At 40.9% G+C, this 280,698-nt stretch overlaps 18 protein-coding genes, 1 long non-coding RNA gene and 10 other non-coding genes across 63 annotated transcripts in view; 9 read left to right on the top strand and 20 right to left on the bottom strand.

Moving 5' to 3' along the window:
- opn4xa (opsin 4xa) overlaps positions 1-11,913 on the bottom strand; it is a 45,378-nt gene extending 33,465 nt beyond the window's left edge. The window contains exons 1-3 of one of the 2 annotated variants that reach the window (XM_077542309.1): positions 11,745-11,913; positions 4,610-4,719; positions 2,140-2,305 (exon numbers count right to left, since the gene is read on the bottom strand). The gene's annotated coding sequence lies outside the window, so the exon portion shown is untranslated. The remainder of the gene's footprint in view (positions 1-2,139; positions 2,306-4,609; positions 4,720-11,744) is intronic. The other variant, XM_077542310.1, reaches the window with a different exon arrangement.
- gdnfa (glial cell derived neurotrophic factor a) lies at positions 2,162-12,956 on the top strand. The gene is made up of 3 exons (XM_077542314.1): positions 2,162-2,665; positions 3,932-4,174; positions 8,838-12,956. The coding sequence occupies exons 1-3, from the start codon at positions 2,590-2,592 to the stop codon at positions 9,392-9,394; spliced, it is 876 nt and encodes a 291-aa protein (XP_077398440.1). The 5' UTR covers positions 2,162-2,589; the 3' UTR covers positions 9,395-12,956.
- Positions 12,957-15,510: 2,554 nt separating this feature from the next.
- Positions 15,511-58,749, bottom strand: wdr70 (WD repeat domain 70). Of its 2 annotated transcripts, none has more exons than XM_077543064.1 (18): positions 58,665-58,749; positions 57,969-58,022; positions 57,804-57,887; positions 57,641-57,731; positions 57,173-57,368; positions 56,168-56,227; positions 55,968-56,101; positions 53,315-53,468; positions 49,127-49,203; positions 40,669-40,843; positions 30,293-30,392; positions 30,099-30,183; positions 29,883-30,021; positions 20,995-21,095; positions 20,824-20,903; positions 17,767-17,883; positions 17,050-17,212; positions 15,511-15,832 (listed from the first exon to the last, which is right to left on the bottom strand). In XM_077543064.1, exons 1-18 carry the CDS (start codon positions 58,684-58,686, stop codon positions 15,745-15,747), a joined length of 1,920 nt encoding a protein of 639 aa, XP_077399190.1. In that variant the 5' UTR covers positions 58,687-58,749; the 3' UTR covers positions 15,511-15,744. The 2 variants fall into 2 exon arrangements, with proteins under 2 accessions (XP_077399190.1, XP_077399191.1); XM_077543065.1 differs by lacking the exon at positions 58,665-58,749 and adding an exon at positions 58,583-58,654.
- Positions 58,750-59,377: 628 nt separating this feature from the next.
- Positions 59,378-90,560, bottom strand: cplane1 (ciliogenesis and planar polarity effector 1). 4 transcript variants are annotated; one of them, XM_077542445.1, is made up of 46 exons: positions 90,167-90,560; positions 89,804-89,972; positions 89,397-89,532; positions 89,199-89,318; positions 88,220-88,443; positions 88,033-88,136; positions 87,803-87,959; positions 87,631-87,734; positions 87,383-87,565; positions 85,889-86,132; positions 85,350-85,529; positions 84,165-84,904; positions 83,086-83,279; positions 81,546-81,626; positions 81,316-81,477; positions 81,093-81,248; positions 80,064-80,295; positions 79,849-79,976; positions 78,774-78,991; positions 78,457-78,621; positions 78,223-78,364; positions 77,050-77,147; positions 76,819-76,968; positions 76,647-76,752; positions 76,279-76,555; positions 74,172-75,092; positions 73,142-73,442; positions 73,019-73,065; positions 71,593-71,851; positions 71,206-71,514; positions 68,736-69,212; positions 67,521-67,696; positions 67,388-67,451; positions 66,915-66,969; positions 66,686-66,841; positions 65,793-65,944; positions 65,427-65,643; positions 64,626-65,062; positions 64,391-64,550; positions 63,297-63,443; positions 63,118-63,154; positions 61,804-62,107; positions 61,673-61,722; positions 61,456-61,611; positions 60,215-60,318; positions 59,378-60,109 (listed from the first exon to the last, which is right to left on the bottom strand). In XM_077542445.1, exons 2-46 carry the CDS (start codon positions 89,882-89,884, stop codon positions 59,892-59,894), a joined length of 9,129 nt encoding a protein of 3,042 aa, XP_077398571.1. In that variant the 5' UTR covers positions 89,885-89,972; positions 90,167-90,560; the 3' UTR covers positions 59,378-59,891. The 4 variants fall into 4 exon arrangements, with proteins under 4 accessions (XP_077398571.1, XP_077398572.1, XP_077398573.1 ...); XM_077542446.1 differs by having other exon boundaries at positions 65,433-65,643; XM_077542447.1 differs by having other exon boundaries at positions 87,803-87,944.
- Positions 90,561-94,105: 3,545 nt separating this feature from the next.
- LOC144064056 (protein FAM222A-like) lies at positions 94,106-124,198 on the top strand. 3 transcript variants are annotated; one of them, XM_077586239.1, is made up of 4 exons: positions 94,106-94,371; positions 107,006-107,174; positions 120,077-121,080; positions 121,761-124,198. In XM_077586239.1, exons 2-4 carry the CDS (start codon positions 107,042-107,044, stop codon positions 121,995-121,997), a joined length of 1,374 nt encoding a protein of 457 aa, XP_077442365.1. In that variant the 5' UTR covers positions 94,106-94,371; positions 107,006-107,041; the 3' UTR covers positions 121,998-124,198. The 3 variants fall into 3 exon arrangements, with proteins under 3 accessions (XP_077442365.1, XP_077442364.1, XP_077442366.1); XM_077586238.1 differs by having other exon boundaries at positions 107,003-107,174; XM_077586240.1 differs by lacking the exons at positions 94,106-94,371; positions 107,006-107,174 and adding an exon at positions 117,894-118,081.
- Positions 124,199-124,399: 201 nt separating this feature from the next.
- LOC144064063 (uncharacterized) lies at positions 124,400-126,005 on the bottom strand. 2 transcript variants are annotated; one of them, XR_013296700.1, is made up of 3 exons: positions 125,932-126,005; positions 125,667-125,775; positions 124,400-125,108 (listed from the first exon to the last, which is right to left on the bottom strand). It is a non-coding gene; the product is annotated as an uncharacterized LOC144064063 (long non-coding RNA). The 2 variants fall into 2 exon arrangements; XR_013296699.1 differs by having other exon boundaries at positions 125,861-125,998.
- Positions 126,006-126,731: 726 nt separating this feature from the next.
- On the bottom strand, positions 126,732-129,148 carry LOC144064062 (glycolipid transfer protein-like). Its single transcript, XM_077586248.1, has 5 exons — positions 128,999-129,148; positions 128,519-128,577; positions 128,307-128,440; positions 128,059-128,209; positions 126,732-127,418 (listed from the first exon to the last, which is right to left on the bottom strand). The coding sequence occupies exons 1-5, from the start codon at positions 129,099-129,101 to the stop codon at positions 127,236-127,238; spliced, it is 630 nt and encodes a 209-aa protein (XP_077442374.1). The 5' UTR covers positions 129,102-129,148; the 3' UTR covers positions 126,732-127,235.
- On the top strand, positions 129,064-162,946 carry sgsm1b (small G protein signaling modulator 1b). 4 transcript variants are annotated; one of them, XM_077586217.1, is made up of 28 exons: positions 129,064-129,202; positions 132,424-132,641; positions 133,029-133,102; positions 135,091-135,238; positions 142,298-143,226; positions 149,531-149,606; positions 150,690-150,852; positions 151,008-151,160; positions 151,249-151,316; positions 152,410-152,552; positions 152,614-152,745; positions 152,821-152,945; positions 153,036-153,103; positions 153,253-153,416; positions 153,498-153,627; positions 154,331-154,457; positions 154,524-154,588; positions 154,662-154,807; positions 154,904-155,032; positions 155,109-155,279; positions 155,379-155,447; positions 155,513-156,619; positions 157,810-157,934; positions 158,012-158,094; positions 158,192-158,301; positions 160,259-160,355; positions 160,431-160,598; positions 161,633-162,946. In XM_077586217.1, exons 5-28 carry the CDS (start codon positions 143,200-143,202, stop codon positions 161,719-161,721), a joined length of 3,735 nt encoding a protein of 1,244 aa, XP_077442343.1. In that variant the 5' UTR covers positions 129,064-129,202; positions 132,424-132,641; positions 133,029-133,102; positions 135,091-135,238; positions 142,298-143,199; the 3' UTR covers positions 161,722-162,946. The 4 variants fall into 4 exon arrangements, with proteins under 4 accessions (XP_077442343.1, XP_077442342.1, XP_077442339.1 ...); XM_077586213.1 differs by lacking the exons at positions 129,064-129,202; positions 132,424-132,641; positions 133,029-133,102; positions 135,091-135,238; positions 142,298-143,226 and adding exons at positions 146,552-147,277; positions 147,394-147,437; XM_077586216.1 differs by lacking the exons at positions 129,064-129,202; positions 132,424-132,641; positions 133,029-133,102; positions 135,091-135,238 and having other exon boundaries at positions 142,171-143,226.
- On the bottom strand, positions 129,841-146,507 carry LOC144064053 (ARF GTPase-activating protein GIT2-like). Of its 8 annotated transcripts, none has more exons than XM_077586225.1 (20): positions 146,308-146,507; positions 145,217-145,350; positions 145,007-145,131; positions 144,776-144,881; positions 143,122-143,208; positions 142,891-143,021; positions 142,444-142,538; positions 142,331-142,376; positions 142,001-142,052; positions 141,851-141,923; positions 139,667-139,764; positions 139,465-139,576; positions 139,121-139,272; positions 138,333-138,485; positions 137,927-138,136; positions 137,689-137,778; positions 136,920-136,996; positions 135,019-135,225; positions 133,047-133,110; positions 129,841-132,563 (listed from the first exon to the last, which is right to left on the bottom strand). In XM_077586225.1, exons 1-20 carry the CDS (start codon positions 146,357-146,359, stop codon positions 132,360-132,362), a joined length of 2,268 nt encoding a protein of 755 aa, XP_077442351.1. In that variant the 5' UTR covers positions 146,360-146,507; the 3' UTR covers positions 129,841-132,359. The 8 variants fall into 8 exon arrangements, 7 of the variants coding, with proteins under 7 accessions (XP_077442351.1, XP_077442354.1, XP_077442352.1 ...); XM_077586228.1 differs by having other exon boundaries at positions 135,019-135,174; XM_077586226.1 differs by having other exon boundaries at positions 142,001-142,049.
- A 514-nt stretch (positions 162,947-163,460) lies between the features above and the next one.
- Positions 163,461-168,857, bottom strand: srsf9 (serine and arginine rich splicing factor 9). 2 transcript variants are annotated; one of them, XM_077586246.1, is made up of 5 exons: positions 168,692-168,857; positions 166,504-166,683; positions 166,114-166,343; positions 164,202-164,374; positions 163,461-164,103 (listed from the first exon to the last, which is right to left on the bottom strand). In XM_077586246.1, the coding sequence occupies exons 2-5, from the start codon at positions 166,659-166,661 to the stop codon at positions 163,891-163,893; spliced, it is 774 nt and encodes a 257-aa protein (XP_077442372.1). In that variant the 5' UTR covers positions 166,662-166,683; positions 168,692-168,857; the 3' UTR covers positions 163,461-163,890. The 2 variants fall into 2 exon arrangements, with proteins under 2 accessions (XP_077442372.1, XP_077442373.1); XM_077586247.1 differs by having other exon boundaries at positions 166,504-166,881; positions 168,692-168,854.
- On the top strand, positions 168,830-182,371 carry prodha (proline dehydrogenase (oxidase) 1a). Its single transcript, XM_077586237.1, has 14 exons — positions 168,830-170,229; positions 170,865-171,073; positions 172,558-172,592; positions 174,030-174,179; positions 174,252-174,316; positions 175,437-175,553; positions 175,642-175,721; positions 175,798-175,879; positions 175,979-176,071; positions 176,157-176,303; positions 178,646-178,821; positions 178,890-178,988; positions 179,055-179,143; positions 180,589-182,371. The coding sequence occupies exons 1-14, from the start codon at positions 169,879-169,881 to the stop codon at positions 180,777-180,779; spliced, it is 1,884 nt and encodes a 627-aa protein (XP_077442363.1). The 5' UTR covers positions 168,830-169,878; the 3' UTR covers positions 180,780-182,371.
- A 683-nt stretch (positions 182,372-183,054) lies between these two features.
- On the top strand, positions 183,055-186,704 carry gal3st1b (galactose-3-O-sulfotransferase 1b). The gene is made up of 3 exons (XM_077586243.1): positions 183,055-183,302; positions 184,166-185,322; positions 186,560-186,704. Exons 1-3 carry the CDS (start codon positions 183,190-183,192, stop codon positions 186,595-186,597), a joined length of 1,308 nt encoding a protein of 435 aa, XP_077442369.1. The 5' UTR covers positions 183,055-183,189; the 3' UTR covers positions 186,598-186,704.
- On the bottom strand, positions 186,289-186,359 carry trnag-gcc (transfer RNA glycine (anticodon GCC)). Its single transcript has one exon. It is a non-coding gene; the product is annotated as a tRNA-Gly (tRNA).
- Positions 186,596-200,024, top strand: LOC144064054 (interleukin-31 receptor subunit alpha). Of its 5 annotated transcripts, none has more exons than XM_077586236.1 (16): positions 186,596-186,735; positions 190,382-190,443; positions 190,547-190,597; positions 190,686-190,748; positions 190,822-190,937; positions 191,898-192,042; positions 192,131-192,297; positions 192,432-192,564; positions 192,650-192,738; positions 192,942-193,134; positions 193,215-193,415; positions 193,485-193,616; positions 193,702-193,851; positions 194,332-194,557; positions 194,625-194,706; positions 195,532-196,155. In XM_077586236.1, exons 3-16 carry the CDS (start codon positions 190,588-190,590, stop codon positions 195,793-195,795), a joined length of 1,971 nt encoding a protein of 656 aa, XP_077442362.1. In that variant the 5' UTR covers positions 186,596-186,735; positions 190,382-190,443; positions 190,547-190,587; the 3' UTR covers positions 195,796-196,155. The 5 variants fall into 5 exon arrangements, 4 of the variants coding, with proteins under 4 accessions (XP_077442362.1, XP_077442360.1, XP_077442361.1 ...); XR_013296697.1 differs by lacking the exons at positions 186,596-186,735; positions 195,532-196,155 and adding exons at positions 199,327-199,431; positions 199,537-200,024 and having other exon boundaries at positions 190,048-190,443; XM_077586234.1 differs by lacking the exon at positions 186,596-186,735 and having other exon boundaries at positions 190,048-190,443; positions 190,822-190,933; positions 191,894-192,042.
- On the top strand, positions 186,719-186,790 carry trnad-guc (transfer RNA aspartic acid (anticodon GUC)). Its single transcript has one exon. It is a non-coding gene; the product is annotated as a tRNA-Asp (tRNA).
- Positions 187,114-187,184, bottom strand: trnag-gcc (transfer RNA glycine (anticodon GCC)). Its single transcript has one exon. It is a non-coding gene; the product is annotated as a tRNA-Gly (tRNA).
- trnad-guc (transfer RNA aspartic acid (anticodon GUC)) lies at positions 187,286-187,357 on the top strand. The gene has a single exon. It is a non-coding gene; the product is annotated as a tRNA-Asp (tRNA).
- trnag-gcc (transfer RNA glycine (anticodon GCC)) lies at positions 187,788-187,858 on the bottom strand. Its single transcript has one exon. It is a non-coding gene; the product is annotated as a tRNA-Gly (tRNA).
- On the top strand, positions 188,083-188,154 carry trnad-guc (transfer RNA aspartic acid (anticodon GUC)). Its single transcript has one exon. It is a non-coding gene; the product is annotated as a tRNA-Asp (tRNA).
- On the bottom strand, positions 188,541-188,611 carry trnag-gcc (transfer RNA glycine (anticodon GCC)). The gene has a single exon. It is a non-coding gene; the product is annotated as a tRNA-Gly (tRNA).
- Positions 188,690-188,761, bottom strand: trnae-cuc (transfer RNA glutamic acid (anticodon CUC)). Its single transcript has one exon. It is a non-coding gene; the product is annotated as a tRNA-Glu (tRNA).
- On the bottom strand, positions 188,982-189,053 carry trnae-cuc (transfer RNA glutamic acid (anticodon CUC)). Its single transcript has one exon. It is a non-coding gene; the product is annotated as a tRNA-Glu (tRNA).
- trnae-cuc (transfer RNA glutamic acid (anticodon CUC)) lies at positions 189,625-189,696 on the bottom strand. The gene has a single exon. It is a non-coding gene; the product is annotated as a tRNA-Glu (tRNA).
- srek1 (splicing regulatory glutamine/lysine-rich protein 1) lies at positions 195,736-203,790 on the bottom strand. Of its 2 annotated transcripts, XR_013296698.1 has the most exons (12): positions 203,521-203,790; positions 203,235-203,368; positions 199,596-199,711; positions 198,804-198,950; positions 198,512-198,690; positions 198,176-198,306; positions 198,006-198,099; positions 197,471-197,572; positions 197,329-197,397; positions 197,155-197,260; positions 196,761-196,988; positions 195,736-195,883 (listed from the first exon to the last, which is right to left on the bottom strand). XR_013296698.1 is itself a non-coding variant. In XM_077586241.1 (11 exons), exons 1-11 carry the CDS (start codon positions 203,646-203,648, stop codon positions 196,878-196,880), a joined length of 1,317 nt encoding a protein of 438 aa, XP_077442367.1. In that variant the 5' UTR covers positions 203,649-203,790; the 3' UTR covers positions 196,287-196,877. The 2 variants fall into 2 exon arrangements, 1 of the variants encoding a protein (XP_077442367.1); XM_077586241.1 differs by lacking the exon at positions 195,736-195,883 and having other exon boundaries at positions 196,287-196,988.
- A 284-nt stretch (positions 203,791-204,074) lies between these two features.
- erbin (erbb2 interacting protein) lies at positions 204,075-231,864 on the bottom strand. 4 transcript variants are annotated; one of them, XM_077586210.1, is made up of 27 exons: positions 231,299-231,864; positions 228,030-228,095; positions 221,424-221,618; positions 221,232-221,349; positions 220,729-220,807; positions 220,547-220,636; positions 220,168-220,224; positions 218,063-218,126; positions 217,890-217,964; positions 217,065-217,209; positions 216,601-216,673; positions 215,552-215,681; positions 215,354-215,469; positions 214,677-214,746; positions 214,479-214,578; positions 213,541-213,662; positions 213,283-213,459; positions 212,734-212,922; positions 212,440-212,554; positions 211,987-212,170; positions 210,535-211,909; positions 208,970-209,086; positions 207,044-207,100; positions 206,421-206,576; positions 206,249-206,341; positions 206,095-206,169; positions 204,075-205,437 (listed from the first exon to the last, which is right to left on the bottom strand). In XM_077586210.1, the coding sequence occupies exons 3-27, from the start codon at positions 221,607-221,609 to the stop codon at positions 205,330-205,332; spliced, it is 4,071 nt and encodes a 1,356-aa protein (XP_077442336.1). In that variant the 5' UTR covers positions 221,610-221,618; positions 228,030-228,095; positions 231,299-231,864; the 3' UTR covers positions 204,075-205,329. The 4 variants fall into 4 exon arrangements, with proteins under 4 accessions (XP_077442336.1, XP_077442335.1, XP_077442337.1 ...); XM_077586209.1 differs by lacking the exon at positions 231,299-231,864 and adding an exon at positions 231,123-231,140; XM_077586211.1 differs by lacking the exon at positions 228,030-228,095.
- Positions 231,865-232,537: 673 nt separating this feature from the next.
- Positions 232,538-245,024, bottom strand: nln (neurolysin (metallopeptidase M3 family)). 7 transcript variants are annotated; one of them, XM_077586221.1, is made up of 15 exons: positions 243,427-245,024; positions 243,298-243,349; positions 242,667-242,789; positions 239,083-239,318; positions 238,802-238,950; positions 238,625-238,729; positions 237,695-237,797; positions 237,453-237,616; positions 237,231-237,366; positions 235,878-236,244; positions 234,871-235,072; positions 233,370-233,556; positions 233,165-233,293; positions 232,954-233,090; positions 232,538-232,881 (listed from the first exon to the last, which is right to left on the bottom strand). In XM_077586221.1, exons 1-15 carry the CDS (start codon positions 243,515-243,517, stop codon positions 232,732-232,734), a joined length of 2,331 nt encoding a protein of 776 aa, XP_077442347.1. In that variant the 5' UTR covers positions 243,518-245,024; the 3' UTR covers positions 232,538-232,731. The 7 variants fall into 7 exon arrangements, 6 of the variants coding, with proteins under 6 accessions (XP_077442347.1, XP_077442348.1, XP_077442345.1 ...); XM_077586222.1 differs by having other exon boundaries at positions 237,453-237,797; positions 243,427-243,468; positions 243,626-245,024; XM_077586219.1 differs by having other exon boundaries at positions 237,453-237,797.
- A 156-nt stretch (positions 245,025-245,180) lies between these two features.
- trappc13 (trafficking protein particle complex subunit 13) lies at positions 245,181-251,465 on the bottom strand. Of its 2 annotated transcripts, XM_077586244.1 has the most exons (13): positions 251,317-251,465; positions 250,777-250,845; positions 250,525-250,624; positions 249,948-250,032; positions 249,742-249,869; positions 249,088-249,160; positions 248,891-248,935; positions 248,778-248,795; positions 247,642-247,775; positions 247,001-247,199; positions 245,887-245,987; positions 245,657-245,804; positions 245,181-245,451 (listed from the first exon to the last, which is right to left on the bottom strand). In XM_077586244.1, exons 1-13 carry the CDS (start codon positions 251,360-251,362, stop codon positions 245,359-245,361), a joined length of 1,239 nt encoding a protein of 412 aa, XP_077442370.1. In that variant the 5' UTR covers positions 251,363-251,465; the 3' UTR covers positions 245,181-245,358. The 2 variants fall into 2 exon arrangements, with proteins under 2 accessions (XP_077442370.1, XP_077442371.1); XM_077586245.1 differs by lacking the exon at positions 248,778-248,795.
- A 552-nt stretch (positions 251,466-252,017) lies between these two features.
- LOC144034079 (lysosomal membrane ascorbate-dependent ferrireductase CYB561A3-like) lies at positions 252,018-254,230 on the bottom strand. The gene is made up of 5 exons (XM_077542616.1): positions 253,871-254,230; positions 253,013-253,221; positions 252,493-252,647; positions 252,181-252,343; positions 252,018-252,100 (listed from the first exon to the last, which is right to left on the bottom strand). Exons 1-5 carry the CDS (start codon positions 254,133-254,135, stop codon positions 252,074-252,076), a joined length of 819 nt encoding a protein of 272 aa, XP_077398742.1. The 5' UTR covers positions 254,136-254,230; the 3' UTR covers positions 252,018-252,073.
- A 1,624-nt stretch (positions 254,231-255,854) lies between these two features.
- Positions 255,855-278,599, bottom strand: tnfrsfa (tumor necrosis factor receptor superfamily, member a). Its single transcript, XM_077542643.1, has 10 exons — positions 278,385-278,599; positions 264,740-264,935; positions 263,755-263,886; positions 261,833-261,944; positions 261,589-261,722; positions 261,408-261,503; positions 261,282-261,328; positions 260,012-260,302; positions 259,892-259,928; positions 255,855-258,620 (listed from the first exon to the last, which is right to left on the bottom strand). Exons 1-10 carry the CDS (start codon positions 278,415-278,417, stop codon positions 258,319-258,321), a joined length of 1,380 nt encoding a protein of 459 aa, XP_077398769.1. The 5' UTR covers positions 278,418-278,599; the 3' UTR covers positions 255,855-258,318.
- Positions 278,600-280,698: the final 2,099 nt, after the last annotated feature.

The following is a 280,698-nucleotide window of genomic DNA, read 5'->3' as shown; positions in this document are numbered from 1 at the left end:
ATAGAAAATTATGTGTTTGGACTATGGAAACACACATACTACCAAAAAAAGATTGGACTCTCATCTTTCATCAGAAAAAAAAAAGTTTGTTTCTACCTTATTCCGTTTTTCAGTAATCAACAATAAAAAATGGTTAGTTTCACCTCTGTTTTGAAACAAACGTCTTTTAACGTCTTTGGCACTCCTCCATAGGATTTTACTAAACGTTATTTAACGTTTTTGGCAGTCATATATCAAATGATCACAGAAACGGGGGGGGGGGGAGATAATTAGCACAGGTTAAAAAAAAAAATTTTTTTTTTGAAGTGCTGCAAGGTAAATTACAAGCGCACAATACGAAGAAAACGAGCGCCGTCATCCGGTTGAATGCGACCGTGTGAGAACTTGACAGCCAGGAATTCATACAATGAACATTTGGCTCAGCACCCCGCAGATCTTTATGAAGAGGGCACGGCACGCCGGGATCCCGTAAGGAAAAACATGCCTGGACAGGAAGGCTCAACCCGACGGCGACGGTGTGTGGGAATTGCGGCGTCGACGTCGTCGCATTCGCACGAGTCGGCCGACAAGACGTCTTTGGTCAAATTCGATGGAAGTCGGAAGACTCCCGGGAAAGGTACTGACTTTGGGACACCCGGGTCAAAGTGCTCCTGAGTAACAAAACCGGTTAAAGATGGCGCTTTTTCTCAAATTCTGTAATTTGAGTGGTTATTTCCTAAAAAAGAAAAAAAAAAAGGAAAAAAGAATACATTGTACTTTAGACCCCCAAGCTAAGAACCACTCCCCAAAACTGTTGGTGCCCGACCAATATTTTTTAAACTTTAAAAGCAGCCCAGTTGGCAAGCACGCAGCTTTAGAAAGCTGCATATTGACATAACCTCAAACGTTACATTTAGCCAACAGCAAGAAGCCGAGAAGAACGGCAACTTGACGCCAGCGACGAGGTTCCAATCATGCCCAGATCGCATTCCGCATGCTGACATCCAAATCCAAGGACACGGGGATGTGTGACATAATCCCACAGATATCTGAAAACTCCAAACAGGGGGCTCCTGTGGGGGTGAGCGGCCAGGGGCATAGCCATCATTTCACAAGAGTGGGAAAGGGGGGGGGGGGGGGTGAAATTGTCTTCATGCATTTGTTGACGCCAAAGAACTAAATAACCAAACTAGATGAGTTGTATAGTCGGAATTCCCAATGGTGATGCTGAACATAAAAATTCAGCCTAAAAGTTCTTATTGTCGATTAGCTAGCGAGCTAGCTAGAGCAGTTTCGAGTAACATTTGAAAAAAAAAAAAAATCTAATTCTATTTTATTTTCATTTGCGCTTCTCAAATGCAAACAAAAACTAAAAAGAATGATTACGTTTGTCTCAAGTCTGCTAACTTAATGCTAAGACGTAATGTGGAGCGCCCCGCAGATGCGCTAATATAACTAGCATCACTTTCGTGGTCGCTGCAAGCCTTTAAACAACTGTTTAACGACACTTTTTTGTTCTGAGAAAAACTTATTACTGCAGCTTAGTTGCGACAATCTCCGCGTTTCATCATCAAATCCGTGTACCGCAAGTAGTTGCGCCAACACCGCACCAGCAATGATGCTACTCGTTAGCCCGTCAAGGGTGTTTTACATTGTTAGCTAAACAGACTCGTTAGCTGAAGCTACTTTAACCCCGAGGCGTTATTGTGACAATTTTTTGGCTTTTTGTTGGTCCTGACCAAGCCATTTCAAAATAAAATACTGCCCACGGGTTAAATTATGTTTGTCTTGGTTTTGTTTCTTAGTTTGGCAGTAAACTTTTAACTGTTGCCAATAAACAGCTTGAAGTATCATTACTCAAGTTCACAGCCACTATGAAGCCCTTTTATGTCAAATCAAATCAAATATTTATATTTTTACTGTATTTTTTTTTTTTTTTTAAATTTAAACACAAGGCAGATTGTCATTTGTCTCTTCAAAAAAAAAAAACCTTACTTTTTTTTTTTTTTTTTTTTAATGTGTTGTTTAGGGGGTTGGAACGGATTAACACCATTTCCACTCATATCAATGGGGCAAGTGGATTCGCGTTAACTACGCCCAGAGTGGGTGTGTGCGTGTGTGTGTGTGTGTGTGGCGCGCGTACTTGCGCTCCTTACTCACCACTCGTCGTCTGAGAGGGGCGGACACCGAGCTCGCGTCCGCACTATAAATCCCTCCGGAGTGCCCGCGGAGCGCGGCTCGGCTCGGCGCTGCTCGGCTGCGCGACGAGGACGAGAGGACCCCCTCGCGTGGACATGGACACCGCTCGAACCCGGCCGCTCTTCTGCTGCGAACGCGGGATGTGACGGCGCGTCCAGGCGGGATCGGGGAGAGGAAGAAGAAAGAAAGAAAGAAAGAAAGAAAGAAAAAATAAGGAATTTGTGCGTGTTTTTCATCCGCGGAGTGGGAGATTGCGTCTTTTGGATTCCCAGCGTGGAGCAGCTGGAGGTCCAAAGTGCGCACACGTTGTGGATCTGGGTGACATTTGGGTTGTTTTGCTTTCCAGCAGTGGACATAAACTGTCGCGCAAACAAGTGGGGACTTTTTTTTTTGTTGTGTGTGTGTGTGTGGATGCACTTAAGGACAACACATGACGTTTGGATTTTAACCGCAGCGAGGTGCAGGTCTGCATGGGCCATCTTTAAAGGTGAGAGGGTCCAACTCAGCCTCATTTGATGTTGAGGGAGGCATTTCAATCCCAACGCAAATTAAATAGATAATAAGTTTCCTTGTTTGTTTTGATGCAAAACGATAGACGCGCGTGCACGTGTATTTATTTTCTAACTGACCACGGCGATTGTATAAAAAAAAAAAGGTACAAAACTTGAAATCACATTCGGAAGGTGATTCTCAAAATTCTTCTCACCCCACAACAGCACAACGTCTTTGTGTATTTTTTTTCTTTTCACTTTCAAATTCATCCTGTAGCATCACAAGGGGGCTCGGGATCAAACAAAAATATCACAAAAAAATACAGAGATACCGGAATAAATATGATCTGGTCAAATTTGACGGTGTGCAATTTGTATGAATGGCAACAGGTGGACACGCAGGATTATTGTTATGTTGAACATGCTGTGGGGCTGTCACTAGATGTTGCTCGCAGGCATACAGACATGGACAATGTGTAACTAATAACTATTTTGGGGCAAATTAAATGAAATGGTGATTGCTATGGGGCCCAGTATGTTTGCAAGCGGTTGTTGTGGAGTCCCGGACGTGACATACGGGAGAAAAAATAAGGTTCAATTGTGGTTAAATTTCACATGAAATGCAATCATGTGGAAAGTCTAATATATGTACAAAATACAAATTATGTTACTAATATAATTTCTGTGCAGTTGTGTTTGCTTACTTCAATAAAATAATATTAAACCCACCCCCCCAAAAAATTTTTTGCACACATTTGACCTTTTTCATTTGCACGTTATACCTACAGTATTTTGTGGCTACAAATTAGTATCGCATGTGCACGTTTGACATACTTTGTGGCCCAAAATTCTTGTTTTGTAATCTTATAAAAACCTTTTAATGACCAAAAGTGAGTTTTAGCGCCACAAAAAAGAAAAAAGTATTTTGTGCGCACGTAATTTCCATTTCGTGCCCTTCAAATTTGAGTTTTGTGCTCACGAGCTAATATTTCATTCACAGTATTTTGTGGCAACCAATTAGCATTTCATGCACACCTTTTTTTCGTATTTCGGGCCCACAAATTTGTATTTTGTGTGCTTGATATTTTGTGCCCACAAATTTGTATTTTGTGCGCACAAAAACGTTAAGTATTCTTTCTACGTTATATTCTACGTGTACGTTAAACCTATTTCGTATTAGCGGGTAACATGCTAGGTGGGTTGTTGACGTTTTTTTAAAAAAAAAAATATTTATTTATTTTAATCTCTCTCCTCTATTCCAGCTCTTCTCATAGGAACTGAGTCTAAAATGAATTTATGGGATGTGGCGGCCATGTGTTTGTTGCTCCTGAGCTCCGTCGCTAGCCGGCCTCTCTACCAAAGCACCCAGCCAGCCAAGAGGACCCCGTTGTTCCCCGCCAGCTACTCTGATTCTGCACGCCAGCCCGCGGAGGAGGACCAGGGGGCCGATTTGTTGACGCGCAGTACCGAGAGCAACCAGCAGGAGATCTCCATGGAGGATCAATGTAAGTGTTCCCGCTAACGTCTGCGCTACCCGCGTGCGTTTTATGTCATCCTACGTGCGCCACAAAGCAACGTTAGTGAACTGCAGGAAAGAAAAAAAGAAGAAGAAAAAAAACTAGATGCTCCTCAGCTTCAATTTTTGCTGTACTTGAGCTTCTCTTTCTTCTCTTGACATGCTGCAGGGTGCGTTCGCTTCTTATTGTTTGCCCGACTACTAGTTGAGAAAGTGCTCGGATTAGATCCGCCGCAGAGCCTGCATTTGAAAAATAAATATCGCAGAACCAAACCATATGATTTCGTGTCAGTTAGCTTAATGCTAACTAATGATACAAAACGCCATAGAAAGGCTAAAGGAAATTAGCATAGATGCTGCTGTCATTTCTAAACCTTTTAACAACTACTACTTTAACACACAAGGTTCTTAAAACGATACTCACAGGCATAAATTCTCTTTTTAGTGAACACTTTCTCTTACAGGACCTTCTCTGCCTCTTCTTCTTAAAATACGTTCAGTGCCAGACATTTTCACTCTCCTTTACCGTACCACCTGAAAACATTAACATATTTATAAATATGTACCTGGGATTGAAAGTCTGGATTCTTAAGACATAAAATTGAAAGCATTAGGCAAAGTAGACAACATGTACAAGTTAGTTCTTAGGGCAGAGGTGGCAAATCCAGGTACAGAAAGTAAACAGTTTGGCTTTAGCCCCAGGTGCTAGCTAACGAGCTCCCTAGCTAGCGAGCCGGGTGCTTGGTGACCTGCTAGGGAGCTAGCTAGCTAGCTAGCACAAGCGGCTAAAGGCAAACGGTGGCAGGGTTTTTACTTTCTGGACCTGAATTTCCCAGCCTGGTTTCCCACCATTATCATTCCGATGGAGGGTGACCCGCGGATAAGGCCGCCGTCAGACGGAAAGCTTATCGGCCGGCAGGTATGTCATTTGTGTTTTATGACGCGTTACATCACCCTCGTGTCAAAACAGGCGCGTCTCATGAACCAAACCATGAGCGTGGAGGAGGCTTGCCAAACACTTTGGCCTCTCTTCCGCTGTTTACATTCGCCGCCGCCTCCGCGACCCAAAGTCAGAAATCAGCGGCGAGCTTTTCGCCACTTCAACCGCGCGTCAACCGGGAGTGGAAAGTTTGAAAGGTTTTGTTTATGTGTGCGTTTAACAGCCACGCTGGGCAGGAATTTTTGGTTGTTTGGAGTTGCGTGACACTGGATCATCTTCACCCGGGAGGCGGGGTGGGGGCCAAGAAGTGGATAGGGAACGGAACATTTGGAGACACCTCGTCTTCTTTTTGCATAGAGCTGACATCATCGCGGAAGTCCAATATTTTATCGCTGCTTTTGTCTTGTAAACCGGAATTTTTTGTCAGAAAAACCTGACAGAACATCAAACGTTGAATAATGTACAGTCACTTATTATTTTTTAAGGCTGATCAATTTAATCGGCGGATATTAGCTCTTTTAAAATTGCCCCGACCCTCGCCTAAAAATGATCTAATTTTGCCGAAATTTTATTTATTTATTTTCTGTGTTTAAAAAAAAAAAACAATCTCTTTTTATGGGGGTTATTTTAAGTTTTTTTGTTGGCATTAATATCTAGATTCTAAAAAGATTCATTATTTGTTGTAAACCATTTTTGGACTAATGAAGTGAAATTGGGAATCGCTGGTATAAACCAGCACTGGAGGGAAGCAGCCGTGCGGACGAAAAAAAAAAAAAAACAATGTCGAAATGTAAGCGTTGTGGCTCTGATAGCGTTTGTGTGCTGCTGATTAGTTGCGGCACAACTTGCGCAAGCAGTTTGTGCCGCGCTGGCTGGCGGCAGGTGCTCGTTGCCTGTCAGTCTTAAGGCTGCATTTACACCACAAGTGACCCACTTCAGTTTTCACTCCCGTGGGGCCAACTTCAGACGTGCGTTAGGGCAGTTGGAGCATAAAAAACAGATTCCCATCACATGTCCAAAATATGTGCAGAAATAAGGTTTTGAAGTGCAGTAATAACTAATAAATACATAGAGAAATACTCTATTTAAATATTTCCTAGGCATATTTTTTTAATGGTCTTTCAACACACTTTTAAAATAACACAAACATATTTAAAACAATATATTGAGAGAAAGCAAAAGGTAGTGTAGCGATCCCTCGCTGCGTTTACAGTAAACAAATACTATTCTTTCCAAACTGACAAACTTTTCATCCCACAAAATACACCAATAATCATTCCCAAAGATGTACATTCATAAAATGAACTTACAGCCATCACTTTATGTAGGCATAAAAAGCAGGATTAGAAGATTTCACATTCAATAATATTCAGCAAAAAATAGGCTAAGCTCGAAATACTTCCTGTTTTCATTCCACTTCTTTCAAACTTACACGGCGCAAACATAGTGCGCTCCCGTTTAGTGGTTGACAGCAGAATTACACCCCAAATAAATAGAAGGGAGAACAAAATAGTTATATTTGCAGGCATAAAAAGCAGGATTACAAGATTTCACATTCAATAATATTCAGCAAAAAATGATTGTCTCCTTGAAATAGGAAAAGATGGCGGCCAACATTTACCCGGTCCTCCGTTTTCGACTGGTTACGTTTGAGACGAAACAATATCAATGCATTAGAGAAGTTATAAGTACAATGATAAAAATATGAAAATCACAATGGCAAAAAATATAGAGGGTTACGGAAACAGCTAGACCCCGCCTCCTCTCCACTTGGACCCAATCAGCTGTAGAGCGCAGTGAGGTCAGGTGGCGTCGAGCAAACCACAACGCCACATGCCAGACCTCAAAGCCCGACACGGCCGCCCGTCATCGCGGGATTACCGCCGCCGTCGATACGGCTGTTGTTGTGCCCATTGTTCTCTCGTCCTTTCCCTCGATGACTCCGACGTCCTATCGTGTGTTTTCTTTCGACTCTACTGGCTTTCTTGAATGCTTCTTAACCCGCTCAGTGTGTTCAAGTGCCTTCTGTTGCAAATTGGCGCTACATAAATAAAACGGACTTGCCTTGACATGGCAGGAATGCAACAAGAGTTGGACTAATTGTTTCATTCGAGAACAACAATGCCTCCATAGACTATCGAGCGGGAGGTGCGGATGCTCATGTTATTGGCGTGTAATGGAAGCAACGTGTGGTTCCAAAAAAAAAAAAAAAAGCCTTTTGGACCTGCTCCCCATCAGCAGATGTTTGCGGAGCATGAATGGCTTCTTGCCTCTAAATAATTCACATAAAAGGCACATCGGTTCCTGGTGTCGGGACCTTTGAAGAGGGCACCAAACAAAACGGCAGCAGCTGCCCCTCGGCGGTGCTACGGCGCAAGCTAATATGCTAGCTCGGTTTCACGTGTTGTTGTTAGGAGATGGGAAGCAGCTGGAGGAGGACGAGGGAACAAATAGTCCCCTTCACAACATGAAAACAGCTTTGGGCCGGTTCTCAAACCTTTTGGGTCCGCGGATCACAAAAGCTTTCCAAGAATTTCCACATAATCCTAATGAAATGCCAGGGCAATTCTTGAGCGTATTATTACGCGTTGTTACTGGCAGAGCAGAGTTTGACGACCGCCGCTTTAGACGTTCCCTCATCCCGTCTCATCATGAGTCGGGCTAACAAACTTCTTTGGCTTGTTCTGTTTCTGATCGACACGCTCGGAGCGTCCTAGCACATTTTTGGACGCAAGCCGGCTGAGTGTGAACATTTTCAGTCAACACGTTTTGCGTATCGGATTCCTTGCGCATGCCGTTTGGCATTTCTCAGGTGGATTTGGAATACGTGTTGGGCGTAAACTGGCAAGAAAATGTTGTTGCGTGTGAGAAGGCGCAAAACGAAAAAAGCAGCCCCTAAAAGTGAGCCATTTACATGCGAGTCCTCAGTTTAGAACAAAGGATTTGGCAATTTATTATTATATTATATTATTAGTATGGGATTTTTTTTTAATGGGCTTTAGGTGAACTGATGAATACACACACGCTCGCACGCACGCACACACACACACACGCACATACACATACAAAATATATATATATATATATATATATATATATATGTGTGTATATGTATATATATATGTATATATATTTAAAAAAAAAAAATTAATTTTTTTTAATTTATTCGTTTAAAAAAAAAAAGAAAAAAAAAAGGAGAGCAATGATGATGTCAAATCGAATGAACAATACTGAGCTCTCCTGAAAAAAAAAAGAACAAAGGATTCGTGTACATATTTGGACTAATCACAGTCAATATTGACATAAAAAAAACATGTCGCTTACGTGGGCTCCCTCTTGTGGTAACATTTATATTTAATCCAAGCAATTTTAGGCGTCAAAAATAAAGAAATTGAGAACCAGTGATCTAAGCCACTGGTGCTCAACCCCGGTCCTCGGGTACCCCTATCCAGCCTGTTTTCTAGGTCTCCCTCGGCCAACACAGCTGAGGATCGTTATCAGGCTTCACGCAGAGTTTTCTGATTAGCTGATCGTTTGAAATACCTGTGTTGTTTCTCCAGGAGAAAAAAAAATAAATAAAAAATGAAACACCTGTGTTGGCTGTGGGAGGCACGGAAAACCGGCTGGATAGGGGGTAATTGAAGACCGCGTTTGAGAAGCACTAATCGAAGATGTTGGAAGTCAGCAGCCCCGTGTTCTTTGTTTCTCGCAGATGACATGACGAGTCCTTATTCGGAGCGGTTTGACGACGTCATGGACTTCATCGAGGCGACCATCGGCAGATTGCGCCGATCCTCGGAGTCCCGGGGCCGGAGGGAGCGGGAGCAGAGGCAAAAGGGAGCGGCAAACACACAAGGCGAGGGGAGGGCGCAGCACGGCGGCGACAGGAAGCGAGGCCGGAGCAGAGGCGGCGGCGGGACCCGAGGCAAAGCGGGACGGGGCGAACGGGGTCGCGGGAGGACGTCGGGCCGTCCCGGCCGAGGCTGCCTGCTCAAGGAGGTCCACCTCAACGTGACGGACTTGGGTCTGGGCTACCAGACCAAAGAGGAGCTGATCTTCCGCTACTGCAGCGGGCCGTGCTCGGAGGCGGAGACCAACTACGACAAGATCCTCAGCAACCTCAGCCAAGGCAACAAGCTGGACAGGGACGCGCCCTCTCGCACCTGTTGCCGACCGGTCGCCTTTGATGACGACCTGTCCTTTTTGGACGATAACGTGGTCTACCACACGCTCAAGAAACACTCGGCCAAGAAGTGCGCTTGTGTGTGAGACGCGTTCAAGAACCTCCAAAAACGATGGGAGCTGACAAAGAATATACTGTTACATTTCCTCATTTTTCTAACGGCGTTTTCTAAAAAACAAAACAAAAGAACCAAAAAAGTTTCTTCTGGAAAGCCTCTCGGGAATATCCTTTTCTTTCTTTATTTGGTGAGGACTCTTCGACACAACGGGATTCAGCAGTTGACACCCCATCATATGAATATATAGACTGTATATAAATATCTCTCTATATATACAGTATATATATATGTATGTATGTACGTATACGCTTGTGTGTAAAAAAGTATATTTATTAAGATGGAATTAACTTATTGTTATTTATTTCACTTTACGACACAAGTTGTTGTCTTTATTTATTGAGACGTTTTGTCTATTCTGGAAGCTTTCTCCATTCAAACTCCTCCAAATGAAAACAAGTTACATGTGGACGAGTGCGGCCCCTTTCACAAAGTCAACACGTTGTCACCTTTTGACCTCCCCCCGTCACTGTTTTCCGTCAAAATCAACCCGCGCGAATTTGCCGTCCTCGGAGGGTAGTATCAGAAATGTAGATGAGGCGGGACAGAGGGCGGATTGAAAGGAAATTTGCGAAAAACCGGTACACGGGTGCGAAGTTTGACACCCGAATGTCCTGCTTCTTCGCTGGGTGGGTCACGCAGCAGATGCACACATTTTGCTAAAAGACTCGGGACCAAAAGGCAAGGTTGTTTTTTTTTTTTGGGTTGCTTTACACGAGACTGACAGTGTCGTCAAAGGTTTTACATTCGGAATAAAAAGCCCCTTTCACACTGTCTGCCTGTTCCCCGCAGTACAGGATCGAGTAGCAGATTCGTGACAAGTTTGGGACAACGGCTAAGTTAACCCCCCCCCACGTATTTTCAGGACATCAGTTTCAGACACAGCCTCTATAGGTGGAAATCTGTGATCCAGAGATCGTATAGAAGACCTTCTAGAATCGAGAGTGTTCCGGAGTCAAAAGCCCCTTTGCACACATCATATCCGGTCTTATTCCCCCCGTCTCTGTTCTGCGCGAAAGGTACTTTTTTTTTCTTTTTCTGGAGAGCTCAGTATTGTTCATTCGGTAATTTTATCGATTTGACATGCGTGAAAGGTTCTTGACGGTGGGTCCAACTAAGGTGACCGTCCCATCTTCTTCTAAATCTCTAATATGCCCATTTTGCGGAAATCCTGTGTGAAAGGGGTTAAAGACTCAGGAAACTGTCTTTTTTTTTTTTTTTTTTGTTCTTTACTTTCAATGTCACATGGCCAGGCGAGAACGTCGGGAACTGACGCGGCTCTGGAGTTAAAAGTCACTTTCACGCATCAAATGGGCTCTTTGCTCGTGTCTGTTTTGTGCAAAAGGTAGTTAATTGACGGTGGGTCAAAGTTGAACACTAATTTGCTAGCTTATCTGGCATTGTCCCGTCTCCTATTAGCAAATTTTAAACCCCGCCCCCATACTCTTATTGGGCTTTTGGTTTGTCAGCCTGATAGTTTGGAAACATCTCTAAATCCCCTTTCACACAACAAATTTTTTTTTTCCCCATGTCCCTTCTTTCAACGTCTCTGATGCACCAATTTTGCAGAAATTGAAACAGGATAAAGACTCAGGACCAAAAGAAGCCAATGGTCAGAAGCCGTCGTTTTGTATTTTTTTTTTTTCGCTTGCTGATTTGTCTACCGGTTGTAAAAGGAGGCGTAAAAATAAAAACATCGCGGTGGTCTCGAAGGACTTTGGAGTCAAAGGAACCGCCTGCCAATCAGTGATCCCAATCCTAGGCTTCTTCTTGTCCCTTAAGGCGGGGGGTGGAGAGTTCTTACCCCAGCCCCAACTCATCCACTCGAAAAGAGGATTTGAAAGTGAACCCCCCCCCCCCCCATTTTAACACGAGTCTTAAGCAAACATCCCCCGCCGGCTAAGGCAGTTTGAAGGGAGACGCTCGCTACTGTACGGCTGTCGGCGTCAAAGTGACGTTCGAACAAAAGCCAAAACCTTTCAATCAGACAAAACGGTGTGGGGGGGGGGGGGTGTCCCTGCGTGTTTTCTACACGCGATAACATGTTCAATTGAGGGAATATCAACATCCTGGATCAGGACAGAGCAGAGAGGCGAGCGCCTCAAGTGGAACAAAGAGTCCTCGGGGAGGGTCTTGACGTTTCCACGGATTAGGGACCAAGGTATCTGTGCCCACCCGGCAACAAGCAAGGCAGCTTTACAGAGTGTAATCCACCCCCCCCCCCCTCCCCATCAACACACACACACACAAATCCACAACATGGAGATGAATTTAGGCCAAACGCAAGGAGAGGGAAAAAGCTTGCTTTTATCGCAGCATACCTCATCAATTGGATCATCTTCACTGTTTGGTCTGCAAGTTTTTTCCAGATGACAACTTTGGAGACTTCCCAGAAGCCCCCTTGTATGCGTCCCGCTTCTTCAGGGCAGGGGTTCTCAAACTTTTGGGGTTCAAAGGGAGACATTTGTATTAATAGCCACCTCATACTCCTAACACTAATTAAACATAAATATCATGTGTACCCCTAAATTTTGTAAGAATTGGGGGAAAAAATACATTAAAGGAATTTAGGTTTTAAAAATTTAAATTGTTTCAAGTGTCCCAAAGACGTATATATATGTTTTTTTATGCTAGAGCATACAGAAGGCTTTGATGCAACCTCTCAACTGCAGATAACGGTTGAAGAAATGGTAGTTATTACAAAAACGGCCAGCAGAGCAAAAGAGATCAACCAGGGCCATTAAAAAAAAAAAAAAAGCTTATTTACCCAGAGTTCTAAACAGATTTGTGAATAATGATGTAACTTAGCTATATTCTAATGCGAATTGCTGCAAAACGGAAACAGATAGAAAAAAAAATTCTGATGAAAGAAGAGACTCTAAATCTTTCTTTTGGTAGGTTCCATGTTTTTATAGCAATAGAACACAATATTCTTTTGGCCTTGCAAAAAATCTGTCAAAATCCAGTAAAACAGCCGGGAGTGAAGGGGGTTGCTTCAGTGAAAACAATCACCACCGGTATAAATTGGCCCAAAGCTAAGACAGGGAGGGGTAATTGTTTGTTTATGTGTAGGAGTGTTGTTAAAATAAAAAAAATTAGACGACAATTTATTGCAAATTATTTTGCGGACCTCCACCTCAGGGTTTGAGAACCTCTGCTTTAGACAGCACAAGCTCAAGTGTAACCTGTTTTTCTTTGTTCATTAGTCATCTAGTGAAGAGCTTGTCACGCTTATGGTCGGGTCGCCACTTGTCAGGCGTTGTACAATATTGCATCTTATGACAAAACATGATACATTTTGTATGTAGTTTGGGTCCCCCGAGGAGGAACTACAATTGCCAATCGGATGCTAAACGGGGAGCTAATGAGCAGAAAAGAGGCCTGCAAAGGGAAAGTAAACACGTGAAGGAGTCCTCAGTGTTAAGGACTCGCTTTCTGTCGTCTCATGTTCCAGAACCAAAGCTGTCTGCAAACTTTATTTTTGTACACTATTCATTTTATAAAACTTTTTACGGAATAAAAATGTGCTTCTACGCACGTCTCTGCCTTTTAGTCGTGACGTAAGTGACACATGGTGCTAATTTGCTTCGCCGTGTGTTTATAGCAGTTCAATGTAAAATTGAGGATGGGAGAGCAGACCTAGCACCCCCCCCCCCCACCCCTTTTTCCTGCGCCGCATTCTTGAACGGCAGCCCAGCCGCCAGGTTCGTACAGTAAACACAAACGTGAGTCAGGGGGCTCAAAACATTTGTTTCTATGGAGTAAAAACTATCATGTACAAAATATACTGATGGCAAGATAAGGCAGATTCAGTTGAAACTCAAAAGTAACATTTAGCGTGACAGTAGTCAACAAACGGACGGTGGTCATCAATTATCTCAATTTGGCTGTTACAGATACTCATAGACAGTATTAAAAAAAACATATCACTGAATAAATCGTTTCCAATTAAAGTAAAATAGTATTTAACAGACTTAATTTTAGTATCACTCTATTTAAAAGGACAGGGTTGCAAACCAATGCTCAAGAATCCATGCTAACTGCTCAAGGGCAAACTTAGCTATTGAATGAAAAAAAAAACATTGATATCAAAAGGTCTGATAACATGATTAACAGGGGGCTAGCTCTGTTAGCTGCTATGCTAACTGGTCAAGAGCAACCTTAGCTATTGACCGGGAAAACAAAAACATTGATATGCAAAAGTATTTTTCTGATAACATGATTAACAGGGTGGCTAGCTGTGTTAGCTGCTATGCTAACTGGTCAAGAGCAACCTTAGCTATTGACCGGGAAAACAAAAACATTGATATGAAAAAGTATTTTACTGATAACATGATTAACAGGGTGGCTAGCTGTGTTAGCTGCTATGCTAACTGGTCAAGAGCAACCTTAGCTATTGACCGGGAAAACAAAAACATCGATATGAAAAAGTATTTTTCTGATAACTTGATTAACAGGGGGGCTAGCTGTGTTAGCTGTTATGCTAACTGGTCAAGTGCAACCTTAGCTATTGACCGGGAAAACAAAAACATTGATATGAAAAAGTATTTTACTGATAACATGATTAACAGGGTGGCGAACTGTGTTAGCTGCTATGCTAACTGGTCAAGAGCAACCTTAGCTATTGACCGGGAAAACAAAAACATTGATATGCAAAAGTATTTTTCTGATAACATGATTAACAGGGTGGCTAGCTGTGTTAGCTGCTATGCTAACTGGTCAAGAGCAACCTTAGCTATTGACCGGGAAAACAAAAACATTGATATGAAAAAGTATTTTACTGATAACATGATTAACAGGGTGGCTAGCTGTGTTAGCTGCTATGCTAACTGGTCAAGAGCAACCTTAGCTATTGACCGGGAAAACAAAAACATTGATATGAAAAAGTATTTTTCTGATAACTTGATTAACAGGGGGGCTAGCTGTGTTAGCTGTTATGCTAACTGGTCAAGTGCAACCTTAGCTATTGACCATCGAAATGAAAAAGTATTTTTCTGATAACATGATTAACAGGGGGGCTAGCTGTGTTAGCTGCTATGCTAACTGGTCAAGGGCAACTTCAGCAGTTGAACGGAAAAACAAAAACATTGATTTCAAAAGGTATTTTTCTGACAATATGAGTAAAGGTATTGCGTTAGATTAAGTGACACACTCCAATGTGACTGAAAACGCATGTGACATCAAAATATGAAAAACAGAGGAAAGGACTTACCTTATGTCTACCCACCTGATGATGCCATTTTTGCTCAACTGTTTTCTCTTCCTCTAGATGGCTAAAATGGTTTTAGTAATAACTAGTGAGAGTTAAGCATGCATTTAAAAAACTATTTTGAAGCACAATAACATATTTAAATATGTCAGTTCTAAAATATATTTTAACACAATAACACAAGGAAGGCATAAAAAACGTATTTATAAAAAAAAAAAAAAGAATACAATTTTACATTTTAATGGGGTGCTCAAGTATTTAAAACTATTTAGAAATCACTTTTACTAACACTAGTTACATTTTGTATGTCACTGTATTTTCCTGCATGGATTGTTTGAGATTCCATGGAGACGATCAATTCTGTAATGAGCCATTCATTTAAAAAAAAAAAAAGAAGCCTTACCTCTCCAATAGGTGCTTGGTCTTCTCAAGTTAAAAAAAAAATTAATGTAGCTAGACTTAAAATAAGGAAATGAAGAATTTTCGGTCCATCGCGAAAGACTAGCATACTTACTGATGCATTTCTGATGATAGATGAATTGACTTCACCCTCAGCGAGAGAAACCTACGTGAGTGAAACAATTCAGAAAGTAGTACTTACCTATTTACTACATTACAAGGTTGGACTGTTCTCAAAGTTGCAGTAAAACCACCAAATAAAAAGTGACCAATCATACTTGACGTTGCTGGTGAATACACTGCATGACGTATGCGAATTTGCGGTACACATTTTAATAGGCGAGAAAAAATTAGCTTGTAAATGATTTACTGACGCCAGCTTTAACTAAAAGTACATGTGGTGGAATCACAAGACTCCACTAGAAGTCTGCATTGATTTATGTCGTTCAGTCAAATGAGTTCATATATTATTTGACACGTCTGTCTCATCTGTTTATTAAAAATCCAAAAGGAAGAAGCACGAAATGGTGACTGGTGGCTGTTTGGTTTTAGGAACCAGAAACGTGCATTTTATTTACACCAAGATCACGATTGCACAAGCAAGGACAAATGCAAGTGCACCGCGGACAGTACCTCCGTTCTGGGCCAAAGCAGGTGTTGTAAGCAAGCAACCTCGAGTCGGCTTAATGTAAGAAGTTCTGATATCTCAGGCTTCAGATTTTACGCTTCTTCCATTCCGGTTCCTTGTCGGCCTCCTCGTCCTCCTCGGAGTCCTCTGCAAACACGGGATTGGGCTGCGTCCTACAGGACAAACCCAAGACAAGACAAGCGATCACATTGAAGGATGATGATGGAAAACTTGAGGCTCAGAGCTAAACTTCTTCACCTTCAAATATAGAAAATAACATAACTTCAGCCTAATACTCCTTGACGAGAAATACCAACACAAAATTGCAGATGTATTGCTGCGCTAACTTTTCCAGGCCGGGGAACCTCACTCCATCCACTTCTTGGCCTCTTTTGGCGGACCATACAAAATATAAGTATGTTGAAGAATGAGTTACATCCAAACTATGTACTTAAAATGTAAAAGAAAATGGAAATAGGCAGGAAAAAAGGAAGACAACCTGAAGCTCAAAGCTAAACTTCTTCACATTCAAACATGCCAGCCAACTTATTGATTCTTCATGAAAAATTCCAACGTGAAGACAGAAAAGTTGCAGACATACTGTTCTAACTTTTCTAGTAAGGAACGTCACTCCATCTCGCATAACTTTTGATGACAGAAAACATTCAAATAAGCATGAATAATTTACGTTCAATTTGCTAAACAAGTAAAAGTAGAAAAGGCAGGACTTCCTGCAGCTCAGAGCTAAACCTCATCAAATTTAATTACACAAAATAAAAGTAACTCCAGCCTAACAATTATTGATTAAACACCAACATGAAGGTAGTAAAGAGAGATGTAATAATGTGCTATTTTTTCCAGGTTAGGGAACCTCACTCCATTTACTCTCCACCTGTCCACAATATTTATAACAATTTTAAACATTGCTACAAAAATACATATTAAACACTAAAGAAAAGCAGCAGATGTGTCCGTGGTAGTGATGACGACGACATATCGAAGCGCTAACTTTGACCGGATGGGGAACCTCACTCCATTCTACTTCTACAAATTGTTTTTAAAAATGTTCTCTGAATGACTTTGATTTCATATTAGCTCGAACCAAGTGCCCACATGTTTTGATACAACTTGGAACGTTTCTACTTGTGAACTCCAAGCTCACCTGCTCCTGCACGGGAGCGCAAACATGAGGACGTGCAACCTGCCAGCTTTTGTTCCACCCCGCCTCCTGATAGCCATCGAACGGCGTCGTTTCTGTTCCAACCATCCAAAGCTGTCCATCACGTTTGAATGCGGGCCTGCACGACTCGAGCGGCTCTTTAAACATTTACACGTCACGCCGTTGCCGAGGGAACCCGAGTCCTCACGTCGCCCGTTTGGAGGGTCTTACTTCTTGTAGGCCGGGGCCACCCAGTACGGGTTCTCCGAGGCTTCCTTGGCGTGACGCAAGATGGCCTCCCGGGCGTTGCTGTCGTCCGTCTTATCCAAGGCGATGTTCTTCACGATGAACGACGACAGGGTGCCGCCGTGAGCCGCCACTCTGCCGCCTCGGCCTGGAAACAAAGACATGTGGGAAGGTCACCCAATCAGCACAGGTGGGGGACCCCGAGTCATGTGACCAAAAAATGAGAAGACAAAGAAGTCATAGACAATATAGAAGCTAGTATTCCTTGATGACGTGTTGACATTATGGGCATGCGTATTGCGCAACACTTCTGAACACAGCTGTTTAAAACAATGGGACGATATTTTGTTGAAGCTTCGCCATAGTTACGAGCATTTGGATAGCATGTGTTGGTGGAGCGTGCTTGAAATATCTCTTTGCAACGCTGCACTTCGCCGTGGAAACATCAGGAGACGGGTGCGAGTGTGAAACAAAACACTGCGCTTGACGAGCCAGCTGGAAGCGGACAAAGTTGGCGCTGGCGGGGCCGGTTGGACGACTGTAGCGCATGCACATGCTCATCCACAACTAGTGATTTTTTAAAAAGAAAAACATAGAAAGGTGTATTTTTCTATTTATTAGCATTAGCTAATTATTTTGTTAGCTGGTTTAGCAAAGTCTTTGACATAACCACCAAGTATTTTTGTCACAAAGTGGCCTCACCTGGTCCGGATACGGGAGGCTCGGGTTTGTGGGACTTCTTGGGGTCCAGTCGGTCCTTCTCCAGCTGCTTGCGAGTGCTCCTCTGCCGCGCTTCTCTGAACATGGGCAAGGCGTGCGCTGCCGGCGACAACAAAGGGGATCATTCACAATGTTACACTTTGTCTGCGTGTGAGCGTTTGGATGCGAGTTGTAGCAAATCAAAGTTTCCGACGCTGTGGAAGTACCCTGAAGGCACCATTTTGCTTGCGTAGCATTAGCAACTAGCAAGTGTGTAGCGTGTGTTATTCTGGTCATTCTGTTGTCCCGAAGTGTCCTTTAAGCTGTTTGATGACACCCCAGTTGGAGTCAACTGTAAAACTAAACACACGACGATAAGAATGACATCCACTGAATATTCAAATACAAAACATGCTTCGTTTTTAAAACATTGCTAGCCTAGCGCTAATGCTAAAAGCAAAGGGAGTGTTTTTCCTTCAAATAACGAATATTCACACCCAAATGCTGTGGGAACAGATACCCACAGGTACGATAACATTACGCAAAGGCACAAATTCTTCCTAAAGTGTGAAAAATGAGTTATTTTAATAGAATTTAATCGCATTTTTTTTTCTGTACTCACTTTTAGCGTTACAGCATGGATGCACGGCACCACATTGCCCCCAAGAGGCCAAAACAAACAGTCAGTATTTGTTCTTACGTTTTTTTTCAGTTGCTATTATTTTAGTTTATTCTATTCTTATTGCTTTGTTTTGTTATTGTCCTTAATTTTGTTATATTTAAATAAGAATTTTATTAATTAAATATATACATTAAAAAAGTATAAAAGCTCAATTACTGGATAAATATAGCACAAGGCAATGCTGTTGAATCATTTTGTTTGTTACCATAATAGCATATTGACTGTTTAATGTTATTTATTTTGTGTTGATTATTATTATTACTATTATTGTTATTTTATTTTATTCTTTTTTGATCCGCAGATACCACAAGTTTCACTTCTTTCTATCCCCTTTCATTTCTTTTTTAAAGAATGAAATGAAATTTTTGAATTGAATTTAATTTTTAAATAATCGGCAGATTAATCGGACAAAAATCAGTATCGGTATTGGCCTAAAAAATTGCATATCGGTCGGGCCGTATTCATAATCTCCGAAATTCTTCTTCATTTCAATGTTGGGGTTGTGAGGGGTAACGCAGCGCCATGTTTAGGTTCGCACCTACAATAAAAGCCTCTCTAGCACTCACCGCCACGAGTGTGAGCCTGCGCGATCGCCGTGTGTGTGTGTTTGCAGGTTCAGATGAAGTGATTTTCCATCGCCGTTAATTCTTCGCCACGCCACATTAAGCAAAAAGGTTAGCGTTAACAGATTCCCCCGCTTCTCCCCTCAATGAGCCCCTCTAATTTTCCAGCGGCGGCGCAGCGAGTGCGTCACTCGGAGCTCCACTCCACTTCACGCCGCGGTCACGCCACCCAAACGAAAAGAGATACTTCTGTCCCGACAGCCTGGTGTGAGGGCGGCACGGCAGGTAGGGGGAGGCGGCGGCGGCGTGTGGGGGACGAGTAGCCACAGGCGGCAAGACAGGCGTCTGTCCTTGGCGTGATCGAGTGTTAAGGGGACACGTGGCGGGAGCGTGGCCAGCTACTCATGCGCGACTGGACGCTCCATCAGCTAATGGGATGCCGTGGATGCCGCGTGGTTTAGTCCTGGTCGCCAGCTCAGTCTTTTAAGGACAACTTTGTTGGTAGTATCGAAGTAAGAAAAGGGTAGTATGCAATGTCGGGGCTTGGTTTGTGAAATTTAGCAGCAGACTTCTCATATGCTGTTGGAAGTAAGTGCAAGAACAACACTGCTCATCACCAAACGATTAAATTAATTTATTAATTTGGAAACAGGGTTTTAATAGTTTTGGATTTTCATTACAGTATAGTTAGTTTATATTTAGTTTTGAATGTTTTTTTTTAATTTAAATAAAGTTTGTTTTTTGATTCAAAAAATATATTTCTTTCTTAAAAGTTTTTTTTTTTTATAGTTTTAGTATTAGTTTTTCTGTTTTTTTGTTTTTTTAATACAGCGCTCCTTTGTTTTCCACTGGGGGTAAAATCTGCGAAGTAGTTAACTTTATGTTTGACATTTATTAAAAATGTTTTAAGGTTCTAAAACCCTTCACTACATGAAATGCGTTATAGCGAAGGAACACTTATTAGTTGAATGCCAAGTTTAAAAAAATATATATATATACTGTATATACTGTATATATATATATATATATATATATATATATATATATATATATTGCATTGCGTAATTAAGTAAACTACAATTCTCAAACAACTGATCTTGCTTCCGTAGCTACGGATGTAAAGCAAAACTGAAATAAATACGTTTAAAATGAATCCTGAAAGCGCATGTAGGATATTGACAGAGAAAAACGTAGAACAATTTTTGCTTTAATTACAGTTTTAGTTCGTATTAAAAATATAAGATGTTTTTTTTCAGTTGGTTTGTATTTTTTCAAAAGCATTTCTTTTTTAATTGTAGTTACTTCGCTAGTTTTTCATAACTATAACTGACCGGAACTGGGCCTGAGGCAAGGTGGGTGGAATTAAGAGCATTTCCAAATAGCAGGTCAGTGAGAACACAAAAACTTTAGGCTCATGCTAGAAAGCACCAAAAAAAAAAAAAAGCCTACTAGAACAGCACTCACTGTCATTGACAGCTAAAGACGTCAATTTTTTCAAGTCCGCTGTGGCTCAGTGGGCAGTGCTACGGAGACGTCAATTTTTATTGGATTGGCGGTAAATGAGTTAACTTTATTTGGTTATGTGGGTGTTAAACAGACACACTTTCAAATGATGACAGGTAAGTACAAATTGATTGTTAAATTTAAAAAATAATAATAATTTCGAGTTTTAGAGGTAGACGGTCACAGTAATGGAGAACATTCTTGAAATGATTTCTTGGTCTCACAAAAACCTGGCATTTCAAGAGGGGTGTGTAGACTTTTCATAGCCACTATCTTCGATCTCATTGCAAAAGAGACTTTGTTCGAACTTACGTGTGATAACGTACTCCTGGGCTAAGGCCTCGGCATGCTTCACTTTGGTCTTGCTCTTCACCACGCACAGCTTCGCCCCCCTGGATGGACCACACGTCAATCACACGATACATAAAGGAAACGTATGGACCGCTTGGAAATGCTCATGTGTGTGTTTTGTGTGTTAAATACCTATGGCTCTTAACGGGGTCATAGTACACCTTGGCCAGCCCGTTTCCGGTTCCCACCATGATCTGGTTGAGCTTGGGGTGCCACAGGCAGCGCACCACACTCTGTTGTGACAAAGCACGCACACGCAGAAAGAATGAGCGCCTTATTGTTGTCGTCGTGAGAGCAGGTTGGTGTTGGTACGAGACGAGCCCAGGAGTGCTGCGCTGCGCTACTTGACTATATTTGGTGGTTGGGGATGAGGGGGCGGGATCCCTCAGGACGTGTCTGTGTGTGACAGATGGCCCGGTGCCAATCGGCAAATGTGACCACATTTATCCACGGAGTGTGCGAGGCTACACGAACAAAACAGTGAATATTCATTCTCAGACTGTTCTGTAAATATTTATTCATACACAAACATTTTCTGGGTTTATTAAAACTTTTGGGGAAAATAGTTCAACTTTTGATTTGAACCTTTATTACACTGTTTAGTCAATAATTTTCAAATAAACAAAAATATATAGAAACTTTTGATGAATCCATATCAGTTTTAAACAGATTATTTTTTTCAATGAAAAAAAATAAAATAAAATACTGTAATGTATTGATGTAAGCCCCACCTACCTTCGGTTAAACCACGCCTATTTCTGATTTATGCCACGCCCACTCCGAATACAGATAATTGAGATGGTCGAACACGCTCATCCCTATAAAAGATCATGTAAGGTGAATTCAGAGATTTGTTTCTAAATAAAAGTTGGATAATTGCTGCAGCCCATTTTTTTGGGCTGCGTGTGTTCAACTGTGCCAAATGACGCACTTGAAATTTTTTAAAGAAAATTTTGTTAAAATGCGCAAAACCAACATGCGGGCGGCTTCACCCCGTTTCCATTAGCTATTGCGCTCAGCTGACTGTCAGCGTGATTAATTCGGTTTTTTTTTTACGCGTCCCTAATGATCAATAGAGATTCGGAAGTCATGTGATTATTTCTCTGAACACCCCCCCCCCCCCCCCTAAGTTTATCATCTGCCGCCATTTTTTTGTGACTACAATGTGTAAGCTGTATACGGAGGTGGATGACGCTGCAGATGAGTGACGCCTGTTAGCGTGTAAGCTAGCAGGTGACTAGCAGTGGGAAAGTAAAAAAAAAAAAAAAAAAAGGGGGGGGGGGGTATAGGCATTAATGGGAATGTCCTGAACTTTCCTTTCTGTGCGGCCCATCAACATCTGTGACGACCCACTGAGATTTGTAGGTGCGCAGGGGCAGAGTGCTTTAGACGTACAAACACAAGTGGGGGGTGGGTCGGTGGCCTAGGACGGACGGAACGGTCGTGTGCGGGATGGGGGGTGGGTAGTCCAGATTCGGTGAGGGTGGAAAGCTGCTTAGCGTCCAGCTGTTCAGCTTCCCACCAGGACACCAGCGGAAGGAGTGTCAATCTTACACGCACACTCATTCGCGTTAACTCATACAACGTTCTGAAAAAGCTCCATATTAAATTTTAACATATATAGAACTATAAGAACTATAAGCAGATGTCTTGGCGCTACGGAAAACAGATCGGAAATTTGAATTTGAATGCCTTACCCCCAAATAAACACCTGTTACTCTTAACACCTCCTGCCATTTTGTGCCTAATTCTGCCCTAAAACAAAAAAAGCACTCTTCGATGTAATTATGAATAATGGAAATTATTTCAAAGCTCTTATTGTTTACTCTGAAGCGGTCACAAAAATCCCAAGTACATTTCCTGGCATTTTTTTTTCTTCTTCCATTCGTTGGTGGATGAGTGCAGCTCAAACCGAGAGATGAGGGGTTAATCTGGTCAACGCGTGCGCTCTTTAACTGGCAGGATGTGACACAACATGATGGAAATGACATTTTCTCAATAAAGAATTGAAAAATGACAAACCACTGTCATTAGACAGAAACATCAAAGGTCTTCAATGGACTTTTGGTGAGAGAAGTGATACGCTTTTCCTTTTTTTTTTTTTTTTTTTTGCGACTGAATGCAAATTTATCCTAAAATTGGATTTTAGAGGACTGGATTATGAGGACAATTTGTTTACACATCCACCTGACATGGACGATTGGTCCCGAATCAAAAATGTAATCCCAAAAGTCAATCTGAGGTGAGCATTGTGTTACATCGGTAACAACCAAATCTCAGGTCATGTGTTGTCGACGCTAATGACCGGGGCTAATCAATCGGTTCAATTCAAATCCTAACTAACTATAATAACTGATAAAAGCAAAACATTTTTTTTTTAATTTATGGGCACAGGAAGACAACCTACCCAAAAAAATGCGTATTAAATCACAATATTAATGATAATATATATATATATATATATATATATAATATTTTTCAAAATTCATCCCTGCAGAACATACAAGTAAAAACACAAGTGCATGAAAAGGGGTTGGGTTAAAAGCCTCACCCGCTGCGGAGTGATGGTATTTCCAGCCAGACCCCCCCCCCAAAAAAAAGAATCTTCTCGCTCGGTTTGCTCGCCGCTGGGACAGCCAGGTTACGTTTGCGCAACTGGGCCACGCGGGGAAACCTGTCCTCGGTCTGGGCCCACCGCAGTTTCGGGTTATGCGTGGTGGGAATTTGCAATGTTTGCAAATAATCACGGGCCTCTTCGTGTGCGGTGGAGTCGTTCCTCATTTGCTTCTACTTTAGGTCAAAAAGTGTTTCACAATCATTTTTTTTTACCCTACATCTCCCTCAAGATTATTGACTAGTCAGTAAAATGCTTAATTTACAATAAATAATAATAAATATTAAAATATGGTACGTTACATTGAATTCTTTTTTTTTCTAAATGTTTCTAATTAGGGGTGTCAGGCGATTAAAATTTTAATCGCAAATTTTATATCTGTTCTGAATGTACAATAAAATATTGTTCTCCAAGTTTTCATACTCTTAACATAAAAGTGGAAAAAAATTATAATAGAAATGCGGCTGCATATTTTAGTCATTGATACAGTAATTTCATAATAATTCATAAAATTGAGTTAAAATTAAAAATATGACCTGTTGTGTAAAAGTGTGATATTGATTTGTGTTGCTCATTTTTCTGCCACTAGATGGCATAATTGCATTTGTAAGACATTGGCACATTTTTAAAATGGCAAAATCAATCTTGTCCCCAAGTTTCCACAAATATATGCATTATTGTGAAATTTGTTGCTGCTAAATTTTGACATGGACGTGTCTGCTGCGTTGCGACTGGAATTCCCCCAGTACAGTAATCGCGCGTCAAATTTTTTTTTGTGGCATTAAAGCAACTTTAAATGAACTCAAAATTAATGCACTTTTTGACACCCCTATTTTTTAATCTTGATCTGTATCTCTCTTTTCTTTTTTTAAATATCTCAAAAAAAAAGAAGCTGGCATTGGTACAGGGGTGTGTAGACTTTTTCTATCCACCGAAGAGTCGACACAATGGCAAAAAAAACACAGTGCGGCCTGCAGGTAGGTTGCAGCTTGCTTATTTAAGAGTGTGCTGGCAGAGCGGCTCGTTCCTTTTGTGTGCAGTAGAAAGGGTGAAGCGCTTGTTTATAAAACGGGCCCATTACTGTAATCTCACTTGAGTGCATTTACCGTCTCACTTTTTTGTTTCTGGCATGTCGAATTGACTTTTTTTTTTAGAACTTGCGTTAAACGCATTTTGTGATTTCCTTCCAACTCACCGCTCGTCACTTTACCAATAAACCAAATATTATTAGTAGCTCTGCTGGGTTTTGTCAAACCATTGTGAGGTTTTGTTTTGTTTTGTTTTCCCACAGTAGGAGTACACTTGGTGGAGCTGATGAATGAACTATTTACTATGTTTACAGCAGACAGCGCGGCCTAAGAATTTAAGTGCAATGCGGTCCAGGCGGGCGGGCAGAGGAAGCGAAACGCAAAAGGGCCACCAATCACTTGTAACTCAGCCACAGTCCACGCAAGATCAGAGCTCGGACCCGGGATCCTCCTGAGGACGGGAGCTTACAGAGATACATATATCACGCCTCTTGACTCAGATTATTTTAACAGAAGCGGCAGGCATCTACAAATGAGTCTTGGGCCACACTTAAAAAAAAAAAAAAAAAAAAAAAAAAAAAAAGGAGGGGTGGGGGGGTTGTACTATGACAAGAAAAGACGTTATAGCTCGGGAATATTTTTAACAAGTGGATGTCAACATTTCCACATAAGCGTTAACTCTGGCTTATACTAAAGTGCTACTTGACAACAACATTTCTCGGAAAATTGTGACTTTTTCCTAAAAATATTACGGCTGCATTCCAGATATTAAACACATTAATTCATTTCATTTTATTCATTTATATAAGACAAAAAATATTCCCCCAATGTAGAAAGAAGACAAGTCTTATTTTATCTGCCTCGTTTTCCACCCAGAATTCAGTTACTAAAGAATGTAATTTAAAAGCAACAACATAAACAAAAATATATATAAGAGCTGGTCACTTATTCACATAACTTTTGAGTTTCTCAAATAATAATTATAATACAAATGCAATATTAATGCTCATACAAAATTCTTACTACTTTATTCTCTTAAAATTTATTTTCTTTTTCTTCTGACATCATGACTTAATTCTTGTAAAATCGACATTTTTTGGGCAATATTATGACTTCATTTTGTAACAGTGTGACTTTATTCTTAAGCAAGGACTTCATTCCCATAATGTTAGAGCTTCTTCCACATGAAATGTTCCAGCTTTATTCTCATAATATTATAAATTCATTTTCATAAAATGCATTTTCTCTTTTCTTTTAATATTCTAAATGTAGTCGCATAAAATGTAAGACTTTTTTTTTCTTGTAATAGGGCAATTTATTTTCTAGAATGGGCAACTTTTTTGTTTTAGCTTAAACTTTTCTTGTAATAATTTGACTTTATTTACGTAAAACTGTATTTTTTGTGAGGTAGGACCGCTCAATCCTAACAATACGGCTACATTCTTGTTAAATTTGAGTTTTAGACTTTTCTTTTTGCATTTATCTCTCTTGCTTTTAAGGCGCTAGACACGGCTAAGTCTTTAAACAGTAACTTTGTGCTCGTATGTTTTGAGCCGCTCCGTATCATATCGTGGCCTAAGCTAACACTCAAACCTGGCATGGTCCGACTTGTTGTTGGAAAAGCAATTTCGCGTTCCCGCGTGGCTGCTTCCCACCACAAAAAGATGCTTTGATATGAACGTCTGCCTTTCGTCCTCACGATGAACACTGAAAGCAGCTTGAAATATATATATTTTTTATTCCCACTACCGCTACAGTGTTCTTACGATTGTCAGCCTCATCATTTTCCCAGCACATCTTAGAGGAAGAAGGAGGAAAAATAAAATAAAAAATCACACTCCAAATCACAGGATAATCACCAGAGATAATCTTTGATCGACTTTAGACAGGCGGGCCTTTGCTTACTTTCATTGGAAAAGAAGAAAAATTCAAAATCTCAGGCTGGTTATCGATACGGGTGTACCTCGATTCACATTTACGATTGTTAGCCATTTTCTGAGCAGATCGGAGAGAAGAAATCACGGTTCTCGTCCCACACACTGCAAGATAATCGCTTTGGATAATCTTTAGAGACATCCAATAATCAGGTCTTTGCTGACTTTGAAATTAAGCCCAATTATTGGTACGGGCAACTCTCAAATATTGGATTTTTACGTTCAATGGCAGTTCTGGCAAAGATGTCTTCTTAAAGGATCATTGTGCAGTTTGTCACTTTTTTTTTTTTACTCATGACTGCCACCTCTGGCCGAAAGCGTCACTGCAGCATCTGTGTCAGGCTCATTCAATGGTGCGCGTGCGAGTACGTGCACGATATTAAAGCGACAGCCACAGTTCACAAACGGAGACATGACTTTGCACACTCTACTATAAAAGGGAAGATAAAAGCTGATAGGTGCAGTCAGAGTAAAACAGTCAGGGCTCTTTGCACTCATCTGGGCATTGGTGGAGCATGCAAGATGGAGAAAAAGTTGAAACATGACCTTTTTAAAATGGCACCTTTAGAATACCTCAGACACAGTTTTCTAGTGCTCGGCCGATTTCTTCGTTTGGTTTCCTTCTGGGATTTCGGGATTCGCACTTTCTCCTTCATTCATGCAATCGTGTAATCTCACATGACGCCGAGTCAGACACAAGCGCCGCTCCCCTCGAGGCTGCCGAGTTTTTGGCTTGTAAGACATCCAAACTGTCAGAAGCACATTTGGATCCACTCAGCGACCACTAAACAAGAAACACAGCTGCGGCTTTTCCAGTCCCGTTCGTGTTCGCAAGACTTTTTTTTTTTTTTTTAAATCCAGCGTTTGGCGCCAGCAAGCAAAAGACTATCGTGGCATTTATTTATTTCATCGCTATTTTAATGAGATGAGACTAAAAGGTTGCTACTGAAGATGCTTCCTTCTTCCTGACGCGAGGCCACTTTCAGGCGCAGGTGTGACGTAAACACGACTTTCTGGATATCTGGACGAGTTTCCTGATGTTGGACTGTCTGCGTTCTTGGGTGGACTGAAGTGTGAACTCTTTTTATTGAAGCGCTTGTGTTCTTTTTGTGTTTGACTTGTTCCACTGTTGTGACTCATTTGGAGGGAGGAGGCACTTCAGAACCGCAGCTCAGCGCCATCCGAGCCTTTATTGGTCGCCGTCAGTCAAACGGCACGTAATGAACGACGTGTACTTTTTACCCAAACGGCCACAAGATTCGCAACACCTGCGTAATCCAAAGAGATCCTAAACAAGGCCTCACTTTCTGGCTTAGAAAAAGCGCTTTGTTTTGTCGTAATTGTCTGGTTTGTTTTCCGTCCTTCATCCAGCAAGACGCATTCCAAAAAATCCTGCGGTATGCCAACAAGCAGAAATGTCACAAACAATGGATCCGCAAATTCTTTATCTTCTGCCACCGAAAATGTCCTTTTCGATCTCGTACCCGCAAGTTCACCCAATGGTCGATGTCAATACGCCAAAGTGCTTATGACTTGGTATTTTGTAATACGTCCATGTTTTGACTACGGTTACCAGCTACGATCGACCACAAAAGAGGAGGGGGGGGGTAGGCTAGAACATGCTGATGTTGTCCTAAGATAATGAAATTTTAACATCCAAAGTCATAACCCGAATAAAAAAAAAGTGTCAATGAGGCCGTCTTGCCAGGGCTTTGTGGTAACGGCGTGCGTCAAGCCGGATCCGATCCAAGACGATCCGATTACTTTGACGAGCTCGGCGCTTTAAAAACTTTCCCCCCGCGCCGCGTCGAGCGTCCATGTGTGAATAACATTACATGCTGCCGTCAATCTTTCATCTCAGACAGAGAGATGAAATACTCATTCCGCGCGGTAAATCATTAGAGTGGCCGCCGGTCAACTGTTTTGAATTACAGCGACTCGCCGTCCATAATAACGTGAGATAGAGGCTGCTGCGATGCAAGATGACTTTTAGGAGATGCATGATGGGGATGTCGTAGTAGAAATATTTTGTTTAGTACCATACTATATGGCAAGTTTGATTAAAAAAGAAATATTTTATTATTATTATTATAATATTATAAATACGGAGCATGAGAGAATTTTTTTGGAAAAATATGTTTCTCATTAGAACGAGAAACTTTCTAGTTCTAACGAGAAAATTTCTTATTGAACTTTCTCATTTTTGTTGAGAAAGTTTATCGGTTAGGATGGGAAAGTAGTACATTGCTTGCTAGCATGGGAGACCCTAGCGAGAAAGTTTTTCGTTTCTCATTAATGACAAACACATTTATTTTTCTTGTCCCTCATGTCACAGTTATACAAAATTGTAATCATATTTTTAATCAGATCTATTTCAATTTAAACCAGATTTTTTTTTTTAAACTTTAGCTCAAATTGAACGTCAAAGTCGCCTTTTTACAAGGTGTTCATCATCATTCACACCACGAAACATATCATCTTCGCGACACATTCTCTACCTAATTGGGAGTTTTAAAGTACAGTGGTACCTTGGCTCACAAACTTCATTGGTAGTATGTGAGCCGAAAAGTTCGTCTTCCAAACAAGTATTTCCCATAGGAAACCATTGAAATGAGAATAATCCGTTCCCAGGTCCCCATAAAACACAATTTTCTACTAAAAAAAGCCTTAAAACTATACAAAATATACCTTATTTTATGTATAATAAATGTGCTATTGTATTGTAATTAAAGAAATACACTGTACTGTAAAATAAAGTGTTTTTATTTGCAAAACTTGCAACTTGCCTTTGTGATGGTACAGTAGTTGAAGGCTTGATGGAATGGAGTGGGAGGAGGAGGGAGGGAGGGAGTTACTGTTTGGAAGGAGAGTCCTCCGGTGTGGCTTCTCTTCTTTGCTTCTCAGGAGACTCTTTATCCTTGTTGCTGACTAAAAACCTCTTAATTGACACCTGTTGGTAGACTTAGCGTACTGGTACTGGGACGCTAAGTCACACAAACGCGCACCTCGTTCGTGTTTGTCGATGATCTCCTCCTTCTGCTCGACCGCAATTTTCTTCAATGTCTTCTTAGGCTTAACACTAGCCTTTTGTGGGGTCTTTTTCGGTCCCATGGTAGCAAAAGTACACTCCAAAAGTACTCCAAAATGATCCAAAATGTCTACCGAACACAAACCACGTCCGCACTCAAACAAAGGGGGGCGACGAACTGGGACGCCGTGAGCGTGCGTCAGCGTCTCGTGATTTCTCGTGTCGCGAGATTTGGTTCGTCCGCCGAAAACTAGTTCGTCAGCCGAGACAAAATGCTCGCGAATTTAATGTTTGTGAGGCGAAAAGTTCGTGAGCTGAAGCGTTCGTGAGCCGAGGTACCACTGTACTGTAAATTGAATTATTTTTGTATTCCGACATACATTTCGATTCAGTTCAAAAGCAAAACAATCTCTTACCGCATTAGTGACTTCTATCTCGTAGACTCGCTGAAAGGTGGCTCGGTCAAAGAAGGCCAGCTTCCCGTTGCCCTGGTCTTTCTTCACCGAGGTCCCCGTTACGATCAGCTGGTCGTCGGGGCTAAAACAGCAGTCGGTCCTGCTCGGGGTGGAATTAAACACATGAAATTGTCGTGATGTAACACCATTAAAGTCTACTTTGGAAGTGTGACTCACATCGCAAAGTAGTTAGTCAGTCCGTTGGCCGTGTTTAATGGCTTCTTGAAGTTGCGTATGTCCCAAATCTTCAGTGTGTCATCGCCTAGCAGACAAAACAAAGGGGTAATATGAAGTGACATTTCAGGGAAAGTCAATGCGTCGGTTTAATCTCAGGAAGAGGGATCCAAACTTTTAACTTCTCAACTTCTCACCTCCACGTGACGCAAGAATGGTGCCGTCGTAGGAAAAGCAAATACGGGAGATGTCGGACCCTGGCGTGTGGGCTTGCCGACAGTGGAACTTGGTGTGCACCTACGATAATAAGAAAAATCCTTAGAATTAACACATGCAGCAAAATAGAAACATTTGCCTGGTGTTGATCACCAAACAGCTTTCAACTACAACATGTGAACTTTGTGCTTATAGAAGTCCACTACGAACTCCACTACGGCACATCCATCCTTGCCTGTCACTGCGCTTCCTTCATATCTCGGAATAAATGTTCGCCAAAGCCGCAAAATTTGCTTCTGCTTACAAATCCCCGAGGTCAGGACAGAACGTGGGAAAAAAAACGCTTTCAAATTTGGCCTGTCTACAGTACCTGAAATGATTTTTGCAAAGACTTGAAAATAGCTGAACGGATCAATTTACTCAACTGAAGATGTTTTTAAAGGACAGAGGGGGGGGGACGACGACGACGACTCTCCTGATAAATATAACGGCTCAAGTTGCAATGTCTGCCGTATAACTTAGCTGTGAAACGCTGCCCTCTTGGCCAGGTCTCGTCTGAAAAAGTCATTTTTCCCAATTTTCATCCTAGAGAAAGGAAGAATGAAAATAGAACGAATGGTTGCCCTCCAGGCTTTAAAAGAAACTTCTTCAACCAGAATTGAAAAATAATCCGGTAGGATGGTGGGCAAGACATGGAATTTAAAGCCAAGGGACCGCCACTCGGTGCAAACATTGCTCAAGGGGACCGTGCTCGCAACTACCATCACGAAAGCAGCAAAAGCTAGGATGTCCTGTTGACTCTTTGACTGCCAGACGTTTTCAGAAAAGGGATGCCGTGGGTGCCAGCCGATTTAAGCATTTTTGACTGATCTTTCAAGGTCCACAGAAAATTATGTGTTTGGACTATGGAAACACACATACTACCAAATGAAAGATTGGACTCTCATTTTTCATCAGAAAAAAAGAGTTTGTTTCTACCTTATTCCGTTTTTCAGTAATCAACAATAGAAAATGGTTAGTTTCACCTCTGTTTTGAAAAAAACGTCTTTTAACGTCTTTGGCACTCCTCCATAGGATTTTACTAAACGTTATTTAACGTTTTTGGCAGTCAAAGAGTTGAAATGCTGACCTGTAAAACTGTGGATTCAAGCGCTATAAAAGCAACTCATTTGAATCGGAGCCATTTTCTGGGAAGACCTCTTAAGCCATCGCGCCAGTTCGATACTTCCAGTGTCTGACTGGTATACTGTACTTCTTGTTAATTGTTATTGGAAACGCAAGTTTTTTTTTTTTTAGAAAAAACAAATAAATAAATAAAATAAAAGAGCAATGATGATGACATGTCAAATCGGTAAAATTACCGAATGAACAATACTGAGCTCTCCAGAAAAGGAAAAAAAAAAAAGGGGGGGGGGGGGGAACGCAAGTTAACATGTAATTGACACTCGATGGATGCAATACTTTGGATGGATTAAAAGTCATCTTTGGGAAACACAATTTGATGAGTCCTACTACATCAACCCTGTCATGCACCCTCTCCTACTTCGTGCCAAGGTCTGCAGCTCCAGACTTGGAAGTTAACCCAAAACAAACAATTTGGCCCTCTTTAACACACAGACCCAACGTTCGAATAAAAATAACTGGAATAATTTGGCCGTGCCTCCTCTCAGCCCTCGAGAGGATGCTGCATGTGACTTGACTTGTACCCGAGGCAGATAACAGCGATCGATCATTAAAAGACACCCGTGAAGCAACAGCCTGAGGAAGTGGAGCTTGCTAACACCCAAACAAACATAACCTCGGTTTATACTCCTACAATTTCATTAATTCTAAACGAAATGCAAATAAGCGAGTGAAAAGAGAATGGGGCAATACTGGCCTTTTTTTGTCTCGGAAATGCGGATAAGGAATTTTAAGTGCGGCGAGCGCCCGTGACAGATAAGATAGAGGAACGCTAGTGTGGAGAGTGTGAGGTGAAAGAGTGATGTGCCCTCGCGATACCGGAGGGAATTGAGGTCATATCAGACTTGCAAAGTCAATGGAGTGAAGTTATTAACGGAGACAAATTAGATAACCGCGTCACCTTGAACTGTAGATAACCACAATTCCACTTTTTTAGAGGCTTGGCCTTGGACACTTTTGTCTTGTCTCTGCAGGGATGATCATTTTTTACTTGCATTTACCACAGACTCATTTGACTTCCATTTTTATCGCTCATTATCTACTGCCTCTTTTGCATAGCCCAGAATAAAAGCCAAGGGGTCAGTTTTACATAATGAAATGGGGGGCCTTGTCGGGTTCAAGGCTGCAAATGTAAACTCAGCTTCATTTGACTTCATTTTAGCGCTGACTCTTAACGTTTCATCCACTCTCTCTCTCCTCAGGGATGCATTCCTTGCTGGATGGAACTCGGCTGGCTCCGTGTTTGAGCGAAGCGGCTCTCGGTTGAAGAATTGTAGACGAGCGGCGAAAGTCCAATCGCGCCGATATTCCCCGCTCAATAATATTGTTCATTTTCGGTTTCATCTGCTCTTAACTTCCCTTATGATCTTCGTCACTCCGCGAGGCAAGTTCTCGCATTTGAGTTCCAAACGGAGATAAATTGATGGTCGTTTGGCGCTTTCCACTTTGGAATATTGACAGTAATCGTTGACAACTTCTCACTTTTGCTGAGGGTTTTGTAACATCAAATTCTTATACAGGTCTAAAATCCTGGCCCCGCAACATCTTTTGACAGATCTTTAGTCTTCTCTGTGGTGGTTTAGAGCTTTAAGTGTAAGAAATTGATTCCTAGAAGAAGTTTGCCTTCTGAGCAGTTAGATCATGAGCGTTGGTAACTTTGTGACTTTGTAGGCAATCCAATACATGAGCTAACTTTTATATCGTGAGCTTTTACAAAGTGTTTAAGGAATTGAAGACCGCTCATTTCGATCAAATTCAGACATTCCAATATGATTTTTTTTTCAAAAAGTTATCTCCTAGTAGACCTTTTGGGCTGCTGCGTGGGTACATGAAGCACATGGACATGTTTCACCATAGACACACTGCCAAGTGGTAATATTTCACATAACTGTCCAAATGTTTTATTATTTATATATATAAAATGAAAAAAGAAAAAAAAACTCATGTTCTCCACAGGCACGTTTTTTTTCCATGTTTAACCAGTAAGTTATGAGAACCTGTTTGACCCATCCTTCATCATGATCTTTTTTTTTTATTTGATGGCTTCTTTCTTGCTAAAATGAATAACATCTGTGGTTAGTACCCGCTGCATTTATGCCTCCTTTTATGTGGTCGTCTCCTGCAAGGTTGCACTAACTTCAGTGTGCATTTTGCGCCTGTCCAACAGCGTTTCCTCGACATCTGTTCAAATGTTTGCGATGTGCACTCGCGTGGCAGATAAATGCAAAACCTTGTTCGTAAATTGTACGAATCGGAACGGACAAGAATGACAGGAGTGGCACTCGATGGAGACATTTCTCAGGCCGACTCGTCTGACAGTCCCACCCCAGTCCTCTGGGTGGCGGTAGAGGCTGATTAAAATAAGGTTAAGTATGTGTAAAGCAAGTTCATTCGGTCAACATATGATACGTGATGACTCTAAATTCCTTATCAGTGTAAATCAACAATCAATTCTTCATAATCTGCTATGATTGATAATTATGCCTTAAAAATCCCATTAAGATCTTTGACTGCCAGACGTTTTCAGAAAAGGGATGCCGTGGGTGCCAGCCGATTTAAGTATTTTGACTGATCTTTCAAGGTCCACAGAAAATGATGTGTTTGGACTATGGAAACACACATACTACTAAATGAAAGATTGGACTCTCATCTTTCATCAGAAAAAAAAAGTTTGTTTCTACCTTATTCCGTTTTTCAGTAATCAACAATAGAAAATGGTTAGTTTCACTTCTGTTTTGAAACAAACGTCTTTTAACGTCTTTGGCACTCCTCCATAGGATTTTACTAAACGTTATTTAACGTTTTTGGCAGTCAAAGAGTTAAAAGGAGTGTAATAGGCGTTCAAGTAAAGCAGCGTAATAATAGCTGTTAATCAGAGTATTTGCCGGTAATGGTCAGTTACATACACCCGTTCTATTTCTAGCCCATAGACTGTTGTTGTGAAAAGGCCGAGCGTTTATTTACTATCCCGATGTTGGCCGGTGTCACTGGATGCCAGGGCGTTTGCTTCCTGTGATAAGCTACATAGAATGAAACCGGACCCCCCGGTGTACGCCGTTCGGCACCCTGTGACAACCTCTGCGAACCATGCCCTTCTTTCTCGAGGCCGTCGTAGTCTCGAACGAACCAGTGTGTCATTGGCATGCTGTATATAGGAACGCGTGCATGGCCAGTGGTGGGAAGCAACAAAGTAGAAATAGATTTTCATGAGGATAATAATCTCAAGATGGTAGCAGAAATTTGCCGAATTAAGCTTGTCTGTCAAGTGCCAGTAGACCGCGAAGAAAAACAATAAATTATTTTTATCTCATCTTTTTCGTGTCTGCACATTAGGTGGAGAGCTAATTTTCTTACAGTGTTTGTTTCGAGGTATGATAGCGAATTGATTACCAAATTAACCGCTAATTATCTTAATTAGCCATTAATCTCTTTTAGACATAGTTTGATTTAAAATTGCACAAATCCTCGGAATTTCAGCCTGTCAACACTAAATATCAGATTTCAACATCTGTTTACACTTTGGAAAACGATGATCAACAATTTTCTGGCATGTTATGGAACAAACCAGTAATTGAATCATTAACTTATGTTGAATTGTGTACTGTCAATTTTAAATGTTTTTGGAAAAAAGGGAAAGAAATTTTTTTTTTGTGTTTTAAATCAGACTAATCGATTAATTAACAAAATAACTGGCAGATTAATCGATTAATAAAATAATTTTCCTTTTATACAAGACAATTTGGGGTGTTTTAGTAAAGACCGGAACACATTAATTGCATTTCCATTCTTTTCATTGGGGAAAGATGATTTGAAATGTTTTTAAGCACCCAAGCAGCAGCTCATAACTCTAAAAGTAAAAAGTAGAAGACGAAGCGTGTGAGTACTTCTGTCCGCGGCCAACATCCGTGGTGCTTCCAGTCGCCATCTAAACACGTTGGACGGTGAGAGTTGATAAATCGCAGAGGGAACAGTGCGTCGGGTTTCACCAGTGATACCGGCCGACCGCATGGGGCCAACTGTTCTCGCCAAGTTATCCGAGTATCATTATACGAATACCCTCCCTCCACCGCCGCCGCCGCCACCACATCAAAACCTTTACAAGCGCACACCTAAGAAGCATTCGACGACGGCCACTGTGCAGCCAGTAATGACATCGCGCGCTGACCTTTGTTACTTTGTGGGGATCAAGTGGCCAAACCGCAGCCCGGGCGGGACAGCTGCTCGGATCTTTCATGCAAGTCAACAAGTGGCGATAGTGAGGCAGCGTAGATGCATTAGTATCACACTGCCCACGTAATCTGACAGTGTGTTCGCTTTAAGTTACTGCATCGCCGACAAGCCCAGCAATGAAGAATTCCTTACAAATCTTCTTTTGTGGGGTAAAACCTAGGGTGCCTTCCAAAGAGAACAATCTTAGTTCTTTCCAGGGGTAGGGTACTTTCCAAGAGTAAACGCTCATTGGCAGAAGACCGGCGTTAATACAACGGCAACAAACCCGACTACTGTTTTATCTTCCCCAAAAATGGAAGACGATCCAACCATTTTCGAAGCTCACAACACAGATGTTTATCATCAAGCGGTCTTTTAGTTTGTCATCGGTTTCTAAACATTTTCGTTGGACTTCAGAAGAACGCCGAAGCTTCGTCTTTAATGGACCGCTGCGCATACAAAATTCTCGTGGGGAGCGTCGTCTTTTTTTACCAGTCAAAGGCCAAAAAAGGAAAACGTTTCAAAACAATCCCAGGTGTCTAGTGACGTCTTCCTAAAAAACAAAACAATTGTTTTGAGGGCTTGGTCCTTCACGACTCATCGCGCCTCTACAACAGATTAAGTAAGACTTTCAATACCCTGACAATCAGGAGCAAAGAAACGTTGTGACTTGTTAAGCGGCAAGTCAAAAAACAAACTTTGGCGCGCACAAAAGCCCAGACAAAGGCAATTAAAAAGTCAATTTCCCTGTAGAAACAATAGATTTCACCTTTGCGTCATACAAACCAGCTCTTTGGGGGTCTTTCCTTTGTAACGTGGAAATATCTAGACCGTCAATGACCTCATAACATTCCACCCATCTCTGGGGTAATGTTTTGGAACCAAGGCCCGCACCCTCCATGCGCCCGTGTATCAAGAGGCCCGTTTCTTCTGAATCAGGCCGACCCGATCGAGGGCGAGCAATTACTCGCCGCGGGAGTTCACCGGGAGGACCGACTCGACCGGCCATCGTAGGATTAATCAAGCACCACGTCACCCCCAATAGCGCAGCTCCAGATCAAGGTGGTGCACATGATTGATCGTGATTGATCTGCCCCGCATACTCTGGCCATGAGTAATACGGGAGACAGGCAGACAAGGGGGAGGGCAGCGGCAATAAAAGAACAAGGTCGACTCCTTTTTAGGCTCGTGGCTGAATTCAAGTTAGGTTCCTGATTAGGGCAGAGGGCATCGGTGAAAATTCTTGAGCCATTCAGACAGGGGGCAGGCTCCAGTGGTCAGGGAACAGACATGACTATTGTGAGCTGCTATGGGACGCGCGGTAAATATTTAGCTTGGACAAGGGGCGGTCGTAAATTTCCAGAGCTTTAATCCAATCTCCCAGGAGTGCGCTGCTAAGAGTGCAATGAAGAGCGAAATCTTCAACAATTGTGACTAATGAAAGCGCAGCCACTTGCGGCTCAAACTACTGCACATTGTTAGTGTTGTTATCTGATTACAAAGTTGACTGCCGAATGAGTAATTACGGTGTAGCCTACTTCCCATTCAACTAATCTGGATTAGCCACTCGCTTTAATCAAACCGTTCCGACTCGCTAGCTACAGCTTAACCGTCACCGTTCTTGAATGAAATAACAGAAGCGGCCGACCTTATCCCGCACGAGGACCTGTAAATGTAAAGGCGGAAGAGAAGGCAAAAGGAGGGCATGGGAAATGTTCTAATAATTGCAAGGAATGCCGTGCAAAACCATGCAGTTCATAATATGCTGTGTGTTTGGACAAGGGGATGCACCGATACCATTCCATTGTATTTTATTCTTTGGGTGAAAAATGACTTTTTGTGGTAAGTACTGAACATTTTGAGTTGCACTCAAAAATGATAGCTGCGCATCCCTAGTTTTATTTGTATTTATTTCATGTGGATCTGCAACCAGCGCTCTTCTTGCTCACATGCGAGGGCATTCTAGTACCTTAAATGTGATATTTTCTTTTCATGTTACACAAGTAGCTGCATATCTGAAGGGCACTTCAATTTTGGCAGGTAAAAACAAAAGGAAAAAAAAAAGACCAAGCTAAGACTCGTTACTCAAAAAACTCAAGTCCAGCTACTATCATGCAGTCAAGTTTACTGCAAATAAGTAACGTTAAAAGGTGAAATATTTTAATAGTTGTAAAAAATAAAAATAAAATCATATGTAAAAAAAGGGGAAAAAAATGACCAAGCTGAGACTCGTTACTCAAAAAACTCAAGTCCAGCTACTATCATGTAGTCAAGTTTACTGCAAATAAGTAATGTTAAAAGGTGAAATATTTTAATAGTTGTAAAAAATAAAAATAAAATCATATGTAAAAAAAAAGGGAAAAAAATGACCAAGCTAAGACTCGTTACTCAAAAAACTCAAGTCCAGCTACTATCATGCAGTCAAGTTTACTGCAAATAAGTAACGTTAAAAGGTGAAATATTTTAATAGTTGTAAAAAATAAAAATAAAATCATATGTAAAAAAAGGGGAAAAAAATGACCAAGCTGAGACTCGTTACTCAAAAAACTCAAGTCCAGCTACTATCATGTAGTCAAGTTTACTGCAAATAAGTAATGTTAAAAGGTGAAATATTTTAATAGTTGTAAAAAATAAAAATAAAATCATATGTAAAAAAAAGGGAAAAAAATGACCAAGCTAAGACTCGTTACTCAAAAAACTCAAGTCCAGCTGCTATCATGCAGTCAAGTTTACTGCAAATAAGCAACATTAAAAGGTGAAATATTTTAATAGTTGTAAAAAATAAAAATAAAATCATATGTAAAAAAAAAGGGGAAAAAATTACCAAGCTGAGACTCGTTACTCAAAAAACTCAAGTCCAGCTACTATCATGCAGTCAGGTTTACTGCAAATAAGTAACGTTAAAAGGTGAAATATTTTAATAGTTGTAAAAAATAAAAATAAAATCATATGTAAAAAAAGGGGAAAAAAATGACCAAGCTGAGACTCGTTACTCAAAAAACTCAAGTCCAGCTACTATCATGTAGTCAAGTTTACTGCAAATAAGTAATGTTAAAAGGTGAAATATTTTAATAGTTGTAAAAAATAAAAATAAAATCATATGTAAAAAAAAAAGGGAAAAAAATGACCAAGCTAAGACTCGTTACTCAAAAAACTCAAGTCCAGCTACTATCATGCAGTCAAGTTTACTGCAAATAAGTAACGTTAAAAGGTGAAATATTTTAATAGTTGTAAAAAATAAAAATAAAATCATATGTAAAAAAAAGGGGAAAAAATGACCAAGCTGAGACTCGTTACTCAAAAAACTCAAGTCCAGCTACTATCATGCAGTCAGGTTTACTGCAAATAAGTAACGTTAAAAGGTGAAATATTTTAATAGTTGTAAAAAATAAAAATAAAATCATATGTAAAAAAAAAAAAGGGGAAAAAATGACCAAGCTAAGATTCGTTACTCAAAAAACTCAAGTCCAGCTACTATCATGCATTCAAGTTTACTGCAAATAAGTAACGTTAAAAGGTGAAATATTTTAATAGTTGTAAAAAATAATAATAATCATATGTCAAAAAAGGAGGAAAAAAATGGGGCTTGATTGCTGATAAATACTGGATGAGGTGCATCCGCGAAGGTTTTGGCTGCAGTGAGGATGTGATCTAATCCAAGGTCCGACAATGCCAAAATCAACCAGTGACTTCAGCATTCTTAAGCAATGGAATGTGACTGTTAATTGTGCTCTGATAGTGGAAAATGTAAAGAGGGAAACATTGATTGGGCCTTTCATCAACTTCCATGAATATCAACTGAAAAAGCATGTCAGGTAATCCACTTACATAACTGCTTTTATTTATTTAAAAGCTTTATCTTTTTATAGCAGAAAGCGCAGCGAGTCAGTGCGTGAAGCCCATGTGATGCGCCGTCCGGCACCAGACATGAAATATCTAAGCAACTGTAGGAGGGAGCGTCATGAAATTTGGTACGGACATCCACGGTGCCCCAGTGATTAATCCTAATGACTCCAGGCTTGACCTTTGACGTTGCCTCTCGGAGCGCCAGCAGGTGACATACCCTGACAATGAACATCTGCTTGGATGGACTGGCCGGCATCTTTTCTATGAATCCCAGATGATGTTTGAGAAGAGCTCAAATATTCCTTCTTTGCGATCATTTTCATCTCATTAAATTTGGATGGGAAATCTTGAATATTTGTTGAAAAATTATCATATATTTGGTAGTGATGAGAATCACAAATGTTACACTTGCCAATCTTGACATGATAGTGATGTCATTGTTGGCATTTTATCCAAAGCACTGCAGTGCTTATGTGCAGCTGCACAGTGGAGGGAATTAAAAACAAACTCTGGTCCAAGCCTGGTCGCGGTCCATTCAATAAATTCTCATCTTCAGTTTTGGGCCAACGCGTTTTAAAACAGCTTGTTGAACCCTGACCCCTCTGACTGTATGACCTCTGTAAGAAAACAAACTTTGTGCAGGGGTCCCTGGTTAACGACGTTTTGAGGGTCCCCCTGTATCTGCTCAAGAGAAAACTCAACGGAGTAACCCTCAAAAACAAACAAATAACTGAAAGAGGCTGTGGTAAATGTTTGGGCCAAGTCCACCTCCAGACTTAAACCCTACAGTGGATGTATTTTTTATTTTACCTGCTAAAGAGGAAACTCAAGAGAGAAAATAGATCAACAACAAAGCGGCTGCAGTGGCCAAGTCCATCCCCAGAATTAAACCCTATAGAGAACTGCTAGATAAGACAAAAGCGTAGAGCAAAATCCCTCCAAAAAAAAGCAAACGACTCAAAAATACTGCAGTGACATTTTCGAATATTCTTAGTCATGTCCGTATTTACCATTTTGTATTTAATTGTTTTCAATGTATGGCTTCTAAGTGTTTTTCATACAAACAGTTATGGTAATTATGACTTAACTACTGTGTTAGCAGAACTGTAAGAAGACTTACACTGAGGTTTCTGTCCCAGATCTGGATGGTTCCGTCCTGGCAGCCGGCCGCTATAAGCTTCCCGTCGCGGCTGTACGCGCAGCACGTGGGGGTGACCTTCTTCCCTTGGACCGAGCGAGGTTTGAACACAGACTTGTGCTTCTTTTCCGACGTCACGTCCCACGTTCGCACCGTTCTGCGGAAAAAGAAGCGGGGATGTCATTGATCTTCAACCGAGCGGCATGAATCAAGTCGTAAAGAAGATGGCCGTCCAAACATATTGGGTCATTAGAGACGTCCCTACGGTGATAAATCAGTCTTGAAGAGATACAGTGAGCATGAACATGTGGTTAAGCGGCTACATTTCACAGGTTGTAGGGGAGCAAACGGTAGATCAGGTTGATGGGCTTGAAGCCGCCATGAAACTCAAGTCTCGCCTACATCTGCTGAGCACACGCGAGACTCATTGGATTCTAGTGGCAGGACGTTTTGGGATGGTCATCACAAGTGAATAGTATGAAAAAAAAAAAAATTATTTAACCATTATTTAACCAAGAAAATCCCATTAAATGAGTTGATTAACTCTTTGACTGCCAAAAACGTTAAATAGCGTTTAGTAAAATCCTATGGAGGAGTGCCAAAGACGTTAAAAGACGTTTGTTTCAAAACAGAGGTGAAACTAACCATTTTCTACTGTTGATTACTGAAGAACGGAATAAGGTAGAAACAAACTTTTTTTTCCTGATGAAAGATGAGAGTCCAATCTTTCATTTGGTAGTATGTGTGTTTCCATAGTCCAAACACATAATTTTCTATGGACCTTGAAAGATCAGTCAAAATGCTTAAATCGGCTGGCACCCACGGCATCCCTTTTCTGAAAACGTCTGGCAGTCAAAGAGTTAAGTAAGAATTGTAGAATTCTTGATGATTGTGAAGACTATGAATTCAAATGTGTCCTGGAAGTAATTGAGTTTGGAACATTCAGAGTATTAAGGGTTGGGGTTAAAGATAAGGGTTTCAGGTTTAGAGACAAGGGATTAGGGGGCGGTTGTTCGGAAGCAGGAAGAGCATTTCCACATACCTTGAATGTTTTTAGCTGGCAGCTAACTGCGGTTAAGTTTTCAGTGGACGGACAAAGGTGATGTCATAAATTGTACAAGTCTCTATTTGGACTATTCAAAGACTGAGCACAGAACAAGACTCCAAATGTTTCTGCAACCCACTGTGTGCTGTAGCGAACACCGAGACCTTTCGGGTCATGAGGTCGGGCCGAGGTGCGTAAACACACAGTCAGGGGCTGCTACTACTAACAGAATTCCTCCTCCGCTGCCGCCTAGAACGTTACAGACGTGCACTCTCAAAGCCGTGTTTGGACAACGGCTAACAATGTGACACAAATGCCAGCTCAAGACTTACGGCTTGAGTAAGAGCTGGCAAGGGTCAAAGAAAACTCTGTTTGATCCGTCGTCGTGTTTGAATCAACACAAACCAAAAAGGAGTTAACGAGGCAAACGAGAGCAGCACTCAGGCCTCCACCAAGGCGGAACAATCCTAAACATGTCCGTCTGATTCATTGAAAAAAACAAACAAAAAAAAAACGTCGGACAAGTTCCACTCCAGTCCTGTAGGTGGCAGTGAACACACAAAGCGCATATGTGAGAGACTTGTCCAATTGCTGCCTCGAACTAACATCTCGGTTATGATTACGGACCCGGTGCGACTGTCAAGACAATAAAGACATTCCAAAGAGGAAATATTTACATCTTTAAGACTTTTTTTTTCTCCAAAGTATGCTTGCTTTCAAGTGGGGGAAAACGAGGACATCTTGGAGGCCACAAGTATCGTCGTTAAGTCCATATCTTCATTACAAGTCGGCAAGTTTGCATAACAAGAACCTGACCAGCAAAATTCGCAACAGGTAAGATAAGATAAGATCCACTGATTGTCACACCCACCTAAGTGGGGCGAAATTCGTTCTCCGCATTTGACCCATCCCCTGAGGGAGCGGTGAGCAGCAGCAGCAGCAGCAGCCGCGCTCGGGAATCATATGGTAATCTAACCTCCCAATTCCAACCCTTATTGCTGAGTGTCAAGCAGAACGGCAATGGGTCCCATTTTTATAGTCTTTGGTACGACCCGGCCGGGAATTGAACCCACGACCTCCCAGTCTCAGGGCGGACACTGTACCACTAGGCCACTGAGCTGGTAAGGTGTTGGATGGATGGAAATTCCAAAGGACGTCTACTTCTCAGCCTTCCCGGGACTCTTCCAATCTCTCGGTACCTCCGTGGCGATCTTCTTGATCGGCCGCTTCCCTCTAAGAGTATTTCCAAAGGACGGCATCTTTTTGAGTCACTCCGAAGAATGTGGCTTGTTATGGAAAAGTAACACCGACTCATGTGTAGTATGTAGAAGCCAGCAAAAACATTTTGGTGCCGTTCCTTATCCCTGCGTCCTTGTTTTCCGTTCAGTCAGCAGTCCCCCCTTTTCGCCCCCCCCCTCCGTTCCCCTTAACACAAAGACTTTCAGTGAATGTCATAAAATGAGGACCATACATCTCCAGTCATGCGTGGGCACTTTATGAGGTAGCCCAGCGGTTCACACATCAACTGCGGAGAGACAATCCCCCCCCCCACTGGCCTCCCAGATTTTATCCGTCCATCAGGTTACAGGTCTAGCTGGGGGTGATGGTGATCATTTTTGCCCGATGTAGAGATAAGGGCGAGATGTTGTAGGTCTGCGCAGCTTGCGCAGAGTTATTTATTGGGTCAGGTTCTGGTGACTGAATTTGCTGCATGATGGCAGGCTGACTGACTGGGGGCTGTGTTTTGGGAAAGGGGGATTAGGAGGGATATTTGCGGATGCTCCGTCCTCCATCATAGCTGAGCAGAATAAAGTGTGTGTGTGTGTGTGTGGGGGGGGTTTAGGAGTTGGCGTAATGGCGCCCAAGCAAGAAAGAGAGAGAGAGAGAAACTACCTTGGTCCAAGCAATGTGAGAGGAGCCGCTGATTTGAACTGGGCAAAAATACTAAAACAATGTTAAGGTCAGAGGTCGGGAATTCGGGTTGGCTTGGAGTTAGGCGGCTAAGGGTAGAAGAGTTTAGGGAGGTTAACTTTAAGGAGGATGAGGTTTTGATTAGGATTATTAAAAATGAGGGTTGGTTAGGGGTTAGCGTTGGTTGAGGTTGGGGGGGGCGGTTTAGGGGTTAGAGTTGGGTAGGTTTGATTGGGGTTCAGGTTAAAGTTGCCGTTAAATCACCAATGGCTTGAACTGGACCATACAACTAAAACAAAGTTATGGTTCAGGTAAGGGTTTTGGGGTAAAATAAATAAATAAAAACCAAGTCAGCCAGACAGAATCCACTGTGGCCCAAGCACAATAATACAAATTCCAGAAGATTCCCCAGTCCCGTTGGCTAGCATTAGACTATACAACCCCAAAAAAGACAGTAAAAAAAAATTCAGCCGTGACTTCGACTGAACAAGGACAAATTCCCGCCTTGACGGTGTGGCATGCGCGTGTTTTCAGGATGGACACGGAAGACTGGCAGTGTATGGCGGGCCATCGACTGAGACGCTACTGGACTGTAGACGAACCCGACGTTCAGACAGAAATCCCCGCAATGGATTTCTTTTGCTGTTGATCATCAAATTTTCAACCTGTGATTACACGAAATAACTAAAAAAAAAAAAAAAAACGGGTTTATGGACATTGGCCAGATATGTTACAAATGATCAGTTCCGATGAGGGTAATTTATTTACACTACTACAGATTAATTCATGTCGGGTGATTACTGTATCCAGATCCAGACTGTCATGGCATTCAACTTACAACAGCACATTTCGTGCAAGAAGCTCGATCCCAAGACCCAAAACACAAAACCTAAAAACCATCCCAAAAAGAGTAAAAACAAAATGTCAGACTATTCAAAAGAGCGCTTATCTAAACCCCAGTTTCAAGTTTCCACCGGCCACAGCGTGTTTTTATTTGAAGAAATATGTCATTATTAAAGATCTCACATAAAAGGAGGAAGATTCACAATTCATTCCCAAACTGTTTTCCCTTCGAAAGGAGAAAGTCATCCCGGTGAATCCCGGGGCCGCGTCTTCAAATCCAGCTGCGGCCTTGTAAGCGAGCCAGAATGACGGGAATCCCAGGAAACAATCCTCAAATTGTGTGTGTGTGTGTTTGTGGGTGTGAAATGTGTGTGCGTGACATGTGGGTTGTATTAGCCGGTGGCCGTTCGTCCCATCTTCACTCGACTTCCTATAGGTCGCGTTCCTATGTTCACCTGCGGCCACCAGGAAATAACAGACGAGGAATACACGTCTATCCTGTTACCGATGATTCTATAAACTACATCGAGTTTGTGAGCATTCAAAGACATAACAGCCCCGATTCAAGGTCTGTTAAACCACCTGACAAGATCCAGAAATGCTTTTGGAAGTCGGTTTAGCATTTGGTAAAACCTCATCCTTGTTTTTGATGAGCATCAAGGCTTACTAAGGCACTACATTTCCATGCTAGTCATTATGGTGGTAACTTGGGGAGCAAAGTAATTTTTTTTAAGCGCTATTTCTTTATTGAAACAAGAATTGCAGGACAATCGCCACCACCCGCTGTCACTACTTCCCTTCCAGAGGAAAATGCTCCGCTGCGCTAGTGAACATTTCCGAGAAGCCGGGTCGGGTCGCAGCTGCCGTGAATGAAATTCGGAGCAACTGGAGCTTTAATTAAAAGGATTTGGGCGGTCCAGTGATCATGCTTAATAAGCTATTCACATAAACAACAAAAGAGGATCAGACAGAATGGTGTCAGAATGAATGTTTAAAGCGTATTGAAGGTAGCTGCAAACACCCGCCGGTACAGTTGGCCCACTGGGGTGCATTGAAGAGAGAAAAAAAAAAAAAAGGGCCTATGGATGATGAGCATTGACAATATCAACATGTGTTCTATAGCCATTTTGTTTCTTTGTCAGTATAGGATTCATTTATAATAGTGCAGTTTTGCAGGTGCGATTCAGGTCCACACAACAGCAGCTTCATTTTTACTTGGGCATTTTTTGTTTTCATCAAAATATCCAACATACCCAAAAAAATACAGAAACCTTCTCACCCTTTTTTTTTTTTTTTTTAGCCTTCTAGCTGACTGAGGCCGCAGCTGAGATTAGGCACACACACAAAAAAAAAGCTTCCATATAAAATGTAAAAACATGTATTTTCACTCATGGAGGTAGCCCTTCATTTTAAGAGCTAATGTTATTAGCCACCAGAATTTAAGATCAGCCCATTCCTACGCCCTTTTTCATGGCGAAAGTCTCCTTGAAATGATTATTATTATTCCTGCTCCGCCCATATTCAATGCCGTAGAAAAAAAGGTGTCTTAATTTACCGTCGGCCACCTGTCTAGGATGATACTTGCTTCCGATCGGTGACCATTTGCGTAAAATCCCTTGTAGAAGTTGGTCAATGTACAAGGTTTGGAATTTGAACAAAATGGCTGCCGCACAACAGAATGGCTGACTTCCTGTTCACTTTCTGACATGGGTCTTTGAGATTATTCCATGTGTCCAACCAAAACTGGTGTCGGTGCTAATTTTGTTTTCAATTTTCATTAGATGTCACCAAGCTTAGTCTTAGTCAATGTACAAAGAATGTAATTTGTACAAAATGGCTGCTTCAAAACAAAATGGCTGACTTCCTGTACGATTTCTGGCATGGATCTTTGTGACTTTTCCATGTGTCCATAATTTTGTTTTCAACTTTCGTTAGACGTCACTATGTGAGTCTTGGTCAACATACAAAGGAATGGAATTTGCACAAAATGGCTGCTTCGAAACAAAATGGCTGACTTTCTGTTCACTTTCTGGCATGGGTCTTTGTGATTATTCCATGTGTCAAACCAAAACTGGTTTTGGTTGTATTTTTGTTTTCAACTTTTTTTAGATGTTACTATGTGAGTCTTGGTCAACGTACAAGGAATGAAATTTGCACAAAATGGCTGCTTCAAAACAAAATGGCTGACTTCCTGTTTAATTTCTGGCATGGGTCTTTTCCACGTGTCCAACCAAAACTAGTGTCGGTGGTTAAGATTTTTGTTTTCAATTTTCAATGGATGTCACCAAGCTAGTCTTGGTCAATGTATGAAGAATGGAATTTGTACAAAATGGCTGCTTCAAAACAAAATGGCTGACTTCCTGTTCAATTTCTGCTATGAGTTTTTTGAGACTTTTCCATGTGTCCAACCAAAACTAGTGTCGGTGGTCAATATATATATTTTTTTACTTCCATTGGCTGTCACTTTGTGAGTTTTGGTGCTGAGGACACACAAAACAGTCTTGCAAAATAGTTTTGGGGAATATTCAAGATAACCGGAGCGCAATTAATTAATCAGAAGAACAACAAACAATTCCATGAGGGCCAACACACCATATATAGAAAAACATTTTGAAGAAATGTGATATGCTTGCCACCTGTTAACATAGTGGGAATGGAAGATGTGCCAAGTGGTGAGGCAGGTGATGAGACGCTAACACTCGTTCCATCACCGAGACTCCAATCGACCAGGCTGCACCTGCAGCTGCCCCCCCCCCCCCTCTCCACCCCCCACCCCCGCATGCAACACCTTTTACGCTCGACCGGCGCTAACGTGCCAGGGGAGGATTTCCAGAGCCTCGACGAGAGCTAAATAAACACATCTGGGAGGCTTGCCGTGCCTGTAAACAGCGGGCAGAGGCCTTTCCTGTTTCTAATTAATAACCACCGCCGCGGGTTTCTAACACTGCTGCTTGTCACACTCAATCAGAATCAATGCTGTGCCCCAACTCACATTTTTTTTAAAAGGAGACATCGTCGGCATACATTTGTATATGGGCGTTTTTTTTCCCATGCATCTGGAAGCACATTTTAGTAGAGAGAAAAAAAAATGGTCCTATTATGGAACCTTGGGGGACTCCTGAGCACGACACACAGTACTCTATTGAGATATGATTTGCACATCGAAAAAGTGTGGAGAATAAAATATGCCTGAAATAACAATAAAGAATCCGAATAAAAGTTATTGCCTTTCAGCATTCCAACAATAATAATAATAATAATAATAATTTTAAAAAATATATATATTTTTTTAAATCAAGTAAACCTTTCGTGACCTGCCTTGTGAGATTGTGACATAACAGTTGGGCTAATTTACATAATACCCCCCCTCCAGCCCCCCGTAAGCTTTCTCCGCCCATGACATGATCAGCTCGGCTGGGGGAAGATCCAGAGTCACTTTTACGTCAGACTACACTGTTATGACGTAAGGCTGGGTTTAAAAAAATATATATAAAATCGAATATTTGATATCGAATCGATTTTCCTTTTCGAGCCCAATATCGATTCATAAAACCTTGAATCGGTAATTTAAATATCTAATTGTTTCCCATAAATTCTCAAGAAAATACAACTTTCTTACATTTATGAAAGGCCTGACTTTGCACTTCAGAATATTTTTTATTTGTGGGAATGCTGAAGTTGTTTAGCTAGCTAGCACCTTTAACTCTTTGACTGCCAGACGTTTTCAGAAAAGGGATGCCGTGGGTGCCAGCCGATTTAAGCATTTTTGACTGATCTTTCAAGGTCCACAGAAAATTATGTGTTTGGACTATGGAAACACACATACTACCAAATGAAAGATTGGACTCTCATCTTTCATCAGAAAAAAAAGTTTGTATCTACCTTATTCAGTTTTTCAGTAATCAACAATAGAAAATGGTTAGTTTCACCTCTGTTTTGAAAAAAAAAAAACGTCTTTTAACGTCTTTGGCACTCCTCCATAGGATTTTACTAAGCGTTATTTAACGTTTTTGGCAGTCAAAGAGTTAAACTAAGAGTGTCATCTAGAAAAAATAATAAAAATATCAAGTGCTTCATGAAGCTTCATTTGTCTGTCTGTATAGTTAGCTGTTTAGCTAGCTAGCATCTTTAAGCCAAGAGTGCCATCTAGAAAAAATAAAAAAATATCTCAAGTGCTTCATGAAGCTTTGTTTGTCTGTCTGTCTGATTAGTTGTTTAGCTATTTAGCTAGCACCTTTAAACCAAGAGTGCCATCTAGAGGAGTCAAAAAATATCACAGGAGCTTCATAAATCTTCATTTGTCCGTCTGTCTGGTTAGTTGTTTAGCTAGCTAGCATCTTTAAACCAAGAGTGCCAACTAGAGGAGTAAAAAAAACATCACAGGTGCTACATAAATCTTAATTTGTCTGTCTGTCTGTGTAGTTAGCTGTTTAGCTAGCTAGCATCTTTATACCAAGAGTGCCATCTAGAGGAGTCAAAAAATAAGAGGCATCAGGACTAGAGGACTCCCTGCTGGTGGCAAATGAAAGCTTTCCTCTTGCATGCACTGTGTAGATGCCAGGTAAGCAGGCATGGAATAATCTTGGGGATCAAAGCATCCCTTAAAGAGGCACAAAAAAAAAAAAAAACAGTGAGACCTACCCGTCATTGGAGCATGTCATGAACTCCTCTTTTATTTTGGGATGCCAGCTGCCGTCGTTGAGCATCGCCGTGTGGCCCTAAAGAGAGCAGGCAGTTAAAAAAAAAAACATTTAAAGACAAAACAAAAACAGAAGGAAAAAAACGAGCTCAAGTCTTGAATCTTGGATTATTTTAGCTTCTCTGCCAAGTGAAATGAGCTTATTTGCTTTTCGCTTATAAAAAGATAGTTGCACGCTTCACTGCATTTGTCCTTAGTTTTCATGATTATTTACCAAGTGATAAATCCAGTGAGCTGAGATGAGGGATAGATAGCGCACAGGGTGTGTAAGTGTACAAGTTGGTTGCGTCTCGTCCCCAGCAATGTTTACGCCAAGTTTAATGTACCTGCAGGCTATTTAAAACACACGTCCGGTAGGAATTCTGCAAGATTAACGACCAAATTGGCCGTAAGAAAGAACAAAAAAAAAAAGTGTAAGTAAAGTGTGGCGTGACCTCTTGTCGCTGTTTCCTCTGCGGGAATTCCTCATAACAAATGACTCAAAGTGGAATAACAGAAGGGTAGCCCCTTTGCCCCCGAACCCACCCACCGACAGCGAGAAGCTTTTCAGTGTGTGAGGAAGACACATGTGATGTTTTTTGGGGCTTTTTTTTTTTTTTTTTTTTTTTTTTTACTGTGGTGAGGCGCGGCTGATGGCTTGGGATGCTGTCAGTGAATTAGAGTGGCTCCATAATAAATCAAAGGGATTTCACTCTACACAGCAGTAGGGCCTGGCCGATTAATCATTGAATAATAGAAAATATTTTAAATTTTTTTTTTTTAAATCAACAAAAATCGGCCGATTATTTTTCTGCCAAATTTAGCTGAAGGAAGGCCTGACGATTAATCGGACAATGTAAGCGCTTCAAAATCAGCAAAAATCAGCCGATTATTTTTCTGCCAAATTTAGCTGAAGGAAGGCCTGACGATTAATCGGACAATGTAAGCGCTTCAAAATCAACAAAAATCAGCCGATTATTTTTCTGCCAAATTTAGCTGAAGGAAGGCCTGCCGATTAATCGGACAATGTAAGCGCTTCAAAATCAGCAAAAATCAGCCGATTATTTTTCTGCCAAATTTAGCTGAAGGAAGGCCTGACGATTAATCGGACAAATATAAGCTCTTCAAAATCAGCAAAAATCCGCCGATTATTTTGCTGCCAAATTTAGCTGAAGGAAGGCCTGACGATTAATCGGACAATGTAAGCGCTTCAAAATCAGCAAAAATCAGCCGATTCTTTTTCTGCCAAATTTAGCTGAAGGAAGGCCTGACAATTAATCGGACAATGTAAGCTCTTCAAAATCAGCAAAAATCAGCTGATTATTTTCCTGCCAAATTTAGCTGAAGGAAGGCCTGACGATTAATCGGACAATGTAAGCTCTTCAAAATCAGCAAAAATCAGCCGATTATTTTTCTGCCAAATTTAGCTGAAGGAAGGCCTGACGATTGATCGGACAATGTAAGCTCTTCAAAATCAGCAAAAATCAGCCGATTATTTTTCTGCCAAATTTAGCTGAAGGAAGGCCTGACGATTAATCGGACAATGTAAGCGCTTCAAAATCAGCAAAAATCAGCCGATTATTTTCCTGCCAAATTTAGCTGAAGGAAGGCCTGATGATTAATCGGACAATGTAAGCTCTTCAAAATCAGCAAAAATCAGCCGATTATTTTTCTGCCAAATTTAGCTGAAGGAAGGCCTGACGATTAATCGGACAATGTAAGCTCTTCAAAATCAGCAAAAATCAGCCGATTATTTTTCTGCCAAATTTAGCTGAAGGAAGGCCTGCCGATTAATCGGACAATGTAAGCGCTTCAAAATCAGCAAAAATCAGCCGATTATTTTGCTGCCAAATTTAGCTGAAGGAAGGCCTGACGATTAATCGGACAAATATAAGCTCTTCAAAATCAGCAAAAATCCGCCGATTATTTTGCTGCCAAATTTAGCTGAAGGAAGGCCTGACGATTAATCGGACAATGTAAGCTCTTCAAAATCAGCAAAAATCAGCCGATTATTTTTCTGCCAAATTTAGCTGAAGGAAGGCCTGACGATTAATCGGACAATGTAAGCTCTTCAAAATCAGCAAAAATCAGCCGATTATTTTTCTGGCAAATTTAGCTGAAGGAAGGCCTGACGATTAATCGGACAATGTAAGCGCTTCAAAATCAGCAAAAATCTGCATTTTTTCTGTCAATTTTAGCCAAAGCAAGGCTTGACGGATTAATCGGACAATATAAGCTCTTAAAATCAGTGGATTCTTTTTCTGACAATTTTAGCTCAAGCAAGGCTGACCGATTAATCGGTCAATATAAGCTCTTTTAAAAATCAGCAAAGATCAGCCGTTTTTTTTTGCTGTCAATTTTAGCCAAAGCAAGGCCTTAAGGTTAACACATTAGAACATAAGTCAAAGATAATGACATTCAAAAAGCACCCCCCCCCCGCAAAAAAACTACTTTTATTGGAATAACTTGATTGTGACTTTTTTCCTTCTACCCTCTAATTTGGCTACAACTCCACAGTGTATCAGACCGCGTGGACTGCCCCTAAGTGGCCAAATCGAGTACAACATGAACAGCGCTCCTAATAAAGGCACACACAAACAAAGTAATAAAATAATTTAAATAAATTCGATATTAGGACATTTAAAATCTATATAATATAATAATAATAATAATACATAAATAAATAAATAAATAAATAAAAACACTTACTTCCAGTACTCAAAAGATATTTAATATCAGAAAATGACTTTAGATACTAAAATACATTAAATATCCGATATTAGAAGATTTTTTACTCAAGTAATACCTACAAGGTAACTTACTTTGACAAATTATTTTCTGACCACCCTTACATAAGAATTCTACACGGGAGGTACCAAGCGTGTGTGAAAAAAAACATTTGCCTGGTAACCAACAATGCACTCACTTAAACACAGCAAAACATGAGCAGGTCATTAGCGTGCCCGTCTTTGTAAACGCAGGTGCAACAAATCCACCGTTGACTCCTTATGGCAAGGGCAAAGCATTATGCTTTGCACACAACAACAAAGTGTTCGCTCCTGGGTCCACCTTGCTACTATTATGCATTGGCAGGCTAACCCTAAAACAGCAAAAACATACCCAGTTTGTTCTGACTAGCATTAGCAATATGCACATCAATTGACGGACGCTGGTGAAAAAGCTGAAAAAATAAAATACCCAACCATTTACCCATTTCACATGATTTTTTTTTAAACCAATGCCGGTGATATTGGCAGAATAAATTTGGCATTTAAAAAAAATTGGGGTGGGGGTGGGGGGGGGGCGTTGAATGTGAATTTTAATTCTGAATGGAGTCTTTGCTTATGTCAGGGGGGTCCAATTTGGGCCGGTGAGGACACACAACACAAACAGCAGCTTTTCACAAAAATCAACCATTGTTGTTAATGTTGTCCACTGGAGGGCGCACTGACATCCACTTAAATGACATTGTGAAATTTGGCAGGGTTTTATGCAGTTTTATCTTATGGGATCGAGCCAATCACAATTCGCTTAAAAATCAGTCAATCGGCGACGATCCCCGATCTGGGCTGATCGATCAGTGCACCACTCGTTCAAACTACAGCCCAGGGGACATTTACGATGTACGGGAAAAAAATTGTTTTTGGCATGGCAGGCACAGAATCCCTTAACTCATTCAATGCCATTGACGGCTATAGACGTCAAAAATTCATTTGAACTATTTCTATTAGTTTAACTTTTTCTTTTTCACTTTTGTTAACAAGAGTATGAAAACCTAGGGAAAAAATATAGTACATTTAGAACAGATATAAAATTTGTGATTATTCGTGAGTTAACTCGTGAAGTCATGCAATTAATTACAATTAAAAAAAATTAATCGCCTGATGCCCCTAATTTTTGATAATATTTTCTTTTTATCGCGTCAGGTGATTAAAATTTTTTAATCATGACTTAACTATTGAAGTCATGCGATTAATTACAAATTTTATATCTATTCAAAATGTACAATATATATTTTTTTATATTCTTGTTAACAAAAGTGGGAAACATTTTAAACTAATAGAAACAGTTCAAATGAATTTTTGACGTCTATAGCCGTCAATGGCAGTGAATGAGTTCATTTGTGTTTTTAAAGTTCAATCAAGTGGCACCTTGGTGTTGACCATGTCGACGATGTACTGGTCCCCCTTGATGCACTCCATCACATTGAAGCCGTCGCGGTCCAAGACTTTGGCCTGCGCGTTTCCCGACACCACCAGGATGCGGTCCCCGGTGATGCTGTACTGCAACGCTCGGATCTGGTGGCTTCAAGGGACAAGAGGAATTCATCAGCGCGACATTTTATCTGTTGAGTGACAAGTATTTGACCTTTATACTAGACGAAGTGCAATTTCTGTAGAAATGGTGTGGGAATGCTTAAATCGAATGCTAATATCGAATGCTAATAGCTGTGAATTGAAAGATACATGAAGAAAAAGAACACTTGAACCCGGGAGGCATGAATTTTTGAAGGCAATTGAAATTTTATATGAAAAAGTGTTATCTGAAAGTACCCTGCATTCATTTAACTCATTCACTGCCATTGACGGCTATAGACGTCAAAAATTCATTTGAACTATTTCTATTCATTTTTTTTTTCCCCACTTTTGGTAACATGAGTATGAAAGCCTAGAAAAAAAAAATTGTAAATTTAGAACAGATATAAAATTTGTGATTAATCGTTAGTTAACAAGTGAAGTCATGTGATTAATTACAATTAAAAAATGTAATCACCTGACGGGCCTAATTTAAAAAAAACTTTTTTTTTAAAGGGGCGTTTAATTGTAATTAATTGCATGATAATTTTATATCTGTTATAAATGTACAATAAAAAAATCTAGGTTTTCCTAAAACAATTTAAAAAATTTTTTTTTAAACTAATAGAACTAGTTCACATGAATTTTTGACGTCTATAGTCGTCAATGGCAGTGAATGAGTAGAACTAGATATCAAAATGGAAAAATGCACTTTTTTAACTCAATAGCGCCATCTAGGCATGCAGTACCCTCCATTCATTTAGACAGAAAAGTGTAATGAATGATATCCAATGGAAAAATGCTAAATTTTGCATAATCGCCATGGATATATATTTGCAATGTACAGTCGGAGGTGGGATTCGAACCCGCGACCTCCTGGTTACTGGACAATGCGATTTACCAACTGCGCCCCTGAGCAGTACTGGTAATGATGATGTTGGGTATTATGAAAGTGGGACTTAAAAAAAAAAAAAAAAAAGTTCAATGTCAGTCCTATTGACTTTGAATGGGAAAAAGTTGATATTTAATGTTAAATACTGTAAGTAATGTGGAATCAGCCGATAAGTACCCGTGAATTTTTGAAGCAAGTTGAAATGTGAAGGGTTTTAAATCGGAAGTATTATGTGGGAGTTATTACACGGCAAAAAAGACTACTAATGTCATTGGCATTTACTTTTTCTATACGCTAAGGAGGGTGAGGAATACCAATTACAATGGGATTTTTGTGGGGGGAAAAAAAATGATTTGATTTCAATGCCTCTAAATTGCACGCACGAGCGCGGCACTGCATGCGAGCCAAGTGCGCACCACTTAACCCGGCTGAGATTAGCAATTTAGGTCACTATCAAATAGCATTAACACAGCAGGACGTGGACGGAGCATCAACATAGCGGCTGCACTGCGTCCCAAAAAAAAAAGTTCAAAGCAAAAATGAAAGTGAGGCTCAAAAACGCTAAACATCTGTGGAGTCGCAAGCACGGAAGCTCCCGGAGAGAGATGTAATCAACTTAAATGTCCGGCTACAAAATGGAGAGGTCTGGGAAACAACAAATACCATTTGGACTTTTTTTTTTTTTTTTTTTTTTTTGCGCCGGTGAATCACGGCGTTAACACGCAAACAAGCAGTCGTTACCATCTGCTTGGAGGATAAACAAATGTGTGTGCGTGGACGTTGGGGATGTGGCACGGCACGCACATGTGTCAGGGATGCTCGGCAGCGGTGGGAAGTCACCGAGTACAAGTCAAGTGGTACTAGGGGCCGACCGATTAATCGGATGATTATTGCCCTTCAAACATCGGCCAAAACAAAATCGGCCAACTGGACCAAATGGATGATTATTTTCCCCTTAAAACGCTATCGGAAAGAGAAAAAAAAAAAAGTTTCCGACGCTGTGAAAGTACCCTGAATGCACCACTTTGCTCGCGTAGCATTAGCAACTAGCAAGTGTGTAGCGTATGTTATTCTGGTTATTCTGTTGTCCCTTTAAGCGTCCTTTAAGCTGTTTCATGACACGGCAGTTGGAGTTAACTTTAAAACTAAACACACGACGATGGGAATTACATCCACCGTCTATTTAAACGCAAAAAATACTTTGTTTTTAAAACATCGCTAGCCTGGCGCTAATGCTAAAAGCGAAGGGATGAGCCCATTCAAATGCTAACAGGAAGTTAGCATCGACTTCGGGAGTGTTTTTACTTCAAATGTGCTGATAAGGTCATACTATGAACTTGTCATTCAAAGCTGAGAATATTAAGAGTGAAAGTTTGTGCGTAATTGACACTCATTGAAAAGGAATTGGGGAGGGGGGTAATTTTATACATTATATATATTTTTAAATAATTGGCAGATTAATCGGTAATCTTTTTTTTCCTGCCAAAAATCTGTATCGGCATTGGCCTAAAAAAAAATGCACATAGTGGTACCTTGACATACAAGTTTTAATTTGGATTTTTGACGTCTATAGTCGTCAATGGCACTGAATGAGTTCACTCGGGAAAGTGGACTCACCAATCGCACGGTTGCAGGGAGCGGAAGGCCTGGAGAGCTCGGTCCATGCCGGCAAAATCCCAGAAGCGCACGTCGAAGTCGTAGCCGCCCGTCACCAGGCGGGCGCCTGACGGGTCCAAGGCCATAGCGGACACCTGAGAAAAGGGACGGAGGGTTAACTATGGTTTATGAAAGGAGACGACGTGTAGACGGACGAGTACCGTCTTGGTGCCGTGCAGCAGGGTGATCTCGTGGGTGTCCGGAATCTTCTTGACGGGATTCTGTGGCGGGAAAGAGGAAGACCAAGTAGTGAATTAGTTGAGTGGTTAAACGTTGTGTTTCAATGCTGGTTTTTGGATTTGTTCGGCTGTGGTGGCGCACTTGATTTTATTATGGTTTACATTTGAAATACATGAAAAAATAAGAGTGCATATTTTTTCCCCACTTTAGTCATTTTCTTTGATTTAAAGTTTTTACAATTACCATATTTAATGTCATTTTGCTTTTTTTGAAAATATTTTTCACATTTTTTACTTTTACATTTTTTTCATCATTCTGTCTCTGGTTTAACTTTTTTTTTTTTTACTATTATTCAAAATGCCATTATTGATTTATTTTATTTTTTTACATTCAATTTACATCACTTTTAAAAATAGTTTAAATAAATCAATAATGGCCTGCATTTATTTTATAGATAAAAACAATTATTTAAGATATATAAGGAAATATTTTTTTCAGAATCATTGGAAATATTTAAAATAAATGAAAAAATAAGACTGTGTGATAGTTTCCTTTTTCATCACTTTCTTTTTTTTTTAATTATTATTTTACATTTATCTTTTACGGTTGATCAAATCACTTTGTTTTAAGTATTCTTACATAAATGACAAGCCATTTGAAAATGTGTTAAAATCAACATGCACACCTAGAATTACTTTTTAAAACTTTGAATAAACTTTAATAGCCTGACACACATAATTAGCTTTTTGTTCATATGGTATTTTTAATATTTAAAATAACAATCAGCCTGACTTTTTTTTTTTTTTTTTAAACAATTTTACTACAATCTTTACTCAAATACAATATAGTGTGTCTGTTGATCACCAACCCCCCCCCTCATCTCTAATTATTCTGTTAAATTTACCACTACAGAATGGTGTTGTTTTCTGGTGCTGCCATCTAGTGGAGGCGCCCTAAAACAACAATCTGGAGGTATCGTCACATACGTCATCTTCGTCGTCCTCGTCACTTTGCCCATCCTCATCTTCGTCGTCGCTGTCACTTTGAGGGGCACCGTCTTTGTAACCAGGAGGAAGAGGGGGTCCCACCAGATCATCATCATCCTCCTCCTCCTCCTCCTCCCCGTGTGGTGGAGGGTCAACAGGTTCAGAATCTGAACCGCTACTGTCCGTGTCCTTTTTTCTGAAAACATTTAACAAAACGGCCAGGATTGAAGACCTACTTTTAAGCCTTAATTTTGTCTTGAATCCCTAAATTGACATTTGAAGCGTATGGGAAAACTCTTACTTTCAAACTGTAAAGTCTTAAAAACATTTTCAAGCCCTAATCCTGTGTTGAAATCTTTACTTTAAACCCCAAACCCTGTCTTGAAAAGCTAAATGTGAATTGAAAGCCTAACTCTATCTTGCAACTCTGAGTTATATGTAAAATGGGAGACAAAATAAAGCAATTACTTGGAGGCAGCTGCGGCCTTCTCTGCGTCTTTCTGCGTGACAACCAATGATGAGCTTTCCCCTTGCACCTCTATTTCTTTCTCCCGGTCATCTGAACAAAACAACGTTTTAATAAACAAAGTTGGGCTGTAACAAGACAAGCGTGCAGGTTTATGAAAGTCACCTAACACTTGTCGACTCCTCTCGATGGCCGTTCGCCGGGTCTGTTCAAAAATGGCTTCCAGGTCAAACGTGCGAGCCTTCTTTCCTGGTGGTGATGAATTTTACAACTTTTATCGTAAGTGCACTATAAAAATCGTGAGTACTTTTTTTTCACCGTCATACATACCAAAGCCAGAGAATCCCATAACTGAAGTGATGTCGCCATCGTTAGTCATCTCGTCTGGAAAAGTAGGATTTTAATAAAAGAGATTTTTAAAAGAAAGCTCACGACCACTGCCATATACTTCTCATTTTCTGTTATAAAAACAAACATTTCACCATTCTCTAGTCATTTATATACTCTCCACTGTGGGTGAAAAAGCCTACAATAAATTCTTGTTTGCTGTGCAGTGTGCACTAAAACATGCACAATCAATGTTGGGCATTTTAACATATTAGGAACTATATTCTGTTACGTTATTATCTAAATTGAACCTTCTCGATTTACAGGCAAAATGTTATTAGCACATTTACATTATTTTGTTTCCCTCCTCAATGCTGCTCTTGGTTTTTGTTCCCGACTGTACCATAAAACTTACGCGTCACTATCTAACCATGATTTTAACTGCTAAAGAAGAGGTTATATGACCGGTTTACACATTAAAGTGGAAGAAAAGTACTAGTTTGCGAGGGGAAAACAGCGGCTAAGCTAACACAACATGGGCTAAAATCTAGCAAAAGCGCCATTGACTTCGTATGCAAAAACTTATACAAAGGCGGAAGAAAAGGGTCCGCAAATACCGTCAATGGGGAGTGCTATACAGCTCTCAATTGCAAATTAGACGGAAGTAAATACTAAATAAATAAGAGCACGAGTGAGTACCTTCGGTGTTGTTAGAATCCATGTTTGAAATGAGGATTCTTCTTCTGCTCTTCTTCTTGTGAGTCTTGTCGATAGTGCCCTCTCGTGTTTCATAAATGAAGTGACGCATCTCTTCAAGTAACTGTAACTTGGTCATCTTCATATAATTTGATCAATAACGGTAACGACATACACATTTTGAACGTTGCTATTGTAACACGTTGTTTGCAAATGCGTATTTTCATTTACTTGTAATTGACTTATATTTGTTTTGTGAATTATTACTTTTGTATTTTAGTTTACATTCTGAAGTGTTTTTGTGTACTGCGCATGTCACGAGCGCAAGAGCGAGAGAGAGACAGAGATGTGTAACCGAGCGAGCTGGATAGATAGGCCTTTTCTATGAAAACAAGCACAAATAAAACCTTATCTGATTGTGTCGACACAACTATAAAGTCAATTTTCCCTAATATGTACCCTTTGAATATGTTACAGGCCAAGCCTGGCCCTTTAAAGAGTAATATCATGGTGGATAAGAGTATTGCAGTGCCACACTTTGGCACAGGGGGGCGGTGTTGGTCCAGGGAGAGAATGAGAGCGTCCGTTGGTGGAAAAAGCTAAAATAAAGTTTGTGCAAAAGCAACGAAAAGAGAACATGCCTGTTTATAGTGTCTGTACCGCAGTTAAGAGTTCACTGGACAGGGGAAGAGGATTCAACAAATAGGAATAAGAAAAAAGATTGAAAGTGGCATTTATTTAAGACACTGTGTACAAAAGTAAGAACGTATAAAAATTCAAGCAGAAAGGTGGCATATAACTACAATTTCCAAAAGAGCGTATTCACAGAGTTTTACTAGCCCACACACTTTATTCCAAAATGGAATCAATTCATTTTCCCTACAAATTTTACACACATTTCATATTGGCAATGTGAAAAAAAAGTGACAAATCACATGTACATAAGTATTCTTAGCCTTTGCCATGAAGCTTCGTCTTTAGCATTTAATTTTTAGAACTCATGGTTAGGAAAAATTATAGCCAAATACCTTCTCACATGTAACTATCCAATAATGGCCAGATGTTGTGATGCCAAATTCATTGTCGCCATCTAGTGGTGGGAAGCTCGCGTGTAAATCGAATTTTTACTTGCAACACAAAGAAAAATACATTTTTAAAAAGCAACAACAACAACAAATTGTCCACCCATGAATTCCCTTTTGCGTTGATTTTTGCCTGAGACGCAGACATTCACGTCTCCTCCGCCATCCTCTCAATGGCCGCCCAGTCGACCTCGCTGAGGCTGCCTCCGCTCTCCCACAGTTTGTCTACCCAGTCCATACCTGTCACACCCGCTCCGCTGCCGTGGCCCTGCTCGTCCGTAAGGTCAGAGAGCAAAAGATTGACGCCACGCTGGTCCACGTGGGATCTGGCGGAGCCGATTGGATGCTCCCTCGACAGAGAGGTCCCTGATATCGGGCCATGACGTCATCGAATTAGCGGCACTTTCCAAAAGCGTTGTAAGGATTGTGATGCTATGATAGGATTGTGTGTGCGGTGTTTCTGAGCGCTACCTGGCCTCGCGGTGTTCCCTGAAGGTCTTCCAGGCGCTTCGGCAGTCCAAGGATGACGCTGGGTGTGCGTTTGGCTTGAGGGACGCTTCAGACTTTTCTCTTTGCTGTAAAAAAACAAAGATTTGAATTCTGTCAAATTCATTGCATTCCCATAGGGCTGTGCAATTAATCGAAATTCAATTACAATTTCAATTATTACACTCGACAATTACAAATTCCCGAGTGTCTTGGTAACCTTGTGACAAAAACAAATTATGTAAAACAGATGCACTGTTGACTAGGGCTGTTGTTGTTTTTTTTAATCGAATAATCAATATTGAATCGATTTTCTTGATATTCATAAAACCATGAATCGATTATTTTTATATCTCTTTTTCCCATAAATCCATAAGAAAACTTTTTTTTTCTTTTGTCTTACTCTTTTTTTGGAATTTACTGTAAAAGTATTTTCTTACATTTATGAAGGACTTGATTTATTGCACTTTAAGACAATTCAGAATCTTTTTAATTATTAATAAACTAAATATTTAACCAGTTACTGCCTCGGCAAAATTTTATTTGTAATTTAATGTTTGTAGAGTTTTTATCACGCCCTTTATTTAACTCTTTCATTTGCAGCCATTTTCACTGAAGCGACCCCCTTCGCTCCCGCCTGTTTTGACTAGATTTTGGCTGATTTTGCAAAGCCCACAGAATATTGTGTTCTATTGCTATAAAAACATGGAACCTACCAAAAGAAAGATTAGAGTCTCTTCTTTCATCAGGTAAAATAAAATATATATAAATATTATATATATATATATATAAAATATATATTTCTACCTGTTTCCGTTTTGCAGCTATTAGCATTAGAATATAGCTAAGTGTCATCATTATTCACAAATCTGTTTATCTGTTGATCTCTTATGCCACCTGCTGGCCATTTTTGTAATAACTACCATTGCTTGCTTCAACTGTTCTGTGCAGTTGCAAGGTTGCATCAGAGCCTTCTGTATAAAAAAAATGAATGAAAAAAAGAGTATAAATACGTAAAAATAGAAAGTATTTGTACGTTTTTGGGAGCAAATGAGTTAAGAAGAATTGATGTTCCATAATGAATCCAAATTGGATTGAATTGAAGCGATTGAGGAAATTAGAATCGATACCCAGCCCTACTGTTGACGTCACAACTTTCTGAGGGTCTCGCTCACACACAAGATGGAGGTGTAGAGAAAAGGGCGACAGAAAAACAAAAATGGTACCCGCGATTGCCAGCGGTGGGCGGAGCAGAGGAGGACCTTACGGCCGGAGGATCACCGACTGAAATGCGAGAACCAGGAAATGGGCTTGTGCGAAGTTCATCTGCCAGCAAGGTGGCGTCGCGGAGCCTCTGGTTGAATTGTTTCAAAAGCAAGGACCTGAAAGCCAAAGAAAAAAAAAATCACGTTTCATGAAACAATTATAGGTATCGAATCTTACTTTTGCTTTTCTTCTGTGTTCCTCTTGCTGGTCACTTGGCCGTTGGATTTCTACAACGAAGAGCACAGATGAGCGACGGCACGGAACGAACATAATGGAAAATTCTTGACAAGCTGGTGAACGGATCCGACCGGCGTTCTGGAAAAAGGTTTGATCTCCCTCTCGCGCAGGCTGGCTCTCTGTTTTTGATACACCGAGTGTCTCTCCCTCTGCTTGCATCTCATCCACATCTTCAACTCCCGTCTGTCGTCGACCTCGTCGGGAACGGCGCGCCGCGAGGAGATCTGCCGACTCGCTTCTTGCTGCTCGCTGTCCAGCGTGTTTGATAACGACGCGTCCAGGTCGGCCTGGGATATATAACCTTCTCGCACCAGACCTTCCAGGATCTCCGCGGTGTCGGACAGACCCGTCTGGTCCAGACTCTCGTCAGCAGTCCTGGAGATTACGCACACACACAGAAAGAAAGCTTAAAAAAAAGAAAAAAAAGAATTGAACTTTATTTGGGATCAATCAGGGGCACTTAAAATGGTGCCAAGTGTAAGATAACTCCCGGTTAACTAATTTGCTCCCCCAAAAATATATATATTTTTATCTATTTTAAATGTTTTAAGTGTCCCAAAGACGTATTTATACGTTTTTTTGTTTTTTTTTTAATACTAGAGCATACAGAAGGCTTTGATGTAGCCTCAACGGCAAAGAACGGTTGAACAAATTGTAGTTATTACACAAATGGCCAGCAGGAGGCACCAGAGCATAAGAAATGAACCAGAGCCATGTTGAAAATACCCTCAGTTACTCAGAATTCTAAATAAATTTAAGTTAAATTAAAGTTAAGTAAATTAAAGTCCATACTCTTGTTAATAAAAGTGAATTTTTTTTTAAACTAATAGAAATAGTTCGAATTTTTGACGTCTATAACCGTCAATGGCAGTGAATGAGTTAATATGAGTGTGAATGTGATTGGTTCATTATGAACACAGCAACATGCCAGTTATTAGTGGGTGTGCACACTTACGCAACACATCATTTCAGTTTATTTTTACTTCTTCTCCTAAAAAAATGGAAAGACAAAAAGCTACTGAGCGCAATTGAAAATTTTAATCTCGAATCGCTACTGCCACCTGTGGCTGGAAAATGAAACTGCAATTTCCATTTTTTTATTTATTTTGTATTTTCACACACACACACACAGCCACTCTCCTTCATGTACACAATGCGCATATGACGTCAGCGAGTCACATCTGCAGACAAAGGGCGGGAAATTTGAACCCAAATCCAGTCTGAAAAACTATTGGCCAGAGACTTGCAGGAGTTCCCATTGTGAACAGCAAAGGTGTTAATCTTATTAAAATTTGACTAAATATTACTATTAGTGATTTTTTTTTTTCAGGATGGTCCTAATACTACTTGTGTGTGTCTGTATATATATCTTAAAATCCACTTACTCATCAAATGTTTCCAATGTTACAGTTGACAGATGTTCTGGTGAAGAAACAAAATATGACATAATAACAATTCATTGTAATCAATGTTAGCTAATGACATCTAACGCATACTACATGAGTACAAGTTGGCCAATGCACATTGACGAGAAAATGCCCGAAATAATGACGAAAGTCTTTACTTGGAAGGCTCTGTTGGCCGTGACGAATCTGAGCGGAAGGAGTCCGATGCGGCGCCGACGTCTTTCTGTCGGCGTCCTCTTCCTCCTCCTCCTCCTCCTCGCAGAGATCAGGTTCCGGTGTGGCGTAAGGTTGAGGCTGTGGGGCTCCTTTGTGGTGAGTCAAACGCAAATATTTATTACAACTCTCCTTTGGAACACCAAATGCGACATTGACACTGTTTGTTAGAGGTGTGCCCAAAAAAAAAAGTACACGATTTGGCCATGTAGGGGCAGTGTGGTTCAGCGCATTCAGAATAGATACTCTCTTGTAGCCACATTAAAGAGTAGAAGAAAAAAGTTATTTTGCAGTAAGAGGAGTGTGAATATTGTTAACTCAATTACTGCCATAAATTCATTTAAAAAATGATAGGTTTTCATACTCATGTTAACAAAAGTGGAAAAAATGTTAAACTAATAGAAATAGTTCAAATGAATTTTTGACGCCTATAGCCGTCAATGGCAATGAATGATTTTTTTTTTTTTTTAAACATTATTAAAAATTTGGGGTGTCAGGCGATTACAATTTGTAATCATAATTAATTGCATGACTTCACTAGTTAACTCACAATTAATCACACATTTTATATCTGTTCTAAATGTACAATAAAAAAAAATCTAGGTTTTCATACTCTTGTTAACAAAAGTGGAAAAAAATGTTAAACTAATAGAAATAGTTCAAATGAATTTTTGACGTCTATAGCCGTCAATGGCAGTGAATGAGTTAAGAATAAGCAGCGTTTTTGGATGAATAGCTCTTTAGAGTGACAAAAGTTCCGCGAGTAGCGCGCTAATTCGCGTTAGCGAGTCAATGGCGCTTTCCATCGTGCATTAGCCTTGAGCTAGCTACGTTTGGGGAAACCAGCTAAGCAAAGTGTGCAATTCTCTTCGTTTTGTGTGTTTTAGTTTTTCAGTTAATTTCAACTGGAGTGGGATAAAAAGACACTTTAATGTCTCCATTTGTCATTCTGTCTTTTCGAGACAGTTAAAGATTCCCACCCATGATGTTTCTCATTGTGTGTTGGCGTTGATAGGAGGGTTAAAGACAACAAACTTACTAGTTTCAAGGGTGTTCTTTCTCACACTGACGTGAGTGTGTTTTGGTTGCGTTTTGGGCTCTTCAGCTGGGAGAGACAGTCTCACTGTTTTTCTTACAGCGGGCTTGACATTCGGAGGTGAGACTGGAGAGACTGGAGAGGCTTCCTGCGGCTTGCGTGGCTACGCAAACATAGAATGATGCAATATTTCGGTTTGCAAATCTGCATAAATGATGAACACGCAACGCTGACATACCTCCTTTGGAATTCTGGAGCTGGGCAAGTCCTTCTCCAGACAGTCGGCGATGTCCTGCAGCGCGGCCAGCTGCGAATCCAGCTTGGACAGGTGGGACGAGAACCAGACCGTGGCGGTTTCCGACGCAAGATTGCGAGGTTCGTCGATTCTCGGGGTCCCGGTGGCTTTCGAAAGCTCGGAATCTGCCGAGTCTTCGCTGTAATGCGGGGAGACTTTCTCCGGTACCCTGCGGTGAGGTTCATCTCCTCTTGTTGTCTTCGTGGCTGCAATGAGCTCAGAGTCGGGGAGTTCCTCAGGGTAGACTCCTTGTGGTTCCGAGTTGCGAGGTCTCTCTTTTCTCCTTGACAGGATGGCTTTACGAATCTCCGCGTCAGATAGATCCTCAGAGTAGATTCTGTCTAGTTCCCTGTTGGGTTTGGTGGCGTTCTTGTAGATATCTACAACATCACAAAAATACCTTGAGATACGAATTGAATTTATTCCGTGACCATGAAATGCTATAATGTATGTATGTAAATATATGGTTTAACCTGACGGCCTCACGACTCTGGCTGGAAGTGTTCGGTTTAGGTGAACGATATGGGATTTTTTAAATAGATTTTAGGTGAACTAATGAATACACACACACATGCATAAAAAAATAAATTAAATTAAAAAATTTAAAAAAAGAGAACAATGAAGATGACATGTCAAATCGGTAAAATTACCGAATGAACAATATTGAGCTCTTCAGAAAAAAATAAAATAAAATATATATATATATATGGTTTAACCCATGACAACAGTCACCACAAATCCTACCCAGGCCTGTTTGCGTGCCGTTTTTAGGAGTTTTCTCATGGGCAGGGTGAGCGCTCTTATTGGCGGAAGTGGCGAGCATGTGAAGCTGAGCAGGCGTGAACGCAGGAGGGTTGGAAGAAGCGTCTCTCGTTCCCGAGCCGGCGGGAGGCAAATCCCGATGATGCTGCGTCCCTTCTTCGATGTCGAGCACGCTCAGGAAGTTGCGGCCGCGCTGGTCCTGGCAGGAATGACAAAGACGCAGGTGTCAAACTCATTTTTTTCTTTGACTTGTGCTTAAAAGTAGCTATCCATCATAAAAACGAATAATGGTGCTTTGACATTTCCGGCATTAAGATAGTGTGGGTCCCCGACTGCTTAGCGTCTTACCAAATTCCTCTTCTCTTGAAATGGCGTGATGTCATCTGTGTCTTGAGATGGTTTCTCTCTGTACAGTTGTTCTTTCAACTTGCTTGTACACGTGGTGGCTAATAGTGAGGCTTGTACAGACACTGCTTTGTCCACAAGCATGGGAAAAGATTCTGGAGGATGAAAACAACAACAAAATTACACTTTCTTCCACTCCACCTGAGAATCAATCCATTCTTATTATTGATTATTATGCCAATCTGCGGGGAAAGGAGCTTTTTGTAGCAAGCCCCTGGTTGTTCTCTTATACTCTGCTGCCACCTGCTGGCCATTTTTGTAATAACTACCATTGCTTCAAGCATTCTCTTCAGTTCAGAGTCTGCATCAAAGCCTTCCGTATGTTCTAGCATAAAAATAAAAAAAACTACATTTAAAAATAACGTATAAATACGTCTTTGGGAGCATGGTGATATTTCGAATAGAACGCATTTATATAACCAAATGAGTTTATCAGAATGTCATGTTTAGACTAGTGAGGTCACATATAACATAATATTGTTAAGAAATGTTTAAGGTTGACTTCCCTTTTAAGACATTTTTTTTTTTAGAATTTTAAAACAAATGTCTATTCCCTGAGATACAAAAAAAAATAACAGCATTTTGCAAATCTGAAAAGTTAGTTTATAGTTGTATTTCATATTTTTTTTATTTTTATGTTCCCCTCTTTTACTGAGAATGAATATCGGCTTCAAATAACAGTTACTAGCCTGCTTGACTAATAATAATCAGTATCGACTCTCGGTCTAGCTCTATTTTCTAAAGCGATTGTCCTCATCGGGCTTACAGGTTAGCTGGAGTCTTTTCAAGCTGACTTTAGGGCAAGAGAAGCAACAGTGCAAAACCAAAAGGCTTACTTGGCTCCGTATTGGTGAAGGCATCGAGGCACTCTGGGGGGCTTTTACACGTGGAAGCGAAGGCGTGGAGCTCGGCTGACGTCGCCCTTGACTTGTCTAATAGCGTGCGACCAGCCAGCGCCGAGCGGTTGGATCCTGAGGGACTTGGAATGACAGCTGACGACAGCACAAACACGTCAGGACGGTGAGCTCAACCATAAACGCGCATTTTACAGTATTTGGTACGAACCACTTTGAATGGAAGCGTCGCGTGCAGGGGTGATTTCCTCTGGCTCCACTTTTAGCTAAAAATATAGAATAACTCATTCACTGCCATTGACGGCTATTGATGTAAAAAAAAATCATTCAAACTATTTCTATTAGTTTAACATTTTTTCCACTTTTGTTAACAAGAGTATAAAAACTTAAGAAAAAAAAATATTGTACATTTAGAACAGATATAAAATTTAGGATTAATCGTGAGTTAATTATTGAAGTTATGCGATTAGTTACAATAAAAAAAATTCTTAAAAATTAGAGGAGAGTCAGGCGATTAATTTTTTTAATCGTAATTAATTGCATGACTTCACGAGTTAACTCACAATTAATCACAAATTCTAAAAGTACAATTTAAAAAATTGTAGGTTTTCATACTCTTGTTAACAAAAGGGTAAAAAAAAAATACTAATAGAAAAAGTTAAAATGAATAATAAAAAATTCTACCTCTTGCGTGGTTACAACGGGCTCGTTTGCCAGATTTGTCCTCTCTGTCTCTCTCCTCTTGTGCCTATAATCACACGGTCAGTCAAAGGGCTATCACAAAAAAACAAATGGTTACACTTGAAGGTTATCGTACCTCTTGCTGGAGCCGGAGGAAGACGTCGTGCCTCGGTGCGTTTCGGCAGAGTCGTTGACTCTGAGCAGCTGCAGCCGAGCCTCTTCCGAGTTGCGCCTCCCCGCCACTAAACCCGCCAACTCCTCCAGGGAGATGAGGCGAGCCTTTTGGGACGAGCGAGGTGCCGGGGTGGACATCTACGGGAAACGGGGACAGAGTGAGTTAATCTTTGGCAGGGGTGGGTAAAAAAAAAAAAAAAAAAAAGCACAACATTCCCCTCCACGTCCTTATTAACTCATTTACTGCCATTGACGCCTAATTTTTAATAATCTTTTGTTGTTGTTTTTTTATTCGTGAGTTAACGAGTGAAGTCACGCGATTAATTACAATTAATTTTAATTACCTGACGCCCCTAATTTTTAATAATCTTTTCTTCTTCTTCTTTTTTTTTTTTTTAAAAAAAGAGGATTTTTTAAATTAAAAATTAGGGGCATTAGGCGATTAGAATTTTAATCGTAATTAATCGCATGACTTTAATAGTTAACTCACGATGTACATAAATGTACAGTAAAACAAAATCTAGGTTTTCATACTCTTGTTAACAAAAGTGGGAAAAAAATTAAACTAATAGAAATAGTTAAAATTAATTTTTTACATCTATAGCCGTCAATGAAAGTGAATGAGTTAATAGTTAACTCACGGTTAATCACAAATTTTATATCTGTTCTAACTGTACAATAAAAAAAATCTAGGTTTTCATACTCGTTAACAAAAGTGGAAAAAAAATGTTAAACTAATAGAAATAGTTCAAATTAATTTTTGACGTCTATAGCCGTCGATGAAAGTGAATGAGTTAATAGTTAACTCACGGTTAATCACAAATTTTTTTGTGAATTGTGATTGACCGATCCCTTAAGATAAAACTGCATCAAATCCTGCCAAATTTCAGAATGTCATTTAAGTTGATGTCAGTGCGCCCTCCAGTGGACAACATTTGCAACAATAGTTGATTTTTGTGAAAAACTGTTTGTTAACCGAGTTAAAATAATAATAATTATGTTGTTTTCTTTTTTTTGGGGGGGGGGGGGGGGGTTCTTACTGGCAAATTTTCACAACATTGGCAAAAGGTATTTCTTTTGATAGTTCAGTGATTTTTTTCTCAGTACATTATTTTTCTTTTTCTTTTTAATACATAATATGTTTTGCCATCCGGCCCATTTCAGGTACAATACTCACCGTTCTTGGTTTGATGTCTATATGTAGAAGCTGAAGTTTGGGGGTTCCTCCAAACGTTAATTCCGGGACAAATAAATGTTTGTGGTGAGGTGGAGGTGTTGAAGGTAATTTGGGGAGGTTGAAGTGTCCTTGTGCTCCGGGTTGCAAGTGCAACAGACGAAGGCCATGTGACTTCGACTCAGATGCGGGATTCTGGCGACGAGAGCTTCGTGTATGGGACTCGGTGGGCGTGCTGTGGCTAAACCGAAGGAGTCTTTTCGGAGTCCTTTTCTTGTCTATTTTCCTACCACTTTGCAGCTGGAGTAACTTGAGGCCCGAGGCTTGCGAGGACGGGTCGGTATGAATATTACCAGCAGAGGGCGCTATCGTATTGGTGTTGGAGGTTATCAGAAGCCCTTCGGTGGATGGGATTAACCTCGTGCTTTCCTTGAAGTGAATGTTTGCTGACTCCGCTTGCACAGAGAGGGGTCGAAATTCCTGAAAACAGAAAGAGAATTCGTTTGATTGTGTGTTAAAAAAAAGATGTGATAAAGGCAAACGAGTGGCTCCACTGAAGCGCACGTGAATGAGACAAAGTGGTACCGATTCGATGAGTCGCGTCAACATGACAATAACAAACAAAGCGTCACCTCGCGTCATCTTTTAACAGACAGGTGCGCTCACACTATGACGTAGTTGCACATTGCATGACGGCTTCGGCACGACGCGCGGGTTTGTGGGGAAATGAAATGCACGCAGAAGGCACGAATGCAAAAAAAAAAATGGAAGCAACCAACGAAAACGCGGAAGAATCAACTCAATAGTTTCAGATTGGACATAACGGCAAAGTTCGCTGAGCGTAAGTACGCACGCGGCTCTGTATCATAATACGCCATGAATACTTCCGTGATTGCTTTTTTTTCGATCCGTATCTACTTAAACAGTGCATTGAATTATTGTGTTTAAAAAAAAAAAAACACGTGAACAAATATCCTTGCTTGAGGAGACAATCTACACACGTTGAACGGTCTTAATTGCACATAAATGGGTCATGACAGAATTGGAGGACATTTTACGTCCCACCCATCACATTTTATACAATCCACATAAAAATAATAAAATATGTAGTTTCCGAATTAACTTGTCCTGAGACCAAATTTAAAAAAAAAAACACACTAAGGGAAAAGAATGTTTGAAAGTAGTTGTAAAAATACCAAATATGGAGAAGAGATTAATTTTTTTAAATCAGATTATTCACATTTTAGAATTTTGATTAATCACAATTAATCGCTTAATAAAAAAATGGCTTTTTGATCAACATTTGAAATTTGAAGAGCAACGTTTATGTGTTAATTCTTTTGACATTTAATGTTATGAGGAAGTTTTCCCCCCAAAAAATGACCCACTGCACACACTCATCCTCATCTTTTTCTAATCAGTTAATTTCTTGCACAATTTAAAAAGGAAAAAAAATGACCCCAATATTTTGACATGAACAAATATTCTAAATGTGGTACGCAAACATTTATTAAATGCTTTACTTTAATGCATGTAATGATGTTTATTGCTCAAACACAACGCTAAAGGATAATCGACGGTCAAAATTAAAAGTGTGATTAATCTGCGTTAATTCATGATTAATGGGTTATTTTTTGTTTTTAATTCATCAGTTAACGCGTAAGTAAAATACTATTTTTCTCTTGTTCTGTCTCTAGTTTATTACATATTATTGATGAATATGTATGAGAAAATGAGAAATGTCAAGGTTTATTTTTCAAGAATTCTGAAGCCCAAATGTCCTCCCTCCAATTCTAGAATGACCAATAAATCTTCATACTCAAGTTCATCCACGAAGGACACTTAACTCTTTGACTGCCAGACGTTTTCAGAAACGGGTTGTCCCCAGTGCCAGTCGATTTTAAGCATTTTGACTGATCTTTCAAGGTCCACAGAAAATGTTGTGTTTGGACTATGGAAACACACATACTACCAAATGAAAGATTGGACTCTCATCTTTCATCAGAAAAAAAAAAGTTTGTTTCTACCTTATTCTGTTCTTCAGTAATCAACAACAGAAAATGGTTAGTTTCACCTCTGTTTTGAAGCAAACGTCTTTTAACGTCTTTGGCACTCCTCCATAGGATTTTACTAAACGTTATTTAACGTTTTTGGCAGTCAAAGAGTTAAAAATGGCCAAAATGGCCGCTTTGAACCAAAATGGTAGACTTTTTTTCCACTTTAGACATGTTTACCAAAATAATTGTGGTCAATTCAAACAGGCTTCTGGGGCTGATTTTTTTTTTTTTTTTTTTTTACTGTCAGGCTAGACACATTTTGGGTGCAGCGTACGAGATGTAACTGACCAGGATGAACATGAGTATGTGAAATATCCTCAGCCGAAAAATGATAACGACATGCAAACTCCACACAGCGAGGCAAGAAATTCAGCCCCGAGCCTCCCAAGCTGGGTTTGTATCAAGCCACAACATACCTGATAGATTCCTCTTCCATCATGACTGGCGTAGGCAAGATTGCTGATATGATCAGGTTTGGGAGTCTGGTAGGCAAACGGGAGGTTGTTCGACTGTGGATTGGGAACGTGTATTTGCGATTGTGACACTGCGGGGGGGTGCGCAGGTTGGGGATTAGGCTGTGGCGGCACATTGGTTACGTAAGGTGAAGGCGCAGAATTGTGCGAGGGGTTCATATTGGATTGAGCTAAATACGAATTCTGCTGGGCGAGTTGCAGATTGGAAAACGAAGCTCCCAAAACATCCACCAGGCTCATGTAGTTGATGTTCTGCAACACACGGTTATTCAAATCATCATCGTCAATTCATCTACCTGTCCAGAGGGCGAAACCCGATTGCGCTGTTACCTGAACCAGTCGGTACAAATCTTCACCCAGACGCTGTCTCATTGGCAGAGCCTGGAAGGAGGACGGTTGGCCGGGGACAAAAGGATCCGGAGCGGGTGCGCCAGCCGTGGAAGTGCAAGGTTGAGACCCCGCATGGTCGAACGGCGTGTTGGGGTGCAGAGTTGCTCTTGAATGGGGGGGCTCTGTGTGAAGCCACGCCTGAGGAATTTGGGGGACTGGACCATCCGGTGCACGGGTGACTGGATGGCTTGCGCCATGGCTGAAGTTTAAATAAAAAAACAAGTAATGCAACAATTATGCTACAACTGCTATACTATTATTTTATTATATCTAAAATTTACACACAAAAAAACTCATTCACTGCCATTGTCGGCTATAGACGTCAAAAATTCATTTGAACTATTTCTATTAGTTTAACATTTTTTCCCACTTTTGTTAACAAGAGTATGAAAACCTAGATTTTAAAAAAAATGTATTAGAACAGATATAATATTTGTGATTAATCGTGAGTTAACTAGTGAAGTCATGCGATTAATTACGATAAAAATTGTAATCACCCGACACCCCTAATTTTTAATAATCTTTTCTTAAAAAAAAAAAAAAAGATATATATATATATTTTTTAAATAAAATATTATTAACTCATTCACTGCGATTGACGGTTATAGACGTCATAAATTAATTTTAAACTATTTCTATTAGTTTAACATTTTTTCCCCCTTTTGTTAACAAGAGTGTGAAAACCTATAATTTTTTTTATTGTACATTTAGAACAGATATAAAATTTGTGATTTATCGTGCGTTAACTAGTGAAGTCATGCGAATAATTACAATAAAAAAATGTCATCGCCTGACACCCCAAATTTTTTATACTCTTTTCTTTTCTTTTTTAAATGGCGAGGCGATTACATTTTTTTAATTATAATTAATCACATAACGTCAATAATTAACTCACGATTAATCACAAATTTTTATATCTGTTCTAAATGTACAATAAAAATATAAATATTTTTTTTTGGGGGGGGGGGGGTCATACTCTTATTAACAAAAGTGTAAAAAGTGTAAAACTAATAGAAATAGTTCAAATAAATTTTTGACGTCAATAGCCGTCAATGGCAGTGAATGAGTTAAAAAATTAGGGGCGAAAAAAATATGTATAATATATATAATAAAATGTAATCGTAATTAATCGCATGACTTCACTAGTTAACTCACGATTAATCACAAATTTTATATCTGCTCTAAATGTACCAAAAAAAAAAATTCTAGGTTTTCATACTCTTGTTAATAAAAATTGAAAAAAATGTTTAACTAATAGAAATGGTTCAAATGAATTCTTGACATCTATAGCTGTCAATGGCAGTGAATGAGTTAATGTCAAAGTTTCAAATTTGCTATGCAGAAGAATTTGATCTTCAGAACTCACATAGATGACGAGCTGGACGTCTCAATCAGTTCTCCTAGCTTTAAACTCTGAAAGAAAAGAAAAAAAATGCTTAAATGTAAAAACTGCACTGTATAATAGCCACGCTGAAAGATCGATATTGACCGCTTGAGGCGAGCAGAAGTTTTCAGACGTCATCCCGTTGGAGAAAGACGACGACTGCTCCGTGCGGTCATCGCTGCTTTTGCCTGTGAGGAAAAACCTGTTACGATGATTTACTACAGCTGACATGCCGACCGTGTGGGACGTCGTGCCTTCTTTTTCTGGCGTGACATCCAAATCGTCAAAACACGGTCGCTGTGATGTGGAGTTCGCCGTCGGAGCGCTCAGGTCGAGTTCGTCTGGCTCGTCGGGGAGGGGCGTTCTGTCGGACTTCAGCTCTTCCAGTTCGTCTGTGTGAGAACAACTAAAAAGGACATACATCAAATGCAGATGCAAGTCATGATGAGTCGTGAACGTTAAATTGAGGCAAATGTCTAACATGGTACACAGTCAATTCTGTACATTTTACTCTAAACTAAGTCTATTTGGTCCCGCTCTAAATAAAGTAAAATTCAAACACAATTAATTGAAATTCAATGACAATTTCAATTATTACACTCCACAATTACAAAATCAGCATAATCGTAAAAAAAAGAAAAAGATTATTAATACTAATTTTGAGTTGTTTAAATTTATACATTAGATAAATAACTATTTCAATAAATTTTGTTTCATCCAAAAAGTGTTTCAAAGAATTTTGTCCTAATATTTTATACGTTTAAAATTTTTTTTGTTTTGTACCAAAAAATGAATGATTTACAATTATTACCACAATAATTGTGATTCATATTTTCTTCATAATCGAGCAGCCCTACTTGGAAGAGAGTTACCAAAAACTGAAGAAACTGAAGGAGTAGACTGGCTGTCTTCCAACCTGAAGTTGTGGGTTTGTTCCTCAACCCTTGAGTGACTTTTTTTATTATTATTATTTTTTATTTGACTTTCTTACAAGTGTACATTTTACTCTATTTATAGTGGGACCAAATAGACTCAATTTAGAGTCAAATTTCTACAGAATTTACTGTAGTTTCTGATATGCGTGATATGTGCGGCCGCACAGGGAGGCATTTCTGCACAAAAAAAAAAACCTCACATAGACAGTTCTTCTATGTCGTGATCCAGTTCAGCGACTGGAGTGTTAGCCGATCTTGGGCAGCCGGTATCAACACTGCTCCTGGTGCGCGCCTCAGATTGCAGCACCGGGGCCGTGACTGTCCGTGGTTCTTCCGAGCAGCCTGGCTGGAGAAGATGCATGAACCTGCTCTCCAACAGGCTCAGCGAAGTGAGCAGCGCCGGCGCGGAGGTTTTGACGCGGATGACGATTCCGTCCTGGCATGTTCCTTCTCCCTTCGGCTTCTTCTTCTTCTTGCCGGTATGCCCGAGGAGCACCCTCTTGTCGGCCCAGCGCAACATCCACTCCAGCAGCCTGCCCAGTACTGGGAATTGGCCTTCTAGTTTAGAATTCAGCACCTGTTGAAGTTCTACGATGGCTTCCCCCAAAACGCTTTGATTATCGTCAAAACCGGACTCTCCCTTTTGGCGCCGGAGACTAAACAAACCCATTTGCTTCCCTGTTCTAAGATCCGACAGAGCAGAGAGGTTGCTTCTGGATTCGCAAGCTTCATTCCAAGCGACTGGAGTCTGCGACTCGGGGGTCGTACCGTGCTTCGCCGGCCCGCGGCAGCATCCGGCTCTGAAGACCGGGAGCTCGTCGCCGTTGTGTTTCCCGCCATCTGTTTGCCGACGTTGCATGGTGGTGAGCACGTCAAAGGTGAGCGAGTGCAGCTCCCTGTCGCGTAAATCGGAACAAAAGGACTTGAGCAAGGGAGGCTCGCCCCTGTCGCTGCCGTCCTTCTCCAGCATGTAGCTGAGGAAAAGCTCGAGGAAGGTGAGGTACTCGTCATCGTCCAGCTCAAACTCCCAGGTGCCAACGACGGGGAGGGAGGGGAGCGCTACGTCCTCTCTTGCACTCTTAGTTGGGGCGGCAGTGCTCTTTGCTTTCATTTTTACTTTCCTGTAGGAAGACAACACAATAAATCACACCGCAGGAAATCATTGAAGCTATGGCTGAGTTGACTCATTCGTAGAAAACAAAGCAAAAATATTTTCGGCAAAACGCATTTTTCACCGGACAATACTAGACTAGACTAAAACCCTCATTACCTCATTCAAACTCTTTAATATTTTGTCCTTTACTCACAAAAAAATGTATTTACATGTTTGTTTTTTTATCCAAGAGCATACAGAAGGCTTTGATGCAGCTTCTGACATAAAGAGGTGGCTCAAAGCAATGGTAGCTATTACAAAAAACGGCCAGCAGGTGGCAGCAGAGTATAAAAGATCAGACAGGGCAATTTGAAACAAGCTCTTTTTGTTTTCGTTTTCACCAGGAATGTGAATAATGATAAAACTTAGCCATATTCTAATGCTAATTGCTGCAAAACTAAAGCAGATACAAATATACTTTTTTTTTCCCCTGATGAAAGAAGAGACACAAATTTTTATTTTGGTAGCTTCCATGTTTTTATAGCAATACAACACAATATTCTGTGGGCCTTGCGAAATCTGTCAAAATCCATTAAAACAGCCGGGAGCAAAGGGGGTTGCTTCAGTGAAAATGGCTGTGAGTGAATGAGTTTATAAACAATAATTGGGACTAAATCAGTATTAAGTATAAGTAATAAGTAATCAATAATAGTTTTAACGTAACATTAATCCAACGGTTATACCGTCCCAATAAAATAACAATAATGCTAATCCGACCGCTAGCTGGTAGCATGGAGCCATAGTAGCCACTATCATTTTTATGTGAAATAGTTTTAGATCCGAAATGTTCAACATTATCTGCTGACAAAGAAAATATTGACGGGTAAAGTGACTAAAACTAGACAAATAAAAAAAATTCTTGGACTAAAATTTATAGTAGACTAAGAGTTGACTAAATAAAAATGGGATGAAGTTGGCTAACTTTGATACTAGACTAAAACTAAGACTACATTTAAAATGGCTTAAAACTACTCATTCACTGCCATTGACGACAAAAGACGTCAAAGATCCGTTTTTATTGGGCTGGCAGTGAATGAGCGAATCCATTTGATCAATTTGAGTTTAGAGTGAACCCTAATTTCCATATCACCCAACTCTAGTCCATGCTTTCATTTGGTGCAGTTGAAATGATTTGGACACTCTGCTTTGGCTACCTGCATATGGATGGGATGCGAGGTTCAGGCGAGACGCCCTCCGACGCGCTCTCCGCTTTTTCTCCATCAGCGGTTAAAGTGCCGGCGCTGGCGACGGGTGAGCGCGGCCTCACGGTGGTCGCTCGGTGTTGGTCTCCCTCGTCCTCCTCGTTCTCCCACAGCCGAAGCTCCAAGGGGGCCAAGTGCCTCAGCAGGCGGCCCAGGTGTTTTCTCCTCTGTCGGAGTTTTTCTTGGATCAGAGCCTTCATGGGTTTACGGCTTGGCTCTTTGCCCTCCTCTAGAGGATAGAACGCAGAAGAAGAGTGTTTATGATGGTTCTGTTTCTACACATCAGTTGCTGTATATAAATAAGTTAGGCAATGATGTACCAAAGCATTGCCTCAAGCTCTGCATCAGTGAGTTATACTTCTCCCGCAAGGACACTCTGACAGACGCTTCCTTCTCTGGGAAGGCGAGTACCAGCGTGTCTGCCACCTACGGAGGAATATCGGTTTATTTATTGTTGTTATTCCGCGTCACTGAAGAAACAAAACGGTTCACCAAAGCGAGCGGCGGCAATTCAGCCGACAGGCTGAGCAGGAGGTCCTGCAGTATTTCCTCGGTGTTGAGGAATTGACAAAACGGAAGATAGCGATGGGCCCAGAGAAGAGCGTCAAGGCAGGATGAATGCACTTGGGAGATGTCGGGGGCCTTTCAGGACACAAAAAAACAAACCCAACATGTTTAGGCCTCGCACATCTTAAAAGACACAATCCGACAACGAGGTGATACCTGTTGCGTTCTGGCAGCCTGAAACCTCCTGCAGGCAATGGAAAGTTGATCCCTGACATGAAGCATCCAGCACAAACCGCACAGCTCCCTGAAACAGACTTGAGGATGGAAATAAAGTCAGGGGCAGAAAGTTGACCTTGTGTCCTCTAAATTTTGGGCTTCCCCCCTTATAAGGAATGTTTCCAAGCATCCCTGTGCCAATTATGCCTTACTAATATTAACAATATTGACAATTACCAATATTATTCATAATATTTACAAAAACTGACGTTTTCTATCTAGGTGGAAAAAAATAATCTTGAAAGAATAAAATACTTTTTTTTCCCAAAGAAAAATTGTAACAATATTTATAAAAGTCCACGTTTGACAAATTGATATACATTTTTTTTATCGTGGAAAAGACACCAAAATTAGAACTATATTCTAAAAAAAAAAAAAAAAAAAGCTTTCCCCCTCCAAAAAACTAGACTAATACACCTTTTTCTCTTTAACTCATTCACTGCCATTGACGGCTATAAACGTAAAAAAAATATTTTTAACTATTTCTATTAGTTTAACATTTTTTTCCACTTTTGTTAACAAGAGTATGAAAATCTAGAAAAAAGTTTTTATTGTACATTTAGAACAGATATAAAATTTGTGATTAATCATGAGTTAACTATTGAAGTCATGTGATTAATTACAATTAAAAAATTGGCTGATGACTTCATTTTTAATAATCTTTTCTTTTCTTTTTTTAAATAATCTTTTTTCAAAAATGAAAAGATTATTAAAAGGGCATCAGGCGATTAAAATTTTTAATTGTAATTAATCGCATGACTTCAATCGTTAACTTATGATTAATCACAAATTTTATATCCGGTCTAAATGTACAATATTTTTCCCCCTAGGTTTTAATACTCTTGTTAATAAAAGTGGGAAAAAATGTAAACTAATAGCAATAGTTCAAATGAATTTTGGACGTCTATAGCCGTCAATGGCAGTTAATGAGTTAAGAAGGCATCGATATAAGAGCTTTTAATTGGCCCAAAGCTCAAGTCGGGAGAAGTTAATTGGTTTTAATGCCCATTTTATTGCCACAACTGTTATGCACTTATGGTACAACATAATTTATTACAAATGAAACATCTGGCTGACAACCACTGGCTTTCGCTGTATCAAGTGGAGTCTTACCAATAGTTTGACTGGAATCAGGGTCCAGATCTTTGCTATGGCTCCGTCTGAAGAATCCACCACGGCTGACAAACTTCATCAGGCCCTCTGGGAGAGGCTTTTCCTCTTTGGGATATGACGGGTAGGCGTACTTGGTTTTGATCTTTAAAATTGGATTTTTTTTATTTTTATTTTTTTTTAAATGGTACTTAATCCCTTAAATCGAAGCTTCATTGAATGCCGAAGACGCCCTACCTTGTGCAGTATGTGGCGGGCCCGCCGCAGGTTGCTGACGTACCATTGCGCAGCAGGGTGGCAACAACGAGCAGACCTGAGCAGCAGCAGGATCCTCTGGAGAACGCCGGACACTTTGTGGCGTGTCGCCACTTCTGCGAGCTGTCCAAGTGTCCCCACAGGATCCTGAAAGATGCACGCATATTCTTGTCAGGCGATGAACGGATATCAAAAGATTTGCACACGAGAAGTTATTTTATAAGCGGAAATATGACTTTGGTGAGAATTTTTTTTCTTCGTTCCAGCCCAACATGAACGTGTCATTTGGTGTAGCGTACCTGAGTGTTAGGTGAAGGCTGAGGACAATACAGAGGCGGGGAAGGCAAATACAATCCGCTGTGCACCAAAGCAGAAAGGCCTGAGCACAGCTCTTTGGCTGATTCAAGTAAGGAAGTCAATTGTGAAGTTAAAACATCCACACCAGCGATGACGGATGCTTTTAGGATCTCTTGAGCGGACCCCTGCATTGCATCCAATTCTTGTCCTTCTACAGGATCTAGTCAAACAAATAGATACGTGGATTGATGGATTAAAGTAACTGTGTTGTACAGTAAAAGGGCCCATTAAGCCGATACCGATTTTTGGCAGAAAAAAAATACAGATTAACGATTCATCTGCCAATTATTTCAAAATATATTTTTAATTCATAAATTATTTTTTTTTAAATATAACTTGAAAGGACAATGACAAAATAAAGCGATAAGAAAGTGAAATAAGAATAGAATAAAATAAAAATAATAGCAACTGAAAAAACCAGTAAGAACAAATATTGACTATTCTTGTGCGTTATGGCCTCTTGGGGGCAGTGTGGTGCCGTGCATCCATGCTGTACACGCTTAAAATGAGTACAGATGAAAAGTTGCAATTGAATTCTACTAAATCACACATTGGGAAGAATTAGTGCCTTTGCATAGTGTTATCTTACTTGTAGGTATGTGTTCCCACAGCATTTGTGTGTGTGAATACTTGTTATTTGAAGGAAAAACACTACCGCATTTGAATGCTTTTAGCATTAGCTCTAGGCTAGCAATGTTTTCAAAACGAAGCATGTTTTGTATTTAAATATTCAGTAGATGTAATTCTTATCGTCGTGTCATTAAAGAGCTTAAATGACGCTTAGGGACAACAGAGTAACCAGAATAACACACACTACACACTTGCTAGTTGCTAATGCTACGCAAGCAAAATGGTGCATTCGGGGTACTTTCACAGTCGGAAACTTCGCTTTTCTTCAATAACGTTTTAAGGGGAAAATAATCGTCCATTTGGCCCAATTGGTCGATTGTTTTGATCGATGTTTGAAGGAAATAATCAGGCCGATTAATCGGTCGGGCCCTAGTAATGTTCACAAACCTGTAAATCGTGTATCATTGACATCTATGTGCTCGTCAGTGTCATTTTCCAGAAGAAACTGCAACTCCGCCTGAAAGATGCTCCCAGGGAGTAAATCTTTTGGAAGGTGAAGCTCTTGTTTGTTGATCCTGTAAAAAAACAAAAAAAAAAAAAACATCGCAGTGATAGAGACAGGAAAACGAAAAGACCACTAAACAACTCCATCACACACTGACCGAGTCAAGTCCAAATGGCTGTCACAGTAGTACACGTAAGCAAGGCCGACGGCAGCGGCAGTTTTCCAATCTCCGAGTTTAAACGCTAACCACGCCGTCTCGGGGAGTAGACCCCCGAGCAGGAGCAGGTCCAGGGAGTAGTCCACGGTCCACTTCTCCGACATGTTCTGCTGGCGAACCGCTCTAGCCGCCGCCTCCTGGCACAGCGGCACCAGACGTCCGACATTGGCGGCTGGGGACAAAATTGACATTGCACTGCTGTGAATTTTTGTTTTTTTTTCCCTAGGACTGTCAAAAATAAAGAATTAAATTAATTAATTAACTCTGGAGATTAATTTAAATTATTTAAAGCGTAAAAAAAACAACTGTTTTATTTAAAAGCATTAACTCTTTCAAATTAATTATTTAAAGAGTAAAACATTTTTATTCAATTTTATTTAAAAGCATTAACTCTTTCGAATAAATTATTTAAAGAGTAAAACATTTTTATTCAATTTTATTTAAAAGCATTAACTCTTTCGAATAAATTATTTAAAGAGTAAAACATTTTTATTCAATTTTATTTAAAAGCATTAACTCTTTCGAATAAATTATTTAAAGAGTTAAAAAATAACTCAATTTTTTATTTAAATGCAGTAACGATTAAATTATTTTAAGTTAAAAAATTAACTCAATTTTATTTTAAAGCATTAACTCTGTAGATTAAATTATTTAAAGAGTTAAAAAATTAACTCAATTTTAATTGAGTTAAAAAATTAACTCAATTTTATTTCAAAGCATTACTATGGAGATTAATTTAAATTATTTAAAGCAATAAAAAAATAACTCAGTTGTATTTAATTCCTGTAATCAAAATTAAAAAATGAAACAATTGCTTCGTTATTTTTTTTTATCTTAAAAAAAAAAAACTAAAAACAAGTACATTTCATATTTTAGGATTATTCAGAATAGAAATACAAATCATGATATTCTTTCTTTTTTTTTTGTCACAGAAATTTGTAGTGCCAACACGACAATAGCGACACAAACCATGAGGTAGATGCAACGGCGGCAGGACGGCCACGTGGTGCGCAGGCAGGATGTTGAGCGGCTGATTGGTAAAATAGGAAGCCATGAACCTCGCCAGAGCCTGAATGACGGCAATGACCGCGTCGCTGTGAAGGTCGGTCGGCAGAAGGGGGTCGGCTGCAGAGCACAAAGTTAGATCTTACGCAACCTTGGATAAACTGCATTTGTCCAACTTTTTACTGACTTGTGCAAGTCGTGTGGTTGTAATGCTGTCCGACGTTGTGCAGCGCCAAGTGGGCCACGTGTTCTCCCAACTCTATGGCTTCCCTCAAACGGTACTGGGACAACAGGCTGTAGAGGAGAGCCAGACAAAGTCTCGTTTCCTGGAAGGGGCTACGATAAGAACCTGAGAATGACAGAGACGTATTTGTGTTATTTTATAGTTTTATGCCCATTTGAGAATGAACAGCTTACTTTTTTTACTCTCTTCCCAAATTTGGGTCCGCCACGTCTCAGAGCTGTTTTGGTACAAGCCACATAGGAATAGTTGTTCACCTAAAGAGATGACGCATAATTAGATTGCTGAGGGGATGTAAAAACAACTGAGATATTGTGGTTGTATAAGTGTGCACACCCTTTTTTAGCTTATTAACTCATTCACTGCCATTGATGGCTATAGACGTCAAAAATTAATTTGAACTACTTCTATTAGTTTAAAAATTTTCCTCACTTTTGTTAACAAGAGTATGAAAACCTATATATATATTTTTTTGTATTAGAACAGATATAAAATTTATGATTAATCGTGAGTTAACTAGTGAAGTTAAACTACCATTAAAAATTGTAATCGCCTGAAGCCCCTAATTTTTAATAATCTTTTCTTTTAAAATAAAATAAAAAGATTATTAAAATAAATAAATAATTATAATTAAAATAAAATAAAAGATTATTAAAAATTAGGGGCATCAGGGGATTAAAATTTGTAATCATAATTAATCGCATGACTTCACTAGTAAACTCACAATTAATCACACATTTTATATGTGTTCTAAATGTACAAAAAAAATATATAGGCTTTCATACTCTTGTTAACAAAAAAAGGAAAAAAAAGTTAAACTATTACAAATAGTTACAATTCATTTTTGACGTCTATTGCTGTCAATGGCAGTGAATGAGTTAATTATCATTTTGAAAATCGAATTGTAGAAAATTTGCTAAATCAGGTAATTGAATTTTCTCTTCTGTTTTATTAACTCATTTGCTCCCCAAAACGTATAAATGCATTCTATTTTAAGTTGTAAGTGTCCCAAAGACGTATTTGTACGTTTTTTTTTTTAAAGCTAGAGCATACAGTTCTGGCTTTGATGCAGCCTCTCAACTGCAGACAACCGTTGAAGAAATGGTAGTTGTTTCAAAAACGGCCAGCGGATGGCAGCAGTGCAAAAGAGATCAACCAGGGCCATGTTGAAAAAAGCTCATTTACCCACAATTCTAAACAGATTGAAGAATAATGATGAAACTTAGCTATATTCTAATGCTAATTGGTGCAAAATGGAAACAGAATTTTTTTTTACTTTTTTTCCTGATGAAAGAAGAGACTCTAATCTTTCTTTTGGTAGGTTCCATGTTTTTATAGCAATACAACACAATATTCTGTGGGCCTTGCAAAATCAGTCCAAAGCCAGTAAAACAGCCGGGAGCGAAGGGGGATGCTTCAGTGGAAATGGTTGGGAGTGAATGAGTTAAAAGCTATTGTTCTTATGTTCTATTAAATCCAGATGATATTGTGAGTTGTAATTTTGCACAAGTGGCAGAATGCTGTTAAAAAGGTGTCAGCGTTTAAAGTGCATTTGATTAACCCCAAAGAAAGTTAAGCTGTTCTTGTAGGCGTTTGCTGACATTTCTTTGTTTTTGTTTTGTGCCATTTCTAACTTAGATCAATCCACATTGTCTTCGGCTCCCATTTGAAACAAAAAAATAAATTGAGAGCAGACACTATCAGGGTTGTTCTTACCTGTGTGATTCAGCAGCGCAGGACCCTCTTCGAGTTTCTCCCCAGTCGCTTGCACAGCTGCTTGGATCTTCGACATGATGATTGACAACTGCTCCTCGTCGCTTTCCTCCCAGTCGCCGGCCTCCTTAAGGCCTTGCATGTCTTCCTTGTAATGCTGGCTGACTTTGTAGACCCACTGCCATACTCCAGACAGTCTGGAGGCCAAATAAAAATTCCAAACACGAAATGCAAGACACGCGCGTTACCGCTGCCAAAGAATATGTCATCAACGTTAGGGATGTAACGATAACGGTAATATTGTGATATTGCGATATTAAAATTGCCACAATATTGTCATCGTCATGTCAGGACATTAAAAGCTACACATCTGTTAAAGGGGAAGTCAACCTTAAACATTTCTTGACAATAATGTTATATGTGACCTCACTAGTCTACACATGACATTCTGATTAATATTCAATTTGTGGAATATGAGTTACGCAGCAAAATCCAGCCGTTTTTATCCATCTCAGGGGGCGGCCATTTTGCCACTTGCCTGAAGATGACATCACGGTTGCTCAGGGCTCAGGCAACGACCAATCACACAATATTAACCAAAATACCGTATTGAGACTAGTGGGGCTGCATAAAACATTATTGACAAGAAAAAGTTTGGCGGGGTTGACTTCCTTTTTAACTCATTCACTGCCATTGACGGCTATAGACGTCATAAATTAATTTGAACTATTTCTATTAGTTTAACATTTTTTCCACTTTTGTTAACAAGAGTATGAAAACCTAGATTTTTTTGGGGGGGTACATTTAGAACAGATATAAAATTTGTGATTAATCGCAAGTTAACTAGTGAAGTCATGCGATTAATTACGATAAAAAAAAAAATCGCCTGATACCCCTAATTTTTAATAATCTTTTCTTTTTTAAATAAAGTAATTGTAATAATTTTTTTCCAATTTTTAATCTTTTTTTTTTTTTAAAGAAAAGATTATTAAAAATTAGGGGCGTCATTTTATTTTTTTATAATATTGTCAGTGCTTTTTATATCGCCAGCCTCCCTACAATATTGTAATGAAAAAACAAACCTGCTGGATGGTCGCTGAGGTAGGGGCAGACCCTGAGCAAGATCACGTTGGTTCTCGCCGTAATCCTGTAGCAATGGCACATGGTAGACATCTGAAGCTGGAGGATGAGTGTCTTTCTCCGCCGAGGACCAGCAGGTTCTTTGCTGCAGACTGTAAGCGCAGTCAAGGGCATCGGAGGCCAGCTGTAGGATGAGAACCGCTCCGGATAGTCTGTCCACACGACCTGATGGGTGCGACTCAGGGGGCGGGGCTAGCAGCAGACGCACCAGCCGCTCACTGAGCTCCACCGCCGGACCCAAGCCAGGAGGCCCGTCCGAGTGGGCGTTATCCCACGGGAGGAATGAGAAAAGTGCTTTGAGAAGCTCCAGGATGCAAGCAGAACCGCAGGGGCCGATTTTTCCAGAGTGAGCAGCATCGCTTGGCATCAAGTGAAACAAAGCAGCAAGCTGTGCCGTGCGGAGGACGGCGTACTTGAGCAAGGAGGCTCGGTTTTCCACCGCCGCTCCCAGAGACATGCAGAGAGCCCACGCCGTCAACAGCCCGTTCTGGATCTTCCCGAGATCCTGACGAAGATGACACACGGTCATCTCAAAGTCCTCTTCCTGGTCTTGGGTTAGGTCGGTCTCTGTGTCCAAAGCGTGGAGAGTGTCAAACATGGAGGCAAACTCCAAGCGTCCGCCATCTGCCAGATGTGAAGCAGGTGGAGGGCCTTCGACATCGGAGTCGTCCTCAAAGAAGGACTGGAAACAAAAAAAAAACATTGATAGAAAAATAATATTGCTATTTCTATTTAGAAAAGGCTTTGACAACATCTTATGTCATCTTATGGCCTTTCGGCTTGCTTTTTTATCCATATTTCAAATTACGTTATTTATTTGGGAACAACCTGTAGGCTAGTTTTCATTTTTCAAACGAATAACTTGTCTACCATGATTCATAAACATGCAGCTGTAATTAACTCATTCACTGCCATTGACGGCTATAGACGTCAAAAATTCATTTGAACTATTTCTATTAGTTTAATTTTAGTTTTATTAGGTACATCCTAACTTTTTTGCAAGTTTTCTTACTCTTGTTAACAAAATTAGATAAACTAATAGAAATAGCTAAAATGAATTTTTGACGTCTAAAGCCGTCCATGGCAGCGAATGAGTTAATGCAACAGCCATTTTAGTTTGTACAAACCTGGACTCTTTCCAACATCTCCTTGGTGCCACTGAAGGTGCCCTGGTCCTGCAGAAAGAAAGGCAAGGTGGACTCGTGCGTGGTTGCAGATATGATCGAGTCTGCGGGATGAGGCGCACTCGGGGTGAACGACTTGGCGTCCAGATTGAGGTACGATTCCAAACACGTCCTCACGTACGGCTAGAGCAAGCAAAACAAAACAGGAACTATGGAAGTCATTTCTGTAGAAAAAGAGCTACCGGTATGTCCTGTGAAAAACACTTTTGTCCATTTTTCAATTTTTTTGTTTACATTTATGGGATGAAATTGAATGCACACGTCCTAAAAACGTAAAAATATAAATATATATAATAATAAATGGACATAAGTGTTTTTCACAGGACAGCGACGTAATGCAAAACTGAAATGATGTAAAATTAACCCATATTTAAGAAATGAAATACTTTGAAAAGTAAACAAATTAGGATGAGCTGAACATTTTTGATATTGGAATGGACTGAATCGGTTGAAGAATGTGGAAGCATCATCAATATTGATACCTGCGATGTATCCAGAAGCTGGCAGGCCTTCTGAAGGTCCTTGCTGGTGTTATCCAACATAGCTTTGACCAGCATTGCGGGGGAAGGCCTATTGAGGACCCTCAGCACGGTTGCCATGTAGCCATCGGACACGATGCAGTACAAGAGACGCGGGTGCCACGTGACGGAATAGCGCTGCCTCATGGTGTCCCGCGCCGACACGCTAGAGCTGGACAGGTGGGCCTCCGCTCTTCCGCTTGGAGGTCTGCATGGTGAGAAACAACTTTTCGTATATTGATTTTTTTGATAGTGTATAATTGAGTAGGCCAGGGGTCTGCAACCTAAAGAGCGGCTCTGGCTCTTTAGTCCCTCTCCTGTGGCTCCCTGTGGATCTCTTAAAAATTCGTAGAAATCTTATTTTTTCCATATTTATTTTCCACATAAAATATTATTTAAATTAATTAATTGTTAAATAAAAATTTTAATTAAATATTCCAAAAAAAAAATACTCATTCGCTCCCACCCATTTTCTCTGAAGCAACCCCCTTCGCTCATGGCTGTTTTACTGGATTTTGACTGATTTTGCAAATCCCACAGAATATTGTGTTCGATTGCTATAAAAACATGGAACCTACCAAAAGAAAGATTAGTCTCTTTTTTCAATTTTTTTTTTAAAATATATTTCTATTTGTTTTCGTTTTGCAGCAATTAGCATTAGTATATAGCTAAATTTAATCATTATTCACAAATCTATTTCAATTTATTTATTTTTTAAATTTCATTTATAAATGTGAGTAAAAGAGCTTTTTTTCAACATGGCCCGGGTTGATCGCTTTTTACTCTGCTGCTACCTGCTGGCCGTTTTTGTAACCGTCTTCAACCGTTCTTTGCAGTTGAGAGGCTGCATCAAAGCCTTCTGTATGCTCTAGTATTTAAAAAAACGTATAAATACGTCTTTGGGACACTTAAAGGTAGATGCCTTTATTTATGACCTAAACATGTCCAAAACATGGCCTTAAAATGTCCAAAAAGAGGAAAAGCAGAAAATTACCATGAAATTGCCAAAAATTGATTACAAAAGACAGAAACGAAAACACAAACAATAAAATGTCCAAAAGAACCGCAAAATTACCTAAAATGTCAGAAAATTGCTAGCAAAAAAGTAAAAAAAAAATCCCAAAAAAGGAAGAGAGGCAGAAAATGACCATAATTTGTCCCAAAAATTGCCAAAAATGTCAGAAATTTGACAGAAAGGCAGAAACGTCTAAAAATGCATGAAAAATTAAGTATGAAAAATGTATCTGTATGTAATTGGATGCTGCATATTTTTTGTGCTATGATACAGCTCTAATTAGCTCTTGGGCCCTTGTGTCCTTGTGTCCTTCATCACAATCTTCAAATGTTTTGCGGCTCCACACACATTTTTGGTAATTTCTTTGTCCTAAAATGGCTCTTTTGACAGGAAAGGTTGCTGACCGTAGTCTAATCACGCAAAATAACATAATGAAGACCAACCGGTAAGTGACCAGTGGGTGAAGGGGGAGGAAGTGCGCGGGTCCAAAGTCGACATTGCATCCAGAGCTGGATAGCGTGAGGAGCCCGCCAAGACGAGCCAGGACCAGAAGAGCACCTCTCTTCAGAACGCAGGCCAGGAAAAGGCCGTCATGTGACCAGCTTACGCTGCCTACCCAGTATGACCTAAAGAAATGTGTTTTAAAAGCGTTCAAGTTATGCGCAAAATCAAATCATTACTGTGAATCCACCTGGTGTATTTGGACGGAATCTGCTCTGTTTTACAACCGCATCGTCCAAGTCCGCTTGACACGGAGACAAAATTCTGTGTGCTCACGTATAGCACCTGCGTAGCCTACATTGAAAACAAACACATTTTGATATTACAGAGAGCGATGAGACCGAAAAGGAGGAGATGCTCACCTTGGGGTGCCGCTGGTTCAGCACGACGGCTAGCAGTTGTCCGTCGGGAGAGAAGTCGACCACCAGCGCCCCTCTGGACTTGACCGCTTGGCAGGGTGGGGTGAGACGTGACATGGGGTACGTCTTGGTGGCCCATTCTATGCTGTATCCCAAAGACCTAATCAAAGGAATGTTTCATTTCCACTAACCCAGCCTGAAATGACCCGTTTCGGAAATTTTCCCCCACGTACCCAACAAGCAAATGATGATCCACCCATTGAATTTTGAGGCAGGTGATGATTAGCTTCTTCCCAGATGTGAACACAAATGCCGATAAGCAGACATCACCCGTAGTCTGAAGTTAAAGCATAGCGGTCACATTATTAGGCACACACGCTAACCTCAGGGATTGCATTGATGTATGCAAATCTGGCGAACCACAAAGAGGCTGCACTGTGATGCTTCTTTGTCCTTCAAAGTGGGCAGGGGTGCGTCTTGAGGGGGCGGGATTTGCACCCAGCGTCCTTTGACTGAGCTGTCGCTCGCCGAGGTCAAATCCTCGACGTCTGTGCATCCCCACAGGAACGCTTGCCCCAATGTGGTGACCAGCAGCACGCGCGCGCCGTCATCTGACACATGGACTGACAGGCGTTCGGAATTCCCTGCAAAAAAAAAAAAAAATGCATTATATCATTTACTGCCATGAATTCATTTTTAAAAAAGATTATTAAAAATTAGGGGCAAGAGGCGATTGAAATTATTAATTGTAATTAATCGCAAATTTTACATCTGTTCTAAATGTACAATGAAAAAATTCTAGGTTTTCATAGTCTTGTTAACAAAAGGGGGGGAATGTTAAACTAATAGAAATAGTTCAAATGAATTTTTGACGTTTATAGCCGTCAATGGCAGTGAATCAATTAAAAAAAAAAAAGATTATTACAAAATTCGAGGCATCAGGCGATTAAAGTTTTTAATTGTAATTAATCGCATGACTTCACTAGTAGTAGAAGTTTATAGCCATCGATGGCAGTGAATGAGTTAAAGGGGAACTAGTGGGGATGCATTGAACATATTATTGTCAAGACGACTTCCCCTTTAAAAACATAAGTTAATAATAAACACAAACATTATAAGACACTCATCACCACATCTTTAGGTACACCCTGACTAATAGTTAATGAAAACTAAAAAATTCATCATCTCAACAAATTTGAATATTATCTTAGAAGCTATTCTTGGCAGGGCTCGATCCCCCATCCCCTACAAATAGCGACAATCCAGGAATGATTGACACCCTCCCCTAAAAGGATTTTGTAATGCACCATGCATCTAACACGTACACAATCATGGACCCATGTTACATATACAATTGAAATCAATTCTACATGTCAATCGTGCCTCATAGTGGTCTTACCTTGAAGAGAAATAATCATGTGAACAATTTCAGGGACTGCTGCAACAGTCCTCAACAAGTCATGATCCCTGTTCCATAAAAACAGCTCTCCTGAGGCTAATAGTCCACTAAGCCACATTCCTGGAAAATACACACCAAAAAAATCAGTCAATGTTTTATGTGAAGTAAGTAACCAACACTTTTGACATTTAAACTCACCATTGCGGGATGGAGCCATTGTTATCACATTGTTGAGCAATGGATGGAGTTTGGGGGTTTTCTTCTTGGTGCGACCGGACACCATGTTGATTTCGCTGATGCGTTTGTCGTCGAACAGGAAGACACATTCCTTCTCCTGTAGCGCCAGGAAGGAATTTGCACTTATTATTAGGGCTGCAAAATCGGACGCTGATGGAGCTATTAAGGTGCGGTAATGCCTTCATAGGTGGGTAAAGAGAGCAATCAGTTTTAAATGAATGTCTGTTTATGACAAAAGGAAATGTTTCTATTCATGCTTGAAGGTGGCACAGTTCCATTAAATTACCCCCAATTCACAGTTAATTGGAATACAACTTCTTAACTGGATTTTTACTGGAAACATGAAGTGATTTTGCATTTTTCTGTACCTGTCCAAGCCAGCAAAATCGTGGCCATGGCTTCTTTCGTTTGATTCTGGAGGACAAAACCACGTCTAGCTTTAGCTCCATGGTTGTGGCGAGACACCATCAGTGTTGAATGAAGGTATCAGCAAAAGCTCATTGACGTTTCTCTTTTGAATAATCAACACAGGGCCACCTGAAAGGAAGAAAACATCAATTGTTTGTGTTCACCCACTTCAGGGGTTATGACATTTTTCATTGTGGTATGAATTCAAATAAACAATTAAACGGGAAATAAACAGGCCTTGCGGTATTTCTGTAATCTACCAAATCCAAATGTCCTTACTTTGTGTGCTATGTTAGACAACTATCTTGTAATACTGTACATACCCGGGTCCGGTTGAAACGCCCTCTTTTTCTTCATCATCACTGTCATCCTCACTGAGCCATTCTGGTGGCTTCGGCCACGCTGTGTCCATTTTGTGACACTTCTTACAACAAAAATATCCCATAAAAATACTCGTCTATTTACTTTGTGCTCCCATTTTGTTGCCCCTGACGACTCCACACGGCGGCTGATATAGCATTAGCCACCTAGCTTATTTGATGACGGAGAAAAGAGAGCCCGATTCTGTCGATTAAATTCGTCGTACTTCCACATTCTCAGTTAAAAGTCGTCGCGTTGTTACAATAGTTCGCTTGTCGCGTAATGGTCATATTTAACCGCAGCTAATGATCTTAAAAAATAATTCGAAACTCCCTCCGTTTCAAAGGCAACACACATTTCCCATGATCCTCTCGGTGAGAAGCCTTGAGCCGTTGCCGTAGGAACGCAAGACGTGGTGACGTCACTGTAATACGTTCACTACACTAACGCGCGCAGTAAAATGTTCTATTCATACAACACAAAATATTCACAAAATAAATAAACGGGTAGAGGATGGATAGGGTATTTTCATCTTAAAAATAAATACATAAAAACTAAATAAATGCTTGGACCGTAGCAGAATTGCTCTGCTACTTTAAAACAAAATTGGAGCTACATTATTTACACTTTAAATATACAGTGTGGGGATTTTCGCACATCAGCAAGATTTTAATCCACTTCCAAGGAATGTGTGGCACAAGCGTTTATTTTCCAGTAGGGGACACTACAGCATATCACATTGAAGGCTGTGAATTTAGCAACAGTTAAAATCGTTTTTTTTTTTTTTTGTGACGGTCTGTTTTATATATAACCTTCCCAACTAGTCTTTTTTCATATAAACTGTACAAAATAGCTTATCACTCATCACAACAGGGCTGATGACATCTACCATGAGAAGAGAGAAAAAAAACGGGAGATTTCTCCATATTGTTCTTTAATGGGTTCATTTGCTCATGCCTGCCAGGTGCAGATGGAGGGAGCTCTTTATTGCTGTCAGCACCAGGTTCACCTCTGTGCTCTGATGAGGACTCTAAAAAACAAAGGAGACATGTGGACGTGATAACATAAAAATAGCTGACTCAGTCGTCTTAGCTTTTTCCTATCGCTCCATTTGTCCTTGTTGAAATGCATCAGGTTGACACTTGAAGCAACCTGTTTCTTATCTGCTGGGTGGAATCTTTATATTTGACAGTCTTTATTCATTTCAAAAGCACTTTAAAAAGCCAAAATGGCTGACTTCCTGTCAAATTTCGATCAGGAGTCCCTAAAATACTTTTTAGTGTTTTCTGTTATGTTGGACAAGTCCACCAAATTTTATGTTGATTAGTGAAACTGGTGTCGTAGGTTAACCTTTTTTTTTTTCCACAGAACCATCCTAAGGGAATTTTTCCAAAATTGCTTCTTCAAAGTCAAACCAAAATGCCACACTTTTGACCAATTTCCAATGTTGTCATAGGACTTTTTTTTTTTTTTAAATGTCATTAACATTTTGTTGTGACAAAAACAACAAAACCAAACCCAGCTTTTTGTTATTGCTGTATGAGCATCAAACGGTCGCACTTTTTGGGTGGAATTCACTGTCCTGACTGTCTTACTGAGATTATTACTCACACCGTGGCAGCAGTCAATAAAGTCATGTGTGCCCAAGCGGAAAAGCTGTACAACAACAACAGCAACGTGTAATTAAGTGGGAGAACAATTCCCAATGTTGCGCATTCAATATAGGGAGCACGAGTTGGCATGGTAACACGCTTTGCCACCTGCAGGTCTATTCATATTCCAGTGACACCTGGCTTGGGGGAACTGTCAAGAAACAATGTAATCATATGTCTAAGTCTTACATGACAGTGAGTCGGTGTCCATTTTGTTGAAGAAAATAACAAACAGCGCGGTGCGCTAGTGGTGAGCACATCCGCATCACAAATGAGAGGTTCGGGGTTCCGAAGAATGCATATAAGGTTCATTGAAGGCTCAAAATTGTTTATCGGTGTGAATTTGAGTGTGAATTCTTGTGCTGCTCTCAGCACAAAGTGTATCCCACCTCTCACACTCTAAAAACAGTCGGGTTAAAAAACAACCCAAATTGGGTAAAAAAAAAAAGGGCTGACACAATTTTTTTGGGTTATTCATTTAACCCAAAAAGTTTGGTCCCGGCAAAACAACCCCCAAAAATGTGTTTTTGTGACACAACATTTTAAGAGTGTATAGTAAATGGATGAATAGATGCTATCCTAATTTGACCTTAAAGTTAAACTATGCCTGGAGGTCAGCCATTCATGTAATTGGCCTTCCTTTCTTTCATCTTTATCTATTCATAACCATAAACTTGTGGCCGCCAACGCCTTGTATCATTGTTGAATTAAAACAAGTCCATCCTGTTCTCCTGTCATGGAGACGTTCTCACATGCTAAAAATCATTTGACATTCATCAACATTACGTAACAGCCTTCTGTGCCATTTCCTTAAAAGAAAATTTAGTACAGAACATTAACGGAAAAACTGAAAATGTAGTTTATGAATGTGGGTATGTTGTACGCCATATGGGTGACTGAGTTGCAACGGTGAGATAAATGTGCAGATGAACATTCCCATCCAGGTGACAATGTAGAATTGGGGCATATAAAGACTGTATCGGTTGGGGATCACCGCTGTAATCGACTCAGTTAACAACCAGGAAAAGTCCCATTGAGTTCTCAAAGTAGAGGATAAAGAATATATGCCTATGAGAAGTGTTGTAGAATCAGTCTACATGCATTGGGCCAGTTTGTGTTCAAATATCCATAAAGTCTAAAACCCTGACTACCACTGCTAACGATTAGCATGTCAATGGCCTTAGTTTTGCATTGCTTGTTAGCATTAAGCTAAGTGCAAAGCTATGGTGGTTGTTTTTAACTACTCGTATATTGAATGATGGCTGTGATTCTGCACATTGTATCTATATATAAAAAGCCATTATTATTAGTAGTATTTTTTTATGTTCAATTTTACAAAGTAAAACAAATTACGTCCAGGAAATAAACTTGTATGACAACAGCAAGCGTTGCCGGCTGTGTCCGAAAGAAGGCTGGTTCAAGAGGGGTATTGATTTTCTCATTTATCCCTCAACAAGAAGGCAAACAAGTATGTTATGTATGGGGGCAATTTCAAGGCCGGGTGTGGTGACTGGCCTCGAAGGAAGGTCCTCGGGTTGCCTGGCAACCTCGTGGTCGATAATAAGTATTATAAATTACCTGCAACAAAGCGCTTTAGGTTTTTGGGTAATGGTAAGCTTTTATATATTTTTACACCGTAACCATTCAAACATCTTGCTTGTAATATCTTCATCTATATAATTTTCTAAACTGCTTGTCCTTATTGTAATTACAAGAGGACTGGAGTCGACCTGGACCAAGTATCAATTCATAATCACTAATTTATAATCAATAATAAAAATCAATTAACTTGTTTAAACTGACTTTTGGTGGGAGAAGTCGGGCGTGCTCTGGACTGGTCGCCACGCATTCTCAGAATACATAAATAAGTAATACAAAATAAGTAAACAAACAAGTGGTCCCACTCACGTTCACACTTAAGTACATTTTCGTGTAAATTTTAGAGTCTTCAATTAATCTAAGGTGAATGTTGGCGAGAGAAGCGAGGTAAATTTTAGTGAAACATCAACAAAAACAGTTGGCTCAAAATAAAACGAACATAAATAAACTTTTGTTCACTTGTTCCTGATTTCCGGGTCCTTCCCCTTTAAGCAATTCCGGGAAACAGCAACGTGCTCCGTTTGACGTGAATGACGTCACCGCACCGACCCTCCCCTTCCGTCCCCTGATTGGCCGAACCGTGGGAATATCCGCGGAGGCAGCGTTGATTGATTGGCTCCGGAGGACGGAGCCGGTTTGGCCAGAGCGCCGGACTGCACTCATCATTTCCCCTCAGCGACGTCTCTCAGAGCGGGGGAGACACCACGACAACACCGGCGCTTCCTCCGCGGAGCTACGGAGCTGCTATCAGACGAACAAACGGGGTTCCGAGGGGGGTAAGAAAGGATTAAAATCATCGTGGTGAATACGTCGAGGAGTTCAATGGCATCGCGGAATCTCCGGGAAGGAATACACTGGGACTTCCCACCAGCCAGCCGCCGAGAAGATAAACAAGCCGCATGAGAAGAGAAAACTCTGTAAGAAAACCATTTTATGGACGACATATTATATATACACATACACACTATGTTACTGATAAAAAAAAAAAAATCCTGGCATGTGCTTTAATGCTTATTTATGAGCGTCACATGATATAATGATCGTAAATTAGAAGCTGCACATGTTTTATTGTAACGTGACAAGCGAGGATTTGCATCTAGCCTCTCAATGGCTCTTGAGGGGTGAGCAAATTATGGTTCGGGGTTCCACACACGGTCTGCTCAGTTCTTTAAATCCGGCCCACCGAGCATTCGCCTGTTCAAGATTAGTGTAATATTTGGTGGATTTTTTAAAACTAAAATTGGTTGATTACAATGCATTTACTCTTTTTTATTGTTGAAAGTAAAATATTTGTAATAAAAAACATAATTAATAAATATTTCATTTTATTAAAATAATTAGCAATTTTCCATTTTTTTAAATTATTTTTATTAATTTATTTACATAAATAATTTGAAAATGTATTATAAGTAATCAAGTAAAAAATAAAATAAAAATCCATTCAATGTTTTATATTTTAATACATTTCTAATTAAATAATTGGTTGATTTTGTACATAAATAAATACTATATTTAATGTTTTTATTTTATTGAATAAGCAGTTCGAATGGATGGATGAATACATAATTGGTTGATTGTAATGTGAATTTTCTTTGTTTTTATTCATCTCTAAAATAATTGTAAAAAATGTAAGGACTTTTACATATACGTTTAATCTTGTTTTATAATAAATTGATTAATTGATAAAATAAACAATTGTACTTGACGTTTGTGTATAATTTTATTGAATAATTGGTGATTCAGTTATTGTATTTAAAAAGTAAAAGCATTTGTCAAATTAATCATTTGATATTACATTATTTGGGTATTTTATCAAATAAATTGATGTACAATTATATTAGTATTTTCAAGTACCTGCAACATTTTACTAAATAATTGGCAAATTAAAAACTTCATGGTATAATAAAAAATATGCATATACTTTTATCAAGTAGTTGTTTAATTATAATTCAATTGTCAATTAAAAAAAGAGTGAAGGAATCATTCATTTATTGTACATATTTCAAATGCAGTCGCCCCCCACACGTAACTTTGTCTACGATGACCATCTGTTTAGTAATGGAAATGTGGCCCTGTAGCTTTAAAGTTAGCTCACCCCTGTCTTGCCTGTCAGCACCAGGAGTCCATACCGTGCATGTGTGTGCGATGGACGCCGCCTTTGTGCCCCTATTGAAAGGCGCCTCATGTGTCAGCAACATCTCCGTGGATCCGGAAAGCACTTTGAAGTGTTTTTATCATGGCCCTATTCAGTACCGGGGCGCCCACCCCCGCACGCCCCCCACCCCCCTTTCCCTCAAAGCGCCTTTCCGCATCCATTGTGTGCAGGCCGGAGGTGGCGCGCTCGCACCTCGCCTGGTGCACAGGGTGGAAGGTTGTCCTGGAGGCGCTTAAGGAAAAAGGGGGCTCTTTTTTTTAAAAGATGATTACTGGCCAGGTGTGAAATCCTATCCTGTTTATGGCCGGCAAAGGTGGAAAACTACAATTTAGTGGGATTACAGGGCTGTTTCGCCACCTTGGATGGAGAGACGGACAGGATGTGACTAACAGCGATGTTGTCTTTGTCATAAAAGCTTTGAGATTGTTATTTTTACAGAAGCAATTAGGAGTTTCTATTGGCTTGAAGCTTGTCTAGTCAGGGTGTGTCAAGACCCTCTTCTTTTTTTTGGAGGGCCTCAAAAAGCCAGAAAACCCAACAAATGGAGGCATTTTGTCAGTTTGTTCTAATACAGTAAAATAAAAATAATAAATAAATAATAATAATAATCAGATATTAAATTGAAATTGCAATATTGAGAGGAAAAAACCCACAATTTGATTATTTTTTTCAAATTGTTCAGCCATCTTGTAGAGTGATGAGATACGAGTGTCTTGAAATATGAGCTTTTTTAAATATATATACAGTGATGCCTCAGCTCACGAACTTAATTGGTTCCCAGAAAGTGTGTGTGAGGCGAAAAGTTCGTCTTCCAAACATTTATTTCCCATAGGAAACCATTAAAATGAGAATAATCCGTTCCCAGGTCCCCATAAAACATAATTTTCTACTAAATAAGCCTTAAAACTACACAAAATATACCTTATTTTATGTATAATAAATGTGCTATTGTATTGTAATTAACTAAGTCACACAAACGCACACCTCGTTCGTGTTTTTCGATGATCTCCTTCTTCTGCTCGACCATAATTTTCTTTAAAGGTCTTCTTAGGCTTAACACTAGCCTGTGGTTGGGTCTTTTTCAGTCCCATGATAGCAAAAGTACACTCCAAAATGGTCCAAAATGTCTACCAAACACAAACCACGTCCGCACTCAAAGAAAGGGGGTGATGAACTGGGACGCCGTGAGCGCGCGTCAGCGTCTCGTGATTTCTCGTGTCGCGTGATTTGGTCCGTCCGCCGAAAACGAGTTCGTCAGCTGAGACTATATGCTCGCGAATTTAATGTTCGTGAGGCGAAAAGTTCGTGAGCTGAAGCGTTCGTCAGCCGAGGTATCACTGTATATATGAGCCACTTGGTCAGTTTCTGCCTTGAGATATGAGCAACAATAGAGACAGTGCCAACTGGCGGAAGCATTTTTAGAACTAGTTATTACTGGATGTTGTTATACAGGAAAATACTGTTGAGTACATGCATGAAGAAAATGTGGAACGCATTAATTTGATTTCTATTCATTTCAACAGGGAAAGATGATTTGAATGTTGAGATACGAGTGTCTTGAAATATGAGCTTTTTTAAATATATATATATATATATATATATATATATATATATATATATATATATATATATATATATATATATATATATATATATATATATATATATATATATATATATATATATATATATGAGCCACTTGGTCAGTTTCTGCCTCGAGATATGAGCAACATTAGAGACAGTGCTAACTGGCAGCAGCATTTTTAGATCTAGTGTGGTCACGGAATGAATTATACTCCTACCTCAAGGCACCACTGTACGCTTTAAGAATAAAAGTTTTGAATACAAGAATATTCTAAAGTAGGCGGAGGATGGAGTCAAATTTGATTGTCAGTTGAAGGATTTGGAAGGTTAGAAGATAAATTAGCCCAAACCGCCAGTTATACTCATCGGCGTGAAATTTGGTGTTATAACAGGAGACACAAAAAAGTCCACGAACCCATGCCCGAAATTTGTCATTTAGCCACCTGCTTCCTTTTTGCTCTCTTATGAGGCAACAAAAATAATTTGAGCGTTGATGCATTTGTGAAGTTTCCTTACTGTAGTACTCCAAATGAAGCGGCCCCTTATTGGGCTCACGTTTGAGTTGAGCACACGGTTTGATAATGGTGGCTGACGCCCGTGGTTCGGTTGCTTAGCGATGTACGCCCCTGTGTGATCACCTTTTAGCTGCCATGTGCAATTAGTGGCCGGCTGCCATCTTTTGAAATGTGTCTAATTAGTCTTTTCTTTCCAAGGGCAGGGAAACGGGTTAAGGGTGGGAGGTTAAGGAGCAGGGGAGGCCCCTGCGGGTCACCGGGGACGGAGGGGGGTGGGGGTGGGGGGTTCTGCCAGGCTTATTTAGAGTCGGGCTAATCTTTGTTTTGGCTTGCGTGCCGGTGCCCCCGCCATTACTTCAAATTAATAATCCGGGCTGTCAAATTACAAGCGAAGGCATCACTATTCGCCACTCGCTCGAGGAACCCCACCCTCGGAACACAGGGCGGGTCAGTGACCCAATTCCCTCCCGCCCCCCCCTCCGGAACCTTCCGCGAGGTTATCATAAGGTTATCGCCCACAGGGAGCATTACATCCATGGGCTGCTTGGATTTTAATGATTTGAGGGAATCGTTGACCTTTCGCAGAGAAGCAGTAAACTGGAAGCGGCCTGAGGACAAATGAAGATACAGCACATTTATTATTATTTGTTGCCAGTGCTGGGCGATATGGCCCGAAAATGAAATCAGGTTGTTGTTTCTTCACCAAAAAATGCGATTGTTATCGATTGTTTCGCCACTTTCACTTTTCGAAACTACAAATGACAATATTCAAAACAAGTTTTACATACAGTGGTGCCTTGACATACGAGCAACCAGACTTACTTGAGATACAAGCGCCGTATGATGGCATGATGGAGAATTACGCTTGAGAATTACAATTGCCTTGGGAAAAGTCTGCTTGCTTAATTTTAAAGCTTACAACAACGCAAAACACCATTGCCGTGCTAACCAATAGCACCAATAGTCACAGTTTTAGAAGCAATGCATATTTAAAAACAAACAGTGGAACAATACAGGTAGTCGGGTAATATAAAAATAAAAACTCTGACTTGCACCCTAAATCCCCAATCATGTTGATGTTGGCGATTTGTGTATCTTTGTGGAAAAAAAACGCCTCATTTCATTAGAAAATGGAGTACAGCGGTAGCCACCAGCGTTTAGTACAATGTTTTAACGCCTAAAAAGTTTTTATTTTTAGTTAAAATTTGTTTACTTTAACCAGGATCCCGTTCCGCATTGTTGCCAAAACGATTCCAGGTCGGTTATTGCGCTTAATTGATGTTGTACATGCAGTAATAAATCCTTGTCGTTGGCAATGAAAGAGTTCATGCTAAAGCTAAGCTAGCTAGCTAGCTGGGGAGACGGAGGTGTTGATACACTTCTGATGCGTTTCATTGACCGTACTGCTGAACATTTGATTTGATGCTGATTAGCTGGCTAACTATTCGCATACCATGCACGATTATCCAGGGTTAAGGGTTAGATCAGCCACAAAGTACTCACAGGCACATATTCTCACAACAAAAGAACAACATCGTAAACCAAAATTAATGAAGTTCCCAGCTCTATTTATTGTTAACTCTTTTTCTTTTCTTTTTTTACCTTCTCCCTCTGCTCTTTGAAGAGCACAATCAAATGCTGACATCTTATCTGTCTGTTAAACATTTTCACCATCTGTTAGTGTTTTTGAAGTCAAGGCTTTTTTGCAAAGGTTGGACCGCGTAGCCGTCGTCCTTCGACAGCGCGCGCGCCGGGATGAGGATAAGATAAGACCCCTTGCTGTGTGCCGCTTTTACCTTGAGTTTGGTGCGTTTGCTCGAGATAAAAAAAAACTAAAAAAAAAAATTAATTGCTCCATTTTTGGGGGGATGACAATTACATTCGAATCGCCCATCCAGGTAAAAATAGAATGTTTTTTTTTTTTTCCAAGAGTGTAAACTCTTGACTTATGTTTGACTTTGGTATTTCATAAAATGCCAGACAAATCTTTTCTGGTTGGAAAAAAAAAAAGTTATTAGTGCTTTGACCTACTACAACTTTTATTTACTGGTAGTCAAAAGCACAGACAAGTCCCCAATTCAGATTGAATGCCACATTCTCGTTATGTGTTAGCATTAGCATTAAGCTAGCAGACTAAAGGCTAAGCTACTTTGTTATTGTTGTTGTGACTTTTTGTTTTAAGTACACGACGTGTATTTCTTCTAGTTTTATATTTAGTTTGACGGTAAACCTCAAAAATGGGTGTGGCATCAAATAGTTTGAACACCTATTTTTTGAATAATTGTTTACTATTTACCAAAGTGCCGAGCAACAATGTGAACCAGTTCCCAAAAAATGGTCCATGGTTGCGCTTCATGTAAAACATGTTTTCTTATTGTGTATAGGTTGGCAGAGAAAAATAATGGCAGTGTTTTTCAGCTCGGGCGCAGCATGATTTACATGCCACCGAATGCTTCGGATATCCGTCCTGGTGTTGGCCGAGGCGTGCGTTTTACATACATTGGATGGGAAACGATCAGACTTTGGGGGGGGGGCCTTGAGAGCAGGTTGTTTGATTATCCTCACCGTGAACCTTAATGTGCCTTAAAAATATCTTCCACGGAAAATGAAGAGAGAGAAATCGGCGGCTCTTCTAGGGCGCGCTGATAGCAATTATGCAAACTATTATAGAATTTAAGCAGGCCGGCTCTTATCGGCTAATCCAGAAGTAATAGATTCTATTAAAAATGTATGAAGGGTGCAGGGAGGGGAGGGGGGCGGCGGGGGGTGGGGGGTGTCCAGCAGCTGCGCTGCCGTCTATTTCAGTCAGTGTGTGTCAAACTACTTGTCTGCTGCCTCCCATTATTGAGACAGCATCCTGCAGCGCTTCCATACATAATAAGCAATTCATTACACAATAAGAAGCTTGTTATTCATTGATCGCGTCACTGTCGCTCATTGTTAATCGTTTACTTCCAACTAAATGAGCTTCTTCTTCTTCTTTTTTTTTGCGCCGCTTTATATTATTATATTAAAATGCAAGTTTGACATGATATTAAATTGTTTTGGATCATAGTTTGTGGTGTATATGTATAACTTAAACTAGGGCCTGATTGATAAGGAACAATATTTTTGGAAGCTGATGCCGATTTATTGGCCTATTAATCTTTGTCTTATGTTGTAATATCTCAAAAAAATCGGTAAAAATAATGACATTTATAAAAATAAAAAAACTGTCAATTATTGCCTATTTTAAAAGAGCTAATATCGGACGATTAAATTTTGCAGCCATAGGGCCATGATTGAAACTATTAACTCATTCACTCCCAGCCATTTTCACTGAAGCAACCCCTTTCGCTCCCGGCTGTTTTACTACATTTTGAATGATTTTGCAAGGCCCACAGAATACTGTGTTCTATTGCTATAAAAAAACATGGAACCTACCAAAAGAAAGATTCGAGTCTCTTCTTTCATCAGGAAAATAAAAAACAGATTTATATCTGTTTCCGTTTCACAGCCTTTAGCATTAGAATATAGCTAAGTTTTGTCAATATTCACATTCCTGGTGAAAACACTGACAAAAAGAGCTTGTTGTAACATGGCCCTGGCTGATCTCTTATACTCTGCTGCCACCTCCTGGCCGTTTTTTTTATTTTTATTTTTTATAACTACCTTTGCTTTAAGCCACCTTTTCATGTCAGCTCCATCAAAGCCTTCTGTATGCTCTTGCATAAATAAATAAAAAAAAAAAATTAAAAACATGTTTTTAAGAGGGAAGGACAAAGAAAGTATTTAAAAACGTTTTTACACGTTTTTGGGATTGAGTGAGTTAATAAAGGCCCTTGAAATTCTGGGGGATGGACAGGTGGCAATTACTTGCGATTGTCTTGCGACCACTCCAGAACATGATAGTTAAGAATGTACAATTCATTAGCACAATTACAATAATGTTATTCATCGACCATGTTAATCCTCCAACTAAATTGACCTATTTTTTATGTCTGCCTTTTTTTCCCCCCAGTAGAACATTAGCATAGCACTCATATGCTAATCCAGCCAGCGAGTGAAAAGCAGCATCTCAACCCCTTTTTTTTATTTCTTCCCCACTTATCATCTAATCATTAACCGAGCTTCCGGAGTGAGCGTGGCGCACATCCCAGATTAGCAATTAGCCGCCGTATTCACCGTGACCCCTGAAGGATTGCCGGGGGCCACAGGTGAGCCCGCGGGGTCAGACAGGTGCACTGCTTCCTGTATAATTTAGCAGAGCTCTTTTGACCCCCACTACCCCCCTCCCCGACTTTGACTGATGCCGCTACAAAATTTTCTTGGTAATCGTACCGCTGAGCAAAGGGTGAGAGGGTTTAATTTAGAGGCAGTTTGCTTTGCTAGCAGAGGTATCAAATCCAGGTCCTCAAAGTAAAAAACATGCCACAGTTTGGCTTTAGCCACAGGTGCTAGCTAGCTAGCATCAGGAGTTAAAGCCAAAATGTGGCAGTGTTTTTACTTTCTGGACCTGGATTTGCCACCTCTGTTTGCTAGTTAGATGTACAGTTACATAGCAAAAAAAAAAATCAGTCTCTCTATGCAGCTTGGTACCAAAATTGACCGGGTTCTTAGATTGGCATTTCGCATTGTATGTTAGCATTAAGCTAGCTGCTATTCAAGGTGACGTGGTTGTTTGAAGTAGGCAAATGTAATTCTCTTTGTTAGTTTGACAGTAAACAGCAGCTGGGTGTGGCAATAAACAGCTTAACGCCTCTTTATTGAAGAATTGCGGTTGTGTAGAACATCCAAGTAAAACTGTACTCAGGCGTTGATTCTTTCACGTACATCGTTTAAGTACAAAAAAAAACTCCGTTAGGCTTGTTGTTTGTGTTGACTTGTCATGTTCTGTACATTTAATGACAAGATTTTCCGTTTGGACCAGAAGCTAAGGTGCATTGTGTGCGGCTACACAATAAAGGCCGTTCGTTGCCATCCACTGCCCGGTTCTTGCCAGGCCGCATGCTGCGGATTGCGGAACGTGCCAACACTGGCGGCGGGCCGTGCTGGAGTGCTATTTTGGTTATCTCAGCAAAAAAGCAATGACATTGTCAGCAGCTTTCTTACTGCCAGTTTGACGACACATTAATAATTTATTCGCCATCAAAATTTAGTTAACATTTAATGCTTAATACAACCGCTATTAAAAGCGCCCCCTTACTGCTCGCCTCCTGACCTTGTTATCGTCTCACAAAGTGCCATCTCATAATCCACGCTGGGAAAAGATAGGGGGGGAAAAAATCCAAATGACTGCCAAAGCGTCTTTATCGGAACACCGTAGGGGACAGCAGATGGACGGCAAAGCACATGGTCTTTATCGCCCCCGGTGAGCCTTCTCCGGGCCTCATTGTGCCGCTTATCCCCTCAACGGATGTCACTGGAGACGGATGAAGATTAGTCGCCCGTGCACCTTAAACTTTCCGGGGCTTTTCCTCCTTATGCATGACAGAAGAAAGAAAGACTTACGCTGAACTCAGGAGACCTCGAATATGCAGTGGAGGCGAGGATTAGGTTGTTTTTCTAAAAAAAATGAAAACTTTTATTTTAAAAATATTCAACTGTTCTTGTTTTGTTTTTTTTTACTTGAAAACATACTGGTACGTCTTTTTATGACATTTTTCTTTAAAAATTATACTTATCTGGAAAATGTGTACCTTTTCCATATTCACATATGACTTCATACTTGTAAGAGACCACAAAAATGGTCTTTATCGAAAAAAATAAGTGACTTTCTTACTGAAAAATATAAGATACTTTTTATTTTAAAATGACTTTTTTTAAAAAACAAAAAAATCCAAAACATTTTGGTAAAAAAAAAAAATCCAACTTTTTTTTTAAAAAATGAGCTACAGTATTTTCGGAGAAATATACAAAAAAATCTAATTTTAATTCCCCCCCCTTTTTTTTAAATAACGCTTTCTAGAAAATTATATTTTAAATCAAATATATGCATCTTTTTCTCAAACATATACAATAATTGTATGCATAAAAAAATCAAAAAAAAATTTAATACACATTTTTCTCAAAACATTTGCTATATTTTTCTAACAAATCTGCAAAAAATGTCATTTCTAAAAAAATAAAATACAAATAAATATAACACACACTTTCTATAAAATATGACTTCTTGTCCTCCAATATATGCAACTGGTTGTAAAATAAATAAATAAATAATTGTATTCCTAAAAAATACTTTTATATGACAAAAACAAAATTACAACCAATATTTCACAGCAATATTATGCAGTTGGAACATTAATACCGCACTCAGATTTTAGGGGGAAAATGAAATTAAATAATGATTCAATAGAGATATAGTTTTTAAGCTATTAAACTTAAAGGTTAAATACAACTAAACTGTACTTAATCAATGATTCTTTCACATACAGTATCCGCTAGTGAAGGACTGTGTTGGGACATGCCTAAAAATTTATTTTTTATTTATTTAGAATTAATACAATAATAATTTATATATACGCAATAATGTCATCAAAATCAAAATCAATTAAAATGCACTGTATTGCACATGAAATGTAGGTGCAAATTTGGCTTGAATAAAAGGTATAATATGCTGAACTCAGGTAGGCGAATTAAACTGAACTCGGGAGACCTGGCATATGTGGCATAGGAGAAGGTTTGGGGGCGCTCTGCGGGGAAGCTGACGCCAGACATCTGCTTTCCAACCTCTGGCATCGTGTATCCAGCGCAGATTATCTGCTGATTGAAGAGGACCCACTTGGAAGCCCTGACCGTAATGTTATTGTAACAGGAAGAACGCCCATTGACCCTATTAGGGAGGATGTCGGAGCAACTGAGCAACACGCAGAGCCCGCAAAATGGCTCCATCAGACCTTGGGTCATTTAACCATTTTGGAAAACAGTCCTAATTGTGATATTTTTAAACCCCCCCCGCTCAATTTATGTGATTATGTGTTTCAAAAGTCCTTTTCTACAGTGTTTTTCAGTAAGCATAAGCAGTTACTTTAATAAAATAAAATAAAAATCGGATCTATTATACATCATAGCAGTGATTCTCAGCTTGTAGGTTGCGACCCGCTTTTCTAAACATAATTTCACTTTTTACATATGTAAAAATGTGGACTGCACTTCTTCAACACTGAACTTAGCGATGGGAAGGACGATATTACCAATATTTTGATACTGTACTCAAGTAGATTTGAGCTTTTTGACATTTTACAGTAGTGTTTCATTTCAAATTTTCTGTAGCTATTAGCTAAAAAAATTTTTTTTACACATTTTTGTTTTACTTGGTGCAATCCATCAATATTGAAAGAAAGATAACATGAATTCTAACCTCACTTTCTGTGATGTTTTTTTTTTGTGGGAATGGAAATGGAACTTGGCCTGGTGTTGCAATATTAGACGACGCTAGTTAGTGTTAGCATTAAGCGCTATCGTTGCTTTTGTTGTGTGCAGCGCTTTTCCACACGCTGAAACATCAGATGTGATGTTCCAAACTGATTAGAAAATACCTATTCATGAACCCATTTCAATTTAGATGGGAAAATGTCATCGCTTGTACTGTTTGACGCCATGTTATGTTCTTGCTTCAATTATCATAGGCTAGCCCCGCTGTTATATTCTCTCCCCCACCCTGTCCCAGGCTTCAAACTATGGCTATAATGAAACATTCACATCTCATTGTCTGCCGGTAAAAGGGAATTCCCTGGTGATAGCCTTTCTCCGTCTTGCTCTTTTCCCCTTTCCTGGCACTCCCTAATGGAGGGCTTGTTTTGACGTTTCAACAGGGAGTCTCTGGTCCCTTTGGACGTTAAGGATGACTTGGAAGTGAGTTCTCAAACTGCGGTCCAGGGAATCCCCGAGCTATAACTTGGGGCGCCTACAAAATAATTTACAAATAATTATGGCGTAAATACTTATATTCAAATTGCATGGGTACATACCTATGGTGACAGGTTGGAAAAACTTAGGAGGAATGTAGGATCTGGCGGCCTGAAATTTGTGGCAGAAAAGAGGATGCTGAAGAAGTTTATGTGCAACCGACTGCATCCAATGCACAGCAGCCTCTGTAAGCAGAGGAACTGCTTCAGCTCCAGACTTCTGTCACTGCCCTGCTCCACTGACAGACGGAGGAAATCCTTCCTGCCACATGCCACACTGCCCTTTACTTCCAAATGCTATTGCTAATATTATTTCCTCACTGTGACCATTTAGCATTTTGTTCATCATGCATCTTATTCTGGATTTTCAAACCGCAATGACCTTTATTTTATTTCACTTCATTCTATTTAAAAACACTTGTAGAGATGCTATGTTTAACGTTTTGTGTGTGTGTGTGTGATAAAGGTATGGCTGCTTTGCCTTGCGTTTTATTTATTTATTGTGGAGACTACTGAAAGAGTGAATTTACTTTGAGGAAAAAATCTATCCATCTATCTATCCATCCATCCGTCCAGCCAGCTAGCTAGCTATCATCCAGCTAGCTATCCGGCCAGCAAGTTAGCTAGCTATCTAGCCATCCAGCTAGCTAGCTAGCTAGCTATCAATCCAGCTAGCTATCTGTCCAGCTAGCTAGCTATCTAGCTATCCATCCAGCTAGCTATCTGTCCAGCTAGCTAGCTAGCTATATATCCATCCAGCTAGCTATCCGTCCAGCTAGCTAGCTATCATAGCTTGCTACCCATCTAGTTAGATAGTTAGCCAATTTAAAACAAACAAACTAGTAATTCATCTTCCCTATTTTAGCTTTGGACCAGCTCTGTGTGACGTATTTTCGCCAATCTGATAACTCCTCATGAATAACCTTCTTTACAGGAATACAGCCCTTTTTTTCCAAGAATATTGTCCTCTTTTTTTTGTGTGTAGATTGCACACTGTCAACAACAAGATAACCCCGTTCCCATACGATGTTATGATAACCTCGGGATTTCGCATTTTGCCGCACCAGCGGTCCAAACGGCTGACTCGCTCTAAAAAAAAAATAAAAAATCAAATACAATGTCATCGAGGTATTCAGGAGGAATACAGTTCTTCGATAATTCAGCCCCCGAAGGCAATTCCACATAGCAAAATATCATTTTGTAGGCATGGCTATCATGAGTAGAACCACAAAAAAACAATTGAAAAGACACAGGAAGTCTGCTATTATAGATTAAAGCAACCATTTTAAGGTGGCCATTTCTAGGTTTCCAGTACCACTGACTTGTCCTCAAATTAATTGAATAGTAAGCAGATGGACAATGCTAAAAAACTAATAACACTACTCCCTTTGCCCCCCCCCCCCCCCAGCAGGTCCACCCAGGCTGTGTGCAGCCGTAAAGCGCCATCATGCTGGCCTGCATTCAAAGACGGCAGAACCTGTCGTCGCAGCATTTGCCCTGCGTGCCTAAAAGCCTGGATGTCCTGACGCCACCTTTATTGCTACCTGCGCCACCACCGCCGCAGCCACGCGCCCGTAAAGGTGAGTTCCGAGTTGTGCAGCTAGCTAGCTAGGCTAACGCCCCAAAAAAGACATCTCCCCTGCATGCCACAATTTGCAGAACAGCTCGGTGTTGTTATTAAACTATTTAAACCGAGTGCGTCACCCGGCTGCCGACCAAGAGGAGCCCTGGGGGCCTGTTAGCACACGAGCTAGCACCTGGCTAGCCTCGCGATGACCCGGTGGTATATATTCTAGCCACTGGAGGCTTTAAGTGGACATTCCGCAGAACACACACGTAGGTAGGGAGGATAAGAAAATTGCTAGACCAAGTACACTCTAAAAAGAGAATTGTCGAACCCAGAGCCGTATTTAAAGAGAGTTTGGCCAACTCGGATTCAGCAGGGTAACAAGATGGCGTCCATATGTCATGTGACCAGCAGTTGAAACTGTTGAACCAATTTAAGATTAAACAGAGAATTGTTGACCAACTTAATAAAATTGCTTCAAGTGGTAAAACACGACTGAATTAAATTAATACAAAGTCAATATATTAAGTTTAATGAACTCATAATTAATTAAACTTAAAATATCACTTTGGACTGAATTAAGTTAATACAAAGTCAATATATTAAGTTTAATGAACTCATAATTAATTAAACTTAAAATATCACTTTGGATAAACTTAATCCAGTCGTGTTTTACCACTTGAAGCAATTTTATTAAGTTGGTCAACAGTTCTTTGTTTAATCTTAAATTGGTTCATAAACTATTTTTCAGCGGGCCTGGAGTGTATTTTAAAGGGTAAGTCAACCTTAAACATTTCTTGACAATAATATGTTGTATATGACCTCACGAGTCTAAACTTGACATTCTGATTACTATTCCATTTGTGGAATAAGAGTTGTGCAGCAAAATTCAACCGTTTTTATCCATCTCGGGGGGGGGCGGCCATTTTGCCTCTTGCTGTCGACCGAAGATGACATCACAGTTGCTCAGGGCTCAGGCAACGACCAATCACAGCTCAGCTGTTTTCTGAGTTGTGATTGGTTGTTAGCTGCGACCTGAGCAACTGTGATGTCATTTTCACTCCACGGCAGGTGGCAAAATGGCCGCCCCCCTGAGATGGATAAAAACGGTTAAATTTTGCTGCGTAATTCATATTCCACTAACACAATGTTAACCACAACACCGTATTCACACTAGCGGGGCTGCATAGAACATATTATTGTCAAGAATTTTTAGAGGGATTGGCTTCCCTTTTAAGATTGCTTGTCATTTAAAATGTGGCTCGCAATCCAAAGCAAAATATTGGCTTGAAAAACTCGTAAGTTGGGGTACTTGCAAATCAAGACACCGCCATAAAGAGTGTGAGTTCTTTTGCCACCTCTGGTTGTGTGTTTACCCGATGAATCACGGCACCATTCATTGTTTGATTCCTCCGCGCAGTGTTTGTGCGGCATTTGAGGTAATTAGACCTCGTTGGGTTCCAGTTTCATGCGTCCTGAGGTCACGGAACCTATTAAAAGAGCCATAAAAGCTCTGATGTAGCGGGTTCAATTGGAGTAAAGAGACTTTCCCCTCCCTTCTACGCTCCCATTTCTCCCTCGATGAAGTCTCTGCCTTTCCTGTTATGAAATATTAATTGGGAATCAGTGGAGAGCTTGTCTGCTAAACGCTGGAACAGAAGGGCTCGGTTGGCCTCGGGGCTGAATTGGGGGGGGGGGATCTGCGTTCTCATCCTGTTTACCTGCGGGGACGCAGACCCCACCCAGGGGTGTGCGCAACTCCCCCCCCCCCCCCCGCAGCAGCCAGCCTTTCAAGCGCGAGTGTGGCGGCGGGAGCTCGCTCGGTGTGTTGCAACAAACTCTTTTTGCCAGTGTTTTCAACAGGAAATGTGAATAATGATGAAACTTTTCTTTGCTCCCAAAAACGTATAAATATGTCCTATTTTAAATGCTCCCAAAGACGTTTTTATACATTTAAAAAACTGTTTTTAGAGCATACAGAAGACTTTGATGCAGCCTCTGAACTAAAGAGAACACTTGAAGCAATAATAGTTATTACAAAAATGGCCAGCAGGTGGCAGCAGGAGATCAACCAGGGCCATGTTGGAAAAAAAGGCTCTTTTCCCCACCATTCAAAACACATTTGTAAATAATGATGAAACTCGGCTATATTCTAATGCTATCTGCTGCAAAACCGAAAACTGATACAAATATTTAAAAATGTCCTGATGAAAGAAGAGACTCTTGTTTTTCTTTTGGTAGGTTCCATGTTCTTATAGCAATAGAACACAATATTCTGTTGGGCCTGGCAAAATCCAGTAAAACAGCCGGGAGCGAAGGGGGTTGCTTCAGTGAAAATGGGATTTGGGATCTGCGTTCTCATCCTGTTTACCTGCGGGGACGCAGACCCCACCCAGGGGTGTGCGCAGCCCCCCATCCCCCCCCCTGTGGCAGCCAGCCTGACATTTCAAGCGCGAGTGTGGCGGCGGGAGCTCGCTCTGTGTGGCCTCCTCACTAAATGAGTCCTTGTTGGATCCAGTTAAATGGGGACATCCTTTAGCTGCGCTTTTCAAAGCCATTTCCATTTTTAGCTGTCAATAAATGGAAAGGGAACGGACATGAAAGCTCGCAAGCCCAAGAGGCCCATTTCTGTGAAAGCACTGTAAGGAATTATGCGAACGGCAGTGGATGAACGACCCGCTCTCTTATCTCGACTTGAAAGCCAGGCCTTGAAAATGTGCGCCCCTCCCCCCCACCACCACCCCTTTCCCCCGCACCCGTGCTGCTGGCCTTGCCCGGGCCCGGTTTAGAGGAGGGAAACTTTGCCCACGCTGGGCAGAGCGCCACGGAAACAAATGAGGAGTGACACGGGTGCTGAGGAGCCTCCTGGAGCACACACACACACACACACACACACACACACACACACACACACACACACACGGCTAAGTGTTTGAGCCCGAGGTCATGCCGCATGCAGCCACCGCGATGCAATGGAGACAAAAATGGGGTGATTGGAAGCATAGTAAAGCCTCGCCTGCTCGTAAATGTTTCTGCGGAGCATAAACTAGATGGAAAATGCACCTTCCAGAATTGGAGGACAACACACCATTTCTTAAAAAAAAAATTTTTTTTTGTGTGTCTTCAGGGAAAAAAATAGGTCATGAATGATCAAATAATTGGATTATTCTACAAACATCAACGGTATACTTTTAACGAGATACTTTATGTCATGTCATATATTTTTGCTGTGTTTGGCTAAATCCTGAATAAATCCTTTAAAATTCAAAATAGCCTTGAAGGGTTGTTAAAATAATCTGATTACATTTCTTTTTTCCCCTCATTCTTACGATTTAATATGTGATTATATTTTTGAAGGGCCTCTTCCCAAGTATTTTTTTTAAACAAACACAAGCAATACATTCATCTGTAACAATATTTTATGTTATTTAAAAATTGAAGCATGGAGTGAATTCATTCGAAAAATTATTTGAGATATGAATGTTTTGAGTTATGAGTGTGGTCATGGAACAAACATCACTGTATAGCCAATTATTTCAAGCAGTGGTTCTTAACCTTTTTTTAGTGACGTACACGGGGTGAATTTTTTTTTTGGGGGGGGCCAAGTACCTCCTAACCAGCAAAAGCATTAATCGATTAATTATTCAATTGACTAATCGGATTCATTTTAATTTTGTATTGAAATGTATTTTTAAAAATCTTTTTTTTTTCCTGATTACTGTTTATTAACCAGTGATTGGTGTTCATTTTGTACTTCGTATTCGTATAGTGATAAAAATAAAAAATAAAAAGGGGGATTGATGTTGTACTATGTTACCAGTTCAGTCATTGTTTTCCAAAGTAAAAACAGATGTTTGCAAAAGTCTTATTTTGATTAAACACAGAAGATCTATAATAATAATGAACAATTACCGTTGACATGCTGAAATCACAGGATTTGGACAATTTTAAATTGAAAAAAAAAAATGGCTCCAAAAGATTACTCGATTATTAAAATAGTTGCCGATTAATTTGATAATCGATTACTTGCCGATTAATCAATTCATTTTGACATTACTTGACTCATTGAGCCATTTTTAGCAGTAAAAAGGTAATATTTTGTCCTGAATGAATTACTGATGATAACTACATAATTTTTTTTTTTAACAATTTTTTTTTCCAATCATGGCTCACCTGTTTTCTGGGTTCGGTCAGCAAACTGAGCCATGATTGGTCGTTACCGATTTCCTCAGCACAGGTGATGTCATCTCTAGTTGACAGAAAGTGGACAAATTAGTTTTTAAAGGTATTAAATGAAGTTATCAAATAAATTTCAGACAAAATCTAAACGTTGCTCTTCACGATCCCTAAAAGAAGCCGTAAGGATTCGCTGTATATGTTTGATCCGTCGCGTTTATGGAAGACGTGTCATAAATAGAGAGTTGGTGCGAGGGACATCCAAGAGCGTGTGCTCCGGTGTCAACATGCCCCCGCGTCTGCTTTTCACATTTCCCATTACCCCTCGTCGTCTGCGGCGACGACGGCGAGGTTGCCTCGACCACGGGGCAGACGTGAACAAGCAACCCTCCAGACCGACAGGAAGATAAATAGGAACGCATCCTAACATCACGGAAGCTACTCATGCGCTAGTTTGAGATATTTCATCCTGACATACGGTTTGGGTCCATTTGGGTACACGAAGGAACTTTTCGTTTACGTTGATTATGGTGACGCCATATGAGCAAAAGCGGTATTGTTATGGCCAAACCCAGAAAATAGGTTAGTAGTGACGTTTGCAATGCGAGCCCGAGGGCAGACAAAATGGCGGCAACCTCAGAGAAAAAAATGGATTCATATCATTCTTACTCCCCAAACGGAATTTTAATCAGCATACGTTGTTGATGCTAGTGAGGACACGTAGTAGTTGCAAAGAAACGTTTTGCCTCGAGTTCCTCTTTAACTCTTTCAAACCAAAAAACGTGTAAATATGTTTTTTTTGTTCTTTGTCCTTCACTCCCCATAAGTTTTTATACGTTACTTTTTTTTTTTTTATGCAAGAGCATACAAAAGATGCAAAGAGAACGCTTGAAAAAAATAGAAGTTATTACAAAAACGGCCAGCAGGTGGCAGCAGAGTATAAAAGATCAACCAGGGCCATGTTGCAACAAACTCTTTTTGCCAGTGTTTTTTTTTTGCTCCCCAAAAAACGTACGAATATGTCCTATTTTAAATATTACCACGCTCCCAAAGACGTTTTTATACGTAAAAAAAAAAATAAAAAAAAAAAGTTTTTAGAGCATACAGAAGACTTTGATGCAGCCTCTGAACTGAAGAGAACACTTGAAGCAATAATAGTTATTACAAAAACGGCCAGCAGGTGGCAGCAGAGTATAAGAGATCAACTAGGGCCATGTTGAAAAAAGGCTCTTTTTCCTACCATTCAAAACACATTTGTAAATAATGATGAAAATCGCCTATATTCTAATGCTAATTGCTGCAAAACCGAAACTGATACGAATATTTAAAAAAAATCCCAATGAAAGAAGAGACTCTCGTTTTTCTTTTGGTAGGGTCCATGTTTTTATAGCAATAGAACACAATATTCTGTGGGCCTTGCAAAATCTGTCAAAATCCAGAGCGAAGGGGGTTGCTTCAGTGAAAATGGCTGGGAGTGAATGAGTTGGTAAAATCTTTTTTTTTAATTTTTTTTTTATCCAATTACTCAATTAGTCCGTGTGCTCATCGGTAGAAAACTTGATTTGAAAAAATATTGAATAACTGCAACCCTCATAAAAGTCTATAAAAAAATCTTTGACGAAACCGCAATAGAGCAAACGATGAACCGCGACATAGCGGGGGGAAGGCTGTTTACTCACATGGAGTCCTCCATCTGGCGCACCCCTAACGGGCATGTGTGGGGGGGTGCGAGGGCCCGTTCATCACCGCTTGCCCAGCTCAGCATTGACAGGTTGAGTGAGGTGCTGACTGTTATGCAGCAAACAACAGATGACGGGAGGGAAGGCCAATTAATTACAAGCTTTTAATGACTGGACTTACCGGGCCGAGTGTGCGCATCGGGAAGGTTGTCACGGCAACCGTTCCGGGTTTGCTTTTAAACGCTGTTATGTTAAATATCACGAGCTGTAATTAAGTGCGCGCCGAGTCGCATTCTGATCGGCTCTCTTGTTATCGCAGGCAAAGTGCCGGGGATAAGGATTTCGCCGTGAAATCCAAAAAGAGCGGCGCCGGTGTTGGGGGGGGAAATGATTATCACGGAATAATGCACGAACGCCGGCGTTATCTCGCGTGAGAATCGGAGGATCCAGCGGGCCCTCGGCGTTAAGCGTCCCCTCCGGGTAACAGCTGGAGGTCGTGCAAGGGCCTTGTTTTGCCCGTAAATCAGTGATTAACTCTTAACTGCTCCCAAACAATGAGGTATCCGCTCTAATCTGGAGGGGGGGGGGGGGGAGGCTTCAAGTGTGACCACGGGAAAAAGATTAGCCTGTTTTTAAGAGGCGGTAAGCATGGAGAGGGGTTGTTCGGGGGAGGAATAAAGTTTATGAAAGACCATTTACATACCACCGAAACAAATCCAACCCCCCACCCCCCCTTCCTCGCCGAATGTTTCCGCGCTTGTGTTTGCATAACTTCGGAAACGAGCGCTCGATGCACGGCGCCGCTTGACGATTGCATGGAGGGATGAAATCAGGATTATGAGTTCGCCTGTGAAAGTGTGCCACTTGGCAGCCGCAATCAGCGAACGGGCCAAAACACCAAATCCAGTGGCATCATTAACTCATTCACTGCCATTGACGGCTATAGACGTCAAAAATGTATTAGAAATATTTCTATTAGTTAAAAAAAATAATAAACCAATTTTGTTAACAAGAGTATGAAAACCTTGATTTTTTTTTTAAATTGTACATTAAGAACAGATATAAAATTTGTGATTAATCATGAGTTAGCAATTAACTCATTCACTGCCATTGACGGCTATAGACGTCAAAAATGTATTAGAAATATTTCTATTAGTTAAAAAAAAAAAATCTAATTTTGTTAACAAGAGTATGAAAACCTTGATTTTTTTTTTTAAAATTGTACATTAAGAACAGATATAAAATTTGTGATTAATCGTGAGTTCGCAATTAACTCATTCACTGCCATTGACGGCTATAGACGTCAAAAATGAATTAGAAATATTTCTATTAGTTAAATTTTTTTTTTCCAATTTTGTTAACAAGAGTATGAAAACCTAGATTTTTTTTATTGTACATTTAGAACAGATATAAAATTTGTGATTAATCGTGAGTTAGCTATTAACTCATTCACTGCCATTGACGGCTATAGACGTCAAAAATTAATTAGAAATATTTCTATTAGTTAAAAATGTTTTTTTCAATTTTGTTAACAAGAGTATGAAAACCTAGATTTTTTTTATTGTATATTTAGAACAGATATAAAATTTGTGATTAATTGTGAGTTAACCAGTGAAGTCATGCGATTCGATTAAAAATTATAATCGCCTGACGCCCCTCATTTTTAATATTTTTTTCTTTCTTTTTTTTAATCGCATCAGATGAATAGACCTAAACAAATTTTTAAAAAAACTTTAATTTGCCATATAGGCCTGTTAACATCCACTACATAAACCTGCTAACACACTAACAAAGATAGCATGCTAACGTATTAGCGCTGGCGTGCTAGCGAGCTAATGATAGTACAATACTTCCAAACACCTAATAAAAACATAATCAAAGAAAACATCTTTAGCGTTATTACTTTATGTTTATTTACTTTATTCAGTGTGTGCCTTTAAGGGGTGTGGCCTAGTGAATGAAAGCAGGAGCTGGAATGGAGTTGACCGGTTTGTCTGCATCTGGGCACGAGCTGTAGCCTACAGCAGCTTCTTGCAAGCGCTCTCATTTTGTATTTGAGTGTATGACTGTCCCGTTCACTAAACAACTGAAAGTGCGTCAGCAACCGTGGCTCTCCTTGCCCACATGCAAGGGCATTAGTCCCTCAATTGCTCCATTTTGAGGGATGAGATGACCCCAGATTGAGAATTAGTGCTGAAAGGAGAGCACATCCAATGTCTTTTAAGTCCTGCAATCAACTTCAATCACTGTGCAGAGGGGCAGGCATGGGGGGGGGGTCGAATAATTAAGAATTTGTCAGCACCGCATGATGTCGTCCGCTATGCTTGTTTTTCCACACTGTTGTTCCCCCCCGCCTGTGACGCAGCGTGCGGTGGGCCGGTTTCCGGGTGATCAAGGTCGGGCTGTTAATTATCTTTGCGTGCCATTTCTTCACCTGACAACACTTGCTGGTTGCTCGGGGGAACCTTGGCTCTTCTCGCTTGTTTTCGTTGCTTATCTTTGGGGCGCAGAAGTCAATTGATGACCGCGGTTGTTATGAATCTATTACTGGACCAGTCGAGGTTCGGGTTGGATGTTGAAATCCGCCAAATAGAGACCATGTAGAAACTTTTACACCTCCCTTGCGCTCACTTTGAGGAAATGCAAAGAAGACTCATGTTGAAGCAGTTCTTTAGAGGGGAAATAGTGCTGTCACTATTAAATATTTTTAAAATCAATTAACTAATAGGATTCATTTAAATTTTACATGAAAGTGTATTACAAAAGCATCCCCCCCATTACTGTTTGTTAACCAGTGATTGGTGTTTATTTTGTAGTTCATATTCATATAGTGATAAAAAAAGAAAAGAAAAGTGGATTGATGTTGTACTATGTTCGGGTCGGTCGTTGTTTTCCAAAGTAAAGACAGATGGTTGCAAATTCTTATTCTTATTTTGATTAAACATCAAGGACTAAAAAAATCAGTGAACATTTACTGTTGATATGTTGAAATCAGAGTATTTTGACAATTTTAAAGGGATCCAAACGATTACTCGATGATTAAAATAGTTGTCGATTAATTTGATAATCGATTACTTGCCGATTAATCAATTCATTTTGACAGCTCAAAAGGCAAAATGTGCTCAATTCAATTTTAAATGAAAAAATTGCTCCAAAAGATTAATCGATGATTAAAATAGTTGTCGATTTAATTTGATCATCAATTACTCGTCGATTAATCAATTAATTTTGACAGCTCTAGAGGCAAAATGTGCTTAATTCAATTTTAAATGGAAAAAATTGCTCCAAACAATTAATCGATGATTAAAATAGTTGTCAATTAATTTGATCAATTACTCGTCGATTAATCAATTAATTTTGACAGCTCTAAAGGCAAAATGTGCTTAATTCAATTTTAAATGGAAAATTTGCTCCAAACGATTAATCGATGATTAAAATAGTTGTCGATTAATTTGATCAATTACTCGTCGATTAATCAATTAATTTTGACAGCTCTAAAGGCAAAATGTGCTCAATTCAATTTTAAATGAAAAAATTGCTCCGAACGATTAATTGATTATTAAAATAGTTGTCGATTAATTTTATAATCGATTACTTGCCGATTAATCGATCAATTTTGACATCTCTGGGGGCAAAATGTGCTCGATTCTAGCTGTTTGTCACTCCGAGTTGAAGTTGACTGTAAAACTGACACGTTAAACAAAAGAGAATGCGACATTGTCATCTAATCGCTAAAATGTTCAACCCAAATCATGACTTGAATTTTTGGCAACGACGCCCAGCTTTAGCATCACACACACCTAATGCCGGGTTGATAAAAATGTGCGTGCAGCATAGGGGCCAGGAGGAGGAGGAGGAGGCAGCGGCAAGTGTTGGGCGGTGGGGGTGGGGGGCTATTAACTAATGAGGTTTCCATAGTAGCGCAGCCATGCAGCCACAGTTGGAAGTGCAGCTGTGTTGTGTCTGGGCGGCTCTGACAGGGCTCTAATCTCTGGCCTAACAAAACCAGACACCCTGCCAAGCCGTGCCAGCTCCACACACATGACACGGCGACATTTTTCACAGAGAACGCCGCCTTTTGATTTTCTTCTCGCTAAATTAGCCGTGTCTCGTAAATGGCTAACATTATCCGGCATGGAAAATAGAGCACTTTTCTGCAATTATGCTTTAAATGCATCATTGCGCGTCCACCCCCAATCATCCCGTGTGAACAATTTGATCTTTTATGTTCATCAATATTTGCCAGAGGCTACAAATGTTTTGGGCATCTGGTTGAGGATTATCGCACAGCCATAAATCTATGTATTATCAATAAAGGATTATTTTCATCGTAACCCTAAAGATTCATAAAGGATTATTTTTGCCATATGGATTGTCTATAAAGGCATATATTTTTTTCAGACCATTACCATTTTGATACGCAATTCTTGAGTAGTCACTGATACCAATAATAAGTACTGATACAACTAGTACTTTTGATACATATTAAAAATTTCTTCCTGAAAAAAAAAACAATTACAGATAATTTAAATGAATCAGTATCCCGATATAGAATTTTTCCTTAAAATTACATGTATTGATTAAAGGGATATGTCACTTATTTAGTTATTTTTAGCAGTAAAAAGTTCATATTTTGTCTGTAATTAATATTTATATAAATATAGAATAAATATGAATATTTATATTATTTTTCACGTCCAATTAACACCTTTAAAAACACCTTTTTTCACCTGTTGCTGACTGCAAATGACATGTCCTCAGGCCTCACGTAACGACCAATCACGGCTCACCTGTTTTCTGGCTTTGGTCATGTGACGTTCGCTTGCTTAGCCGTGATTGGTCGTTACCTGAGCCCTGAGAACATGTCATGTTTTTTTCAGTTGACGGCAAGTTGCGAAAATGTGTTTTTTTTTTAAAATGTCATTTGTCTGTCACTACTGATGAGTATTTTCAAAATTTTGAGTTAAAACTAGCAACCAACGTTGAGAAATGGATTGTGTTCCGTGAGTATTAAGGTCTCTCCCGGCACGGCGGATGTTATTGTTTTTGGTGCTCCACATACTAAGTAAGCAATGTTTTGCTTTGTGGCGTTTCTGTTCAATTCCCCCCTGGATTGAACACTCCTCCTCGCTCTTTTCTCTCCATTTTAAACACCCAATTTCTTTCCTTCATGGGAAGGATGGTGTAGATTGAATCATTTTCACGGTCGTGGTGGGTGGTATTGGGGGGGGGGGGGTGGTATTCTCACTCACCGTGTGCCTGAAATGAAATAAACTCCCGAATCAATTTCAGACGGGAGCAAGCTCGCTCGCCCCCGCAAAGCTAGAATTGGTTTTGTTATTGAGAATTAAATGAAGTGTAGTTTTTATTCTTATTGCAGTCTTCTCTTCAGCCGCTACGATCCCGGCTGACTCGCATCCACTTTAATAAAAAGCCCAACTCTGCAAGCCGGCTGCAATTTACAGCCCAGGCCTCGTTGATTGTTTTAAACGGGGCCACCTTTTCCAACCTTTACACCGTCGCTTGGCGTTAGGCAGCCTTGAAATTACCCGACTAATGACATTTGAATCCAGTTGCCGTTTGTCCCGCTGTCGACTCCTTCGCTTGCGATTCAATCGCGGGTCGGTCTTGCCGATCGGTCTGCGGCGTTTCTGTCCCCCGTTTGAGCTCCGCGGCTTTGCCCGTGGACGCCATTGCCATCCGGCCGGTTGGCAATTTTCGATGGCGCTTATTTGCATTTATTGCAGCCCATCCCGGCAGACTTTTTAGGCAAGCCATTCATAGTCGGATGCAATCTATAAAAAGCATAACAGATTTTGAAACTAGCTATTGACATAACACTGACGCCATCTGTTTGTCATGTTTGGGTTGGGTTTTTGTTTATGGGTGTTCTTGTTGTTTTTTTGTCTGTAGTTGGTGTTTTTGTGTTCCTGGTTTCTTGTCTCGTTATGTCTAACCACGTCCACCTGTGTGTGCCTTCCCTTCCCCAGGTGTGTCTCATTAGTGTTGGCGTATTTAATCTGTTGTGTTTGTCCAGTCGATGTGGGTGCATTGCCGATGTTATGTGTGGAAGTTTGTGCGTCAAGTCTTCGTCACCGCCAAGTCCTCGCCACAGCCAAGTCCTCGTCACTGCCGAGTCGTCTTCGTCACAGCCAAGCCAAGCATTGAAAAAAGATAATTAAAACTAAATCTAAACATGCGCTAAAAATGTATGATATATAGATAGATAGATAGATAGAAATTAAAACGAAACTATCATGAAAAATCTAAAACTATTATAACTAGGGGTGTGCCCAAAAAAATCGATTCTCGTAAGAAACGCGATTCTCATTTAGTACGATTCAGAATCGATTTTTAAATGCCCCCAAATCGATTTTATTTAAATGATTTTACACTGTCTTCCTTTTGTTTGTGTGTGCCTTTATTGGGAGCGCTGTTCATGTTGTACCCGATTTGGCCACTTAGGGGGCAGTGTGGTTCCACGCGGTCTGATACACCGTTAAGTTGTAGCCACATTAGCGAGTGGAAGGAAAAAGTCACAATCAAATTATTCCAATAAAAATAAAAATTTAGGAGCCGTTCTTTTGAGTGATAAAAGTGCACTAATTAGCATTAGCGAGTCAGACTGGAGAAGATCATTACGATTTCTTGAACATCTATAAATTGAAGCAAAAATCATTGCCATTCAAATCATTTTGAATCAAAAATCGCTCCTAATTGAAAATTGATTCTGAATCGAATCGCACACCCAAAAATCGAAATCGAATCGAATCGTGAGACATTCAAAGATTCCCATCCCTAATTATAACCCTGCGGCGCAGCGTCAACATGAGTAAGGCGTGCAAAGCAATGTAGCCGGCATGGCTAAGATCACCTTGTTTACCTTGCATGTTTGTAAAGTGCACCTCTCATGTACGTTCACGTTGGTAAGGGATGTGACTTTGTTTAAAGATGCGAGGGCTTCATTCAAATCTTGTACGATAAAATTGCAAACCCGACCTGTAACCGAATTGTGTTGCTCTTGATGAAATACAAGACTAATGTCTCCTTTCGTATTCAGGTGAGCCACCCTCGGCGACTTCCCGATATCCGTCTCCCGCCGAGCTGGACGCCTTCGCCAAGAAGACCGCCAGCAGCCCGCTGCGCATCAAGATCTTTCCCTCGGACATCCGGGTGCCGCAACACAAACAGCTGAGCAAGACGGTGAACGGCTTGGACACCACGGGTCAGGGCTGCAGCCCCTACTCGCAGCCCTACTCCGGAGGCTACCAAGGCTTGTTGGCCATCGGCAAGGCGGCGGCGGCGGCGGTTAAGGGTGTGGTGAAGAACTCCGAGGGGAAAAGGACTAAACAGACACACAACCAGGCTTGTCTGACGCCATATAAAAATCCAGTGAATAACGGCTATAGCGTCCGGCACGGGCACAAGGCCTACCACGTAAACTCGTGTAAGCCCGACGTCCCCGTGGAGACGCTTTGTTCTAGTGCCGGGATGCCCTCCGGAGATCACGGCCTGCTTCCTCGCTCTGAGCTAGCGGAGGTTCAGAGCCTGATGAGGCATCTGAACGGAGTCCCCCGGCCAGGGGGCGAGGCCAGGGCCAGCCCCTCTCTGCAGGCGGCGGCGGCCGTGGCGTACTCGGACTTAGGCGCGGGCGTCCCCCCGACGCAAAGTAGCATGGCATTTGGCGGGGCGGTGGTCCCCACGCAGAGTGCGGCTCGCGTGGCCCAAGACGACTACGTGGCGTGGCAGCACAGGCATCAGGTGTACCGGCAGGGAGCGGCCAGGATGTACAACCTCGGAGCGACCGACTCCGGCGTGGGGCAATCTCCCGAAAGCTGCCTGCCTGTGTCTTCCTCCTCGTACGGGGTGCACCCTCCCATGCAGGGTCACTTCTCAGTCAGACACTTTTTCACACCGCTTTGGGACGGTCTCACCGCTACGCCCAATAGCGACTGCTTCGTTTCTCAGGTGCTGGGTACCATGGCGCCCCCGCATCCCCGACTCGGCCAACACCACCAGACACATTTCCACCCTCCCCCTCTTCCAGTTCCTGTCCATCCTCAGGTAGAGTTGCAGTTGCATATTCCGGTGTAACAAAACAGATTAAAGGGTCCTCGGACAGATTAATCCCCAAGTGTTAAAGTGTCCTAGGATAGATTAATCTCCAGGGGTTAGTGTTAAGGTTAGAGTTAGAATGTAATTGCTAAATATTAGGGGGGGCTATAATATGATCTAGGACCCTTTAACCCCCAGGGATTAATCTGTCCTAGGACACTTTAACCCAGGGGTTAATCTGTCCTAGGACACTTTAACCCTCGGGAGTTAATCTGTCCTAGGACCATTTAACCCTCGGGAGTTAATCTGTCCTAGGACCATTTAACCCTCGGGAGTTAATCTGTCCTAGGACCATTTAACCCTCGGGAGTTCATCTGTTCTAGGACCATTTAACCCTAGGGAGTTAATCTGATTTAGGACCATTTAACTCTCTGGAGTTAATCTGTCCTACGACCCTTTAACCCCCAAGTATGAATCTGTCCGAGGACACTTTAAACCGGGGTTTAATCTGTCCTAGGACACTTTTACCCGGGGGGTTAATCTGTCCTAGGATACTTTAGCCCGGGGGTTTACTTTAACCCTCTATTCCCAGTTAATTACCATTGAAAATTTTCAATTCTCAACTTCCCATGGAAATTCACGGGAAAACTTTCAGGAAATTGACTGGAAATGTTACCCCCTTTGCTCAGGTCTACGGCACGGAGCAAAATGTCTGCTGTGGGCCGCCGGGCGCGAGTCTGTGCCACGCCACAGCACTCAGCAGAAGCCTGCAGTCTCTGGAGTGCCTCATCAGTGAAATCCAGCCGCCCTGCATCAAAGAGCGCATGCTGGGCCGCGGGTACGAGGCCGCCGGGACGCAGCAGATGCTGGAGCAGCAGCAGCCTCATCATCATCACGCCCACATCCAACTTCCAGTCTACAGATGAGACGCAACGCGGCCAGCGACAACTCGCTTTGATATCCGGCGTGCCGTCGTTTTGTACCGTGGGACGCCCTAGCAATCGTCAAAGTCAAGAGTTTGACCAAAATATTCAGGAAGTCGCACAAAAACACGGAATTTAAATTGCATCTTTGAGTGACCTCAGTGTAATTCACACCCGATGAAATGTTTATAACTGCCTACATTATTTATGATATAAACCATAAATATATAACAAACTATGATCCCGTTTTACATACGCCTTAAAAATAAACGGCTTACGAGCATTGAGATTTCGCTAAATGCACCGTTGACATATAAAACTCATCTCTCAGTCGAGATGTATCACCTCAGCGTAGTTGCTTAACCAACGTTCTACTTTCATACAAGGCAGGGCTTTGGCGCCATCCTATAAATACGCGATTGACAAAAACGCAAATCGTTGAATTTGTCAATAGCGAACCACAAACATGCCGGCGACTCGTGTATTCCTTCCCGTCTTGTTTTCAATCGAGGTTGTCGTTGCAACTCGAAGCCACTGTAACATTATGCACTGTTTGAATATTAACACTGCACTTAGGGTAAATGTACGGGAAATTTTAAAAACAGTACTTAATGAGTCAAATAAATGTCATGCAAAAGTGACGTAAAAACCGTACCTAAATAAATGTTTAAAAACAAACATTTCCTAAAGGTAAATACAACGGAACTGTAGGGCAGATATTATTTTGCGTACCACTAGAGGGGAACATTTTTGAGAATTATTGCAGCAGACCCTCGGGAATCTGAAACGTTTTTCCGATCCTTAATTCCATTGTTTGACTTTTCCCCCCTGAAACTTTTGTTTGAATTGCGAGGGTTCACCGTCTATTATCAATCGTATGTGTCAAAGGACTGTGCCGGAAAATGATAATCATGAGCCAAGATGCTGATTCCGCAGCCATTTTTCTTCATACCGATGTAGAGCGTCGACAGTGACCATTAGCTGCCATAATAATAATAATAATCAAGTAGTTACTGTACTTGAATCTGCTTGCCCACTCCGAGAGAATCATGAACACTCAGGCTTTTCCAATATGATTCTTCTGCTCATTGTATGGAGAATGGGGCGCGGGGGGGGGATTAAGATGTGAATATTTTTGGGGTGTCACGCATTACTGACAAGTAAAGTTTTTATCTAAAGTATGATAAATATGCTACACTTTTAATGTCTTAGTTTGATTTTAAATTAATGTCGTCCGCCGCAGGTCTAAATCAACCCGTGTGGCGTTCAGGCCGAGCAGAATGTGTCCTTTGATTCTGTTTTGACCTGATTTAGTTTTTGTCATTATAAGAGGCAAACGTTCACTGCACATATTGGGTTCACGGTTTAATTCAGTCCGATGCAAGAGCTGTTTTGAAAATTCTGCCTTTACAAGGATTTAGGTTGTTTTTTTTGTGTGTGTGAATTTTTTGATACAGGTCTTGTATTGGATCTTATTAGACTGTGTAGGCGTAGGGGAGACCGGGACGAGTTGTATCACGGGTCAAGTAGTCACGTATTTGTAAAAACAAATCAACAAAAACAGAAGAACAAAGATAATTTTGTCCTTGTTTTATGAGTTGCAAAATCCAATGTGACATCTTTACCCAATATAGTGTGACAACTTACCCAATATAGTGTGACAACTTACCCAATATAGTGTGACAACTTACCCATTGGTGGGGCAACATGTCACATATTCACTCCCTCTATTTGATGGCTTATAACTCTGCACTGACACAAAGTATGAAAATGACATGAACACAAAAAATATACCCAAGACTTTGGTCTTTCATCTGGTATACATTTTGTTTATATATGATGTATTGATTCCAATAAATATAAAAAAGTGATACAACTTGCTCCGGTCTCCCCTACCTAATATTGTGGATTTCTATCCATAACTCTGGAATGATGTGGCAACTTGACACAATCGAAAACATCACCGTGGGTACTTGCTTGTGTGTCTGCACTGCTTGTAAAATATTTATTTATGTTGATTTGTATGGGGGATGAAAAAAAAGTGTCTCTATAATTATTAAGTGCAATTATTATATCTATGGACATGAGGTATGTTGTTGAAATATGTATGTACATTATCTATGTATGTATGTATGTATGTATGACCTGTCCCCTTTGCCCTCTGCTTCCTAATGAGGATTGTCAAGTAAATGACATTTTCTAGACCCAAATAATGGTCTCTGCTTATTATTATACATATTTCAGGAATAATTTCCTCTAAAAACAGAGTTGAATGATGTCACTGGACTGTGAAACTGTATAATAAGGTCAAAGAAAACAAAACTAAATACTATGTGACACAGGTATATATTATAATAAAATAAAATTGTTTAATCATTTTTCCTCTTCACTAAACCAAAAAAAAAAAGCAAATGGCGATCAAAACAAGATGTGCTTTTTGTTTATGGTTTTATTTCTCTTGCTATCTAACAAGGTTGGAAATGATCCCTACTACTGTAAACGTTCAACAATTTAACATAATTCTATGACAGCCACACAAATATGTTAAATAATTCGATTCCGATTCTAATGATTTTGATTTTTTTTTTAAGAATCCATGAGAAAATTCCCTCTCCCTTTTGCTGGACTGATTCTATAATAATGCAAATCACAAAGAGATCATTGTCATACCCTTTTGACCTAAGCATAAGCCATTTAAATACACCAACATAGCACATAAATGAAAGTAATTAGTTAATGCAAGCATGACCCAGATGGAAAGTGTAATAACATTCTGTTCACTGTTTGGGGTTTAAACAGCAATAAGGGCTTGATAAGTAATAATCCAGGCCTTAAAGGTCAGTGTTGTTGTCATTGAGGCGCTGTTGTCGGGCAGTGATTTGCTGATTTGAGCCTATTGTGTAGCAGGCTTGGACGTGGGGCGTTTTTCATGCTATTTATCTGTCAGGACAGGCCCGGGCGCCGTGCTGATAAACCAACCTGGAACACAGACATGCTCTCCTCCTCTCCTCCTCTCGTCTTTCTTGCTGACGATTAGTTCAGGCCCGGCCGGCTCCTCCGAGAGGAGAACAGAAGCTGCTCCGACCTCCTGGGACATACTTCAGATAAGGCGGCCTGCGGAAAGAGGAGGAGGAGAGTTGATCTGGTGGGATTAGTGCAGGGAAATGAAGGAGAAAGGAAAGGTGATCCTAATCTTCTTTTTTTTCCACAAAGATGAGAAATTAAATTGTCTTCCAATAAAACTCATAAAATCCCAGAATTATATACAGAATAAATTATTACATAGTACCGTGGCGTCTCAAGATATATGTTGAAGTCGTTCTGTGACTTAAATCACTCATATAATTCCTCCATTTGTATTCAAATATCTCTTACTTAAACCATTACATATTTGCTCTTCGTTAAGGCATTTCCCCAAAATGTGTTAGCATTAGCAAATGAATTTATAGGCAAAGTCATGTGTTTGTTTTAAATTAAAATGACACAATTGCAATTGATTAATTCTACTTCAACTTCATTGATGCATTTAAAAAGGTAAAATGCTTAGTCATCATCATTTCCATCATCAATAGGATGCTCCCCTGACCCCTTTTCATGCAATGTACTACAGTACTGTATTTCATCATGTGCAGTCTTTTTTTTTTTTTTCAGGAAGAGTGTAGCAAAACAAACCTAATGGCATGCTGCGAGGAAAATGATGCCTCCAGGTCACGTTGTATTGAAGGGGGGAGCTTGAAAGGCCCCGAAAACTGACTGTGTCACAGACACATTTCATAGGTTGCTGCAGAAACATGCACAAGTTTGTCTTTGCAGGATATTGACGGAATATTGAAACAGTGAAAGAGTATGAACGTCACCATACACACATTACACATGTGGAGCAAAGGTCACGCAAGTGTCAGAGAGAATGTGCTTGAGATAGGCGCGGGATCTCTACCTGCAAAAATACACTTTCCCTTTTACTCTGACTTTCCCTTCTCTAAATCATCCATGCATTGATGTCAGACAGGCTAGAAAAAAAAAAGACATGTAGTTCATATTTGAATTCTGGAGGTATTTCTGATCCAGAAAACATTGTGTGAATGGAAAAGTCAGAATGAAAATTAATTTGTATTTATGGTTAGCGCACAATGGTGACGTCAGTACGGGTAAGAACAAAATCAAACCCAGATCCGTAAATAGATGTACTGTACATGTAGATGGATAGCGAGGGTTCTGATCAAAGCAAGTCAACACTGACCTCTAGAGACCAAACGACGAACAGTTAGCCCTTCTTTTAAAATAACTTTAAAAAAGTAAACACTTTCATACGAATCTGGGCGCCACCGTGATTGCGTCATTACACAAAACGAGGGACCCATCAAAAATATAAACAATAAAATAAAACGAAGCAACTGGTTAAAACAAACAAAAAGTCCGTCTCTTACCAAATAGCGGAGTTCGAACACGTACGTATTCTTTTACACCTGTACTCAGCTGTTTCCTAAAATACTAAAGCCTGGTAGAAAATCATAAAAGTGAACAAAAGCAAGTTTTACCCCATCTTGTGTTTGTTTTGTTTTAAGCGTCTTTTCATTCATTCCTCTGTACACGAAACCCTCTTCCGGTTTGTATTCTCGCGCTGATCTACCGACAACCAATAAGAGGAGAGTGATGTCACGTGGTTTGCTGCGACACATTTAAGAATACTTGGATTTTTCAAAACATTCAATAAAACACAGCACATGTAGACCAAAACACTTTTAGGAAAATTGTAATGTTTTCATCATTTCTGGTAAATACTTATTTATAACATTGTCTGTTGGTCCATTCACATTAAGGCACCAGTTGTATTCATGAACTGAATATTAAATATTCAAATATTGCTGGCATCAGGCCAAAAAGTACTGCCAAAAATGACATGTTTGTCCAACCATTAACATTGCATTCTCAAAGAAAACAAGCACTTTAGATTGGTCAATAATTTGGAGGAAAAAAATAATAGCCACACTTGTGGACTAACCAAGAGTATACATAGATTTTTGAAAACATCTCAAATTTACCAAATTGTAACTTATGACTCCAGCGATATGGAATGAATGTTACGCTGCAACAGGACGGCTGCGTTAAAAAAAACACACACACTAAAATGTAACACTCGAGTGTAAGGCTTCACGGATGCTGTCATTAGAACAAAAAACAATAAATACATTAAAATCACACATGGAAGGTCGATAAATGACGCCACGGCGTCCTCCGACATCAAACTGTGTAGTCCAGATCGGCGTTGAGCTTCACGTACATCTCGTAAATTGCGTCAACGGTGGCGGCAAAGTTGACCAGGAAGTGACGCACGTTTTCCAGGCATTCTTCCTCTTTCACGTCCTCTCCTTTCGACAGCGCCTTGAGGAAGTTGGACCTGTAGGGAGCTGCGTACAATGCCGTCTGCAAGATAAGAAAAACAAAAGCTCATAGAATGGAGATCAACGGCTGGCCAAACTCGTGTGTGCAAGGGACGTACTTCATTTTTAAAAATGGACAGTTGGGCAAAGGCTTTTTCAGACAAGTGGGTGGGAGGGGGGGGGGGGGTTCTGAGTCAATATGTGTTTTTAAAATGTGTTGTCTGGCTTATTTTAATAAAATAAAATATTAATTAATGCTAATTTTTAAATGTTTATGAACCTAACATTTACAATTTTTAAATGTTTACATTTTAAAAGTATGTTTTACATTTTTTTTGTAAACCACTGTAACATTGTGCACAGTTTCAACGTTGACTCTTATGGTTTAAATTTAGAGAAATTTGAAAGAAAAAAAAACATTAACAAACATTTAACATGAAAAAATTAATTTACATGGTAATTAAACAAACATTTTAAAAAAATAAATGTTGTAAGTCAGCTATAAGTTAAATACAATGAAACTGTACTTAAATGTATCTAATGGATTTAAAACATACAACATAAATTTCAATAGTTTTCGCATACCACTAGAGGGAGCCTGCGCGCTACTAGTTGTACAAGTTCTACACGTTTTGAGAAGTGGTATAGCAGGTACATGATGCCGTCTTGTCAATTCGACTCACATGGAAAATCTTCTGGACAAACCACCCGTGGTATGTCTTGAGCGCCTGTTCGTAGGCTTTGGTGATGTTGACGCGTATCAGGTTGGGCTGGTTCAGGTCTCGCTCGCCGTCCGCCAAACTCTGCAGCAGGATTTGGATAAAACGAAGGCCCCTGTAGGAGAGAAACGAACACATACTGAGCTAGACTGTTTTTTTGTTTTTTTTAAAGACATGTTGCTTTGATGTACCTAATATAGCGTCTGCCTTACCTCTTGAGCCACATGAGAGCCAGCGTGGCTCCCGCTTTGGGCCACTCGGCCCCCAGGTCCTGCCGCTCGGCTTCCAGGATCTGCTGCAGGGTGACGTACCGCTGCGGGTCTTTCAAGTACACTTCTTTAATTTTCTGTGGGCGCGCGCACACATTAATAGCATCTAAATAAATGTATGAGAACACACGCATTAATGTCATTGAGTCACTCACCTTGATGTTGCCGTTAATGTCTGACTTGATGGGAGAGAACACATTGGAACCCAAACAGTCTGAAGGACAAAAGTGACATTTAATAAGAAAGTGATTTTTAAGAGACAGTTTGATTTGAGGAAGAAAAACAAAAAAGCGTACAAGCTCCTGTGAGAATTTGTACGCTCGGTAACTTTTCTTGGGCAATGGGGAAATCACCTCAAATTTGTTCCTTGTTGAAAATGATCATAGGAATACACAGAACAAGTCACGTGATGGCTAGGCTTCACCTTTTAAAATGGGAGGGGGTACATTATTTTTTACGCTGGTAAGTACTTTGGCACAACACTTGATCAGAGTTCAGCGAGCTGCGGTCAAGTGTCAACACGAAGAAAAAAAAAAGCCAGCACATCTATATCACGTGACCGGGCTCACCAATGACATCATATAATCAGTTCACTGGCGTCAAGAGAGGGAAAGTGGACTTTCGTTGTTGCTCACCGAAGAAGGACGGAAGGTGTGAGACGGTTTCCAGGAAGAGTTTGGTGTTGACGGAGTTGTCCGGGGGCAGCTCACCGAATCGGTTGTCCAGCAGTAACGACATGTTGTTCGTCCTTCTTGTAATTCTTCCCACTACGAACTACTACGTGTTCTCCTTCGAGTTGCTCTCCAGACCAACACAACCCGGAAGTCACTTTCCCACGGGTAGGAGGCGCTTCGTCGGTCCGCCTTTGGCCTCAGGTGTCTGTCATTTTCCCCTTTTCTTAAAACTGCCTTTAAAGCACCTAAACGTGTTTCTATTCTTTTAGTATTATTATTATTTATTTACAGAAAATTTCGATGGTTTAACTGTCCAAAGTTGCTCTCGTCTAGTCGCGCGGTGATGACGACGCATTTCGGCCACATAATTAGGGACACCTGCGTCCATCATAAAATTAAAATTTAAATTTAAAAAAAAAAACTACCAAAATGCTCTTAGTGTCATTCTGCCCCACAATTAACATATAGTAATTAAAATCACACAATTGTTGCAGGTGGCAAGTGTCATTTGCCTGGTAAGTAAAAAGAAAAATTAATGTAGTGAATTATTTTTTTTAATGATATTCACTTTGCTTTATATACTGAATATAAATGTTAAGATGCTTTACATCTACAGCACTAAAATGAACTACAACATTTACAGATGAGGTTCATTTGACCTCTAAACTTTTCTATACTTTCGTACGTGTCCATCTTTAGGACAAAATTCACAACAGAGCCTAAAAATATATATTTTTAAATGTCACAATTTAAAGCTTCATCCATGTCGTCTTCTCTTTCCTTCCAAGCACAATAGCTTAATCCAACATTAAATATATTTTTATTGATTCATTGTTAGGTATACTTTCAGTTAGGAAGTACCACATCAATTTGACTTTTTTCCCCACCTCAGAATAGTTATGGCAAGTTGTGGCACACGGTGTTAAAAAAAGAACAAACACATCAAGCTGGAAAGTAGATGGCATCTGTTAAATTAATGGCAAACATATTTTATATTCATAGTTGGACAGAATTGTGTTTTACATATTAATAGGCTGCCGTTTTCTTTGCATTACAGTGCGTAAACAAAGCAAGATGACATTGAATGGCAAACTCATCTCCGCCTTTCGGACATTTAAACAACAAATGTAACTTAGACCGACTTCACTGGGCTCTGTGTGGCCGAGGTATTCTGTTACTTTTTCCACCCCTGGCATTCGGGACTGAAAGTGACACATTAGATCAGGGTTGATTTGAAGGGGTGTGTTGACTTGGATCCAAGTTTCCCAAACTCGGGCTCCAAACAGTTACGTTGAAAACATTTCAGAGACCTTAAAGGGGACATATTACGGAGCATTGACACCCAAGGGTGAAAATTGTGAAAATTAAGCACATCTCTTATCATCCTGTTTCAGAAAATGCAAACTCAGCTTTTAAGCTTTAAAATTAATGGGTGTCCAATAATTCTTGAAAGTAATTTGACAAAAGCATGTCAGAAACTAGAGGTGAAAATATTAATAGAAGATTGATAAATCGTTAAAAAAAATCGTAAAAAAAAATCATCTAATCATTGCAGGCTTAAGGACGTTTTTTTTAAATTATGAAAGACTACATACCAGTAATATGTCTCCTTTAAAATGACTACGCCTACAAGCTGACGTGATACATGGGGGTGGTGGTGGGGGGGGGGGGTCTTACAAAAATAAACACTGTTGTTTTTCTTAAGAGGTATGACACGCACGTTTATAAATACAACAAAAGCATTTGGATTAAATCTGGTAATTACATTGATACGTACATTTTTTTTTTTTTACACAGCAGAACCTCCAAAGCGGTGCAATGCAACCCAAATTGTGTTGATCTAATATTGTGGTGCCACCACAGCAGGGTACTTACTGTTGACGGCACATGATCAAATGCGATGACTGAAAAGTACAGTCAAACAAAACCAATACACGTCAATTACAAATACTAGTTAATAATCCAATTTCACTAAACCGCTCCGAAAACTATTTACAACAAATGATGTAGCTTTGTTCAGTTATTTAAGCCAATCACATATGGTGTCCACTTTGGAGGTTCCGCACCATTTGCATATTAATGTTCTGGAAATGGATTTCACATATTTTCGTGGCTCACTATTCACAAATTCACGTGCCCCCCGACCCCATATTTGTTCACCGCATGTTTTTGCTCTGCTTACAAGTGATTGCAAAAACGCTCAAGCTAACAAACGGTGGATACGTTCTATACACGCAATTCCGGTGCATTTTTACAAATCTAATCATCTTTATCGTTATTAAAGTGTTTCGGGGATTATAGTTTGTGATATATTCATGGTTTAAACGTTAAACATAAAAAAAAAATATATACAAACATTTTTCAGGGTGGTCAGCGTCTCACGCTTCTTATCCCCCCCTCGAATACAGAGGGTTTATCGGAGTTGCCATGGCTTTGCAGCACAGGATTTGGAAAGCGGGGTTAGCCACAAATCCATGTGATAACGCCATTGCTATCAGTGGAATGCTAATCGCTAGCTGTTGCAGTTGTGAGGCAGCATACTGTATTCTCCGTCTAAAACCAGGGGTTCTCAAACTGGGTTCCGCAAAATAATTTGTCATGGATTATTGTGATCGTATCGTTTACAAAAAAGTACATACGGGGAATTAAATCAATTACGTCTCCCTACTTTAGCTTTCAGCCAAATAAAAGCTCTCATATGATTGTTACACAGCACATGGATCTGACATCCCTGTGTAAATTTTTTATTTTATTTTTTACAGTAAAAAAAAGAAGTTATTTTTTACAGTAAAAAAAAATCCACATTTTGAGGTAAAATGTCTTCTTTTTTTTGAAAGAGAATTAAGGTGTCTTTTCCAAAGTAAAAAGTGCAATATTAAGAGAATAAAGTTCTATTTTTGCAATTAACTAGATAAAATGTTCTTCCTTTGCTCAATTTAGACTATTACATTATGACACCGTTTTTCTTGTAAAAAAAATAGATTTTATTCTCTTAACTTTCATACTGTCAATTTGGTTTATTCTCATAAGGTTAAAACAATTCTATTTGTTCTAAGGTTCTGACTTTTTCTCTCTCTCAAAAATAAGCATCTTTTCAATTCATATGGCGCACAAAGTACTTTGGTTTGATTGTAGTTTTTCTGCCCGGGACCTAAAATTTTGTGAACCCCTGGTCTTGAAGCATCATTGCGTTTCGCTATCAAGGTCATGAGAAAAATTGTTTCATTTTCGAAGCTAAAGGAATGAAATTCTCAAGGACGCGAAGTGATAATTTGGGGACGGTTTTGCTTTGTGTGTGGGGGGGGGGGGGGGGGGGTTCTGGCTAGTTGTTGTTCTCTTTGGTGGTCACGGTGACCAGCTGCTTGGCGGCTTTGGCAATGTCGTAGGCGCACTGGATGACCTGCTGCGTGACCAGCTGGACGTCGGCGGCGGCGGGGGGGCACGGCCCGCGGCACTCGCCGTGCAGCCGGCCGGCGCTGGAGGTGAGCAGGGACAGCGAGCCGCGAACGGTCTCCGAGGTCGGCCTCTGCCAGGGAAGACAGACAGACAGACAGAGAGATGAGATGAGAGAGAATCAGACCAGGCGGTCGCTATGGCAACGCCCGTAAGTAACCTCGTTGTCAGTGATATAGAATGAAAAGTTGACAGTTAGACACTTTGCAGACTAATCTAGCAACTTTTTCCACAATATGCACCTAATGGCAAATTTTCAATGATTTAAAATTGGATTGGAAACTTTTAGCACTTTTAAAAAAAAAAAAATTTTTTTTTTTTTTTTTAAAGAGTCAAATGCAGCAACTCATGCATTTTCCTTCTACATGACAAGATTATTTTCTCTGTTGCACACACAGCAACTTCAATAAATAAATAAGGCCTGTCCGCTACAATTATCGTCGTGTGAATGTAAACTATCCAGTAACAGCATTAATGCAAAAAGCAAGAGTCTGCACGTTGTGTCGTGTTGTTTAGTGAACGCATGCTCTTGTTGCAGGCTGGGGTGTCGTGTTACCTTGGGAAACAGAGCGGCCATCTCCTTCACAGCTACACAGATCTTCTCTGAACATGGTAGGAAGCTTCCAGGCAGACACAAACACACATGCATGGTCAGTAGTATAACCGTGTCACTTATTGTGTAAATACTTAGAAGTATGAAATCCCCTGTTGCAGGACGACTGGTGCCTATTTTCTGCTTTTTAGTATACGAATATATATTTTCTTATTCCTTTAGTATTATGCATCTTTTTACGTAGCTTTTATATGAGGTTATTAGCATACACATACATGGCATTGACGTACATTTTATTTTTACATATTTATTCATGCGTTAGATTTGTTATTTTTATTGTATTTTATGTATTACTATTTGCATATTATTCATTTGGTATATAAATCTTTAAATTTGTATTTTGAACATGTATTAACTCTTTGACTGCCAAAAACGTTAAATAACGTTTAGTAAAATCCTATGGAGGAGTGCCAAAGACGTTAAAAGACGTTTGTTTCAAAACAGAGGTGAAACTAACCATTTTTTATTGTTGATTACTGAAAAACGGAATAAGGTAGAAACAAACTTTTTTTTCTGATGAAAGGTGAGAGTCCAATCTTTCATTTGGTAGTATGTGTGTTTCCATAGTCCAAACACATAATTTTCTATGGACCTTGAAAGATCAGTCAAAATGCTTAAAATCGGCTGGCACCCACGGCATCCCTTTTCTGAAAACGTCTGGCAGTCAAAGAGTTAAGAAACAAGTGTACAAGAATATTTCAGCGTGAAAATAAATAAATATATATATATATATATATATATTAGGGGTGTGAATTACCTAGTACCCGGCGATTTGATTCGTGTCACGATTCGATACAGATTAATCCCGATACGAATCTATAAACTGACTATTGCAAAAAAAAAATTACTCAAATTTAGAAAATACTAATCAGTAAACTTGTACATGTGCACTGTAAGATTTGTATGAAAATGTATTGATTGACCTGAAAATTCATGCTTATAACTGAGCCACTGCATTTAACAAACAGTCTGTTTCATGTTTGAACAGCACTGAAATCAAATATTAAGGCTTAATGGCCCATTAATATAACATTCTTCCATGCTTAATGTGTGAATCCTAACCCTAAGCACGACATTTTGTTAAATATTTCCATAAAAAGTTTATGTTTAAAAATCGATTCGGCCGCATATTGAATCGATTCGAGAATTGTGCGCTGTTATATCGCGATATATTGCCGACTCGATTTTTTCTAACACCCCTAAAATATATATATATATTTTTTTCATTTTTTTTCCCCCAATCTATTATCCTGTTTTATTCCTCATGGGTAAAGTGAATTTCCACATTGCTAGCATTAACCCCCAAACAAAGGAGCCGATTCAGACGCAAGCCAGAGAAAGACCGAGATGTCGCGGCAATGGCCTCATTTTGTTTGTCATGACTCTCGCTGCATACGTTTTTGTTTTTTTTTCTACTCACGCTAACTGGCCGTGAATGTGTACAAATTGAATAAGCATTCGAAGGAGGCGCAGTCGAACAAGAAATGTGGCGCCCAAGTGTGAATAACGAAGGCAAATGGCGACGAGCACATCGGGTGCAATGTAAAGTTTGCTGAACAAAGTCAGCTACAGGTCGCTTCCTGATTGGCTATTGTTGCGTTCAACGTCACAATTACTCAGTCTGCGATCGTAGACTGATTTAAAAAAAAAACAAAAAAAAACAAGAGTGTGTATATGTTTGTATTTTGAAAAAGCAACAACACCAAAACTAATCAGTCTACTTCCATGGAGAACTACAGAAATCTTGAGAATAATTACTGTTGAGACTGAAATTCCAAGGATTTGGACTATTTTAAAATCAAGTCTGTAAACCATGAATTGGTTATGAAACTATTTCGCAATTAATTTGATAATTGATTAGTTAGTTAAAAAAAAACACATACACTCACACACACACAACTGAAGGATGCGGTACCTTTCGTGTTTGGTTTCCTGGGCGGCCCTCAGAAGCTCCTGAATGTTCTTGGTGATCTGCTCCGTCTTGCAGATGACGTCCTCCGTGGACGGAAGGGCGGTGGATTCTTCCTCGCCCTCCGTCTCGTCCTCCGCCGCCTCGGAGGCTGAGAAGGGGCTGCTGAAAGCGCACAAAGTGGAGGGAGAGCGAGGAGCTTCACAACAACATCTACAATTGAAAGGTTTCAGAATGTAAACATTTTCAAGACAAAAAAATATTTGGAGAGAATGACATCATCACACGCCACTAGTGCTCAACTCGGAGATCATGTATTAAGAGAATACGAACACTTATAAATATTGGTTAGCAGTCAGGAAATCCAGGTTTGAATCCCACTTTTGCATAATTTCCTCCAACATTTCCAAAAATAGGCACGATTGAAGACTCACACCACTGAAGAAATTGTCTAAAAGGTGTGAACGTGATGATATGCAATTGAGTGCCGACCAATCCTGGGTGAATCCAGCTAACTCCCGCCAAAAGTCAGCTGGGATGCACTCCAGTTAGCCTATCCACTACTCTAATGAGGATGAGAGCTATAGAAAATGGATGGATGGTTATTTTTTTCCCCATCTACATATTAACTCATTCACTGCCATTGACGTCCAAAATTCATTTGAACTATTTCTATTAGTTTCAAATTTTTTGCCAAGAGTATGAAAACCTAGAAAAAAATGTATTGTACATTTAGAACAGATATAAAATTTGTGATTAATTGTGAGTTAACTATTGAAATCATGCGATCAATTACAATTAAACTATGTAATCGTCTGACGCCCATAATTTTTCAATATTTTCTTTTTTGTTTAATTACTTAATTATTTAAACTCAAGAACTAATAGAAATAGGCTATAGACGTCAAAAATTAATTTGAACTATTATTGTTGAACATTTTTTTCCCCACTTTTGTTAACAAGAGTATGAAAACCTAGAAAAAAATGTATTGTACATTTAGAACAGATATCAAATTTGTGATTAATTGTGGGTTAACTAGTGAAATCATGCGATTAATTACAATTAAAAAATGTTATCGTCTGATGCCCCTAATTTTTCAATATTTTCTTTTTTGTTTAATTACTTAATTATTTAAACTCAAGAACTAATAGAAATAGGCTATAGACGTCAAAAATTAATTTGAACTATTTCTGTTTAACATTTTTTTTTCCACTTTTGTTAACAAGAGTATGAAAACCTAGAAAAAAATGTATTGTACATTTAGAACAGATTTAAAATTTGTGATTAATTGTGAGTTAACTATTGAAATCATGCGATCAATTACAATTAAACTATGTAATCGTCTGACGCCCATAATTTTTCAATATTTTCTTTTTTGTTTAATTACTTAATTATTTAAACTCAAGAACTAATAGAAATAGGCTATAGACGTCAAAAATGAATTTGAACTATTTCTGTTGAACATTTTTTTCCCCACTTTTGTTAACAAGAGTATGAAAACCTAGAAAAAAATGTATTGTACATTTAGAACAGATATAAAATGTGTAATTAATTGTGAGTTAACTATTGAAATCATGCGATTAATTACAATTAAAAAATGTTATCGTCTGATGCCCCTAATTTTTCAATATTTTCTTTTTTGTTTAATTACTTAATTATTTAAACTCAAGATTAATCACAAATTTTATATCTGTTCTATATGTACAATACATTTTTTTCAAGGTTTTCAGACTCTGGTTAACAAAAGTGGAAAAAAATGTGAAACTAATAGAAATAGTTCAAATGAAGTTTTGACGTCTATAGCCGTCATTGGCAGTGAATGAGTTAAAAGACAATGACAAATTTTTCTAATTTCTCCGTTTTTAATCCAGTTATAAAGCGCCGGTTTGACCGAAGACATTTCTTACCCAATATCCTCTGTCTCCGAGTGGCTGGGTGCGGTATCACAGTTGAGCATGGCGCTGTGTGCCTCCAAACTGCAACCCTGTGGGGGAGATCAGACAATTATCATCCCGTCCAAATGTGCAGACAAAACCACACCATCATGCATTGGATGCAAAAAAAAAAAAAAAAGGACAACAAGCGAAGGGATGCAATTAGTCAATGCAAACAAATGCTGGCAAGAATAGTGAATGTTTTTATCGAGAGCCATGAAGCACATTTGAACTTTCTTTCAAGGACATTTGGACCCGGTGTCCGTCCGTATATAAGCAGCTCTGCTTCAAGAGGAAGTCAACCTTAAACATTTCTTGACAATAATATGTTATATGTGACCTCACTAGTCTAAACATGACATTCTGATTACGACAGCTCAGCTTCAGAAAACAGGTGATCTGTGATTGGAGGGCGTAACTGTGATGTCATCTTTAGTCGAAAAGAGGCAAAATGGCCGCCCCCTGAGATGGATAAAAACGGCTGGATTTTCCTGCTCAACTCATATTCCACTAACGCAATATTAACCAGAATGCCATATTTAGACTAGCGGGGCTGTATGGAACATATTATTGTGAAGATTTTTTTTGGGGGGGGGTTGACTTACCCTTTCGGCACAAGTCAAAAGCGAGGGTGCGGCCAGCAAGGCAAGCCAAAAGCTGCTTTTAAAGGAGACGAACGTCAGGTGAGAGGCAACTAGCGAGGGCGGGGATTGCTTTTGGTGGAGCCCTCCAAGTACTTAACCCTTCGAGATCTCTCATCGCGCGACCAGGACAGGGAAGAGGGGAAGGATGGGAGGGAGGAAGCGGCCGTTCCCAAAGGACCCCTCCCCATCTAGAAAAGGGTCAGACCAAGTTGAGCCAACTCAAATGAAATGAATGATCACAAAAACAAAAAAAAACACCACCAGCTCCAAGCCAGGCATTTATACCGAGTCACATCGACAGTCGAGCGAGAGCCGCAATGCCCTGGTGGCGCTTACGTTGGTCGGGAAGGGCTGTAAGACAACACCGTCCTCCCGCCGAGTGGCGTCGTTGCGGTGGGGGCACGGCCTGGGGGCGGAGCCCGTCTCGTACATGGACATGGCGCGCCCGCCGCGCGGCTGCCGTCGGCCCGCGGGCCCCGTGGCCTGGTGCTGCGCGGCGGGGGCCTGCCACCGCAGCGTCGTGTTCTCCGTTTGCAGGGAGTTGAGCTGGGGGGGGGGACAAAAGAGGTGAAGCGGGACAGAAGGACATTAATAATGCAGCAAATTGCAGCCGAAGCTCGAGCAAGAAGCATTTCAAGCTATTTTAAGATACAGTGGTTGACTTAGAAGTAAGGTTGAACAAATTGGAGGGACAAAACTGTTGACGTCAAAAAGTGACGTCCAGGTTTAGGACTTGACGAACCTTGCCCTGCATGGCTCGCAGCTCTTCGCTCAGGTGACAGTTGACTTTGAGAAGCTGCTGGATTTTGGCTTCCGAGGCGTTGAGGGCGCTTTTCACGTCCATGAACTCCCGCACCGTGATGGGGCCGTCCGACAGGTCGGATGACTCGGAGCTCTGGTGCATGTCGACGGAATTTGTTTGAATCAGCGTGGGGGGGGGGGGGGGGGATAAAAGGAAATAATCGACAAGTAATCAATTGTCAAATTAATCAACAACCATTTTAATAATCGAGTAATCGTTTCGAGGCATTTTTTTTTTTAATTGTCCAAATCAGTAACAACATTAATTGTTCACTGATTTCTGTAGTCCTTCATGAAAGAAGACATTTTCAAACATCTGTTTTTACTTTGGAAAACAATGACCGAGCCAGTATCAGAGTACAACATCAACCCCCCTTTTTTAATCACTATGAGAATACAAAGTACGAAATAAACACCAATCACTCGTTGACGCATTTGCTTTGAAATATTACCATGCTCTCAAAGAAGTTTTTTTTTAAAATGTTTTTTAGAGCATACAGAAGGCTTTGATGCAGCCTCTGAACTGAACTGAAGAGGACGCTTGAAGCAATGGTAGTCATAACAAAAACGGCCAGCAGGGGGCAGCAAGAGGTTGGGAGTGATTGAGTTAATAAACAGTAATTTTTTTGTAATACACTTTAATACAAAATTAGTCGATTGATTAAATATTCAATAGATTAATCGATTCTAAAAATATTCGATAGCGTCCACGCTAGTGCCTAGCCAAACCTTGGTCCTTCCGTCAGTGCCGTTGTCCCCGCGGGTTGCCTCTTGGACGGGATCTTCATCCGAGGCCACGCTGTCATAGTCGGGCTGGTCGTTATCTTGGCTGTCGCTGCTGTGGCGACTGTTTACTCCTTGCAGGATCAACTCCACATTCTCTGTAGATATTTAAAGGAGTGAAGTTCATTGTGTTGTTCTAGTAGGGCTGAGCAATTCATCCAAACGTAATCATGATTTCAATATTGCCTTCTCACTATCATAAAAACATTATAACCTAAGTAACAGGCTCCAGTTACTCACAAGCAAAAAAAAAAAAAATGGATGAAGAAAGGATAGATGAATTTTGGCACCTTTGGGACTTTCACAGGAGTTCCCCCACTGTCGCCGTTTGGCATCTGTCAGAATATCGATGACCAAGGTGGCAAATTCATGGGCGCTAAATCTCGCCAATTTCTGACGACCCTGAGTGAGGAATTCACAAATTGAAAACAATACACACGAATATACGGTTAAAAAAAAAATACCCCAAAAAAAAGCGGGGACGGCACTTGCTTGATTTCTGGTGGAGGAGTACTCGGGGTTGACTGGCAGGAAAGGCACCACCGTGGTGTCTGTGACCAGTTTGCTGTGGTTCTGAGTGGCCAAACACACTAGAAAACAGGACAACATACACATTTAAGTGGACATACTACGGAAGGAAAGCTTTTGTGAATGTCCGTTTGTTGTCTTTTTATTACTGTAGTATAAAATACAGTGGCCAGGGGAATACGCTTCTTTCTTGACCATCGCATCATGACGTTTTTGGTACAATACAAAATAACACAGGACAATACATGTGTGGCCTCAAAATAGGGCTGAATAATTAATTGAATCCAAATATTGTAATGAGTCAAATGCAATTTTCAAATCGCAAAGGCTGCTGTTTGAGGGGGAAAACAACAGCTTCATTTTGGTCAGTTGATATGTTTTTTTTTTTTTATATATATATATATATATACACAGGGATGTGATTTGACCAAAGTGAAATTATCTGAAAATTTAGCCGAGGGTCTGGGGGCCGCTGGTACCCAGCTAGGTCCAGGGCAGTGCCCTGGTGGGGGGACAAGGGGGGCTACCGGAGCTCATGGGTTTTCCGTGTTTTTAAGTACTTTCAATGCACTCACATGATAAAGAAATAGACAAAACAACAGCATAAATTTTCAATGTATATTGAACTATCCCATATAAAATGGCAGTTTTAGTCAACTCAAAATCAGTCACATTCAAAAACATTGGACTGCCTTTGCTTTTAAAAACTATCAATGAGAATATCATCATATCTAACTAATGTGATTACTAAGTTAACACATAAATAATGTTGAAGAGTTCAAATTTCATGAACAAATAATTGTATCATGACCAAATGAAAAGTAACTCATATTAGAGCATACCACAAATGTCTTTGTTATAGCAGAAGATGTTATCTGTCGGAGTCATGTGCATACACAATGAACTACTAAAAAAAAAAAAAAAAAAAAAATTCGCAATTTTTTTTTTGGGGGGGAGATAAAAAAAAGCGGAATTCCGCAAATTAGCGGAAAAATCACATCCCTGTATATATAAAAAATATGTATATTTTGTGTATTTATTTTACTTATCGACTGCCTAGATACGTTTGTTTACATGTCACTGTTTAATGAGAGATGATGCGCAAATCAAAATGATGATGCTAATGTTAGCTATTGTAAATTTGCGCGGTAGCAATAAAGAGCCATCAGATTGATAGTTGGCCGCAACACTCACGACCCCTATGCGCTGGTCCTCATGGGAAATGTGGTCGTCATTCAAGGCAAAACACTACTGCTTTTGTCCATATGGGGCCGCCAAAATCAATGAAAACTGAAAAGTATTTTGTGCTACTTTAACTCTTTGACTGCCAGACGTTTTCAGAAAAGGGATGCCGTGGGTGCCAGCCGATTTAAGCATTTTGACTGATCTTTCAAGGTCCACAGAAAATGATGTGTTTGGACTATGGAAACACACATACTACCAAATGAAAGATTGGACTCTCACCTTTCATCAGAAAAAAAAAGTTTGTTTCTACCTTATTGCGTTTTTGAGTAATCAACAATAGAAAATGGTTAGTTTCACCTCTGTTTTGAAACAAACGTCTTTTAACGTCTTTGGCACTCCTCCATAGGATTTTACTAAACGTTAACGTTTTTGGCAGTCAAAGAGTTGAAAGACTGCAAGTCAAACTGTTAACAACTATGACAGTTATTAACTCTAATTGAAGTAGATAAATTGTCTTAAATTGGTTCATTTGCTATTTATTATTATTTATTCATTTATTTTTAATACATGGGAAGAATCGCTACCTTCTTCAAACATCAATAAAAGGGCATCGCATATCTGGCTTACAAATGACAACAAAGTGCAATCAAAATGTGCGGTGACTGTGACCAAGCAAATGAGATTTCTCCCAAAGCTCTGCGCCACTGACAAACAATTGAGCTAGAATTTCATTTGAAATTCAGACTATGGAGTGGATGAAGCCGCGCATCCATTAGCAGCCGTGTTGCATTCGAGGTGCACTTGGGCAAGGGTGGCAATGACCACGGAAGGAACTCAGGGCTTGTGAAGGGTCACGGTGACATTGCGCTTTTTGATGTTTTTCTTCATTTCCTCTTTTCAATTTGATGTTTCATTAAAGTCCATGGACTGCATCGCAAGTGTTTTTTGCTGCACTATACATACCTGCGTCCGTTTCCCGTCGGTCCACTTCGTCGTAAACATCCATAGCAAGCTCTTCAAACTGATGGTTACTTAGCTGGAACAAGATGGGGAGAAAATAGTTAGACAATAATATGGAATTGAAAAAATATGTAATAAAGAAGAAGGCCTTACAGACTGGAGCTTCTTCTTGGCAGCTTTTGCAAATTCTGACAAATCTAGACTGCTTTAAAAAATAAAATAAAAATAAAAATTAAAAAAAAAAGTACATACAGTCACAAAAACATGCCAGATACTTACTTATTCCTGTAGCCATCAAAAAGAAGGCAGTGTTGGAAAAAGTATGTGTATTATTAACTTATGAAAATTTACTCATTTAAAAACAAAGCATGTATCTCTGATTTAAGGAAAATTATACCATAACTATTGACATGCATGTTTAACCAGAGATTTTGGTTTTTTTTCCTCCAGAGCGCAATATAAAAAAAAAAAAGCAGGTGTTACCTGTCTGCCATTTGAGGGATGATGAAGTGTTGACCAAATCTGTGATCTGCAACAACAACCACAACATCATCAACCTCTCAACCACTAGGCAAGAGACACTTGCTCATTATTACCCGGTCTTCGTCCACAAAGGTAAAACGTTAAGCGGTCAGTGAGTTCGTATTGGATCTCCACGAGGCGCTCGGCCAGCTCCTGATGCCCGGCTTGTCTGCAATAACAAACGTGTAAGCAAACCTCAGGTAGAAAAAATAATAATAATACGTAAGTACAAGTTCAGGACGTATAAAGAGATTTTTTCAAAATCTGGTTTCAGTAAGTTTACAGATAATTTGATGCAAGTTATTTATGGCGAAAGTAACAGAACAAGCCATTGTCAGCCATCATGTGACATCATCATCTCGTGTTCATTGTAATCGCACGCCATGCTAATGGCAGGCCAGTTTAGATTATTTATTTATTTTCATCTTTTGGCTGTGGTTAACATACGAAAATAGAAATAATACACACATCAGGTTTTTCTTTCTCTTAAGACTGCAAATAACGCGTTGGCCCGGCTTTACCTAGCACAGTCAATAGGAGTTTTCCCGCTGGAGTCGAGAGCTCCGGGATCAGCGCCATACACAGCCAGCAGCTCAGCTTGTAACAATTGTCCCGCTTTCGCTGCTATGTGCAACGGCGTGTTTCCTTTCTCCTTGCGACCCCATGAAAAAAAAAAAAAAATCGTATTATAGCAACATGATATCACCCGAACAGGAAACTACACCAACAATAGTCTGGGAAGTTGCACTCACCGGATGGAAGAAGTTGGCCTGCGCTCCCAGGGATAAAAGTCTCAAGCAGGTCTCAAGGTTCCCCGTTCGAACGCTGGAATGCAGTTGCTGCACAGAGAGGACCGAGTGAGTTTGGCTTGGATTTACACTCCCCAATTCCCATGCAATGCCGATATCCCATTCTTTTAGAATTCATTTAGAATTCATTATATTTCAAGTATATATGGCCATGTTTACATCAGGGATGTGATTTGACCAAAGTGAAATTATCTGAAAATTTAGCCGGGGGTCTGGGGGCCGCTGGCACCCAGCTAGGCCCAGGGCAGTGCCCTGGTGGGGGGACAAGGGGGGCAAAGCCCCCCGGAGCTCATGGGTTTTCCGTGTTTTTAAGTAATTTCAATGCACTCACATGACAAAGAAATAGACAAAACAACAGCATAAATTTTCAATGTATATTGAACTATCCCATATAAAATGGCAGTTTTAGTCAACTCAAAATCAGTCACATTCAAAAACATTGGACTGCCTTTGCTTTTAAAAACTATCACTGAGAATATATCATCATATCTAACTAATGTGATTACTAAATTAACACATAAATAATGTTGAAGAGTTCAAATTTCATGAACAAATAATTGTATCATGACCAAATGAAAAGTAACTCATATTAGAGCATACCACAAATGTCTTTGTTATAGCAGAAGATGTTATCTGTCGGAGTCATGTGCATACACAATGAACTACTTAAAAAAAAAAAAAAAAAAAAAAAAAAAAATCGGAATTTTTTTTTGGGGGGGGGATAAAAAAAAAGCGGAATTCCGCGAATTAGCGGAAAAATCACATCCCTGTTACATACATGGTTGTTAGTGGTGCAACGGATCACAAAAGTCACTGTTCGGATTGGATCACGGATCGGATCGTTTTTCAGATCAGGAAAAAAAAAAAGAAGATAAATAGTGCTTTGTCTTCATTTATTTTGTAAAGCGCTTTTTCCATGTTAAAAAAATCATCAGGATTTAGGAACCCAACTTTTAGTTTTTGTTATGTTCCTATTATCTAAACAGCTAAGTAAGATTTTGAGTAATGGTGAAAAAGTGGACAGTGAATTAGAAAGTAGCCTTGGTCCAGAAATATGAAAAATAATTAAAGCCAGCCAAGCTGTCAAACTCACTTCCCAGCCGGCAGCCAGACACTCACAAGTCATGCTAACAGCTAGCTGCTAACCACTTAAGTCGGAGACTTCTGCTGCATCATACAATGACGGCGTAATTAATTAGCGGTTTCTTAGCGTCCTAAATTAGCGATTGAACATGAGTTCGGGATAGCGTCGTGTTGATTTTGGTCGCAACTACAATGCTAATCAACTACGATAAAGAAACGTCTAAAAGGAAAATCAAGCTAGTCATCACGCAATGACATGGGTGAATTTCAAAGTAAAAGTCTACTAAGGCTATTTGCATTGCCGTCAATGTATTACTGTATTTGGTCAACTTTATTTTGAAGTTAGGCTTAGCGCGTTACATTGAGTATGTTGCAGCTTCCTTGACATGTCAGAATGGTTGTTTTTGTTTTGTTTTTCGGGCGTAATCCAAACCGACCAATGATGATCCGTTGCACCACTAATGGTTGTAATTTCTGTAAGTTTGGCATTAATGGTGGGACGTCTAATACTTACCTTGCTAAGATCTTTGGCGGTGACGCTGTCGTCCTCCCGACAAGGCATGCGATGGACGTATGCCAACATTTGGTATTTGGCCTTGATGAACTCTGTCTTATTGGGACTAGACAACAGATTTGGTTTGAATCCGTCATGTAGTGTTGAGGAAATATTAGAATGCCTCCTCTCTAATAGACACTGTCCCCCCATTTAATTGCTAGCTAATAATAGAAATATACAGACACTTACTGAACACGGTCCTGGGGGTTGGCTTTACGCTTGCCGCTCGCTGAGGACGAGGAAGACGACGAGGGGTCGAGAAGGCTATGCTCCCATATGGAATTGGCTCCGTTGCCGTAAAGTGTCTGCACCATCTAAAACCAGCAATTACACAAGACATTAATGTGCAGGATTGATCAACAACTATAGCAGCGGTAGAGTCGATAGCACCAGGGTCACCTGAAACTGGGAGGGGGGCCACACCGAATGGGTCAGATGCCGGACTTGGGAGCTGTGTCGTCCCAGACCTCGATGGATGCTGCAGCATTCATCGCAGATCAGCACGCCTCGGTTGACTGAGGCCCACCGAGGCTCTGTGAAGCACACATGGAGTGTAAAATGAGGTTTGCAAGCAACGCTAGGGAACTTAGCTCTGCCGCGAATAGCGAAAAGCCTGCGGAAACTAGGTGAGGTTTGTAACTGCATGTAGATACCACAAGATGGCGACAAAGCCCTTAAAATAGATGATCATAAAGCATCAACAACATGCAAATGTACACAATCATAAACACATGGTACATGCTGTTAAATTAAACCAATCAAACCACCTTTAACATATGTTAGTTTAAAACTGAAATTTACTTGTGTTTTATTTGCTTTCATTTTCAGTAGGATACTTGAATACTTGTGCTAATTGAAATATTTGTTGTTTTGTAATACTAATATTTGCTGTAATTACTTTACTGCACGTCAATTTGTCCTGAATGTACAAAGTCGGGTTAGGTTGTCGGTGCAAAAACAGGATATCGTAAACAGAACGCACTTGTATACAATAGTGGTTGTCAGGTAGAGTCACAAATAAACAAGACAGTTTGGGCCATTATATGGATGGGTGGGCTTGATATGATAGATAATCAGGGGGATACAGAGAGAAAGTTGCTTTATTCATCCCTCTTAAATCTCATCATAAACATTATGCCGCCTTAGTGGTCTGCTAGTAACAAACGTTCCCATTGGTCCTCACCAGCTAATCTACAATTGATGATTCCACAACATTGGTAACCGAATAAAAAACATGAACCAATAAACAAAATATCGCGAGAAGCCGAAAAGTTCGTAACATCTCGCGCACAAAACGCACGCAAAAACACATCCAAGGACATAAGGGTAACACCGTAAGTGTGAGACATTGCAGGTAGTAAATGATCCAAGTGATCTTTAATATCAAGACCGTAATAAAGAGTACAATGCACGGTTCCTTTCTGGTGTTGCGTTCGAGGCTAGCAAGTTAGGCTAGCAAGACGGCTAAGCAGTTAGCTTGTTTGACATACCCGGAGCGCTGCAGTCCGCGCAGACCTCTTTGCTTCGCACTCGTTTTGACATCCCCTCACAGACGCTTAATTTCGGCTTCAAACAAAGCAGAAGAAGACTGCACAATAGTTAGTGAGGCAGCCAAGCAGCAGTTACTAATAGCGGGGGAAAAAAATGCAACAACTCTCTCTGCCCATCTGCCCTGCCTACTGTTGAACAAAGATGGGACCCGTTCCGCTTCTCTCGGGTGCCTCCTTGTTCGCTTCCTCGGTCACTTCCTTTCTCGCGTCTTGGACATCCACTTAACCTGCGAGTTATTAGTCGAACCGTACCAAGGAAAAATGCGATTGATAATTAATTAAATCTATAAATTAAATTATAATGAGTATTTCATGTGTTTTGGTAGATTCGGTCATTCCATGAGCTTGTATCTCAAATGTTCTATCCCTAAATCTATTTTCCTCATTAAATTACTCATTACGTAATTTCCATTCATTTCGGTGGGAAAATATTATTTGAGACAGAGTTTGAGTTACAAAATGGGGAACCCGTATTCTGAAGACACATTTTTAACCATCACCATCTTGCACTGGCTCTGGTTGGCCAAGAAAGTCCCAAAATGCTAAAAGCTGTGCTGCCTTGCTAAAGTTGCACGGCACGATCTCCGCGCCTCTTCATTAGGATAATTGCAACGACTCTGCTTAATGAAGCAGCACCTGCGACACGTTAACCTACAACCATTTTACTGTAAGAGCCCCCCACCCCACCACCCCCCACCCCCCTGCACGACAGGTTACTGGTGGGGGCTACTGTTTCTTTAAAGGGGTGTTGGTCGACGGAGAGGTAGCACATAGGTTTAATTTAGTCGCAAAGGAACACGGAGTACGTTTGTTTTGTATTTATTTCTTTATTTTGTTGGCGTGTTGTTGACCTCCAAGAAGGCAGCAGCAGCAGCCGTGCGTGCGTGCGTGCAACCTGCAGCCATGGGAGGTAAGCCTTATGATGATGATGATGATGATGATGATTATTCTTATCATCAATTTGCAACGAGATGATCATTGCCTAAATGCACATCACATGCAGTCCTGTTTGTCTGTCCGTGACAGAAGCGGAGACTCGTCAAAAATTGCTGCGCAGTGTGAAGAAAGAGGTGCGTTGTGCTTTTCAATGGCCTTAATTTTGCGTTTTAGTCACACGTTAATCGGCGTAGAAGCTAAAAAGGATTGTACACTGTATTTAGCCGTGATGATGATGGTGATGATGCTGGTGATGACGATGGTGCTGATGCACGCGCGCGTGCGAGCGCGCGCACCATTTTTCCATCAGCCTTGCATTACGATGTCAATTATTGTGCCTTTTCTGTTTTCAATCGTTTTTTGCATTGAAACGACAGCAGACTGTCATGTGAGAGAAAGGGGAGACATGGCTGTTTTTACTGCCTGTTTTTTATTTTAATTCCCAAGTGAGAAAGCTCGGTACTTCCCCCTCACCTGTGACTCATTGCATCTCAAATATACGCACGAGGAGGGGCTGCTTCTTTGCATTTTCTATACAGTTTATGAATTTAGAGCCATTGGAGGACGATTAACTGCATTCTATCAGTTTTTGAGTTTGCCATTTGATTAAATAGACATTTTTTAATTATATAAACTACTGTAATAATTACGTTATTGTCATTATTTATCTGCAGAACATTATACATCTGTTGTATCTATCTATCTCTACACTCATATTTTTTGTTGTTGGGGGGGGCGTAATTGTACTTTATAGACACTGATTAATAACGAATAGTATACAATGTGGAGAATTTAACAGTTTGTACGCCATCATTTAATGCTGATATTCGTTGTGCTGCTCCAACTGGTGTGTCCGTTTTGGCCACCAGGAGGCAGTGCAATAGTCATACAGACCGTAATAAAGAATATTAGGGGTGTGGGGTTCATGCCACGGAGGAGGCGGGACTTCCGACTTCCGGGTTTTCACACACCAGCTTTGTTTCCGGTTCCGGTTTGCAACGTGTGTACTTGCGCTTCCACCTTATCGGCGACAGCGCGCGGTTGGGGGGGGCGAGTGTTGGAACGTGGCCAGAAACGGCCCTTAGGTGCAAAACCCGGAAGTCGGAAGTCCGTGTCATCTACTCCATTGCCTAGTCCCTGGCGATTCGATCCGTATCACGATTCATTGGTCGCGATTTGATTCGATATCGATTAATCGCGATATGAATCTGTAAGTCTATTGTGATTTTTCTTTTCTTTTCTTAAAATTTTGAAAATACTAATCAGTAGTGATAGACAATTGAAGCTTCATGAAGCACTTGTGATATATTTTTTTAACTCCTCTAGATAGCTTTCTTGGTTTAAATGTGCCAGCTAGCTAGCTGAACAGCTAACCAGACAGACAGACAGACGAAGCTTCATGAAGCACGTGTGATATTTTTTGGGCTCCTCTAGATGGCACTCTTGCTTTAAATGTGCCAGCTAGCTAGCTAAACAGCTAACCAGACAGACAGACAGACAGACAGACAATGATGCTTCATGAAGCACGTGTGATATTTTTTTGGCTCCTCTAGATGGCACTCTTGGGTTAAAGATGCAGTGGGAATGTAATCAATTTCCATCGCCATTATCTCTAAACCAAGAGCAACATCTATAGGAGTAAAAAAAAAATATTGCAAGTGCATCATGAAGGTTCATGAAGCTTCATTTTCCCATCACTACTAATCAGTAAAGTCACTCTAACAACATTGCAATAAAATATTAAGGCTTTAAACATAGATTCGGCCGCATATTGAATCGATACGAGAATTGCGTGCTGTAATATCGCGATATATCGCCGATTTTTTTTTTTTAACACCCCTTCTACTTATACTATTACTATAAGTACCTTGTTTTGATGCTGTAATATTATGTTTCATGGTGGACATGGTCAAAAGTCCCGTTTAAAATGGCAAAATAGCAAGAACTGCACTGAAATGGAAAGAGTCCTCATTAAAGCACTTGATTATTTTGGATGCTTTGAGGGTTCTGTTGAGCCTTTTCACGGCAGAATCATCCAACTTGTTGAATGAAAACGCTGCGTTTATAACCCGAGGGGCTTGTCAAGGTCAGAATAAAGTCACTTCTTTTGCTCCACATCGAAGACGATGTTCCCACTAACGGAAGTCGTAAGTGCTTCTTTTGATGGAGCAGCAGCGGCACATTCGAGAGGCCATGAAGGCAACACGGATGCTTTTTTTCCCCGCAGGTGAAACAGATCATGGAGGAGGCGGTGACCAGGAAATTTGTGCACGCCGACAGCAGCCACATCGTTTCATTCTGTGGTAGGAACATTTGCATATTTTCTTGGAATTTCTTTGGTTCTGCTTTGACGAATGAATTTTCCTTTTTTTGTTGGGGCTGAAAACTCCAAATGAACATGTTCAAAATTAGGGATGCACGATAATGCTATTTTCAACCAATAATTTAGAAAGTGCCGATGTTGATAACCGATAAGCCGATAAATGTTTGCAAAATTAACTTGAATACAAATATACTTTCGAGTCCTATTATAATACGCATAATGACGTCACAAATATGCGACACTGCCATTGGAGAGGGGAGGGGTTGAGGAGCTGGCCTCAAATTGAGCCACAACCACAACAGATGGACCAACATGGCATGTCTATTATTATCGGCGGATTTCTTTATTATCTGGTTTATCTGTACGATGTTAAATTAATTGGTCGATAATTATCCCCCCCCAAAAAAAAAGTTAAATTGGTCGATAATTGCCGATAATTATCGGCCACCGATATTATTGGGCATCCCTATTCAAAATCTTTGTTGTCATACAACGTCTTTTCGAATGCAACAAAATCAACATACGGGCTTGAATTGCCAAGATTTTTGTGTCGGCGCCATTTAATAAAGGCAGCGTAAAATGTTGTCATCACAGGATTGGCTATGAAAAAAAAAACTCATGATAATATCTATTAGAAAATACGCACACCCGACGAGCTCTTACCCCCTCAGGAATATTCTATTAGGTTGAATTAATTACAATTAATTAAAATAGCTCTGCTTGTTTAACGACATATGACTTAAATGGCGTTCAAGCACTTTTTACATGTACGGTGGTAACCACGGTGCGTTTTGCCAAAGGTGGCCAGATAAGAATTTTGTGTACTAGTCAGATGACACCCCTCAGAGGTGTTGATGCTAACCAGGAGTGAGGTGTGTGATTCACGTCCCTGATATCCTAGCAACAGTGTTTTGCTCCATTGTGCCACCTGTGCTTTCCTTCCACCTGGTCCGTCGTTTTTCACGTACCTCGTTTGTTCCACGACCGAGCTTGTAACTTCATTTACTTTTATACAACCCACTGTATTGATGATGAACTTGTGTTTGACCATGTGTGTGCGTAGCTGTAGTGGAGGCGTGCGTGCTGCATGGGCTAAAGAGACGCATCGCGGGACTGCTGTGCAGCAACAAGGTGGCAGCGCTCTTCATGAAAGTAGCCAAAAGCTTCACGCCCGCAGAGCAACTGTGCCAAAAGGTCCAAGAGATGGAGCGACTGATAGAAAACAGGTGCTGTGGGACGCACTTGTTTGGCTTTTCAATTTACTGGAAATGTTGCACTGTAATGACACACCTTGACCTTTTTATGCTGTTTTTTTTCTTCAGAAAAAAAAGACCTTTTTATGCTTTTAATTGGATCTGATATCTTAACAATGTCTTTCCAGCAAACAGAACAATTCCTCGCAGGGCAGCCAGCGTAGTCGGCAATCCAAGTTGAACAACCTTCCGCCTCAGGCCCTCAAACATTTATGGGTCCGAACGGCTCTGCTGGAGAAGCTCCTGGATAAGATCATCCTGTATTTAGTGGAGAACTCCAGGTTTGTCTAGATGCTTCATTTCTGTATATATTGGTCAGGCCTAACTAGAACGCATATTAATGATCCATCCGTTTATTTCTTACTATAGTACTTTTTATGAGAAAGAAGCCATGCTGATGGATCCTGTGGATGGACAAATTCTTGCATCGCTGTTGGGTAATTGGAGTTAGCGTTACTGTATAGTAGTGCCGACACTATCAAATATATTTTTTTAGGATTGTCCAGAAATAAACTAAAAACCCTGCCACAGTTTGGCTTTAACTATTGATGCTAGCTAGCTAGCTCCCTAGCAGGTAAACGAGCACCAAGGGAGCTAGCTAGTGAGCTAGCATCCCACAGTTTGGCTTTAGCCCCAGGTGCTAGCTAGCTAGCTAGCTCTAGCTAGCTCCCATGGTGCTCGTTTACCTGATACACACCTGATGGATCCTGTGGATGGACAAATTCTTGCATCGCTGTTGGGTAATTGGAGTTGGCGTTACTGTATAGTAGTGCCGACACTATCAAATGTTTTTTTAGAATTGTCCAGAAATAAACTAAAAACCCTGCCACAGTTTGGCTTTAACTATTGATGCTAGCTAGCTAGCTAGCTCCCTAGCAGGTAAACGAGCACCAAGGGAGCTAGCTAGTGAGCTAGCATCCCACAGTTTGGCTTTAGCCCGAAGTGCTAGCTAGCTAGCTAGCTCTCTAGCTAGCGCCCATGGTGCTTGTTTACCTGATACACACCTGCTACCACAGTTTGGCTTTTGCCCCAAGTGCTAGCTAGCTAGCTCCCGTGGTGCTCGTTTACCTGCTAGGGAGCTAGCTAGCTAGCACCTGGGGCTAAAGCCAAACTGTGGCAGGGTTTTTTCTTTCTGGACCTGGATTTGCCACCTCTGGTCATTGTTTTCCAAAGTAAAAACAGATGTTTGTAAATGTTTTATTTTGATTAAACTCAGAAGATAATCAGTCTTCTTTCATGGGACTACAGAATTACCGTTTATGTGCTGAAGTCGGAGGATTTAGACAATTTTAAATTAAAAAATGGCTCCAAACTATTACTCCATTATTAAAATAGTTGTCGATTAATTTGATAATCGATTACCTGTCGATTAATCGAATAATTTTGACAGTTCCAGGCATTAGCATGTTCATAATGTTCGGATTTAGAAAAATATTATTTGCATACCATATCTCATGCGTAGCCTTGACTTTCATTTGTTAGGTGACAACAGACATTTTCCATAACATGTTCTTTGACCTCGCCTTCCAGTCGGTCCCTGCGCTTTGGAGTACACCCAAGTCAAGACGGCCGACCATTTCTGGACAGACCCGTCAGCTGACGAGCTGGTACAGAGGCACCGCATCCACAGTGGCCGCTGTCGACAGGACTCTCCCTCCAGGAGGCCCGCCCTGGTTAGTGAGTCCTTGAGCGGGTGCCGATTTAAGTGTGTAATCCTCCTTTTTGTCATCATAGATTCAAAAGAGGCAGTCCAGTGGCAGCATGGACGATCGTCCTCTGGTGTGGGCGAGGGAGTATGTGGAGTCGCTGCACCAAAACTCCAGAGCCACGCTGCTGTTTGGCAAGAACAACGTCCTGGTGCAGCCAGTATGTCGGGTCCGAGTGTTTGAATGGGTTACGTTTTTAGTTAGCAGTTAGCACATTGCTACCGTGTGTCTTCAGAGGGACGACATGGAGGCCATCCTGGGCTACCTCTCGCTGCATCAGTCGGGAGAGTTGATGACACTCAAATGGACGCCCAATCAGCTGATGAATGGCAATGTGGGGGAACTGGATTCTGAGAAGAGGTAGGACGAACAGTGAGTTGGTCTAATAAGGACAAACCTGTTAACAATATTGTGAGTACCCCCCCCCCCCACCCCTGTCTTCCCCTACAGTGTCTACTGGGATTACGCCATGACAATTCGTTTGGAGGAGATAGTATATCTCCACTGTCACCAGCAAGGTAATTAATTTTTTTATTTATTTTTTTATTTTTTCTCTTTAGAGCTCAGTATTGTTCATTCGGTAATTTTACCGATTCGACATGTCATCATCATTGCTCTCTTTTTATTTTTTTATTTTTATTTTTTTTAAATAAACCTTTCTTCCCAGTGAACAGCGGTGGAACCCTGGTGTTGGTGAGCCAGGACGGCATCCAAAGGCCCCCTTTGCACTTCCCCAAAGGGGGCCACCTGCTCCAGTTTCTCACCTGCCTGGAGACGGGCCTTCTTCCTCACGGCCAGCTGGAACCACCACTTTGGAATCAGAGAGGAAAGGTTAGTCACCCATTAGTGACTGGGTCTTGGAGGTTATGTAATGGTGTTGGCATGGATTTCATGTTTTGTTTTCCATCACAGGGAAAGGTTTTCCCCAAATTGCGCCGGAGAAGCCCGCATAGCTCATGCGACTCTGTGTCTGATAAAGAGGACGATGAGGCAACAGATTACGTGTTTCGGATCCTCTTTCCTGGCAATCAAATGGAGTTCAGTAAGTGTTCAGACTCAATCGCATGGTGCAGTGGTTGTCCCCGACTTGTTACAGAACCCTTAACTCGCTCACTCCCAGCCATTTTCACTGAAGCAACTCCCTTTACTCCTAGCTGTTTTACTGGATTTTGACTGATTTTGCAAGGCCCACAAAATATTGTGTTCTATTTGCTATAAAAACATGGAATCTACCAAAAGAAAGATTAGAGTCTCTTCTTTCATCAGGGAAAAAAAAGTATATTTCTATCTGTTTCCGTTTTGCAATTAGCATTAGAATGTAGCTAAGTTTCATCATTACTCACAACATGGACTAGGTTGATCTCTTATACTCTGCTGTCACCTGCTGGCCGTTTTTGTAATAACTTTTATTGCTTCTTCAGTTCAGAGGCTGCATCAAAGCCTTCTGTATGCTCTAGCATTAAAAAAACAAAAACAAACGTATAAATATGTCTTTGGGACACTGGTAATATTTAAAATAGAATGTATCTATGCGTTTTTGGGAGCAAATGAGTTAAAAAGAATAAGATGATTCAAATGACCAAGATTTATCAGGCTTCTTCAGAGTTTGCTGGTGTGTTGGAGGAGGGAAACCACTAACAGACTGATGGACGCTAAATTACGAGGCATTTGAGTTTGTATCTTTTGTTAGAAATCTGTCTACTCTGGAAATGATGGTTTTGGGGGGGGTCTCTCGTTCTGTTCAGTGCCTTTAGAGCTGATGGACCAGGGAATGAACATGTGGCAACCGACACCCAGGAAGTCCTCTGGCTCTTCCTGCTCGCAGACCGGATCATCCGATAGCTCTCTGCCAAGCGGCTGCAGTCAGGAAAGGTACGACCAGTGCCTCTTAACCACATAAAGATCTTGTTATGGATCTCTTGAAATCTACTTCACCAGGGCTCCTCTGAAGCTCCTCTGTGACACCATGAAGTACCAGATCATCTCCCGTGCATTCTACGGATGTGGGTGCAAATTCCACTCCAATCTTTCATTGACTACAACAGTTGTCTGAAAAGTTTTTCCTCTCCAATCCAGGGCTGGCGTACTGCCGTCACCTGTCCACAGTTCGCACCCACCTCTCTGCTCTGGTCAACACTACTATAGTCTTTCCTGATGTGCCCTCGGATGCCCAGGGAGGTCTCTCTGCCGACGTCTGGACCAAGTTGCTCCAGGACGGCTCTGTAAGAGTTACACAAAAATGTGACCCTGCTTCAGTAACTCCACCCAATTTTCAGTAGTCGCGCCTTCCAGTTTGAATCAATGGAACTAATTTTCAGGCCTATGAGGAGCTTGAGATACACCGGCTGGTCTATTTTGGAGGCGTGACACCTTCACTGCGCAAGGAGGTCTGGCCCTTCCTGTTGGGACACTACCGGTTCACCATGACTGAAAAGTGCAGGCTGGAGGTATTTGTACATGTTTTGTCTTTCAAAATGTTGTGGACGCTGATGATTTTAAAACATTGGTTTGTCCGTGCTTCAGATTGACGAGCAGATGCGCCTCATGTACGAGCAGACCATGAAGGAGTGGCGAGGCTGTGAGGCCATCGTGCAACAAAGGGAGCGGGAGAAACACGCGGAAGCCCTTGCCAGGTGTTTGTCCGGCACCGGTGTTGAGCGAGGACCGGTGGCGGAGCAGGACTCGAGCACAGATGTAAATTGGCTTGATAAGCGTACATGTGGCAAAGAGGAACTTCACTGGCCTTACTTTTCTGACGCACGGTTCTGCTTTTTTGTCGTTGTAACACTCCAGTCATCGCTCAGCAGCAGCTCTGATCCGCAGAACACGCGGTCACAGAGCGACTCCAGCAGTAGTGCGCCGGTAAGATTCAAATGCAGCATCTTGACCCGTTTTTCTTTCATCACTTACCTTTCTTGCGTTCGTAGGTGTTTGCATCAGTTGATACTGTAGATCCCATGGAGGCGAGACCTGAAGAAGATCAAATAAAGCACAATAGTCCAGTCAAGGACACCTCAGATGGTCCGTCTGGGTCCAGCAACCTCTCTTGTACAGATATGTCGGAAGCACCGGCATCTTGCGACAGCTACCTTCTTTTGACGGAGCCCGATATTCCACCTGCATCCTCCCAACAGTTGGCGAAGGCTTCGGACATCTTGTGTGAGAAATCTATAGCTGAATCTCTGCCAGACACGGTCAAGGTACTTGAGTCAGGACCAAAGGACAGCAGCCTCTTGGGTGGTGGAAAGATGGAGGGAAATGAAGCCGCTGAGATTATTGAGCCCTCAGAAGCTGAGGAGAAACTGGAAAACACAAATATTGTAAATGCAATCATTGACCTAAGAGCTCCACTGGACAATACTAATGTCATTAGGCTGGAAACAGAGATTCAGAATGAGTATTTCCAAGCGCCACCACTCGGTCAAACTCTTCAAGCACAAAATAGAGAAGATCAAGAAAAGGATTCGTCAGAAAGAAGCGATGACGCAACAATCGGGAGCGATCCAGAAAGTTCTGAAAAAGCAGAAATATTTGACAACCTGCGCTCGCAATTGTTGGCTGCGTGTCTCTTAGAAGTCCACAACGCAGAGTCGGCAGATCCGGGCCCGTCTGAAGCCAGAAATGTGTCCGGCATGTCCCACTCACCAGTCAGACAAGTACTTGACGCTCTCCAGTCGGCATCCCGCGGGAGCCTCTCTCTCTCGTCCCATACCCGGCATTCCCCGGACTCTGATGACTCACACTCCGCCCTGGAGATGGAGGACATTCCTGCCGGGGTGGCCTGCCTGAACTTCGAGGGACTGAACACAAGGCCCTTGACGGTCCTCGCGGCCCCGCCCGCGCGTCCAGCTCTTAGAGCCAAGCTGGAACGTGAGGACCTCGTCATAAGTCCAACTCCGGACACCGGTTGCAACACCAGTCCTGAGGACACCGACCTGGGGCTGTCTGAAGACGAGCCTGATGTGGGAAACGAGTCTGCTGAGGCGGTAGCTGAGTCCAAACAAAAAGAATCCTCAGCTCAACGAATGTACTCCGTAAGTCAGCTATTGATTGACTTTACTGTAAACTGTAAACGCCTGCATAACCTAGTAAACTAATCAAGACGCAAGACGTCATGTCTGCGTCGGCACGTGAGTTTCACTGTGGACAAATCTAGCAATCTAGCGCACGGTGATGCGTTGCGTGGTTATCCAAAAGTGCTAACCGTTATCCCAATCGACTAACCGGCGTCCTGCTGTAGTCACGGCTTGTGTAAAAAAGATAACCGTGTCTGGTTTATTCCCTTCCCTACCCTCAAACAACTACGAAGAATGTCTGCGCTGTATCAAACTTTGTGGAAGACCACACGACCAGTTGAATCCCTCCCAAAAAGTGTCTGCACTAAGGTAATGTTAGCCAAAGGCTAACGACAGCTCCGGGTAGCTAACCGTTGTTAGAAGACTATCTTTGTCTTCCGCGTGTTCGTTGTCGTTCGGGTAGAGAGAATCCTGATTTTCTGAATACAGACTGGAGATCGGTGAACAGGTCCTTCGAAGGATTTATTTTACAGAATATTCTGGACACAAGCAAGTTTACAGACAAATGGCTGCAGTTCCTCTCGCCAGTGTGTAGTTACAGCGGACTCACAGCATTCTTATACTATCTTGAAAAGCAGTATTCCAAACCCCCAAGCAGATAAGACTTTTTACACTTTTACAGCATATCATCCAATACACATTGAGTTCAACCCCAGACACTGGCCCATTGATGTGGAAACAGACAAGGCCCCCTCCCCAGACCTCATTCAATACACTCACCAAGCTCTACTGAGGAAATGAAAACAGTTATGACTAAATCTAAACAGTTATAACTAAATCTGGGCAAAAGACCCTCAACACCGTCCACGCGTTTGTTGACTATTTACTATTAATGCCGACAAAACATTGAAACTATGAGGTAATATAAATTCATTCTTACCCTGCTTGACAGGAACAACGTCCAAAAACTTCGGTTTTGCTGACAATCAGTCGAAGTGAATGAGGCGTCTCTGACTTATGTAGTAGCAGACAGCGATGTGTATTTCCTTTTGTTTTGGGGCAAAATTACCTGGCGAGGGAGTGAAGATCGCCCCCTGTGCTTGCTTCGAAGAGAAATATGGGCATCCTGAAAAAATACCTGACGGAGAATTCCTTTTGTATTTCAACTATTCAACTAAACCCGCTGACCTTTTTTATCCCGTTGGCAGCAAGAAACCCTGGACATGTATCTGATCAACTTGCACCGCATCGACAAGGACGTCAGACGATGCGATCGCACTTACTTGTACTTCACTCCCGAAAACCTGAACAAGCTGAGGAATATCATGTGCAGGTAACCGAGACAAACGGAACCCTCGCAATGGGACGTACTTGTCTTCATTGGTTGGGCTGTTGTGATGCGTTTCGTAGCTACGTGTGGCAGCACCTGGACACGGGTTACGTCCAGGGCATGTGCGACTTACTGGCGCCCCTGCTGGTTATTCTGGACGATGGTCAGTGTTTCGTCGTTTGGCCGTGAGAATCGAGTTGAAAGTCCTACAAGTGTTTACGGCTACATTCTTGAACAACTTGTTCATTTGGTTGAACTAGAGGTGATGGCGTTCAGCTGCTTCACGGAACTGATGAAAAGGATGAACCAGAACTTCCCTCACGGGGGCGCTATGGATTCTCACTTTGCCAACATGCGCTCGCTCATTCAGGTGAGTGTTCATTTTGCCCGCCATTTTAAAATTTTGTCTCAGTTTTTAGTCCGGTTTCAATCATGCTTGTTAGTTTTTATCATAGTTAGTCAACCTCATCCCAATTTTATTTAGTCAATTTTTAGTCGGCTATAAATCTAGCATTTTGGTCTAAGAAAACATCATTTTATTCATCTAGTTTTAGTCAACAAAAACTGTCAACGAATTAGTCGAGTTTTAGTCTGGACAATCGTTTGACCCCTGTATTTTTAAATCAGCAGATAATGTTGAACATTTCAGATTAAAAATTATTTCACATCAAATTTTCTCTCATCATTTTTGACGAAAAACAACATCACACACAATTACAATATATCAACAAGTGGCTACTATGGTAGGGTGACCAAATGTGTCCTCTTTTGGACAGATCGTTTTTTTTTTTTTTATAAATTCATGAAATTGTCCGGTTGGCATTGTGTATAATAATAATAGTAGGTGAAGTACACTGTAACTACGACTGGTACCACAATTTCAAGGCCGGGGCAAGTGTCCTCTTTTTTTTGTAAATGGGAATATGGTCACCCTAAAATTTATAGCTCTATGCTATGAGCTAGCAAGTTAGCCAGCATTAGTTAGCGGTCGGATTAATATTAATGGCGCCATGCTATGAGCTAGCAAGTTAGCCAGCATTAGTTAGCGGTCGGATTAATATTAATGGCTCCATGTTATGAGCTAGCAAGTTAGCCAGCATTAGTTAGCGGTCGGATTAATATTAATGGCTCCATGCTATGAGCTAGCAAGTTAGCCAGCATTAGTTAGCGGTCAGATTAATATTAATGGCTCCATGCTATAGGCTAGCAAGTTAGCCAGCATTAGTTAGGGGTCGGATTAATATTAATGGCTCCATGCTATGAGCTAGCAAGTTAGCCAGCATTAGTTAGCGGTCGGATTCATATTAATGGCGCCATGCTATGAGCTAGTAAGTTAGCCAGCATTAGTTAGCGGTCAAATTAATGCTATTGTTGGAACGTTATAGCTATTGGAATAATGTTACAACTATAATTTACTTCCTTATTTTATTTTTTTTTACCTTTCACCCTAAATTCACCTTCAGCCTGTCCCATGTGTTTGTGCATGTTGCACTCGCTAGCTGCAGACAATCATATAATTTGCGCATGTACTAAAATATCCATATATTTTAGTCCAGTTTTTATTAAGCGAAGAACATTTTTGATGTTTTCATTTTCGATGAAAGCACATACTGATTTAGTCCAGTTATTGGTTATTAATGAGGGCTTTAGTCCGGTAAAAAAAAATGTGTGTTGTGTTGACATTTAACATTTTCAATTTATATTTTCACTGTTTATGAATTTACTTATAAGTATATAGATGCCATATAACTGTGTAGGTAAATGAATAACACTGTGATAATGTTGTTGTGAAATATATTGGAACTTTTCACTCCCTTCCAGGCTCTTGAGATAAGAATGTGTATGTTTTAAAGGTGGTTAAGTTCTCATGTAATTAGTCATTTGGTCGTAAAAACTGAAGGTCCAAGGTCAAAGCCTGTCTACATAATTTCTTGGAGCCTGGTGGGGAGCTGAGATGATCGTATCAGTATCATCATGTCCGCTTATTAAGAACACTACTTCTTTGTTAAGCCTAAGGGCGGGAGTATTCTTTTTTCAAGTATAAAGCATCTGTATGTTTTCATATTCGTCACACACTTGAGGCTTAAACATCACCTTCGAATGTAAGCCATTCTTCCTGTGTCTTTAAGAGCTCTTAAATAAACTCCTTAAGGGAACTTTTTCATACGATCTCAATTCTGTAATTTATTTGAACACGCAAAAGATTACACTGAAGTAATCAAATAATGCCTTCAGTTGACGAAATTGTTTTTGTTTAGTTTTCGTTGACGAAATTAACACTAATTATGAAGATGCAGGGTTTGTGCTCATTTGTTTTTCCACTCTAGATCCTGGACTCTGAGCTGTTTGAGTTGATGCAGCAGAATGGAGACTACACCCACTTCTACTTCTGTTATCGATGGTTCCTACTTGACTTTAAAAGAGGTAACAATAACATTGCACGGGATCCTTCTTGAGCTAACCAGACGTTTTTTTTTTGTTTGTTTTTTTTCAATCCAGAAATGGTGTATGACGACGTTTTCTCTGTGTGGGAGACCATCTGGGCAGCGGCGTACACCACCTCTGAGCATTTTGTGCTTTTCATCGCACTTGCGCTGGTGGAAATGTACAGGGATATCATTCTGGAGAACAACATGGACTTCACTGACATCATCAAGTTTTTCAATGGTAAAGTAGACCGCGGTTGTATGAATTCTGAGCGAATGACGTCGGGTGTGTAGGTGGGACACAAACTACACGGATGTGATTTGACCAAAGTGAAATTATCTGAAAATTTAGCCGGGGGTCTGGGGGCCGCTGGCACCCAGCTAGGTCCAGGGCAGTGCCCTGGTGGGGGGACAAGGGGGGCATAGCCCCCCGGAGCTCATGGGTTTTCCGTGTTTTCAAGTACTTTCAATGCACTCACATGACAAAGAAATAGACAAAACAACAGCATAAATTTTCAATGTATATTGAACTATCCCATATAAAATGGCAGTTTTAGTCAACTCAAAATCAGTCACATTCAAAAACATTGGACTGCCTTTGCTTTTAAAAACTATCACTGAGAATATCATCATATCTAACTAATGTGATTACTAAGTTAACACATAAATAATGTTGAAGAGTTCAAATTTCATGAACAAATAATTGTATCATGACCAAATGAAAAGTAACTCATATTAGAGCATACCACAAATGTCTTTGTTATAGCAGAAGACGTTATCTGTCGGAGTCATGTGCATACACAATGAACTGCTAAAAAAAAAAAAATCTGAATTTTTTTTTGGGGGGGGGAGATAAAAAAAGCGGAATTCCGCGAATTAGCGGAAAAATCACATCCCTGAAACAAGGTTTGGATCCGGATCCAGACAAAGGTCAAGGGAGGGATTTTCAGTTCATCCACATGCATTGGGGCCCAGTCGGGCAGTGTTGGGGTTTTCATGAACTCATTTATTGCCATAAATTCATTAAAAAAAAAAAGATGATTAAAAATTAAAGGTAAGAGGCGATTCAAATTTTTAATTGTAATTAACTCACGCTAAATCAAAAATTTTACATCTGTGCAATAAAAAAATTCTAGGTTTTCATACTCTTGTTAACAAAAAGTGGTGGAAAAAATGTTAAACTAATAGAAATCGTTCGAATGAATTTTTGACGTCTATAGCCGTCAATGGCAGCGAATGAGTTAATTAGCATCACCCCGATTTTTGTCTTTTCAGAAATGGCCGAGCGGCACGACATCCCGCGGGTCCTGACGATGGCTCGAGACTTGGTCCACAAGGTGCAGACGCTCATAGAAAACAAGTAATTGCTGTTCATTTGCCATTCGTTTAACGATCACAATACAAAAAAACAAAAAAAATGGTGTTAAATGCAGTAAGGGTCTTTAGTGGTTAAACTTGATTGTCAGCTGAAGACTTTCAGTTGCTCCCATCTCGACCGAGGGAGACAGATAAAAGCCAGTACATTGATTTGTAAGTGTTATTGTTCACCTCGTGAATGTGCCCTCGTTGAAAAACGGCTTCAGGATGTTAATTTTGCCTTAAATGTTGCCATTTTTCAGGGATACGACGTTTCATTTGAAGTCATACCTTTCTAATGTCTTGCGGCGCTTTGTTAGATTTCAATCATATACCTCAAAAAATAAAATAAAATAGGGAGGGAGAGTACTGGGTGTGTCCAATAACCATTGTTGGCATTCATCTTGGGTTTGTAAGATATCCTTGGTGCTTTTAATTTTCTTAAAAGCTTTTTTCATTAAAACCACTCGCGTTTTGTTTTCTGTCCTGGTACTGCTTGACTGCAAAAACGTCATTCCACAATTGTCATTTTGGTGCTCACTTTCAATTACAGTTAACGTTGGAACATCTCATTTAAACACCGCTCGCTTTGTCCCGTACCGCCAATTCGTACCTGTAACAAGATGCCATTTTCCTATTTTTGGTGTTCACCTGCTCTTTGAGACGTAATCTTGCTTTTAAGGTCAACTTCTTGCATTTGAGTGGTATATTCTCAGTGGTTTGTGGCCATGCAGTTACATTTCAAGGTTTTGACTGTGCTAATGTCAGGCTTTTTAATCCAAATAAAATGTGATATGGAGTTTCAGGTGTTCATGTTGGGGCCAGTGCAAGAAATATTGCCGCTTAGCCTAAACGATCAATGTTGCTTTCCAAAAAAAAAACAAAAAACATTTTAACGGCTGCCAATTAGTTCCCCAAGCCTTGTTCGATATCACAAACGTTTATCATTGCTTACGTGTCACCGTGCGTTCCCCCGAAACATGCCAGTGTTGTGGATTGCTGTGCTCCTTTTGTCAAATTTGCTGTATACAATGTGAGACCCATTGTACAAAGCTAGCACATTTAAATGCAATACAATGTCTATACATGGAGTTTAACTAATTATGAACAGAGCTCAGAAAAAAAAAAAAAAAAAAAAGATTCCATTGGGAGATAAATTTTATTTTTTTTTCTGTCTTGAAAATGTAACTTGTTAGAATTTATTTATTGTGAATTAAAATATTCTATTTTGCATTTCATGTGCCTTGGGTTTTGTCGCTTGAGCTGAATGAAATTCACTGAAAGGGCAATTTAAGGTTTTATTCGGGTACTTTTGACTATTTGGCTGAAGTTTAATTCAGTGGTATTTGAAATTCAACTTGACTGGAAATGTTAGCTTCAAAAGTCAAATCATGTGACGTCACATTAATGTCAACTCTGACCAAAAATTATTTTTCCTGTTCTTGATGAATAAAAAAAAAGAAAAGAAAAAAGTGCTAATCTCGGAACCTGAAATTAAGTTTGTAGTCATTTTATGAGTTTTCTGAGAAGAGTGACATCTGTTAACGCACACCAACATTTGCGCTACTAGCGCGCTTTTTCAATTTTATTATCAATTTAAACTCGTACCAGTATGTCAACACCACTGTAGTTGTATTATACGGAGTTACACTTTAGATTAGCTTACTCACCCCGACATTATAAACGATGGCTAACTGGCAACTTCCACTGAATAAAATTAACTTTGAATGAATGACAAAGCCATATAGTACGTTAACATTTTATTGGTAAAGAAAAAGATGCACACAAAATAGTAATTTCATTTACTTCAGTCAGATGCTTACATTTAAAAAAAAAATAAAAAAAAACTGGGTGCACAGTCAACATAGGAAAAACTTCTAATTTGTTCTAAATCAGATTAGTCACGAAAATTTTCTAAGACAAACCGGGGGAAAAAAACACCTACTTGATTTTTTAACATTGCGAGACCTTGTTGAAGCAAACTAATTCCCTATGCGTATCAAATGGGTCAACATTTTGCTTTAGAGACAACACACAAGGATATTAAAATTACACAAAAGGGAGTAGCCCTGGAATGTGTGCAGCAAGAAAAAAAAAGAGTCTTACGATGGCGGCGATTGTCCCCCCCCCCCCAAAAAAAAAGGAAATCCTTGGTTTCCTCCATGAATTCTGAACCTTTAGCGGTAGTGACGAGGCGGTGGGCTGTGGTTGGACGATCCATGTCTCCTGGGCGGACTATGGCGCGACATGCGAGGAGGGGACTGGTAGCGTGGCGGCGGCGATCCTCGGTAAGGCGGCGAAAAGCGGCCTCGGGATCTGGAGCGGGATCGCGAGCGACCCCAGTTGGGGGTGCCTCGATCCTCGTAGACGCGGATGTAGGCGGTCTCTCCCTGCAAATGAGGACAACAGTGAATGCGGGGCTCCGCTGGCCGAGATGGGGGCTGGCCGGAACAAGGGGGGGGGGGGGGGGTGTGGCTCTTCCACTCACTTGGTGAGAACGGAACTCTGTGCGATCCAGTCGGCGCAAGGCGTAATCCATGTCCTCGCGGCGGAGGAATTCCACCACGCCCTCCCCGTCGCGCTGCACGTCGGCAAAGCAGACGTCGCCCGCCTCGCGCATGTGATCCTTCAGATCCTGCCAACTGCCGCTTGGCGGTAATCCTGGGATGGCAAACACCGATTATGAAATCTGGAACGACTTCTGACCCAACCATATTTTGCGACGTTCGTCTACTCGAGTGAGTCCATAAACTAGTCCCGAGTAACCCTTCCTTGTGAGATGCACTTCTACCAAATTCTCTAATAATAATAATAATTAACAGAACTGGACTTAGATAGTTGGGGACAATTCTAAAGGCCTAAACTTTAAGGGTCTAAAGGACAAAGTTCAAACCTACCAGTCAGTGGTTTGCCGATTATGCAGATTTCAGTAACTCTCAGTAACGTGAAATCCAATTAAGCCACCTTGACCTGCAGTCCACCAGGACAGAAAAGCAACTCCACATATTAATCCTTTGGGTCCGCCACATGACTTCCTTCAGTCCGCCATCAGCTAGACCTGCCTTTGACTTGCCCCGCATCCATCTACTCGTCCCTTTTCTCTTTTTTCAAAAGCGCGCCATGAGAAACGTCAATGACTGTATTCCGCTTTTTCTACTCGTCCGCTTATGCTGCAGTCCGCCATGAGGGGAAGAAAAAAAACGTTTCCTACGATTTTGTGCCTTCTTCTTAGTACTGGACCCTTTTGTCTTTCCGTCTTTTGCAAGACCTGCCTATGACTCATGACTTGCATTCTATGGGTCAACTTTATGCCGCCATCCCCGTGAATGAATGAATAACATCAGCCAATGATTTTGTACGTCCTTCCTAGTCCAAGTCTCTTCCGTCCACCATTAACGAGACCGACTGCCTACGATTCGTGACGTCCTCTACTTGTGCCTTTGTCCGCCACGAGAGAATGATCAGACGACTAAGGGCGTCTCTCCACTTTGTCCCTTCCTCCTCACGCTCTCCATAAGTAAGCGAGACCTATCTGAGACTCTGCCTATGATTCATGACTTCAGTCTACAAGTCAGACGAGGACAAGTGAACGAAAAATAACGTTGCATATCCTGCTTTATACCAGGCTTTGGCCTTCGGTCCATCTTAAGCCATACCGGACTAAGACTTGTGAAATCCATCTAACCATTGTCCGCCAGTCCGCCATGAAAGAGCAAGGACATCTGCTCCATATTTACAACTTGCAGCCGGCAGGTTGCCGTAGTCTGAAATTCGCTATGGGAAGCAAGACAACGCACTTTTGCTAAACGTCCTTTTTGTCCTCCAGTCCGCCATGAAGGAGAAGGATGACGCGTCTACGAGTCAAGCTTTTCCCTACGAGTCCCTTCACACCGCAGTCCGCCGTGGGAGTAAGAAACATCTGCCTCCTGAATGTCCACTATTCTACCCGTCTTTCCGTCCTGCGGTCCGCCAGAAAAGAAAACTTGACGATGACTGTAAATCCACTTTGCTCCTAAATCTCTGTACGCTGCAGTCCGCCTTTGATGAAAGAAAAATACCAGTCATTGACCTTGGACGTCCCCTTTTGACTTTCAAACGGTAGCTAGACCTGCCTACGACTCTTGACGTCTATCGGCTTGTCCTCCGGTCCGCCATTAAGGACCAAGGGGGACGCACCTGCCAACGAGTCCTGCCTTGCATCTTACTAGTCCCTTTGTCATTTGGTCCGCCATGAGATCTAGTCGCCTGAAATTTCTGACTCCTAACTTACAAGTCCCTTTACGCTGCCGTCCGCCATTGGGGGGGTAAGAGACGCCTAAGACTGCATATCCACTTCCTAGTGGTCCACTTGACATCCAAGGTCTATTATTAACGGGCTACCACTGTAGATGTCCACCTACCAGTCACTACTACACGGAACTCAGACCTCCGGGTCGGGGGTCCAAATCTTCCTCTGGGTCCTCCTCTATCACCACCTCCACCACCACCACCACCTCCTCCTCCTCCGCCGCCTCCTCCTCCTCCTCCTCCCATTGGATTAAATTTATTAGAGGATCGAGGATACTCCACACGCAGTTTAGAGTCTCCATAGCCATATCCGTTCCTTCCATAGACGGCGTCGTCCGCATCCCTAAGACAAGAGAGCACAGAACTCCTTACCAAGGTGGGCCGGTTGCAGACATGTTGTGGATCCCATTTCCTGCTGGCAGTCACTTGAGGTGCTAGAACAAAATAAAACGCGATACCCGACGGGGGTGGGGGACGAAGCTGGACCCGTCCCCAAAACTCACCGTGGGTCTTCGAATCGGATAAAGGCAAACGGGATAGTGCCTCGGTTGTTCTTCAATTCAATCTCCCGGATTTTTCCGTATTTGTAGAAGAGATCCTCGATATCCCTCTCCTGGACATCCATGGGAAGATTCCCGACATAGATCCGGCCCTCCGACATGGTGACGGAACAAGATGCGCTGCTGTTGACACAGATAGGGAACGGGGGCACCTGTTGACTCTTAAGTTCGTTTACTGTTTTTGTAGCAGTAGTTGGTATCCTAATGCTAGTCCAATCCTCCAATTCCTTATTTTATTCAGTGATTTAAAAACGATAAACCGGGGCTTGTTGTGATCAGAGGATGAGTTCAAGGCAAGGGGAGCGGACTTAGAATCCAGACCTGAAAGTTTTAAAACACAGTGATGGTGAAACACTTTATGCAGCTTGAAACGTAGTACTGGACCAGAATGCACAACTTTGAATTATACGTAGAACAAAAAAGCCATAGTCGTTTATTTTATCTAAAGCTGGGCACATAAGGTCAACATAAGGTTTGATTCTAAAATCTAGATAGTGCCTTTCAAGAGACCCAAGGATGCTTAACTCTTTGACTGCCAAAAACGTTAAATAACGTTTAGTAAAACCCTATGGATGAGTGCCAAAGACGTTAAAAGACGTTTTTTTCAAAACAGAGGTGAAACTAACCATTTTCTATTGTTGATTACTGAAAAACGGAATAAGGTAGAAACAAACTTTTTTTTTGATGAAAGATGAGAGTCCAATCTTTTTTTGGTAGTATGTGTGTTTCCATAGTCCAAACACATAATTTTCTGTGGACCTTGAAAGATCAGTCAAAAATGCTTAAATCGGCCGGCACCCACGGCATCCCTTTTCGGAAAACGTCGTGGCAGTCAAAGAGTTAAAAATGTTAGAAGGCCTCTAATGGAAAGTTTCACCAGGCTGCTGATGGAAGTCTAACCAACCAGCTCCATTTGAAGGATTTTTTTTCGTTTTTCCAAATTGCATTTTGATAGGACAAATACATCATCCGGACAGCGCAATTACAATAGATCTAAAATGTATCAAATCAGTTCGGGAAATGGAAGGATAACATACAGGCAGAAAAAATAAATGCTTCTCCATTAGACCTGAATAATTGTAATGATTTAAGAAAGTGCTCCTCTATTTTCTGTCACGACCCCCAGGAAGAAGAACATATTCTGTGCCCCCTAACTTTCAGCTGTGACTATAAATGGTATATTTTGCCTATCAATTTTTACAAGTACAACTATGTATAACATTATATCAATGTAAACATTAAATACAACAACAAAAATATATTAATATAAATCCGCTGAACAAGTTTATTTCCATTTGTAGTATTTATACTCCCTCCCTGCGTACACTGGCAATGATAGCACCACTGCCACCTACTGTAGTGGATGTTCAATTTAAAATAAATAAAAAAACACACCATAAATGTATTTCCAAGAGTAAAATATGTGCCTTGGGTCAATTAGGGTCAGGAAACATTGGTCTACACAGCTGACCAGTTTTCCTAGTTCAAGCGATGACTTGATCAGGTTAGTTTGTGTTAAACTACAGCATTAGACCGAAATTGAAGGTTTATTACATGAGTAACACTAATTTTGACTAATGTTTTTTTTTTCTAACAATCGTTAAGCGCTTAAAAAAAAAGAAGGTCAAAAGTCAAGGGGGGGGGGGTGTCTCGAATCTCGATGTCACCAAATACAAAGGCGATAATGACAAAAGTAGCATTTGCTAAATAACAGGCGAATAGAAATGGAGAAATTAGCAGTGCTGATTGATAAACGTTGCATTTAGGTGCTCGATACACATGGCAATGGCCGACACGTTGACAAAGGGAGACGTCGGCCTAGCCGAGCTCGAAGCGTTGCTAACAAAGTATCTCGTCACGCCCTCGTCGCTTTGTGCTAAAAGTAGCCTGCTTGGGAGAAGTTTCAACACGCGCGTTTAAAATTGCAAACTGAACGAGAAAACGCCCGAGAATAACATAATAAAAGCGAACGGCGAGGAGCGAGTAACAGCTGAGTATTGTTCGTGTAGCTGTTTTTTATTGTTCGAGGCTTCGCGACACTATCTTAATGCCTTAACGCAAAACCCGATAGTCTCACCATATTAGCTAGCTTAACAAAACAATCCTACATTTTTACGCGTTCATTAATTACCGTGTAGGATGAACCGAAACACCTTTTGTGGCGCCAACGCTACCAGCTCAAGCTTGGCTCCGCTTCCGTGTAAGATTGCTCAGAATGCTCGCTAGCAGCCTTGGCTAACACAAGAGCTTCTAGCTTCTTCTACGGTTCATTCAGGGCAGAAAAGAACGGGGGGGACGTTCTTCTTCTTCGGTTATTATTCGGTAGATGGACGTGGACGTTCTGTCGCAGTGCTGCCGTACGTCGGAGAGGAGCATTTCATAAAAAATAAAATAAAAATAGTAAAAAACGCGTTTTAAAGACAGCAGCACATTTTTATTGTTGTTATTCGTTTGGCCTCTGTTAGAAAATACCAGTAGGTGGCAGAAGAGAGAAAATAAGACTGATAAAAGGCATTCAACACCGTTACTCATGAAATGTACTCACTAAAAGGTAAAAATGTTTCATAATTATTAGTTGTTTACTTGCCACAATGAATTTTTTTTGTTTTGTTATTGACTTAGTTGTAAACAAAACCCTTAAATTGTATTTATACAACTGCGCCTGTCGCTCCAGACACGGGCTCATCATATGAGCCACCGTTCAAGTTTGCCCTTTCATCTGAGAGGTTCTTTTTTTCCATTTATCATAAAGACACTGACAAGAACCTTCGATTGCAATTTAAAGCATGTCGGGAAGTGCGTGCACCGTCGCTATTTTTTTTCCCTACTTAGTTGCAATGCTCACACATAACTATCCAGTCTGGGAGGCTAATCTATTATTTTATTAATTTAATTTATTATTTTGTTCAGTAATCTACCCCGTTTAACGTTTTGCTACACATTTGTATCATGTGTAACGAGGTGTGATTGTTATTTCAATATAATGTTCTGTTTCGTGTTTAAAATTGATTTATTTGTAGTCAAACAACCCACGAGTGTAAACACTTTTTTTTGTCAAAATCTTTATTGAGACTTAAATTAGCGAACGTTTACAAACACATCAAAGGGTAACAGACAGTGGACAAAAAGTTTGACTTTGTGACGTCAGCGAAAGCTTTAATAGTGAGCACTCTTTTTGGGGAGAGGGCGGGGATAAGGGGGCTGTTTTTAATTACATAACATGTCGACAAGGGCGAACCCACCCCCACCTTAAAAAGAACATTATGCAACTTGCCAAGTAAAAGAGGCACACGTGCGTTTCCGCCAGACGAAAACAATATGTCGTGCGCCAACAAGATGTTCCCCGCTCTCGTCCGGGCCAACAAGGCCGCCAAGCTCCGCTACCTCCCGGCCGCAAGATGCAGGTCCACGGCGGCGGCGTCCACCCGGGAGAAGCAGCAGCAGCAGCGGATGGAGGACGGACGATGCGCCGCCGTGGTGGAGGCTGAGCCCGTGGAGCTCATCAGCCCGGGCAGGAGCGCCCGCGACGGGCTGCCGCGAGGCAACATCAGCGTGGACTTCAACAACACAGAAGAAGCTTACAAGAGTAAAGACAACGTGGAGCTGCTCAGGAGTCTGCTGGTCTTCAAACTGTGCGCTGTGGACGTCCTGGTGGAGAAGAACAAGGAGGTGAGGCTCTTTTCATCAGGAAGAATGCATGCATGCATGCACCGATTGAATATCGGATTTGAAATGGTAGCGAAGTTGATACTAGCATTTAATAACATGATTATTTTAAAACTATTTTTACATAGAGTAGTAAGGAGGAGTAACCATCAATTGAAATCAATTAGACATTTTAGTTGTGATTTTTTAGTTTTAATTGTACTAAATTGTGATTCATACAGCTGCAGGTACATAAACATGTATTTAAATGACTGCTAACGGCATTAAAATAATGTGTACATTGTGATTAATAAATCAATTGACATGAATCTGAATGTTTCAGCGATAAAGCAAATTACTTGAACAAATACAATATGAATTTTTGTTATTTTTTTATATTCATTTTTTCCCGTATTTTATATTAAGTTAACTTTTTGTTTTTAAACCTTCCTTTTTTTTCCCTTAACCTTTTCGATTTGCTTCCTTGTTGTATTGTTTCCTTTTATGTACTTTAAACCGTGTGTCTTCTTTCCGAATCCCACCATGAATAGTGTCAAATAACGAGCCACAAAAATAGATATACTAACATTTGATATTGCCTATATTGTGCAATACGGGGTGCGGTGTTGACTTAAGAACAACGTGTTCCGTATTTACAGTTGATGGCGCTGAGCAAGAAGATGCTGGGCAAGTGGCTGTTTGAGAAACTGATGAAGATGACCTTCTACGGGCAGTTTGTGGCGGGCGAGGACCACAACGCTATCAAGCCTCTGATCCGGAAGAACCAGGCGTTCGGAGTGGGCGCCGTACTGGACTACAGCGTGGAGGAGGACCTGACGCAGGAAGAGGCCGAGAAGAAGGAGATGGAGTGAGTTCATGTTTCGCTAGGCCAACAGTGGAATGTGCTTCTTGTTAAAGCCCGTCACGTGCCGCTTGGTTTGAAACTGAGCGTTCCCATTAACATCCCCACGTGGGTGCGAGTTACGCTGTTATGTAAGCAAAATCGGGAAGGGGGGGTGACTCAGTCTTATTCCCTGAAAACACAACATTCAATTCTCAAAACAAAAGCTAATAACTGTTGCATCATATTTTTCCAAATTAGCATTGAGTTTGACAACAGTTTTTATTGGCATTAGTCATGTATTATTAGTACATATAATATAAGAATCAAACTTCATTATTGATGAGAAACTCCACTGCAGATGACCCAAAATTAAATTCTTGTATATTAACGCATTAGCTGCCGTTAACGGCTATAGACGTCAAAAATTCATTTGGACTATTTCTATTAGTTTAACATTTTTTCCCACTTTTGTTAACAAGAGTATGTAAGAATGTAAGAAGTTAGAAGTTTTTTTTATTGTACATTTAGAACAAATATAAAATTTGTGATTAATTGTGAGTTAACTAGTGAAGTCATTCGATTAATTATGATTACAAATTTTAATCGCCCGACGACCCTAATTTTGAATAATCTTTTCTTTTTTTGAAAAGATAAAGAAAAGAAAAAAAGATTATTAAAAATGTTTAAAAAAATAATTAAAATGTCTTTTAAAAAAACAAAGAAAAGATGATTAAAAATTAGGGGCGTCAGGCGATTAAATTTTTTCCTAATTAATCGCATGACTTCACTAGTTAACTTACGATTAATTAAACTTTTATATCTGTTCTAAATGTACAATCATTTTTTTCTAGTTTTGCATACTCTTGTTAGCAAAAGTAGAAAAAAATGTTAAACTAATAGAAATAGTTCAAATAAATTTTTGACGTCTGTAGCCGTCAATGGCAGTGAATGAGTTAAATTTGAAAAACTCAAATATAACCAAGATGAATGATCTTAAAACAAGGCAAAATATGTTCATTAGCTGTTAGCTAAGTAGTTTCCGAACTTTAAAAGCCAGTTTTTGCAGTGTACAAAATGACTTATTAGTGTAATAGTAAACACCACAGTCTTATCTGGTTTCCAAGTTATTAAATCTCCTTAATGCCCCAATGATCCCATTCTGTCATCCTATCAGTTATGATCACAACCCGCTTGCATGTCCCGCTTCCTGCACGGCTATCAAAAAAGGCACAAACATGTTTGCTCCGCGCAAACACGAGCTCACCGTCGATTGGCTGGCCAGGACAGACCCCTCTCTTTTGATTGGCTGCTCGGATTCCTGCAAGGTTATACAAGGAAAAAGGAAATGTTTGGTCACCTCAACACTTAACACAACCGTTTGCTGTCGTCACCCGCAAAATCCACATTGTGTCTTTGGCTGAATGACAATGCACACAGCAGCCTTTTGCTTTCATAATAGTTGTTGACATCTCTTGTAATGATCTTTCTTTTGCTTTTTTTTTTTTCAGTTCATGTTTGTCTCAAGCCGAGAAAGAAAGTCCAGGTGAGTTGTGTACAGTGAGTGTTCCTGGAAAGTTATTGCAGACCATGGTATGTTGTTCCGTGCGAACACATGATCTATAGGTTATATTTGGACTTGCAGGGGAGGCTTGAGAGGACTTGTCCACTTTTGATTTAGAGAAAAATGGTCTTCGGGTTACACGGAGAAAGCAGTATCATATATTATGCCTTTACCAAAATAGTCGACACACCTCAGTTCAGTTTAGAACAATGCAAACTTCAATCAGGAACATCCACAGCTGTCAGGAGCGTCGTTGAAATGATCATCAAAATTGAATGTCATGCTGAAAAGGTTCAAATTAGCATCTAGGATATGGAGGACCAAAAATGCCAAAATAAAAGCGAAAATAAAAATTTAAAAAATAACAATATAAATGGAAATAAGGGAATAAAATGGCAATGGAATATTGTTATTTTTAGGTGGTTTTTTTTTCATTTTTATTTATTTATTTATTTTGGCATTTTTGGTCCTCCATACTAGGACACCTTCTTCCGATTGGGACTCTTTCCAGCAAATTCTCAGGCTGCCTAAAATGGCTGCTTTAAACCAAAATGGCCGATGTCCTGTTCAATTTTAGGCATGCCTCGAGATTCTACCCAATGTCGTGTTGATTGGTGAAACTTGGCGGCGAATCCGTTTTTTCCCCCCAACTTTACGAAAATCTTTGAAATTGGCATCGATTTTTGACATCTTGTTCAGCACGCACAAATGGTGTAGGTTGAAAATAGTCGCAAATGAAATGGTGTCTTGGATACCTGCTTCTGATAATGGCTCGTTGGAATCCACACAATTTTGTGTCAAGGGGTTAATTGCTAAAGAACATTTGTAACTTCTGGGACGTACACACATTCTCACACTGTTTTAAATCTTGCTTGTTTATTTTTATTTTATTTTATTTTTTAAAAATCCCCTTTTTTCTGAAAGCTCAGTATTGTTCATTCTGTAATTTTCCCGATTCGACATGTCGTCATCATTGCTCTATCTCTTTTTTTATTTTATTTTTAATACCTGTTTTTATAATATTATAATACCTGCTTGATCAAAACGACCCTAAAAACTAGAGATATGATCGATTTTTTTAGGGTCGATACCGATTATCGCTAGTCGGGTGGTTAGCTCGCGGGCTAACCCTTCATCTGCTAGCTAACTTCCAAATAACCGCTAATTCGGAGGCTAACGGTTAGCTCGCGGTCTAACCTATGGCCATTAATTCACGAGCTAGCTAAGCGGGCTAATAGCCGCTATTTCGCGAGCTAACGCATTGTTAACTAGCAGGAGCAGCTTTATTTATTTATGTCGCGTATTTGATACACAGGGCAGGTAGTAAGTTTAACTTGCCTCTTAAACTGCACATGCTTAGCTGCCCTGCGCCTCTTTAACCTAGCACGTGGCTAACAATGGCCTCTATTTCCCCTCTAGACGCCGATCACCGCGAGAAGAAGTACAAGGCCCATCGGCAGTTCGGTGACCGACGCGGCGGCGTCATTAGCGCCCGCACGTACTTCTATGCCGACGAGGTCAAATGCGACAACCAGCTGGAAACCTTCATCAACTGCATCAAAGCCTCGGGTAAAATTGTATTTGTACCTCTTATGCAAACTTATCAGAAATATATGGACTAGAATATGACTTCACTTTCAGGTGGAGCTTCTTCAGATGGCTTCTCGGCCATCAAAATGACGGCTCTGGGACGCCCACAGTTCCTCGTGAGTGGAACACAATGTCCTCTATATTAACCAAAGTGTGTTTATATCATTGGCTAATGGGTTGTGTGATTATTGGTAGCAATGGAAATCTCAATCGGTAATGACAGTTTATCGCATTAAGGCAGTCAATCATTGGTCATTTATCTGGGAATTATCTCTCGGGCGGGTACAGTAGTTGCCGACTTTTTTTTTTTATGATCGTACTTTAAGTTCACGGTGCGTTATCGTTGACTTGCAAGATAATCTGCTTGTTGTACAACAATGACGAGAAGCAGAAAGAGCTTTTGCCAGAATATTGTCAATATTGAGCACAACCAACCAATAATGAAGAAGGTGAATGGCAAACATGCTTTGTTCACTGCCATTGATGCCTATAAACGTCAAAAATTCATTTGGACTATTTTTATTAGCTTAACATTTTTTTCCACTTTTGTTAACAAGAATATGAAAACCTAGATTTTTTTTAATACTCTTTTTTTTTTGTAAAAAAAAAAAAGAAGAAAAGATTATTAAAAATGAGGGGCATCAGGCGATTATTTTTTTTAAATTGTAATAAATCGCATGACTTCAATAGTTAACTCACGATTAATCACACATTTTATATCTGTTGTAAATGTACAATATATTTTTTTCTAGGTTTTCATACTCTTGTTAACAAAAGTGAATTTTTTTTAACTAATAGAAATAGTTAAAATGATTTTTTGACGTCTATAGCCGTCAATGGCAGTGAATGAGTTAAAGGGGAAGTCAACTTTAAACATTTCTTGACAATATGTGACCTCACTAGTCTAAACTTTACATTCTGATTAATTAATTAATTCCATTTGTGGAATATGAGTTATACAGCAAAATCCAGCCGTTTTTATCCATCTCGGGGGCGGCCATTTTGTTGCAGTTTTGTTACAGTTGCTCAGGCAACAGCCAATCACAGCGCAACTGTTTTTTTTAAGTTGAGCTGTGATTGGTTGTTGCCTGAGACCTGAGCAAGTGTGATGTCATTTTGAATTCAAATCCAATCTTTGAAATAGTCTTTCTACCTTGGCGGAGGTCTTCGCTACACAGTTTTTTTTCTGCGATCCAAATGCTAATTCAAAGTTTTGTGACAAATGTCTACGCGTAGCTCCAGTTTTCCGAAGTTTTGCTCAAATGGAAGCAGTTCTTTAAGTTCCTGGCGGCTCAGCAGGGCAAATCTGAAATGACCGCTCTGGAGCAGAAACTGGAGCCGGCACAACTCAAGGTGCGAGTCGAGGGATGTTCACCGGAATGAATGATGCGCGAGTGTGTTTGACTTTTTTTTTTTTTTTTATGAAAATATGTATTTGTAGGAGACGTTGACCAAGCTGGGTGTCGCTGCTGAGGATGACATTGAAAACTGGTTCACTGGAGAGAAGCTGGGACTGTCAGGGTAAGACTTTGCTATACTTGAATTTTCGTTTATTATTATTATTAATTCTATTGTAATTTTGACGTTTTTTTTCCAGAACCATCGATATGCTCGACTGGAACAGTTTGATAGACGACACAACCAAAATCTCCAATCTTCTCATGGTGCCAAACCTTCAGGTATATTTATAAAAAAAAAAAAATAATAATAATAATGTTTTGGAATTATCTTCCAACGGGCAAATTTCTACCCTTATTTATTTATTTTCTCCTGACAAGACGGGCCAGCTGGAGCCCCTGCTGAGCACGTTCACAGCTGAGGAAGAGCGACAAATGAAGCGAATGCTGCAGAGAGTCGACGTCCTGGCCAACGTGAGGGCCGACCCGAACGACGTCCGATGCGTCTCGGCACGAGTATTCTCGCGGTTTCAATGCTCTCTCCGTGCGCGCGCGGCAGCATGCCCTGGAGCACGGCGTGCGGCTGATGGTGGACGCCGAGCAGACGTACTTCCAGCCCGCCATTAGTCGGCTGACCCTGGAAATGCAGAGGAAGTTCAACACGGAGAAGCCGATCATCTTCAACACCTACCAGTGCTACCTGAAGGTTAGATTTCTTGCTCGTTAACTCATTCACTGCCGTTGACGGCTATAAACGTCAAAAATTCATTTGAACTATTTATAACCATTATTGCGAGTTAACTCCTGAAGTCATGTGATTAAAAACTTTATTCGCCTGACGCACAGAATTTTTTATAATATTTTCGTTCTTTTTTTAAAAATTCATTCACTGCCATTGACGGCTATAAAAGAGAAAAATTCATTTAAACTATAACCATTATTGTGAGTTAATTACTGAAGTCATGTGATTAATTACGATTAAAAACTTTAAATCGCCTGACGCCCAGAATTTTTTATAATATTTTCGTTCTTTTTTTAAAAATTCATTCACTGCCGTTGACGACTATAAACGTCAAAAATTCATTTGAACTATTTATAACCATTATTGCGAGTTAACTACTGAAGTCATGTGATTAAAAACTTTATTCGTCTGACGCACAGAATTTTTTATAATATTTTCGTTCTTTTTTTAAAAATTCATTCACTGCCATTGACGGCTATAAAAGAGAAAAATTCATTTAAACTATAACCATTATTGTGAGTTAATTACTGAAGTCATGTGATTAATTACGATTAAAAACTTTAATCGCCTGACGCCCAGAATTTTTTATAATATTTTCGTTCTTTTTTTAAAAATTCATTCACTGCCGTTGACGACTATAAACGTCAAAAATTCATTTGAACTATTTATAACCATTATTGCGAGTTAACTACTGAAGTCATGTGATTAAAAACTTTATTCATCTGACGCACAGAATTTTTTATAATATTTTCGTTCTTTTTTTAAAAATTCATTCACTGTCATTGACGGCTATAAAAGAGAAAAATTCATTTCAACTATTTATAACCATTATTGTGAGTTAATTACTGAAGTCATGTGATTAATTACGATTAAAAACTTTAATCGCCTGACGCCCAGAATTTTTTATAATATTTTCGTTCTTTTTTTAAAAATTCATTCACTGCCGTTGACGGCTATAAAGGTCAAAAATTCATTTGAACTATTTATAACCATTATTGCGAGTTAATTACTGAAGTCATGTGATTAATTATGATTAAAAACGTTATTCCCCTGACGCCCAGAATTTTTTATAATATTTTCGTTCTTTTTTTAAAAATTCATTCACTGCCGTTGACGGCTATAAAGGTCAAAAATTCATTTGAACTATTTATAACCATTATTGCGAGTTAATTACTGAAGTCATGTGATTAATTATGATTAAAAACGTTATTCCCCTGACGCCCAGAATTTTTTATAATATTTTCGTTCTTTTTTTAAAAATTCATTCACTGCCGTTGACGGCTATAAACGTCAAAAATTCATTTGAACTATTTATAACCATTATTGCGAGTTAATTACTGAAGTCATGTGATTAATTACGATTAAAAACTTTAATCGCCTGACGTCCAGAATTTTTTTATAATATTTTCGTTCTTTTTTTAAAAATTCATTCACTGCCGTTGACGGCTATAAACGTCAAAAATTCATTTGAACTATTTATAACCATTATTGCGAGTTAACTACTGAAGTCATGTGATTAATTACGATTAAAAACTTTAATCGCCTGACATCCAGAATTTTTTGTAATATTTTCGTTCTTTTTTTAAAAATTCATTCACTGCCGTTGACGGCTATAAACGTCAAAAATTAATTTGAACTATTTCTATTAGTTTAACATTTTTTTTCCCACTTTTGTTTACAAGAGTATAAAAACCTAGAATTTTTTTTATTGTACATTTAGAACAGATAGAACGAGTTTTGATTCAAAATGATTTGATTGACAATGATTTTTGCTTCAATCTATAGATGTGCAAGAAATTGTAATGATCTACTCCAGTCTGACTCGCTAATGCTAATTAGCGCGCTACTCGCGGCACTTTTATCACTCAAAAGAACGGCTCCCACACTGCAAAAAACTACTTTTATTGGTATAACTTGATTGTGTTTTCCTTCTACTCTCTAATGTTGCTACAACTTAACAGTGTATCAGACCGCGTGGAACCACACTGCCCCTAAGTGGTCAAATCGGGTACAACATGAACAGCGCTCCCAATAAAGGCACACGCAAACAAAGGGAAGACAGTAAAAAATAATTTCAATAAAATAAATTTTGGGACATTTAAAATCGATTCTGAATCGTACTAAATGACGTAAATGACTAAATGACATTCTTATGAGAATCGATTTTTTTGCACACCCTTAATATATATTTATATATATATATATTTTTTTTTTTACAGTGTAGAAAGTATTTACTGTCGATGAAGGTGGGTTGGTGGTTAAGTCGGTCTTAAGTATGTGCACGTACAAAGTGTAAACGATTCCAGGAGGCCTACGACAACGTGACAGTGGACGTTGAGCTGTCTCGGCGGGAGGGCTGGTACTTTGGTGCCAAGTTGGTGCGCGGGGCCTACATGTACCAGGAAAGAGCCCGGGCGGCGGAGATCGGCTACGAGGATCCCATCAATCCCGACTACGAGGCCACCAACAGGATGTACCACAAGTAAGCGCTCCCTCGTGGCAAAGACGGTCCCCGGTGCGACGTTTCTTTATTGTATCGTTTTGCGGCAGATGTCTGGAGTACCTGCTGGAGGACATCGAGCACGGTCGCAAATCCAACATCATGGTGGCCACTCACAACGAGGACACGGTGAAATTCACCTTGGAGAAGTACGTTCTCGTCTCGGGTGGTCTTTGCGTGTGCCGCTTGCGTAACCCGCACGTGTCCTTTCTCAGGATGAATGAGATGCGCCTTTCAGCCGATGAGAATAAAGTTTACTTCGGACAGCTGCTCGGCATGTGTGACCAGATGAGCTTCCCGCTAGGTATGTGCTAACCCCTCCCCCCCCCCTCCCCTCACTGATACTAACAATGAGCAGACGTATGGAAGGGCTTGCGTCACGTTGTTATGTGACCAGTCGCTTGGTGGTCTTTGAAGTGCTCGACAAGAGGTGGGCGTCCTAGAAAAGGGGCCTGTCGGAGGTATCTCGGGAACAAAATACAGTACAAAAGGTTATCAAGTGCCAAATTGGACCTCAAGAGCAGATATGTAGCAAGCCGTGTTGGAAATTCTTCCACAAGTTGTGTGCAGGGTTATTAGTAGTTTGGGAATTTTCATTTTAGTTTGTTTTGAGTTTTGTTTTTTTAATTTATTTAGTTGTAATTATTTTTCAGGGCGATTCTTTTAGTTTTTATTAGGGATGTCAGGCGATTAATTTTTTTTTTAATCGTAATTAACTCATTCACTGCCATTGACCACTATAGACGTCAAAATTTTTTTTTAACTATTTCTATTAGTTTTACATTTTTTCCCCACTTTTGTTAACAAAAGTATGCAAACCGAGTTTTGTTGTTGTTGTTGTTGTATTAGAACAAATATAAAATTAGTGATTAATCGTGAGTTAACTAGTGAAGTCATGCGATTAATTAAGTTTAAAAATTGTAAACGCCCAATGCTCCTAATTAAAAATATATATATTAAAAAAAAAAAAGCATTATATGTATTTTTTAATTACATTTAAAAAGAAAATAAAATATTATTATAAATTAGTGGCATCAGGCGATTCAAATTTGTAATCGTAATTAATCACATGACTTCACTAGTTAACTCACGATTAATCACAAATTTTATATCTGTTCTAAATGTACCAAAAAAATCTAGGTTTTCATACTCTTGTTAACAAAAAAAAAAAAGCTAAACTAATAAAAATAGTTTAAATTAATTTTTGACATATCTTGACTATAGCTGTCAATGGCAGTGAATGAGTTAATCACATGACATCGCAAATTTTATATCTGTTCTGAATGTACAATAAAATATTCAATACATTTTTTTCTGTTTTTATTATAACATAAAAGTGGAACAAATGTTAATTAGAAATATGACTGCATATTTTAGTCATTGATACAGTAATTTCATAACAATTCATAAAATTGAGTTCAAATTTAAAAGATGTTCAGTACTGTAAAAAATGAGTGTCATACTGTTTTGTGTTGAGGTCGTTTTTCTGCCACTAGATGGCATAATTGCATTTGTAAGACGCCGGTGACAGCTCAGTGCGTTTTTCTATTCACATATAAGAGCTATCAAACCTTTAGCATAAAATAACTTGTGAAATTCTGCACATTTTTTAAATTCTAAAATACAACGTGACCCCCAAAAATATGCATTATTATTAAATTTATGAAAGTGATTTTTCTATCGGCTGCCGCTAGATGACGTCATTTCCCAGATCCCGGACAATGACTTCACCAAAACGCGTCTCCTCAGGTCAAGCGGGGTTCCCGGTGTACAAATACGTCCCGTACGGCCCGGTGGATGAAGTCATCCCGTACCTGTCCCGCCGCGCTCAGGAGAACCGCGGCTTCGTGAAGGGCTCGCAGCGGGAGCGCAGCCTGCTGTGGAAGGAGCTCAAGCGCCGCCTGCTGGGGGGGCAAATATTCTACAAGCCTGTCTACTGAGTCGCCGGAGGCCATCTTGAACCCGTGTCCCCATCTTGGAATTGGTGGGTGTACGACTTTAACCCTTATTGGTTATGACCTGTTTTCATTGAGAAGAACAGTCCTTCAAATGGTTATAAGCAAGTTACTAACTTTGTTAGTCATCAAAATAATAAGTGAGTTCAATTTAAGCCACAAATGGGAGCCAGTCGTATTTTATTTCAATTATCCGGTAACATTTGTAATGGGTAAGTAACAACAGTTTAAGGTGCGGGATCATTATTTGGCAAGCAAGAGCTGCCCCCTTTGTTAGTCATTTCAACAACCAGAAAGTGGCTGCTCACTATTTGGCAAGTGATCTAGTTAGTTCGTATTAGGGGTGTGAATTTTCTAATACCCGGCGATTCGATTCGTATCACGATTCATAGGTCACCTATAAATAGATTATTGCGATTTTTTTTTTATTACTCAAATTTAGAAAATACAAATCTGTAAACATCTTACATGTACAGAGTAAGATTTGTATAAAAATGTATTTATCTGAAAATTCAGGCTTATGACTGAGCCATGCTTAATGTGTGAATCCTAACCCTAAGTAAGACATTTTGTTGAATATTCCCATAAAAAAATTGATGATTAACTCATTCACTGCCATCATTTCATTTTAAAACTAAATATACAATAAAAAAAAAATCTAGATTTTCAACAAAGGTGGAAAAAAATGTTTAACTAATAGAAATAGTTAAAATGATTTGTTTTACGTTTATAGCCGTCAATGGCAATGAATGAGTTAAAAATCGGAAAAAAACGCGCGCTGTAAAATCGCGATATATTGCCGAATCGATTTTTTCCGAACACCCCTAGTTCGTGTTGTGATCGTTAATTTAACCAGTTGATCTGTCTGCCAAATAGCAAGCCCGCTATTTTTGCCCTGCCAACTGTTTTATGAACCGGTTACCAATGTTTTGATAAGCGCTTTGTTAATAATTAATTAGCAGTTAGTTATTAACAAGGAAGTGGCTGCCCACAATTTGGCAACTTATCGTAGGACGTGATTTTGAAAAGTACAAGTAACAACTGTAATAGGTGACGAACATAACGTTTGGTACACTATTTGGCAAGAAGGATAACAAGAGTTAGCAACGAATGGACACGGTTTTAAAAGGGTGCTTTTATTGTAAAGCTTTTAATATTGCATATGATACATAGTTAAGTTATTTTCTTACATATTTCTGAAAATGTGATTTTGTTCTCTTCCATTGCTCTCACTCCAACATGCCCTTAATATTGTACGCACAAGGTTCATGATGCAGGGATTTGTCGACACGTGTAATTATGGCGCAGTGACTGGATTTCAAATGCATAGAAACTTTCTGTGTCTGTTGCACGTCGGTGTCTGTTAGCCAAAGAGTAGCCGAAATGTTACATTTTGCTTGAAGCATAGGTACAAATGCGAGAAAATCTGTTTCTCATAAAGTAAAGCACAAGAGTTACTTGGAGGACACATGAGCACATTGTTTGTTGATTATTGTTTTGTTGCTGGTTGATCAGAATTTTGTACAATTGTAAAATATTTTTTTGATTTAAATAATAAAAAATATACGATAAAATGAGCCAAAGTGAATCATTCATGAAACAATGTTGAGCTGCACTTTTTTTTTTCTTCCTTTGTTGATTGTAAAATGCTGAATAGTATTTTTTTTTTATGAACAATTGTAAAATGTTTTTTTTTTTTTTGTAATGTTAGTATTATATTGTATAACATAATTTATGTACAGTAATATATAAATGTATCATGCATTATATAGTTTGTAATAGAGTGGTGTGTCGTGGTAGGTCATTGAGGAAAGTATTGAGAAAATAAGGAAGGCTGAGCATGTGGTTGTCATCAGCCAATCAGGAGTAGGAAATTCTTTTGACCTGTTTTGTCACTTACGACCTCCTGATACGCGTCAGAGCTCATCTTCAGGTAAATTCACGTCTATTCTTCTCTGGTGGTTACTATTGCGAACGCTAGCCATTATACTGTATTATAACAAAATAACTCAAGCTTATGTTCAGGCAAACTGTACATATTGTAAAGAAGCATTGTTTACATTAAACGGGACAAGATACGTAGAATTGTCACCAAGGGAGACAATTTGTAACAAAATGTCTATTTGTCAATAGCCGAACCAACATTTGATGCCTATTTAGGACATTTTAACCTGATATAAATGAGTGTGGTGTGAAACGTCACGTGACTCTTTCCATTCCCGACTATAAATATGTTTCAAGTGTAAACATGGGGGTTGTGTTTCCTTGAGCTCAGCAATACTTTCCTTTTTCTATTCCTGTATCTCCCGGCTTCGCTCTCGCTCTTATATTCCTTTCTATTTTAATTTTTAAATGTAATTTCAGGTTCTCCTATTGGACTTAAAAGAGGTTGCACATGGCAGGAAAGAAATGTTTTGCTGTAATGCGAGGCCTCATCCTTTGGTTTCTATTGACCAACATCATATTTCTACTATATTGCTTGATGTTGCCAAGCAAAGTGGACATCAGGTAATGTTCGAGAAAATGTTTGTGTTTTATATAGAAATAAAACATGAGCATTGTAAAATTTGACTTTTTATTTATACCCTTTGATGTGACTATTTCGACGTTACGTCACAAGTCGTTAATTGAAAAGCATTGGACTTTTGATCGTTATGATTTGATTTTGAGGATTATTTTTTATTTCAAAACGTGATGAAATCTCGTTTGGCGACTATACAGTCTGCCTGGTTTGTATGCTAGTCACAGGCAAGAGCAATATAACACGACGTTTGTTTACATCGTGTAAAGGAAGCGTTTACATTACATTGTACTGTATTGCGGAAATAAAAGAAATGCCCGGATGTTCGGACTTGTCATTGAACAGATTAGCTATATTTAGTTTTAGACATTTCAATTTCATCACAAATCAAAACAATTGTCTTCATTGAAAATGAATTAAATTGTGATAAATACGTTCCTTCTCCCCCCAAAAACACATTAACATTTTTTTTAACAGGAATGTGTGTGTAGAGCAATACTGTCACCTAGCGGCATTTAATCGGTATTACTGGCCTTAACAATGAAAGTGTTGTGTCACTATCCTGCTTCCTTCAACCCCAACAACTGTTGTGTTCGTTCCGTAACAATGTTCGTGGGTCAGAGTGACCCGTTCTAATGTTTAATTAAAATAAATGAATCACATAGCACAGTGTAATTATACGAAAACGGGAAAAAACGGAGGCCAGCAGATTGAGTTTAATCTTTTTTTTTCTCTCCAGTAGATTTCCCAATCTACTCATTGTCAATTTGACCCGCAACATAACAAGAGGAAAAAAATGGCAATTTAGTAAGATGTGTGTGTGTAAAAGAGGCTTGTTGTTTCCTTCCAGAGGTTCCAAAGAGGACACCTGCACCCTCAACCTGGCCAAACCACTCAACAAGAACCTTCCCCGGCCTCCTCGAAGGCCCCGGATGAACACGTGCTCTCCGTCGGTGAACATCATGTTCATGAAGACGCACAAAACGGCCAGCAGCACACTCCTCAACATCCTCTTCCGCTTCGGAGAAAAACACAAACTCAAGTTCGCGTTCCCCGACGGCCGCAACGACTTCTTCTACCCGTCGCCGTTCCGCCGCTGGCAAGTGAAAAGCTACCGACCGGGCGAATGCTTCAACGTCGTGTGTAACCACATGCGCTTCCGCCTCCGGGAGGTGGCGGCGCTGTTGCCCCCCGACGCCACCTACGTCACCATCCTGCGCCACCCTGCCCGCCTTCTGGAGTCGGCCTTCCACTACTACCGCAGGGCCGTGCCCCTCACCTGGCGAATAGGCGGTGACGACAAACTGGAGGAGTTCCTCAGGAGTCCTCGGACCTACTACAGGGCTGGTGCCTACAACGCCTTCTACCTGAAGAACTTGCTCTTATTCGACTTGGGCTTGGACAACAACCTGGACGCGGACCACCCCGACGTGTCTGAGGCCATTCGGAGTTTGTCCCAAAAGTTCCACCTTGTGCTCATCGCGAAATATTTTGACGAGTCGCTGATCCTGCTGAAGGAGACCCTGTGCTGGAGCACGGCGGACATTTTATACTTCAAACTCAACGCTCGCGAGAGCTCGTCCGTCACCCGTCTGACCCCGGAGTCCAGGGCCAGGGCTTTGGGGTGGAATGGCGCCGACTGGAGGCTCTACCGACACTTCAACGCCACCTTGTGGCACAAGGTGGAAGCGTACGGGCGGGAGAGGATGGAGCGGCACGTGGCCGAGCTCCGGCGGAGGAATGCGGAGATGAGAGCGTCGTGCTTGGAGGGCGGAGAGGCGGTGGAGGCGCCGCGCATCAGAGACCGCCGATTTCTGCCCTGGCAGCCCCTGGGAGGGACGTCCATCCTGGGGTATAACTTGAGGAAAGACATCTGTCCCGAGTTGAGGAGCACGTGTGAGAAAATGCTCACGCCAGAAATACAATACTTGGAGGATTTTGGGGTCAGTCTCTGGCTTACAAGACTGTGGGGGTGGTTGAAGGATGCTATTTACTCGGGCCGACCAAGTAAGTTAAACTAATAAACGACACACCTATAGAGTTTAATTTAACACTTCAGAATTATTCGTTAATACTAGAAATGTTAATATTAACTACTGTAAATATTTAACACAGGTAGAAAGTCATAAAACGCTACAGTATCAATTCAAACTCTCAATTCCTTCCCAAGATTATTACATTTTATGAAAGACCCCACATTTGTAGTTGAAATGAAAAATATATGTGCAGGTCACAGGTGTGAAGGTGGAGCTTAATTACAAATCTGCAGAGTTCATCTATGACTCGGTGATAATAATAACACCTACTCTGGAAACCAGCTTTGAAATTGTTAAAATGATAAATGTAAAATATTTATATACCTGTATAAATATTCTGCCTGTAATTCATACCCCATTGTTGTAAGTGTAAAGAAACAAAAAAATGAGTCATTTTATTCATATTACTTTTTTAATTTTTTTATTTATTATCCCATCTGCCAAATATTGGAATCGGCATTAAAAAAAACATAAGTTATACTATTTTTACCTTACAATTGTTGAACCTTGACTGACAAGTTTCATGCATTCCATTGAAATTAATTAAATTGTGTTACGTGTTTTAAATAAAGAGAAATGGCAACAACAACAAAACGATGTGGCTCAATAGTGACATCTGCTGGATGTAAACAACATTGCAGGTAGCGTTTAACGACTCACTACATAATATTTTGCTAATTGTATCTTATAGTGTACCATTTTATGTCTTAGTCTAAATTTAAAATATATTTAATATCTTAAAAATGTAAAAAAAAAATAATCAGCAACGACATGTGAACTGAATATAGACCTCATAACTTTCCCAGCCAGGTGGTAAAGTACATTTTGGGGCATACATGTTCCCCTCCAAAACAATTTTACAATAATTTACACAATGGTGGCTGTTTCAAGTAACGTAAAATAACTTTTGTACGATATAAATGTTCAAAAAGATAGTTGCATTGGCCGGGAATCGAACCCGGGCCTCCCGCGTGGCAGGCGAGAATTCTACCACTGAACCACCAATGCTTAGATTTGGTAGATATTTGTTGTATACATAACTTGAGCTTCAGGGAGACCACCGGCCTTGGTGCACCGCGATACACAAAAGACAACAACTTTTGTACTGGCTGAGAATCGGGCCTGCTGCGTGGCAGGCGACCATTCTACTACTGAACCACCATTGCTTATAGTGTTCTGCCCTGTGTTTTATCTGTCATGTCTTGCAGTGGGCTATAGCGCACGATACAATGTGCTACTCATGTGATCCAATGCGGCCGTTGTTGTCCACAGAAGTAAAAAGACAACATGACAAACTGCATGTCATCCTGGTCACAAATCCTGCTATACACAGATATACAAAGGGAAATTCCGCCTACTCAACTCACTCCTCGTTAGTATAGTGGTGAGTATCCCCGCCTGTCACGCGGGAGACCGGGGTTCAATTCCCCGACGGGGAGTTGAAATTTTTCTTTTTTTGCATTATGCTGCTTATGTAATAAGACAATGTAAAGCTAGCCTAATTTTAAAGAGCAGATTTACCTCTTAAATCTGTTTTCTATGTTACTAAGTATTACGAATTGGAATGGAAGTTTTATTTTTTATTTATTTATTTTGTTCTTTTTTTCTTCTCTTTATTCTAAAGAAAAAAAAAAGGAATGGAAGTTTTTGGCTAAAAGTAAGTTACCTCTGTCATAAATTGTGACCCTACTTTGAAACTCTAACTGTTGTTCAAACCCCCACTTTACAAAAATAGTACAAAACACCAAAGAAAAACATGTGCTGCATTGGCCGGGAATCGAACCCGGGCCTCCCGCGTGGCAGGCGAGAATTCTACCACTGAACCACCAATGCATGAATTTTCGCCTTACACATTTTCATATTTGAAAGTAAAGCTACACGCCTGAAGCATAAACTAACCTTACATAAAAAGATATTCAGGTTAATGGCTTCATTCCTCGTTAGTATAGTGGTGAGTATCCCCGCCTGTCACGCGGGAGACCGGGGTTCAATTCCCCGACGGGGAGATTTCTTTTACCCATCTACGTATATAGTTATATATATAGACGAGGTAGTTGCTTGAGTTGACGATACAAAACTACGATAGCCAATAGCTATGTAGAATATAAATGTTATCAGCTCTTCAATCATATTTATATATTCATTTATTATTATTATTATTTATTTTTTTTTCAGGAGAGCTCAGTATTGTTCATTCGATTTGACTGATTTGATTTATAAGGAGGTTAGACCATTGGTCGATATTCAGAGTTTGTTTATTTTTCCAGTTAACAAGAATTGTTTTTTTTAGCGATAGTAAGGGCTACAAGTGTAGATTGAAATTATTTATTATTTATTTATACATAAACCAACTCCAACCGTAATCCTACTTGATAATATAAATTGAATTACCCAGGTTAGGGTAAGCAATAGATGCTAAAAAAAAAAAAAATTTGTTGCATTGGCCGGGAATCGAACCCGGGCCTCCCGCGTGGCAGGCGAGAATTCTACCACTGAACCACCAATGCTCGACGGTAAATTAGCACAATAGGCAATTTGAGGGAAAAGTTTAGCCTGACGTAGAGCAACACCGATTGTTGGTCACCGTCCAAAGTAAAGTCCAAACCAAGTATTTAAGTAGTAGTTTATATACAATAAACCCAACCCTTACCTTATCTATATGACAATGTGGTCCAAAAGATATCAGAACTTTTATTAATTTTTAAAACAATCTTCTGGTGGACTAATTCACTCCTCGTTAGTATAGTGGTGAGTATCCCCGCCTGTCACGCGGGAGACCGGGGTTCAATTCCCCGACGGGGAGATGGTTTTTTTTTTCCCCCCACAAAAGAATATATGTGGTCTAAAAGTATTATGAATCGGATTCAGTGTATGTTGCTTCATCACGTATGTTTAATTAAAGGTTTGTTGTATTATTTTTGCACTTTTTAAAAAAATTGATGAAAAAGCAGACTTGAACAGGCCAGAACAAAGTGTGGCATAAAAGTTATGAACTGAATGTGGTGTAGGGAGTTTCAGCTTGATGCCACTGAGGAAAATACAGAAGGCAGAGCTGGACTCCTGAAGGGAAAAGCTAAAAGGAAAAGAAGAAGAAGCAGCAGCTTCATAAATTGTACCCTACCTGCAAACCCTAACCCTCCTTGTACTCCTACATTATCAAAAACATACAAAATGTTAAAAATAAGTTGATGCATTGGCCGGGAATCGAACCCGGGCCTCCCGCGTGGCAGGCGAGAATTCTACCACTGAACCACCAATGCTTGTTACAAACTGCTACGTCATGTCAATTAAAGGCTCGGAAACCGCGTTTACGTATTTTCAAGCATATAAAAACAAGTTTCCCTGACCGGGAATCGAACCCGGGCCGCGGCGGTGAGAGCGCCGAATCCTAACCACTAGACCACCAGGGACTGTGTTACAGGCGATTTAATATTTAAATATATTCAAGCTCAAACCAGCTCCAGCTTGAGAAGGAACAGAGGAGTGTGGTTCTAAAATTGGGTTGAAGAAAAAGTTTTAAGAAAAAGCTTTTAAAAAAGTAAAAATTATATATATTAAAAAAAAAAGTATCCCACTTTAAACACTACTTTAAAACGGCTTGAAAGCCGTTCCAAACAAATAAAAACTTAGTTCCCTGACCGGGAATCGAACCCGGGCCGCGGCGGTGAGAGCGCCGAATCCTAACCACTAGACCACCAGGGACACGAAAAGCAATGATTTGAAATGTAAATACATTCATTCTTAAACCATCTTCATGAACTACAATTATTGAAAAAATGATTGTAAAAAAAAAACTGGAAAGTTAGTTAATGAAGCAAGTTAATGAAACAATGTGGTAGAAATTAGGTGAAAAGTTTAACAGTTCAAGTCGCTCAAAAGTGTGGAAATTAGAGGAACATCTATTTTGAAATTTTAGGGAAAAAAATGTGTTAAGGTCGGTATGAGCTAAACAGTTTAAAGCTGTCATGATATTTTATCCAAAAAGACCGAGTTTATAATACAACAATTGAGATAGAACATTTTTTTGTACGTTGATAAGAAATGAAATTTCTTGCATACCAACTTCTACGCAATCGGGAAAAATCTCCCATAACTGCTTATTTGATTGTGTGATCTTGGGTTTGAAAATTGTCAGGGTTTCAAAGTAGGCTTTTCAAAGAGATATTTCTAACAATGGTTACAACATTAAGTTAAAAAAATGATCCCATTTTAGAGACTAATACTTTGAAAGTTGAAAAGGCTATGAAGCCTTTTCAAACTAATAAAAAGATAGTTCCCTGACCGGGAATCGAACCCGGGCCGCGGCGGTGAGAGCGCCGAATCCTAACCACTAGACCACCAGGGACTCTTTCGTTGAGGTTTTTAAAATGCAAATCCAATCAGACACAAAGCGACTTCATAATCTGTTTTATTATTCCATATAAATTTAAAGATCTTTTGTTCAAAATTTTTATAAAACTTATTAGGTGAAGAAAGAATCATTTATAAGTAAACCAACAAAACATTTATATGGTTCTTTTAATTTTATATTTAATGAGAGTTCAAGACACCATAGTCAATGATTTGAATGTAAACGTAAAAAAAATAAAAATCTAATTTCCACAATTTGTTCCGTTTGATATGCTCAGTCGTCATGACTACATGTTGATTTGAGATGCAGATTTGGAAGGATGTCAAAACCCACGAGTTCCTCACACGACACGAACAGATGATAAAGAAGCAAGATAAGGGGAATTTCTGAAAAAAAATAAAAAAACATGTAAATTGCAAAATCTTGAACCTTTTCCTGTCAAGGATGACACATGTAGGAAAAAAAAAGTGTGCTGCGCCAAACAGACGAAACAGAGAACCGTAAAAGAAAGATATTGGCTGAGACGCTGAATATTTTTTAATCATTTGAGAAAGTCAGTGAGGTGTGAAGGACTTCCTGTTGCCAACTTCTTCATTCAAACTGCACGCGCGTCAAGCTTTTATACATAAAAATACTGTAATCATTTGTATGTTGCTTTATGTGCGATTGTCATGATCAGGAGCATTTTAGGACGTCGGAATGAGATCGGCAAAAATTGCCAGTTTCTACTTCTTCTCGCCGGTGAGTCACCCATGAGTACTTATTGATGTATTTTATTCTTAGCATCACTTTTTCTTTGTTTGTTTGTTTGTTTGTATTTGGGGGGGGGGGGGGGGTAAATCAGGTGGGATTCTTTATCCATGTGTGGTCTACTCGACGAGACAAATGAAACCAGGTGGGTTTTGGCGTTTCATTACTACGCACTTAAGTATGATATAGATATGTAAATTACAATTAATGGGTTTGTCATGGTGTGGTTTCAGTGTCCTGCAGGTCTGATAATTACCCGTCCAAGTACAAGCACTGCAATGCGAGCGCCTTGCAAGGTAACCGGCGAGTCATCGCCCAAAAAGTCAGGAAGAGGAATGAGTGTTTTTTTTTTTGTTTTTTTTGTGACAGGTGGCGTGGATTGTTTTGTAAAACCTCACCAAGAAGGTCTGTTGACGTGTCAGTGGAGGCATGAAGCAGCCAAAGAGAAGCAGGCGAACTTCACACTTGTCGTCCGGCAAAAGCAAGTTTGGTTGAAGTTAATCTACCGTGTAGCCATTTCAGACCCGCATTTTTCCTGCTGGCCAAATTTTTTAATTTTTTTTGTGTGTGCTGATTGTGATTATTTTCCCACATAACAACATGGAATTTTTTTTTTTTGGGGGGGGGGGGGGGCGTATCTCATGTTTTTAGTTGTTGCCGTGGACTGTGGACGGTTCATCATGCAAATCGACTTGCGATTGTGATTGGTTGGTTAAGATCCAATCATGAACCAGAAGTGTTGACATCATCCAAATTATGCGTTTCATTGGTTTAGACACGTGAATGTCATGTGTAACCATCTATGGGTCTAAAGGGGTAAAAACAAACACACACACAAAAAAACCCCACAATAACAAATAAATGTAAATAAAAAACAAAAAGTGGAAAATATGGCTTGGATTAAAAGCAACACAAAATTAAACAAAATAGAAAATCACAAAACAAGACAAAATAAGAAAAAAAAAGAAGCAAAAAAAAAAGTTACATTAAGCAAAATAAACACAAATCTACAATAAAACTACAAAACAAATAAAGAAAATAAAAATAGCAAAATACTATCAAAAATTTAAAAAATAACCACAAAAAACTCAAACTAATTAAAAATATACAAGTAAACAGATAATTACAACAAAAACAAAACAAACAATACATCATAAAATTAAAAAATAAAAACCTGAAAATGCCGAAATAGCATAGACAAAAAAATAACGGAATATTAAAAATTAACAAAAAAGTATACAAGAGCAAAACAGTAAAAAACACAAAATAACAACAAAACATCGCCCCCACCCCCCAAAAATACAGAACACTACAAAATAATTCACAAACCAACAAAAACTACTGTATTATAAAGTAAACTTACCAAAAAAAAAATAAAACAAACAACAATAACGAAAAACAAAGCAAAAATTGTGGTCGAAAATGTTGCGGCCTCCAACAGGGAGGACAAATTCTGCCAAGTGTATAAACCCATGAGCAACACTTTGACCGGCATCCCAGTGTTCGAGGACAACTTAACCGTGGAGGTTCTGCTCCAGAACGGGTCCAACTGCTCCAAAACTAACGTCACAACGCATCACGACAACCTGCGTAAGTTCTTCCGCCATCTTTAGCTTACACAGATTTTTTCTTGGGGGCGGGGGGTGGAGTTTCACGCTTTGTTTCATGTCGGTTTCAGTGCGCTGCGGTCCTCCGCACCACGTGACCTTCAGGCGCTATTCGGACAGCCGCGTTAACGTCAGCGCTCGGTGGAGTAGTGACGACACAAAGGTCATCGCAGCCGTCTGCGTGCGCTACAAAGAGGTCACGGACCACCATCGCCATGACGACGGACGCTGGCGGCAGGTGGCTAAAGCGGCTAACGTCAACAAGTTAGCTAGGAAGGCAAAAAAGAATAGAGGAAGGAATCACATACCTACTTTTAACTTGCCCTAAACGTCGTTTCTATCATTTTTCTTTGGGTCCGTTTTGTTGTGTAGGTGTGTTGCCAGGGTGCCCCTTGTCACCTGGCGGGTCTGAAAGGCTCGCCGGTGCTTGAGGTTCAGGTGGCTTGCAACATCAGCGACAAGTGCGCTCAGTGTCCGTGGGGCCACGTCTGCACGCTCCCGCCAGGTGAAGCATCATCTTATGTACATTATAAACACCATGTGTTATTGTTTTTTTTTTTTTTTATCATTATCGATTTACGCGCCATCAGAGCTGACGCAGCCGCCACTTAGCCTCCACGTGGTCGAAAACAAGATGGCCGACAAAGGGGGACAAAGGATAATCTCGCTGACGTGGACGGTATGGTTACTTAACGAAGCACAGTTTAGCATGGACATAGCAGCATAGCGTAGCTAGCGTAATATCAGCACAGCAAAGCACTTACCTAGCATAGCATAACATTAGCGTAGCAAAACAACATAACAATATAGCATATCTTAGTTTAGCATATGAATACTTACGCTACTTTTCAAATATTACATTACCGATTTTTCTATTTTCAGTTCTCCGAAGCACACGACGGCTTCAATGTGTCCGTGGCCAAGGCGTCGGGGGAACCTTCCCAGCAGGTGTTCACCGTAGCGCGGCCGGCCATCACGTTGCTGCTGTCCACCTCCGTCTTCCGCGTCCACGTCTACGCTTTCAACAACGTCAGCCTGTCGCCGGCTGCCGGCATCACGCTGACGCCACCGCACGGTCAGTGGAGTGGATGTCAGCCATTTTAGGCCCAGGTCAGCCATTTTAGGTCCAGGTCAGCCATTTCGTGAATGCTACAGAAGACGACGACGGCGGCAGGCTGAGTGTGCGTGTCCACAACCAGACGTCCTTCAGCGTGCTTTGGAAGGACGACTTGGTCAGGAAGTACAATTGCTTCTGTCTGGAGTGGAGCGCCACCTGTGGGCCGCGTCCGCCAAACCTGTCGTATGAAGCCTTCTACGAAGATGTCAACAACAACTGGACACTGGTTGATATCCCAGGTATCGATATAATGCTCTTCCGTGTATTTGGACGCTACCTTGACTTAGCAGTTAGCTTTGCGCTTCCAGAGCGACTGCGGGCGTTCGTCAGCTACGACGTGTGGCTCCACGTGCGCGACGAACGGGAAACATGCGACCTGAAGCAAGTCAACAACAGCGAGGCCACCTATGCCACAGCACGGTTCTACTTCCTGGAAGGAAGTGAGCATCAGATGCATCAAATAGCGACATTTCAGGATTGATACACAAGCGGCAAATGGCGATACTGAGACCTGTTTCCTGTTAGCGCCGGATAGCGCACCCCCCAACTTCAGCGTGGTGTCCGCCACGTCGTCCTCCCTGGAGCTGCGCTGGTCAGCCATCTTGCCGGAGAACCGACGTGGATTCCTGCTGGGCTATCTGATCTACTACGCCGATAACCGGCAGCCGGAGAGAAGTAAGACCCGAGCCATTTTCACTGAAGCAACCCCCTTTGCTCCCGGCCGTTGTTGTTGACTGATTTTGCAAGGGCCACAGAATATTGTGTCCTATTACTTTAAAAACATGGAACGTACCAAACGAAAGATTAGAGTCTTTTCTTTCCATCAAGAAAAAAAAAGTACATTTGTATTTTTCCATTTTGTAGCAATTAGCATTAGAATATAGCAATTTTTTTTTTATATCATTATTCACGTTCTTGGTAAAAACACAAAAAAAGCTTGTTGCAACATGGCTGATCTCTTATACTCTGCTGCCACCTGCTGCCCCTTTTTTTTTTTTTAAATAGCTACCTTCTGCATGCTCTTGCATAAAAAAAACATAAAAAACGTGTAAATACGTTTTGGGAGCGAAGGACAAAGTATTAAAAAACGTGTTTACACGTTTTTGGGTTTGAATGAGGTATGGTTGAAAACGGGGCAAATTTCCATGATATCAGATATCAGGGTGGAGCCGTGGCGCCACAATTACACGCTGGAGGGTCTCCGTAGCGGGACAGCATACCGGATCCAGGTGTCGGGGTTCACACGTGTCGGGCCGGGGAACCGCAGCGTCGCCATGGTGGTGGAAACGCGAATTGGAGGTTCCTTGAACCGCACGGCACTTCTCACCATCTCCATCCTTGTCTTGCTGACGGCCATGTTGGCGACCCCCTTCCTAAGAAGGTAAACGCGACGCACACACAAAAGGAAACAAGAAGTCCACTTGACCTACTTCCTGTCCACCAAGCAGAGCCAAAGTGGTCTTTTGGCCGAACATTCCCAACCCGGACAAGAGCAAATCTATGCAGAGTCTCAACGCACACACACATCTGGTAAGTGTCTGTTGTCATGACGACAACATGAAGTTGGTTATCTTGAATCTGCAATTTCTGGGTGCCCTTACAATTTTGAAAATCCAATCCCTGAAGTCAGTTTTATTGATCACCCTGAATTTTTTTTTTTACTAGTGGACAAGGAAGCCATGTTTGAAAAGACACAGGAAGTCTGCCGTTTTGGCTCCAATCGGCCATTAAGGCTCTTTTTGGCTATTTTCAGGATCTTAAGACTTCTCAGAAATAAATTGAATATCTTACTCTTTTTGGCTACAGCATTTTCAAAATAAGATACATAAATATATGTAAATAGATAACAAGTAGATGAAATTAAAAACTAACTGGAACGTGGAACCACACTGCCCCTCAGTGGCCAAACCGGGTACAACATGAACAGCGCTCCAAATAAAGGCACACACAGACAAAGGGCAAGACAGTATAAAATAATTTAAATAAAATCCATTTGGAATTATACTAAATGAGAATCGATTTTTTGGCACACCCCTAATAATTAGTGAAATGATTTTAATCTTTGCCAATATCATTTAAAAAATTATTCCGGTATTGCTGTAGAGAAGGAAAGTCAAAACAGTTATTTGAGAATTGTAGTTTACTTGACTTTATTACGCTTGAAAAAAATTGTACTCACAAATACAGCATATATTAAAAAAATAAAACTAATACTAAAAACAAAGCATTTAAAAAAATAAAACCTGCTCTAAAAACTAATAAAGAATTTTTATTATTTTTTAAGTCGAAACGAAATAAAAACTAAATCCAAAACTACTCTAACCCGGCCGATTGCTTCCACTGTTACTTTGTCAGCTGCTTCAGCCCGTCGACTCGCTCAAGCCGGAAGAATGCGACGTGGCGAGTCTGCTCGTCGTGGAGCTCCGAGCGCCGCCTTCCAAGCGCCAGCAATCGGCCCGCGGTCGTTCCGCCGCCGCCGAGGAGCAGAGCGCGGCAAACTCCCACGATCCTCTCTTAGCCGCTCCCTTCAGTGGATACACCAGCATGGACGTCATCCAGCAGCTGATGATGATGGGCGAGGAAGGACGCTCACGCGGGCGACTACGTGACGCGGTTTAGCGTCGAGCGCGACACTCGTGTACGTTTGATGGACATGGAAAACGCGCATTTGTCGTGATCCAGTAATAAGTCCAATCGTCCTCCAGTCCTGCAGGGGGCGACGCATGAAGCACAAAAATACGACTTGTTTACAAATACTTTTTTTTTCCTCTTCTTTTTACTAAAACGTCACGTCAAACAGAAGCTTGTGTACATGAAACAAATTTACAATCACAGCAGTGCTCTCTTTTAAAAAATAGAAAATCAAATAATTTGTGGACTTTTGACTCCATACTGCTTTCTCTTTCAGTAACTGATGCTAGCGTTAGATGCTAACCATGCAAATAAACGTATACAAGATTTTTGTACAATTGCAGCGTAGGCACTTCGCGTCACTTCCTTGTTCTAAACACACACCCACATACTCTTTTTTTTTTTTTTTTTTACAGCGTCACGACAAATCAAAGTAAAGGACGAAAGCAGCAAAAGCTGGCTCATACCCCAGTGTCACTCTTCTGCGTGAAAGGTACCAAACTGGCAGGGGAGTGTGAAGTCCTACGGAGGCAGCATTTAATTGATTTCTCCTAAACACCAAAACCCCCTTTCACACTGCTTGTCTTTTTTTCGCCATCACACATTGAAAGGGAGTAAAAGTCGCCCCTTATAAGCCAGCTTTTTACAGAGTTGCTGTTCTGCGTGGGGCTTTGTGTAAGGAGATAGCGGAAAAACCCGGGACTGGGGGTGAAGTTTTACCACTTTCCTCTTTTTTTCCCTCGACACTTTCAAAGCAGCGCAACAAAACAAGGACTAAAAATACAGCAAACGTGGCCACAAAAACAGGAAATAAAGCCGCCTCGTAAACGCCGCGCCTCGAGCAGGAAACGCCGTGCGTTTCCTTCCTTTCACGCCGCCAAAACGGGCAAGTGAGGCTCACCGTTAACCTCCAATTCTGTGATCACGGGGCCCAAGATTGGCGAGACACCTACCCCCATTTCGCACGCTCGCCGCTTCTTCCCGACATGCAAAAATTGGGACTTTGTGGCGCTTCACTTGCCCTCCTGGCGGGGGAGCGACAACTTAGTCAGTCAGTCGGGCGGGCGGCGTCAAACGGACGCGTCGTCGCTGCGTGCCTTGTGGACGCCGTTGTGCTGCGTGAAGTGGGGCGAGCGGGCGTCCTCGGAGGGCGAGGCCTCTCTGGCGTAGTCCCGTCCCATCTGAAATAGTCCACGCAGTCGCCACATCAAAGTTTGGCCTTCACGGTTCCATTTTGCAATCAAGGAGCTATGTTGCAGTTAGGGGGAGGAGCTTCTAGGGCTCAGTAGGGCTTTGGTGCCATCGATAGGTAATTATATTACCGGTATTATTGTCTGTGCGACTTACCTTGTGCGATTTCCTGCCTCTCGGCCGCTCTTCGTCTTTGCGACTCCTCTTCCTCGATGAAGAGCATTCCCGTGCTTCCCGGCTGCGTTCCCGATGCTTTTTAACCCTGAAAACGGAGCAAAGTGTGATCGTTTCATTCTGTTATCTTTTCCAGTTTAGCTGTTTGCACGTCACCTTTTCGGCGAGGGCGACCGGGCCCTTTTCAGGGGACTCCTGGAGCGTCCCCGACTCCGCCGGCGGACCCTGCGAGTGACGTGTGATGTTATTGTTAAAAATGAGTTCCTTCCAGAGTGCGGCGTTAGCATTTTGGACCCACCTGGAGCGGCTTGTGTTCCGCCGCCTGTCTCTGGAGCGTGAGCGCCTCCTGTGGCCACTTCGGGAAGCGCGTGCGTCGTTCCTCGGCCATTTCTGCGGCGGCCTGGAAGCGCAAACGTGGTCAGAATAAGGATGGAGAGGAACGCAAAAGTTTTGATATATATATATATATATATATATATATACAAAAACATGGAACCAGGAAAAAAAGTATCATTTTATCTGTTTCCGTTTTAAAGCAATTAGCATTAGAATATAGTTAAGTTTTATTAGGTTTTATTTATTATATTTTAATTATTCACAAATCTGTTTAAAACTATGGGCAAAACAGCTTTTTGCAACATGGCTGGTTGATCTCTTATAATCTGCTGCCACCTGCTGGCCGTTTTTCTAACAACTACCACAGCTTTATTTATTTTGGAAGTTTTGGTCCTCCATAGGTTACATCAATACTCAGATATTCAATATACTCAAAAAAGTGATATTGACCCTGCCCCAATTTGAGCCATGAACCCCCTGAAAAAGTGGCCCCTCACCCGTGTCTGGAGTGCGACCTGCGTGAGCCGGAGCGCGACCGCGATGGGCGGCCCGATCGCCCCGAGTGAGCGGTGTAGAGTTTCTCCTTCTCCGCTGTGGATGAGAAAAAGACGGCGAACGGTTACCCCCACGGTGACGGTGCGGGACCGGGGGGGGGCCGGCGCGGTACCTGGCTCGATGGCGGCGGCGATGGTGGACTGCGCCTCCCGCACGCGCTTCATCACGCTCTCCAGCTGCTTGGCGGCGGCCTGCGGCGTCATCTCAGGGGGCTTCACGATGGCGTTGTTGGAGTGGTTCACCCTGATGGTAAACATTTTGTCAAGTAAATCAGATTTCGTACCCCAAACAAATTTACAAAAAAATCTAGCATGCTACGCTAGTTTGTGCTAGCATGTTTAGACGAGTAAGCTAACCTAAAGTGAAGGTGGTTTGTTTTGAATAATTTAACAACTGAATGCAGTCATTTATGTAACATGGATGAATGATTGTGTACAAGCTGACGTACTTGAGGGGCCGGTCTCCAAACATGACGCCGTTGAAATTGAGTGCCCGGGCGACGGCGTCCTGCTCCACGAACTCCACGAAGGCGAAGCGCGTGGGCTGCGTCTCGTCGCCCGCCATCCGCACAAACTTCACGTCGCCCACCTGCTGGAAGAACTCCAGCAGCTGCTCTGCCGTCGTCGTCTGCAAAGGGAACGACGACATCATCTCGTGGCGAGGGATTGCGTCGGGCCCGTTTTTGTGTACATTGCGTGGAAGCGGCGGACTGATTTGAGCCGTTATTGGCCGGGACTCACCAGCGAGTTCAAGTTGCCCACGTAGACCGTCCTCCGGATTTCATCCACCTTGGAGGGGTCGACGTTGCCCATGAGGGGGGGTTGTGAGAGCGAGGAGGCAGCGGGGTCCAGGGCGGCATTCGCGTGACCCACCAGGGGCAAGTTCAACTGTGTGTACCAAAAAGACCACATTTCGCTAAGCTAATGTCAATGCTTTCCATTAGCTTTGATGGGAAAGTTGCCCCTACTAACATGGCCGCCAGATTGGTCCAACTTTTTAACCTGCTGTAATCTACTCAAATGCTGCATTCGAGGGAAGTCGGATTCATCCCACTCGGATCGTCCCATTCTGACCTCAAAGCGTTCGAGGCAAATGTAAACAACCAAGATGGCTGATTCCGATAAATTGTTTGTTGCTCTGGTTAACGCCATCATTCGGAATTGTTATGCGAACCCTCGTCAAACTACTAAATGAAACTAGCAATGAATAAAGATAAATAAATATAACTTTAAAATCTTGTAAATTATGTTTTGCCATTTACAGCCTGTCTGTCTGTCCATGGGTGTCGCCATTATCGAGTGACGTCAGTCCCCGACTTCCTAACTTGAATCACCAAGTTCAAAGGGGCGTTCCAGTGCACATTTCCTGGTATGAAGCCCGACTTCCCATTTTCCTTGAATGCAGCATCAGTCTATCATAACAAGAGGTTCCTAACAACACGTTTTTTTTCTTCTTTCTTTTTACGATTTGCAGGTTTTGTTTTGTGCCGTGAGATTTCCGCATGAAAAGGCAGGAGCTCGTGTTCGACTCACATTCTGTAGCGGGGCAGGCGCGGGGATGGGGAGCAGCCCCCCGCCGGGGAGCAGGCTGTGCACGGGGGCGGCGGGCGCCAAAAGTGACAAGGCTTTGGCTTCTTCCGGAATCTTCCCTGCGGGGTACACACAAACAGCAGCTGCTCCAAAAACAGCCAAAACGCCCTCACCCCTTCCCCCCATGTCCCCCCCCCCCCTCTCGCATCTCCTCTAACCTCATGATCCACAAGTGAGCGACGGGCGAACTAATATCATATGCAGTATATCTGCTCGCCACACTTTTTAAACATATATTTTTATTACATTTTCTTGATATCTGCTTGGGTGGTGGCCAATTTACTTGGGTGGCCCGCCCAAGTATTAACATGGCGTGGGAAACCCTGCAACATGAAACGAGGGTGCCAGTAAAGGGAAAAATAATAAAGCGTTTTCTTCCTGTCATTAACTCATTCACTGCCATTGACGGCTATAGACGTCAAAAATTATTAAAATTTCTAACCTGTTCCCTTGTTAAACTTTTGACTTCATTGTAATATAGGGCTGGGTATCGATTCTAATTTCCTCAATGGATTCGATTTTGATTTTTTTTCCTATTCCGTTCAATTCAATCCGATATTGATTAATTACGGAACATTGAGTCTTCTTAACTCATTCACTGCCATAAATTCATTTAAACTATTTCTATTAGTTTAACATTTTAACAGCGACGTTGGCTTGGCGATACGGACCCGACGACCCCGCCCCTCCTTCCATTGAAATCAAGTCTGCGTCGTACATCACCATCAACATAAAGACTAAATGGCAGACAATCCACATGAGCTACAAATCATCTGAGCGGACTTGACAAGAGGTCAGAAGATGTTCTCACTCTCTCTCTCTCTCTCGCTTTCTCTGTCACTACGGCAACGACAAGAGAGGCAAGTGTTAGTCATCCTCCCTCTTAGCATCCCGGCGCATCATCATGCCGACTCAACCACAAACAAGCTGCAGCAGGAGAGAAAGAGAGAGAGAGAGAGAGAGATAAGGGGTATATGGGGGGGGGGTGGACAATAATAATAATGATAATAATAATAATAATAATAAGACAGCAGTGCCTTGACTTTTTTAAACCAATCCACAAAACTAGCTAACGAAATTAGCATTGCTATCGCAGTAGTGATGTCTGAACTGAGTCTTCTTTGAAGGCGTATGAAACTGAACTGCCCCCTAGTGGCCAAGATGCTCACACCAGACGGCGCAACACAATGCTCACTGAATTATCATAACGCACAAACTATTTAATTCTTCACATTATATATATATATAAAATGTATTTATTTATTTTATTTTTTTTTTGGGGGGGGGGGGGGGGGCTTGAACAGAGTTTTAATTAATTTTATGTTAAAAATCTAACTTATTAGTCAAGGTACCGCTGTAATAAAAAAACAAAAAACAAATATAAACTCACAACGCTCCAGAGAGAGAGAGAAAGAAAGAAAGAAAGAGAACCATCTTTTCTGAGATAGAGACAGCAGAGAATGGACAACATGGAGGGGGGGGGGGGGAGTATGAAAGTTTAAAAATTATATAAATAAAGAGAGACAAGGTGTCCATCTTGGAGGGCTCCTGGTCACATGATCACTGACGCCTCGTGGCCCGCCCCCCCCCCGTCATCGAGGACGGTAGCGGCCTGGCAAACATTGCCTCAATGACTCAGGCTTAGTAGTGTGGTCGTGTATCTGATATGCACACATAATCACACAGAAAACAAACAAAAAAGCCAAATTAATCACGTCGTCCAGGCAGCAACGTGTAATTATGTGTTGCTGACAGGGGGAGGAGGAGGATGAGAGGAGACCAAAAAAAAAAAAGGGGGGGTGGGGGGTGGCGGGGTTAGCGGTGTCCCCCCCCCCCACACAAAAAACAGGTGACTTTGATTTGTAATCAATTGTGAATAGGTTTGCCAAAGGGGGTGGGAAATTTCCATGGAAAGTAAAGCTGGAGAATCTTGTGAATATAAAAAAAGAAAAAGAAAACGGAAACTTTCCATGGGAATCAACTGGGAATTGAGGGTAACATAATGGGAAGGTATCATATTCAAGCATAAACAAAAACATTTAGTCTTGACATGATCAGCAGACATCCATGCAAAATAGACAGATTACAGCACCTTGATTGCTTCGTTTTTCTCCCATTTCACTCAAAAGACAGCATATATAAAGATCACTTGCGATTTAAAAAAAAAAAGAAAAAAAAAAGGACTAAGCTGGTTGTTTGTTTTATCATCATTTAGGTGCCACTCCTAGCCAGTTTAGTTTGGAGTCTTGTTTTTTTTTTTCTACCGGTAGTTTTAATTAGTTTTAGGGGTGGTTCTGTTAGTTTTTGATTAGTTATTAGTTATTTTTAAAATGCTCAGTTTTCGGGAAAAAAAAGTCTATTACTTGTGCACAATATTTAACTCATTCACTGCCATTGACGGCTATAAACGTCAAAATTTAATTTTAACTATTTTTATTAGTTTAACACTTTTTTCCAATTTTGTTAACAAGAGTATTTAGAACAGATATGAAATTTATGATTAATCGCAAGTTAACTAGTGAAGTCATGTGATTCATTACAATTAAAAACTTCCATCGGCTGACGCCCCAATTTTTTTTATATTTTTTCCTCCCGTTTAAAAAACAACAACATAAATAGTAGTATTAGTAATATTAGTTTTAGACAGTTATTTTTAAAATGCTCGGTTTTCATTAAAAAAATTTAAAAAGTGTATTACTTGTGCGCAATATTTAACTCATTCCCTGCCATTGACGGCTATGAACGTCAAAACATTATTTTAACAATTTTTATTAGTTTAACATCCCCCCCCCCCCCACAAACCTAGAATTTTTCATTGGACATTTAGAACAGATGTAAAATTTGTAATTAAACGTGAGTTAACTAATGAAGTCATGCGATTAATTAAAATTTTTAATCCCCTCTTGCTCCTAATTTTTAATAAACACCATGGTAACATTTTATAAAGTAACACATTTCTTACCTAGCGTTGTATTTCGGCTGAGTTAAATGAAAAAAGCAGGCGAGCCGAGTTTTGTCGCCTACGAGCGACGTCATCTAAAAGTGCTTTTCTATTAGCTGCTGCTAGTTGACGTCACTTCTGTGTGACACACTTTCAAACATCCTTATTCTGGTTCATTTAAAATCCATCCACTTGATGTCAAAAATTGTGTCAGATTGTCACCAAAATGTATGTGTCTTGTGTAGACGTGATAATCATAGTCAGAAAATATTAGAACGACACAATATTTTGAATGATAATGGATACATGAATATCAACAAGGGAACGCTTACACACACACACACTCATGGATAATTTATGTCTGTGTAAGAGTATTCGGAGAAAACCCACACAAGAACAGTGAACCATTCTAATCACTAGGTCACAAAACTCTGCTTTATTTATTGTTTATTGAAATTATTGGAACCACGGGGGAAAAAATGGTGACTCTCAGCATCCACGCATGGGACGTAACATCTACGTGTACGTTTGCGTCTCCCAAGTCAAAAGAGACTGCCACAAGGGGCGAATAGTTGAATCAAAAGGAAGGTCATTTTGAAGTCAAGAGATATTTAGAGGTCGTAACGTCAGCTCGCACTCACCTTCAGCACATGGCACAACTATGAGGGCTCTGTCGATCAAAACAGTGTTGGTGAGATGCTGCGCCACACCAACGCTGGAAGATTCTCGATACTTGACGTAGCACACTTTGGACGAGAAGGACAGAGCGGCGTTGCTGTAGGAAAAACGCACGAAACATTTAAAACAATCAACCGTGACGTCGTTATACGGTGATTTAATTTTTTATTTTTTTTTGCGAGGACCGGGCGCATGCCGCACATCCACGGTGTCGCCTGATCCTGCCAAGCGGACGAACGTCGTGCTTACTCGGGTGGGTAGAGCCGCAGCTCCTCGATGTCCCCCAGGAAGCCGAAGAGAGTGCGTAGCTGCTCGCTGCTTACCGCCGACGACAGATTGGTCACCTGGACGACGGCAGTCCCGGGAATCCCGCTCATCGCGATAAAATACGTATTCAATTAAAACCCATTAATGTTTATATTGGCCGAATAATTATTCGTCTTTTTTTAAACGTCGGAGGGGAAAAAAGAAAAAGAAAAAAAGAAAAATCGCTGGCTTGTTCTAACTAGAAAATTGGGTGACCGAACAACGGTGAAGTGCACTACCGCCCCCTGCGGGTGGAGGTCGGCACAAGACATTTGGAGGAAAAAAAAGAATGGCAAGACTCGTAATCATTACTTTATGTATCTTAAAATTTTCCAGTGTTTGTTTTCAATACTGTACACTTGATTTAATAAAAAAAAACACACACCATAAAACACAATTTCTACAAAAAGCAGGCATATTCCATCAAAACAATTAGCCATCATAGCTGAGCCGTGGTAAGTGACTAACATTTAAATTAAAATGACCCAACAAAACAATTATGCAGTGTGAAAAGAGCATTGGTTTATTTTCCACAGGTGTTACGCCAGAAACAATTCAATATGTACAAAATCTGGAATGTCGCGTGGGATGCACGTCTGTGGTCAAGACATTAGAAATACGCTAGCTACATGTGAACACAGGTGCCCTCTGCATCGGAACTTGTTATTGCTGGTTGTACAATTGACAAAAGAAACAAACAAATTTGCAGCGCGCGCATGTATTTACATTTTTCCCATTAGTAACGTCTAGAAAATAAAAACGCAGAATTGGCCTGCTAAAAATAAATAAGACGTGAGCATCCCAAACAGATCCACATGGACGACGACCAATGATTTCCCAAGATTGTCTACAAAAAGACGACAGCTTGACATGAATATGAACGTCACAATTTTTTAACAAACACAAGGTGTGAAACATGCTCATCGTTTCATCATTTGCCGGCCCGGTCGTCAACTACAACAAAACTCATATCATGTTAACAAGCATCTAACTGATAAAAGTGACACATTTACACAAAACGCAGAGCCTTTTCTTCTCCGCACTATTGTATACATATAATATATAGATTTCATGTGCTATTTCATTACAAAACTCTCGTCCATATATAAAATCATCGGTGATGTTACTAAAAGGGTTTAAAAAAAAAAAAATAACGTGAAAAAAAAAAGGCTTTATTGCTGTAAAGTGTGAATATTGCTTGTTGAAACAGTTCAAGGTCTTCTTATGGCACTTGCTTCTCTTCCCGCATGAGTCAAATCAACAGGAATGGGTACAAAAAGGCAAAAGAGTGGTGCTCTCCCAAACCAACGTGACGAAACGCTAAGATAAAGGCAAGAAAAAGATGAAATGTGGACCCGCGCCGAGTGGAACAATCCCAACAGCCATTCTTGCTTTGGTCTCATGGAATAAAAAGCAGAGTTAGGCGGAGCGTCTCAACTTCGCGTCCACTTTTCAAGATCATAATGTCCCCTACTGCTGCTTCAACTTGGTCACAAAAACAACAAAAAAAACAAGCAAATGTGAGGGTGCATCCTGCCCCCTAGTGGTCACGGACAAAAGGGGAGCTCAAGTCTTCATTTTTTTTTCCTTTTAAAAAGAAAAAGAAAAAATAGAAACCACAGTGACAGCCCGTTTGACCTCCGCGTCAACACGCTTACATTCAAAGTGGTGCGTCCACCCCCCGACCCCCCCCCCCAATGCTTTTGTATACAAAAATAGCTCTCCCGCTACCACCCCACCCCTCGTCGCCGTTTACGCTTGCACGTCTCTCACGATTGTCAGATCCACAGTGCTGGGGAAGGTCTTGAGGAGGGCCACGGCGTTCCCATGGTCGATGTTCACAAAGCTGTAGCCGTTGGCCTGGCAGCACAATAAACACCATCAACAAAACAAAGCAATCATTTGATTTTTTTTTACTTTTCAGTGCTTCTCAGTTTGTTTGTTTTTTTTTTCGGAAGAAAAATCCAAAATTTCTAATTTGTCTATTTAGCCCAGTGAATCTTTTTTCAGTGACATACCCTTTGTGAAATATTTTTTCAGCCAAGTGCCCCCTTACCAGCGCAAAGCAAAAAAAAAAAAAGAAGCAAAAAAAACACCACAACAACTACTTAAAACCACCATCATTGTTTGATTTATTAAACTTTGGAACTCTATTTGTATTCATGTGGTCTCTTGAACTATTTGGAAATAAGAAGATGTAAGAAAAATAAATAAATAATTTGATTATAAATAAAGATTTTAATTATTATGAACATAAAGTGCCATCTTTTGGAGTAAAAGCACTGTGCTCCAAAAAAAAAAATCACTGAATTGAAAAAAAAAAAGTTTTCAAGTGATTCACAGGTGGCCTATGACAAGTTGGGTCAAACCATTCTTGTATGGGGGGAGATGCTGGGTTTTTAGGACACTGGAATTGAATAGCCTACAGATTATAAAATTCATTTTATGGAATTATATTTTTCAGAAATATTTACACATACTTTTACACTAGATTTTAAAATCCTACGTATGACATACTTGGATAATTTTATCACCGGGCTGAAGAATCTTGGATGCCGGACCCTCAGGCTGGACCCTCGTCACAAAGATACCCTGAAAGGATGGATCAGACTAATAATATTAATGCACTTGCGTTTCAAATTAATTTACAAAGTATATGATAAAACTTTACATTGTCATCTGGACGAAAGGGGTTTCCACGACCTCCCACTCCTCCAGATATACTGAAACCAAGTTCTGGATTTTTCTCCACCTTCACATGCATCTGAAAGGCAACGCACCCGTTATATTCCGAATAATGACGCCGGATGTCGATGCAACAGGCGGGGCCGATTGTAACTGACCTCGTGCGGCGGCCGCGGAGGCCCCGGGGGGGCCTGCTGGGAGACTTTGAGCATCAGATAATCGATGAGCTGTTCTCTGGAGGGGTGGCGGGCCATGGAGGTCTGACCCGCGTGAGGACGAGCCGACGAGACCACCTGACCGTTCATCAGAGGCACCTGGCACGCCGCAAAAACACGCTAAGGTCAAAGCTTTTTGTCGCCACGGGGGCACGGCGATGGTGAAATGGAGGCGGGACATGGAGATGGTCGATAACTCTTTGACTGCCACGACGTTTTCAGAAAAGGGATGCCGTGGGTGCCAGCCGATTTAAGCATTTTTGACTGATCTTTCAAGGTCCACAGAAAATTATGTGTTTGGACTATGGAAACACACATACTACCAAAAAAAGATTGGACTCTCATCTTTCATCAGAAAAAAAAAAGTTTGTTTCTACCTTATTCCGTTTTTCAGTAATCAACAATAGAAAATGGTTAGTTTCACCTGTTTTGAAAAAAAAAAACGTCTTTTAACGTCTTTGGCACTCATCCATAGGGTTTTACTAAACGTTATTTAACGTTTTTGGCAGTCAAAGAGATAAGCTTGACGGCCATGTCTACAGGGGTGCGAGGGTAAGTTCACGTACTTTTCTGCGAGAGTCCATGGTGTAGCTCTGCTGCCCCGGTGGAGCAAACACATCATCCTGGAAAGAGACAAACAGTTGATTAGTCACACAACTCATGAATCAACACAATGACATGTGTGAGAAGTTGTTTGAAGGGACGTTGAACATCTCCGCTAAGGACCTTTAAGCTTCAGCAACTACCAGGGACCAAGAACTAAGTGCCTGGAAATTTAGGTGGAAGTGCAGCTATGTTATAAGAATACTATTATGATACTGTATATAACATCTATCCTCTAATTCTAGTGGCTACTTACCTTCCACAAGCACTCAAAAGTCACTTCTCAGCCCAAAATACAAAAGTGCAGGGGTGGGGGTGGGGGTGGGGGGGTGCAAGTGGACGACCACGCAAGCAGCAGAGGAAGTTAAAAGACAATCATGATGAGGTCATAAGGTGGCGAGACAATGACGACATCAGCCATGATTAATGATTAATGGTCATTGATTTGAACATGAAGGAGGGGGTCCTAGAGGTGGGAGAGTAAGTCTTAAAAGTGGAAGTCAACCTTCAACATTTCGTGACAATAATATGTGACCTCACTAGTCCAAACATGACATTCATAACGGCATCATCTTTTTATTTTTATTCTATTTTATGTTGTTCTTAACATTGTATTTGTATGTTTTTAACTGTTGTTGTAAGGTGACCTTGAGTGCCCAGAAAGGCGCCTATATATAAAATGTATTATTATTATTATTACTGTGATTAACTCATTCACTGCCATTGACGGCTATAGACGTCAAAAATTCATTTTAACTATTTCTATTAGTTTAACATTTTTTCCACTTTTGTTAACAAGAGTATGAAAACCTAGATTTTTTTTATTGTACATTTAGAACAGATATAAAATTTGTGATTAATCGTGAGTTAACTAGTGACGTTATCGCCTGACGCGATTTAAAACAAACAAACAAGATATTTAAAAATTAGGGGCGTCAGGCGATTCAAATTTTTAATTGTAATTAATCACATGACTTCAATAATTACCTCACAAATTTTACATCTGTTCTAAATGTTCATTTTTTTTAAAGGTTTTCATACTCTTATTAACAAAAGGGGAAAAAGTGGAAAACTAATAGAAATAGTTCAATTGAATTTTTGACGTCTATAGCCGTCAATGGCAGTGAATGAGTTAATATTCCATTTGTGGAATATGAGTTATGAAGCAAAATCCAGCTGTTTTTATCCATCTCAGGGAGCGGCCATTTTGCCACTGACATCACAGGGCTCAAGCAACGACTAATCACAGCTCACCTGTTTGCTGAAGCTGCGCTGCAATTGGTTGCTATCTGAGACCTGAGTAATTGTGATGTCATCTTCCGTCGACGGCAAATGTCAAAATGGCCGCCCCATGAGATGGATAAAAACTGCTGGATTTTGCTGTTTGAATGCCATATTTAGACTAGTGGTGCTGCATAGAACATATTGTCAAAAACATTTTTTGGGGGGGGTTGACTTTCCCTTTAAATCTTAACCTTCAAAATGTCAAGCAATTTACTGATTTAAAAAAATAAAAATAAATCAAGCAAGTCACGTCATTAGTTTTAAGTCATAATTCAAGTCAAACAATCTTGCTGAGTCAAAACAGTCACATCATCAGCAAAAAGAAATTATTCCTAAACAGGCTGTTTTAGATTTAGTGAAGCATGCCTACAATTGGTGACTTAAGCCCGACTAGACTCCAGTCAAGTGAAACCACAACATCTACATTGCATACGTTGAACAGCAGGAAGTGTGTGGAGGGCCCCAGAGGCATGCGCTGGTGACAAAAACAAACATACTCTCACTTGTACGCGTACAAAGTGACAGATGCTTGCGTGATAAAGCGGGAGAGGAAACACGGGTAAGACTTGCAAGTTGCAGCGTTGCGGTCCCCGGACGGTACTCACGCTGAAGGCGGCGGCGTAGGGCCTGAACACGTCCCGACAGCTGCCGTAGTAGCAGTTGCGGTGCGGCGCGCAGCCGAGCGGAGCGTTATAAGAGTTAAAGGAGCGGGATAGCCCGTTCTGAACGGCGGCGCCGATCCATGACGTCAGCGGCGACCATGCAACGCACCCATGACACGCACAAAAAACATGCAACAAAGAACAAAGGCTTCATGCATGGCTAAAGATAGGAATCTTTCTTCAAAAAAAAAAAATCTGCGATAAATAAACACCTCATCTTGACAAAGTAACGGGGCAGTAAAGTAAAGCTCCACCTGTTTATGGTTCACGAGTCACAAATTTGCTATTTGCTGAAAAACGGACGTATTCACAGATTTTGTGCTCTTCCTGAAACACCTTAAAGAAGATGCAGCGGATTCAAGATACAAAAACGTTGTATGGTGGCGGTGAACTCAACTTCACAACAAGCAGCAATTTGACAAATATTGAACTACTCTTCAAAAAAAAGAGGCTTCAAGTAGGGCTGCAGAATTGATCACATTTTGGCCGGCCCCGGTTAAATCCGTATTCATAGAGATAGGCGCCGATATTAGGCATTTTGATGAATATCGGTATCGGCCATGAACAAAAAAACATATTGGTCTATCTCTAATATTTAAAATCTGGATTTGCTGCATATCTAACAAGCACTTTCTCAACCAGTAATCAGCCAACCACCAAAGTGAAGGCATGCTAAAGGTTTCATTAAGCTGCTAAAATAGGCCAGGTGTGTCGAGAGAAGAAACTTAACTCATTTGCTCCCAAAAACATAAATATGAGCATACAGAAGGCTTTGTTTGATGCAACCTCTCAACTGCAATGAACGGTTGAAGAAATAGTAGTTATTACACAAACGGCCAGCAGGTGGCAGCAGGGCATAGGAAACGAACCAGAGCCATGTTAAAAATCCTCCAAGTTACCCAGAATTCAAAATAGATTTGTGAATAATGATGAAACTTAGCTATATGCTAATGCTAATTGCTTCAAAACGGAAACAGATAGAAATGTACTTTTTTTCCTGATGAAAAGAAGAGACTTTAATCTTTATTTTGGTAGGTTTCATGTTTTTCTAGCAATACAACAATATTCTGTGGGCCTTCCAGTAAAACAGCCGGGCGTGAAGGCGATTGATTCTGTGAAAATGGCTGGGAGTGAATGAGTTAAAAATGAGGTATGAGGAACAGTATGCTGAGGAGTTAGCTCATCAACATTTATTTAGTTAGCCCTTGAGAATATTTAAATTGGTGGGTAAATTTTATTTTTCCTTTGCCACATGTTTAATTAAACTTAGCTTCTCTCTGACATAGAAAGACCTCTCAGTTGAGATGTATCACTTGACTTCAACATGTAAACATCCTTGACACCGATTATTACTTTCCTATGGCCAAGGGATTTGGCGCCATCTTTTGGCATCTTAGAGCATTATAGAAAGAGCACAAAAAATGCAGTGTCTCCGTATATACTTTTTGTTTGGTGGTTTGCCATGAGACTCATTTACCGGTAATTTAAAATGCATTTATTTATTTTACCTTTTCCATCTTCTTAGCCTCGATGTGCCGCATCACCTGGTCCCTCCAGTCGGCCGGTACCCTTCCTGGCGCCCCCGACACAAGGTCGGGCCCGTCCAGGAGCGAGTGCTCCGACTTGACTCTGACGTTGGGCCTCTTACTGGGGCTGCCGTGAGGGTAGTGGAAGTCGCTGACCGACATGGTCCTCTCCGGGAGCTCGTGGGGCTGCGGCCGGGCACCGGGCGGCCTCGCCGGAGCGGCTATGTCGATGCTGTACGTTCTGGTGGAGATGGGCCGCTGCGCCGCCTGGCTCATGGCCAGCGGGCCCCTGGCGGGCGCGTGAATGTCCCGGTAGGTCAGGTAGTCGCCCTCGGGCAGCTGCATGCGGCGAGGCTCGCCCACGGAGGCGGTGGAGGTGGTGCTGCTCTGCCGCTGTAAAGTGCCTCCGCCGGGCTGGTTGCTGGTAGATTGTAGTCTCTCCTTGGCCCACATGTCGCCTGGAATTTTGGATCCCAAAGGCGGGCCCCTTTGCTGGGGCGGCATCGGGTATGGCGGTGCCTGATTGCGATTGGAGTAGTTGGTGTTGGCGAGCGAATGGGCGGCGGGGAGGAGGTAGCCTTGGTGTTCCGGCGGCATGGGCGTCCTCTGGGTCCACATGGCGTCTTTGCTCGAGTACTGGACGTTGTACTGAGGCGGGGAAGCGCCCGTGGTGCCGCTGGAGGGCACTGGGTACCTGCCGGTGCTGGTGGGAGGTTTGGCGGAAGACAGCAGGTCCGAGCTTGGGTAGACGTGGAGGTTGTGGTCGTCTAGCAAGGAGGCGGACTTGCTCCTCACTATATTCTGGCCTTGAGCCGTGAGCGCTGGAGCGGGGCCGCCCGCCACGCCCCCCTCCGCCACGGTGTCACCGTCAAAAGAGTACATCTTCATGCCACCCGCTTCGATGTTGCTGACACTCTGAGACTTGCTCACCTGAGAGGGGTGGCACCTCCTCTCAGGGGACAGTTCTTCGGTGCTGTGAGACATCTCGCCGCCGCCCGAGGACCCGTCGCTAACCTGCTGGTTCCCGTTCTGGAAATGATGGTTGTCAAAACCACACTTGCCGTCCATTTGTTCTCGTCCCACTGAACCATTATGAGGCTCCACCATGTTGTCTGTCGGCAGGTGCGAAACGTTCATGTTGATCTGGTCCCACTTGTTGTAGCCGCCGCCAAGTCCGTTGTTGAGTCCCTTCTCAATGAAGGCCAGTCGGGCTTCCATCGTCAGGTCGTAGTCACCCGCCGGTTCGGTCGGGCCCCGCTGGGCCCTCAGGAGCGCCTGGAGGGAAGTTTCCGAGCCATTGCCGTTGTGCAGCAGCCCGCCGGCGTCTTTGGAGGGGTTCATGTTCTCATCCTCGTGCCTGGAAGGAAGACAGCGGCAGAACTCAGAAGCGGGACGTTGTGAGGATCTCAAAAGAACACTCGGCGTGTTGCGGACCGGCTCTTGGGGAGGAAGGGCATCTTGGCTTCCCTCTCGGGGGTGCACAGGGAGTTGTCTTGGCTGCTGTCGGTGGTCAGCGACACGGAGTCCGACATGCGCGACGGCGACGAGCAGTTGCTGTTGTTCTGGTTGCTGTTGGCCACCGTGTCGTCCAGCAACGAGTCGGCATCCTTGCTGTCGTCTGCATGTTCAAAACAAGGCGCCGTCACTCATCCTGCCTCGTGTCGATCAGAGCGCCTCAAAATCGGGTTCGCTCGCAAGTCGTAACTTGGGGATGCTCAAAATAATTTGCAATAAATCATACATAGTAAAGTAGTGTTTCTCAAACGCTTTACACTAAGGACCACCTAAAAAACACTTTCGCTCTCAAAGTACCATGTATCAGTCTTTGGGGGGAAAAAAACTGGACCTGAAAAGTTTGAGAACCCCTCCTCTGTAGACAAAAGGTACCTTTTTTGTCCTTACTCAGCATCACCACTTTGGGTTGGTTAATGGAGATCTCGATGAGGGGGGGCCTCATCTCGGCAATCTTCATCTCCTCCTCGTCAGAGAGTTCCTCGGAGTCCTGGACAGAGGAGAGAAAGGCTTTCAGCTCCGAAACTCGGAGACAGGATTGACCAAAGTTTAGCCGGGTCCGCATTAAAAAAAAGTTACGTCTCATAAACACAAGTTGACGTGGCCGCCCTCTTCTTTCCCTTTTTTGTGGTGCAAATTGTACACATGTATGATGTACGTTTGATTTACCTCCAGCGTGTCCTCGTGGTTTATGGTGGAGCTCTCGGACGATTTGAGCGGGGCCTGTTGGGAGCTGAAAGACTCGGACTCTGTGTCTCGGGATGCTACTTCTGGAATGTTTGGGATGGTGAAGGTGGTGTTGCAAGCTTTGACTGCCAAGTCTGGCACCAGGCCATTAGGACAGGGAGCTTCAATCACCTGCAAAAAAAACAAAAAACATTAACATACTATGGAAAAGTGATTATTATTATTATTTTTTTAACTTGTATACAAATAGTTTATATTTTCTTGTAACGTTGCGAACTGAATATCTAAAAAGGCTAAATTTGTTAATTATAGAAACACAGACAAACTTAGCCTGTATGTGTTTTTTGAGATGAGACAGAATTTTTGAACACCAAAAGCTGGTGTTTTTTTTAACCATGAATAAAAATAGAAAATGTGTGTGTGTGTGTGTGTGGGGGGGGGGACTTAAAATGAGTAAATGCAAACTTTTGTCATCTAAGACACTAATGTGGAACAAGCATACATGAGACACAATATCTGTGATTCGAAGACCTTGACTCCCACGTCCTGCACGCCAATGTGGTTCCTCTCTGCGGGGGGCTTGGAGTCTCGACCCGACTCCTCGCTCGACTCGTCCTCCTTGAGCCGGTGCGCCACCGACTGGGCCGTCTTCACCATGTTCTTCAGCTCGTCGGGATACGGTGTGGGGTAACGCTTTAAGTTGCCCTCCTGGGGAAAAGGGAGACACGTTTATTCCAAACGTTCACAAAACGGGATGACGGTGGAGGTCTTGGGAAGGACGCGTTGTACCTTCGGGGGCGTTTCCCTCTCGTCCTTGTCCTCGTCGCACTCAAAGGCCACCTGGGCTCGGTGCTTACGTTGCTCCTCCCACAAGGCTGGATTGAAGCTTTCCGAGTCAGAGTTGGGAATGTCTGGAACACAAGCGGCAGAGGGTGAGGGATCGCTATCAAAAAAAAATGATCAACATTCATTTAACAATGCAGCAATACTTCTCTTGCTGGCAGTTTTTTAAGTTTAATTTTATATGTCATAAAATATCTTCCTGTTTTCATTTTGATCCATTACTGTAGAAAATGTGGACTGAGCTGTTACCTTAAATCCTAAGTAAGTACTGAACATTTGGAGTAAATACTGAGCTCGCTTTTATTTCAGAGTATCTGCCGCTTCAAGGAAGTTAAATAAGACCCCCCCAAAGGCTACTTTAACCACATTTAGACTTTTTTTTCTTCTTCTTCTTCTTCTTTTTTTAAAACTTAATATCACTAAGAGGGGAAATACAGTCCAACAATAATGCATCTCAAATCTACTGTAAAAAAATTAATGGCGGATGTTAGTATTAAGTTAAAATTTTCCAAGGATAATTCAGGTCTTCGTTTGTATAATCTTATCCAGGACTCCTGTATTTAAACCTCCTATATTGAACGTGTGCCTTTCAGAGTTTAACCACAAGGTGGTGCAAGAACAACAGGGACTTATCAAAACTGCAAAATTCCATTGAAAGGAGGCCTCTTAATAAATTGACAGTTCAATTCAAATGTACACACACGCATGTTACTAGACTTTCTGCCGACGGCTTCACCTGGGCTATCATTTTATCAGGTCAAGCGGGTGACGGTTACTCCGGAAGAGAGGTCGGTTTGCATAACATGACGCCAGGAGGCGGCACCTGAGTGTCAGGTAGCACCCGTTAAACATGCATGCAGGTCAAACTAAGGCTTCACACTCACAGTCGTCGGTTCTGGTCTGCTGCGGGAACATGTAGTTGGTCAGTACGGTTTTTTGGGCCTCGGGGTCCTCTTCCTTCTGCAGCGGGATCAGGGGTTTGGACTGCGAGACAGTGACCAGGAAAGAAGATAATCATATCTCTGAATTCATCAAAAAAAAAAAAAAAAAGAATTGACTCAAGGAGTCTTTAATAACAATACCTGATTTTCAGACAGCCACATGGCTGTCATTTGGCTGAGCTTAGTGAAACTGTAGGGGAGATTCCTCAACCTGTCGTGGAACAAAAACACTAACACGGTTAAATAATTGTAAATGCCTTATAAACACGTCAAAGGTCAGTCGAGTGTCAAGCTTTAAGTTGGGGTGTGTGTGTGTGTGTGTGTGTGTGGGGGGTAGAGTACCAAGTACAATAATTGTGATCAGAACATTGGGTGCCGATAGCAGCCTTATTATTTTGGACGTTTTACAATCAGGAACTAGTTTAAAGAACAGAGGCAGTATTGCCAATTTAGTGATTTTCCCGACCATTCTACTACCGTTTCAAAAAAGCCACAAACAAGTTTAATTCCTAGTATGAAACAGACAAGAGCGGATTTGTTTTCATAGCAAATTCAATATGCCAAGAAAGGTGCCCGGTGGACAGCAAAGAAAACGCATACTGTGTGGAAAAAATAAAGCAAATCACAGAAGGGGAGGGAAATAAAGCAAAATGTGTTTTGAATAATGTCATTATAGTCATTTGCATTTTCATTATGCCAGAAATTGGATTTTTTGGGGGGGAAAAATTAAAAATATTAAAAGCATATTGGCCAGCCCGAATGCTGACACTTTAAAGCCGCCTGCGTATGAACACGCTCGCGATCAGTGCGACACTCACTTGTTGTTGCTCAGATTGATGACCTTCAGCTTGTGCATGTTGCCCATCTCCTCCGGCAGCGACTCCAGCTTGTTGGAGTGCAGGAACAGCACGGTGGCGTTCTTCCAGTTGCCCATCTGGCATTGAAAAACACATCGCACAGATGTTGAGGCGAGCACTGGCAGACACGAGTGACGAGGCTAATCGATGGGCACTCGCCTCGGGGGGGAGCTGGCTGAGGAAGTTGTGATCGGCGGCGAAGGTGCGCATGGCCGCGCACTGGCCGATGGACGGCGGCAAGGCTTCGATCTCGTTGAAGCTGCAGTCGAGCTCGTCGAGAGAGGTCAGCCTGATGGGCGGGAAACAAACGACCAACTTATTAAGCATGTGGAAAATCCCCAACATGAAAAGGGGATGGATCGGGTCATTTCTGGGCTTTTGGGGGCAGTATCGAAAGCAGAACAGAGGCAGGTCATCTAATTATCTGACAGCGTGCCGAGTCGTGGTAAATCCTTGTTGTTGATGTTTCTTTCAATTGTGCAAAGACTGAGTAAAAGGCGTCCGTTTGTCTTTAGACCCTTTCACACTTGTGATCAAAGTCTGTTTTTTTTTTCTCCCATATTGGTGCTTTGCGTGACAGGAACAGACACAGAAAGAAGGACTCATTTCCTGACTTACAGGAGTACCATCAGGAGGAGGACATCCTCTATGTGAAATGGAATAGTGGAAAGCTGATGCGTGAAGTTGAACGCGACACCCCACACGGTGGCGTCATCTAATTATCTGAACGTGGGATTCCATGTCAGCTGTGTGAAAGCTGCAGGCAGTCATGGTCACATCGTGCCTTGCTTTGTTCCATGTGAAAGGCAAAGACAGGTGAATCCTGTGGCTGTGATGCTAATTTTTTTGTGGAATTTGCTGATGAAGTCCATCCAGAATTCATCAGCTTCGGCGGTGGTTTCAGAGGCATGACACACACTCGCTGACTGTCCTCAGCACAGCACGGCCGCTAATCTGCTCATCTGACTGTTAACATATGGACTCATCTTTAAAACCCTGACAAGAGTGAGGGAAAGGGGAGGCTTATTATAAATCCGACAACAGCATGCGTCCGCGCTAACAACCGACACAGCGCAGCTTTCAATCCTCACACGGGATTAAAATCAACCATCGGGGTTTTGTAATCTGCGCCAGACGCACTCTTAGCGCAGCAGATAATTGCTTGTTTGGAAGAAAGTGAAGGATTAGTTAAGGAGGATGATCCTCACCCTCCGATGGAGTCGGGAAGCTCAATCAGTTGGTTCTCATCCACCTTCAGAGCCGTCAGTTTCTTCAGCGAGCCTGAGAACCACAAAGAGAGAGAGAGAGAGAGAGAGAGAGAGTTACACAACAACACATCAGAGTGCTTAGCAACGGCAAACTTCCATCACAGTGATGTATTGGATTACGGAAGACTGTCATCAATACTCTCGTTCTACTGCAAATAAATCCCCAACTTGTCTGATTGTGTTGTGTTCATGTTCCCAGAGCAGGATATTTAACCATCACTTTAAACTGACATCTTCTTGTTTGATGCCTTCTTGTTATTTTGTTATTCATCTATTGGAATCTTTTTTTTCCTCATTAAAGTTCTGATGAATCAATTGTCTGGCTGGGATTTAGGGTATCTATTTGGGAAAACCTCCATCTGCATACACATAAATGGTAATGGGGAAGTTTGGGGGCGTGTTACCAATGGAGCCTGGCAGCTGCGTGAGGGCGTTGTTGGACAGCAGCAGGTCCTGCAGACTCTCGCAGCCGCAGATCTGCTCGTCCACCATCTCCAAGTTGTTCTTGGACACGTCCAGGTAGAGCAGTTGCTTGAGCGTGCCCAGCATCTGACGACAAGTACAGACAACAAACCCAGCGTCAGGAAGCCGATTCGGACCAAGAGTTGTGCTGTTTGCATTCCGGGGCTAAGGAACAAATTGATAAGGATCAAACAGATGTCAAAGTTAAGCAGCGTGAGTTTCGGTGGATGTCAAACAAAGTGTACGACATAAAAAACATATTTTTTTTAATCGAAGAATGACAGACGGCTTCTTGTCTTTACTGTTGAAATGTTCATGGCATCTATTATAAAAAATATATATATTTCGCTGAAAATCTTTTTACATGACGTACCACTTCAAAAAATACTTAAATCACTGAATATTTCCTATTGACCAGGTGAAATCTGAATCATAAGTGAAACAATGGCTCGAAACAATTATCGAAATAGTTGATCAATTTCACACTCAATCAATCAATCAATCAATCAATCCTTGCACCTCTAGCGATAAGCAAATGCACCACTGTATAGGAAAAAAAAAAACTGAGTTCCTCATTTAAGCTAACATAATCATTCAGACTTTAAATAGAATAATAAAATAATAACATAATTAAATAAATAACAAATAAAACAAATCAACAACAATAACAAACAAATAAATAATAAAATAAAAAGTAGTTAAAGCGCTATATAAAAAGCTTGGTAGTAATTTTTTTTTTTTTGCGGATGACGTGTGCAAGTCAGTACCCCTGGCAAGAACGTCAGCCGGTTTCCGTCCATCCAGAGCTCCTTGATTCCAGTCAGCTGCTCCAGCACCTCAGGCTGCAGACGGCACGGTGAGAAAGGAGGTTAAAATGTGTGTGTGTGTGTGCCAAGTGGCGCTTTGGTAACAGCCCTCACCAGGCCGCAGGGACACTCACCACTTCAGTGAACTCGTTGCTGCCCAGGTCCAACCTTTCCAGCTGTGTGAGCTTCTGCATGCTCCTGCGGACAAGCACACACACCTCTTAAGGGTTGTAAAATGTGTCAGTGTGTTGTGGAAAAAAGTGGACCAAGTCCTTCAAACATGTCTGTGTGGGTTGTTTTTGGCCGGCTCTCGTATCGATGTAAAGCAGAAGCCCACCGATGGCTCTGTTTACATCTCGGGGGCTCCCCATAAAGCGAGAATGTAAGACATGCAAAAACTACGCTTGTCAGAAAGGGAACGCTGTTGCCAACCACCTTTTAAGTCGACTTCACGGCAATTTGGAGCGCCCGCTGTAAAAAGTGTTGACACTCAGCCCATAGCGAGTACGTCCGTTGGAAGCCATTTTGTTTAGATGTTCAAGTCCACCCCACAAACATCTTAATGCAGACATATTATTTATCTAAAAGTGACTTTCATAAATGTGAAAACAAATAATTGGGTCACTAGAGCAGTATTTCCCAACCTTTATTCAGTCAAAACGCATACGTAACATAAAAAAAAAAAAATCATAGCACATCTACAAACAAAAATGTCACAAAATGTGTGCTGTCACTATATGTCACTGGCATAGATAAACAATGATACATTATTTGGAATTATTTGGAGTAAATAAATCATTTTCAGACTAATTAAGTGTGATTGGATAATTTCCCACAGCGCCTGATGACCTCGTACAACCAAATAAATGTCCACTTTTGACACATTTTCTCAAAATGTTGTCTGTGAGCAAGCCGAGGCTTATTCTGCATAATTATGATGTCATAATTTGGCAAATTTACATGACACCACCCACCACACTGAGATCAAATCCAGACTGGATCATTTGCATGAGACAGGACCACACGCCGCAAAACAGCTCTAAATGCAGGGTGCAAACTGTGTGGGTCATTCATGATCCTTGAGGTATAACGATGAGGAAAAAAAAAAGGGCACCGATTGGTGCATTTTTAATGAAATATATTGTGACCGTCACGGTTGTCATTGGACGGCGACGTAGCTTCCTGGTGTTTTGTGCTTACAATGAGCCATGCAGAATTTTCCGGAATGACCGGTTACGGTTTGTGACTCCGACCCCGCTGTGTGAGAGCGAGCCCCCGAAAAGGCTTTCTTTGTCTGCGGAAACATTTGTTGACATCTCCAGAGATGCCTGCGCGTCGCCCGAGGCAACTCTCACGATGGCCGCTGCCTCTCTTTGTAAGGTCAGCCGGCATTCTAACGGCTCTGGCGTCTGTCACGTCAACATGCGGGGGTGGAGGTAAAATGGAAGGCAAAGGGGCCATGCAAGTTTCCCACCCATCTAGCGTCAAATTAAACAACCAAGTAAATCTTTTGTCATCTGCCTATTTCCCCCAAAATGTGCCCTTGAGCAAGCCGGTCTGAATGTTGTCAGATTGTGACATCACAATGTGGCTAATTACCATAATCCCACCCCCACACTGCCTTCGAGTGACAGACTACATAAGAACATTATGGCGTCAAAGCCTAAAAGACAGATTAGCATTAGCTTCTGAAGAGTAACATAGGCTACGGCGTGGTGTGGAGGTCTCATGGCGTGGGAGATGTGCAATTTAAGGTTAGGTGATCAAGTGATTTTATCGATTAATCAATTCTATGGATTATATTGACTTTATTGCTCGGCTTCTGCAGTTCTAAACGTGTCCTCGCTAATGTGCACTGCTAACGCTAGCAACGTGGCTACAAACAGTGAGAAGAACTGGTTCATAATTGTAGTTGGTGTTGCAAATTTAGGACCTCTAGCAACTTTTTTTTTTTTTTTTTTTTTTTAAACAGCAACCAGCAAGTTTAAAAAAAACGGACAAGATGAGCGGACTCATTTTCATGTTGTTCAATTTCCCCCCAAGCAAGCACCCAGAGTTTTCTGAAATGTTTTCTGACTGAGGTCCAACCCTCATCTCACCGTTACGGCAAAAAAGATTACAAAACCTGTTGCAGCAAGCCGGCGGGAAAGAGAAGTGGGGGGTTGAGTTTACGTAACACGGTGGGTTTGACTAGTGCGGGAGAGAGGAGGTGGGTGAGGTTGGTTCTCCTCTTACTTACTTTGGCAACATCTTCAGCTGGTTCTCCCTCAGCTCCAGAATCTGCAGCTTAGTCAGCCTGCAGCCACAAGAACAATGCAAATGTCATCATTGTCACCATACAAATACTCACTGGAACTCACTGTATGTTTTGACTAATGGTGCGTCATCACAACATGCCCAACACGTCACACGTGAAAACCACAAACAGGCGACACTGAAGAACCGGTTTAGCCACAAAATGATGCTGCTGTTTATTTCGGTCTCAAAATGCCTATTCTTGATTTTTGGAGCAGAATGTCATCAAAATATTTGGCTGAACTCACGAGTTGTTTGCCTAAACTAAGATATCAAGTCCCGTGATAACATCCAAGTTTTTTGAGATCCCGCCCCAAACAGACCTGCCGAAACTGGCTGGTAGGAACTCCAGGAAGGCGTCGTTCAGGTAGAGCTGGCTCAGGCTCATGAGCTGGGTGAAGCCATCGGGGAGCCTGAACGCACACAAGCATATTCGGGGAAGACGATGAAGCACACGAGCGTACCAACCTACATACGCGTTGTGCTTTGCATTTTCCATACGTACTTGGAGATGGGATTAACGCTGGCCTCCACGATAGTGAGCACTTTGCAGTTCTTGATGTTTTCTGGAAACTCCTGGATACCTGCAAATACCAACAGAGGTCAACTTCTTTAGCTTTAACTCTTTGACTGCCAGACGTTTTCAGAAAAGGGATGCCGTGGGTGCCAGCCGATTTTAAGCATTTTGACTGATCTTTCAAGGTCCATAGAAAATTATGTGTTTGGACTATGGAAACACACATACTGCCAAAACAAGATTGGACTCTCATCTTCCATCAGAAAAAAAAAAGTTTGTTTCTACCTTATTCCGTTTTTGAGTAATCAACAATTGAAAATGGGTAGTTTCACCTGTTTTTTAAAAAAAAAAAAAAAACGTCTTTTAACGTCTTTGGCACTCCTCCATAGGATTTTACGAAACGTTATTTAACGTTTTTTGGCAGTCAAAGAGTTAAGCTAGCTAAATTGACCCCCCGCCCAACCCCCACTGGAGGCAAATTCCCAATTTACTGTTTTTGCTGACGTCGAGCTCCCTGAGGTTGATGAGATTGGCGACGCCCGGCGGCAGCACCGTGACGTCGTTGTCAGGCATGCTCAGTCGCTGGAGCAGCTGGCAGTTGAATAGTTGCTGGTGGCAAAAAAAGTCAAATTGAGTGACTGGAGCTCAGGAGGAAAGCGGAACTAAAAGTAGGCCTGGCTCACTTTGGGCAGATCTTCAATCTGGTTGGCGTCGAGAAAGAGCTCCTGCAGCGTCTTCTCAAAGCTGAAGATCTCCTTGGGTACCGTCTCCAGGCTGCAGTGGGAGTAGTCCAGTGACGTCACCGCCTCCTCCTCGCCCCGCAAGCAGCGGCATGGCACCAGGCGAACGAAGAAGCTGCGCTTCGACATCCTCAGGCACTGCAGGGAGGGGAAACAAGAACAAAAGATTAGTTAAGATTACATTATTATGGATGGAATAATTGATTGTGTTTTTTTCAGTTGTAGTGGTCTGATTTTTTTCCCTTTATATATATATTTTTTTTACAGAATTCACCAATATTTTTGTATTAAAGAATTTTTTTTTTTTTTGCTTTTTATATTGTTATATTTTTTACTAATATTTGTTCATTCTTCATGAAATATTTACAATTTTGTGCAATATTTTGTCACGATATTCGTGTCTTTTTGTCATGTTTTTTCACTTTTTTATATCTGTCTAATATTTTCATATTTTTCATGCAATATCTTTGGTTTTCATTTTTTATGTAATATTTTGCACTTTTTAATCTATCATTATTTTTGTCTAGATTTGTGATATTTCTCTATTTTTGTCAAATATTTTCCCATTTTCTATCTATTTTCTGTCTCATATAATTTTGTAGTACTTTTCTTTTCCTCAAAATGTTTTTCTTATATTTGCATAACTTTTGCTGAATAGTTTGGAAATGCTTTTCATCATACTGCCAAAACAATAAGAGTGCGAGTAGACCGCCTTAATTGCCGCCTTCAATTTGACACGAGACTTAATGTGGCCATTTTTGACCTTGTTACGCCACAATTGGTATGTGATTTACAGTAAATCTGTCACTGAATAAAACCACTAAGGCCAAAAGATTGCGGTGGATTTGCTACCTTGCTACCAGGATATGCTACATTGTGTTTCGACACGGAATGCAGTCCAACAAGGGAGGCCTTGTTGCTTAAAGCATGTAAAGAATGTTGGCACAAAAGCATGGCACCATGTTTGCAATGATAAGAACCCCAACAACAAGTGGCTTTGTCAGTATAAAATGTAGATTTCAGTTATTTGTCTTGTGGCCACGTGTGGGCATCGAAAGGACAGTGCGGCTCGTGAGGAACTGATTTTTATTTTTTTTTTAAATGCAATAACACAAACATGCCTAAGGTGAATTTCTATATCGCAGATTTCACTTATTGTGGGGTGTTCTAGAACGCAACCTCTGCGATGGTGGGCGATTTACTGTATGTCAATTATCTTCAGTCCAAAGCAATGATTTCCTTTACCTTTGTAAACTGTCTTATAACAAACCACAGCGGGCCTCCATTTCACATACACCATTAGGCCTGAGAGATTGGGAAAATCCGACGGTAACCGTGACAACCCTGCCTGAACCACTGTTTGCCATGTCCGCAGTTTGCCCGCCGCTAGCTTGTGTGCATATGTCGAAAGTAAATAGATCAACTAATAGAAAGCCAAAATGAAGAAACTCAAAAGGTAGACATGATAACAAAAACTTGACGCTTGGGGGTTGCGCCGCTAAGATAAGACACGAAAAAGTTAGTTTGTACAAAAACTGCATAAAAACCTACAGTACTTAACTGATTCATTTTTGATTTCATGACTTGGTCCCTTGGCCTACTTATTTCACACACGTGCTAAGATTGTGAATGGTGGCCATGTGAGCGCCGCGTTCCTGGCGGCGAGTTCCAAGAACTGGCGGAGTGCCCTGTGGGCTTCCTCTCCGCAACGATGAATGAAAGCGACATTCCCGCTTTATTTTCCTGGCCTGAGCGCCTTCTGGGTCAAGGCTGTTGCCATGGGAACTGTTGCCGCATTCCAGCGAAAGTCGGAAATGTCAGACTTCAGGTCCGGAAAAGTTGAGAGGAATGCTGTTTGACTTGTCGGTGTTGATGCAAATCGATGTGGCCTAACGTCACTAGAGTGCTCGCTCATTATTGTAGCGTTTTAAAATTTCATTCAATTAGTACTTGAATGCTGGCCATTCTCAACAATCTCTGCTTGAACGATTAATCGGCCGATATCGGCTCTTTTATTTTCTGGTGTAAAAACTCAATAGGGTTGTAGCGGGGACGATTATTCCACTGATGATTGACAGTAAACATCAGACAGGCGGTTCTGCGGTGTTTGTCGAGCACGTCAGCTGGGCCACTCAAGCGGTCGCTCCTGTTGCATCATGGGAAGCGACGCCGTCTGGCAGCCTTTATTTCCCGTCTGGTACCGTCTGTAATCTCTCCGTCAAAATATGTTTCAGTGGTAGCAGGCAATCCCGGGAAAGCCATAACAATCTGGATGGAAAGCTGCTTTGAGGAAAGCAAGGGCCACCCTGCGCTAATCACATTGTCACATCAAGCAGACAAGCGCCGCTCGCTATTAATAACGCAGGCTGCTCGCCGTCGCTGGCATGTACTCGGGCTCGGAGCAAAATGCCAACAAACTCCCAAAGAAGCTTCTGTCTGATTTTGCTGCCTTTCATGTCATAGCGGAGGCGCGTCCAAGAGATTTGATCAAACAATAACATGCTAAATGTTGATAAAGATAACATATAGCAAACATAAAGAAAACCGGCAAAGTGAGTAGCAAAAGCGCAGTTGATAAATGAGCAATTGCATGCATGAGCTTCTGGTATCTGCGAAGGTGGGGAAGTTGGTGGTGGGATTTTTAGTAGACTGGAATCTGAAGTTCCAGTTACACTCTGCTTCTCGGCGGGGCCTCTGAGCTCTCAGCGGTCTCGCATGACGCCGCAAAACAAAAAGCCTGATTGTTTTCTCAACGTTTGGCCCCAAATGAGGGCGAGTAATCTGATCTGCGGACGGGGACAAAGTGGCATCTACACACACGGAGCAGCACACGCGGACTACATCCATATCGTTGAGCTTTTTTTTACCCTGCGAAAAAGCGCATCATAAGACCCCATTTCCAATTTCGGGTGTACATTGGCATTCCCCCCCCAAAAATAGGAGATACAATAGTTTCCCATGTTTTATCTTTGGATGCAGTTGAGAGGCTACATGTGCGGAAAAGTGTAAAGAAAACACTCGTCAGTTCGCGCAACGGACAAACCTCGCAACGATGACTTCAATATGCAAGTATGTAGCCATCAGCAGAAGCTAACGCTGATAACACTGTTAGCTTAGGAGGCGGCGCTGCTTGCCAATGACATGATAGCGTTTCTGTGGTGTGGTTTGAAAATGGCTGCTCTTCACTTCCCTGCTTCCCAATCTCAGGTGGAGAAATATGTGAAATTGTTGAAACAGCGACAATCAAAATAATCATTTGTTTCATTGCTTGACCGCGCGGTATTTTAGCACTTAATGCTAACTTGGAAGTTAAGTCATACTACGTCAGTCTATGGCAGTAACTGAGCAAGAATTCATGTACCGCATGGCCACATATTCTTAGGCCGTGAGTTCGCTACACAAACTTGTTTATTGCGCGCCGTTCACAACCTCAAAATGTCGTGCATTGGGAGCATCGTAAACGGAGGACCCCAATGCCCTCCAGAGAAGTCCCATGTACATAGCATGAAGCCTAAAGTGAAAACAACAACAAGTGATGCATTTCAGCGCGCCAATGTTCAACTTGCAACCCGAAAAGATTGTGAAGAACTTCCTGGAAAGCCACTTCCTGCCCACATGACGGCTGACATTGACTCTGCAACAGCGCCGACGCCATATAGCTCATATTTGCCGCCATTCAACACAGGCCTAAGTAAGCCCCCCCAAAAAGTTTGAAGATGTTCCAAGAGCATTTTAGTGAAGCTTCTCTGCTGCTCATCTTTGCACCTGCGTTGCGCAAACAGCGGCGACGGGACGAGCAGGTCGGCATGTTTGCGTAGAACGCTGCTTCACGTCCACACATCTCTCGGCCCGATTGCTGGCCAGCTGCTTCAAAAGAGCACCACGCACAAGTCGAGCACTCCATTTTACCTCAATGTCTTAAAGACCAAAATAATCCACAATAACAATTACAATTTGGAGGATATTTTTTTTTATGATTTATTTAATTTGACTGCCAGACGTTTTCAGAAAAGGGATGCCGTGGGTGCCAGCCGATTTAAGCATTTTGACTGATCTTTCAAGGTCCACAGAAAATGATGTGTTTGGACTATGGAAACACACATACTACCAAATGAAAGATTGGACTCTCATCTTTCATCAGAAAAAAAAAAGTTTGTTTCTACCTTATTCCGTTTTTGAGTAATCAACAATAGAAAATGGCTTGTTTCACCTCTGTTTTGAAACAAACGTCTTTTAACGTCTTTGGCACTCCTCCATAGGATTTTACTAAACGTTATTTAACGTATTTGGCAGTCAAAGAGTTAATGTAACAATGACTTATTTTTCGAAAAACAAAAAAAGGACATGTCTCATAACGCTGAGAATTTATTCGTTTATAATCCACTGATGCACTTTCAGGCTCAACAGACTCAAACACAAAACTACAAAATGAGAACAAACAAACTTAAAATGCTGTACTGACCTGCAAAAGCTGCAATACGCATGCCAGGCCACTAGTTGGCAACGTCGTTTAGCTAAGCATTTTTATAGTCGTGGGTCTCCACTGAACACTTGGAACAGGAACATGTCAGTTTGAACACGCGCCACCATTTTGTGTGCTTATCAAAACCTTTAGGGACACCGCCATTTTCAAAATTTTGAGACGCCACCCGTTTTGTGTCCTTTTCAAAAACTTGAGAGGCCATACACCAGCTGTGCCTTTTATGTTACTTTCAAAAACTCTTGTGAGCCCACCATTTTGAAAACAATGAGATGCCCCCCATCTTCTCTTGTTTTTTTTTATTTTTTTTTAAAACTGCCACTTTGAGACTCAAATCTTCAAATCTTTCTCGAGCGGTTGGACTTTTCTGCCTTTGAAACTGACACCCAAAATGCCGATATACATATATAATACATACATACATACAGGGCAGGATAATTAGGTCCCATGCAAACAAGTACCCATCTGGATTCATGAAGAAAAAAAAAAAAGAAAAGAGACCCAAGCAAGGTCACATGCAGGCCTGCTAGTTATAAATAGAAGAACCTTCGTACCGCCTGTAAGTTGTTAATTAAATATGAGCTCTCGTTAAGTACGAGCCTCTGGGATTCATTTGTACAGGGCGGCGAGCATTAGCGCAGCAGAGAGGCCGGCTGTCACAGACAATTAAAGGAACGGAAGAAGAAAGGCACAAAAAAAAATAAGGTAAAGTTGGAAAAGCCAAGTAAAGAACGCAAGTGGAAGAGGCCAAACTGTAACAACAATAAAATAAGAAGCAAATGTACGCAAACAAACTATATTTGAAGACTCCTCATCCGGTCAATACGACCACATTTAGGACTACAACTTTTTAAGAACACTTTGGTGCAATCTACGACACTTTTCATCCAGTGAATAGAACCAAATTTAAAACACCCTGTTATGAATATGGCATATAATACGACACAGGCTCAAAATGAGCTATATAACAATACCTTAAAGAAATTGTGGTTTAAGTAGTAAACATAATTATCAAATATAATTGGGACACACAGTTAGGAGCTTTTGGGACAAAGCGCCAAGCAAGCGTCACATTCTCAAAACAAATACTTGTGTTGGAGCATAATGATCAACAGCGCAAGTTAGTCCCCGCGTCACTTGGCCCCGCTGTTCGCGTTCACAATCAACAAGATTGTTCCCACCGCCGAGAGCGAGAGAAACTTGCAATTTAGACTAAAGTGACATTTATAACCGGTAAAACCGAGGAAGCGTGAGCAGAAAAAATCTATTTGCGACCCCGGGGGGGGGGGGCGAAAACAGATAGATGCCTGGTCTAGCGAGAACTGGTTTGGCAGGTGGTTCATGTCAGGTGGCCTCAGGCCCAACAAGGCGTGGCCCTTCCTGTCACCTCGGACGCCGCCGCTTACTTCCGTGAGAGCTAAATTGCAGCTGCGTCACGAGACTAAAGGTTTAGTTAGTACGTTTTTAGTAGTCTGTTTATTTTAATCAAGATAAATGACAAAAAATCAGTGTGCGTGTTGACTAGGGGTGTGCCCCCCCAACCCAAAAAAATTGATTCTCATAAGAATTGCGATTGTCATTTAGTTCAATTCAGAATCGATTTTAAATGTCCCAAAATCTATTTTATTTAAATTATTTTATACTGTCTCTTGCCTTTGTCTGTGTGTGCCTTTATTTGGAACGCTGTTCATGTTGTACCCGATTTGGCCACTGAGGGGCAGTGTGGTTCCACGCGGTCTAATACACTGTTAAGTTGTAGCCACATTAGAGAGTAGAAGGGAAAAGTCACGATCAAGTTATTCCGATAAAAGTTTTTTTTTTGCAGCGTGGAGGCTTTTGAGTGATGAAAGTGCCGCGAGTAAAATTAGCAAATTAGCATTAGCGAGTCAGACTGGAGTAGATCATTACAATTCCTTGCACATCTATAGATTGAAGCAAAAAATCATTGTGAATCAAATCATTTTGAATCAAAAATCGATTCTGAATCGAATCGAAAGACCAAAAATCGGAATTAAATCGAATCGTGAGACATTCAGAGATTCCCACCCCTAGTATTGGCATTGACATACCTTGTCATTTAGGTCGAAAGCACCTGGGCGGCTGGTGGACAGCGGGTAACAGACCCAGCAGCAACACTGAAAAAAAAAAATGAAAAAAAAAAAAAAAGAACAGAAAAATATTAAACGGGTGGTTCTGAGAAAACATGGCCCAGGAGTGCCCAAAATGTACTTGTTCAAAACTAGGTCAAAATTATATATGAATAAAGATAAGTCGCTCAGCCCTTTGTTTCCCAAGAGATTGTTGAATGTTTTCTGAGAATCATCCAAAAGTGTGACGATACATGTCCTCTCATTCGGACTCATCGCGGAGAATATTTGGTAGTTCCCAAGCCACTTAAAACAGTGCAGCTCAGCCCCGTGGCTGGATGTGTTGGATGTGCTTTAGGCAGTATAGTCGACGGTCAACGTGAATATAATCCACCATGTTTACCGTGTTCTATAACCCTTGTCCCCTATTCGGGTCGTGGGTCAGCTAGAGTTTAGATGCTTCAATGAAGCGAACATGTTTGTTTTTGTAACGTGGGAGGAAGTCGGGAGCAGCTGAGGACCACCCCCCCCCCCCCAAAAAAAAACTTTAGAACTGTAAGCCGGACGTGATAACCACTTCTTCAACATGAACCGAACCACACACTTAAACCCAAGGTAGGTGCTAAAAGCGAGATTGTTGTCATCTCTGCGTTTGTCTGGCAAAAAATGGCCGCGCGGCGTCTCACAAGAGGCCACAAGCAAATAGCCGCACAATGGCGCCACAGTGCAAGGCCCCCGGCCGGGGACAAAAGAAACCGGCCAGCGAGAAACATTCTCACTTATTCATCACGTCGCCCCAATCAGCCGCCAAACACTCGTCAGCTTCTGCTCCACTTCCTGACACCAAACAAAAATACTGCAAAAAAAATGTCCAAATGGTGCTCGCGGTGGGGTTCATTTCAAGGTCAATTTGAAGACGGTCAACATGTCACGAAAGCAAGCGTAACCGTTTTACTTTGCTTGAATGAGATTTTATACGTGACGGCGACTGGTGCGGTGTTCTATCTGGGTCACAGGAGACACGAGGGCACAGATGGATGATTTATTCAATGGAGATCATCTGCTGATCATTCGGTTTGTACGGACAACTGAGAAATAATCACTAGTCAAGTGATTATTTGAAGTGCATCACTAGGGTGCAAAAGCGACCAGATGAAGCTTATCAAACTGAGCAGCGATTAGTAAGAATTTAGCTTTCATTTTTCCCCACATATTTTTTTCTTCAAATATTTGTCTATTTCATGTTTAACATCTTATTTTTTTCCCCTAAAATTTTTGTGTATCTTTCAAAACTTTCGGGTTTTTTTCCCTTTAATATTTGAGTAGTTTTTATTTTATTTATTATTATTAAATATATTTTTTTGTCTAACAGTTTGGATTACTGGATTATTTTTTTCATTATTTTCAATAAAATTGTCATTTCTTATGTCAAATTCAGTATTTGTATAATTTTTCCAAAACTTGTTCAGTATTTTTTCTATATTCCATTTTTTTCCACCTAATTGTGTTTTGTCTAATATTTTGGAAGAAGCTTTTATGTAGTATTGTGTAGGGTTTTTGTGTGTGTTTTTTTCATCTGTTTATATTTTTTATATTTTGCAATTACTAACAAATAATTCTGCAGGTGTTTTTTTTTTTACTGTTTATACAATATTTGTGCAGTTTTTTTGTATTTCTGTAGTTTCTTCAAATATTTAATCATTTTTGAGGCAATTTCTAACATTTTGAGGGATTTTATTTCTACGATTTTTTTGTGGTGTTTGCTACTTTTTCCAATAGTTTTAGTCTTTTTTTTCTTTTTAATCCTATATTTTTCCTCATTTATTCTATATTTGTGTATTGTCCATCCACTATATTTTATATGACATTTTATTTATTTTTTTACACTAAATGGTGTTTCTCTTATTTTGCATATGACCAGTTACAGGAAACATTGAAGCGAAACATGCTTGCACGCGATGCTAGGTCGTTTTTGCAATTTCGCTTCTCCCTTGACATCTCTCAACATGTCACCAACAGGAACTAAGCCTGCACTGAATAGCTTGAATGAAAATACGGGTAATTTACAGGCGTTTGACAACGGTATCGTCTCGTATGACATCCTCTATGGCACACGTCAGATGGATGGAGGCTTCATGCAACATGTGGACGCCCTCTTAGGTCAAGGGTTAATTCAACCGGGTCAAGCTTTTGGATCCCATTGGCCGGACGCCAGCCGTTGTTTATTTGGGGGGGTGCGAGAGTGGAGGGTTTCACGCTGTCACAACAAACAAAAACTCTAGCAGCGGACCGCCAGTGAACCAGAAGATCTTCTGTGTTCATGCTCAATTTTCCTACACATTTTTTTTAAACAGAGAAGTCACAGATTACGTGCATATGTTCTCCACCAATCTTAAATGGATTAAATGACCCTGGCTAATCTGATTAGTGAACTAGTCAGAAAATGAAAGCGAACATTAATCCTAAATAGAAGACGAAGAGGGACCAGAATAATAGAAATTTGAACAAGAAAAGTACAAAGAAGAGCAAGATGCTGAGAAACGACCAGAGCAATAAAGAATAAAAGGAACGAGAAACAAGTACAAAAAAGGGGAAAACAAGAACAAAAACTAGAACCAGAAATACAGGAAGAAAGGGACCATGAAAACGAACTAGAACAGTTACAAATTGCACATCAAAACAACAATAACTACTACTACTAGATAAAAAATAATAATAAAAAAATAAAAGACAAGACCAAAGCAAAAATGGCTGAGAAGAAGAAAACGAAGGATAAAAATAAAAAGAACAAGCACAAAATTATGCTACGTTCAGACCATGAAACGCAGGTGACCCCAGAAGAAAACGATCCACCAACAGCTGAGTATGTTTATGAGCAACCCGGACTAGCACCAGAACACAAATATCACAAATTAGTCGAAATTTAATAAATGTTTTGTCTGTGTAACCTTGTTTAATTGACCACCCTGTCCAGTATCTGTTCCCTAAAAAACACAAAACAGCTGTTAACACCATTTATAACCACCCAACTCACAAATATCAACAATTTCAACCCAAATTCAAATCAATTGTTACCATTTAGACCTAAAATGAGTTTCAATCAATCTCCGGATGAGAAAACATCAGGACGTGAGTCGCCTGCTGCGACTACTCCGCCGCGGCTAGCCCGGTTAGCATCGTTAGCATGTCGTCCGGAGGGGCCCCCCGGCTAACAGACGCGATAACACGGAGGGGGGAAAAAAATCACCCACCTTGATGTCTTGCTGGCGTCACTGTGTCCACCCGTGATATCCACACACGATTACACTCCGATTTGGTGCCGAGAGGAGAGCATTTAGTCGGCTACAAAAGTCAGCATCGCTCGACGATACTTCGAATGGTTTCGAGCTAACGGGGCTAACAGCTAGCCCCCTCCCCACTTAAAGAGCGACTCGAAACTGACCGTGTTGGCTCATATTGTTAACAAAGCTGTGTTCAAGTTGTTGAAGTCGCACTTTGAACGTAATGGGAATGTTTAAAAATGAACTCTAAAGGGGTACAACATATGTGCTGGTTTCACATCGGAGGAGAGGGGGAGGAAAAAAAATCCAAAATGTCCACACGATATTCAGCGAGGAAATACAAAAGCGGCTCGACCGAGTGGAAGCTCGTCCAGAGATGAAGTGTGCCGCGCCCAGATGTTTCCACTCATCGTCTCCTCCGCGCGTGGGTGACTTCTTTCTCGGTGACGCAAAGTAGGTAAAGGTAAGTTCACGCGCTGTCCTCCCCGCTCAGCTCCGTACTGACTGACTGAGCACCCAAAGCCCCACGCCGGACTGGAGATGCCTCCGCCCCCCGGCAAACAGTCGCCAGTCCGCGGTCGTCTTGATGTCAGCCAGTTGAATGCAACCCACACACATTGATTGTAAGACACACATGCAAATTATGTACACGAGTATGCAAAGCAGTTGAATAAACAATTATGTAAAGTTATAGGCTACCTATAAATGTATCGAAAATTAAGGTAATCATATTTAAATGATGTTCTATCGGAAAGATGTACAAAATAGAATAAAATCAAATATGCAAAGAAACGGAATAATTTAGTTGTTAGATTAATTACCTTTGTGGACAATAAACTATTTACATGTTTTTCTATTTTGTGTCGACTCGTCACCGACAAGCATTTGTAATGCAAATGGCGCCCACTAACGGACGATTTATCGCTCGCAGGCTTTGACATTAACGACCTCAATGACCCCTTTTTCAGAGGTTGAAAGGTTAAAAACGTATGACAATTTAGAACATGGGTCTCAAAAATGTACGTGGAGACCACTGGAGATATAGTCTGGGTGTGTCGAGACTGCAACAAGTTATTTATTTATTATTATTATTATTTTTTTTTTTACTGTATTCCGTCTCCCGGGGTACTTTGCATACTCCGAAATCTCGTAATGACGTCTGATTTTCATTCAAGACATGTCAGGGTGGCCCATGTGCTCAACACAAACTATTATGTCTCTTATTTTATTATTATTATTCAAACATTATTTAAAAAAAAATCAGATGTAAACGTATTTAGAAGTTAAAATTGAGTTTAAAAATAGCACACTACAAAAAAAAATCATACAAAAGGACACACACACATTACAGAAGTAATCAAGAAACACATTTGGGTGAATCTCGAAAATATTCCCAGGATGCATCACAATTGGGCGTCCGAGGGGCCCGTCAGTCCCTTACAGTGGAAGAAGGCGTCCTGGCGCGGCGCCCGGCCCAGGAAGCGTTTCAGCAAGTCCGTGCCGTCCGCTGAGCCTCCCGCCTCCAGGATGACCCGTCGGTACTCTTTCCCCACCTGTTGGACAAGCGGGCCATGAATGAGGCGAGCGCACGGCCACTGTAGTCTTAGTTTTGGATTGGGACCCACTTCCGGATTGAAGATTCCTTCCTTTTTAAAGCGGCTGAAGTAGATGTCCGTGGAATAGACCTCGCTCCACAGGTAGCTGTAGTACTGCCCGTCGTAGCCTCCCGCCAGGTGGCCGAAGCTGGCCAACATGTTGGTGCCTGCGATCAGATTTGGTCGAAATAAATCACAATCTGTTATACTTTCCCACTTCATGGAATTCTCCAGAGATGACCTTCCGTGGCAGGAACCCCCAGGATGTCCTGGCATAGTTTAGCGTACACTGAGGCCGAGTCAGCGCCGGCTCCGGTGTGCAGCAACTGGTCCGCCTTACTCAGGACCACCTGCCGCAGGTTCATCAACCCTGAAAAAGAAACAGCAATGACGTGACTTTGTGGAGTCCTGATCCCACATGTTTGCCAACGGAGTAAGGTTCGGACCCGTGTTGGCCACCCGCGACGCGATGAGCTTGTCGAGCAGCGCCTCCGGGATGGCGGAGCCGTCCTTGTAGTGGCGCGACATCCTCCTTAGCGGCTCCTTCTCCCACGCCCAGTTCTCCAGCACCTGAGACGGAACCTCCACAAAGTCCGTTTCCACCAGCGTGCCGCTGAACTCCGAAAAGGTCGCCTGCTCAAGAGGTCAAATGAAATTTCGAGCTGTTAAAATGAATTGTTATTATTATCAAATTAATCAATTTGCCTTTTTTTATTTAAAATTGTCCAAATCCTCTGATTTCAGCATATCAACAGCAATTGTTCATGGATTTCTGTAGTCCTTTATTTTTTTATTTTTTTTAAGAAATCCCAAACCGTTCTCCTAAACCGAACACTTCCAGCCAGAGTCGTGAGGCCGTCAGGAGACCCGAGGAAGGACCAAAGAAAAGAAAGGAAAGTGATTTCTGTAGTCCTCCATGAAAGAAGACTGATTATCTTCTGTGTTTAATCAAAAATAACGGCTTTTGCAAGCATCTGTTTTTACTTTGGAAAACAATGACCGAACCGGTAACACAATAAAACGTCAACCCCCCCCACCCCCTTTATTTTTTTAACTCTTTGACTGCCAGACGTTTTCAGAAAAGGGATGCCGTGGGTGCCAGCCGATTTTAAGCATTTTGACTGATCTTTCAAGGTCCATAGAAAATTATGTGTTTGGACTATGGAAACACACATACTGCCAAAAAAAGATTGGACTCTCATCTTCCATCAGAAAAAAAAGTTTGTTTCTACCTTATTCCGTTTTTGAGTAATCAACAATAGAAAATGGTTAGTTTCACCTGTTTTGAAAAAAACGTCTTTTAACGTCTTTGGCACTCCTCCATAGGATTTTACTAAACGTTATTTAACGTTTTTGGCAGTCAAAGAGTTAAATCGCTATACGAATACAAAGTATGAAATAAGCACCAATCAATGGTTAATAAACAGTAATCAGGAAGAAAAAAAACTTTTGTAACACTTTAATTAAAATTAATCCGATTAGTCGATTGAATAATCGATAAGAGTAATTGATTATAAAAATATTCGATAGTGACAGCACAAATCAAATTCAATACAATCATTGACGAGAGGATTAGACTAGTGCATTTTCTTTTAGATCAATTTAGAACCTTCAACAAACTTAAAGGTATGCGATGACGTAAATATCAAATATGAGTTTCATAATAATCTCAGTTAGTCCGAGACGCAATTTACATTTGTTTGTTTTGTGTGTGTGTAAACATCAAAGACCTTCAACAACCTTTCATAACCAATTTTCGTAAACAAATAAAATTCAGTCTTCAATGAACTTAATGTACATGCTTTTGTAAACAACACAAACGACCTAATGTACGTTTTTTTCGTCAACATAAAAGACAACTATTGCCTTCGACAACTCTAAACGGCTATTTTTGTAAATAAATACAATTGAATATTTATTGAAGCCAACGTAACGTGTTTGACTCACCTTGGAGCAGATTTCGTGCATGACGTGTCCAAACTCGTGAAAGTACGTCTCCACCTCGTGGTGCTGCAGCAGCGAGGGCAGACCCGCAGCCGGTCTGGTGAAGTTGGCCACCAAAGCGGCCACCGGGAGGCGTCGCCCCCCTCCGGGGCCCTCGCACCCGGGTTGCAGGGAGAAGCACGCGGCGTGGCCGTACTTCCCTTCCCTGGCGGTAGAAATGGAACTAAGTCACATGACAGTTTGTGCTTGTACTTAATTTTACTTGTTAAAAACGATTTTACTTGTTGAGGCAGGGTTTTAAGTTAGGGTTTGAATCCCGGTGTTAAGGTTTAAAGTTATTTTTTTCAAATAAGGGTTTCAAGGCTGGGTTATGGTTTCAAACGAGGCGAATGGTTTCAAATCAGTGTTAGGGTTTCAACCTTAAGTTTTGGGTTTTAAGCCAGAGTTTGGAATTTGAGTTCAGGTTTAAAGCCTGGGTTAGGGTTTTAAGGTAAAGTTTCAAATGAGGAATTTAAATCCCGGGTGAGGGTTTCAAACAAGGGTTAAGGTTTCAAATGAGAGTTTAATGTCAAGGTTAAGGTTTGAAGTTAGGTGTTCAAGCCAAGGTTAGAGTTTGACGCCATGATCGGGCATTCAAATTAGGGTTTTAAAAGCTTTGAAGTTTGAAGAATTTGAAGTTTCAAATGACGGTTTTAAAGCCAGTGTTACGGTTTCAAGTTAGGATTTGAAGTCTCTGTAAGTGTTTCAAATCAGGTTAAGTTGAAGCCTGGGTCAGGGTTTCAAAGTAAGGTATTCAGGCCAGTGTTAAGGTTTGAAATGAGAGTTTCAGTTTATTGGGTTTGAAATGAGCGTTTCAAGTCTGGGTTATGGTTTCAAACAAGAGTTTAGTGTTTCAAGTCCAAGTTAGAGTTACAAATTAGGGTGTTAAGGCAGGGTTCGGGTTTGACAGTCTGCCTGGTGCATGGAGACAAAACCCTTTGTGTAGGAACTGGATCGGCTTGAGGTCTCACCTCGGGTGCAGGTCCAGGTAGAAGCGGCCCATCTCCTCGCCGGTGTCGCCGTCGTGGGCAACGTAGACCTGAACGTCCTGGTGCCACACGGGCGCCGCCCGCACCCGGCCGAAGCGCAGCCCCAGCAGGTCCTGGTAGATCCCCAGGAGGCCCTCGGTGACGGCGTCCAGCGGGAAGTACTCCAGCAGTTTGTCCTTGTCCACGGCGAACCCGCGCCGCTCCACCTGGGCCATGTAGAAGGGGAGGTCCCACGCGTTCAGACGCCCGTCGAAGCGCCGGCCGCTCCGCAGGCACTCCTGCTTTTTTAGCGCCAGCATGTACTTGCGCTCCTGAGCGCCTACCGGCTCCAGAATCTCCTGGAGAGCATCTTTGATGGGAGCAGAATTAGGGTTTTACATCCGTGGGGTAGGGCTTCAAAACGAGGATTAGAGGGCTCGAGTTTCCAAGCGAGGATTCAAGATAAGGTTTTCGGTTAGGGTTTTAGGGATCTTGTTAAGGTTTCAAAGAATGTTTAGGGGTTGCAATGTAAAGTTTTTGTTTCCAAGTAGTGGGTAGGGTAACAATTAGGGTTTCAAGTCAGTGTTAGCTGCGATTGGCTGGCAACCAGTTCAGGGTGTACCCCGCCTACTGCCCGAAGCCAGCTGGGATAGGCTCCAGCACCCCCGCGACCCTAGTGAGGAAAAGCGGTCAAGAAAATGGATGGATGGATGGATGGAAGTCAGTGTTAGGTTCTCTAAGTAGGATTTCTTGTTAGGGTTTCAAAGTAAATATTTGGGGTTTGCAATTAGGGTTTCAATCCAGGGTTAGAATTTCTTTTTTTTTTCTTCCTTTTTTTTTTTTCCCTGGAGAGCTCAGTATTGTTCATTCGGTAATTTTACCGATTTGACATGTCATCATCATTGCTCTTTTTTTTAATTTAAATTTTATTTTTATTTTTTATTTTGTATGTGCGTGCGTGTGAGTGTATTCATTAGTTCACCTAAAACCTATTAAAAAATCCCATACCGTTCACCTAAACCGAACACTTCCAGCCAGAGTCGTGAGGCCGTCAGGAGACCAGAGGAAGGACCAAAGAAAAGAAAGGAAAGTGAAGAATTTCTAAGTAGGTTTTGAAGGAACAGTTGCTGCTGTTTCAAATTTGGGTTTGAAGTCAATGTTAGGGTTGCTCGAGGGGGTTTCAAACAAGGGTTAGTTTCTCAAATCAGGGTTAGGGTTTCAAAATGCTGTTTCAAGACGGATATAGGGCTTGAAATGAGGGGTTTTAGACTGTTAGGGTTTCAAATTGTTGTTTCAAGTAAGACTAAACATTTGGTTTTAGGGTTAGGCTACTAAGTGGATTTGATAGGACGTTACTTAGGAAGGCGTCAACGTTGGTGGCGTCCTTGGCCACGTTGACCTCCAGCACGTAGTCGGCGTGGCAGCTGAAGCCCAGCAGAGACGCCACCTCGGCACGCAGCGCCACCAAACGCTCCAGGATCAGCGTGTTCGCCTGCCACACAATTCACATGTCGCCAGCTGGGCTTTGGGGGTGGGGGGTGGGGGTCTCATGTTGCCGTGACGTCGTCCCCCTCGTACCTCTTTGCACCTGCTGTGAAAGGCCGTCTCCATCCTCCGCCGCGTCTCGGGGTGGCGGCAACGTTTCATGACGGGGAAATAGTGCGGATAAGCCAGAGTCACCTTGTACAGGCCCGACGCCTCGTCCACATCCAGACCCGACAGGAAGTTCTCGGCCATGCCGTCTTTTGGGTGGGGGTTAGTCAAGGTGCCATGAGTGTGTGTGTGTGTGTGTGTGTGTGTGTTTGTGTGTGTGTACCGACCCAGCTGCTTCTCTGAGAAGAGCAGGAACGTGTTGTCCTCGTTCAGGTTCTTGTTGAACTCGATGGAGAGTTCAGAGATCAGCTTGGACTTTCTTTTGATTTTCTTTGGATGGTAAAAAGTTGGTTGGGGTTTCAAAGTTGGCCTTCAAGAGTGTTCAGATTTCAGGTCAGGGTTGTGGTTTCAAAGAAAGGTTAGGATTTCGGGTTTCAAGCAAGGATTTCGGGTTTCAAGCAAGTGGGCAAGGGTTGGGGATTCAGAAGCAGGGTTCTAAAATCGGGTAAAGAGTTTCAAGCGGGTTATGGTTTTAACCCTGGGTTAGGATTTTAAATTTGGGTTACAATGATATAAATTACAGTTCCAAGACTGATTTAGGGTTTCAAATGAGGGTTTCAAGACAGGGTTGGGGTTTCAAAATTGGGTTTTAGTTCAGGGTTTGATAGCAGGGTTGGAATTTCAAAATTGGGTGTCATGCCTGGGTTAGGCTTTCAAATGAGGGTTTCAGCATTTGAACGCGGGGGTTTGAAGTCATTATTAGAGTTTCAAATTGGTATTAAAATTGCAAATTGGGGTTTGAGGTCAGAGTTAGGGTTTCAAGTTAGGGATAGGTTTTCAAATTAGGCTTTTAAGTGGGGGTTGCGGTTCTCAATTAAAGGGTTTCTGAGTTACAGTTACAAGCCTGGGATTTGGGTTTTAAGACAGGTTTAAGGTTTCAAGTCAGGTTGGGGATTTCAAATTAGAGTGTAGGTATGGTTTAGGGTTTTAAACAGGGATTCAGGTTTCAAGTCTTGAGTTGATTTCAACCCAAGTTTAGGGTTTCCAATTGGGATTTTAAGGCAGGGTTAGAAGTTGTGATTTCAAGGTAGGGGTTTAAACCTGGGTTAGGGTTTCAAGCCAGTTTTGATCAGAACTAGTACGTAATCAGGCATCACCTCTCTCGTATCTGCAGACAGATGCAGTCCGTTCCTCCGACCCGACGACACCAGTCTCTCCAAGAAGCGTTTTTCCTCTGCCGAGACGTTTTCCGGAAGCGTCTTCTGCTCGCGGGAACGTCACCGACGCGTGTCAACGAGACGTGACGCAGTACGACGGATGGTGCGGGAGACTACCTGCAACGCGGCGATTCTGAGGAAGACGTCGTCCCTCATGCTCAGCTCCACGTCAAAGTCGCACAGACGTCTGTCGGCCTCGACGCTGGCCGAACGCACCGCCTGACACGGGCTCACGTACTGCGGGAAGTCGAGAGCGTGACGACGCACTGCGGACGACAAGGAACGCTTGGAAACAGCAAACATTTGCTGTGTCATGCAGCGTTGCGCATATAATGTTCGACTTGCTTGGCTGACATTCTAAGGTAGCAGGACATTAATGTAGCGTGTGCGGGCTTCACCCGCGTAATCCATCTTGACGTTGGCGAGCGCCCTCAGCGTGTTCTCGACACAGACGGCGTCCACGCGGAGGCGTCCAATCTCATCGTAGACCTCCTTCACACTGTTGACCAATCGCTCGCTCTCTGACCGAATGTCCTCCGGCGACCGGTCCCACCTCAGCGGGGTACTGTGAGCGTATTCCCGTGCGGGACGCGGCGACGCGCCGTTCAGGATGGTCATCCTCCACACGGGGTCTCTGCACAGAGTGACAGACGTTCAGATGGCCTAAGTTTATGTTGCTCACGGGCGACACATTCTGGGACGTCGCGCTTGGGATTCTTTCCGTGCTAAGCGGCGACTAGTGATGGGTCATTTGCGAACGAGCCGGTACAAAGAGCAGACACTTTGAAGTGAACGATGTCATTTCCCCTCTCTCTCTCTTTTCCTACGTCGCTCTCTCTTATTCACGTGTCTGAAATGAGGTTTGAGTGCTGCTCTGGAAGGGAGACGGGAAGAGAAAGGGGAGGGGGGCGACGGCATGCAGTGAGTGTACTACACACTAAGACTACCTTACACACTACATAACACACCTCATAACCTCAAGCTCACTAGCTAATGCTAATGTGTCATTCAAGGCCTCTGTGAGTCTGTGTGTGGTTTCTACTATAGTGTATGTTATGTGTTAACTAGTGGGTTGTGTTGTGTTCAATTTGTCATGTCGTGTACGTGAGTTGGATAAGTTAGCGTGTTGTGTAGTGTGTGTGAGATTGTGTTTAGTTTTTGTGTTGTAAGGTAGAATGTGTGTTGTGTAATATGGTCGTGTATGTTATGTACTTTGAAACACTAAACCTAATTAAAAACCCTACTTAGAAACCCCAACCCAAGTTAGTTAAGGACGTGTGTTATGTAGTGTAGATTAAGTAGTTACTGTGTTACGTTGTGTGTAGTGAAGTTTGTGTTGTGTAATGTGTCGAGTGTGCTAACTTTGCTTAGTAGTTTGTCTCGTGTAGCGTGTTTGTGTTCAGTATCACGGTATGTATTGTGTACTGTGCGCGAACGCGCGTTGTGCATCATGTTGTGGTAAGAAGAATGTTTATGTGACCAATTGAAATCGTGGCGCGTGCACGTGTTATTCATACCTGCCGAGAACGCGCCAGGCCGTCGCGGCTCGTGACGTAAACATGACGCACTTTACTGAAAAGATGAACAAAAAAAGAGCGAGCGAGCAAGAGAGAGAGAGAAAATGAAACGGAAGACTACTGTTGTCCGGGTAACAGTGGCAGCTTGTCAATCAAACGCCCCATCTCTTCTCTCTTTTTCTGTCACTTCCGGTATCAGCCCTGCATTTGCGCATGCGCAGGGGAGGACCAGGCTAGCTTGAGCTGTCCCGTGCGCGAGTGACGGCGGCGACTGTTATAAGCGGCCGCGGCTCAGGTAAGAGGATGCCGTTAAGCACCTTTTGACGGAATTTCAGCACCCATACTGGCATTCATTTGTTTTTGTATTTGCTTTTATGCATTCCTTTTTTGTGTCACGTGATCATCGCGTCGTCAAGAATAGAACTCGTTTGAGGCAGAGACGCCCACTTTAGCCATTTCTGTTACGCTCACGTGCCTCCAAACAAGAATTGTGCTTAAACGGTAAAATGACATTCGGCGCGGTGACGTCACAACCAGTGTGTCAACAATCGTCGGGAGGAGGATGGAGACGGGTGTGTATGTGAGACGCACGTGACCGTCTTTCCCGCGTGCATTGGTTTGTACCTGCTACCAGTGACGTCATCACGCACCTCGGGACCTCTATCTCCGTAACTAACTGCTCCGTTGATTGTTGTGTAATCGTGGTAGCTATTAGATTTAATTGTATTAATGTATAAAATATTCAATTATTATTACACAGTCAATTAACTTTTCTAGTATCTAATATTAGGTAGGAAGCTAAATTAGTTAGCTTACTGTTAGCACATAGTTAGCATAGAGTCATTATTTGATTGATTTTCGGACAATCACCCAACAAATTCAACAAACAAAAGTTCAGTTGCCTCGATTCAACATTTGCAGATTACATGACATGGAAGACTAGGCTACACAAATGTTCAATGACAAAGAAACCCCCCACAATTTTTCCCAAGCACGTTTGTATTTTTTATTGATATTGTGGCAGTTCAAAATGATTGAGGTAGCTATACTATTAGGCTAACAATACGTTATTGAACTAATCATGTAATAAATAGTTTTGCTATGACATCACGCAGCTCTGAAAGCGCCCGCCATGTTGGAAGTCAAAACTTGAAAAGCTAGTAAATTCAGGTACTCGCAAGTCAAGTTATCACTGTACTAAAATTGTATTCAAATGTACGTGTTTGTAGGTAAACATGGCGGTGGAGAAGCGCCTGGCGTTTTCTATCGTACAGTTCCTACGGGATCAGACGCACGGCGGCACGTTGAATTCCGACGAGCAGGAGAGCCTGGAAGGTACGTGGACGCCTGGTGTCAGATGTTATGTTGGTCAGAACCAGTCTGAACATCCCACTTTTGCCGCAGTTGCCATCCAGTGTCTGGAGACCACCTTTAAGATCAACGCTAGCGACTGCCACCTGGCGGCGCCACAACCTCTCATGGAGGTCTTCCTCAACTCGCTCCTAAAGGTGAGCGTCGATTTTGTTTCGGAATGTTGTAGATACAAAAAAAAAAAAAACATCGCCATGGATGTGTCTTTGATATGGAACATTATGGTCTTATTTTGGACACCCGTGGGGGGGTAATCTCTCTACATGTATCTTTGAGGTCTTAAAAATCACCATGAACATGTCTTTCAAAATTCTAATTATATAGAAAATAGCACATAAATAACCACGCATCTTTGTGTTTGAAAAAAAAAAAAAAAAAAAGAGACACTGAATGTGTCTTTGATGCCAATACTTTGATTTGTTGTTAAACACCAATACTGGCTGACCAATCATTTGTCATATTTCCCTCAGAATGACAACCTGAGTTTACCGGCGACCACTCCTTCGCCCGAAGATGCCGAACGAGCCGAGCAGCTAAAGAACGAAGGTGGCAAAGATAAGATACCATTTGATCGCTCGCCTTGTGTCACAACGTGATTGGTCTGCTTGTATCCGGATATGATATCATATGGACCAATGTTAACACAGTCGTATGTTTTCAGGGAACAATCACATGAAGGAGGAGAACTACCGATGCGCGGTGGAGTGCTACACCAAGGCCATAGACTTGGACCTGAGGAACGCCGTCTATTACTGCAACAGGTATTACCCGCGCGCTACGGTCATGCTATTGCTAGGTGAGGCTAATGCTGTGGTTGCGCAGGGCGGCTGCTTACAGTAAGCTGGGCGACTACACGGAGGCGACGGGCGACTGCGAGCGAGCCATCAGGATCGATCCCAGCTACAGTAAAGCGTACGGCAGGATGGGGTAAATCAGTGAAAAATTAAATGCATAAAAAAAAAAACATGATAAAATAAAATGATAAAACATGAACACATAAATAAAAATATAAAACGTGACCCGTGCTTTTTATGCTCTGCGCTCGCAGCCTGGCGCTAACGGCCATGAACAAATACCCCGAGGCCATTTCTTACTTCAAGAAGGCGCTGGTGCTGGACCCGGACAACGACACGTACAAGTCCAACCTGAAGGTGGCCGAGCAGAAGCAGAAGGAAGCCAGCAGTCCCGTGAGTGCAAGACGACACAAAACACCGGGCCTGACAAAAAAGAAACGAGACTGCGGCAGCCACACTCGTGACACTTAGTTGACTCACACATATACAGTAATGAAAATGGAAAAATGGAAATCCAAAGGGAATGTATAGATAAAATAATTTAAATATCTATGTAAAATTGCATGAATATGAACTACTAGTAAATGTAGTGAAATATTTTTTTTAATTAAATTTAATAAAATAACAAATACATGTAAAGAAACACTTTTAAAAAAATCATAAAATACAACGTGTTATAATGCAGATGGCCGCCGGTTTGGGATTCGACATGGCCAGTTTAATCAACAACCCCGCCTTCATCAGCATGGTAAGCGCAGCGCTTCCTTATATGGTCATCATTGCCACAAAGCGATCGATTGCAAAAAAAAAACATTTCCTATGTCGACAGGCAGCCAGTGTGGTGCAGAACCAGCAGGTGCAGCAGCTGTGAGTATCGGCGCCATCTATGTGTCAGCTTTGAGATTAGCTTAGCTTTTAGCATCTCACCAACCTCGTCATCCTTGTCAGAATGTCGGGAATGATGGCCAACGCGGTGGGAGGACCTGCCGCCGGAGTGGGAGGGTTGACTGACATTTCCAGTTTGATTGAAGCGTAAGTACAAGTTCACGCTTTTGCTCACCGTCATGATGTCTACTTGCTACTTGTACTTTTCCATTGGCCGCTAAATCAGGTACAACCAAATAGGGGCCGACATTAACACATTGAAGCATGAGACAAAGATAATGAAAGTACCAAGTACTGTACTTCCCTTCCCTTTATTTTGTCAATATTATATAATAATCTGCTGTTGCCAATTGAAAGGCGGATGTAAACATTACCTTGCGCGTTACCGACTTTTGTTTGTCCACCAGGGGGCAGCAGTTTGCCCAGCAGATCCAGCAGCAGAACCCCGAGCTCATCGAGCAGTTGCGGAATCACATCCGGAGTCGATCGTTCAGCGGCAGCGCAGAGGAGCACTCGTGATGCCTCAGGTGGGTGTTTGCGTTTGATTCCCGCACCTTCTGCTTTAATAAAAAAGCAAAACAAAAAAAACCCTCCTCCCTCTCTCTCTCCAAAATGACAGTCGCCTCACCAAACTGAGCCAACTCTCCCAGGCTGGACTCCCTGAGCTGATTGACAGCTGTGAGGAAGACCCGATATGAGGGCACTGGCACTTTGACCTGTGGATTTTTTTCCCTCCCCACTTTTGCAAGCCAAAATTTGAGATGCCAGTAAAACGACAAATTGTTCTCGTAAGTCAAGGTGCCACTGCATCACGTGATGTCCACTGTTGCTTTTTAGTCATGTGACTGACACGCCTGCATTGTGACATTGTCATTGCACTTTAGCGCCACTATATAATAACTATTCATTATGATAATGTATAACTTGTATAACTTAAAATCTTTATTTGTGTATGTTGTTTAAGTGTAAGGTTGCTCCTCCTGCATGCTTTCAAACTGGTATTTGGCATCAGAAGCTTTATAAAACAAATGAGCCACTTAAGACAAGAGTGGGCTAGCTCCATTTTGTGGGAAAGTGATTTAAAATTGCGGCTGTCAAGATCAAAGTTCAAATCTTTTGTCAAATCTATCACTATTTTATGATCAATGTGATTCACTGAGGCCAACATGCAAACGCACTGTGACCGCAGTAATCGGCTGCCCCCTTTAGGTCAAAATTAGAAATACACTTTGATTTAGACCAGCATTAACCGGAATGTTCGCGTTTTTCTGTATTATTCATTTCTGCACTTGTCTGGAAAATGGACATGCCAAAAGATGGTGTTAGCCCACTGTCGTTTTTCAGCGGCTCAAATCAGCTCTGCTGGGCCAGGAAGATGCTTCCTTCCAATGACTCCAAAAATAAAATGACATGAAATCGAAATCTTTTGTCATCGTTTTGTAATAGTTTAGATTTTTTAAATTACTTATTACACCCCCCCCCCACACACACACACACACACACATCATTCATTAAGAACATTTGTTACCCCAGAAGCAAAATGTTACAAAAAAAATTCAAATATCACTAATATCTTTTTCCCAGTGGAAATGATGTAACATTTTTAGAATTTCTAGTACTTGATAGTTTCTGTGTTTCCATTGGCAACGCAGGTACTACCAGGGACTAGAAATGGTACCTACTTGCTATCACCATACTATTTCTAGTACCTGGTACCATGTTTTTTTTTTCCGCTGGCAAACTCATTAATAGTGAGTAGGTACATACAAACATGCTAATTGTTAGCGTAATAACGCAGTTGGGGGAAAAAACAATTTTTTTTTTAACAAATATTAAAAAATCTGCAATTACGCTAATAGGCTGACAAAATGTTTTTCATTAGTAAGCCAATACCGTTTGAAGTTAGCATTTACATAGGACTCTTACCAATTGCGTTTAAACATCTCCGCGATTCGGCAAGTTTATTAACACATATTCACATTATTTGCAAATCCTTTCAATATTCACAACCATTTGAATGAGCATTAAAACACAGTGTGCAGTGTGAGGTGCACCAATGGTCCGGTGTAAAGCTGGATTAAAAAAAAAAAAAAAAGTTAAAAAGTCGCTAGGATGGACAAATCACGCACACTTGGGCCACGTCGTCGTACTCGTATGTGCGCTTCAGGAACGAGTCTGTAAGCCTCAGACCGGAAATACTCTGAAACAAACAAAACAAAACGTTTTCCATATTCTTGATGCCCACTTTAAGGTCTATTTACTAGTCCTCTCTTTGAACCCACTAAAAGATAATCCAGCGCACTAGTAGAACGACTGTGTTACTTTTACAGGCACAGCTTGTCGATGTGTGTCACACACTAGTAGACTCGATGCTCAAACGGCTTTGCATACTATTAGCACGGTACCTGAAGACCTTGGACGGACGCCAGTAGCGTGAGGGGCAGCGAGAGCGACGCCCCGGGGCTCAGCTTGCCGAGAGCTCGGCCAGAAACGCCGCACCAGTGGACAGACGACGTGTTGATCATGTCCACAAGAAGGTCCATGGTCCTTTCGCTAGAGGATTTTAAATTCATTAAAACCACATTTAATTTTTTTTTTTTTTTTTTAAAAAGCACACAAGCTGTTGCTTCCTGACCTGCAGTTGGTGATCTTACATCGGATGTCAAAAGGTTCTTCCAGGTTGACCGTGTCGGGAATGACCTCCATGGACAGGCGGATGTCTCCGTAGCCCGGAGCCTGTCACACGTTCACATCATTCAAAATGATGTAAATATGATACTTTAGTGGAATTATGATGTAAACATATGCCATATAAGGGTGTAAATATGGCTATAAGCTATGTCAAAAAGTGTAGAGAACAAAGATAACCTATTAGGTACAGTGACCCAACCCCCACATATTTGTGGCAGCCTCAAACCTATCCTCCATTATACACTGAATAAATAAATAAACACAAATAAATTAAAGATATAAAAACCTAAATCTAAAAGTATTGTTTAGGTGCCCTCTGGTGGCAACCTGGTGTCAAAAACGATGTTGAGCTGTGAGGACGTGCTCCATTTAGTCATGCCTTGTCTACTAAAATAATACAAATAAATACATATGAAAAAGCTTTGCTGCCATCTTGTGGCATCTGTAGACAATTACAAACCTTTTCAGGAGGTATGTCAATTACTCACAGATTTTCACTTTATGTACATATGGTAAATTAGATGTATATAGATATTAAATATGACAATTATGGATATTAAATATGATGTATGTAAATGTGTCACATTAGGTGAATACTGATATGGATGTTTTGAGTCCCATATTTGGCAGAATACAATTCTGATAATTGGCCGATTATTTATGATATAGCAATATATACAATTAAAGATATGAATTCTAGGCTGAACATTTGACTGTTTTACAACATGTTATGCTTTATTTAATTTTTTTTACCTTTACAACCGTGGAAAAAAACCTGACAAAAATCGGCTGATTTGTTTTTCGGGGGAGAAATGGTTGATTGTCATTATTTATGTTATGTGAAAAATATTTTGGGCTATTTTTTAAAGCGTAATATTGGCTAATTAAATTGGTTGGTCAATTAAGGTGAACACACAAAGGATTTAATATGTTAATATGCTATATTAAAGGTATTTACATTAAATACAGAGTTGTAGATTTTTATTAGGATAAACCCCTCTGAGATGTATCATCTAGCTTTTGGGTGGGGGGGGGATGGGGGGGCAATTGGGGAGTACCATCCTCTGCAGCTGGCTGGTCTGCAGGCGTCCCCTCTCCCCCAAGTTGGTCTTCCACACGATGTCCAGCTTCCCGATGACGGTGACGCCCTTGATGACGCCGGCCTTCTCGGCGTACTCGGCCTTGGGCGTCAGGCAGTAGAGGTACTGGCGCGTGTCCATGGGCTGCAGGTACGACATCTTGCCAAACGTCGACACCCTAAGGAGAAAAGGAACCAAGTACAAATACTGTCACTTAACTCTTTGACTGCCAGACGTTTTCAGAAAAGGGATGCCGTGGGTGCCAGCCGATTTTAAGCATTTTGACTGATCTTTCAAGGTCCACAGAAAATTATGTGTTTGGACTATGGAAACACACATACTACTAAATGAAAGATTGAACTCTCATCTTTCATCAGAAAAAAAAGTTTGTTTCTACCTTATTCCGTTTTTCAGTAATCAACAATAGAAAATGGTTAGTTTCACTCATGTTTTGAAACAAAACGTCTTTTAACGTCTTTGGCACTCCTCCATAGGATTTTACTAAACGTTATTTAACGTTTTTGGCAGTCAAAGAGTTAAGTTGATTTAGCTACATTGCTAGCTTAATGCTAGCATTCAATGGAAAACCCAATTGATCGGCGAGCTAAAATTAGCATTACCCGTGGTCTTGGTGCGTGACGGTGTTGAGCTCGGTCACGTTGTACATCATGGACGGCTCTAGCGACACCTTCTCCATGAACATGGGCGACGTGGTGATGTTCTGAATCTGGGCCTCCAGGAACACCTCGTCCGTCTGTGGCGGAGAGGGCGGCGGGGAGACGGTTACGGGGAGGCGGAGTCTCACCATCGAAAATCCTAAACTTGCCTGCCCTGTTACCTCTAATCATTGCATTGATGTAAGAGATGATTACCCACCAATGATTGATTGTTGGATACATTTATGATGGATGAATAGAAGAGATGGTGAGAATTGGATGGATAGATTGAATGATACGTTATAAATCCCATTAGGGAAATGAAGCATTACTTACTTTTCTTTAGTTGGTAAATTTTCTTGTTTTGTGATGGGGAACAAGGTAACAATTTTCCACTAGCTCTGATGGCCAAAAAGAACTCAGGATAAAATTGTTGTCTATTTGCTGTATGTATGCTGTCTGCTAATATGAGAATTTCCCAGTAACATTTTTATTATTATTATGTGCCATTTTTACGTTTGTGGTCAAAAGCAGCATTTGAATGCAAAACTTCTCAGCCAGCAAAGATTAGCTCATTAGCAATAGCTCATTAGCTCATGCCACCAAGTTGCCACCGCCACGACGGTGCATGCAAAAAGCCAGTCTGGCCCCAACCCTTTCTTCACACACTTTTTTATTGTTTTCGTCATCAGAATTGCAATCATTTTGAGCATATTGCTTAACCAGGTGATTTTATATTCATCAACACACGCACATAGACATACCACACGCACACGTGAATAAAACACACAAGGCCACACCCTCTCACACACTCATACACCGATGCACACACAGTCAGACACACAAGCACCCCGTGCAAAAAGAAGTGTGACGAAGGAGGTGTGCGCAAGCAACAACAATGGGAAGCATTCCAAATGTTTGCTCTTTATAACCAGCTCCCAGTTACTTCAATTAATAATAAAAAAAATAAATACATATGAAAATAATAATAATAATAATAGCAGAGTCCTACAAATGTCACCATTGTTGTTGTTTGCGTCCACCTGCAGGCGGCGTGAAGAAGACAGGCGATGAGAACAGAAAAAGGAAAAGCGATTTACCACGGAACTGAGGTCGCTCTAATGGAGAAAATGAACATAAAAGGACAAAATGAACACATGCCAAACGTGATGTGGACTAACTAGCGAATGGGCTAACGCGATGGGGAATGTACCTCGGCGTTGTAGAACTTTGTCTTGACGTCGAGGGGCTTGAGGACCTGATTGAAGAGAGAATGCAGGCTGAACGTCTCCATCGCTCGCCGGCGGCGCAAAGACAAAGACCACGTGTTACGAACGAGGGCTCCCGTTGGGGCGCTTTTGGCGAGCGCTTATGACATGTCTCGAGGACGTGCTAATTGAACTGCCTCACCTGGAATTTGAAGAACTTGCGGAAGTAGAGCTTCTCTCCGTACTGCGTCGTGTAGCTCACGGCGCACACCAGGCTGCAAAAAAACACAAAGGGCAACATTTGACACGCGCACATGCAACAACAACACTAGTGTAGAAACGACACAAACACACTTGTATATAAACACAAGGTCATCCCCCGGACACATAATAGAATTTGGTGTACGCACATATATATTATATATATTACTTAAAAAAATAAAATAAAATAAAAACAATGGAAAGTGAAAAAAAGAATAAATTTAAGCCCCCCAAATTCTTGGAAAAACTGGGATAAACTTCCAATAAGAGTTTTCCACGAAACAAAACAAATAATATAAAACAGGATTGTGATAAAGAAAAAAAAAATCAATGCTGAGCCTTTAAAATTTCAAAACTGTTCCACTCCAGTCCTCTAGGGGGTAGCAAAGTACATTACAAAGCTATAGACAATGCTATACCTAAAGTATTAAGGATTGCGTTTTCATACATAATTGTCATAATTTTTTTTGCACAAGCAGAAAAAAATTGATAAATAAATAAAAATACAATAAAAATTGTAAATTTGATATTTGTGGGGGAAAAAAATCGTCCCTTTTTTTTAAGGCCATCTGGCCCCGCCCAAGGAGGGACTCACATGTGTGTTCCAATTTCTTTGACTTCATGGTGAATGACATCATCAATGCAGCACTCGGGTTTGAGTTCGGCCACGGCCGAGTTGGACGCCGACAGGTTGAGTCTTTGCGAGCTGGTCTGCAAGTCAGCCTGTGGACGTGCGCGGGGCGCCGAGAGAAGATTAGTGAGGCGCTCGCTTTGTCTTAACCATTCTTGCCGCTGGTTTACCTTAACCAGAATATCCTTGACCACCTGACTGCTGTCGTTGTGCACACTGATATAACTGGAGAAAGTCTCACCCAGGAAGATGTTACTGCCGGTAGGTGAAAGGAAAATTCATAAAGAGAAATTTTTCATAAAAACTAAATATTTCCATATAATTCCAAAGGAAATAAAATAATAATATAATTAAAGTAATTACAATAATAATAAGTATACAATAAAAATATGTTTGACTTAATATATATTTTTACATTTTTCTAACCTTAAACTAAATTAAAATTAAGATATATCAAATACAATTTAAAAAATTTGTTATATTAAAATAAAATTAACATTACATATATATTTTTTTATAAATGGCTACATATACAATCAAAATAAATAAAAATGCAATGATATATAAAAGGGATGAATGCAATAAAGTTAAACTGAAATTTAATTAAAATATTTTTTAAAACAATAATAAAAAAAGAGAATATAAATGATCAAAATTAACAAACAAAATACAATTCAATTATTTGTGAAAATAATTTTTTAAAAAAATCCAAATTTTATTATAAAAGGAAATGGTCAGACGACTCACCCAAAGTTCTGTGGCAGCGTCAGCATCTCGCCCAGCATTAGCGTCTCAGCCCCCTTGATGGTGGACGGGTCGTCTCGCATTAGGCGAGAGAACAGGTCGCCTGCGGGTGCAAACCACGGCGGGAACGTAAGGTACTTGAGGAACAAACTGGATTTTTTTGGGGTGGGGTGCGTTTTCCCTTGTATTAGCTGTCAAATGTTGTGATATAACCAAAATTGCATGCACATGTGTCAAAGAAGGTGTAATGATGACCTGGTAGGTCTCGCTCTTCACATGTCACTGGCAGGTTGGTAAACAGAGTTGGTTTTGTTAGTCGCATTACTGAAAAACAACAAAAGCAAAGACATTTTTATTTTACTGTTGTTATTGTATCCGCACATACAGTACGGATATTGGGTGTAATCAGTCAATCGTTTATCTATAGGTGCCCTGTCATTGGCTGGAGAACAGTCCAGAGGTACCCTAATGATAAGCGCAATATGAAATGGATGCGTAATAACTTATTTTTCTAGAGGACTATTGTTAATTACTATGGCTACCGACGAGGCTAAAACATTCGACTTTCTGTCATGTTAAATCATCGACACAACATAGTACATTGTAATACAACCATAAATGTACCCGTATAATATCAATAAAGTAAAAATATTGTGGTAATGACAGCAAAAAAATGACGTTAGCCGAATTAGCAGCTAGCAGCATGGAGTAAGACCGGCCTTCTTCTACAGCGTTTTTAGCTAAATTCCCGCATGGAATGTGCATATTTAAAGTACTAAATGAGTTGCAAAGTACCTTTTAATGCGAGTAGATGTTCCTGTTTGGCCTGACTTACATCCATTTTGACACAATCAGCTTTTATTAGGGGACGCTAGCCCCGGGGGAAGCTAACTGTTGTGACAGCAGGCGGACCCACGTGACCGGATGTACGTGTCTTCTTCTTCGATGGTGGTGGTGGAGCGTACGCTGCTGCTACCAACAGAAAGCCAAGAGAATACTACGACAACATAACCCTTATCGTTTGACTTTTTTTTTTTAATTAATCTTATAATAGGAAATAATGTGTATTGTAATTAATTAAATTTACTACAGTGATTAATTAAATTTATTAATTTAATAAATAAATACATTAATTATTAACCTACTTCTTAGCTACTATTTCACAATTTTTAGGTAATTTAGCTACTACTACTATTATTACTGCTGCTACTACTACAACTAACAACAACAATAATAATAATAATAATAATAATAATAATAATAATAATAATAATAATATAAGCTATTATAAATAAAATTACAAATAAAAACTAAAAATAAGAAAAAAACAAAGAATAAATAAAATAATGAAATATTTTTAAAAAATGCTAAATTCATGAAAATAACATTTCAAAATGAATAAATAATACAATAAACAGTCATATAGGACAGAGTATTGTTTATTAAGACAGGAATCATAAAGTGCAACAAATCAATGCATGCTGCGTGAATAAATGGCATATCTTAACAGGATAAGTGTTAATGTGTTTTCTGTCACATTATATTGTGGTCCTTAAATAGCTTCCTCTCTCAGCAAAATCTGAAAACAACAAATACAAATGTAAAAATGATTAATTTTCTTTGACTTGTAACATTCAATGAGGGGAAAGTCCTTCTCACCGGAGTGGCTTCATCGTTGGTGTTGGCGTTGGGACGTCGCCAATCGGCTTTGGACAGAATTCCGAACACAACAATACTGAACGCCACGATCAGGACGCCCAGCGTGTTGGCCAACAGCGCCTCTGCAGGCAGGGAGCTGTAAGCTTTTGCTAACACGCCGTCGCTAACAAACAACAAAGATAAAGAGTGACTTCAAATATGTCTTGTAGCCTACTGAAACGGTCGCTGGCCATAAAAAAAAATGTTAGATTGATCATCAGCATTTGAAATTATTATTATTATTTTATCACTTTAAATAATTTTTCATCTTACAGTGAAAAGAAGAGCTGTTCGTTGATCCCGCTGATGCAGGCGGCCAGACTGAGCATCAGCACCGCTTGTCCCGTCCATACGTGGATCCCCTTCAGGGCGCCGCCCAACCGCGGCGCAGAACAGGGCAGCAAGAAGCCGACCAGGCCCAGGAACCACTGCGGATTAAGAGGATATTACGCCCACAGATTGATTACTCTCTTAAAAAGGTTATTTTCCTATAGATAATGTGATGAAATTATCTGAATTAAAAAAAAAACCCAGAATGACTGTAAAAATGAGAGTACAAAACAACAACAGACAAACTACAAATTTGCTGCTGCCATCTAGTGGCAGAGTCAAGTATCTGAAGCTGAATCAAATTTTCAAGTCTGATTTTTGCTCACAACTCAAGGCAAAAAACAAAAAAAAAAAGCTTTAAAAGTCAATCAAATTTTCAAGTCTGATTTTTGCTCACAACTCAAGGCAAAAAACAAAAAAAAAATGCTTTAAAAGTCAATTCGCCAAGTCAGCATATTTCTACCTGCCACGCAAACGTCACCACGGCGCCCATTCCCACCCAACTGTGCAGGGAGTACATTGAGGGGATGTTCAAGCTGCGGTGCACGTCGAAGACGGCTTGCAGGCCGACGACAGCGAGCATCAGAGCGGCCAGCATCAGTCCCGCGTGGACCAGTTTCCATGCGAGCTTCTTCTGAGACCACCCCCAAGGCACTCGAAACAGAACGGCGGCTGCGGGGAAAGAAGACATTATAGTAAGGAGGAATGTTGCTAGGCGGAATTAATTTTCATGTAAGTGGGGCAATGAAAAAATGGGACATCTATATATTGACACAATTTTTTGATAACGTGAGTTAGACAAATAATAATAATAATAAAAATCGAATGACCATTTGGTTGTCACTTTATGGGTCAGTCTAGAATTGGAGGACATTTTCTGTTCAACCTCTATGAAATTAAAATATAAAACAACATGTTTAATAGCAGACGTAGTACTGAATTGTGCTCTGAAGTTGTCTCTCAATGTTCACACAACCCTGCTTTTAAAACCTCAAAAAAGAAAAGAAAAGAAAAGAAGAAGTATTTATTATACATCTGACCCGTTAGCATAGCTGCTAACCTAGCTAGCATGTACTTCTGAGCAAAATCCTTATTATTAGCATTGGTTTGCAACCCTGTAACCATAGAGTACTACTAAAATGAAATTAGTATTCAAATTACATTTATCTTTTTTGAATTAGAAATGATTTATTTAAAAAAATGTTTGTAATTTAAATAATAAAAAAAAAAAAATAATTATTTTATTAAAAAATATATATATCTTCAAAAATGTTGGTACCTAAATTGTCACTCTGTATGAACTCTAAATGCCGCGACTCACCGAGGCCATAGATGACCAGCAGTCCGCTGATCATGAGGACGGGATGCCAGTTGAACTGGGCCTCGGTTCCATCCCAGGCGAATCCGCCGCGCCAACGCCAGTTCCACAAGACGACCAAGACCACGCACAGGAGGCCCAAGTTGACGCACAAACAGCAGGACATGTAGAAAGACCCCAACGACCCCATCGGAAAAGTGTCCAGTCCACTACCTTCTTGCTCGGACTCTCCGATTGTGGCGCGGCCAAAGGATTGTCTCGGACCCATAAAATGTCAAACAGATGACGTGATATGCGGTCAGGAGGGAGGACGCTTTCGCATCATCATGTCATACTTCCTGATTGATTTTTGCCAGTGTTTTCATTCTTAAACGACATGCTGAGTCATATAGCTGCAAATTAGCAGTAATGCTAATGTTTTTTTTTGTTTGTTAATGCTCAGTGGGCAAATTAGCCACCACAAATGACACATACTTGTTCATACTAAGCAAATTAACGGCAATGCTAATATTTTTTGGGGGTATAAATGCTTCCCTCAAGACACAGGCTCACTCATAGACAGCAAATGGAGATTTTTAGCATTTTATTTTGGCGTTAACAACCAAACTCTAAAGGCACACAATAGCTCATAGCGAGCATATAAAGTATCACACTAATGATATATTTTTTTAGTCTTTACCAACACGTGTTAGCTCAGAGCTAACTAATGCGTTTTTGTGTCTTTATGGCACGCAAAACTAACGCTAGCTCATACCAAGCGAACTAGGAGGCATGCTAGTGCTAATGACTTTACACACTGTAAAACACACGTGCTAGCTTTTAACACGCTCTAAAATACACAATAGCCTAACATGTTAGCTCATAGAGCAAACTAGCTTCAGTGCTAATATTTTTTAATGCCGTTTAACTTTTTCTAGCACCTTGACTGACCAAGTACTGTTTCTAGTGGCTAACTTGGTTATAAGATGCTATTTGTCTATCCTTGTCTTCCAGGTAGATTTTATGTTAGCTCTACAGAATATGTACTATTTTCTTGTAGCTTGACTTACCAGTTGATCTAGTACCTTTACAGACCATGTAGCCTACTTTTTCTCACACTTTGGCTGATCAGGTCCTGATTTTTGTTTGCCATTTGTCATTTTTTGGCTGACCAGGTAAAAAGAAAGAGTACCTTGTTGGACCAGGTACGGTTTTGAGTTCCTTGGCTGACCAGGTTCAAAAAGTTTCATAGTCAGCTGTGTGAACCACAACAATTGTCTGCTTTACATTCAATAATTATTATAACAACAGTCTCTCTCTGACATCAAACATAAATTCCTGTAGCTAATCAGTTAAGTAGCCTAGCATTTTCCCTGGAAAAAAAAAGAATCACGAGGCTGCTTGTCATCTGACTTCTCCAGTGGGAACTGGAGCGAAGCTCCCACAGCACTAGTGACAGTAAAGATCCCCCCCCCCACCCCCCAGAGTGGAGTTAGGACCGCCTGAACAATGACAGCCTCTGACCACAAAAAGAGCAGGAGACACGCTCGTTATCTTTTATGAAGCTTTTATCAGAAGTAATTTGTTCAAAATCCACAAAGTAAAGCCAGCTTCAAACCAAAATGGCCGGCCATGTGTTTCACAGTCTTGCTTCTTTTGGGATTTTTTGTGCATCCTGTCATGATGGACATGGGGCGGCTTAGCTAATCACGCAAGAGCCCAAAACTGTTTCACTTTTTTTTTCTTTTGACTAGTTACATATCATACATGATTTCCAAGGTAGTAATTCCAGGGGACTGACTAGATACAGTGGGAGTTTTGACTGCTTTTTAATCGAATCTTGACAGACGAGGCACGTTATTTCTTGCTCCCTTTGCTAGTGCTAATGCCTTGGCTGACAAGGTACGCCATTTAATAGCTTGGCTAGCCAGGTACCATTTAACCTTGAACCAAGTTCAGCGAAAATACTGAAGTGTAAATATACAAATAAAAAAAAACAACACAAAAATGAAATATAATAGTCGTTTATTGTCTGAACAGAATTGAAAACAATTCAAACAATCCAAAAAGGTGACTCTGTACAAAATATTTATTCCAAATGTACATAAAAACATACTTCTTATAACTTACAACTCAACTTTATTTCTTCCATCAACGGGATGCGGATTTCTGCTGCTTCACTCCTACAATCTATAAAGTCAAACAAATACGAAGAGGCCAACTTATAAGAAAGTCACGTGACCAAGCCTTGAAATTGGTGCAGGATGAATTGTCTCTTGTCAACCACTAGATGGCAGCGCCAGCACTGAGCATCACGATACAGTAGAACACACGCCATCTCATAGACACACACAAACAAATAGAATTCAATTACATTCACACGCACACACAAAAAACAACAACACACACACTGTGAGGCTCACTGCCCCCCCCCCCCCCCCAAAAGACGGGGGACAATATGAATACAATGTTGAGCTGTTAAAAAATAAATCTTAAGTTCAGAACGAAATGGTTTCCTTCATTAAAGCAAAGCTGGACAAAAATTTCCCGTACCTGCCACCATCATTTTTGCTTAAACTGTGAATTCTGCCTAGTAACAAGCACAGGGGGTGGGGGAAAAACAGCTTGGTGTTCGTTTTTTCACGTGTAACAGTATGGATACGCAAGCCTCAATTATCCATATTTATAACTTCAATAAAACAAAATTGTGTCTGCTCACCTCCAAATGAAATGTAACAATAGCGCTTTAAGTAAGTGTGGCAACGCTACGAGGGTATAAATAAGTAGCGCTAAAAATAAATATGACAATAAATAAAAAGGTAGTGAGGGAAGTTGACTCGGCTGACAAAGTTGTACGTCTGTGAACATTTTGGCCAATTGTCACAAACATTGTGCTGCAAGACTTCGTTTTAGTGTAGCATAATTTGAACCGACTGACAATGCGTTTTTAATCACTGATCGGAATATATTACTGGATAGCCGATAGCCCATACACGCCCGTGCAAGCCGTTGAAGCCACAGGGCGGCCATCTTGCTCCTCCCATCACCATGCAGTCGACAAATTCGGCCTTCGGAGGACCCAGCCTTGTGAATTTGGGCACAGGCTGTATGTATATGTACAGATTAGACATATACAGCTCATAGGCTCTTAGTATAGGGCTGGGGTGCCGTCACTATTTTTTAACAGGTAAAAAAAACAAATGAATTAACAAGTGGATGTAAACATCATTAAGCATATCATTTATACATGCATTTAAGGCATTTATAGGATAGTATGCCGAGAAACGTTTCTTTGGAGGAGCAATATGGCGGCCTCGCGGCTTCAAAAGACCTGGCCTATCGGCTATCCAGTCATATGTTCAGATCAGTGTTTTTTATGAAAGGAACAACTAAATTCTTCCTAACGAGTAGTGTGGCTACGTCCTGTCAGTTGAGGACAGTTTACTAAAAAAAAAAAAAAAGTTTTAATAGCACATTTTACAAGAATAAAGGGACTTTCCCCCTAAAATTATAAATTTACATTTCTTAGAAAACTTTACAATAAAAATGGATCTTAATCGCACAATAGTTTTTTCTTTCAATAAATCCCAATCTTACAAGAATGTGGTTTTGTTTTATAAAAATACAATTTTATGAAAATAAAATTTAGAACAATCATTTTGTACAGAAATAATAATTTTATAAGAATATAGCCATTTTTTTTTGAAAAACATAATATTTTTAAATTGTTATTTTTTAAGTCCTCATATGAGAATAGCTCATAAAAAAAAAAAATCATAATTGTATGAGAATAAAGTCGCATCTTTTGTAGGAAAGGGTCGCAATCATACACCTTTTTACATAAATTGCAATTTTACAAGAATAAAGTCGGATTTTTTTTGTCTGAATTGTATAAGAATAGTTATTTTACCATCTTGCTGGAATAAAAAAAAAAAAGAGCAACATGTCTTCATTTTTTTTTTTTTTAAAAAAAGGCATAATCTTACGAGACCAAAATCATAGCTATGTTACATTCTTAACAATTTTTTTTGATGATACATAAAGAACCCAAAACTTTTTTTTACGTAATAACTACGGTGACGTCATTGTGCCAGCAGTGGGCGTCATTTTGTCGATGTGGGGGGAAAAAAAGAAGAAAAAAATCAGCGCAACAACATTTTGCCAGTGGAAGGCAGTGCATCAAAAACGACGACGACCAAATCAAACAATCCTAGTGACAGAAACAGCTAGCGTGACGAGATTGTGCCAGTGGCAGAGAGGGCGCTTTCGAGACGTCACAAGCGCCAGACCAGTGTATGTGCTCGCCAGCAGGTGGCGCGCCTTTCTTTTTCACCATGTTATTTCTTCTTCTGTTGTTTTTCATCCGAGCAGCTCGACTTACCCCTTTTGTATGCTCATGCATCTTCCAAAGAAAAACTACTGGCTCTCGATACGAGGAGGTCAGTCCAACAAAGAGGCTACGGCGGCGTCCCTCAGGGAGTGTAGTCGTGCTTGTAGTAGCCTCGCCTAAGCGCCTCGGAGGCGATGCTCTCGGCCGAGCGTCGCTGGTCCAAGTCCAGCAGGACCTGCAGCAGGTGGTTGATGTCGGCCTTCAGGCCCTGCTGCTGCATCCAGTTCTTGAGCAGCTCGTAGACTTTGTCGCCGGCCGCGCCGCCCTCCGCCAGGCGGATGTGGTTGTCGCTCACGCCGATCATGCGGAAGAACTTGTTGTGGATCCGAACGTCCAGGTACTTGTCGAACAGGTCGAAACTCTTCTTCAGTGACTTCTCAGACTCTGCAAACGAACAAAGTCGCGCTATTAGAGTCAGGCGTGCCCGTGTTGAGTGAACAATTGCCATAATTTTACTTTAATTATTATTATTATTATTATTTTTTTTAAAGACTGAAAAAAAATTTTTTTTCACAAGACTAAAAAGTAGTTATTTTTCGAGAATGTAGGTCGTATGTTTTGAGATTAAAAGAAGTATTTAAAAATGCAATCTAATAAAGACAGTCATACTTTTTCTCGGCAAAACTGATGTTTATAAAAAAGATTTAACAAAAAACAGTTATTTCAAAAAAGAAAATCACCATCTTACAAGAAAGTTTCAATTTTTTTAAAGTTTTTTTTTTTTAAACAGCATTATTAAAAAAATAAATAAATCACTTTTTAATAAAATAATAGAAAGTTAATTTTTTTTTTAAAGGATTTTCTCCCCAGCTTTATTTCAGAAAAAAAAAATACTTTTAAAGATTTTGAGTTGTATTTCAATTCAGGATTTTGCAAAAGTTGTTTTAAGAAAATAAACGAAAGTTGCAATTTTTTAAGGATTTATTTTTAACAGCATTATTTCTGAAAAAAAAAACAACACTTTTTAAGGTATTCAGTTCAATTGAAGATTTTAAAGATTTGAAGTTGTATTTCAATTCGGGATTTTCTAAAAGTTGTTTTAAGAAAATAAAAGAAAGTTAAAAATATTTAAGGATTTTTTTTAAACAGCTTAACCATGAAAAAAAAACACTTTTAAAGATATTAAGTTATATTTCAATTTAGGATTTTTTTTTTTAAAGTTTTTTAAGTCAAAAATCCTACGAGAATTAATATTTTTTGAAGGAACATATTGCAATCTCACAGGTACAGTCTGTTTATTCTTAAGAAAAAAAAAAATCCTAATTTTACAAGAGTGCATTTTTTAAATAATTTGAATGGCTGATAATTATTGATATTTATTTTTCTGTATATTTGTCGTATTGGCTGACAAGTGACAGTGTGTAAAATTCAAAAAATAAATAAATAAAAAAAGAGGAAAAAAGCAATCTTTTTTTTTACTCTTTATCGTTACTCTACTAATTTTCTCCAATTTATGTAATATTTTTGAAGCTCGTGCTTGCCAGTTTGAAAGCAACTGCCTTACACAACTTCTGAACTGACGTGAACTGTTACGCTTGGTGAAAACAAATCTTAAATTAGCCGCCCTCCCTCTCGCTCTTTTGCCACCCGAGGGCTCGACTTTGGCTCTTTCCGTGATGTGTCATTCGGGGAAGCGTCAGCCCGGCTTTTCCTACCTTGCAGCGGTAGCAGGCGGTGCTGCAGAGGATCCTCCTGAAAACAGACCAGACTCGGTGAAACAGAAAAACACCAAAACATCCAAAAAGAGCTTTTTTTCCCGAGCGATCCGAACGAACCATGGCGGTGGCGCTCATCCTGCAAGGTTCGGGGCTCTGCTGCGGGCTGTCCCCGCCGGACGAGGCGGCGGTGGGCAGCGCCGACAGGCTGGTCTGCGACGAGCTGGTGGTGTTGGGTAAGCTGTCGCCCAACCCGCGGTCCTCGTCCTCCAGGGGCGGCGACGCCTTGTTGTTGGTCATGCCCGCCTGCGTCTCCTGCAGCAGCGGGCGCGACTCCGGACGGGAGTGGTCGCCCTCCAGGCCGGCGTTACGACTGTTCTGGCACTCTTCCGCTGTGGGGGCGCTCTCATCCTAACGAAAAAAAAACACAAAATCAGATTTAGTCGATGGTTATTCGTCATCAATTGGTTGACATAAAACGGCTCAAAAGCCAGGTTAAAAAAAAAAAAAAAATAGTGTTTCCACTTTTAATGGATGGATGCTACCAATACACTTGTAAGAAATCTTAGTTTAACTGAAATAATGTGGTTGCAAAAGTGTACACACCCTCTTATAACTGGGGATTTGGCTGCTTTCAGGATTAACCAAACTTCAAATTCAAATGGGAATCGACATTTAAAGTTACTATGACGAACGCCCTACACCAAAAGTTCAGATATTCTAGTAGGCTTTTCCTGGCATGTTTTTTCTTCTTCTTTCTAGCAGATGTCTGAAAGGTTTTGTGTTACCACTGTAATGCCATGAATTAATTCCAATTGAACAACAAAAATATTTTGACTTCTTTTCCCAATAATAAATAAATAAATAAATAAAGTCACTTTTTTTTTTAAGTTGCAATATTATGATTTTTTTTGGGACAAAATAAAACATTTTTTTCTGTTCAAAAATATTTATTTAAGCAATTTTTAAAAAGTGGTTTTATACACACATATATATATATATATTTAAGCGGTTTACTGACAAGCTGTTCACTATCGGCACCCTTTCACCGAGTTACCCCAATGTAAAGCTGCCAGTTAGGAACAGCTGGTTTGACACCTTACACCAGGGTTTCGCAAACTTCATGTTTTTTTTGCCAGGGACGCCCCCCCACCCCCCTACTGTAATGCCATTAATCCATTCAAGCCCGAAAAAGTACTTTTGTTATGTGTTAAAAAAACAAAACAAAAAAAACTTTTGTATAAAAGCATCAAATATGCTAAGAATATAAAGATCGAAACTGGTTATCTCAAGTGTTATCTACTGTAGTATTTGTGTGTTGGATGTGTACATCGTGAGTTGCGTGCTCAACTTGAGCCAAGAAAAACCTGCACGTTCGTTTTAGACTTACAATCGGAATCTTGATGATTTCGCTGGTGTCGCAGTGACTTTTGGCGCCTGTCAAAAGCCGACAAACGGCATTTTGTTAGTAAAATGACGACGTCGTCACAGAAACGTGGCCCGGGCCGGGACTCACACATTCCCTGGAAGGAGCAGCGCTTGGCGGCGAACCACCACATGGCCAGTCCGCCGGCCACCATGGCGAAGACGAGGCAGCTCAGCACGGGAACCACTGCAACAAAAAGCGAGGCCGGTTAGTATGAAAAGTGACAGGTCGCTGAAAAACAAGGGGGGGGGAAATAACAAATGGGCATTACTGATATCTCTCGGCGAGGCGGGTGTGGGCGGGGTTCGGCCCGGCGGCGTTTGAGTGGGTGACGGGTCTCGCTTGCGGCACACCGTGTTGGAAAAGTGCGTGCACTTCTTCACCTCCTCCTCACCCGCTTTGCACCTGAAGCCAATCCATCAAGCAATCACCACGGATACGCCACATTTCCACGTTCGATTGGTTGACTTAATGGATTAAAAAAAATAAAATAATAATAATTTTTTGTGACTTACTTGGCGCAGCGTTTGCAGACCTCGCAGGCCTGATCTGGCACGCAGAAGGTTCCGGCTCGGCACTGACACCTGGTGTCTGACGTGGTGGTGCAGGACGCCGTCTCCATCTCGTCTGTGAGCCGTTTGCACAAAATCAACACAGCACATGTGGAACTTTCAAGTACACAAACACATTTTTGTCTAATATTTGATATAGTATTTTTTGTCGACATCTAATATTGTGTATTTTTGTACACACACACACATTAGGGGCGGAAATCTTTGAATGTCTCACGATTCAATTCGATTCCAAATTCTGGTCCTGCGACTCGATTCAGAATCGATTTTCGATTAAGAGCGATTTTTGATTCAAAATGATTTGATTCACAATGAGTTTTTGCTCCAATCTATAGATGTGCAAGGAATTGTAATGATCTACTCCAGTCTGACTCGCTAATGCTAATTAGCGCGCTACTCGCGGCACTTTTGTCACTCAAAAAGAACGGCTCCACGCTGGAAAAAGAAAAAACTTTTATTGGAATAACTTGATCGTGACTTTTTCTTTCTACTCTCTAATGTGGCTACAACTTTACAGCGTATCGGACCGTGTGGAACCACACTGCCCCTCAGTGGCCAAACCGGGTACAACATGAACAGCGCTCCAAATAAAGGCACACAGACAAAGGCAAGACAGTATAAAATAATTTAAATAAAATCGATTTGGGGACATTTAAAATCAATTCTGAATTGTACCAAATGAAAATATTTTGGGCACACCCCTAATATATATAAATATATAAAATTGTAGTGTTAGATTTTTCTGCAATTTTAGCTTTTTTTAAGATTTCTATGTTTTCTTGACTTGCGTTTCACCTCCAAATACAATTACATGCTTTGTCCAGCCGCAAAGATGTTTTCCCAGGTAGGTGAAAAGAGGACACCGGGTAGTTTGGGTGTGGAAACATTCCGAGTCACAGGCAAAGAGGAGCGATTATCCCCAAAGTGCGAGCTGGCGTAACACGAGCCCCTTTTCAAGCGGGACACAAAGACACCACGCCCGGACCGGGGCAGGTAAGCCCCCTCCCTCCTGGGACGCGCTCCCATTGAACGGCGGCAACAAAACCACAAAAGACACGCCCTTTCTCGCCGAGTAACTTCATCACTTGCCTTTGTTGCGGTGGCGTCTCGAAGAGCACAATAAAAGAAAAAAAAAGAAAAACAAGGATCCACTTTCCCTAATGGCCTGGTTAGCGAAAACAGGAAAAGGCCACTGGAATGACTCCCTGCTAATTTGAAAAATGAGGATTAAGATTTTGAATTGGAATTAGCATTACTACTGGATTTCAGATTCTCCCATGGACAGAAAACAAAAAGAGAAAGAGGATGCAAACTGTTGCATTTATCTTATTTTTGTCTTCTACATTTGTTATTTTTTCTCGTTCCAATATCTCTGTATTGTAAAATAATACTAGAGCATTACTACTCCAATATTGTTTTTTTCAATTTGTTAAATTTTTTGTATTTTTCATGTCTGCAATATAAATTTCCATCTTTTTTTCCTCAATTTTCAAATTGTATTGTTCATCTAATTTTTAGTATTGTTCATTTTTCTGATAACACTTTGCATCTAATAATTTTCACACTTTTCCTCAAATATGTTTGCATTTTCCTGATTTTTCATTTTTTGTCTAATATTTGTATTGTTTTCTACCATTTTGACAAATTGTGTCGAACATTAGGTATTTTGTAGCACAACTGTATTCTGTAATTACTTTTATTTCATAAAGTTCAAATGTCCTACAACGCCTCTATTTTATATTCAGTTGTCCATAATACATGTCAATAATTTTCAAGTGATTTATATTGATGTTACTCTTTAACAGTATGTCACAAAAATGTGAAGTGGGGTGCGCATACTTTTTCTATCCACTTTAAGTGTTTACCTTGTCGACAGTGCGTGCAGGGCAGACATCGGTCCATGCCGTTGGAATGTTCCGTGTACGTGTGTCCTTGCTCGCAGGGAGCGCACGCCCCCTGCTGGTGATCACGCTCGCACTCCTTCTGCACAAACGTCCCTGATGATGACAACAAAACCCAAACATGGCCAAGGTCAACAGTTTGCAAAAGCCCTGTTGATTTGTGAAACACATTTGATTTTGGCTGATATGCAAGTCAGGGTACTTTTCATATTTTAATATTTTTATTTTATTTAATATCTTTATGTTTTTCCATGTAATAATTTTCTTTAAAAAAAAAAATCGAATATTTGTGCATTTCTTTATCTAAAATAGCGACATTTTTCCTTTAGTATTTTTTTCCCCCCAATACTTGTTTTGTATTGCTTTCTATTATTTGTCTGTAATATTTTATCTAATATTTCTGTCTTTTGCATCTATTATTTTTGGATTGTTTAATTTTGGCATTTCGCCTCCAATATGTGTGTATGATCCATATTTTTATTTTTTGCACGTTTTTAAATCAAAAATTTATTTTCCCCATCTAATATTTATGCTTTATAATATATATTTTTTGTCTAATACTTTTGCATTTTTCAGTAATTTATTTACATTTCTCTCTTTTTTTAAGTTTAAATTTTCCATCTTTTTCTTTTGGAGTTAGGTTTCTTTAATACACTATTTTGAAATTTTTTATCTAATGTTTGATGAATATTTTTTAAGCTAATGTTTTTACTTTTCATATAATATTTCAGATCTAAAAATTTTGCATCATCGCCAAATATTTTTGCAATTTCCCCCCAATTTATGTGTATTTTCTATCTCTGTTTAAAAAAATAAATAAAAATGTTTTCAAGCATTTCATCACAACACCCCCGTAAACTAATATTTGTACATCTTTCACCTAATATTTCAGTTTATTTTCCATCTTTTTGCAAATGATTTGACAAATCCGAGCATAAAACGGACGTACCGGCCTGGCAGTTAAGACAGCAGAGGCCTTGGTAGTGGTACTGCAGGTTCTCCCTGCAGGTCCGATGGCGGCGCAGGAGGGTGATGTTCCTGAAGTCGTCGTCTGCGGCGGCGGCGGCGGACCACTGGGCCGCGGGGGGTTGCTCGGCCGCTCGGCACGGCGAACTGGCGAGGAGGAAGAGCGACGCCAGGAGCACCTGAGGTGTGAGCAGACAAAACAAAACAAAACAAGACTTTGCTTTATTGGCATGGAATGCGGTTGCACAGACCAGCTCTTTCAGTGGAGTCACATCAAAGGCCACGAAGATTCTTCATGGGTTGCCTTCTGCCTGCAATCTGCACGGTGATTCGGAACATCTGACCGGAACATTTTCCGTGGGAACGCAATTAATGCATCAGCACCCTACCGCGTGTTTGGCGCTACATGCTTATGACATTTGTTTACTGGCGCGCTTGTCCTTATTTGCGTCACGGGTGAGCTGGAGCCGATCACCGGCAGACTTTGGGGGGAAAAGGTACACCCTGGACCCATCGCCAGTCAATCAAACGGCACAGATAGATAAATAACGGTTTACACCTATGGACAATTAAGTGTCTCGAATGAAGCGAACGTACATTTCTGAGATGTGGGAGGAAGCCCGAGTGCCCCCATGGAAGCACGAGGTCAATCAACAGCAAAGGCCACACAGGAGGTCTTGAGCCAAGAGTTGATGCCAAGACTTTAATGACAACAAAATAAACCGATTCCACAAAAAAAAAAAAAAAAAGACAACTTGCCAGATGATTGTGCAAGCAAACCAACAAAAAATGAAATAAACATTATTTGCTTGTTGCGGTCACTTGATTTATTTTGTGGTGTTAAGGAAAAAAAAATGGCTGTACTTCTACACTACATTTGTATTATTTTTAAAGAAATGACAAGAACGACAGTTTTAAAACTTCTGCTCGGAGCGACAGTAGTTAGCTAAAATACTTTTGATGCTAACCTCACATGCAGGAGATTATTTATGATGGCCCCCACATTTTTGCCTCTACAAGTGGCCTACTTTCCAAAATTATTATTATTTTTTTAAACAAATGATCAAACATGAAAGAGTTTTGATCCACACCATTTCAAACCAGTGTTAGCTAATGTGGTTTTGTGGCTAAAGACAGGCTAGCACACGTTAGCATAATTTTTTCAAAAGAGCTTCTTGATAGGACCAACGCCGGTGTTAGCGGTGTCCGACGCGATAGCAAAGCCATTCATGCGGCAGATAATGGCCGTCTTGTGTAGGTGGGCTTCCCAGAAGAATACTGGGCAGTGCTGCTTGAGTTGAGGGCCCCCGGGCACTGACGTTTTTCTTCGCAGGCTTTTCAGTGCGTCAACGTGAGAAGGGCCCCATTCACGGGCCAACAACAAGCTTTAGTGTCTCGACTTCAAATGACCCACATTCTTCCAACGCGGACGCTTTGAACGGCCCGACATGCGACACCGACGCAACGCGACACCGCCGGGATAAAGGAGAGGCTGCGTTGGAGGCTTTTGTCTCACACGACACCACACAGAAATCCTTAAATTGAGTTTGAAAAAAAAAAAAAAAAAAAACATATATCAACATATACCATCAACTTTAACACTTAATTCAAGTTTCAAATGAGTTATAGCCTTACGTATGTATGGAGGACCAAAACTGCCAAAATTCAAAATAAATAAATGACTAAAAGTGCAAATAAAAACAAATATAAAAAAAATAGAATTCGAAAATTAAATCCCTCCCCCCAATAAAAATATAAAATAATAATAAATTATATATATATATATACACACACACACACACACTTGTATTTAAATTTTTAATATCCATTTTTATTTTCACTTTTAGTCATTTATTTATTTTTTAATTTTGGCAGTTTTGGTCCATACTGCGAGGTTGAAATGTTATTCAAATGAGGGGGTGTGTCTCGAGTTGGACTCCGCCTTTTATTGGTCGAGTGAGCGACTTGGCGAAGAAGGAAGTCTCGCCGGCTTGCATGGAGAGCTCCAGCAATGGACGACTATCTTGTCCACTGTCACCTCGACTTGCGACTTGCTTAGGACCGCATCCTCATTTGAATAAAATTTCGACCTGGCAGTATGGACCAAAACTGCCAAAATTAAAAAATAAATAAATGACTAAAAGTAAAAATAAAACCGAATATAGAAAATATAATTCAAAAATTATTATTATAATAATTATTTATGTATTTTGTTTTTTTTAGTTCCATTTATATTATTTTTTGGGGATTTAATTTTCAAATTATATATTTTTTAATCCGTTTTTATTTTCACTTTTAGTCATTTTTTTATTTAATCATTTATTTATTTAGAATTTTGGCAGTTTTGGTCCCCCATACGTACGCACTTCAACGCAAAACGGGTCTCAAACCCACGGCCTGGGGCCCATTTGCGGCTCACAGGATGATATTGTGCGGCCCCCTATACTTGACATCAAACTTTAATATTAGTGCGGCCCCCACCTTTTGTCATGTCGTTACCCTGGATGTCTTGTTTTTTGTTGTTGTTGTTTGTTTTGTAACCATTTAAGGGCCACCACAGCTCAGGCTAATACCAGCTTTCGGAAAAATGTAGCACAAAGCCAAACCGGAGAGATAGGTTGGCCAATTGCAAGCAAAACACGAGACTTAATGTTTTTGGGTTGATCACAGGGGCACACCGACAGGGTGCGTCACAACCCATCGTCCATAATCAATATCTTGAAAAAACTATATTTATTGGGATAAACGGATACACTTATAGGATGTCGAGGGACAAGTAAAGATGGAGGCCAAATGCGAGAAGCCAAGGAGGAGGACGAGGGAACAAGCGGGACTCCTGGAGTGTCGCCATGCCTTGTTGTCGGGAAGAACTTTTCCCTTCTATCTCTTGTCCTGTGACCCCCCCCTCAACCACCCCATGCCGCCACCCTTCTCCTACTCCCTCTTCTGCTTCCTCCTCCTCCTCGCTGCTCACGTCAGACTTTCCAGAGTGGCTGTGAGCAGTCACAATCGGGCCTTTTACATCTATCCAAACATTGGACACAGGCAGAAGAGAGAGGAAAGGCGGGCGATGGGGGCGGGGGTATGTATGGTAGCGGTGGTCTAGCAAGACTTGGACACAGTGCGTTTGTGTGAGAGCACAGCGGGAGGCGGGAGGGGGACGTCAAGAACACTTGATGAAGTGAAGGCTCGCGTGAAAAGATCTGCGAGGAAGCACATGTGCGCCGCGGACATAACAGGAAAAAAAAAAGGCCTGGGAAAAAAAAAAAAAAAAAAAAAAGAGAAGACAACTGGTGATCTCAAAGTGCAACGCTACACCAGCACGACAAGAGTGTGACATCGCAGGAAATGTTGGGAAACGGTCGCTATAATACGAGACCCCGTGTGGGCGTCGAACAAATGCCTGGTTCACTCATGCAGAGATAAAAATGTGGCTACGCGAGCGACGACTGGCCGCAAGAAGTAATCTCGAACAGTTATCAGGTTCACTTGGTGAAGCTACGCTAAGCTAGCCGTGTCTCAATGCTGTCATTAAAGTGTATTCAAGGCATTTTAACTGAGTTGCAAACTTTATTAATGTTTCTCTCCGTCTTTTTCGCCAACACAGACTACTTCACGCAGGTTGCGATAACGATGCTAGCATCTAAGCTAGCCTTAAAACATGCTATGATTAATTGAGGTCACCGTAATGCAGAAAATAGCCTTATTAAAGAAATGCTATTGTCAACAAAAAACATCAACACTGTTACACGTTTTCTTTGGAAGCTAGTCTAAGCTAGCCTTGATTTATGCTACAAACTTTATTGATGTTTCTTTACGTCTTTTTCGCCAACACAGACTACTTCACGCAGGTTGCGATAACGATGCTAGCATCTAAGCTAGCCTTAAAACATGCTATGATTAATTGAGGTCACCGTAACGCAAAAAATAGCCTTATTAAAAAAATGCTATTGTCAACAAAAAACATCAACACTGTTACACATTTTCTTTGGAAGCTAGTCTAAGCTAGCCTTGATTTATGCTACAAACTTTATTGATGTTTCTTTACATCTTTTTCGCCAACACAGACTACTTCACGCAGGTTGCGATAACGATGCTAGCATCTAAGCTAGCCTTAAAACATGCTATGATTAATTGAGGTCACCGTAATGCAGAAAATAGCCTTATTAAAGAAATGCTATTGTCAACAAAAAACATCAACACTGTTACACGTTTTCTTTGGAAGCTAGTCTAAGCTAGCCTTGATTTATGCTACAAACTTTATTGATGTTTCTTTACGTCTTTTTCGCCAACACAGACTACTTCACGCAGGTTGCGATAACGATGCTAGCGTCTAAGCTAGCCTTAAAACATGCTATGATTAATTGAGGTCACCGTAATGCAGAAAATAGCCTTATTAAAGAAATGCTATTGTCAACAAAAAACATCAACACTGTTACACGTTTTCTTTGGAAGCTAGTCTAAGCTAGCCTTGATTTATGCTACAAACTTTATTGATGTTTCTTTACGTCTTTTTCGCCAACACAGACTACTTCACGCAGGTTGCGATAACGACGCTAGCGTCTAAGCTAGCCCTAAAACATGCTATGATTATTTGAGGTCACCGTAATGCAGAAAATAGCCTTATTAAAGAAATGCTATGGTCAACAAAAAACATCAACACTGTTACCTGCTTTCTTTAGAAGCTAGTCTAAGCTATCCTTGTTTTGTCATTATAGCTTATTGATACCTTAACGCAAACACCAACATGTCGTCATGATAGCTTAGCAGTGTGGGAAAAAAACGTTTTTTTTTTTTTTAAATTGTCGACAAAAACACTATCAAAACTAAGTTTTCGCGCACTTTGGTCACTTGGTCGAACCTATTCATCTAGCCTTGACTTCTGATGTAATTTTAGCTTATTTATGGAACATTAACACAAACACAATGTCTTAAAAATTTTAGTTTTTTTTAATTATCAAGAAAACATACTGAATAGTTTTGGTAACGTTTCTTGCCACTTTGCGGTCACTTGATGGAAGCTAGTCTAAGCTAGCCTTGACTTATGTTGCACCATTATAGCATGAGAAAGCTTAATGTCAAGATTAATTTGTAAAAAAGTTTTTATTGTCAATAAAAAGAAAGCAATAAAGTGGTAACACTTTACGGTCACTTGGTTGAAGCTACTGTAGCATAGCCTTGACTTGAGCTGTCATTATAACTTACTGCAGGCAGCAACACACAAACAACCTAAGTTTTGTCAATGTTTATTGCCACCCAGCAGTCCCCCCCCAAAAAAAAAATTAGAAAGCATCTCTTTTGTTTCCATTGAACATTTAGCGCCGTCAAGTCTGCCTAAATGATCATTTCAAACGGCTAACAAAACAGCAGCCGCACAAGATGCAACATTCCCTCAACAGAGCGTGTAAGTTGACATGTTTATCCACATTAGCGGCGTCAAGTTGGAGCACATACATATTTTTGGCTAGCCACACTGCGGCAACACTAAAAGAGAGGCGGCGGCGGCGGGGGGTGACCGTAACCCCAGTGCAGAAAGCCTCCAGAAAAGCCTCCAGAGCCACAATCCCTGGAGGAGGTCCAGTCCACTTAGCACAGAGTGCCATTGTGATGACGGTGGCGCTTGTGCTCAAGTTAAAGCAATTAAAAGTCGCAATCAAATGGAGGGGGAGTGCTTCCTCTCAAAAAAGGTTCCTCTACTGAGGACAGGACATCCGCAGAGCTGCTGCTTATCAATGGGCCATTTTAGCGGCGGCCATTTAGCGAAAGCGCGCATCCTCCAAGTGACTGTACAAACAAAGCGGCAAGCCGCAAGGGCACGTTTATTCAATATTGTCCAGATGATTTTAGTCAGAGCGGAGCAGTAAGCAGGGACGACGTGTCCCCTATTACAGGGCCGCATCCTGGCCGCAATCATGCTTTTCTCATTAAGGGCTAATCCTCCAGCAACAACGGTTCCAAACTTGAGCAACACGAACAGGGATAGAGTTTTTAAAAAGGTGTATTTTCCAAACGCAAAACAGGTTGTTGCTAGCGTACAGTGACTCTTTGACTTGAAAGCATAAAGGGATACTTATTTAGCCATTTTCAGATGTGAGAGGGTAATATTTTGGCCATACATAATGTGATAGCTTCATTATTTTCAAATACAATTAATACCTTAAAAAAAAAACATTTTGTACTTGCTGTCGACTGAAGATGACATCACGCGTGCTCATTTAAAGGCATTAATTGTTCATGATAAATAATGAAGTTATCACATTAATTATAGACAAAATATGAACTAAATAAGTCCAGTATCCCTTTAGTTCTGTGACCATGAATGTAACTCAGATCAACTTTCCCCTTAGAAATGAATGGAAATGCGATTAATTCGTTCCACTCCCCTAAAAACACAAACACATTTTTGTAATGCGTTTTCTAAAATGTTTGAATACACAATGTGTAATTCTTTTCATTTTAAGTTTCATTTACAATAAACTTGAATTGCGACTGGAACTGGGCAATAAATGGATTGAAGAAAGAGAAGCACACTTTTAGTGTATTTCTTGTTTATTAGTGTGAGTTTTGTTTCATTTATATTTTCGTCCAATATTTGAGATGTATTTTTCATTTTATACTATTTCTTTGTATAATGTCCATTTAATGTACAAACATTGCCGCATGGAAAACCATTTAATGTTTGTATTTTGTCATATTTTTTTCCCCCTCTAAATTTGTTTTTTTTCTTTTTTTAAATCCTGATATTGTATTTTTGCATTTCCCCCCCTTACTTTTCCAATATTTGAGGATTTTTTATTATATCTTTCATTGAATTTTTGTGTTTTTCCAACTAATATTTCATTTTTATCCTAAGTGTTTTTGCTCTTGATAATGTATTTTTTTCATTATTTTTTTTATCTGATGTATTTTGCATCAATCAGAATTAGTTTGGTCTATTATTTTTTTCCTCATTATTTTGTCCATCTTTGTATTTTTAAACTAGCGTAACTATGTTTGTCAATATTTTTGGATTTTTCCTCTAATACTTTTGTACTTTTTGTCTAAAATGCATTTTTTAATGAGTGTATTTTGTCTGACATTTATGTATTTTTGTGAAACATTTTTCTTGATCTTGTCTCTAAAATGCTTATGCTTTAATATTGTATTTCTAGACACAATGTAATACATCAGCATGACTGCTCTGGCTCCCGTCTTGTGGCACCCGCATTAGTAAATCCCTGACGCCGTCACTTTGCTGACTAGAATCATGATACCAAATTTTCCTAGCGTTTCATCTGTAACTCGAACAGTGGAAAAAGCGTTGCAAGTCTGCCGCTGCAGTTCACGCAATGCAGTTAGTCTTTGAGCGCTAGCCAAACAGCGCTAAACGGCGTGATTTGTTGCTCCAAGCCAAACAACTCCACTAGATTCCAAACAGCAGGCGGCTGGGAGGTCAAAGTCAACAACGACTCAAACCAACCACTAATCACCAAACTCCGCCCACTTTCCGCACCGAGGAGTTGAAGCTGGCCCTCGAAACCAAACGAGCTCCTCGTAAACGATCGTGACAAACGAGCGACATGCCTCTCCCCGCCATCTCCATGCGCGCCTGTCCTTATCGCCATCGCCTCCCCCGAGCCGCCAGCGCGGCGAGCATCCAAACGTGCCCGCGGGCCAAGAGGCGGCCATGTTAACACGTTACAGCTGTTACTGACAAGCCAACAAACGCTGGGCTCAAAGCAAGACTGACATGTGCGCGTTGAATGACGACTAGGAGCGTAATGAGTGCACAGTAATTGCAGAGCGCGTTCAAATATGACATGAACGCAATTGCACTTGGCTGCATTCACCTCATCAAGGCCTACGCAACAATTCTGTCACTGCAAGTCGATGGCAGCCAAAAATCCACTGAGCAAGCTGTTCAGTTTGGTTGAACACATAATACTAGCAAATCAGAAACCTAATTTAGACCAGTAGTCCCCAACCACCAATTTGTGGGTTAAATTGGTACCAGGCTGCAGAGACTCTACAAATAATCTTTTATGACCAGTGGCAATGGGTGCTAATGAGGCTAACCGCTCTGCTGTTTCAACCATACGTATAAAGGCGGCCTTGTCGGATGGCCATTTCGCTTCTTCTCAGACCAATAAATGGTGAATCCAGTAGACGGGCGTGTCATAAGTCTTCGTTAAATTGACCAATTAGAAGACTTAATGCCAAAAATGTGATTAATGACTACGTGTTAAACCAGTAGTTCCTAACTTGGGTTCGATTGAGCCAAAGGAGTTTGGTGTGTCAGTCTTAGAGGTTCAGTGGAGGTCAAGACATGCGCACACACACACACACACACACCAGACTCATAATATGATTCATGATGACATGCAATGCCTGGCTACAGGTGATTGCGCTGCAATGCTGCAGGGAATTTGGCGCGCTCAGTAGTAAGCTTGTGACGGTTGAGGTGGTACATCGTGTGATTTCCTTATTATTGTCATCCATTCATACTAACTATATCCAGCAAAAAAAAAAAAAAAAAGTAGTTTGACGAATATGTGCAATATGAATTTACATGCATAACGGAACATATGGCGTTCCACATGGTTCAATTCTGAGACCTCTGGTGTTTTCATTGTATCTGCTGCCTTTGGGTTCCATCTGAACTCATTCACTGCCATTGACGGTTGTAGATGTCAAAAATTTATTTGAACTATTTTTATTAGTTTAACATTTTTTTCCCCACTTTTGTTAACAAGAGTATGAAAACCTAGATTTTGTTTTATTGGACATTTAGAACAGGGGGAGCCCTAAGTGGGACCCGAAGCCGGGACCTTCTTCTTACAGGGTGAGTGCACTAACCACTTAACCATTCATCCAGTTAGGTTCAACAGTGCAGAAATTTTACTTGTAGTTTACACAAGTGTCCGTCAACCTGGGAATTTAAGACGGCTAATTGTCATGTGAAGGATAATTGATTGCTTTGGACAGAATGTTTACGGACTATCCTGCGAGCATGGAGGTCTCAAGAGAAAGAGGGTGTGTGTTTAGTCCGCATAGGCGGGGCGGGGGATGGTTCCGCCCCTGATGACGTCAGAGTGAGCACCCGCTCGTTTTCTCGTGTTGGGAGGGGCCCGGGGGCTCGGAGAGCAGAATGACCTTGAATTTCTCAGAGGGCGAATGGAGGAAAGCACCACTTTGGTGAGGAATTAGCATTTTAACATGGCTAAAAGATAATTAAAAAAAAAAAAAAAAGTAGATTATTCATGTTACTGCCCCTTTAAGAAAACAGTGATGGTTCTTTTAAAGCACTCTAGAAATGTTGTTGAGTGATGGCAGTCAGTGTCCTAACTGCATGATTTGATTCGCAATGCCAAATTTAGCAATGCTAGTCCAACACAACTATCTAGCAAAACTAAAAGGAACACTTCCTTAAGCTGTAACAAGGTTTACGACCTACAGTACTGTGTTACGCGTTGAAATGGACAGTAAAATTGAGTCGTCAACAAGACGACTGATCTGGTCAACCTCTGTGAATTGTTAGACAATCGTTCCTCAGGTGCAGAGACACAACGGACCTCCTAAAGTTCCTGGGGTCAAAATGTACTATTCAACAACTTAAAGCTACAGTACAGGAACTTGTCAGTCTTGTACTCCCGGGAACTAAAAGTTAACACTCAAATATGTTGAGTGCTGCAGACGCAAAGTTTTCTTATTTCGGCCTCCAATGAATTACCCAGTAATGAAATTCACACAATAGCTCTCATGGTCCACACTCGGACACAATGGTCCGAGTTCCTGAGTCGGGAAAGTGCTACAAACGTACTGACTCTTGCCATTGAGTGTCTCAGTGGTTACTTGGCCTCTCAGTGTATCTCCCGCGACGACTAGCCGGCGTAAAAAGTGTGGCAAAGTGTTGAAGTATGCGTGTACAATAGCGTGTAGAACGAGTGCACGAGTGGGAGCGTGTGAAAAGCGGCGGCCCCCTCCTCTCAGGGAGAACAGGAAGCTGAGACAATACAGGGGCTTCATGCGGCACAGTCACAGTCAGCCCCCCCCCAAACAGCCTGCAAATTGCGCGCACACACACACACACACACACACACACACACACACACAAAACATATCCGCTGGGCAGGATATTTTTAACCGAGCAATGCTTGCAACCCCGCGACACACATTCTTGAGTTTCCTTAGGAGGCGCGCGCGTGTCGCTCGCAGGTTAGGCGACGTCGGCAAACAATCCACGCTAATGAACGTCCAGGCTGGCGCGTGACCCACGCTGATGTGAAACACATGAAACCAGAAAAGCCTACTGGGAGTTTGGGAGAGTTTTTTTTTGTTGTTGTTGTTGTTTTCTTTGCCCGACCAAAAGGACCGCCGATGAACGCCGGCACACAGTCAGACATGTGCGAGGCCCGCGGCGATGGGCAGAGGCTTTTCCAATCTCGATTAGGCCGCTCACAAGACGGCTGGCAATGTTGGAGAGGAAAGAGGAGGAGGGTGAGGACGAAGACACCAATGTGAGGGGGGGTGACTAACAGATTGAAGAATGCTTTGCCTGGGCAAATCACATTAGTGCCATCAAAGTGAGCCTTTGTGCTGCGGCATCTGGCGTCACAAAGGCATCGCGGCAACAATGTGACATTTTCTAAGCAAAAATCTCATTTAATTGCTTTAGGGATGTTTGATAATATGTATCAGTCGATAAAATTTTTGAATCGTAATTAGTCGCATGACTTCAATAGTTAGCTCACGATTAATTGCAAATTTGATCCGTTCTAAATATACAATTTTTAAAAATTTCACACGCTTTGCAACATAAGCGGGAAACAAATGCTTAACTAATAGAACTGTGGCTGCATCTTTGTCATTGATGCAGTACTTTCATAATCATTCATAAAATTGAGTTAAAATTAAAAAGATGTACTGTACTGTAAAAAACTAGTGCGATATTGATTTGTGTTGGTCATTTTTCTGCCACTAGATGGCATAATCGCATTTGTAAGACGGTGGCAGCATTTTTCTTTTCATATTAAAGCAACACTAAGGAACTTTACGTTCACGTTGATTATGGCGACGCCATATGGACAAAAAGCGGTACTGTTATGTCTGAAGGAAGACCACATTTCCTATGAGGACAAACCTAAACCTGAGCCAAAATGGCCGCCACATGCCATAAGTTGCAGCTAGCCGGTGTTAGCAAACAGCTAACTATTTGGGAAGTTGAGGTAATGAAAAGGCCCACCGGATTCCTCACTATAAAGACTCAACAAAAGGCAACTGAAAAACACGGCGAAAATAAATCAAAGATTTATTTATTTTTTTTATAAATGGTAAAAAAATTCACCCAATACATGTTTGTGTCAGACACACTGCTGATAAGCTGTGTCATCCGTTACTTAGCAGTAAAGCTAAATAATAACATTGACGTCTGCTTGAGGCAATCTTTTAAATGATTTATGAGTCTGTGGTAAAATTATTGCATCAATAAAGTTGGCGTGCAATGCTAAATAACATTTGAATGTGTCGAATAGTTGCTTTGCTCTCGTGAACTATTGACGTCATCCCGCCTTGCGCTGGAATGCATACTACTCCGCTGCCCGGGCACACCTGAATAGGTGACACTTGCCCGAGTGAGTCAGCCGCACTCTGATTGGCCGAGCCAGTCACCTCAGCAACAACACGAGGGCGGCGCCCCCCCGCACTGCGGCTTCGCTAATCCCCCGCGTTGACGGAGCACCTGCGCCAGGCGTTGCCGGCCGGTTGCATCATTCCGCGCGGCGCCGATAAGCTACGCTAGTTTGGCCCGAGCTTGTCCCAGATGTCGTTCCCTTTTCTGTACTGCGAGATGGGGGTAGTGGACATGGGGGGGGACATTTCCTGTGTGAAACCACACCCAGGCAGACTCAAGAGATAAGCATCAAGTTTACAGTTGCAAAACGATGCCCCCTAATATCACGGCATGTGTGTACAGGAAATGGACGGGACAGGCAGGCACGTAGGCGCGCTATCTGTGTGTATTGGGGTGGGGAGGGGTTGGGGATTAGCCTGCAGGCAGAGTCGGTGTGTGTGGGTGGATCAAGGGTGGGGGTCCTGTTTCCTCGCATTCCCCCCAGCAACAAGGCCACTTGGCGAGGCCTCCTCCAGAATGTTCTGCGGTTTACACAAAAGATAAACAGTGATGTCGCAGCTCGACATGAGAGAGAGGAGGAGGGGGGGGGGTCTCGCACAAGTCGCAAAGGTCTTTGCCGAGGTTTGGGGGGGGGGGGGGGGGGTCACATGACAGTCCACTGATGATAATGTGACGAGGAGTCACAAATAGCATACGCTAACCTGGACTCAAAAAGTGACAAAGCGACGTATGACGACAGTATCGCGAAACAGAGAGAATCAATTTTGAGAAAAATGAAACAATAAAGTTGTTAAAGCATTAAAAAAACACACAATGCTGCTTCACTTTGTTTAGTTTTACCTCTAAAAAGTAAGAAAAGGAGCAATGTCGACCGTCAACATTGGTGTTTCGATAATCGATACTATAATGGTAAGAGAAGACGATGTTTTTTTTTTTTAAACAAGTGAAATTTGTAGGGCTGGGTATCAATTCCAATTCCCTCAATCGATTCGTTTTCAAGTTTGATTTGATGTAGCTTTTTCCCCGATATGATTCGATTCACTTCAATCCGATAGATTAATGATTTAGTTTATTAATGAAAGTAAAATTTGTATGACGCAGAACATCTCATAAATACGGCTTTATTAAACTAGGACATACAGTGGCAGGCCACAACCATTTAAATGTTCTTCCATGGGAAGGCAGAAGGTACAGTATCCACCTGTTGCCATTCATACAACTCATGGCTTCCTGCCAGTAAGTGGAACAGCTTTGTGTTCTATTACACAAACACAGATTTTACACTGAGATCATCATTACTTCAGTAAGACTTTTTCTTTTTATATATCTTCCTTTAACTAATCTCCCTAGCTTTTAACCAATTGAGTTGTTTCTTTATTGTATTTTTTTTTTTGTTTGCTTTAAATATGCAACTTGTGCTGACATCTTGCTTTTTATGTTGAAGCACATTGAGTTTATGCTTGCCATATGAAATGCGGTTTATAAAAACAAAATTGACATTGACAAATAACAAACAGACCTTGCCTCCCTAGGACAGATCACGCAGGGGGGAAAAATAGAAACAAAGAAGCATTTAATTGCATTATTGGCATACAATCGCACGCCATACACAAGATAAAAAAAACAACGTGAAAACGCTGCAGAGGGGTCAACAAGCGATGAGCACAGAGAAATTGGCAACGTAAAATGACCGCCAAGGCACTTCCGGTAGCTTCACCCGACGGCGAGTAAGCGGCATTGACTGTCCATTGATATGGCACAAACACACACACTCTCGACTTTCACACACACACACACACACGTTAGCTGAATGGCTAACTTGGCAACAGGCGGGCGGCCGGTTCCGGTTCAGTCTGCTCCGGCGCCACAAGTTAATATTGACCCAAAAGTTCATCGAAATTCGCACCCGGCCTCTCTACTGTCTTGATCACGCACATTGTACGTAATTAATCTTAAATAATTACCAATGGAATACAAATACAGATCTTACAGCATTTTTTTTGTGTGTGTTTTTACTTACGCAGAATTTCCCGACAGCCGGCTTGGTGTTCATGTCGGAAACCCCCGTGAGACTTCTAAAGTCTAAAAAGTTTCTTGAATTAAACACGTCACAGTGCGGGTGGGGGAAAACGGTGATAAAGAGTAAAAGAAGAGGAACAAACAAGCTAATCCGTCAGCCGACTTCTCTCATGAGTAAAACTTGCGAGCGGCTTCCCTCTACACTTCGCAACTGCCCGGTCAGATTCAGCTGCAGTGATTCTTGCCTCTGGCTCATCGGTGTTTAGTGACGTCACAGTCTCCACAGCCAATCACGGTGGAGTTACAAAAAAAAAAAGCTTTATTGAACAAATTGCGCTATTAATAACAGACGTCACAAAAGTCACATTAAAGTTAATTAATATTGTTCACACAAGGAACAATTATTGTGATTGATACCAAATCTCAATCTTAGCATCTCATTGGATGGATAAATATTACTCAAAATTTTGAAGTGGACTTCCTTCGTCATCGGGCTGACCGGATACTTAATTTGTTAAAATTCCCTTATTATTGTATTTTTGATTTATGTTTTTTTATGAATTGAAGCCATAAATTTAATTTAGATTTGCATTCTTGATTTTTTTTTGAAGGATATTGAATATTCATGAGGCAGTGGGGGCCAATGCATAAACATGTTTCACACAGCGAAATTCCAAAAATACGCAGAAAAATAATTCCATAACATAATACATAAATAATCTCGTTTTCCTAACGGCTTTGTATACATTAAGATTTTTTTTTACTCATTAAAAAATAGAACAGGACTCAGACCATTTCGTCTACTGATATAATGAGTAAAAAAAGGATTACACAAGATAATGGATCAGCTGTCGCCATCTTTTTCTTCTTATCTTCTTTGGCTTTGAGGGGGGAAAAAAGCAGCAGAATAGAAACAAGACATTCAGAAAAAACTGAGGTTTCCTGCTTGGAATATAAATTAATTTGATAAGCGTTATGAAACAAACAAAGCATAACAAACGGAATCTAATTTAATATAATAATAAGCATTATGATACAAATATGAGACTGTTTTTTTCCAGGCCCCCGGGGTAGGAGAGGGTGCGGTGGAGTCCTTGAGTTTAGAGGGTAAAATGTGAAGTGTAAAAAGTCACAAAAAAATTCAAAGTGAAAATATGATTTTTAAATGAAGATGCCGAGAGAGGAACGCGCGCATTCCAATTCATGGGATGTACGTTTGTTCAACATCAAGAGACATAAACATCCTGTCCAACTTGTCTCCACCCAATGTTAATCTAATCGCATGGCATCTAAAGTGCTGCCTGTGTGTGTGTGTGTGTTACGTTCATGGTGGATATACGTCTACCCATCCCAGTTCAAATGGCATTTCCCCATGTTATACAAAACAAGATCGAGCCCTTTTTCACCATTAATGACATGTGACCTATGACCTGTACAACTCAATTGAAAAAAAAAAAAAGAAGTTCTATTTCATCCCTCCCGACCGCCAGGGGGCGGTACTGAAACAGCAAGGAAATCCCCCACGCGCATGCGTCACTTGAGAAAGAATTCATAAGAGGACATTTCCAGGGTTCTGGCTGACGTGATCCTCCTGGCGGTTGTTCGGGACTCATAGAGCCGATTTTTTTTTTACATGCCAAATAAATAAAAAAAAAAGGTTTGTGGTTAATCAGAGGCACTTGCGCAACCACATTATGTCAGTTTGTTTTATTTTTTTGAATTGAGTTTTTCAGGTTATTGATCGCATAACGGTGGAAAAATAATATATCTAGATTTTTATATCACATAATAGACTTGTGAACAGGGGTGTGCAGACTTTTACATCAACTCTAGTGTGTGGGTGTATTCTGTGTGCGTTGGTGAGTGTGTGTTCGCAGGAAATGTGGACAAATGCAATTAAAGTGCGGACATTTGCAAATACAAATAAACGTGGCGTCCCAGGGGCGGTGTGAAGGAAGCAATTACAGCCATTTTTGCGTGCGCTGTCGCGAAAGAAGATGAAACCGCATGATGTCTGCTTTGATAGCTCGTGATTGCGGGCACGCTGCTACAAAGGATACTTAATAGACTTTTGAGCCGCTCTTTTTTTTTTAGTACAGCTGGGTCGGGAAAGGTAGCCACACGGTTTTTGTGTGTTTTACTTTTGTGTGTTGTCAAGCATCCCGCAATCAAACGAAAAAGTAGATGGCGGCGAAAATTTCTAACAAAAGGTGTTAAAACAGTGTTCAAAACTGTGCTAATTGAATTCCACACTACTAAAAGAGCAAAGAAAAACATTTATTTTTTTCATGTAGTCAGTCAAACAGTTGAACAAG

Source organism: Vanacampus margaritifer, chromosome 14, assembly GCF_051991255.1.
Source record: "Vanacampus margaritifer isolate UIUO_Vmar chromosome 14, RoL_Vmar_1.0, whole genome shotgun sequence".
NCBI classification, from domain to species: Eukaryota; Metazoa; Chordata; class Actinopteri; order Syngnathiformes; family Syngnathidae; genus Vanacampus; species Vanacampus margaritifer.
This window is presented reverse-complemented; position numbering and strand designations above follow the sequence as displayed.

Excerpts from the sequence above, each read along its gene's own strand:
- sgsm1b (XM_077586213.1), top strand. Across the intron at positions 153,628-154,330 it reads TGGCAATCAAATGGAGTTCA|TGCCTTTAGAGCTGATGGAC; the intron begins GTAAGTGTTCAG and ends CGTTCTGTTCAG. Across the intron at positions 154,458-154,523 it reads AGCGGCTGCAGTCAGGAAAG|GGCTCCTCTGAAGCTCCTCT; the intron begins GTACGACCAGTG and ends CTACTTCACCAG.
- srek1 (XM_077586241.1), bottom strand. The coding sequence starts at position 203,648 with ATGAGCGGGATTCCCGGGACTGCCGTCGTCCAGGTGACCAATCTGTCG. Across the intron at positions 197,261-197,328 it reads CGGTCGCCCTCGCCGAAAAG|GGTTAAAAAGCATCGGGAAC; the intron begins GTGACGTGCAAA and ends CTCCGTTTTCAG. Across the intron at positions 196,989-197,154 it reads GAGGCAGGAAATCGCACAAG|ATGGGACGGGACTACGCCAG; the intron begins GTAAGTCGCACA and ends GGACTATTTCAG.
- LOC144064056 (XM_077586239.1), top strand. The coding sequence starts at position 107,042 with ATGCTGGCCTGCATTCAAAGACGGCAGAACCTGTCGTCGCAGCATTTG. Across the intron at positions 107,175-120,076 it reads GCAGCCACGCGCCCGTAAAG|GTGAGCCACCCTCGGCGACT; the intron begins GTGAGTTCCGAG and ends TTTCGTATTCAG. Across the intron at positions 121,081-121,760 it reads CAGTTCCTGTCCATCCTCAG|GTCTACGGCACGGAGCAAAA; the intron begins GTAGAGTTGCAG and ends CCCTTTGCTCAG.
- nln (XM_077586219.1), bottom strand. The coding sequence starts at position 243,517 with ATGCTTCAATGTGTTAATGTCGGCCCCTATTTGGTTGTACCTGATTTA. Across the intron at positions 239,319-242,666 it reads AGCACCAGCGCCTTCTTGAA|AGACCCCGTGTGGAGGATGA; the intron begins GTAAGAAATGGC and ends CACTCTGTGCAG. Across the intron at positions 238,730-238,801 it reads TCAGAATCGCCGCGTTGCAG|AAGACGCTTCCGGAAAACGT; the intron begins GTAGTCTCCCGC and ends TCCCGCGAGCAG.
- erbin (XM_077586209.1), bottom strand. Across the intron at positions 221,619-228,029 it reads CTTTCGACCTAAATGACAAG|TGCCTGAGGATGTCGAAGCG; the intron begins GTATGTCAATGC and ends CCCTCCCTGCAG. Across the intron at positions 215,470-215,551 it reads TCAGCCAGCTCCCCCCCGAG|ATGGGCAACTGGAAGAACGC; the intron begins GCGAGTGCCCAT and ends TTTCAATGCCAG.
- tnfrsfa (XM_077542643.1), bottom strand. The coding sequence starts at position 278,417 with ATGAACACCAAGCCGGCTGTCGGGAAATTCTGC. Across the intron at positions 263,887-264,739 it reads CTGTCTTAACTGCCAGGCCG|GGACGTTTGTGCAGAAGGAG; the intron begins GTACGTCCGTTT and ends TGTCATCATCAG. Across the intron at positions 261,504-261,588 it reads CGCCTCGCCGAGAGATATCA|TGGTTCCCGTGCTGAGCTGC; the intron begins GTAATGCCCATT and ends TTTTTGTTGCAG.
- LOC144064053 (XM_077586225.1), bottom strand. The coding sequence starts at position 146,359 with ATGTCAAAACGAGTGCGAAGCAAAGAGGTCTGCGCGGACTGCAGCGCT. Across the intron at positions 138,486-139,120 it reads GCACTGACGGAAGGACCAAG|AGCTCCGAGTCATCCGACCT; the intron begins GTTTGGCTAGGC and ends GACATGCACCAG. Across the intron at positions 136,997-137,688 it reads GCGATGAGAGATCTCGAAGG|GGTTGCAGTTTGGAGGCACA; the intron begins GTTAAGTACTTG and ends TCTCCCCCACAG.
- wdr70 (XM_077543064.1), bottom strand. The coding sequence starts at position 58,686 with ATGGATTCTAACAACACCGAAG. Across the intron at positions 57,369-57,640 it reads AAGGCCGCAGCTGCCTCCAA|AAAAAAGGACACGGACAGTA; the intron begins GTAATTGCTTTA and ends AAATGTTTTCAG. Across the intron at positions 15,833-17,049 it reads GTGGCCCCGGCCTACAAGAA|GACGCAGCCCAATCCCGTGT; the intron begins GTAAGACCCTCC and ends TTTGTCCTGTAG.
- gal3st1b (XM_077586243.1), top strand. The coding sequence starts at position 183,190 with ATGGCAGGAAAGAAATGTTTTGCTGTAATGCGAGGCCTCATCCTTTGG. Across the intron at positions 183,303-184,165 it reads CCAAGCAAAGTGGACATCAG|AGGTTCCAAAGAGGACACCT; the intron begins GTAATGTTCGAG and ends GTTTCCTTCCAG. Across the intron at positions 185,323-186,559 it reads TATTTACTCGGGCCGACCAA|TGGGCTATAGCGCACGATAC; the intron begins GTAAGTTAAACT and ends CATGTCTTGCAG.
- LOC144064054 (XM_077586234.1), top strand. The coding sequence starts at position 190,374 with ATGATCAGGAGCATTTTAGGACGTCGGAATGAGATCGGCAAAAATTGC. Across the intron at positions 192,043-192,130 it reads AACGCATCACGACAACCTGC|TGCGCTGCGGTCCTCCGCAC; the intron begins GTAAGTTCTTCC and ends TGTCGGTTTCAG. Across the intron at positions 194,558-194,624 it reads GCGACCCCCTTCCTAAGAAG|AGCCAAAGTGGTCTTTTGGC; the intron begins GTAAACGCGACG and ends TCCACCAAGCAG.
- prodha (XM_077586237.1), top strand. The coding sequence starts at position 169,879 with ATGTCGTGCGCCAACAAGATGTTCCCCGCTCTCGTCCGGGCCAACAAG. Across the intron at positions 172,593-174,029 it reads AGCCGAGAAAGAAAGTCCAG|ACGCCGATCACCGCGAGAAG; the intron begins GTGAGTTGTGTA and ends TTTCCCCTCTAG. Across the intron at positions 174,180-174,251 it reads CAACTGCATCAAAGCCTCGG|GTGGAGCTTCTTCAGATGGC; the intron begins GTAAAATTGTAT and ends CTTCACTTTCAG.
- gdnfa (XM_077542314.1), top strand. The coding sequence starts at position 2,590 with ATGCACTTAAGGACAACACATGACGTTTGGATTTTAACCGCAGCGAGG. Across the intron at positions 2,666-3,931 it reads TGCATGGGCCATCTTTAAAG|CTCTTCTCATAGGAACTGAG; the intron begins GTGAGAGGGTCC and ends CCTCTATTCCAG. Across the intron at positions 4,175-8,837 it reads GATCTCCATGGAGGATCAAT|ATGACATGACGAGTCCTTAT; the intron begins GTAAGTGTTCCC and ends TGTTTCTCGCAG.
- LOC144034079 (XM_077542616.1), bottom strand. The coding sequence starts at position 254,135 with ATGGGTCCGAGACAATCCTTTGGCCGCGCCACAATCGGAGAGTCCGAG. Across the intron at positions 252,344-252,492 it reads GAACAGCTCTTCTTTTCACT|CGACGGCGTGTTAGCAAAAG; the intron begins GTAAGATGAAAA and ends GTTGTTTGTTAG. Across the intron at positions 252,101-252,180 it reads CCAACGATGAAGCCACTCCG|ATTTTGCTGAGAGAGGAAGC; the intron begins GTGAGAAGGACT and ends TGTTGTTTTCAG.
- LOC144064062 (XM_077586248.1), bottom strand. The coding sequence starts at position 129,101 with ATGTCGTTACTGCTGGACAACCGATTCGGTGAGCTGCCCCCGGACAAC. Across the intron at positions 128,441-128,518 it reads ACATTAACGGCAACATCAAG|AAAATTAAAGAAGTGTACTT; the intron begins GTGAGTGACTCA and ends GCGCGCCCACAG. Across the intron at positions 127,419-128,058 it reads TTGTCCAGAAGATTTTCCAT|ACGGCATTGTACGCAGCTCC; the intron begins GTGAGTCGAATT and ends CTTATCTTGCAG.
- trappc13 (XM_077586244.1), bottom strand. The coding sequence starts at position 251,362 with ATGGATGTAAGTCAGGCCAAACAGGAACATCTACTCGCATTAAAAG. Across the intron at positions 250,625-250,776 it reads TGAAGAGCGAGACCTACCAG|GCGACCTGTTCTCTCGCCTA; the intron begins GTCATCATTACA and ends TTGCACCCGCAG. Across the intron at positions 245,452-245,656 it reads CGTCCGTCCAAGGTCTTCAG|AGTATTTCCGGTCTGAGGCT; the intron begins GTACCGTGCTAA and ends TGTTTGTTTCAG.
- srsf9 (XM_077586246.1), bottom strand. The coding sequence starts at position 166,661 with ATGTCGGAGGGCCGGATCTATGTCGGGAATCTTCCCATGGATGTCCAG. Across the intron at positions 166,344-166,503 it reads ATCCGATTCGAAGACCCACG|GGATGCGGACGACGCCGTCT; the intron begins GTGAGTTTTGGG and ends CTCTTGTCTTAG. Across the intron at positions 164,104-164,201 it reads CAGAGTTCCGTTCTCACCAA|GGAGAGACCGCCTACATCCG; the intron begins GTGAGTGGAAGA and ends CCTCATTTGCAG.
- cplane1 (XM_077542445.1), bottom strand. The coding sequence starts at position 89,884 with ATGGAGCTAAAGCTAGACGTGGTTTTGTCCTCCAGAATCAAACGAAAG. Across the intron at positions 87,566-87,630 it reads ATTCCGTCCAAATACACCAG|GTCATACTGGGTAGGCAGCG; the intron begins GTGGATTCACAG and ends ACATTTCTTTAG. Across the intron at positions 63,155-63,296 it reads CGGCCAACAGAGCCTTCCAA|AACATCTGTCAACTGTAACA; the intron begins GTAAAGACTTTC and ends TTTCTTCACCAG.